The sequence below is a fragment of the Dermacentor silvarum genome, chromosome 7 (assembly GCF_013339745.2).
Source record: "Dermacentor silvarum isolate Dsil-2018 chromosome 7, BIME_Dsil_1.4, whole genome shotgun sequence".
NCBI classification, from domain to species: Eukaryota; Metazoa; Arthropoda; class Arachnida; order Ixodida; family Ixodidae; genus Dermacentor; species Dermacentor silvarum.
The window spans coordinates 68,793,507-69,032,671 of record NC_051160.1 but is presented as its reverse complement, the minus strand read 5'-3'; the positions used below and the strand labels follow the sequence as shown (position 1 = coordinate 69,032,671).

General features: G+C 44.1%; 7 protein-coding genes and 1 long non-coding RNA gene across 17 annotated transcripts; 2 read left to right on the top strand and 6 right to left on the bottom strand.

Annotated features, from left to right (window-relative positions):
• The first annotated feature begins 16,681 nt into the window (after positions 1-16,681).
• Positions 16,682-21,956, top strand: LOC119459561 (uncharacterized). The gene is made up of 3 exons (XM_037721272.2): positions 16,682-16,828; positions 19,038-19,125; positions 20,828-21,956. Exons 1-3 carry the CDS (start codon positions 16,826-16,828, stop codon positions 21,463-21,465), a joined length of 729 nt encoding a protein of 242 aa, XP_037577200.2. The 5' UTR covers positions 16,682-16,825; the 3' UTR covers positions 21,466-21,956.
• A 2,102-nt stretch (positions 21,957-24,058) lies between these two features.
• LOC119459560 (uncharacterized) lies at positions 24,059-29,170 on the top strand. The gene is made up of 3 exons (XR_005193684.2): positions 24,059-24,182; positions 27,795-27,887; positions 28,419-29,170. It is a non-coding gene; the product is annotated as an uncharacterized LOC119459560 (long non-coding RNA).
• A 17,370-nt stretch (positions 29,171-46,540) lies between these two features.
• On the bottom strand, positions 46,541-107,859 carry LOC125946795 (uncharacterized). Of its 2 annotated transcripts, none has more exons than XM_049670813.1 (3): positions 107,668-107,859; positions 49,268-49,352; positions 46,541-47,220 (listed from the first exon to the last, which is right to left on the bottom strand). In XM_049670813.1, exons 2-3 carry the CDS (start codon positions 49,338-49,340, stop codon positions 46,619-46,621), a joined length of 675 nt encoding a protein of 224 aa, XP_049526770.1. In that variant the 5' UTR covers positions 49,341-49,352; positions 107,668-107,859; the 3' UTR covers positions 46,541-46,618. The 2 variants fall into 2 exon arrangements, with proteins under 2 accessions (XP_049526770.1, XP_049526769.1); XM_049670812.1 differs by lacking the exon at positions 107,668-107,859 and adding an exon at positions 50,041-50,148.
• On the bottom strand, positions 74,290-115,711 carry LOC119459559 (uncharacterized). Of its 3 annotated transcripts, XM_049670820.1 has the most exons (4): positions 115,352-115,494; positions 114,519-114,604; positions 94,310-94,743; positions 74,290-74,521 (listed from the first exon to the last, which is right to left on the bottom strand). In XM_049670820.1, exons 1-4 carry the CDS (start codon positions 115,354-115,356, stop codon positions 74,408-74,410), a joined length of 639 nt encoding a protein of 212 aa, XP_049526777.1. In that variant the 5' UTR covers positions 115,357-115,494; the 3' UTR covers positions 74,290-74,407. The 3 variants fall into 3 exon arrangements, with proteins under 3 accessions (XP_049526777.1, XP_049526776.1, XP_037577199.1); XM_049670819.1 differs by lacking the exon at positions 74,290-74,521 and having other exon boundaries at positions 94,123-94,743; XM_037721271.2 differs by lacking the exons at positions 74,290-74,521; positions 94,310-94,743 and adding an exon at positions 111,193-111,941 and having other exon boundaries at positions 115,352-115,711.
• Positions 115,712-121,745: 6,034 nt separating this feature from the next.
• Positions 121,746-218,508, bottom strand: LOC119458159 (uncharacterized). 6 transcript variants are annotated; one of them, XM_049670806.1, is made up of 4 exons: positions 218,347-218,504; positions 217,519-217,605; positions 193,800-194,359; positions 121,746-121,878 (listed from the first exon to the last, which is right to left on the bottom strand). In XM_049670806.1, the coding sequence occupies exons 2-3, from the start codon at positions 217,589-217,591 to the stop codon at positions 193,812-193,814; spliced, it is 621 nt and encodes a 206-aa protein (XP_049526763.1). In that variant the 5' UTR covers positions 217,592-217,605; positions 218,347-218,504; the 3' UTR covers positions 121,746-121,878; positions 193,800-193,811. The 6 variants fall into 6 exon arrangements, 5 of the variants coding, with proteins under 5 accessions (XP_049526763.1, XP_049526761.1, XP_049526762.1 ...); XM_049670804.1 differs by lacking the exon at positions 121,746-121,878 and adding an exon at positions 136,457-136,542; XM_049670805.1 differs by lacking the exon at positions 121,746-121,878 and adding an exon at positions 175,541-175,650.
• Positions 121,798-185,199, bottom strand: LOC119459558 (uncharacterized). 2 transcript variants are annotated; one of them, XM_037721269.2, is made up of 4 exons: positions 185,111-185,199; positions 125,058-125,229; positions 124,186-124,272; positions 121,798-122,438 (listed from the first exon to the last, which is right to left on the bottom strand). In XM_037721269.2, exons 3-4 carry the CDS (start codon positions 124,256-124,258, stop codon positions 121,891-121,893), a joined length of 621 nt encoding a protein of 206 aa, XP_037577197.1. In that variant the 5' UTR covers positions 124,259-124,272; positions 125,058-125,229; positions 185,111-185,199; the 3' UTR covers positions 121,798-121,890. The 2 variants fall into 2 exon arrangements, with proteins under 2 accessions (XP_037577197.1, XP_049526759.1); XM_049670802.1 differs by lacking the exons at positions 125,058-125,229; positions 185,111-185,199 and adding an exon at positions 167,364-167,491.
• On the bottom strand, positions 175,642-200,022 carry LOC119458161 (uncharacterized). The gene is made up of 4 exons (XM_037719989.2): positions 199,948-200,022; positions 184,945-184,965; positions 184,016-184,102; positions 175,642-176,210 (listed from the first exon to the last, which is right to left on the bottom strand). The coding sequence occupies exons 3-4, from the start codon at positions 184,086-184,088 to the stop codon at positions 175,663-175,665; spliced, it is 621 nt and encodes a 206-aa protein (XP_037575917.1). The 5' UTR covers positions 184,089-184,102; positions 184,945-184,965; positions 199,948-200,022; the 3' UTR covers positions 175,642-175,662.
• Positions 218,509-228,830: 10,322 nt separating the features above from the next.
• Positions 228,831-232,806, bottom strand: LOC125946791 (uncharacterized). Its single transcript, XM_049670801.1, has 2 exons — positions 232,657-232,806; positions 228,831-229,448 (listed from the first exon to the last, which is right to left on the bottom strand). The coding sequence occupies exons 1-2, from the start codon at positions 232,727-232,729 to the stop codon at positions 228,898-228,900; spliced, it is 624 nt and encodes a 207-aa protein (XP_049526758.1). The 5' UTR covers positions 232,730-232,806; the 3' UTR covers positions 228,831-228,897.
• Between the last annotated feature and the right edge of the window lie 6,359 nt (positions 232,807-239,165).

Here is a 239,165-nt window from a genome sequence, read left to right as displayed (position 1 = left end):
TAAACCTGTCATTATATAGAGAAAATGACTAAATCGAGTTTTAACTCAAGCGTTTCCTAAATACGATGCTAAGAGGAGTCACTTTTAAACGAGTGCCACTAGCAGACGACGAAATATCATTGAGGCAGTACACGTAGGGCCGTATCAAGAAAGGACCCTTATGCTATTATCGTTCATAAAAGCCGCTACCAGAAAATCCTGATAATTGAAAAGCTTACGAACGAGAACCTTTGTGAATTGGGCAGGTGAACAGCTGTGACATATGCAGTGAACATTATTACAGTGGATTTTCTCTGTGGCCACGGGCAGGCAGCTTTCTCATCCCCTTTCTGTCTACGTGTAGCACGCTACAGGCATCAGTGTTTCCATGGAATGCGTCAGCACGACCTAAAATTTTATTGCGAATAGCATTATTTTTTTACTTCAGCCTCTCTCTCTATACATCGATCCAAAGTTATCGATGCGTAGCTTACGAGATGCTAAAATGTGTAGAAGGATGCAACGACAACTTTGGATTGATATCATTCAAGAACTAGAAAGGAATTGCGGTCAGTCGGTTTTTGGAAATGTTGCCATTTTATCTTAGATCTACGTTTGTCTCTTGGGAGGAAAGCAAGTACATTCAAAAAAGTGAAATTTGCATAGGTTCATGTCTTACGCCTGTCCTCAGTGATATTTACCTCGCACATCAAGATCGCACTATTATAATTTGTCTTGATATGTCCCTATTTGTTAAAGTGTGCAGATATGAACACGATTTTTTAGTTCTCATAGAATGCTTAGAGAAGGTGTTTGATCAGCCTGCAGGGAAAGTGTTAGATGTATTCAGATAAAACCAGCATCCGTTAGAGATGACACATGAGCTACCTGAAAATAACTTTTTAGGGTTTAGCACGTCAAGCTGTGCTTGTCCAGTAGACATTTGTGCTGGTCATTCGAACCGAGGAGCAGGAAACCGCTTGTCTCTTTCCAGTCAGCACATTCAAATTTAGTTAAAAGAGAAATCGTTAATGCTTGCATCATCAATGCCCTCAGAAGGTCATGTCCACATTCTATGCAACAAAGTTTTGATGCTCAGGTTGATCGCTTTGTGTCTGCCGGATACACGAACGCCTTCATATCAGTTGTCGCGGAAAAGATCTTTAAGCAAATCCAGCGGGACGAAAATAATCGAGCACCACGTCCCCCAGCGGAAAAGCAAACACTTGCAGTACTTCCGTATGTCAGTCATGTGTACCACAAACTGAAGAGGGTAGGGCAACGAGCTGGTTTTGCGGTGGTTCTTTCCGCTCGAGAAATACTATCGAAGCCTTGCAAGTTTGCTTCACAAACCAGGCGTGGTCACGGTTCTGTGAAACAAAGAAAGGGTTTAGTTTGTTTTGTAAAAGTGCTGTTAATCTGACCTGGCACATGTTTGACGTTGGAGGGTGTGCGGGTATTTAAAGATGAAGTGTTCGTTCTAAAATAAAAAAAGTTGTCGCAGTTTCACCTGAAAGGCGAAGCATCAATTGCGATAGCAAATTTGTAGAGAGCTATACGGAGTAATGATAATAGCTTTATCAGCTGTATAAACTTGGACATGCAGCAGCACCGGCAGCACGCACAACTGTTGTCGACGCCGTCGGCGTTTTGCCCACGTTCGCACAAAATGCGTGCGGCGTTGGTGAGTGTTGCCGGAGCGTCTGATATAAATAGGCACTTGGTGCCGCAGCTAAACATCGCTTCTCTTCCCTCCCCCGCCCCCCCCCCCTTCCCACGGCCTTTCGTGCGTCGGCAGAAGGCGCGTTTGCGCTACATATATGGTGATTGTAAAGGAGGAAAGAGACGCCTACTTCTGCAGCCCTAAGGGAGCACGGCGCAGAACGCGCGTTTGTTCTCCGCCGTGGGTTCACTCCCCGTGAAAGCGCGCGTCCCTCGCACCCTTTCACTCGCACATACAGCGTTCGGCGGCGCGCGGCGACGATTTCATCTTCATTGACGTCATACGGAACCTCATGGCGACGGCGACGGCGACGGCGACGCCGACGGCAGAAATCTGCTTTCGAGTGTCCATATAATTGCTATCGCAATAATAGTTGCGAGTGCAGCGAGTGTCGTGTATTCTTGTGCCTCTCCACTTTGTCCTTGTCAGTGCGCTGCTTCACCAATACGGTATGATGATTAATCACCAACGCGCCCAACTTTCCACATTACTTAAAGGGTTTAGTGTCGTGCACCACTGGCGTGGTGTATGTGATTCCTCTCTCTCGTAGAAAAAAACTACATGGGGCAGACAGGCCGGTGCCTAAATGATCGTCTGTGTACAACACGGTACAGGGTCATCTGGGTACTCACTGTCGTGATCACGGGTGTAAGCCCTATATTGACAAAAGCGAAGTGCTGGCTAAACGTAGTTCACAGCTGACACGTGAAATAATTCAGGCAATTTCATCGGGAAGTTTGATAGCTCGTGCGTCAGTTCTCCTTCGATTGCAATTTCATCTCGGGAAATAGCATATCATAACAAGGTTTGAATAGCAAACAAACAGTGTGCATTGTCACCATGTGGTTATCATTATCAGCAATTGAAATGATGCTCCAGTTTTTGGTTGAATATTCACATGTTGCGCATGGCAGTACCACATATATTTATTCCTTCATGTCGTCATGAATAAACTGTTGCAAGTCAGCACTGTGTTCGTGTCGCTCTTTCGTGTACCTGTCTATTTTGCGCTGTGTTCCTTTTCTTTTATTGCGATAGCAATTATATGGACACTCAAAAGCAGATTTCTGCCGTCGGCGTCGCCTTCGCCGCCGTGAGGTTCCGTATGACATCAATGGAGATGAAATCGTCGCCGCCCGCCGAACGCTGTATGTGCGAGTGAAAGGGCGCGAGGGGCGCGCGCTTTCACGGGGAGTGAACGCACGGCGGAGAACAAACGCGCGTTCTGCGCCGTGCTCCCTTAAGGGCTGCAGAAGTAGGCGTCTCTTTCCTCCTTTACAATCACCATATATGTAGAGCAAACTCGCCCTCTTCCGACTGCGCGAGAGGCCGTGGGGGAGGGGGAGGGAAGGGAGGCGACGTTTAGCTGCGGCACCAAGTGCCTATTAAAGACGATAGTCTCTCTTGGGGAACTTAAACGCTGAAAATTTGGTCTGTCTGTCTGTCTGTTTGTCTGTCTGTCACCCGATTCAGCCACCCGGCCAAAATTCAAAATTGGACCACTTGCTTACCGCCCACACTACTTAAACTGGTACGGCTGTTCATACTTGTGAACGTTATCGATCACAAAGTAAATATTACGCATATGTGAGGCGCAACATCACTAGGTAAGTATTAGGAGGTGTGTTCCTTTAATAGAAAATACATAGATACGTAACTCTAAAGACCCTAGTTTCTTAAGCTGCGCTGAAAACGCCATGCTATGCGCGTTTTATTTGCAGCCCGTCGCTGCAGCCTCATGTGCAAGCTCGCGCGAGCAAACGCCGCTGGCGCGCAGCGAAGCATAAGCCACGGTTACATGAACGCGACAACTGACGCATCGCATCGCATCACATTAATTTTCTAGTGCATCGCATCCATGTAAACGGGGATAATGCGCTAGGAAAGCGCGTCGCATTAATGCGTCAGGCAGGGGTGGATTGAGACGCGTAAGTCGACTTTCGCAATGCATGTAAACGCGATTACAGCGCATTATGAATTATAGGAAATACAATTTGCTGTGGATCTGCTGGGCGCTCGCCGAGCTGCTTCGTGGCGTGACGCCGGAAGCTTCTGCAAGCGCTGCTTTGCGTTCAATGTGCGTGTGCCACCACCAGCGCACCAGGGGTGATACGCTACATGTAAACGCTAGCGCATCGCATTACACGTGATGCGCTAGGAAATGTGATGCGCTACTGTCGCATTCTGTCGCATTCATGTAAACGCTGCTATAGACCGCTGCATAGACGGAACGCACGGAGTAATACATTTTAATGGCCGTACTTCTTGCGCAGCTTTTACAGCGTTGCACCTGGCTGATGTATGAAACGGAGTATAGGATGGCTAATTTAGCAGTACAGAGTTTGGAGGCACATAACCGTAATCCGTAGCATTCATTTAATTAGGAATACATATTGTACTGGTTTTTGCGTTAGTAAATGAAAAATCAATGCGTTAGAAATGGCGTCGAATGCGTTAGAAATGGTGTAGGAAACGCTACGCGTTAAAAGAAGCCGACTGAATCCGCGGCTCTGCAGCCGGCTTTAAGTCAACGGTAATAAAAGGTCCCAACAGATGGCGCGAGAGCAGGGCGAACGCGGTAAATTTGAATTGAATTCAGCAAAATCTCCATTGCATCCATCATGGGAGGAGTAAGAGGGGAGGGGAAGAGCGTGAGGGGTGGGAGGGTGGACAAGAGAGAGTGTTACTTATCAGGGGTGGCAGAAGACTATCGTCTTTCGATGTCATTTGCAGCGAAGCAAGCAGATATGCGGCCAACTTTTTTATATCAGAGGCTCCGGCAACAGTCACCAACGCCGCACGCATTATGAGCGAACGCGGGCAAAACGCCGACGGCGTCGACAACAGTTCTGCGTGTTGCCGATGCTGCTGCATGTCCAAGTTTATACAGCTGATAAAGCTAATGTCATTACTCCGTATAGCTCTCTACAAATTTGCTATCGCAATTGATGCTTCGCCTTTCAGGTGAAACTACGACAACTTTTTTTTCAAGGTTTCCACTACACATGATAAATAAACGTGATTTCTGCAATCGGGTCTGTCATATATTGCTTGATTGCTATTCGCATTAATGTCGGCAGTCATCATGAGATGAGTTCTGATGGTGACATGAAGTTTATGTGATCCTGAGAAACTGTTGCCCAGGGGAGCGGAAGGCTCCTTGAGGTCACGTCGGAGGCTTCGCCCACGATGTCACTGGGAGACGAAGTCCCGCTGAGATGTCATGGACCCTCTGGACTGCCTCGACTGCATGTGGTGATTGTTACTTCTGAGGAATTCCTCCCACCATTCCTTGGTGGCAAGTGTAGAGTTTTCTACGGCTGGGCACAGCCAGAGCATGTGGTTGAAAGAGCATGAATCGGCTCCGCATTTTGGGCACAACTGCGGGAAGTCTGGGTCTATCCTTCTAAGAGACTGCGGAGTGGGGTGCATGTGAGTTTGTAGCATTCTGAGCGTGCTAGCTTGTGGTTTGTTTAGTTTTGGGTGGGGAGGAGAGAACCACCTCCTTTCCTAGGAGTAGTTTGAGACGATTTCGTGAAAGGTGCACAATGGGTCATTCTAGATGCAAGCCTCGTTACGAGGATGGCCGTTGTCGGCTGGGCGAGTCGTGAAATCGCGCGCCTGCCGGTGAGGCCGTTCGTTGGGATTATTGCAGCTGTGCGGTTGGACCGAGTCCTGCATGTGGGCCAGGAAAAATGAAATTTGCAAATATGCTTCCGTGCCGATTTACCGGAAATTGGTGAGCGCGTTGATCAAGTTCAAGTTCAAGTTCAAGTTTATTTTTCTTCTAGTACAGACTAGAAACGTCCTCCGGGGCTAAAAGCTGCTGTCAGCAGCTTGACTGGACCCAGGAGGCGTTGCATATGGCAGAGCGATAACAGTAACATTTTTAGGTATAGCAATCTATTTTAGGTTTAGCAATTTTAGGTTTCGCAATCCTATTCACCCGTTTTGATACGCACGCCACGGGAAAAGGACCTAACGGCCGTACGCGAGTCTGTGATGACGAAGAGGGGAGAATGTGCGCTGTGTACGGCCAGGGCGATAGCCGTCTCCTCCGCATCGTGAGCAGACTTGGTGCGCACAGAGGCCACATTATACAGATTGCCTTTCGCGTCTACTACCGATATGGCAAACGCGTCTCCGCTGTCGTATCTAGCGGCGTCTACGACTACAGCGTCAAGTCCCTGTCGAGTGATCTCTTTGAGGATTTCCTGAGCACTCGCGCGTCTGCTACCCTCGTTGTGTACTAGGTGAATGTTGGGCGGAATTGGCTCTACCACGATTAGGGACGTTTTTAGGTAGACAGACTTTATCCACCGGGTTGTGCCTGGCCTGAATGCCCGCCTCATCCAGGGGTGCTATAACGTAAAGCGATTCCAAACTGTTTTTATTCCAATCTCCTGACGTAAAATTTACGTAACCACTGACGCAAGCATTGCGCAGTGACCTGCAGTGTTGTCCCAATAACCCAATCAAACAGTCTCCTCGTTTATAGGAGGTCACCTTTGTTCGCTTTGAAAAAGAATAACATTGCCTTCACTAAGAGGTCTTTGTTATCTGATTGGCTGACAAGAGGCGAGGAGCACGCTCTAGTGGAGAGAGTTTCGATGGGGCTGAGCGAGCACAGCGAAAATAGATAACCGCATGAAGAGGGTGGTGCTGGCTTCTGCGATTAGTACGCTTCGCCTTACTTAGCTTGCGGTGGCTGGTCGAAAATCGCGTCGGCGTGCAACGGAAGGTTAAGAATGCCGCTAAAGCGGATCCTCAGAAAGGAAGAGTTGGCAGAGCGATGTATACGTGCCGAAAGGGGTCGATAACGTTTCACTGCCACGCAAAAAGGTTTATCATGCGCAAATAAATACATGCTCACCGGCAGGTGGGAGTAGCGAGGGCCTGAGCAATCGGCGGGCAGCCATATTCTATTTTTTTCCGGAACGGGGTAGTCTCTGGCTATTCAAAAAGCTTTTACGTTTCTTTCGGCATAATAATGCATTTTTTTTTCGCGGACGCGTCACTTTGACGCGGTGAGCTTTCGCAGTTTTGTGACGGGGCGTGACAGACAGGCGAAGTGTGCGCAGCCCGAAAACATTGGACCAATAGCAGAGGGCTAATGGTAAAAAGGCGTCGAATCAGAAATAAGTATTTTTCTCTTGCGTGGGTTAATCATGCATAATCAGTGCGTACACGTTATATCAGATGTAGAGCTATCGCGGTTTTCGTGACGTCGTGTGACAGACAGGCGAAGTTGGGAGTGGCCCGAAAATGTTTTGACCAATCGTGGTGGGCTGATTAAAGAATTAGAATAGAAAAGTTTGGAATAGCTTTACGTTACAGTCCCCCAGTATTCAGATTCCTGCCCTGCTGGACGATAGTCTATAAACCTGCGCCACCGAGTGTGCTTCTATAATTTCGTCTATCGTGTTATAGAGCCCTAGCTCAAGTAGTCGTTCCGTGCTAGTGGACTGGGGAAGTCCCAGCACACGTTTGAGGCCCGTTCTTATAAGCGTGTCTAATTTGGCCTTCTCAGCCCTGCATTGAGGTAGGGGGTTATATAGGTAATGTGGCTTAGGAAGAAGGCCTGGAAAGCTTTCAGAAGATTGTCCTCCTTTAGGCCGCTTCTTCAGTTGTAGATGCGGGTGATCATTCTGATGACGTTTCCAGCCTGGCCGGAGAGCTTATTGAGAGCCGTCGCGTTGCAACCCTTGGTGTCGATGAGCAGACCTAGAATTTTGACCGAGTCTACCTTCGGTATTGGTTGCGCGTTCTTTGCTTTGATAACTATGATAACTCCCTGCCTAGATTGTGTGTACAGCAAGAGTTCCGATTTCGACGGGGAGAGATCCAGCCACTTGTCGGAGACGAACCCCTCGATGGTTTCTAGCGAGCTCTGTAGTAAGTGTTCAATCGTGGCCATTGATCCTCCCGGCACCCAGATTGAAATATCATCAGCGTAAATGGCGTGTCCTACGTTCTGGATCTCGGCGATTGAGCGGATAGCCTGTGCATGGCTATGGTGAACAGTAGCGGGGAGAGGAAGGAGCCCTGCGGGGGTGCCGCGGTTTACCAGCTCGTATGGACCCCCTGAAACCGTTCTTAGCCTGGTGTGTGCCTTGCGATTCGTTAGGAAGGACCTTGTCAAGCCGTGAAAGTTCTGTCCCAGGTTTTACCATAATTGCTTTTTTTAATTGCGAGTTGGGTGTCTTCGCCTGTATTCATCTTTCAGTACTGATCGGCAGCAAACGAAACTTCTAATTAATTTTTACACTTAACTTGAAACTAGCTGTACAACCACAGCTAGTTTCCCCTATACTTTCTTCGGCTACATTGTCTGTTGGCTTTTTATAATAATCGAAAAGTAAAGTAAAAATAAAGCTTTCGCTTAAATGAGCCTTTATTTTCTTAAAAAACGCACCTTGCCATTGAAGGTTGCCTACAAATAAAATTTTAGCGGATCTGTGGCAGATTCTTAGTCAATGTTGGAATGACAGGGTGGTTGATTTGTTGGTTGTTTAACATGTTTTCTACAGCATAGGATGGCAATTTGTCCGCCTGTATATCTATTCCGCTCTTCTAAAAGGTGGTAAGAGAGAATCGCTGCGAATCGCCGACAATTCTGGCTTACCGTATTTGTCTATTGCATTATTAATTGTTGTTTTAGAAAAATGTCTTTCTGCTCCGATTAGATATTGACACGTATTGACACGTATACATGTTTATCTTTCGCCGATGGCCGCTTTTCACCGGCTAACAAATGTTAAACGTTATCGCTCGGCGCAGGACGCGCCTGTATAGGAAGTTTCTAGAACGTTATCGATGCTTCTTTCCGTTGCCTGTTTTCACCGACGCTTATGTTATCTGATTGTATGAGCGACGCGAATTGTCTAGAACTTTCTGGAAGACACGCGCGTACCAGGGATTATTCTGGAACCTTCGATGACTCAGGTATAAAAGCCGACGCGTTTTGCCGCTGATCAGATTTTCGACGATCGCCGACTGTGTTCGCCGCTATCGTTGTGCATTGAGTGTACCTTGCTTTTGTGGGCACAGGTTCGCCCAATAAACAACCAATTTCGTTGTACACAGTTTTAAGACTGTTTTCTTCAGCGTCACTACTACGTGACATCTTGGTGGAGGTGCTAGTGCGTTCATGCAGCGAACGCCCCCGCAAAGCCGCGATCCAAGCCCGAAACCGGAGGACAACGCCAACGTCACCAAGGACCAGCGAGCTAGCCGTAGGCAGCAAGGACTTCTGCCGGAGTACGGACTTCTTCCCGAGAAGACCACAGCGACCAAGAGGACAAAAGTCACCACCTCGGCAGCAGCTACCATGACAGCCCCTGCGCCAACATCTGCAATCGTGATGCAACAACCCAGGGAGCCGCCGACTTTCCGCGGATCGCCATGTGAAGACCCCGAAAGCTGGCTGGAGGCCTACGACCGGGTCGCTACGTTCAACAAGTGGGACTGCGACGACAAGCTGCGCCATGTTTACTTCTCGCTTGAAGACGGCGCCAGAACCTGGTTCGAGAATAGGGAGCGTGCACTAACAACCTGGGACCTGTTCCGAGCCGCATTCCTGGACACCTTCACGAGCGTCGTCCGTAAAGAAAGAGCTGCAGCCTTGTTGGAAAACCGTGTACAGCTCCCGAATGAGAACATCGCGATCTTCACGGAGGAGATGACTCGCCTCTTCCGCCACACCGACTCCGACATGTCTGAAGAAAAGAAAGTTCGGTTCTTGATGCGGGGTGTCAAAGACCAACTATTCGCCGGATTGATTCGCAACCCGCCCAAGACTGTCACCGGATTTCTTTCCGAGGCTACAACGATCGAGAAGACGCTTGAAATGCGAGTCAGGCAATACAACCGCCGTGCCCTGACCAACTACGCCGACGCTCAAGCGCTAGGCGCCGACGACCTGCGCGAGACCATCAGAGCGGTCGTTCGCGAGGAGCTACATAAGCTCTTTCCCAGGTCGCAGTCTCACGTGGCATCTATCGCCGATGTCATCAAAGACGAAGTTCAGCGCTCACTTGGAGTTCCCGATGTGCAGCCACAATCGCCGCAACCCCAGCCGGAAGCGCTGACCTACGCCGCCGTTGCCCGTCGTCAAGGCCCCCTTTCACGCTCGCGCCAGGGCGCCGTAACGCCGCAGTTCCGTCAGAGTGTCAATAATGTTTTATATTTGTTTCTAGTTCTCTACTGTTGTTACTTTTCTTGCGCCGATTGTCAACTTCAACTTTATTTGATCTTCTAGTATACAATAGAAACGTCCTCCTTGGCTCAAAGCTACCGTAAGCAGCCTGACTAGACCAAGGAGGCGTTGTACATCACAGCGAGATAACAGCTAGTACTTTGTAAGGTACATATTTAATAACGGTAAACAAACTAAAGCCCTTCAAAACCTCCTAAAACACCAACCAAAGGTGAAAAAAATCTAATATTTTTCCGCATACAAGCATCTTAACACATTTTGACTAGGTGGTTCGTTTCTGGAGAAATTTGCGTTAATCTTTCTAGCCATCTAGGGTATTAGGTGAATCCACGTATTTGTATAATACGAGGAATGTGTGGGTGACGAGGAGGCGCGTGGGACAACAATGACAAGCAGGCGCTGGCGTGACCAAATCAAAGATCACGGCGACATTGAAGCGTAATGTCAACGACCACTTCGACGGTGTCGAGAAGACTACGATGGCCTGGCGATGACGATGGCTGGACGTACACTTCTGTATAGTAAATTGGAGGGCTCGTCGGGGCGACATTCTGTGCGAAGGGGAGCGCGAAAGTGTTACGAAATGACAACAGAGAATGGCACGCCGCTACCTGCGCCTTTTAAGGAAGACGGCTGCTCAGCACTTTTAGAACAAAATGAGGTGACAACCATAGCAGAGCGCAACTAGATTAAAAAATTTAAAAAAAGTCATCGGCCCGTCCACTCCATGAAGATGGTTAACCAGCGGAGCTGAAACGTGCGGCCCCGCTGTTTACCACAGGATTAATCTCAAAGGTTCATCAAAGTATTTCTCAATTACGACTTTAGACACACGTTCGGCTGCCACGGAGAGAATGACGTCAACGACGGTATGGCCGCAGTCCGCCGTTTTCGCTTGCGTTCGATGTCTCGAGTTTGCTCGGTGGCGTGGTTAGCAGCATTCGCCCGCCATTACCATTTGCGATTCTTCCAAATTAAATTGCCGCAAAATAAATCTGCTCACTACGTAAGACAATAAATGACTCATCCCCATTGAGCAATGGCCCATGCCCCCGTAAAGGTGGCCTCGCCATTACGGCGACAGAAGTGAAATTCTACACTGGAATGATTAGCGGCAACGCAGCCAGATGCGGAAGCAGACGACGACGACGAACGCGGGAGCAGTGGCATGAGCGCCTGCCGTAGCACGAGCACGAGCCAACGAGCCAGCTGCGGAAGAACACGGCGACGCTCGAGCCAATGCTGATGATGATAGTTTTCTGTGGACAGGTCATTTCGCCTAGCCATTTGAAGGCTCGCTTTGAAAAATTACAGAGGCTGGCAAGAGTCGCGCACATGCAGATATGTCCAATAGTTTGCCGTTAATGCATATGATAGGCAAAGCATTATTGTTCCGGAACAGTGACTCATGATTCAGTGACCCTCCTTTCCCACCCCTCGGACCAGTCCTTGCCCCTCATCCTTCTGCTAGCAAAGACAATGATGCCACAGCTGTCATTACCCAACGAAAGATGAATTCACCGCAATCTACTTATCAACTTTCTTACCTCTCGCCTTTGCTTTAACATTTAACAACGCGCGCTGTGTGGCGTTCAATGTCGCTGTGGAACAATAATACTCCGCGATTGTTTATCGTCTACATTTAAGCAGTTTTACTGCTACAGCGGAAGAGCTGGTTTCTAAATAGAAAGTTGTCCATTTTATTAGAGCTCGGTGAGCTGAAAAAAAGTTTTTGTCATGTGGCTGAAAATCACTGTTGGAGATGGTAAAATGCTTCTTTGAAGACAGGCCTATATATTACATCCTGAATCTAGAAATCCCAAAATTTCATGGCGGCGCCCCGCAACGTGACCACAACATCCCGTTTATATTGGGGTGTGATTACTGTCTAATTACTGTGAGATAGCTGCCAATGAGCTCTCTGACCATGAATCAGGAACATCTGGCGAATGACCTCTTCACCTCTTCATACCAACTCCCTAATCACGCGCACTTGACTTGTGCGAAGACGTAGGAGGTTCACGCTTACTACATGCAGATGCACCTGCATATAGGTCATCTCATCGTGAAAATCTGAAAACCCCTGAAGTTGACATCAAGGAGAGCGTCTGGGCAGTCTTTTCACCTGGCGCTACGGTGAGATCATCAGCATGGCTAACAAAGCTGTCAATAGACAACGCTGATAATGGTGTTAAATGATTGCCCAACCGGTGGACTATAGTAATGGAAACTTCGCCCCTTCATTGCTAGCGTCAACAAGCAACGACTGTCGGAGAACACAATTATGGCCCATTGTCTGATACAACTACCCAAACAATCAGACATTCAAACCACTGTTGCAATTTCAACATGCTACAGGGCCGAACGCGCGGCTTCTGTAGGATCTATGTGTAATATAAATACGCGTTCAGTCCTCTCCTTCTCCGCATCACCATTCATCATTCACTTTTGCTTAGCTTCCCTTTTCCTTACTAAAGACTAGCTGACTAAAGTGCGACTGCGCTTGTTACGTTTCCCATGAATAATACATATACCTTGTTCTTGTCTTTTTTTACTCCAAGATATTACAAGGACATCCTCTCAAGTTTATTAGGAACTAGAAAACGTACAATAGGAATTGCGAGACCTTTTATATTCTGAATATTAGCCGTAACGCCTAGTTAAGGCACGCTACAAGGTCAGCTGTTTTAAGAACACATAAAAAGTTGGATAGTTAAAAATGCAGTACATTTTATTTACTTTGTCACAAAGTGTTCGCAAAAACACACATAACGGAGGCATTTCGGCGTATGTTCTATCTGCTGACTTTGCTAGGTGCCTTGGTTTTGACTCAAGCATGATTCATTTGAAAATCTCGCTAAAGGTTTTTTTTCAATTGAAGGGGAACATTCCAGTACCGCACTTCCCCAACTAAGCGGAAGAAAAGTGCCCCCACAATTCCAAACATGGACTGTGCCACACTTCTAGAACCTTCGACAATAACACGGATTTCCTGTTTTTAGACTGGCAAAATTTGACACCTTCGCCAAGGGACTCCACGACGCGAAACTGGACACTGAACCGGGTGATGAATGGGCGAAGCGTAATTAGACCTTCCTCACCTGTTGAAACCTTCCTCGGAAATTCAATCTGGAAATTATTTCAAGTGGATCTGTCTTGCAAACTCACCGGCTATAATTCGTGAATTGCAATATGCGTCGTAAAGTAATTAACTAAGAAGTTCATCAGTAAATTTTTGGTAATTAGCGGAATATGGTTCGGTTTCTCGTGCTACTAATGTCCGCCTCTTCGAATAACCTAGCTCAACGATAAGAATTATGCTACTTGCCACAGGCGATTTTTAAGAATTCCGTAAAGTTTAATTTCGAACACCCGGTACGAGTTCATACGAAGATGCCGATGGCTGTACCATTACACCCAAATGCAATGCTGTATTGAATGGTTGCGTACTTATGGTACAACCGCATTCCCTTTCCTTCCATTTGGAGTGAAAAAATAAAAATATGTAGATCCCATGCAATCTGTAAATTATTGTAAGCGACTCTTTAATGAGCCGACGAAAAAATACGGTAAATGAAAACAAAATGGGCATTGGTTTCAAACAACGAACGCTTCCCGTAACGTGTCCCGTAGTCGTCATCAGGCAACCTGGGGAGCTATAAAACCAAAAGCTATTCCAAACTGTTTCTATCCAATTCCTGCAACCAGCCCTCCATGATCGGTAAAATATTTTACGGGTCACCCCCCCCCCCCTTTCACCTGTGTGTCGGGCGACGTCACGAAAACCGTGGAAACTCCCCGTCGGAAGTGACGTGCAGACACTGATTATGCATGATTACACCGAACAAGAGAAAATAACTATTCCCATTCTACGTGTTAGCCACTATCAACCCACCGCTTTTGGTGAAGTGTTTTAAGGCGGCGGCCACTTCGCCAGTCTTTCACGCGACGTCACAATACTGCGAAAGCTCTCCATATCAAAGTGTCGTGTACGCAATGAAGATGCTTTAATATGCTAAGCAAACAGAGTAGTTTTCGGAATAGCCGGAGACTGCCCCGCTCCAAAAGGAATAGAACATGGGCGCCCGCCGGTCGCACTGGCACTTGCTACTCGGAGCTGACGGGGACATTTATTCATTTGCGTTTATTAAACATTCTTGCGCAGCACTATCACTTTTTTCAGACCTCAGCACGTATATGACATCACTCTGCCCACCCTCGTTTGCCGAAGGCCCATTTTAGCGGCACATTAAACGTTCGTTGCACGCTGCCGCGATTTTCCACCAACCACCGCACGCAAAGCAAGGCGAAGCAGGCCAATCGCAGATGCCGGCACCACCCTCCTCATCCGATTAGTTACGTTCACAAGGTTTGCGTGTCCCACCAAAATCCTTTCCATTTCTGCCTGCTCATCGCCTCTTGTCAACCAATTAGATAAAAAAAAACTGTCAAGGTAGGCAATGCTATTCGCTTTGAAAGCAATCAAATGTGACCACCTACAGACGAGGACAGCCTTTGATTGGGCTCTTCAAACAAAGCTGTGAGTCACTGAGCGATGCTTCCGTCAGCGGATCAATAAATGTAACAGCAGGACATCGGAATAATACTGATTGAAAGTATTTACTTTATAGGGACCCTGGCCTACGTTGCCAAGCAAAGGTAAATTTTATTCAGGGGCAATATTTCCAAGTGATCACTTCTGGCAACACTATCATCTTCGACAGAATTCACGTGACGCTATTCCATACTCTTTGAAGTATACTGCATAAAACGTTCCTGGCACTGCGCAAAGATTCCGTATGGATAGCGAGCTGGCACAGCACCACAAACGCCGTTAGGCGGAACGAAATGGTCACGATTCTCGTGAACGAAAAGTAGACGCTGCGGCAAAGAATTGCGCCACCGCCGACGAGAGGGCATTCCCAGAAGGAAATGGTGAGGCGGTTCCGCACCCTGACAACGTTTCCACAATACTAGCGGACGCAGATGGTGGGTTCCACCATCCGTGACGCGAAGGGAGTCTAAATTCACGTGCGACTCATAGGTACAGGCTCACTATATAGTGACGGGCGAGGACAACACAATCTCAGGGCTTTGCAGGAAGGAAGTTTGGCGTTATGTGACTGAACTCTCAACACTCATTGGTCGAAGCGAAAGCGGCGTACAGCGCGATACTTTTTTTGGCCGTGAGCTTTACAGGCAACAAACCCAGCGATGACGGCTCGTCAAATTTCTAAGCGGTTCGCAAAGAACATATTGCTTTAAAGATGTCTGTTACAGGCTTAATGTCTTATTTCACAAAATGGTTTTAATAGGTATCATTTAATGTAGCAACTGGATATACCAAATTCCTTTTTTTTGTGGTTGTAATTAGGCAAGAAAAGTACCCAAGCCCCAACCTAGCATTAGATGTAGCTGTAGAGCCTAGCAACTCTACTCCTCGTCGTCATCTTCCGTCTCGCAAATGAACAAAAATCTAAACTATACTGCTTCGAATAAATTCTTTTGAAGGGTCACAGTAAAGGTAACATAAAATAGGAATTTGCTCTTTGTTTATTTACACTGACCTTAAAAGCTGCAAATTAAGTTAGAAATGTGCAGCGCTCTTTGTCTTCACCGGTGTAGTGATCCGTGTCCCAATACGGCGTTGCTGCCAGGTAAGTGAGAAACTTTCACAATGCCATACGCAACATTAAAGTAGATCTCTCTCAAAATTGCTCATCTTATTGGAAATCTATTTACTTATAAAATTACCTAAGCAAGCATCAACATTGTTCTGCGCTTCTCTCTTTACATTAGCTGGTATCGAAAAAAGCAATGCTTTGTTTTGATGTTTTGATATTCCGAGATCACACTTCAGTGGCAGCAAAAATAGAAAAAGAAAGAACCGTTGTGTTCTAGATTTACAAACTTTGATCGTAATATGGTTCTAATTGGTCGCATTTAGGTACTTTAGAAAAATTCAAAAACGCTTTGGAGTTGAAATTAAGCCCAGGAAATATTGCGAAATGAGAAAATGTCCTACGTCATCACGCGGATATTGCTAAAGAGTGTTAGCCAACTACATGGTTTCATGATATTGTGGCACCTCGCTGTTATATCCTGAATTCTCGCCTCCAGTTCGTGCTCACCTGAAGCGTAGACACAGCGTATACCTCCAGCCAAACTGAAGTCCTTGCGGAAAATCCATGGCCGTCGCAACCACTCATGCATGTTTCTGCATGAGTGCTGAGATTAGACTCACAGTACGGCGCAATTCGTTTGCGAACCTACACATCATGTCAGCGCTTCAATAAAGAATGACAACAAATATGTCATAAACAACAGCCATCAAATAAATGCACACACATCCTCATAAGAAATCAATCTCAATAAGCTGCGAATATCGTCAACTTCCTTTCCTTTCATGTTTTCTATATTTGGTGCCAAATTTGCTTGTCTAAATGCATCACACATTTTATTACAATGAAAAATCAGGGCTAATTTTGTAGTATGCGATCGCTGTCCTTGATGAATGTGCGTGCACTTTTCTCGTAACAGAGTGACGTGCTCTTGAGCGCAGTAGACACTTTAGAGACAAAAACCACTGTGCGTTTCCCGCGTACTAGCGTGCCTTTGCAACTAAAGCAAGTGAGGCGGGGTGGGCGTATGCGAAACTGTTGTGTCTGCAGTTGTTATGGCCTGCGGCATCATGGTTACAATGACGCGTACTGCAGGATCACTGTTACACATGAGTCACACGCTCGAATGCAGCCTTTGACGTAGGCAAACTTCACGCATTGCAGGTCTGCTGCAAAAGTAAACACTTGCTTGAGTGTAGAAGCAAGTTCGCACTAGCTTTTCTAGCTTCTGAGAACAGCGTACATTGGCACCAGCTGGAACGCCAAGCGTGCAGGGCAATTTCAATGGTGAGTACTCAGCTCCATTTCGCTGTATTACCGACCGTTGAAGGACTTAGTGTCTCAATTGCCGAATTTCAATTTTTGTATGTTGATTTCTGTTCATTAGGTCATGCAGAAAACACTTTTTTTGCACTCATTATTATTGCTCAAATCACGGCACTTCTAAAATTGCAGTTTCACTACAGCTTTCCTAGAGGAGGGAAGCATGTTTTTGGCTGGTATCTTTGTTTTACTATTGTGTTATTTAAACCAAACCTTAGATTGGACACCAAACCTTAGATTTGACAAGTGACAATCTTACACTGAAATGACAGCTAAAAAAACTCAAAATGGTATTTAATAGTACAGATCAGGTGTAATTTGTTAATGGATCTGTGCAAACATGGCGTCTCCTTGCGTGTCTGTTGTTGAGCTACGTTTCGATAAAAATATAATATTCTCATATCTACTGGTTGGTATCCTCGTCGTCTAAGAGGAATATTCGAAATAGCCAAAATAGATTTACTTGCTCAAGAAAACTTTCTGAGGCGTGTAAGATTGCGTGTAAGCTCGGCAACATTGCAACAAAACGGGAATTGCGTTCCAGTTTACTTATACGACAAGCTTCAAGTTCCTGAATGGTATCTTCATGAACAGAGATGGAGGGGATTGTAGTGTTTTTCAAGCGAAGATTGCATACGCAAGCCTGCGCCGGCGATGTAACGCAAAAAAACCACCTGCTCTCAGAGCTGCTCGAGCATCGTCGTCTTCTTTCGAAGCTGGCTCGTTGGTTCGTGCTCGTGTTAGGCACGCGCTCGTGCCACTGCTGCCGCGTTCATCTTCGTCGTCTGCTTCCACAGCTGGCTGCGTTGCCGCTAATCATAACAGCATTTCCCATCTGCCATCGTAATAGGGAGGCCGCGTTTACGGGCATATGAGCCATTGCATAAGCGGGTATGAGCCATTCATGCCTTACGTACCGAACAGATTTAATTTTCTAGCAATTTAATTTCGAAGAATCGCAAAGCGGCAATGACGGGCGAATGCTGCTAACCACGCCGCCGAGCAAACTCGAGACATCGAACGCAAGCGACAATGGCGGACTGCGGGCATGCCGTAAGTGACATCGTTCTCTCCGTCACAGCCGAACGTGTGTGTAACCTCAGAGTTGAGAAATACTTTAATGAACCTTAGGGATTAACCAATGACAAACAGCGTGGCCGCACGTTTCAGCTTCGCTGGTTAACCATCTTCACGGTGTGGAGCTCTTCCACAGCTGGCTCGTTGGCGCCCATCTGTTTGCGCTCGTGCTCGGCACGCGCTCGTGCCACAAACGAGTCAACACAAGCTTCGCTTGCACCCCTCTTCCCAGTAGTGGAAGGGCTGCCAAGTTCTTTTTTGAAAACAACATTGATTGAGCACACAGTCCAAAGATAGGAGCAATTAGCAGTTTGAGAACATGCCCAAAAGTTCTTGTTTCTTTCAGGAGAGAGCGCGATTATTTGTGGAAGCGATTTGGGACACCAGTAGACAATATTACAATAGACAACGGCAACAAATATTATTTGCACGTGACTGTCATGTCCCTAAAAAGATATATAAAGCTTCAAATTCATTTCATGCAAATTTGGAGCATTATACATACCATAGAAATAACATTGGGTGTTGTTAAACAACTCCTTGACAACAAAATAGGTTTATCTATCGCGTAGAAAAACCATTGGGTGATCCGTGATTCACCAAAAGCACAATAAAAGATGTTTGTCGTAAAAGCAATGGCTTCAACTAAAAAAATTATGCTTCTGAGGTTTTTTTTCAGTAAATAAAACACAGTCATTCCAAAAAACCAGCCCACTGAATACTTCTTCATGGGAATGGCAGGTTAATTTTCGTAGATATGAGAATTAGTGATGAGTGCAGTATAGGTAATGAGATGTTTTATCATAATTTAATTTCAACCTGTGAAAACCTATAGAGACCTTATTTCACTCTTTCGTCGTTACGCAACTGTTATGACACCCAAGAAAGCCTTGTCATAGAGACGACGTCATAGAAAATTGCCTCCTGTAGCCGTGTAATAATATTAACCCTCAAGGACAATATTTATTTAACCTAGCTAATTCATTCTTAAAAGTTATGAAGCTTTGATGTTACGGGACCATAATTTTACTAAATATACCTCTTTTACCTTATACGGCATTTACACACGTCGTGCGTACTGCAAAAAACTTTGCAGGTTGAAACCGGGATTATGAATTTAGTAACCACCTTGGTTCTGGTCTGCTCCATGGTGATGCTCGCTGATTCGACAACCTCCAAAACAGGTAAACAGCACTTGACCTTTCTCTCGGTATAATAAAAATAGGCACTCGTTATCCGAGTGATCATTTTGAAGACATAGGAATGTTGGATAACCTTGTGGTTTCAGAGAAGTCCATATGTGGAACTATCGTATATATATATATATATATATACGCCTTTGTAATGTGCAGCAGCCTATGAATTATATCACTTGCTTTGCGTATTTGAGGAAACATACAGCTTAGTTTTATGGCGTGCATAGAACACCGCAAATTATCGCTGCTAATTGTTTCAATATGCTTCACTTTTTCTAATGTTCAGCACATGATTTTTGTGAAATAGATGGAATAATTTATTATCTACTGAAAGAAAGCTTTTCATGTTCGGAAGTGCTTCAAACTCGTATTTTACGGCCGCTAACAAAAGATGCCTGGAATGAAGTGTAGAGCACTAATCAGCCACACATATCACTTCTTCAACTTTGATGAAACAGAAGTCCCTGATCAATTTCCTATTGGTTAAACTTCAGCGACAATTATGGAACTAAGGGGTGCCAACAGAAAGGTCACGTGATGTAGATATTCAATTTGAAACTAACACTTTTAATAAGTGCAAAAAGTTTGTCAATGTCTTTCTTAAATATAGTGTCCCGAATGTTTTTGGATAATGAATGAGAATTCCGCCAATGTTATTTTTAAGGAGAAGCTTCAATTTTGATCCCTACCGGACTTTCTGATCATGGTTGCTGCTGTTGTCTTTCCGAATGTCTCATATGCAGGACCGCACTCACAAAATTAATCAGCTTGTGCATAACCATCTTTACTACCATTACAGATGTACCGCCAACGAACTTTTTTCGCTCTGCAATTGCACTATGAAACATTAAATGGTACCTAAATGCCCTAACTGCAACAAACATAAGCCTTCAAGCTCACAATTTTCTTAACAAAGCCTAGCTTATGCCTTTCGTTGGGACGTCTGCTCAATCGCTTGTTTGCCTGAAAACATCTGCGCAGGCACGATCATGTACGCTGCGTGTTACGCATGTATGGGAGATCAATAAAATGTTTTATTTATTTTGGTGTCGAGTACTTGGTATACCCCATATGAACTAACAGGCTACTTTGCGGAGATAATGTTATCACTGCCGCATATTGCCAGTTGAGAGATGAAAAAAGCTGGTGCATTTGATCTATGACAAATGCAATGACTATATGCCTTATTCAGAAGAAGTGATTGTACTTTATTGTGTATTACTCTCAATGTTTTGCTATCACATTAGCCTATCTCGTCTGATTAAACTCCCTTCGATCATTTTTGACAATGAAGTACAACATGCGTTTTTCTTTTACAAAAAGGGCAACTCGACGAATAGTTTGTATTCTTTGGTTTAACAACGATTTTAGTCTCGCTAAGGTTTTTTTTTTGCCTTCGGCATACTATCGTGAAGTTTAAAGAATTGTGAACTGCCGTTAGATTTAGTTAAAATTTTTGCATGTTTTTTTTATTTCTCCCAAGAACAGAAATGCGTGTATTGGTGGTCTACATGTTTTCTCGTGACACCAACTTGTATGGTGTGTTCTTGAAACAAATTTCTCAAACAGTCTATATGAAATGTTTACCGTTGTAAAATTGATAAGGATACTTCAAGCATAACAATATCCATAAAAACAAAAATATTATATTGTGAACTAATTTTTGTGCGTCTGTCTTTTCCTGACGCAGACTGCAACTTTACTGACCTGGATTTGGACGGTGCTCTGACAAGTGTAATCACTCAGCTATCGAAGCATGAACAGCAGAGTAGTTACAGGATCAGCCCATACGTATATCTTTTAGATATTCAGTGCTGCAACACGAGTGGCCTCCCGTTGCTGCGCCAGTACGGACCACTGCTTCATTACTGCGTCAATGGCACGCGCAAATTTCAAGTCGACCTAGTCCACAATGGTTACATTGAGGTGATAATGAGTTGGAGTTTGTACAACGGAAACACAGGGACACTGGTACTCGGCGCAGAATTATCGCGCTTTACCCTGCAATTTGCAGTTTTGGAACAACCACCCGGGAAAACCATCGCTCTTAGGTTGGAATATCCCATCGTTCCGGTGGCGACGAAAATGACTTACGCTGCTGTTGAAGGGGTTGGCGAAACCGTACGAGCTGCAACTGCACTCTGGAGCAATCTTTGGCCCTCGGTGACGCAACGTTTGTGGAATGAGTATTTCTTTGAATATTTGCGCAGGGCCATCTGTGATGCTCAGCGCGATTTGTTTGTTCCACCTGTACAAACCATTTCACAAGAGACCACCACCTCAAGTGCGTTCACTGTACTTACCGAATTTGATGCGTGTCCTTATTAAATGGTGCGCTAGAAACTCCAGGTAACATGCGGGGTGCTCCACATTGCTGATCACATCTGCAGACTCTCTGCGACAGTCGAATAGGCAACGTGAACAATCTGTGAATTTTGGGCTCTGTAATGGCTTCGAAGCGTGAGTTATGCCTGTGGTTGCTATTGTTGATTGCCGTGACTCGCTGTGCATAAGCGGACAACAGTGCGAAAATGTGAAAATGTAAGCAGCTGCCTACATTTATTTCAGTTAAGAGGCCATGCAATGTTTTATGCAGGCATGCATCAAACTATCGCGGCGCCGTCAACACGAAATACTGAAAAATCAAGCTATTTCTGTGCCAAATCAAAAATATGTGTCAAGGCTCAAAATTAGAATCGCCTCTCTCCACATGCATTTTCCAAATCAATAGACTGCTGAGTAGGACTGATGCACCTAAATATTCTGAACTTTGTTTATCACTGCTTAGATACAAAGCGAATAAAATGTTTGTTTCCTTGCATCTCTAAGCATCGATTCAATAATTTTTCACATGTAAATGGGTGTGCATGGTTGCACACGAGCATTACTTGACGTTGAGCCGTGTGATCGGTACGATTGGCGGACTCGAATATTGACAAAAGGCGTATTATCTTTGTGTTTACAGATTATTTGCTAAAACTTCAAACGGCTAAAATGTGGATCAGGATGTGTTTATAGTTTAAGAAGCCAATCAAGATGTCGAAGTGCACCGTGTCATCCAGCCTGGCACGCGCATGTACCTTCCAGCAGTGGCCAGGAGACGGAAAGATTTGTCGGCCTAAACTAGCACTCTAGGTCGTTGACATGTGATCTAGCTTCAATCTCGCCCACATGACGCCTTCGTTGTTCAACGAAGGCACGCTTCAGCTCATCTCTACTAACCCTGTGCGCGAATATTCAACGGCGCAAGCCTCAGAGCAGGGCGAAGGTTCTGCACCGCCGCAATCACCGTGCACGCACAAACACCTTCGTACGTGGACACCATATCCCGTATTAGTCACTGGGTACCGGTAGTACAAGAGTAGACTTTGATAACTGGCGCGAGAATTTCCACTTGATGCAGGCTCTGAGAGCGGTTACATCTGTGTGTCTATTTCAAAGGCCGCTATGCGCAATGTACTTTCTAACGAGGATGACGTTGCTGCTAAGGAGATTGCACGTGGCAATAATGATGATCGCGAGGGAAACAGCGCGAAAAAACACGACAAGAGGACAAGAAGGGAGACACACACCAGCGCTGACTGACGACTGAATTCTTTATTTAGAAAGGAACACATATATACCAAAAGAAAAAGAAAAAAAGAAAGGAAAGAAGGGTATCTCTCGAGTATTACCGACTAGCCCAAGCCTCTACGTTCTTGCAATAATGATGAACTTAAAACATTTTGCGTATAGAAAAGAAAGACTTCACCAAGTATTATGAGATAACAAATAAACAATGTTTAAAGCAACGAGGCCTTAACTGCGTACAACTACTTCTCCACAATTCGACATAGGTTAATGCGAATCTTTCGTTGCGTCTCTCCATCGACTATCAGGTAAGCTGGAGGGTTACTATCTCGCATTGTGTGAGGTTTCTTGAACAAAAAGTTACGCCCCCATCCGGTTCTGGGATTTAAACCAAGCTCCCGCACTTCAAGAGCCAAATGCACCAAATATATGCGAGGAATGATCAAATACTAACCTTATCCAGTCTGCTTCCTTTCTGGAAGCTACCGTTTTCACACAGTATGCTAGACTGCATCGCCTGCAGGGTTGTGGTAGTTCACCAGTGCACCAGCTTCGGGATCCGCCCCAGTTGTAATGGGTAAGTCTTTAAAGTTTCGTGTCGAGCGTACAACAAATCAGTCGTCATGCCACAATTTCTGTGCAGTGGACATAGCCCGCGCGCGTACGCCTCCCCTTCCACTCCCCACACACACGCGCGCCGAGAAACGTTTCGCATTACGCTGGTACTTTAAGCCACCTGGTATCAATTTTCGCTATACCAAACGATGCTATAGCCACCTGCCTGCTAAGAGCCTTGCGTAACTTTCATTTTCACAATGCGTAGCATCTGTAATATTTTTTTGACATAGCGCTTTATACGATTTGAAATGATCTATGATTGTGTACTTGCTAATGTTTGTTTTTTTAAATGCTAATGTTTTTATTGCAATACACTTCGATCGCGCCATCCTTTCCTGATAAAAACATATAAGTTAAGCCTGCCTGCAGCACACTTGTTCAGAGCGTACCTAAAACTGTACAATTTCGACTCGCCTGTCCAGAATTCTTCCTAATCCCCCCCCCCCCCCCGCCCCCCAAAAATATAATAATGGAACTTCATTGAAAAACATTTTAGAGGCATGGCGGAGAGGAACGGAAGATTGCTTGCATTGCTTCCGCACATTGTGGCGACCAAGTACTAGGCCCACTCTCGTGGCTTGTTAGTGCCTCTGTGGTTGTTGCGGATGCGAGAGCGCGCTAGTTCAGATCAGCCTTGCAGGAAACATTCGTATCACCAAGATTGTCGCACGGACCTCACAAAGTGTAGACGTACGCACAGGAAAAGGAAACAATAATTACATGGGGCCTTTGCTATTGGGTCTTTTTCCTTGGTCTATAAAGGTGGGTCTTTCGTCCACCTAAAGCTGCTTTCGCATATGAAGCTTGCTCTGCCTAGAAGCCGTCGAAAGTATTGAGCAACGTGACTTCTGCGCTTAGTAAGTATTGCCAATTTGATTTCTGCATGTAGGCCTGGGGCTCCTATTACCGCGGCAATCTGTTCCGCGTGACAATGAAAAACCTTTGTCACATGAAAAAACTACTTGTCACTGGCGAAAAAACTTAGAAGCCGCTACTACCTGTGAGAGAATACTTATACGAAGCATGCGCAATACACTTTTCACTGCAATCGACGAAATGTACCTAAATGAATGGGGAATATGTCTAGTATGTTAATGAACCATGAGTGCTCCAGAGCCGCCACAGTACGAACGAATAATCGCTGTGTGGCTACTTGCAAAGAATGATGTAGCCTAGCAGAAATTATTGCATGGCTGGTTGGTTCGTACTTTCAAGGCGTAACAAGCGCACATTTGGGTAGGGAGAAAGTATAGACAACATTAGGTTCTATGTGTGCTGTCTGCTCTGAATAAGCTTTAGTCACGAGTTAACATTTCTTCTGCGTCTACATTACTTGTCTCTTGTCAGGTCTGCGCTTGATGAACCTACAGAGAACTGTGTGTGTTGTTCTGGTCAAGTCACACTGCCTATATCACCAGCTGATACCGTAGCCAAAGTACTTTCGTAAACACTACCAAAAGTACAATATTTTACTGCCATGCGCCCCGACGTTTCTGTGTTTTAATGGAATTATTTTCAGAACAACCAGGACAATATAGCAAACAACTTTACCAATCCGCACGGGATAGAAGCCAGACGACCGCACAGAATTGTGCAGTGCACAGTAAAACAAATTCATTTCACTTGCTCGATGACTCGAGCAGTAATATTTCAATTTTAAGCGGTATTTGCACAGTTTTTGTTCGTGAAGTTCGACGAGAGAAGAATTAATGTGTGTAGGTAATAAGCGAGGCTCACGAACTTAATATATACAGATTGATATAAAGATAGGCCAACCAGTTCGCCATATCCTTCATTCTACTTCGATTTTAGAATCACTGAAAGCAACAAGGAGTAAAACGTTCGAGAAAGGATGTATGGTGGCTAAAATAAAAAGAAGAAAATAAGCCAGCGCGATCTCATTATTATATGGGCCAATATTTCGAACGTTGGCAAATAATGTCGTTCTTGTATACAATTACGTAATGTCCAATTCTTGTTCCTTTCCCACTAAACGCAACAAGTTTTAACGGGATAATATATTAGACAGGAAGTTTTATTTGTGTCCCTTGAACCACACTTTCCTGAATTATCAGCAAAACGACTGGCACCGCTCGTTGGTACATACCAGTTCAGGGGCGCTATAACGTAAAATGATTCCAAACTGTTTTGATTCCAAACTCCTCACGTCGAATTTACGTAACCACCGACGCAAGCATCGGGCGTCGACCCGCTGCGTTGCTTGAACAACCCAATCAAACACTCTTCTTGTTTATAGGAGGTCACCTTCGTTCAGCTTCCAAACCAATAACATTGCCTACACTCAGCGGGTTTTCTTATCTAATTGTTTGACAAGAGGCCAGGAGCACGCTCTAGTGGAGAGGGTGTTGATGGCGCCGAGCTAGCACAGTGAAAATTGAGAACAGCATGAAGAAGATGGTGCCGGCGTGTCCGATTGGTCCGCTTCGCCTTACTTAGCTTGCGGTGGCTGGTCGAAAATCGCGGCGGCGGGCAACGGAATCATAAGAATTCCACTAAAACGGATCCTCAGCAAGAAAGAGTTGGCAGAGTGATGTCATATGAATACCGAAAGGGCTCCATAACGTTTTACTGCCACGCAAAAAGGATTTATCATGCTCAAATAAATACATGCTCACCGGCGGGTGCTAGTAGCAAGGGCCTGAGTAATCGGCGGGCAGCCATCGTTTATTCCTTTCGGAACGGGGCAGTACTGTGGCTATTCAGAAAAATTTTCAGATTTGTTCAGCATATTAATGCATTTCTTTTCGCGTGCACGTCACTTTGACGTGGTGAGTTTACGCGGTTTTGTGAGTTCGCGTGACAGACAGACGAAGTGGGCGTAGCCAGAAAACATTGAACCAATAGCAACAGGCTAATGGTGAAAAGGCGCCAAATCAGGAATAATTATTGTTCTTTTGTGTGGTTTAATCATGCATAATCAGTGTGTACACGTTATGTCAGATGGGAAGCTATCGTGGTTTCCGTGACGTCGCGTGACAGACAGGCGAAGTTAGAAGTGGCCCGAAAATGTTTTGACCAATCGTGGAGGCTGATTGCAGAAATTGGAATCAAAAGAGTTTGGAATCATTTTAAGTTATAGCGCCCCCGAACATGCTAATAATAACAAGCCTCACTGACGCAATGCTCCTTTGTACATGGCATATGCAAGGGAAGATGTTGAGTTTAAAAAAAATGAGACTACTATGATTCTGGCAGAAATAATCGGTCCTCAGTGGAAGCAGGTTTTTCTCATCACACTGGAAAAGCTTCTAGAACAGTGCTTTCATGCACCAATGAAAGGCCGCGTAACACAGGAAATAGGGACAGCGTGCTATTGCGTTAATAGGAGCATCTGACGGGGCCAGGCTTCGTGACATTCCTTACATATTTTAGCCAAGTGTGTCACGAGATCTTACTTTTGGTCGAATCGGTGGAGCTTAACGCTGAAGAACTGCGCGAAACAAGGGTCACGACCGAATGAACGAAGCGTAACGTAATCTTTCATTATATTTTTTCCAAGGTATCAAACATATCTACTTGTATGAAACAGCAAACTGCGTATAGAATGACTTGCAGTGTGAGTATATACGCACATTCATTGTGAGTGTATATTCCTTGCGCTTGCCATCCTTTAACGCTGTTACACGTAAAAATTAGTTGCGCTGTCAAGTTCTCTACAGTTATCGTTCACCTGGCTTGATGAGAGTGAGGGAGAGACGACAAAGAAGAAAAGACAGAAACCTTAACAAAGTATATTCCTAGTTTACTGGCCGGCTCGTTCAGATGGGTGCTTGGATTAGAGCTAGATACGCAACAGGAAAGGCAAACGCATAATAAATAGACGATAGGTGACGAACATATTTGCTAAGAAACGTTCGTCAGAGTCATAGCAGCTTGCAGAGATCATTAACTCTAGAGAACTGCAATGGTGCATTACAGGCCTCCTCATGCAAAGTAGCTTAGGTCAATTTCTCCGGATCTTTCCCTCTGACTGAACATGTCATCCACATGACCGAGTGACAGAGGCTTACTGGAAGAAAAAATATTTTATTGCCATCAAAATATGAACAAGAATGCGAGTTTCTGAATAATGCAAAAAATCAAAAGAGAGTAAAGGAGCGCTCAATATACATTTCACTTTTGTCAGAAAGGAACGGTAGATTCACAATTACGTGTAGTAAGAAATGTACGTTTTAAGATGTGAATGTACTGTTATTTCGAATCTTCCTCCACTCCACAAGAAAACCCTTCTGCTGCATAAGCCACAGTATACGCCAATTTGCGAGATACTAAATGTGAAACAATAGAGGGGCCATTCACACAACTTTATGGTATTGCGAATTTCAGCACTACGCGCGCACTTAGTCCCATATATCTGTAATAATCACAACATTAGTGCCAAGACTGTATGTATCATATTCATAGTCTCTACCTGTTTGCGATGAACTAACAAAAGTATTTCTTTGCAGGTTGAAAAAGAACGATGGTTTTAGCGAGCACCTTGGCCGTTATGTTGTGTCTGGTGGCACAAGTTAGCGCAACGCACAAAAATGACAGCAAAGGTTCGATGAAACTCACTGATTTTGGGGCGTTAATAGTAATAGTACTACCAGGGAGATATAAATTGAATACTCACAAATATAGTGCTAACACTAGAACGTTTTCAAATCATTACTCGTTTTTAGAGAAAAAAAAATAAAGAATGCAATGCTTTGAAATAAGAGGGGAATCTATCAACATACAACAAACGGACTGGGTCCTATTTGGGCTGCCTTGTGCATTTGGTGCGGATTTGGGGGATCAAAAACGTCTAATTAGTCTGTTCCACAAAATCTGAGGCAGTGGCAGTATGTGTACTCTTCGCTAGCCCAAATACTAAAGTTATTTCTGAATAGTTACTTGCTCACAAACTGACACAGTAAAATTTTAGTTTTCAGCAGATGAGCTATCTTTTGTTCACGCACGGAATAGTAAGCTATATATTGTCGAATTAATGATCACCACAAATCACGTATCCCACTAGTTTAGCAGAATAGTGCTTATGCCGTCAAAACCATCAAATCTTGTTTCGCTGAACCATCTCTTTCATACAGGGTGTGACTTCTCTGGCATCGACATGGACTACTTTGTGCCAAGAATTCTTGCTCTGTTACCATCGAACCATTCGATCACGACCTCCGACTTTACGCTGGCCCTCCCGGGAATTGAGATCGGCCTCCAAAGACTGAGTGGCTTCAATAAAATCCTCCCTTACGGGCCGCTGGTTCCTTACTGCGTGGACGGTAGGCACATGATGCAAGTGGACCTGATCAACAACGGCGACGTGTATTTCTCTTCGCGCTGGAAATCATGCTCCGGGCACGAAGGGGAAATTCGTTTGCGAAACTCATTCTCCCGTTTTACTGTTCAGTTCCACGTCCTCACTCATCCCACGGCGCGGGCCTTTTCGCTTGACTTTGAGGATGCAGTAGTTCCCGTGAGTTCGGATTATCCTTATGTCGTAATCGAAGGCGCAGGTGAAGGCGTCAGCGCAGCAAGTAGATGGCTGAGCAAAATTTTTCCCGCTGCGACAGCAAAGGTGTGGAACGATAACTTCTTTAAGTACTTCTGTTCCGCGTTGCGTGAAGCTGTTCGCGCGCTATTTTCAGGAGGGGCTAGGCCTAGACTTTACTACGAACGATTCCTTTAAAGTCGTGAGATTATATTTATGAAGTTTTATAATTGCAGCGTGCGGAATGGAGTATTTGTTCCACGCAAGTGCATTGCTGTATATCTTGCTATTTTCTGCACGGGCCGATGAAAGAAGGCCGATATTGATTTTGAAGTGTGCCTCCCAGGTCGTAGATCTTAGCCACATGTACACCTCATATATATATATATATATATATATATATATATATATATACCTTTAATTTTCCATGACAAGTGGCACATGAGTCATCTCTTGTTGCCGGACGTGTGTTCATTTTCATTTTTACCTTACTTTTTAAATTATAGGTTTCCCAAACACACCATACGTTACTGTACATCTGATTGAAACGGGTTCGTTCAGATTTTTATTGTTTTGCTATCGACGAATCTCGGCATATTTTCAAAACCCTGTGAGCGCTCTCTGTCTTCAATTGGTATTGATAGAAGCAATTCTGTGCTCAGATACACAGAGTGGGGACTTCAGAAATAAAAGTTAATAAAGCACTTTAAACGCCTTTGTTTTTGGAGGTATTTTTGTCTGAATGTTGCATGTACATGCTGTTACGGCGAAATACTTGTTTGGATTTGACTGTGTGCAGTGTGGACAATTGCTATGTATATTGCAGTGCAGTGGCTTTAACTATGGCAACGCACCTGCAATATATTGAAAGAATGACTGAGAAAACATTTGTTGATTCCTTTCTGAGAGGTAATACAAAAGTTAAACATTCATTCTTGGAAGCATTGGTAGCTTCGTTGCACATTTACAAACACCAGTTCATAAAGGTACACATTACTTTAATAATTATATTTTAACTTGAAGGGCGTATAAATCACTGCGATAGCAAGCACGCAATGCCTATGGAGCAGCGCAGCGTAAACAAGACCGCGGTGGCTACCAAGCGTCCGTGAGTGCATATGTCGTGAAACGGCGTTTTAGTTAGAGCTCTGGCGGCATCATGCGTGTACGCCTATAGAGATCTTAAATATGAGTAGACATGCAACAACGGCGTGAACTGCCGTGGTGCCACCGATTTTGTCTGGTATCACCTTCAGAAAAGCGCAAGGAACGCCGTTGCCCGTAGACGCCGAGTGAGGTAGACCTCAAGACACATCCAAGCACTAACATCGCCATAATTATTTGGTGAAAAAACTAACGGTACCTGAATATCCGCCCTGCAACAAACGTGCGTTATCAAGATCACAATTGCTTTAATAAAAGAAACATTTCGAACCTTTCTATACCTAATCTTGGCACGAAACGCCAACGTGTGACCGTAAGACACTCGCTAGCCTTACAATGTTTAATGCCTTATAGTTGTCTAGACTGGTGGGTATAGTCACCTATACACAATCGCTGTACACAATAACTCTACAAAATTACTGCACACAATTACTCAGTGATAAAATAAACGAGACCTAAATATCCTCATTGCAACGAATAAAAGTCATAAAGAGCACTCTGTCTTTAATAAAGGCAGGCATTCTAACCTTTTTGATCCTACTTTCCTAAGCTCTAGGTAGGAACAAAACGGCAAAGTACCGTCATCAAGCGGGTTGGCTTCATGTTTGCATGGCGTACGCATATAAGAGATTTTCGGTGGGTTCTATGTAACCCCCTTTTTTGTTAAAGATGCTCAGGTGTTCTGTGGGCTTCCTGTGGAGGGCCATGAAAACTAATAACATAGCTCATAGATTCACACCCGCCAAATAATAAAAAGCTATGGATGTGTTTGAATGTCGAATTGAAATCTCCACAGACACGTTAGCACAAGAAGTACTGCTTTCATTAGCGAAATGCACTCGCCAAAAGAAGGATATCCCACAGAGCACTGATTGGCTTGAGTTACAAATGTATTCTGAACAACGTACCTGTATTGAGATTTCAACACTTACGATAAATTGTGAAGCGTGATAGGCACGTTCAACATCCCCTTCTGAGATATTCAACTTGCATGTTCGTTTGTAATTATATTCTGACGATGTATCCTTAATAAAAAGATTCAAACAAAATCAAAACAATTTAATTTACTTAATTGAATACTAAGTAGCACCGTATAAAAGGCTGCAGAACTATGAAACTTAACGAAGCAGCCATTATACAATAACTGGTAGCTTGGGGCAGCAATTACATAAATAAAAAAGGTACAGACACTAGCTCATTCGAGCTTCACTAAGGTAGTCATGACTAAAAGGAATTACCAGCCGGCACATATGTAAACATAAAACAATCGCTGATTTGCGTGCATGTGATGGTAATTGATGCATACAAACAACAATTATTATACACATATAATGGTTTCAGAGAAAGTTATTACTCAGAAGTTTTAGCAGATATTTGTACGGTTTTATCACGTACGTTCTTCACGCAAAGAAGCGCAAGGCCTATGTCATCATGGCACATACTGCTTATTTAGCAGTCGGCAAAATGTAAATCGGATCATTGTCTTCCTTTCGTATCACAACAACTGAGAAACCATTGGTTTGAAAGGCGGCTGTTGTTGTATAGGGGCTTGAGTAACGGGCCTGCAGTTCGGAGCGCATCAATCACTGCACAAAGACGCTGAAGATGCTGCTCGAAAGTCTCCGAAAAAACGACGACGTCGTCCAAATAAACAAGACACGTTGGCCACTTAAGACCGGACAAAACAGTGTCCATCATTCTTTGAAAAGTCGCAGGAGCAGAGCACAGGCCAAAAGGAAGAAATAACCACTACGCAGATCAATGGATGAAAAATATCTGGAGTGTCGAAGTTGGTCCAATGAGTCGTAGATGCGAGGTAGCGGATAGACGTCTTTCTGTGTAACGTTGTTGAGTTTGCGATAATCAACCCAGAAACGCAGTGTTCCGTCTTTCTTTTTAACTAGCACCACTGGTGACGCCCATGGACTTGTGGATGGCTGAATGATGTCGTCAGCAAGTATATGTTTGACTTGTTCACGAATGGCGTCTTGTTCTCTTCGAGACACACGGTAGACATGCTATCGGATGGGTCTTTTGCTGGGTTCCGTTATAATTCTGTGCTTCGCAACGGGTGTCTGCTTGATTTTTGACATCGTGGTAAAGCAGTCGCTAAAGGAAAGCAAAAGGGAGCGAAGACTCTCTTGCTGTTGAGCCGATAGTTTAGAATTCACATCGAGTTGAATTGTAAACTGGCTCTCATCGTGTTGGACGGACGAAAGTTCTGCGAGTGATAGGCTCGTTCTCGCGTCGCCGATTTCTTCTAAGTAAGCGACATCAGTGTGCCTCGTGAAGTGCTGGTATTCGCGACTGAAGTTCGTGATTAGGATTTCAGCAGGCTGTTTGGTGAGTTCGAGGAGGCCGCGGGCGACGCATACTTGACGAGAGAAGAGGATGGACACATTGGTTTCAACAACTCCAAGGGCAGTTCGGTCCTTGTCGCTCACTACGGTAACCAGTACACTGGAACGAGGTAGTAGGGTCACGGAATCATCAGAGACACGCAACGCCGTCTTGTGCGATTTGCATTCGTGCGAGCTTGCGTTACGTGGAAATGTCACCAACAGCTCTCGAAGATTTATAATGACCCCATATTCCCTAAGACAGTCCATTCCTAAGATGAGCTGCCTGGAGCATTCCCGCAGTACGACGAAAGATCCGATGAAGGTAGAGGCGCAGACATGCACTCGGGCAGTGCACCTCCCAACCGGCGTCACGAGATCACCACCCGCAGTACGGAGTTGGGGACCATTCCATGGTGTGATCACCTTTCGGAGAATAGCCACAAATTCATCACTCACAACGGAGTAGTCGGCGCCGGTATAAAGGAGGGCGGTGGCCTGGTAATTGTCGATGGTTACGGTAATATCGGCGGAAAGTCCTGCGTCGTTTTCAGAACATGGCGTGGCAGATAAATCATCGTCGTGAACTTTTCGTGTCGGAGGGTGTTTGTCAGGACGATCAGCAGCGGCCCCACCCCCGGAGGTCGCTGTCCTCCGTTTTCCTGGCGTGGGCGTGGAGTTTGGGATCTGTTGCGAACATCAGAAAACATGGAGTAACGGCTAGGCGAGATGATGCGCCGAGGAGGTTGTGAACGTGGTTGGCGTCTTTGTGCGGGAGAACATGGCTGTTGAGAGGTCAGGAACTGCTCAATCTCGCGTGGGCGCTCACCATTACTTGGTGGACGCGCGTTAGGGTGAAATCCCTGAAGGCCCATCCTCCGATAAGGGCACTGACGGTACAGATGGTCTGCTTCGCCGCAGTGGTAGCAAAGTGGCCGATTATCCGAGGTGCGCCACACGTTTGATTTCCGTGTGATATCTCGCGGGCCTACGCACTCATACGAGTTTACATTATTAGCGGGAAATTGACGTGGCGGCAGAGCTGAAACAGGGGAAGGCAAACGTCGTACCGTAGATGGTTGAGGGAACCGTAATACTTCGGCATATGTCAGGACTGGAGCTTCCGCTCGCGTTGGTGCCAATGGTTGCTTCACGGTCCTGCTTTCATCAGGAATGATGTCATCAAGCGCAGTAACAGTCGGCTGACAAGCAGTTTTGCGAACTTCCTCAAGCTCTTCGCGTACAACGCTTCACACAAGCTCTCGGAGTGCTGCTAAATCAAGTCCGCAGGTGAAACATGACACGGCGGCGACGGTGCTTTGGCGATCGTACTGTTGGGATCGTTGCTGCAGCGCTCGCTCCATTGTCGTCACTTCAGTTATGAACTCAGCGATGGCAGCTGGCGGGTTGCGCATGAGCCCAGCGAAGAGTTGTTCTGTCACCCCTCGCATTAAGAGACGAACTATCTTTGTCTCGGCCATACCTGGATCAGCACGTCGGAACAAGCGGGACATGTCTTCGACAAACATGGCCACGCTTTCATTTGGCTTCTGAAACCGACTCTGCAGAGCCTCTTCGGACTTTTCTTTCCTTTCGGGGCTGCTGTAGGTCTCGCGAAGGTGTCGTCGGAATTCTTGCCAGCTAGTGATGGAGCACTCATGATTCTCGAACCACGTGCGAGCGTAGTCTTCAAGGGCAAAGTATACGTAGCGCAGTTTCTTAGAGTCGTCCCATTCATTGACTGCAGCGACTCGGTCGAAGTGCTCAAGCCAAACCTCCGCGTCCTCGAACACGTCACCATAAGATGGCTTCGGAACGCGCGCTGCAAAGACGACACTCTGGTATGAAGTGGATAGGACTGTGTCGCTCTCTTGCGTCTAACTCGTACTTGCCCCTGTGGTTGACATTCTCATTGGGCTCAATGGGCCGTATTCAGGATGTAGTCCTTGCAAGCGGTGGCTGTGGCGAAGTGCCCGGTTTTCCTCCGGAATCGTAGGAATGGTGGTAGGGACTTGAAGCGTCAGGAGGTCAAATTAGGGCATAGGATGATACCCAGCACCTCCACCAAGTTGTCACGGTAATAACAGCACACGCAACAACCGGTCACACAGCATAACAGCTTCGATCGAGCAGTGCGTCTTCTTCGTTGTCTTCGTCTCTCCCCACCAAATCCTCCGCGGCGCGCAAAATAAAGCGCAAGCAAACTGCAACTGCACAACACACGGAAATGTACTGAATTGACGGGTCAATGTATATATAGGAGTTGTGCTTCTGATTTTCCTAAATACGCTTGGCCCATTGAAAAATCCAGTTACTACTATATATATATATATATATATATATATATATATATATTGTGGGCGTTTATAACGCACATCTTCCTCATCTGTATGTTATCATCATCATCCTCGCACTTTACCTATCCTCCTCTTCGCCTGTATCTGTGTTCATCATCATCGCCTGTGTGCTGCGCTGGTTCGCTGACAAGCTCCCGGGCCTAATAAACGTCGTTCCAACCGAGACGTCACAATATATATATATATATATATATATATATATATATATATATATATATATATATATATTCTCTGTAACTTGTACACATGGCGTTGTGCATTTTTTAAATCTTTGCCTTATAAAAGCTACAGTAAAATCCAGGTTCTTCTGTACCACTCCTCCAGTTGGGCGTCCGAGACGCACCGCCAGAGACGGTCTACGCAAGTTAGAAGTACTGCCGCTACGAAAAGCGGCGACGGGTTCGCTGAGTGCTTCTTCCAAGATTGAATTAGACAGAGATGACGAGAAAAAAGAACACTTTCTATTTACAAGTCTTTACAAGAATTTACATGTACAAATAAACGTACAACGCGGGACTGGTACGCATAGGGCGACCCTATATCGACATAGTCGATGGTGCATAGCATCGTAGTTTGTCCAGAAAGCTTGGTCGGGGCAACGGGGCCACGTTTTCAACCCTTCGGTGTACCGCCCCAAATATTTACCACCCTATCGCCACCGAGTGGCTATGAGTGGTCCGCTGACGCACCAATCACGAATCTTGTACTAGGATCGTCTTGTTCACCGGCACTTCCAGTATTGCGCTTCTTCCAAGCGCCCTTTTCTCTATCACCATTTACGGTGTCTTTCTCCCGCTCCCTCAAAACAACATACAAATAGAAACAACGCTCCAAGAAAGGGGGAGGGGGTGACAAATGCATAGTATGCGTGCTCCCGCGCAAAGCCACAGCGCCCAGCACAATGGGTTCAATCAAATCCTAATAAGCAGGTAGTACCTGCAAGCCAAAGTGGTTGACCTTTGGTGTGACCCCTTCCCCACTCGTACTTATTAGAAAAACCGATAGCGTAGTAGCTGCAGGTCGTACGTCAATGAAAGCTGTCAACCGACACTTTAGGCTCTGTTCAGTAAATGCTTGCTCAGAGAAGCTTTTCACGATGGTCTCCAAAACGGGTTGTCAAAGTGGTTATAATGTGAAAGGTGCACGTACATGTACTGCGTTCACCCTTTCGGTGCCGATTACACGCCCGGCACGCGCACATCCGTAGACAGGGGCAGTCAGGGACCTCTTAGCTTTTTCTTTCAGGACGACCGCGCGCGATGTATGTGACAAAGCACCAATATTGCCTCTTCTTGAGGTCCGCTGTTTCCACTAATGGGCACTAAACGCGTCGTCATGCGCCGCCCCGTCATTGCTCAGAGCCAGTCGGTCCGCAAGTACATCTGGCCAACTGTAATCGCGTCCGTCACGTTTGACACCACTTGAAAGCGTGTCTCCTAATGAATTTCGGAACCGTGAGCCACAACCGACAAGGGTCGTTGACGCGTCACGACTTGCTGCCGCTAATCGCCCCTCCACGTGCCGGGTTTAACCAGGCAGTGTCATGAGCCGTGCGCCTGCTCATCTCGGCGCCGTCACCATGACAGGCATCCGCCGCCGACCAGTTATCCTATTGTACATTGCCTGTCGAGCAAGGACCATCGGCAAGCCACCGCTAGCCATTTCTCTCCCCTTTCTTCGTAGCCGTTTCGCTTGGTGAGACCAGGTTGAAACAAAACGCCGATCCTAAGCCCTCCGAGCAGCAACTAAGGAACTAACTAGCGCTTCTAGCAGCAGGCTTACAGCTACTAAGTCTAAATCCGTAGAGTAACAATGTGCTGATTTTGTGATGATGCAGGAATGATAAGAGCATTGAGAGAGCTAGTGCCGCGGGCGTCATGCCTGTGAAGTATTTAAAGTTAAGCTCCCTTTGCCTACCATACCATGTTTTTCATTACGTCGGTCGTTCGGTCACTGGGGCGGTGGTTGGGTTCTCGCCAAGTAGATTCATATTCACTTTAAAAAAATCAAGTGCTTACAGAGGCGGGATTCGAACCGCAGTATAACAGCTCGGCGCTCTAACCGTTAGCCTACGATCGCATGTGAACTTCTCTCGTGCAAACGCCAACTTAGCTCTTTGAGGTGGTAGCAGCTTGTTGATGATTACAATTACAATGTTATGCCACATACCCATAATGGCAGATGGTCTAGAAACCTGTCTGCGTGTTGAATACTCTGATGATTTTCGTACTCTGGCTTATACCCACAACATGAGATTGGACAAGAAGCAGGCGGTACATATCGTGCCAAAGCCAACCAGCTCTTTGAGGTGATCACCACGTGTTGACGGTTTTCATACTTTGGCACATATGCACAACAGGAGATTGGCCAGGAAGTTGTTGGTATTACTAAAATAAATAACAACACATTAGAAATACAACCGGTATATTATTTCTCACAATGCGTATCAGGGTAAAATGCGTATCAGCATAAAAGAAGTTCACCAATTTATAGCAATTTATTTCACTAGCCACTTCACGAAGGTTTCGCTTGACATAGGTTTCAACATGTGCGTTTAATCTGCATAATATTTTAAAGAAAATTTCGGGAGGAATGTTGTCGAACTTCTAAGTCTCTTTTACAAATATTCCCAAGGCCTGCATTTATGTTTGAAACTTTTGAATATATAGATTTAGGGGGGTGAGAATAGCTATTCCTTTATTCTTTCTGTAAAAACCCACAATGTGCGGAATTCATAACACTGATACAATAAATGAATAACTATACCGCTTCAAGATAATTTTCCAAATGTATTAGAAACGAACGGCATGGTAGATATGGTCCGGTAACTGTACAGTTCATTTTCCACCGCCTTGAAACATAACCATCACTTTGGTGGTCTGCATATTCGGTGGTAAGAACTCGTGTGCTACGACACGTATTAACAACGTGTTCTTCAATATCCTCAAAATTACACTGCATGGGGGATTATTAGCCGCGTATTGTACACGTGACCGGTCAGACTACTTCGTTTTCATGCATCAGACTTAGGTCGTACCAATGTCTGTATTTTGATACCAGGACATTGGGTCATCACCATTAAAGGGACATTAAAGAGAAATAAGACTTCTTCTGTATCAGTAAGCTTCTCTTCTGCAATATCGAAAACACTCGTACTACAGTAAGATGCTTGGTGAGCCAGAAAAAGCTCAATAACAAAAGACGGATCTCAAAAGACGACGCCACTTCGAAGTTTCGATCCGCAGCAGTTCATTGTGAGGTCAGAGATTTTGACACCGTCTTCACGGGACTAGTTAATTCCTTGGCGATAAAGATAGACTACATTGTGTTCTAAAGGAGCCACATATTGAACATAGGAAGTCTCGGGAACTTTTGGTGCGCCAACACGGTTCAAACACGAAAAAATCCAATAAAAGGCGTGACGTCACAGTGACGCAGCGGCATTGGGGATTCGGCGCGAAATTAAATTAAAACGTTTACCTTCATTGTCTGCTCTAATAATCAACCTAATATATTGAAGAAAGAAAACTACACCAGGGAACAAAAAAAAAACTTTATTTGTCCAAATTGGTTTAGTGTTTTTCTTTAGTTTCTCTTTAAAGACCATGACAATGACGTTGCCTAATCTGCAGTGGTGGGGTTCATTGCAAAGCAATGTTACTGCCGAGAACAGAGAACTTCAGATGCCGCTACAATTTCCCTCACAAGGACGTACACTTCCGATAGTGCCATGACGCCGAACCGAATATTGGAACAAGAAAGACTAAGAAGGAGAGGAAGCGCTCTCGTTCTTCGAACCATGCGCAACAGCAGCTACCCATGGAGTCTGGCAACGGTTTCTATTGATGAACCCCTTTTAATGCGAAAGCGTTATATGACCCATTAAGCGAAAATCCAGCGTTGTCGTCAGTGGCGCGATCGAAAGATCGTACCAAAAATGGCCGACGGCACGAAAAGTAAAAAAAAAATGCTTGGACTAACGTCAAATTTGTCAAGCAGGTTTCTGTAAACCGAGCCAATTAGTGGAATTGGAAAGAAAGTTTGGTACATTTCGGTCTGGGTGGGAATCGAACGCGGGCCTCCGGAGTGCGAGACGAGCACGCCTCCTTGACGCCAAAGTGACTCCACGGTTTGTTTGCCTAAAATTGGGCCTAGCGCGCACGTCATTGCACAGGTCACGTCCCTGCCTCCGGCCCGTCACTTGCTCTTCGGATTTCACCTGTGCTGTGTCTACTGGGATGCTCTCCGAAGCGTCTACCTCAGCCGCAGCTGTGAAACGTGGTCGCCCATGGAAGCACGCCTCAGAAAACTAGGCAAAGAAACAGAAACAAATTCATCGTTCTTTAGCACAGCGGTGCGAATATTTCCGGTCTGTGGACAACGTATACGCAAACACACTCCCAGATTGAGCAGAAAGAACTTGATGCACATCGAAAACATAAAGCGGAAACATTCCACCTAAGCGATTATGATGCCTTCGTGTTCCCACGCGTAAGCTGTCTTAAGCGTCTCTGCTGAATTTTAATTCAGTGCACCGGTAGGCCTAATTTTCTACAAGTGGTGCCGAAACCTGGGAGCGCTTCCTCTCCTTCAACGTCATTCTTGTTGCATCATTCGGTTTGGCGTCATGGCACTATCAGAAGTCTGCGTCATTGCGAGGGAAACTATAGCGGCATCTGTTCTCTGCAGTAATATTGCTGTGCGATGGGCCCCATCGCTGCCAGATTAGGCAGCGTCATTGTCACCGTCGTTAAAGGGACAGTAGTGCCCTGCTACAGTGATGCCATCAACATTCAAAACGGCCCTTTGCTAAAGACCACTACTATACGGTGAGCTCCTTGTCGGGCAGCACCATCGACAACTGCTTCATGTAGGAGTTCGGGATACACTCGTACAAATAAGGAAAGATTTTGGATATTATGAGGACGGCAGCTGGTCAAGAAGGTCATCGGATGATGCATCGTGTGCTAACTCTTGAATGTCAGACCTCTTTCCAAAGTAAGCTTTCCGTTATCACCTCAAAGAGTGGCCGCTTCGGAACCCTTTCAAGTAATAGGAGTGCATTCCGCCGGTACCCTCTACGTTAAACGTCTAGATGGTTAGGCCAAAGTGTATGTACATTTGCCTGTTCACGTGTGCCGTGATTAGAGCGTTCACCTCGACCTAGCCGAAGACATGACCGCCCACAAGCATTCTCAACGCTTTCGATGCTTTGTGTCACGACAAGTACTTTCTCCTGTTATATATTCAGACAACGCCTTGGCATTCAAGAAGAGCAAGAAAGAGCTTTCGAAATTGTGGCAATCATTGAGAGACGAAGTTTGTAGCTACATCGCTAACTATAATATAAAATTGATTGTTATCAACAGTTGTGCACCGTGATGGGGCGGTATTTACTAGAGACTTACAGGTCTGTCAAGCTGGCATTGAAGTGCATCCGAAAGGGATCTCTTACGGAGATATATCTACAAACAAACTTAACTGAAGTAGAAGCTGTCAACGATTATTCACATATGTTCACAGCGGCTGTCGAGATCTAGCACCTCTCTCCCCGTCTCACTTTCTCATTGGAAAGCGAATATCTGCACTTCCCCACCTAACACTCAGCAAGATCACAGTAGATAGTCGCCGTATACTACCCATGTGGGAATAACGAGAAAAAACGCGAAGAACTTTCAGGGAGCGTTGGTGTGCTATAACGTAAAATGATTCAGAACGGTTTTGATTCCAAACTCCTGACGTCAAATTTACGTAACCATCGACGCAAGCATCGGGCGGTGACCCGCTGCGTTGTCTGAACAACCCAATCAAACACTGTCCTCGTTTATAGGAGGTCACCATTTTTCTCTTTCAAAACCAATAACATTGTCTACACTCAGCGGTTTTTCTTATCTAATTGGCTGACAAGAGGCCAGGAGCACACTCGAGTGAAGGGGTTTCGATGGGGCCGAGCCAGCACAGTAAAAATAGATAACCGAATGAAGAGGGTGGTGCCGGCTTATCCGCTTGGTCTGCTTCGCCTTACTTAGCTTGCGGTGGCTGGTCGAAAATCGTGGCGGCGTGCAACGGAAGGATAAGAATGCCGCTAAAACGGATCCTCAACAAGGAAGAGTTGACAGAGCGATGTCGTATGCATGCCGAAAGCGCTCAATAACGTTTTACTGCCACACAAATAGGTTTATCATGCGCAAATTAATATATGCTCACCGGCAGCTGCGAGTAGCGAGGGCCTGAGCCATCGGTGGGCAGCCATCTTTGATTCCTTTCGGAACGGCGCAGTCTGTAGCTATTCAGAAAAATTTTCAGTTTTGTTCGGCATATTAATGCATTTTTTCGCGTACACGTCACTTTGACGTAGTGAGTTTTCGCGGTTTTGTGACGTCGCGTGACAGACAGACGAAGTGGGCGTAGCCAGAAAACATTGAACCAACATTAAACCAACATTGAGCCAGAATACATTGGACCAATAGCAAAGAGCTAATAGTGCAAAGACATCGAATGAAGAATGATTATTTTTCTTTTGTGTGGTTTAATCATGCCTAATCAGTGTGTACACGTTATATCAGATGGGGAGCTATCGCGGTTTTCATGACATCGCGTGACAGACAGGCAAAGTTGGGAGCGGCCCGAAAATGTTTTCACCAATCGTGGAGGCTGATTGCAGAAATTGGAATCAAAGCAGTTTGGAATCATTTTACGTTATAGCGCCCTTGCTCAAAAGAATACCTTTCTGAGTTAAGAACAATGCCCAGCTCCAAGTCAGTTACCTCGCTTGACAGAATTAAGAAACGCGTCCTCGTCCTTCTACAAGTGTCGAGCAAGCCCCGACATTTATGGAACACTGTTCGAATAGAAGAGGTCTACAGAGGAAAGGACGGCATGACAAGATCCTATATCTTGAGACTACCGGGTGTATCTTCAGTTAAACCGGCCGTTGAACATCTGCATCTGCTTAAATCAAAGCTTTTGTGAACTTCTACGAACGGGGAAGTTTTTTGGAGCAACAACGACGAATATGGAGACGGTGTGTACGGTTGGTTCAGACTACGCGCAAAAGCAGCTGCCCACGGAGTCCGGCTACCGTTCATGCTAAATAAAACCCCTTTTATATGCATCGGGAGGTTTGATGTTCTACACCGAATGCTTCCATGATACGCAGAACTTCGCTGTAGCATGTGACATGGCAAAGCATTCAGGACTGTTTGTTCGTTCAGCAATGGAACGACCGACATGCGGCTGCGATTGGGCGATCAGACTTCTCCGCTGTAAAGGTTCTCACTGCAGCCTGCCGAGAAACAAAGCCTGTACTTACACGTAAAATGGACTCCAGAGGCAACCTTTGATGGAAGAAATAATCCCATATTACTTATCCACACCTTCCTCACCATAGAACTTTAAACATGGGGCTGTCGTTTATGATGACGTGCGGAGCAAGTGATAAATTGTTTATTTCACGTGTGTTGGCATCGTATTGGTGTGGACAGTTTTAAATGCGAAACATTTCTTGTCTCTTTGTCTTTGTATTTTTGTCTCTTTGACAGTATCTATCTATCTAGCCACCTACCTCTTGGTGCTCTCATGGTCGTTTCGTTAACTTTGTATGTACCAAAATTCGCATAGTATGAAGGGAGTGTATGACGAACATAAATGATAGGTCATGACATAAATATCCCGACATGCGTGTCACGGAGGTCGTGAAACAACCGCCTACGTCTTTGTGCTTTCATTACCGTTTCGTTAATTTGGTAGGTATAAAAATTGGCATAGCATGACAAGAGTGTATGACGATCATAACTGATAGGTCATAACATTATTATTATCACATGTGTGTCATGTAGGTCATGAAATAGCCGCCTACGTCTCGGAGCTCTCACGGTCGTTTCGTTAACTTGGTAGGCTTCCCGTACACTGCTTCGCATAGCATCGATTCCCACAGGACGTAGGATCTGCAGGCTTTTTGTTGTTGTTTTTATCTCGCCTATTCTAAAATATTTCATCCCGTCACCTCCTTCACTAAGCACCGAAAGCCAATCCTGCCTTCACACTGACCATCAGAAGGTCATCAGAAGCCATCACTGGTTTGGCAAGACCCCGTCGGCAGGTAGTAGGACAAGCATATTACAGGAATTCCTTTCTGTGAGTCCCACTTGTTTTTCATCGTCTACCGTTAACGTGTGGTATATCAGGCCGATAACTTCAGCTGACCGCCACTCGAACCATTGACCAAGACGGAATAATAATAATAAAGAGGGTCGTTACGTTAACCTAGCTTAGAATGTGGTAACCAAAGAACGTTGGCTTATAACGCAGCGTTGCGGATGTTACACTCTCGGCTTATGTGTACGACTAGATATCTATCTAAACAGTATTCTGCTAACAGTCGCAAAGAACCCATATTCAGTTTCCGCACTTGCTATTACAAATTTGGAGCGCCAACGTACTTGTTTGAAAGAAACAACTTTGTTTACAAAAAACAAAAAATTATTTCAGCCCCGTTGACGTCCTCCAATTTTCATGTTTAAGGTCGGAGGCCAAGTGCTATGAAAAAAAGTTTAAAGAACGATTAACAATACAAATTATTGGTCTACATCATAAAGCGCACTTTTTTAGGCCCATGCGAGCCTTTTAAGGTAGCATTATTTTTTTCAATATTTTTATTATTTGAAAAACCTTATTAAATGTGGGACTCATGCGAACAGTCATGGAACAGTAGTATAGGGGAGGCTTTGATCTGTGCAATGAACCAAGATTACGGGGATCAGGTTAATTCGCGGAGCATAGTGATGAAATAACCAAAAACATGTGTGCTTTCATTGGGTGTCCCTTGGTGTAAAAGGCATCCATATCTAAACATGTAGCACGATTTTACCTTATGAGGTTCATTGCGCGCCCAATAACGGGAGAAAAGATTGTGCCAAGTTTCACAAAAAATCTTTATTAGGGAAAAAGTTATGAATCTTTGCGTTTCAAGAAAATGCAAAAATATAGGTTCTGAGAAAATCAACAAAAATATTTCAAAGCATAGCGCTTACATAAGATGGTCAAGAGAGCTAAAATCCCATATATGTGTAGCCAGTCTCGTCTTGGGTCTTGCTCTTGTTTGATTTTGCTCTTGTGGCACCTCGACCTGGTTTTTCCTTTTCTAGCTTGCTTTGCAGTATAACAGGTATTTGCAGTATATCTCCAGGACCATCGCCTTGTACTGATTGCCGGCAAACTTTCATTTTGTGCGTCTTTGCGCTCTAAACTTCACTCTTCTGTGGCTGCCAGTAAGAAAAATTGAGCGACAGAGGGCAAACACATCCATCAAACAATCCGCTGCTCCTTTAACGTGCGTGCAGCCTCCGGAACCTAAAAAACGCACGCAAAACATTGCACGTCCAATTGGTGAGGTATTTATTATTTTAATTGATAGCTAAGGTGTTGAAAATGCTTTTATGGCATTATTACACTTTTGCACGTGATACAATTCTTACATAACCAGCGAAGAACTGCAAGGCAGGGCATTTTTTTTATGTTCCACAGAAAACTGGCACATTCACTTTCGGTTTCGTAGACGCCGGGTGGTTTTACATTTTTTATGTATCTTTTGAAAGAAGCTGCGTAGGAAGAAACTTTTTTTCAGAAAAGTGATGGAGAATAAATTTCCCATCTAACAAATGGAAAACAAAAAGCTGGACATTATGAAAAAAATTTGCAATTTTGACTTGGCATCACAACTCAACTTTTCTCTTAACCGATAAGGTCGTATTTATCAGCACTATCAACAACTGTTAAACATGCAAAAATTGACTCGCCATGCCAGCCTTTCGAAAGTGGTTATCCAGCAAAGCTGTTGAAAACCAACACTACAACTGCTGAGATGGGTATACAATGCTTTCTTGCTAAATTCCTCCTCCGACATATTATTCAGTCACAGGAGAATGTGGACGTGCGGACTTCACTTGGGAACCTTCATCGCTGCAGCGATGAAAGGCGTGCCCGGCGGGACTCTAGACTGAGGGACCCTCTCCACAACGGCTACTCTTAGTTTTTATTTAATAAAGTGTATCATAACCTGTGCTGGAATTCTACGGGAATACGACCAGCGGCTGTACGCAACTGCTAGTCCTATTGCAGATTTTTTTCCTTTTCCGCTCCACGTATTCACACTGCACCTCAGGAGTTCTAAGTATGCGTTGTCTACCCATAGCGGCGCTGCAACGACCATGAAATCTGTTGCTAGGCTGGCTTTTTTATATATGACAGTCTGGTGATCTCCCTCCCCATGTCGTAAGCTGCCGTCGCCAGGGCCGCTCGCGCAACAGTAATGTTTACCGGCAAACGTATGCGGGTAACGCTAGATGCATCGCATTGTTAGGAGGAGTGCCTTATCATCAATTATGTGGTTTCGTTCAATTACGTGCAATTATGTGAATCAAGTATGTGCTTGTTCTTTATTAAGGCGAAAGCCTTATATGTATCATAGTAAGGTCTCCATTTCAATGCCGTTTCAAAACCGTGTCGTCGACTCGAGATGATCCTCTTAAGATCAGAGGCGATAATGCGCACAAAACCGTGATTAAGTGTGGAAGAATGATTACGCAAATGAATGAAGTGATAATGGGTATACAGAGAGGTAAATGAGGGAAATTAAGAGTGAATCGATGGTGAATAAAGGGGTTTAGTTGGGTAATAGGAGTCAAACAGAAGGTAATGATGAGATAGAGTGAGCTAAGGTAATAAATGGTAAATGAAAGTGAATTCAGACTGAATGAAGGTGGACCAAGTGGTGATAGGGTGAATCAAGGGTGATGAACACGGGAAATTGGGAGAAATAGTGCAAGCCTTGCGTGATGGAAGTAAAACGAGATGCAAGAGTGAATGATGGTGAACCAAACAGGGATGGGGTGAATCAAGAGTGAATCAAGGGGCCATGTAATGAGGCTTCCAAAAAATATATGCGAGATTTGAGGGTCCAAGTGAGAGTGACTGAGCAAAAAAAGTGTTCAGTCACGGTTCCAGTTTGGTAAATCATAGGAAGGGTGACTTGCAAAAAAGCTGATGACTTACAAAACTCACTGTAAATTGTGGTTTCAGAGCGATGGTGACTGAGCAAAAACAAGTAGTCGTTGTGTTATTCAGTTAACGGCGCGAGGGCCTTCAAGTCCACTTAATTCTAGCATAAATGAACCCTATAATTTTTTGGAAGAAATGTTGTGCTGTATGTTGCGCGCGTGATACCAAAGAATATATGCAATTTTCGCTTCACTCGCTGAAGGACTTTTTTTTTCCTTTTTTTCGTGAGGACGGCGCGGCGAAAAATAGTAGCGAGCTCTCCTAACAGCCCATATGAGTGCTTCAACAGAAACGGCGATTCGGTGTGCCCCTGGAGCAATGTTTTGCTGCGGAACACAAGTGGCATGGCCGAGTTTCTAAGAGTGAGTGTCTCTGCTGAAGAGGCCGTATAGCTACCATAACGTACCCATTGTCTATCCCACTTCTCGCACATAACGCAACTCGCGAGGGCAACGACATCGTGGGTTGCACCGACTGAAAATGAAATACTTTGAGGAGTACTTTATGTACTACACACCCACTTGCACCATATTTGCTTGAACCGTTTCGTGCCGAACCGGTAGTCGGTATAATTTTTTTCGGTTCAGGTTCGGTTTGGGTTCAGGCAGGGTCTAAAAATATCAGTTCGGGTTCGGGTTCAGTTACGGCAAGAATTTCGGTTCGGGTTCGGATCAACACACTGTTTGAGACTGCTAATAACTTCTGTCTTAAGGAAAATAAGCTGGTCAAGCTACATATTGGTTTCATAACTAATTTGTTGCACATTAAAAGACGATAAAAATAGAAGGCAACTAGTGTACATTTAGCGGTTTATTTCATGAGCAATCTCGCCAAGGCTTTTCCCCCACTCCATTTCTTGTTCCTGCCGCATCGCCGGGAACCAGCTATAGTTCATAAAAATATGGTTTGATGTTACATGAATGTATTATTGCACATCTAATTAAAGGCTTGATAAAAGCTCGGCTGAGTGGGTAGAAGAACTGCTGATTCCACAACTCCTTGGTTATTCCGGGAAACACCATGGCCAGGATTCCCGCCACTGTATTTGCGTTTGGTCCGGCACCATCCACGTTGATCTGGATGTTCTCGGTTGTCAAAGGAATTGTGGGTCCCCGGCAGAAAAGCTTGATGTCCTCTTCTCTCTCACTTTGTGCAATGTGAAACTGCGTCGTAAAACGCGATACCTCAGAACGCAGCGTAATTGTGCCTTCTTGTCCAGAACAGTGTCTCCAGGGGGTTGTCAGCACCACGTCGCCTGTTTTTATGAAGTCTACTTGCACCATGCGGGAACCATTCATGCAGTACGGGATCGCCGGACCATACTGTTGCAACTTGTGGAATCCACTCGCATTGATACCGCGTATTTCAAAGCCAGCAAATACCGGGTAAAATTTTTCGGGGCCTATAAACTCGTGATCGGGAAACTTGGTGATGAGTCTCGCAATCGCGCCATCCACGTCTATTCCAGTGAAGTTGCAAGTTGATCCTGTAAACCAAAATTCATGTAATATTAACAAACGTTATGCTACGTATGTCTGACCGTTGAAGGTGGGAGTTTCAGCCAGCATCCTTTCAGCAATTCTGCTAAAGCATTTTTTTAAACACAGGTCAAACATTTTCGCTTTCTTCCTCATATTCTACTGGTAGAATTTAACATGTGTTAATGATTGGTTTCGTTTTCGGCGAGAAATAATATTTCCTCCATTTTTCGTACTTGCTGACAACCCAATAACCGTGGTCTAGTGGCAAAGCGCGCCCGCCTCGTCTGCGGGAGGTTGTGTGCTCGATTCCCACTACCGCCGGGCACCCACTGGTTCAAATGGGCACAGCATACCCCGGCATGGCGTTCGGCTTCCTTCAGGGGTGATGCCCTTGGGAAAGGAGCCTGCGCCCTGAATTCCCGTCGAAACCCTCGTGAGGACAGGAAACAAGTGATGTATGGGCCCCTCCCATGGCGGCCATTTCCCATGTGGCGCCCCAAGCACCTATTGAGGTGGGGACGTCTTCGGGTAGAGGTCAACACCTCTTTCCAAGCGTTGAGGTCCCATAATGGCCGATGACCAGGCTAGGAGCGCGCTTGTACGTGTTTTACCAGTAGGTACCCGGCGGCAGCACTTGCCTCCCGCAGCCGCGGCGGATGCTCGTCAACAAGGCCGTCTGTGGTTGGACAAGAGGCGCCCAGAGACAAGTCCTGAAATATCTGTTGGGCCCTCTTTCAAGATGTGAACCCCCACGACAGCCGAGCACCCGGCCAGGGGACATCTCTACCCATTAGAAAAACCGGTGGGTTCTCGGCGGCGCCGGGATTTGAAATTGGTACCTCCCGCATGCGAGGCTGATGCTCTACCGCTAGGTCATCGCTGCTGTCGTGGACTGCGGAGGCCAGCAAACCAACGACATAATCACACACAAGAGAGGGACATGCATATAAGAAACCCTAAAGTTAACGCTTTGTGCATGTATGTACCTCTTTGACTATATGTTGGTAAGTATACCGTAGGGAGTCGTCCAATCTTCAACATTATCAACTTTTTACTGCTATTAAAAACTCGATACCAAATTGATGCCATCTGCACTATAAAATAAGCGGCTTCAAACATTTTATTATTAATATTGAGGCACAGTACGCTTTACCAAAGCTCTCTTCCGTGACCGTTTTTTCAAAATATTCTACATTGAAAATAGAACAAGCGCTACAATTGCAACTGTGCTACAGCATTGTAAGTAGTGCTGTTTGCTTTGCTTGTTTTTTCGAGTCACAAGAGTTGGAATTCAACGAGGGTTGATGGGATTTCTGTCTTTATGTCACAACATTTATGTACCATACCGTAATGTGAAACATTGATATTGCTAGGATGAAAATGAGCAAGAAGCCAAGAGGGTCACAAAGGATAAAATCTATGAAACGAGCGCTCACGTCCTCATGCGTTCTTGTTCTGTCGATCCCCTTCACACAGTCTTTTGTCACGCCAGGTAACGAACTCACTGAGTTATTAATCGGTCACAGTATCACAAATGTTCATTTTTGGGGGGAAGCTGTTTCGTAATAACTTATCTGCATTGGTTTTTCATGCTGTGTGATGAGTGACGAATTTGTGTGTTAAAAGTTAACGCAGCTGATCATGTAAAAAAATTATATTTAATGCTGTAATTATTTACGATTGTAATAATTTATTTTCCCAGTCAACTGCGCGGCTTTATAAGGATCTGAGATATTCAGTGAAAAATAATTACCATGGCGCTGTCATCTCCGCCCTGGACATGCTATATTCTCACTATATCATTCGAACTTCCATAACAATACAATAGGTTACTGAAATAATGGACGCACCGCTACAACAATATGAAAAAAAAAACAGCGAAAGAAAAACTACGAAATCCAACAACGATTTCTGTGTCCTAATAAACTCACTTTTGTGGACAACTATTCTTGCTGCTTAGAACAGGTTCCCACGCAGCTAATGAGGACCTTCCTTCCTACCTCTTTGATGTATTGTATCGTTTTTCTGCCCATTTGTTAGGGCAACCCTTACCTGGAAAGACACGTGCAACAGTCGATGAGAGAGCCGTGAAGGCGACCGCAAGCCATAGATAACGAAAAGCCATGGTTTTGCAAAGCTGTAAACATGAATATATTTATTGACCGTGTAACAATATTCACATTATGTAGAACGTAGTAAAAGACAAGAAAAGCTGATCCTGGCTGCACTCAGAAACAATTATTAAGTTGCAGGCGCAAACGTTTTTCGTGACTAAAGAATAGACCTTAAAATGTTGATTTAAGATGCTCGTATAGCTTAATTCATCTATATCATTGTTAGTACTAAAAATCAATTATTTCAGCCCACAAAATTGGCCCAGCAATTCCTGCTCCAGCATTGCCTTCGCCACTTTAAAGAGCAATTACATTAGGGGACAGAGTGAGGATGATCCCGCTGTACCCCTCAAAATCCTTTGCGTAACCTCCAAAAGCATGTCACGTAAAATGAACTGTGCTTTGTAGTATCCGGAGAATTCAACTTTCTGTCAAGGCTATGTGCGTAAAAGAAATATTGATTGTGTTGGTTTGAACAATATATTACAACACCCCTACAATTTTTAATGCCGACATTTTAGCATTTCATTAAATATTTTTATACTAACTCGATCGTCTATGCTTTATACAATATACTCTCTATAATATTGTATATCGTACTATCGCTTTGTACACACAGCGATTATTACGGTTATTTTGGGGCTACCTGTAAAAAAAAGACCATTCTGCGAGCCGCATTTCGCTGCTGGAGCGCGCCTGTATGTGACTCACTTGACTTCTGCCGATGCCCGATGAAGTAGACGTTTCGAGTTGTTGGGAGTCTAAAAGAGTTCAAGTCGTTCTGCACGGTACGTTCAAATGAGCACCTGCTGTGCAGCCAGAATGTGGGACGCCTGGTACGCGTGCCCCTTTTATAATGCTCCCGTCGACGTAGCCGATTACTTTCGCTAAGCAGACATTGTACAATACCCTTGTAACCTCTGCAGGGGTATGAAGTTGCTCCGTGCAATCCTGACGCCAATGTCGGCAGAAGTCCAAGTGGTTCGTTTTCAGTCGCTAACAAGATCAGATTGGCGACGCCTCGTTGGTGTTGACAAGAGGCACAACACGACGCCATCGTCACTGACCACTGACGACTGGGAGGGTTGCTTGCCCTGCTGAAATGATATCTTGATGCTGAAATATGCCTTCAAAGAAGAGAGAGTGCCACATTAAGTGTATGTGTTAATGTGTTTCCAGCGTCAACGCCACCGGGCAATTGAGGGGCGACTACTTGCGTTAGCGTTGCGCCGTGTATAAGAGCATAAACAAGACGTACGTCGTCACACGCTGTATTTCACTATCAAGTGTTTCTGCTGGTGGGCCAGCCTTCGTTTTGCCCACGAGACGCAACGTTTGACAGTAAAAAAGAATGTGTTTATCCCTTTTATGATGTACCAACGACGCCAGTGTGTTTTCTGCCGCTATTCATATATATATATATATATATATATATATATATATATATATATATATATATATCACACCAAATATTCGTCACACCAGAAACAGAATGTTTGTGGTGGGACGAACAACCAAGATTTCTAAAGTTGCAACAATAGATTTCGATCGCGACAGCGATTCCGACGTCGCAACAGAAACTCTCTTTCGCGACGACCGAAGGTTTCTACCGCGGAGTTAGAAATGTGCCACTTTCTATAGCAACGACTTAAGTTCTGACGTCGCATTGGAAGCGCTTGCCTTCGCGACGCTTTAAAATTATATTGCAGTTTGAGATCCCTGGTGTACACTGTATTTTCTCTTACGCGAAATAAACGTTGCGTTCTCTGATTCTGTCAAAGCTGATAGCCCGATACCGATATTAAAGTCGACGTGGTGGATTATTGTAATTGTGCCGTGACGACACCACTCAATCGCCCTATCGGACTACTGAAAATCAACCGCTAATCGAAATTATCGCATCTGCGGCAATGGCTGCATATTCATTTTCTGTTATTTTGTTATATGTGACGCAAAGGCCTGTGAACTTGCACGGATTGTTACGCTGACACATTACCTATTTCCCAGAAATATTACATGATAAAGTTTTGCCAAACGGAAAATATGTTTTGGGTTGTTGCACGAAGCTGCGCGAAACTACGTCTCGCTCGGATGTCAGTATTCAACCATAGGCGCAACCGTGAGAAAGTAGACCCCGCATAAATGAACACTTATCCATGAAAGCTTTTGTAGCTATGTTGCATTAAACTCACAAATTATATGCGTGCTCGAAATTGTAAAGGACGAGAGACAGCTGTCCAAATTAGCAGCAACAACCCTCTCCGCGTCCCCGGTCACCGTTGTCTATTTCTGCATTTCTTAACTGATACAGATATCGTAAAGCAAAATATATATTCTAGGATTGAATGGGTACTTATCGCTACTCTGTTAACAAGTTTTACTCTTTTAGGGAGTTTTAGGCTCCTTGCATAAATCTTAATCTAACGGGAGTATAATATACTCCCTCAGAACGGAGTTTTTGTTCACGTCCTTGTGTTTGCTGTTTTTTAGGGACCCTGGAGAGTTTTTTTCCTGGTGAACACCAACTCCTGTGGCAGTTACTGCGGTGCTTTGGGAGTGTTTTATAGCTCCTTTGTGTGATATCCCTGCAGGAGTCCTTATGAGGAATGTTGGGAGCTTTTTATTGCTGCTTTGATCACCACAACATCAGGTGTTTCTGTGGAACATTGGAAGTAATTTGTTCCTCCTTTAAATGCTATTTCTCTGGGTGTTTTTTGAGGTACACTAGGATCGTTTATAAGTTGGCTTGGGTATTTCACTTTTGTTCATTGGCAACCTATAGGAGACGCGCTGGCAGTCGTTGGACGCCTATTTTCGGATCAGTTTGGCTTCTTGAGGAAGTTTTTAAACAGACCTATAGGAAATTGTTTTTGTCAGTTGTGGGAGTGCTTATGTGTAAATCTAGGAGCAACTGTTCCTATATTTTGGAAGGTTTGCTTCAGGCAGCTGCTGTGGATAGTTTTGGGAATTCTTTTTTATGGGGATTATATAGGACAATGTCTGTGAGTTACACTACCCACCATTAGCGAGCTTTGTTTTATTTGAGGGAATTTTAAAGAAGTGTCTTGTGAGTCATTTTAATCTCTTCTTCGGAGTTTTGCAGGGAGCTCTGGCAGTTTAATATGCTCCGTTAAGCAACTTTACGAGGTTGAAGGGAGCTTTTGTGTGTGTGTTTAGTAGAAGACGTCAATTGAAGAGGTACTAGATGACAAATGAATAAAATGTCTGTAAAGTTATTGTATTCCACAGGATAGTGCAATCAACGATTGTAGGCATAGTGAACGTGAAATGATCGATTAAATGAGATCTACACAAACAAATAATTTTGATACTGAATTCAAGCACTTGGCAAGCTTCAGTACACATGAAAATCCACAAGTGAAGCAAGAACAAAACTAGTAGCTCAAAACAGCACCATGCGCTATTGGGCAGTCCTTGCAGGTATTAGAACCCGCCACAATTATTTTTGCGAGTAAAAGAGCATGCTACAAATAATGATGCAAGGTAGGCCAGACAGCACGAATGACTCTAAGGAAAATCAACACAGTGAAAGTGCTTTTCAATACCTAAGTTATGTGTAATTGATGCCTACATACAACTTACTGTCACATGTCAAGCTATCAGTAACACACAGCTGCAAAGAAAAAAAGAAGTCAAGGTAGCCCCCCCCCCCGCCCCCCTAAATCAAGTTGTTTAGCACTGCGCAGTGCCTGAAATGCACACTGTGCAGTACCGGAAATGCACACTACGCAGCTAATGAAAACGAACTTCATAGCAAGATGAGCATCAAGTGTCAGCAGTAATCAAACAGGTCAAGGGGGCTAGTCTTTGTCAGGGAAAGAAATACATGCAGACGCAGCTCCACCTGACACCTACAATACAAGCGAAGATGTCACTGCGTTGCTGCGTATTCTGATGCCCAAGTTGGCATAAAAGAGGTTCATTAAAGAGTGCCACACGCACAATTTGGAATCAAGGAGGTTCATTGAAGAGGTGAATAAATCCCGTGGTCCCAGGGGCACATAACCAGTGGTCTCAATGATGCATTCCTATTGCAGCCCTAGGGTCACATTCCGCATTCGTCTAAATATAAGGCGAGTGTGGTATATATGCGATGAACTGTGAAAACGCTCCATACGGCTTTCTTGTGCCGGGCATATCAGCCTTCCCCCTTGCCCACAGATGTGCTCATAAGCGGCTGCCACTGCCTTGAAGCGGTCAGTTGTAACCTGACCTTACAATTGTTCACCAGCAGCCAGGCTGCTGCCCGGTTACGTTGCCGTGCAATAAATGCATGCCATTCTACGGTCTGTAATCTTGTACGCCTCGTCTATCCACCACGACAGCAAGTGTTTTCAAAATTTCTGCCTCAGGGCGCTCTCGCGTTATATAAGTGACGTAGGCAAAAAAATCCAAACCCACTCTCAGAAATTATGGTTGAAGCAATCGGAGTCGCTTGAGAACACTCCCCTACTTATTGCACAGGCCTCGCTATCACAATTAAATGCTCGTGTCGAGCATTTCAATTTACCTCATCCTACTTTATGCACCCGCTCATCCTCCTAGATGTCCATATAGTGGAGAAAAGTGAACTATACAAACACTGATAAGCAAAACAATTGTTGCCTTAGCAAAGAGAAGTCCCCTCGTTGGAAATATTTCCCCACCTGATCCAACACTTGCTCAACTGAAGTTGTTCACCATGAGCTGAACATTGCGTAAAAGCCTACAAAGCAGCAACTCAACAATAATTTTGCATTTATAATGAAACCCGAAAATGTTTATTGGATGCCAAAGAAAATATAACACATGAACCCTTAACGGTATCGATATCTGTGGAATTCTCACACATGCAAGGAGGCCAATACATAGCCACCAATGCACACGTAAGGCATAAATACAAATACTTTCGCTGCGGAAAGCACTGACACCGTGATGGCAGGGGTATTGCATGGAGCCAGGCATGCCATTCAAAAACTATGAATTTGTATTTTCTTCTGCCACATGCAACATAGTAGAGATCAAGGCAGGCAGGCTGAGGCTGCGCAAGAAGTGGTGGCCTTGAAAAGGGAGGAAATCCAAATGACAAGCCATGATACTAATGAGATGGCAGTACACGATAGCAAGCATCCTAAAAACCTAACAACTGGGTTATGTATTCTTGTACTTTAAAACTAATGCGATATGGATATTTAAATATAGCATCACAAGTAATTTCACAATGCTGGGCCATTCAATACTACCACAACAAGATTATCTTGGCCATTTGAGGTTTTAAGAAAACCTATAGCGCATTACTACGGTTGCAGACTGGACATGGAATATTTTTGATATTGTCACATCGTTTAAGCATCAATTATGGTGTGGTCTAAGGTTAAAACAACATAGCTATATGAGACACATTTTCGCTGAGTTCGGCATAAAACACTTTTTGTTCTAAATATGCTCAAATTGTACTCTAGCCTTCCTATTTCATGGGATGCAAATTTTTAATACAGCTCAACGACTGAAACCCTCCTAATTAAGGAAAATGTATGGATGTGTATTATTGTCTAGTTGAAAGCTCTATCTCTGGTACATCTAGTAATAGTAACAGGCTGGCCCAACAGACGCAGTGGGTGCTTCAACATAAGCGATGAAGCTGTGGTGCCCTGAAATAACATGTTTGCAGATTTTCTTCTTTTAGCGCAAAAAAACACACGGACGTAGAAGAAGAACGGAGACACACAAAGGCGTTAACTTCCACCAACGATTTATTTCCGGGACGGACGCATGCACTTTTGTACCAACACTTTTCCCCCACTTGCTTCACAGCATGTGTCTGCTCTCACGGTACATGATAGTCAAATATTCTAAGATACTTGCAGGTTAATGCAAGACAACAAAGCACATGGTAAAATGATAGGACACTTGCAGACTAGGCAGAGAGAACTATTATGTTTAACACACGTGCAGGAACTCCAACTTCTTCAAGGATAGTGACAGAGACTATTTGCTAACACATAGTATCGCCGAACTTTTCAATGTGAGCACTTTCAATGATTAGATGAGTTAGTTCGCATTTACTTCTCCCGATAATGACTGTATCTTTGAAGCGGGGCTCTCCGCATCCGCACTTGTGATAATGACTTGCGAGGAAGCCATCCACCACAGGCTTGCTGACTTTATTGCCATGTTATCTAAGCCTAACGTTGATGCATCTGCCGGTTTCTCCGATATAACTCCTTCCACATTGCAAAGGTATTCGGTAAATAACGCATTTCCTGCAGTTAACGTACCCTTTTCTGTGCTGCTTTTCGCACGCGTCCTTTTTTGTACCATACGGTCTTGTTTTTGCATACAGGCTGATAAGCTTATTTGGAGCTGAGAACACAATGTCGACCTTCCCCCGACGTGCTATCTTCTTCAGGTTATGCGATAGGCGGTGAATGTATGGAATTACGGCAATTTTTTTTTCTTTTTACCGGACTCGGCGCCAGCTGTCGTCAAGGAAGCATGCTCTCCTGACTGCGTTGCTCTGAGTAAGGCTTCGGAAATTGACACGATCACATGGTTTTAAACCCAGCCTCATTCAGACGCACTAACTTTTGTTGAAAACTGGAGGACATCAAATCAGGGCACGATTTCTTCAGAGCATTACTCAAACACATTTTTGCTATGCCCCTTTTAATAAGCTTAGAATGAGCAGAACTGTATGATAAAAGAGCCTTGTTAGCTCTAGGTTGATAACACCAGCAGATGTGATTGTCAAACAGCAGAACTTTTAGATCGAGAAACGGGATATTACTACCTATTGGCATTTCGAAGGTCACATCAAGGGGACTAAGACATTCTGAGATTATGCTTGTAACATCCTCACATTCGTTTTGAAGACACTGAGTGGTGCAGTAAAAAACACAAACGAAAATCATCAACATAACAGAACGCTCTGTAGACTGACGTACCCCATGAGTCTCTCAGCCAACACTCTTGTCCATTTTTTGCAAAATATAGGTTACTCAGAACAGGTGCCAAACAAGACCTGATACATATTCCTTGCTTCTGTAAAAACAGAACATTATCCCACAGGATAAACGTTGAAGTCACGTATTGCTTTAGTAGTGCTAAAAACTTTTGAACAGAAGTTGCCGCTTCATTGGAAAACCCCACTCTACCAAATTCATCTGTGCTTTCTTAAACGCAGGTTAACATGTCAGACTGAGGAATAGAGTAATAAAGGTCTTTTATGTCAGCGGAGAATGCATTTGGCCTCTTGTCAGAATGCACTTTTACAAACTCTAAAACTTAATCTGAACAATTCACAAGGAAGGGGTCGTTAACGTCTCGAAGAGTTAGTGATTTTAGCAGGTACACAGCTATTTCCTTTTGCCATGTCCCTTTCGCAGACACAATTATCCTAAAAGGGACATTAGTTTTGTGCGTCTTTGAACTAAACAATACGTCTAAACACTTGCCTCTGTTCTTCTCAATGTTTTTGTTGCCCAATGTACCTTGTTGTCCAGAACATTGTCTCCACGGCGTTTCCGGCACAATGTCGCCCGTGTTGATGAAGTCTACTTGCACCATGCGGTTACCATTGGCGCAGCACGGGATCGCAGGACGATACTGTTGCAACTTGTGGAAACCGCTGTAATTGAAATATTTTGAAATATAAATAAAATATGTATCGGTGCCAATAAACTCGTGATCGGGAAACATTGCGATAAATTTTGCAATAGCGCCATCGACGTCTATCCCAGTGAAAGCACATACTGTTCCTGCAAACAAGAATTCATGTAGTTTAACAAAAGTTATTCTAAGTCTGACCGCTTAAGGCGTAGTTACCGCGAGCGTCCTTCCAGCAATTCTGCATGAAGCATTGCTGAAGCATAAGTCCACAAAAACGCGGTTTTATTCCTTATATTCTGGAGCTACACTTTAACTAGTGCCCATGGTTGGCTTCCTATTTGGCAACAAATATTATTCCCTCCTTCTTGATGCGTGTTGAGAACTCTAAAACAACAAATCAAGAAAGGGGGACGTATACATAAGCAGCCCCAAAGATAGTGCGCTATATATGTGTGTACCACTTCGGCTATCTGTTGGTAAGTATGCCGTAAGAAGTTGTCCATTCGTCAACATTATAAACAGCTCGCTGTCAGTGGAGCTATAATATCACTGGTGTCAAACGTTTTATTACTATTATTAGGAACTGTATGCAGTTCCTCAATACAGAACGGAGCGGAAGGAGTTTTTTAACACATACGACAAACAAAATAATTAATTATTTATATAAATTTTCAGTTCATTAGGCGTTTAAGAAATCTCCGTTCTGTGAGTGTTTTCCCGAAATGTACTTTTAACAAAGCCAGAACAAGCGATGCAGTTCTTAGTGCGCTACAACATCGTTTAACTATGTAATTCTGTTTGCTTCCCGTGTTTTTCAGGGCCACTACAGTTAAAATTATACACGGGCGTATGAGAGTTCTATCATATTAATTTCCGCACCACTGATGTAGCATGCTGTAATGTGTTAAATCAATCTTGCTAGAAGAATAGGAACGAGCAAGAACCGAAGAGGGACACAAAGGAAGAAACGAGAATACGAACACTCATGTCGTCATGCATTCTTTTCCCGTCTATGGCGTCTGCGCACTATTAAGGGCGAAGCATTTCTTAGGGAACATTTGCTACTTTGACAGTATCTATCTATCTATCATCTATCTATCTATCTATCTATCTATCTATCTATCTATCTATCTATCTATCTATCTATCTAACCGCCTACGTCTTTGTGCTCTCATGGTCGTTTCGTTAACTTGGTAGGTACCAAAATTGGTTTAATATGACAGGAGTGTACGACGAACGTAACTGATAGGTCATGACAGAATGTCATGAAATGCGTGTGTGTAGGTCATGACAATGTTCCTGTGAAAAAGATTAACACTCAAAAACCACTGAAATGGGTTCTGACATGGGCACTAAGTGACGGAAACACTAAAGGATGCTGGTACAAGTCATGGCCATGAGCATGACGCAGCCAAAACGACAATGACTCAGCGAAAAAATATTAACACTCAAAAACCACTGGAATGGGTTCGGATGTGGTGCTAAGTGAAGGAAAAGGCTAAAGGTTAATGGTCGAAGACTTTGTCTTGAGCATGACTAAGACTTTTGCGTTAAGGTATCTTAGAAGTAGCGAAAGAGACTCCTGAGGACTTGTGAAATGGCATGTCCTGACAAGCGTGTCATGTAGGTCATGAATGAGCCGCCTACGTCTCAGTGCTCTCATGGTCGTTTCGTTAAGTTGGTACGCTCCCCACGCACTTCTTCACATAACATCGATTCTCGTGGGGCGCGGGATCTGCCGGCTTTTTTTGCCATGCCAGCTAACGAACTCACCCAGATAATCGTCACACAGGCACACATGTTTTTGTTTTTTTTTTTTAGAGAAGCCGTGTCGCTGTAATTATTCCGTATAGGTTTTCCTTGCCGCATGATGAGTCGCTAATTTGGGTTTAAAGAATTGACGCTGCTTAGTAAATAAATGTGCCGTTTAAAATAGTGAAATATTTATGATTAAAATAATTTATTTTGTGTGGCTATAGAATATCTCAGATATCAAGTTGAAAATAATTACCATGGCGCTATCATGTATGCCTTAGACTTGCTATACGGACCGTATCCTTAGAACTGCTATAAAGACGCAACAGGGTGCTGAAATTGTGAGCGCACGGCTACAGCAATCCGCAAAAAATGCGAAAGACAACAGCAATTTATGTGTCTTAATAAGCACACTTTCACGGCGCACTATTCCTGCTACGTCGAAGAGATTCCCGCCAAGTAATGTGGGCCTTCCTTGATGAGTCTTTGACGTAATGTTTTGTTTTTATGGGCGTTTGTTAGGGCAACCCTTACCTGGAAAGATACGCGCAACAGCAGGTGACAGGGCAGGAGACCTGGAACCACAGATTACCAAAACCCATGGTTATGTAAACCTGTACGCGCCTACATATGAATCACGTGTCAAAAATCAAAACAGATTATTTCGTTTTTATACTCTGAAACAAATAAATAAAACGTTGCCGGCGCAAACACTTTTGCAGACTAGCGAATACACCTTAATATGTTGTTTTAATACAATCGTCTAGCTTAATTCACGCATATCATTCTGCTGGCACGGAAAAGTAGTTACTTTAGACCATAAAATTAGTCCAGCAAATCCTCCTCCAGCACTGCCTTGTCGGCCTCGAAGACTGTTTACTTTAGCGGACAGGATGATGAAGGTCCCTCTGTCCCCTCAAAAGCCTGTACTTAATCTTCAAGAACCTGCGCCAGAAAATACTTTGTAGTGTCAAGACAATTGAACTTTTTGAACACGGCTATGTGGGTAAAACAAATATGTCGTCTTGGCCGAATTATTATAGCCGAATATTATAGCACCTTCTAAATTTCTCAAGCGATATATTTTATTGTTTCCTAAAATATTTCTATACGAACTCGCGTATACTTTATATATTATATTGTCTACAGAAGCGTTGTCTAACACTGCCATCATTCGGACTATTTTCGGTCTATCTGTCAAAAAATACGATGCTGTGAGCAGCATTGCTCTGCAGTAGAATGCCTATATGTGACTCACCTGATTTCTGGCTACGCCCGATGAAGTCGACGCTTCGAGATACTGGGATGTCAGTCTGTTGCACTGAGCCTTTTTATGCGAATTTTTTTGTATCACGCAGTAATTCTGCAGAAAGATGACCAGTAACGGGGCGGCGTATAACAGCAGTAAAGATGGTAGTGCTTCGAAGTGCCCTGCAGTCAAACGGAATCAGCCTCCGCAGGAGACGGTATTTCTGGTACTTTTTAGAAAGTGATCCATCACAAATAGTGGGGCCACGGCTGCTTACCTTTTAACATGTGTACTTGCGATGAGGTCGCGCTACAGGTGGCAGCATCCTTGCAGCGTTAAGTGTGGATAGCCACTAAGTGCAACGCATTGAAAACTACAGGGCGGTGTATGGCTGTGAATTGTCTCATATTTGTTTTCTTGTCCTCATTATAAATGTAATAAAATAAAGTGTACGTCTGCATTAGAGAATTGATAGCAAAATAACTTTTTTGAAGTTTCCGAGACGGGAATTACGATTTCTTTGACTACGTCGGACTGCATTATTTTTTGTAATTACATATTTCTTTCCTAACGGTAACGCTCTACTAGTCCTTTCGCTGAAAAAAAAATTGCATGCAATATTTCGGGAATACATTTCTTTACAACTAATAAACGCCGCCATTAAAAAAAAGAAGTCAGCAGATAGGTTAGATAGATACCTGGAGGTGCCATGCGTGCGTTCTACCATGGCACGCAACAAAAGGGCCACTTTCCTGCGGTTTGAAGCCGCTATTACCCGCGCTGAAAATGTGACAGCATTGAGTTGGGGCCAAAGTATTATTTGAACAAGAGGCCGTGCTGATAACCCAGTTATTTTATAAGCTTGCTCTTCTTGGCAACACAATATTTTTTGTGCTTCTTGTATTCTTTTGTGTGCGTTTTATGGTGCATCTCGTAATAGCAGAGAGCTAGCCTAACAGTCGAACTGTGTGCTTCAACATAACATTGACTCTGTGGTGCCCCTTAAACCGCATTTTGGCGGTGGAACACACCTGGTATGGTCGAACTTAAAAGTGAAAGCGACTCTGCCGAAATAGTCGTATAGTTCCCTGAACGTACCTATCGTCTATCCCCACTCTCTCACATAGCGCAACTCATCAGGGTAACGATCTCGTAGGTGGCGCCGATGGTAAATTAACTATGTCGAGAAAAGGACTACGGATTTTGCACCCATTTGCACCATATATTCTTGATCCATGTGCTGCCGAAACAATGAGCTTTATTTTTTTTTATTTTGAGGTCAGGCACGTTCTAACGATACCGGCTCTCGTTCGGGTTCGGTTTCGGTTAGAATTTAGGTTCTGGTTCAGTTCAACACCCCTATTCAGACGGACCGTAAACATTTGTCTTTCCGAAAAGACGCTGGTTCAGCTATATATATGTTCCATAACTGATTTATAGCACATGAAAAAGGCAATAACAATAGGAGACAACTTCGACGATATATTCAGTGATTTATTTCGTGAGTAATATCCCCTAGGTGAAATTTGTCTTTAAAATTTTCACCCAGGCCATTTCGTTTTGCTGCCGCATCGACTATAACCGGTTATATTTTATTAAATTATAGTTTATTGTGCCATGATTTTCTTATTAATTATCTAATTAAGGGCTTGATGCAAAGCTCGGCTGAGTGTGTAAAAGAACTGATCATTCCACAACTCCTTGGTTATTGCGGGAAACACCGTGCCCAGGATTCCGGCCACTCCATTTGCGCTCGTCCCGGCGCCGTCCACATTGATCTGGATGTTCTGAATTGCCACAGGAATTGTGGGTCCCTGGTAGAAAAGCTTGATGTCCTTATCTATATCACTTTGTCCAATGTGAAACTGCGTCGTAAAACGGGATAGCTCAGAACGCAGACTAAATGCACCTTCTTGTCCAGAACAGTGTCTCCAGGGCATTGTCAGCACCACGTCGCCTGTGTTGATGAAGTCTACTTGCACCAATGCTCTGCCATTGACGCAGTATGGGATCGCCGGACCGTACTGTTGCAACTTGTGGAATCCACTCGCATTGAAACCGCGTATTTCAAAGCCAGCAAAGACAGGGTAAAAGTTTTCGCGTCCAATAAACTCGTGATCGGGGAACTTGGCGATCAGCCTCGCAATCGTGCCATCCACGTCCATTCCAGTGAAGTCGCACGCTGATCCTGCACCCACAATTCATGTGATTTTAACAAAAGTTACTCTATGTCTGACCGCTGAAGGTTGTAGTATTAGCTGTCATCTTTTCAGCAATCTTGCTTGAAGCCTTTTTTTAAACACAAGTCCAAAAACAAAGTTTCCATCGTCATATTATGCTGCTATACTTTTAACAGGGGCCGATGATTAGAGTCGTTTTCGGCGACATATAACATTCCCTCTCTTTTCATACATGCTGACAGCGCAATAATCACATATCACAAAAGAGGACCATACACATAAGAAGTCATAAAATTAGTGCCTTGCGTATTTGTGTACCTCTTCGGTTACCGGCTGCTAAGCATGCCGTAAGAAGTCGTCGAATCATCAACGTTATCGACCTCTTTTTTGCTGCTATTAAAAACGCAATACCAATTGGATGTCAGTTGCGCTATAAAATCATCGCCGTCAAACGTTTTTTTAGTAGTATATAGGAAATGCGCGCTTTATAAAAGCTCCATTCCGTGACTATGTTTCAGAATTTACTGCTTCGAAAAGCGCCAGAACCAGCACTACACTTGCAAGTGTGCTACAACATCGTTTAACTGTGCAATGGTGATTGCTTTGCTTGATTTTCAGGATCAGAAGACTAAATGTTCTACTAGGCCGATAGGAGTTCTGTCATTTTAATTTCCCGATCATTGTTGTAGCATGCTGTACTATGCAAATCGAATTTGCAAGGAGAATGAAAACAAGCAAGAACGGAAGGGGAACTTATAGGTAAAAAGCGATGATTTTACAGATCATGCCGTCATCTGTTCTTGTTCGCTCTATCCCGTTCGCGCATTTTTTGCCATGCCAGCTAACGAACACTCCCAGTTCACACAATCACAAAATTTCTATCACACAATCACAGATGTTTTTTTTTTAGAAACAGTGTAGAAATAAATATTATGTGTAGGTTTTCCATGCGCATGATGAGTGACTAGTTTGCGTGTCAAATGTCAACGCGGCTTAGGAAATGATTGAAGGTGTTGTTTCAATTTGCAAATATTTATGATTGTAGTAACTTATTTTGAGCAATCAACTGCGCGGATTTATAAGGATCTGAGATAGTCAGGGAAAATAATTACTGCTGTGCTGTCATCCCCGCCTTAGAGATGATATTCTGACTAATATCCTTGGAACAGCAACGACAACGTTGGTAGTCACTCCACAATGGCCTTATATGGACACAGTAGGTTAATGACATATTGGACGCATCGATACGGCAATATGGTAAAAAAGAGGAACCTGGCACAGCTAGTCGTGATTTATTGGCCCTAATAAGCACACTCTTATGAATAACTATTCCTGCTGTTAAGAAAAGATTCCCGTCATGGTATTGTGGGGCTTCCTTGATGTAATGTTTCTTTTTTTCTGCGCGTTCTTTAGAGCAGGCCTTACCTGAAAAGATACGCGCAACGGCAGAAGAAAGAGCCGTTGAGGAGACAGCGAACCAGAGATAATGAAACGCCATGGTTATGCAAACCTGTAAACACAAATATATTAACATGTGTCAACATTCACAGTATGTAGAGCATGCTAAAAGACAAGAAAACAGGTCCATTTTCTACTCGAAAGCAAATACTAACCCGTTGCAGTTGCAAACGTTTTTCAAGACTGCAAAATAGACCTTAAACTCTCGATTAAGACTCTCGTCTAGCTTAATTCATGTGTATCATTGTGTTGGTACTGAAAAGCAGTTATCTCAGTCCACAAAATTCGCCCAGCAATTCATGCGCTAGTATTTGCTTCTCGGGCTGAATGAGCGATTACATTATTGGACAGGATGCTGTTTCAAGGTCCCGCTGTTTCCCTCAAATGCCTGTGCTTAACCTTCAAAAAGCCTGTGCCATTAAATAAACTGTACTGTATAGTTTCAATAGAACTGAAGTTTCTCAACACGAATATGTGGGTAAAATAAATATTTGTAAAGTCGTCTTGGCCAAAATATGATAACACTTTTAAAGAAGAAATTTTGTCGTTTCATAAGATATTTCTATACGTGCGCGCCTAGACTTTATTTAATATGTTTTCAATAAATAAATTGTCTAACACGGCGATTATTCCACTTAGTTTCACGCTATCTGCGAACAAAACATGATTCTGTGAGCACCATTTCTCTGCAGAAACACACCTATATGTGACTCACCTTATGTCTGCCGATGCTTGATGTAGTATTCGTTTTGAGGTGTTGCTATTCCACAAGAGTTCAAGTCGTTCAGCACGATACGATCAAATGACCGCCACAAGTCGTGCAAGAATGTGGGATGCCTGGTTTGCGTGCCCCTTTTATAAGGATCCTCTCGATGTCGCCAATTACTTTCGTTCAGCAGACATTGTTCGATAGGCTTGTAACCTCCACGGGAGTATAAATATACTACGTGCAATCCTAACGCCGACGTCGGCATAAGTCGTAAGTCATCCATTTTGAGTCGCTAACAAGATGAGATTGGCAACTCCCCGTCGGTGTTGGGAGCACCACAACACGACGCCATCGTCACCGACCGCTGACGTCTAGAGGGCTGCTTGCCCCTTCTGAAGTCTTTGCATCCGGGGTGCTGAAGTGTGTCTTCAAAGGCGAGTGGTTGCAACACCAAATATATCTTTGGGGCGTCAGCGCCAACAGGCCATTGTGGAGTGACTACCAACGTTGTCGTTGCTATATACTGGGCAATTCAGCGAACACTTTAAAAATTTTTAAAGGTTGCTTGTGGCAGATAGCACAATTCTAGTTCTTGAAGTGCTCTATTCGAAGAGGCGGACATTACTTCAACAAGAAATTAAATTGCGTAATCGACTAATTAAAAAATCACTAACAAAGCTTTTAACTAATTGCCTTACGGCCCATATTGCAATTTACAAATTCTATCGGTGGGGTTCGCAAGGCGGATCCACTAGAAACGAATTCTCAGCATGACACCAGTTTCGATATGATAAATCTAGAACTTTGCGGAGAAAGGAATTGGCTTTCCAGTTACTTTTGGGCTTCAATGCAGAAAACAAAGTTTTGTTAAGAATGCGTGGGGAGCTTCTGAACAATATGACCCGCTTTTATGGTAATGAAACAAGCGGTATGCGCTGAGCTCTTTATGTATTGCCTTCCAATGGGGTGGCGGGGGGGGGGGGGGGGAGTGTACATTGTTGCACAAAGTGAAACGACAGTTCCTGTGGACGAAAAAGGAGCGCGAACTGTCGGATCATCGAATGCGATTATGAGACAGTTTGCTCTCAGCATATGTGAACCATAGGGGTAAATTTTATTTGCTTTACCTCGCAGCTGTGACACCACTGCCGCTGAATATCTTGCATCGGCCTGTCTCCTCTGACGTTGCTTTCACATGCAAGTGAATCGCGTGCGAAACCTAGTCCTCATCCAGTTGTAACCCCCCCCCCCCCCCGCCCTGAGGCCGACCTAACCCCCCCTTTTTTTTCACCGCTGTTCTTTCCTTGCGCATTTGAGTACTGCAACTAAGATGTAAGACGCGCAATCGTCTGCACACTCGCAAAAAGCGCATTTTTTGACAATTTCCCCTGACGAAATTGAAATTAGTGCTGTTTAGATGCTATTGGCAAACTGTCAACCCTCCCCGCCCTCCTGGCAGAGAGGTGGTCAACATTAATCCGGAGCGCTCTACTACGGCTTGCCTCATAATCAAACCTGATCTTGGCACGTAAAACCCCAGTAATAAGAAGAAGAGCGGCCGCTGCTTGTTAACAACTTCACGTAGAAAATGGAGTGTTGGCCGCCTACTACCGAGCAGAGGAGGCGATTGCTACTGTTTAGGGCCTCACTGAAGGTTGCTGTGCCCATTTCTGGTGAACACGATGCGCGAACGAACACGTGTAGCACGTGTTTCCTTCGACGCACGCGCCAGTTCTGCCGAGAAAAAAAAGAGAAAAAAAAAGTTCGGCCAAAGAGGTTCGGTCGAGATGCGCGGAGAGCAGGGCCATCTGGTGGCAAAATCAAAACACTAAAATGCCACGTGACTGCACTCTGAACTCTGATTGGCGCACGCGACGCTTCGAGCGAGGCGTTTAGTTTTTTTTTTTTTTTCTACTCCGAGTAGCAGCACGCGGCGGCGCGATTTCGTTATGGATCGTGCTGGGCACGCGTCAGAATGACGCGCGCGTCCCACCATCCGCGCGTCAGTCGCGCCTGAAATCACGCCATGCGGTTGCGGCTTAATAGGGTGGCCGTGTTTACGGGGGTATGAGCCATTGCTTAAGGGGGTATGAGCCATTCATTGCTTTAAGTAACGGAAAGATTTAATATAGAAGAAATTTCATGGAAACATATCCAGAATGAACGCGCCCAGAAAAGGGCTCGTCATTGACAGTAGGAAGCAACTGGGACAGTATTTTGTTCAGTTATGATATTTTGTTTCAATTGTAATATTTTGTATTCGTTGTCTCCTTTTCTTTCCGTGCGCTTTTCGTTTTTGTAAGTAAAATGCTTTTTTTTTTCTAGTGTCCAAATGTTTCTTTTTTGCAGAAAGGCATGTTTTTCTGCTCTGCATATATCCATTTGCTGTCATTACTACAGTGCACTATGACATAGTTATTTATAATGCAGTCATGACTACTATCGTTTTCCTCACATATATATATCTACTACAGTGTTTTGATCATGTGCCAAGTTGATGTTGCCATGTAAGGTCTTTTGGGCCCCGTCAAGCTACTATCGTAGCTTTTAGCCCAAAATGACCATCCAGTTTCTGTTTCTTTTACTGGAAAATAAATAAAGATTGATGATTCTTGTCTGAAGGCTTCCGAAGTCCAGGCGAAACGTCAGCGAAGAGCCGCGCGCCCCGAGTTGAGGGAGTGCGATGTTGAGGCCAAACGTCAGCGAAGAGCTGCGCACCCCGAATTCAGGGAGCACGATGTTGAGGCCCAAACGTCAGCGTCGTCTTGCCCTGCAGGAACCGGACAACGGTGGTGCGCACCACGGCATACTAGCGTAAACTTCCCTGGAGCGACGGCCAAGTTTCAACGCGAATTTCTCAACAGTAACTTCGGAGGCAGCTGCAGTGCGAGTGACCGGTTGTGGTTTGAGCTCAACGTGGTACTCGTCAGTGTAATTCGTACGGAGGAACACCGAAGAAACACACACCAAGCTTCGCTTACCCCAATTTCCTCGACAGGGGAAGGGCTACTAATTTTTTTCTGGTATGTTGCCTGTAGGCAACACTCGTTAATAAAGGGTTAACAATAAGGGCTGGTGCCGTCTGTGGGTTTATAAGACGTGATCCTAATATTGCAGTTAAAATGGCGTGAAAGCTCTCTGGCAGGGCAATTTAAAGGCGTTTAAGTTTTAAAGTGCATTTTGTCGCTCCTGTTGCATACAAATTTGGTGGCCGCGATGTTGCTGTTTCGGCCGATGGAAACAAAATTTAGAATTACTTCAGTACATTCCATATATTACAGCGAAGCTGTCTTGGGCTAGGGTACCATCTATTTTTTCGTGTATTCAAAAAATCTGCGTGTGCAAAATGTGAGCTCCGGTATCTGACGCAAAATCTCTGCATTCCATATAGTACATTACACGCCTCATCACATGGATATGTATTTTCGGTAGATTAGTTATCAATAGGCACCATTTTCAAGATCCTAGGACTTGCAGCTATATAAGAAAGTTTTCTCAAATATTTACCGCTCTGCGACCCGCGTCGGCCACGTGTACGTTTGCACCCTCCTCTCTTTGTCGTCGTTCCAGCCACTTGCGTGCCTAGTTTCTTTCCTCTCTCCCGGCGCTGCGGTCCCGTCGCGCGTGTCTACTTTCTGCCGAGTGGCGGTCCCGTCGGGCGTGTCTAGTTTCCTCCAGCTCATCGGAATCGCGGTAGTCTTCCACGCGAATGTATACAGCCAATTAAGACCGTCGATCAAAATAAAAGTGTGTGCGTCTTCGGTATGACCGCCGTCACCGCTAAAAAGAATTAAAATTTGCTCATACCTTTGGTCTGGATTCTGTGTCACCTCTATGTCCTTTGCTAAACTGCCTAGCTGGTAATTCACCTTCACAGCAATGGAATGGTGCGTGATTGTATTGCGATAGCAATTATAGGGACACTCTAGGCATAAATTCCGCCGCCGTCGTCGTCGTCATCGCCGTCGTTGTCGCCGTCACCGTCAAGTTCCGCATAAAGTCCACGGGCGATAAAATCGTCGCCGGGCGCTGTACACTGTATGTGCGAGTGAAAACATCCGATGGCGAGCCGGCAATCGCGTCTCACGCACACAAGGTCGGGAAGCGGGAAGGAAGCGCAGTATGCTGCTGCGCTGACTCAATCGAGTGTTTTGACAGCCAGTTTCCGCGGTCATCGAGTAAGATGCGTTCATGTTTGCTTGTGCGTGCGTGACACCATGCTTGTTAATTTAGGCATTATGCCAATGTGTACAAGTTTATATAGATGATAAAACTACTATCCTTCATTTTTATAGCTGTCCACTAATTTGCTATCACAATCGACGCTTCGCCTTTCGGGCGAGACTGCGACTTTTTTTGGTTATCTGCTATGTTTGTATAGATGTTTTTCGGGAGCATTGTTAAGGAATACTGGTCAATTTAGGATACATCATTAAAGAGAGCTACCACTCCGCCCTGTCCACCCCCAACTGCACCTTTACAAAGCAATACGAGAACGAATGGGCGCGTCGCCAATAGCGGGAAATCTAAGGAAAAGAAAACGAAATTAAATCAGTAACATTTATCGCCCTTACTTATTATTGTGGGTATATGGTCTAGACAGTGTCACTGCAGGCTATAGTCCTGCAAAGAAGCGAACGCTTTTTGTTGATCTTCCTGATGGCTTTAAAAACGCAGCACGGATAAACTAGGGGGCACGAACCTGGTTTCTTTTCCCACCAGATCTCTTTATACATATTCGACAGACACGTTTGCCGGCGTTGAGCGCCAGACCAAATTTCGTGGTTGCCCAAGTCGGGATTCTTTCTTACACTGGCCGGGCACAATGGTTCGCAGCAGCTGCAATGCAGCACAGTGCTGTGCACATTGCGCCGCAGCATTTTTGATGACATGCTCAAATGTGACTTGAGGTGAAGGAACTGGACATGAATGCCACCATTACATAAAGCTAGAGCATGTCGCAGCGCGCGTTTTGGTACCGGTAGGGCTCGCGGCGTTTTGTAGCGCGAATTGCAAGCACCGCACGCCCGCCCGCCCCGTCGCGGCGCCACTGGGCGCCCTTGTGCGTTTTTATCGAGCAGCCGTAGTATAGTCTGTCTCCGCACAGTAATTTTATTTTTTCTTTTTTTTCTGAATCATGAAGCTAATAGGGATGACTGGCGAGTCTTACGTACGAAATCTTCATGTGAGGTTTTTTCCTATAGATAAATCAGCTGCGTCTGCCGTTGCATTGCCTGGTGACACTTTTGCGAGCCTCGCTGGGTTTACTTACCGTGAGTGCTGCGGCCAGGTTGTTCTCTAAGTGAATAGGCCAACCAATCACAGCGGAAGACGCGAGCCGTGCGCGCGGCTGGGATCCCTGCACCACCACCAGATGGCGCTCGAGTCCACGTATCTAAATCAACCGCATTCCATGCTTAAAATCGGATATCTTGTCGGGTTTGGAAGTTAACCGAATACCAGTGGGCCGGTTATCAGATGTATCAATTCCTGGAAACGGCATAAATGTAGTCCGCATATCTCATTTGCGCACTCGCGTGAAGCCTACATTACACGGTCTATTAATCAGCTTGGAAACAAACAACTATTCGCAAGTACCAAAACTGCCCAGTGTAGTCACTTCACGTTGTCAACGTTTACTGTCTGGCTTACGGGGACCACATCACCAATATAGAAAGTCCATGCGTCAAAAAATAAAAGAGCATGTTTCAACGCTCAGGCAATGTGAGGATTCCCAAAACAAATATGAAATATAAGCAATAAAAATACCCCATACGCTAAATATTTTGCCACGTCTTTGTCAGATTTATCATTTGAGAATTTCACGAGTTTGATGAAACACTTCGACAAGAGACATTGAATTTCATTCTGTGGTTTTATGCTCCAAAACCGCTATTCGATTATGAGGCACGCCATAGTGGAGGACTCCGCATTAATTTTTACAGCTAGGGGATCTTTAACGTGCCCCCAATGCACTGGAAATGGGCGTTTTTGCATTTCGCCCCATCCAAATGCGGCCGCTGCGGCCAGTATTTGATGCCTCGATCTCGTGCTCAGAAGCGCGCAACACCGCAACACCATATATGCTGAGACACCGCGGTGTGTGAGAAGAAACGTTGATTATTTTCATTGATGTACGAAGGCTATGCGAAAATACCAGGCTTACAAAGACATCTGCGGCATTGCGCAACTTTTCGCACTGCCCGGGGGAATGTATACTACGAATGTTTATGTCCATCGGCAAAAAAAATAATATTATAACCGGAACAACCTAATAATACAGGAGCTTCTGGGTATGCGACTCACCCTCCTTCCGCTGAGAACCAAGCGTTCAAATAACGTTTTCACTTGGAGAACTTTGAAAGTATCAGAATATCCCTTGAAGAAGTTGTGCTGTAATTAATTACACCTTTCAAGCCAGACTAAAGGAAGCCTCCACTATGACTTCCTTATCAAGACCTCCGGTTCACGGCCGCTGTTTTCTTTGTTAAGCTGGTTTTATAAGATATTCGTGTAACATGATCACAGGCGCAACGCGGCTACGTGCAATCCCAAGGAAAAGCGCAACAAAACTCGCATGTGCCGCGTTTTCAGCATTCAGCAATAATTGACCAAATATGCCGTCGTCCTCACCGAATGTTGATGTCTGAGCGGGCTACTTACTGAACCAAGAGTGCAACTCTACTCGAGACGCGTTCAGTGTTTTTTACCTATAGCAAGCGAGTGAAATGTGCGCAGCAGACCTACGCGTTGCGCAGAGTGCAGGAGGAATTAAGCCAATGAACTGTAGCACCGTAAGCGTTCATAACATATTAGCCGAAATCCTGATCCCTCCACTATACGCCACAAAACGCACGAGCAGATGGTATCCAAAATTAGGAAGTGAAACCTTCACGCCTTGGAAAAAAAGGCGCTACATCATTTTTCAGTTACTGCACGGCCATTGCAGCATAGTCGACAACGACTATGCTTTCAAGGTTCTCTGGACCACCTACAACGACACCCAGACGCTTCCAATTGTTTCTCGAGCACCGACAGTGCAGGAAAACTTTGTCAAGCTGCCCACACAAACACGCAAGTTAACCGGAGTTCAAATGTTCGCCAAGGCTTGAAGCGCTATTTTTCAATTGCCTGGTTTCCTGCAATATTTTCTGTTGTGCTCTTTATAAAACTGTTGCCCCATTACCACCACCACCCTCCGTCTACCGCGTGCTCTGCTTAGTCTCCGACGACTTGGTTATTAAGTTTCTACTCTAATTCTGTACGGAGAAGGTTGTACTGTTGTACATCTGTGCACTGTGGCTCGCTGATGTGCACGAGTGCCAAGTCAGGTGCTTCCTCTTTACGCTGAACGAACTTATTTGAACGAGCACTGTATACACGCTTCGACCGTAAAAACGACCAAACAGGATGCAAAATTGCGCGCGACTGGCCACTCAAAGCACTCCGAGTGTATTTGCGGGCTTGTGTCACGCTGGGAAAAGCGCTTTTATGTAGCACGTATTGAGCAACAGAAAGCTGTATCAGGAGTTTTTCAAGTTGCTCTGCAATTTTCTCGCTGCCACGTTTCTTAGATGAAACGTGGCAGAATATCTGAGAACTTGATTAATTATTTAGACTACCTAAGTAATTAGGCGAAATGCAAAAAAATTACCTGAGTAATTACCAGCGCCGGCAAACAGCATTACGTTGGTTCTGTCCAGCTACGTGGCATTTGCATATTTTAAAATCTTCGTGCATGACGGTTGGAACTACCTTAAACAGATAAATACGAGATGAAAACGCATGTTTAGTAATTATTTGCTAAGCTCATAATTAAACCTCCGGCAATAATCTTTCGCCGAACATAAAACGTAACATGTCTTGAACTTCGATAAAATGTGAACTCGGTGTCACGTAGAGTTCTCTCGGGAAACTGCAAAAAACAGTAAATTTCAGCTGTATCTTTATTTCTAGAATTCAATGAACGAAGTGTTTACGAAGGCTATAAATTTCTCAAGCGCATTTACGCCGTGTCTATATGCTTCCCATTTTTACTAAGTTTGATTTTGGTTACACTTATATTTCTCAGGACAGCGGGCTACACTTTGCGCCATTCGTGAAACAATCAAATAGCACCAGAGCCCTTGCATTCGTAATTTGGTCTACATGGCGTAAACGTCTTACGAATTTAGGCTTTGCGGCATTACTTATAACCTTTTTCTTATTTTCTGGAAATCTAAACAAGACGTGGCACTCACACAGCCAACTTCCAAATATATTTTGGCATAAGAGACATCTTGCGGAACAAGCGCATTCATAAAGCTGAACACGTACGTACGGTCAGCAAGCTTGCTATGCTTGCCGTCGCGAAAACTACCGACGTAGTCGATAACAGCCATGTATGCAATGGTACTACAGGTGTGAACTTCAGTACGTAATTACACTTAAAGTAAGCGAAGCACAAAACCTAAATGGCCACCGCAGGGGCCGAGATAAGAAGAAAGTTCCAAGATAGTGGAGGTGCAATGTTAGGAATATAATTAGGCCAATTTGCGCCACTAGATCTGTGGCAAGTGCCCCCCCCCCCCCCGAAAAAACGTCCTGGCTACGGGCTTGGACGCTGGGTAACGTTTGAAATAACGGCCGTGTTATGCTTTCAAGCACTTGTTGAAATAATGGACTACTACGGCCTTAATTTATCAGCATATATTTCAATTCCCAAGCACATAGCCTTATATGGCTTACTTTGTCTATTTTCATCCATTTTGTGCATCCGACATTTTCGTCAAACTTGTACTTGGTGGCAGACGAGATAGCCGGCTAAGTTCTGCGCCGTTCATGAAACGCACCTGCAAATTACCGTAGTGTATGAATACCTAATATACTGCTAAGACGCTGAGTAAACCACACACTTTAGTTAGTTTGCACCCGTAACATGCACCTTATTTTCCATAAATATAAACAAGGAGACTTGTTTAGTTAACCGAGGACACCGTGGAAACCTATATCAAACCTCCCTTACAGCATGAAAATAAGTAAAAAAGGAGTATTCATCAAATGTTTGAAACCATCGTAATTAGGCCAGAAACGTTGCACTTTCTCCGCATTTCACTCTTAATATGGGCGCTGTTTCTATCAAATATGATATCATGGTCACGTACAGTTCGTCTAGTACCTTGTGAAACGCGGCGGATAACAGCTGTATAACGCTTTCGAACGCGTTTTGAGGAATGTTTTAAAACGAACGTTTTTTTACTGACGCTCTTGAAGCATTGCTTACACATCAGTCATAATATTTCTGTTGTATTCCAAAAATGTTAACTTTGTAGCACGTGGGCTTCTTTCAACACATTGGGCGAACTTTGTACCTTGGTCGGAAAATTCGTTTGTAAAGCTTCGAAACAAATGAATACGTAATGTGTTACACTGAGTGTCATTACCCACACACTTCAAACTTTCTCTCTTGCTGACCCATAACATGGCCCTTGTTATCCCAAATTATGAAATTGCTGCAGTCTTTCAGTTTGGAAAGAGCGGTGGGGAAAATTTACAAGTACTGGAAGCATGCCAATAAACACACAGAGCACGAGGTTGTGACGACTTGAGTTTAGCTCCTCTATAAACCAGACACGTCAACAATTTCGTGCGCATCACTGCAAACATGGCGCATTTTTACTTTAACTATAGATTTTCTGATTATTCTAGTTCTTTCAGGATATTTTTGAAACTCGGCTATAACGTTTTCAAGACTTTATAGTCACAGTGTTGCAAAATAAAAAGTACCTACTTCATTTTGCGTAGACTCTTTTTCTGTTTGGCTGCAACCTCTATTTAGTTGTGATGACATGCTGCTAGCTTAAGGTTATGTCCAACTTCTCTCTAGTATTTATGAATTTTAGCGAATCATTCACAATATATACGAACACAAACTACTTCATTAAAGAGAGCGACAGGTTTCACAAACCCCTGTACATTTTGTACACTTTGATCTTAACCAAAAGGCCGAGAAGCGATACATTTTGTCATCTTTATTGTAGTACAAGGAGAGCGCGCAATCATCCACCTATGGGGCGTGCTTCAGCAGGTGTATCACGTGGTACTGTTGTGTAGTGGCTTTAATTTTGTTTGGAACATCAATCACTCGATCGCTTTACGCAAGGCTCTGTGAAATTCAAGCGCGAACTGCCAGTACCACACTTCATCGACTAAGCTAGGGAAAAGTGCACTCAGAACTTGAAACGCAGAGCGCACCTCGGTACCGGCACCATCGACAATAACGCGAAGGCCTTCTGTTGTGACAGGAACAATGCGACCCATTGGTTCCAGCTTCACGCCTTTGTCAGAAGACTCGACGATGCGGAATTGGGCGGTGAATCGGGAGAACATAGCGCGAACGCTGAAGCGTCCTTCGTGCCCTGAGCAAGCCTTCCAGGGCAACGATAAGACGATGTCACCATCATTGACGAAGTCTACTTGTAGCAAGCGGCTCCCGTTGATGCAGTACGGAAACAGGGGTCCGTACAGACGGAGTTTGTTTAGGCCCTTCAAAGAGAATCCAGCCACTTCAAGTCCAGGCCCGTACGGCTGAAGCTCCAGTGGACCAGGCAGGTGATTTTCAGGGAGCCTGGCCAGCACTCGGGCAACTTCGTTGTCCAGACGGAGACCAGAGAAATCACATGTATCTGTGATTTGACATGGAAAAATAAACAAGATCGTCATTTATTTACAGGTTGATCATGTTTATTTTCCCAGGAATTCTTAAAAACCGCCTTAACAGAAAGGATAATTCTTGTCTTCCAGCTGCATTGTTGGTGGATACTGATATTACTAGCCCGAGAAATCGAAACACATCTTCGACCAATCAACAAAAATTTTCGAATTAACGTCGCAATTATTTGCTTTACGGCACATATTGCGATTTATAAATTGTAGCTGGTGAGCTTCCAAAAGGTATCGCCAGGAAAACACTGGTTTCGAAATATTCTTACCCAATGTCTGGGACGAAAGACTCGGGCGTTTCAGTTACTTTTGTGCTTAAATGCATAAAAGAGTGTTTTGTTAATAAAGTGAGTGGAACAACAGTGCATTTTTACGGAGAACTTGGTAGCGCATATCTCGAAACTGGTGTCATCCTGGAGATTCAATTAAACTGGATATATCTTGCAAACACACAGGGTACAATTATTTAACTGCAATATGTGCCGTATAGTAAATAATTATGAGCTTAATTAGTTACTTTTATAATTAGTTGAATATGTGTTTCAATTTCTCCTGAAAGTAATGACCGCCTCTTTCCATATCCCAGCTCAAGGACTAGAATTATGTTATCTGCAAATTGGAGACACTTAAAAATTTCGAAAAACAAAAACAAAATATCACACCGTATAACAACCAAATGCAGTAGTTTGAAAGAAACAAATGTATTCACCTTATCAAAGAAGCAAAATCGTTCGGCGTTATCACACCGGTAAAATCTTTTAGACACCATAAGAACTATACAAAGCATTCATGTTAGGACGCGAAGGACCACACTCTTGTCTACTTTTCGCAAAGATGCGATTCCTTTCTCTCTCTCGCTTAACAACTTATCGTTTCAAAGGAGCATTTCTATTTCCTTTACTCAACCCTGAGCCTAATAAAGCGAATACCAGTCTTGGCATTGTCACACCAGTTTTCTTTTAGGCTATATAGCAACCAAAAATAAGGGCCGATCTCGAAAACAGTGCAGTCTAAAATGATAGCCTATCTAAAAATATTGTTCAGCGTCAAATTGTGACCCAATTTCGAAGGTAGCGAAAACTAAAAATGTGCGACTAACCTAGTTCACGGAACTCTTCGTTAAAAAAAACGGTTACTGAGCGTAATTCCATCCCTGTCGTGCGGATTCCTCAAGCTCAGTACCCCAAGGCTTCAGCGTGACGTGGCCTGGATGCCCGTGAGGACGGAGGAAGTAAATGAGAGTGTTCGCACACCCCAGCGATCACCATGGTTTAATCTCTGAACACTCGCGCGTACTTTGCAAGTGAGCCCCTCTATGCTGCAACATGTCGAGATAAAGCGCCGGAGAAGAACCCAGCTACAGTACGCGCCTCTACGTGAACCGTTTAGGCCATTCGCTTATTTCGATAGCATCGTGGTTGAATTCTGTCGAAATTTATTTTTGGAGCTGCTCATCCTCCTCACCCTTGGCAGGTAGGGGGATAATGCCTGGGATGGAAAGCAGCGCTTCCTCCAGCAAGGACAATTTCCTTTGTCGAAATGCTTTCCACCAAACCTATGACTCAGACTAACTACCTTCGTTCGCAAGCAGTGGAATCAAACATTCTCGGTTAGTTCAAAATGTGCACGCATTTATACTTTTATGGGTTTTTACAATACGATGTTAAGACCTTTATGGCAATTTTCTTCAGGAACAAATTCTACGATTGATGCTTTGTGAAAGCTCCCGAACACAAAGTATTTTTCTGTAAAAACTGAAACTCTACATTATCACTGCAGTGTTCTGATGCACTTTCACGGTTGCAGAAACCCACGTAAGTTTGTGAAATTTGATGAGCTGTCATTTCTTAGCCGGTTCAGAAACGAGAGGAGGTACAAGGGGAACAGCCGACACCCTACAGACAAAATATTTTTTTTTCGCAAGTACAAATCACATGATTCGCAAAATTTGTATAAATACGCGTGAGCTATTCTCAAGTGTTGCGCATTACTTGTGTAATATGTTAGCACTCGCTGTTCTCAGCGTCATTCATCCGGGTCAATGCTTAAAGAGCAAGTGCAAACCACTAACTTCATACGTGTCTTCAGGTGTCACTTCTTGCCTGACCAAGATTATAAACTTTCCATGGCACTTGTAAATCTGACGGATATCTATCAGCAGGGACTAAAGCAGGCAAATTCTGATTCTTCCGTGCTATTAGAATTCGCCTTTGCGTTCGGTGGGCTTATCTCCCTTGCACATATGTCCACCGCCATTTGAACCACAACAGCTGTCAGTGGTCGCTCCATCTATTGTGACCAATGGTCAGCTTATGCGCAAAGAATTGTAAACATCTCCTCACCTGCCCCATGGAGCGTTGCAGCACATGATCCTGTGAAATAGGTGACTACAGCAAGAATTGTCGCTGGCCCCATCTTCACGTAGTTCCTGTAAGGTAGACATTCGCATGATTTGCCATGCTACATCAGTGACCTTTCGAACCGCTACCCTTGTTTCATATATGGCGTGTATGTTCATCCCGCTAATACACTATCAAAGTGGAGAAAGTGCAATCGTAAAGGTACAGTTATCCAACAATCACATATTTGGTAACACAATAGAAAATCTAGTTTCGCGCGATTCGGAACCTAATAACTGATCATAGGATTAACTCACATTGTCGATGCAGAACACAGTCAATGGTGCCCAAACTTTCTTTTATTTATAGAACAGTCAAACTTCGTCAATACCGGAGTCTTTAGCTAGAAGATGCCAGCCTTCCCTGTAACTAATGCAGCAAAGCGTAAAAAGTGGCACTATTTCTTTTCAAACATTTCAAATGTGACTAGTACAGCTGGGCTTTTTTATGCAGAATAAGGAGATAGTTGATCATGCAGAAGAGACAGCTTATATTTTTCGCAGTGGCAAGGGCTCCCGTGTTTACACGAGCGCTTTGTCGTAAGTAAACGTATTATCATCATTAACTTATTGCTGGAAAGATTATCGCTGATAAAAGTATGTTTCCAGCACTTCAATAGCCTACCTAAATAGGCTAATACCTCTGGCGCTTGTTTTACAAAAGGATGTTTTTTGTTCTTTAGAGTGAGATCAATTCTATTTTAATGGAAGCGTTAAATGAATTTTTTTCAAAACGCCCACTTATAAATCATCAAATTGACTTACTTCATTGCCACACCGTCCAACCAACTATAACGCTGCGAGTTTTCAAGTCTGCTGGCCTCCCTCGAAAGGCAAACGCCCGCAGCGTCTGCAGCAGAAAGATTCTGAAGCTTGTCGCCTATCGTAAAACTATATAGAGCATAACGGTAACGCCTTGCCAGCACCGATAAGTTCGTGTTGCGGCAAATGTGCAGTGGCACCCTTAGGGTAATCTTAACTGTGTTTTCCATGATACCCGGTCGGCTTTCGTTAATTCGAGCAATCTCGGGCAAGGTTGCTCGAGCAAAAGCTTATTGACCGTGCCGCTGCAGCTCCTTAGACGCACGATGATTGCACGGACAAGCAACCAGCGAGAGAACTTGGGTAATTTGTTATCACTGCTAAATCCAGATGTTTATTCTGTCTCATCCGTAGTGCTTTTTTCCGAGAAATAATTGGACGGATCGAATGCTTTTATTTTTACACACATGTTTTAAACTAGCTTATGATTGCTTAACTTTCTTTAGCTGTGACAACATCGACGCAATAGCAATGTGCCCTCCTTATCCATGGGGTTCCTGGCATGTATTTATTCTGAACAAACACGATTAAAATTAAGTCCTGCTCCTGACGAATACTTTCATAAACGAACCTAAAAATTTCTTTTATTATGTTTTCAGATACACCGCATTGCTATATAACAATGATGTATAATTGAGGCATCAAGTAGCCAACGCTCGGCTTCTGTGCCTATATGTCGTCATCTTGAGCCCTGTTTCGAGCAGCTGACAAGAGACGAATTTGTAATATTGACGAGTGGAGCATGAACCTCATAGCTTTGGCCCCGCCCATATCAATCGAAATATTTATTCAAGAAGAATCATATAAGACGAGTGCATTGACCACAAGGCCTTAAGCTGGCAGCAGAACGGCTGCTTAGTGGTTACGAATTCTTAGTAACTTGTCGGCTTTTAAGTCGAAAGCCTTAGGTGTCAATGCTGCTGGTGTCCTTGGCGGTTACCTTGCAGCCTTGCAGTGAACTTGCAGTCACCTTGGCGAAACTTAGCCGACGTCATCTAAAAATGCTAGGGTGGCCATCAAATTTCTCAGTGAGGCTCCTGTAAACAAAGTAAAGCATTGACTGTAAAAGAAAATTTGGTAAATTGCGGTCACGGTGGGAATCGAATCCATGCCTCCGCGGTGCGAGACGAGCACGCTTCCCTGAAGCCACCGCTGCTTTTTTTTTCTTTCATGGTATTTAATACATTAACATGTCATCCAATAAAACATTCACTAATTGTGCATAGTCACAGAATGGTGGGTACAATGAGTCAAACACAGGAAAACAGAAGAGGCACTGTTCCGCTTTAAAAGGGTGGTAAGGCTGAACACCTCACGAAAATGGCGTACCCGTCCGGTTGAACATCGAGTTCATCATAAACATGCTTTAGGTGCACAGCCATCTGGATGAAATTTGCTCTTATAGGTACAACCGATTCGGCGTTGCGGTCCATCATTGGCGTCTTCTACAGACTGCATTTCCATGAGAAAGAACACGTCGAAAGGTACACTGTCATCAGAGGTCGGCAGGAGATATCGCACTGTATGGGGGTTTATTTCAAAGTCTTTCTTTAGTATCCGTTGGAGGATGTCCCAAAATAGTATGGCATCTTTGCAGGCAATAAAACAGTGTTCAATTGTCTCTGGCACATTACAAAGACGACAATTAACAGAAGTCACAAATATACCCTTTTTCTGTAGCCAAGTTATTACCGGTAAAGTTTCACTATGAAGTTTGTGAAAGAATGTTTTGCAGCATGGGGATATATACATTTTACGAACTCGCTTTAGTACATCGTGGCCTGGCCATTCAATGTATAGGGATCGGTAAAATGAAGGCGGAAATAGCATGGACAGTAAATCTTTGTATAACTTTTTACGCGACACGGAGTACAAGTATTCAGTGGAAAACCGAACTGTCAGGAAACGAACCGCCAAATAAACCTCCTGCATGAACCCCAACAAGCATAAAGGCGACGAAAAATTTGAAGAAACAACTAAATCAGGTAAAGCATCAACAAGTGTGACTTGCATGAATGACCAAATTATAGGATGCGAAGTATCGCGAAAAAAGAAGAAACGAGACACTATTTGCCGCACGTAAAGATGCACTAAGCCGAGTCCACCCTCACTAACTGGTCTAAAAACATTGTCTCGCCTCCTGGGCTCGAAAGTGGAAGACCATAAGAGAGAGAGAGAGAGAGAAATACGTTTATTCAGTCATAAAAAAATAGAAAATTGTACTTGTATGAAAAGGCAACCCCAGTGGTTTTTCCGGTGAGGTGCCTAGATTAAGTTAATGGTTTCGCTTCTTTTAAGGTAGGTGAGCAAGCTGTCATATATAGCTTTGCGGTGTTGAGGGGTCCCTCTAGGAAGGATCCAGTCATTGAGAGTGGCGACTGAGCTCTGCAGCCCAGCAAGGCAGATTCTTCGCAGTGATGACAGGCCAGGACATGTCCATAGCAAGTGGTGGGCTGTGGCTGGCGCACCCGTGGTGCAAGTTCCGCAGGTGGGGTCAAGCGACTTGTCGATGTATTGGGCTTTGAACGCAGGCGTGACTGCCGTGCCGGTGCGTAGACGGCGGAGTGCCACGCGTTCCCGGCGTGGAAGCCCAGGAGGGAGGGGGTCATGGCCTTCGGGCAGAAGCGCTTGTAGAGCAAGCTTTCTATGCTGTCGGAGCTGCAGGTGAGCATCGACAGCGTCGACATCTTCTGCCGATCGAGCTGTGACGGAAACGGGGCAAGGAGAATAGGGGGTGGGTAAATATGCTCCCCGCGCGAGCGCGTCCGCTCGCTCATTCCCTCCTGCGCCCATATGACTCGGTGTCCAATAAATGTGCAGCTCAGTTCCCTTGTGCCGCAGAAGTGTTGCTTCTTCGTGGATGGCGGTTGCCAGTGGGTGTGCGTCAATCTTGTTAAGTTCACGCATGGCGTCTTGCGAATCCGTGTAAATGTGTAGAGGGTGGTGATGCTTGAGGCGGCCATATCTGGCTGCCTGAGCAACCTCTAGAATCGCTTGTAGTTCTGCACCGGTCGTACTTAATTGTGTGCTATGAGTAGTTGTTGCTGTGTTGCTGCCGTCGCTGTTCGTCCAGGCAGTACTGACGTGATTATGTGAAACAGCAGCATCTGTATAAATGCATTGAGCTGTACTATCGTTGAGGATGGCTCTGCGGTGATGGTAACGCCTCCGACTTATTTCATTTACTCCCACGTTGCTTGGAAGGGGGTGAACAATGGCGGACATCACGGGCAGCCACGGCGCCGAAGGTGTCGGGAGAAGAGGAGCTTGTGGCTTCCGACCGACCTGGGCGAGTATTCTTCGGCCTGAAGACGTAGCGGCTAGCCTCAGCACCTGGGCACATCTTGCGTCCTCCCTTAGTTCTTCAAGTGTGTTAATTTCAAGTGTGTGAGTAGTGGAAGACCATAAGAAAGTTACAAAAATTCGGTGAAAGCGTTGGATGTAGAGCCTGGCACAATGAATAACTTGCAATTCAACTTGACGGACCCAGTCGAGCCTTTTCAGGCTTTTTGTCCGTGCTCCAAACATCTTAGAGATGTTGAATAAAGCTGAATTGAATTGAATATGTAGTAAATTTTAGTTGCCAAATGTATTGCAGGCTTCAGCCCTTCCGAAAATAGAAAGTCGGTATGGAAAGAATGTGTTAGCGTAACTTTGCAAGGCTGAAACCCGTTCTTTCCAATAGTGCGTGCTTAATTTATATGCGTCTTCGGCACGCCAAGGTGCGTTGGCGGAACATCAGTCCACTTAATGCCTGCAAACTGTTCTGGCTTATAACACCAGGAGCCCAACCATAAGCCTAAGCTTTTCGAGGAGTTCATTTGTGCTCCTGATACGCTGCCAAATTTCTCTATTGTAGCTACAACCTTTTCAACAATGGGCTTATCTGTGCATAAAAACGCTAGATCATCTGCGTAAGCTAACACCTTAACCTCATTACCCAGTATGTTGAAGCCATGGATGGAACTTGACTGAATTACGCTTAAGCATAGTGGTTCCAGATAAAGGGCGAAGAGTAGTGGGGACATCGGGCATCCTAGTTTTACCGAAGCGCAGATAGCAACGGGTTTGGAGAGATGGCCATTAATAACTAAACGAGTAGAACAATGGGTGTAGCAAAGCCTAACGCCATTAAGCACAATGAAGCCAACGTTGGCATGTTCCAAAAGAGAAAATAAATAGGAATGACTGACTCGATCAAAAGCTTTAGCAAGGTCTACTTGGAGCATTGCAAGCTGCTCAGTGGAACGGTAACAGTACCCAAGAAGTGTACGGGCGATATGTATGTTGGTCTGAATTGATCGACCTCTAATTGCGCACGTCTGATGGAAACCAATGAGAATCGACCTCGCAAATTGTAATCTATTAGATAAAACTTTTGCAAAGATTTTATAATCAACGTTTGACAACGTGATTGGTCTGTAGCTTTCAACAGAACGCAGTTTTACCTTATCTGAGCTTTTTGGGATTAAAACTGTGTGGTTTTTGCAAAAGCATTGTGGAAGGGCGTCCACCTCTAAATTTGTAATAAATATATCCAATAATATGGAACTGATAATCACTTTGAACACTTTGTAAAATTCGCTTGAAAGTCCATCAGGGCCGGGGGTTTTCAATAAAGGCAGCTGATCAATAGCTAGCTCAATTTCTTGAATGGTAACAGTACCACTGATGAATGCACACTCCTCATTCTGTAAAGGTTTTACTAGAGACACAAAACTCTTTAAGACTTTTTCATCATGATCTTCGGGAGGTGCACTAAACAAAGCATTGTAGTAACTTTCAAATTGTGAAATTATGTCATTCGTATTTGTTACAAGACTACCTTTGGAAGTACATTTCCGAAATTACTTTTGAAATACCGTGACGTCGCTCATAAAGTAAAGCTTGACGTGTTGGCTGTTCAGAGTGCAAAGCACGGCTGTTTCGAGATCGAACTCGCGCACCTCGGTAACGCAGTGCGTCATACTTTTGTAACTCAGATTTCATATTTTCCATATCTTCTATGTAAGTGCCTGACATTTCGCATTCCATCTCGTAAATGCTACTTAGGCTCTTGAGAAGCATTTTGTCTTCATTCTTTCTATAAAATGATTTCACCGACCCAATTTCTATAGCCACTGTGCGAACGTCTTGCTTAAAGAGTTCCTAAGCAGCAAATAATGGCACGTCTGCAGAAAAACAAGTTGTTAAGGCCATACGCACACGATTGATAAATTCCTGATCATTTAGGAGCTCAGAGTTAAGTTTCCAGAGTGCCCACTGTGGTCGAAAATTGGTTACAGATTTCTCACCAATCGTTGCAATAACCATACAATGATCAGAGAACGAAACTGGGATTGTACTACAAGACAGTCCTCGGGAGAGGAGTGATGAAGAGTCATAAATTCGATCAAGGCGGGCGTAAGAGTCACCTTGAATTCGTGTATAAGAGCAAGAACACTGTCCCGACGCTCCTATATCTATGAGCCCTGCATTCTCTATCAGGTTAGACAAAACTTCACCACTCCTGTCTCGCTGAATGTTAATCCCGCTTCGATCACTCGGATCACATACCCAATTGAAATATCCCATTAACACAATGCAGCGTTCACAGTCCAGTAGATTACACACAGTATCAAATCAAAGAATTCGTTTGGCAGCGTCATTAAATGCGTAGAGGTTAACTATTCGCCATGGCGCACCCTGCAACACCAAATCGCAGTATATGTATCGGCCTTCAGCGTCCACATGTTAACTAAATTCTGAACAACGTAGGCTCTTTTTCAGAAACAGGAAGCAGCCCGCGGATAAACCAAGGGCGTGTGAAACGCAGACATTATACTCAGACAGAAAAGGTGGCAAGGCCCTTTCTGTTTCGTCATCACTCTCAATCTTCGTCTCCTGCACGGCAACGAAGTCGAGGCGATGCCTAGATAAAAGCCGGTGAAGCTGTACCTGTTTCTGCAGACCTAATGCCCCGTACATTCAAAGTTGCGAAGAGAAGTTGCTGTGTCAGCGGCATGGTGACTAACCACTATACGGACCTAATAATCTATGTTGTCAGTCCTTGAGGGCAACGGTGAGGCTCCCTCCGAACCCCCACCAGGCATCCTGGACCGTGATCGTCGGCACTTTCCTGAGTGTTTCGATGTCTTGCGGCGACGTGATTTTCTTGTAGTACTGGTCGTGTCGCTGTCCGTGCTTGTTTCTGATGTGTTTGTCGCGCGGCGCTTCGGAATTGATGTATCCGTGTTACTTCGTCTGTCCTCTACCAGCACAGGGTACGTGTCGAGAAGCTTGAGTGTAGCAGATGATTTCTTATCGGCTGCCTCTTTAGCTTGCTGGGCAGGAACTGGCTGTGTGATTACGGGCGCCTCATTGCACTGTTGCTTGCACTGATCATCTGTCGCTTTGCTACCTTCCTTGTCCTTGGGCGGTTCTGCGATGACATTGTCCTTAACATCTAGACGAGACTTCCTGGCACAACTGGTCTCCGTGGCAGATGGAACATCTCCGGTAGCGTCGAGAACCTCCGTGGCGTCCATTATGTGCTCTTGCACGCATTCTTCAGGAGGTCGTGTCCTATGTCGTAACTTGTCGGCGTATGTTACCACACATTCTTCAGTTGTGTGGCCAAAGTGCCGGCAGTCTTCACAACGTGGAGTTCTGCAGTTGCGAAGAATGTGGCCAACCTTGTTACAGCGGAGACAAAGCGGGGGTCTGCCTGGAATCAGAACAAGGCTCTGCGCTCCACAGACAGGTAGGAGATGTGGAACGCCACCCACACCTACTCCGTCAGCAAGAGACAACACCACATCACGATTTAGAGCACGCATTTCTTCCATCTCCGATACTCTCCAGCTTTCTGCTGATATAGATTTCACTTTCCCGTAAGCCTGGAGTGAATCTCGAATGTAGGCGTCTTCCAAACGCTCAGGTAGCCATAAAAGCTTCATTTTTACTTCCGTGGGCTCAGGGTCCATGACGATGCAGCGTCTTCCTTTCACTGATAAATTCCTTGCACCTGACTAGATTTGATTTTGTCATCGGTGACTTGCACGTCACCATCCACATGTGCGACATCTGAAATTGGCCAATGGAACTTATTTCCTTTAGGTCAATAACATTCCGAAGGGCGTCTCTGAAGTCTTTGGCTCTATACGGTCGACCAGCTAAGTCAGCGTGCAGAAAAATGGAGTCCACAACCAGCTTACCGGTAGGAAGACGAGGTAGCACAATACGGTAGTCATTGCTGCTGGCTGAAGCCTGAGCAGCACCTCGGCCAGGGGCCGATAATTCCTTTGAAGCGGAGAACATGAAAAACGCGACCGTTCGATCGCGTTTTTCATGGACGCCACCGCTGCTCCGCAGTTGACGCTGACTAAAGGTGTTCCAAGTGCGTGCCTCAATGTACCTGTTTTAAAAGCGAAGTATTTCTTGGCGAACAATTGCTACTTTGACCGTATATATCCTATATATCTAGCCGCCTACGACTTTGTGGTCTTATGGTCGTTTGGTTAGCTTGGTATGTACCAAAATTGACATACCATGACAAGAGCATATGACGAACCTAAATGATATGTCATGACAATATCACGACATGCGTGTCATGCAGGTCATGATAATGACCCAGCGAAAAAGTTTAAGATTCAAAAATCACTCATATGGGTTCGGACGTGGGTACTAAGTGAAGGAAACACTAAAGGTTGCTTGTCGAAGTCAGTCATGCGCATGACAATTGCAATGACTCAGCGAAAAAAGATAAACACACAAAAACCACTGGAACCCTTTCGGACGTGGGCACTAAGTCAAGAAAACACACAAGGATGCTGCTAGAAATCGTAGTCATGAGCATGACTCAGCATACATCACAATGACTCAGCGAAAAATATTAGCACTCAAAAACCACTGAAATGGGTTCGGACGTGGGTACTAAGTGAAGGAAACGCTAAAGCTTGATGGTCTAAGTCATAGTCATGAGTCATGAGCATGACTAAGGCTTTCGCCTTAAGGTCTCCTAGGTGTAGCTAAAGGGACTCCTGAGGACTCATGACATGAATGTCATGAAATGCGTGTCATGTAGGTCATGAAAGTGCCGCCTACGTCTTTGTGCTCTTATGGTCGTTTCGTTAAATTGGTAGGCTATCCGCCCTCTGCTTCGCATAACATCGATTCCCACAAGGCGTGGGATCTGCCGGCTTTTTTCATTCTAGCATTTTTGAATACATCTCCTTATTCCTATTTTTCTTCCTCAAACTTTCCCTATCTACCTTATAACGCAGCCTATGAAACTGCTAAATGCCTTACAATGCAAATTGTCCACATATCGACGCTACAATGCGCGCATCTAACATCGCATGTCTCTTTGTGCGGTAAGACGCGTGTATAGGACATGTTTCCAGTGCTAGATAGCAAGCGCTGCCCCCACTCAGTTGTAGAGTAGCTGACTCACACGCAGGGGGCCCGGGTTGGATGCTAGCATGTACTGGGCACATCATTTTTTTTTCGCCACATCATTTTTTTTCTATGAGTCAGAGTAGGAGCACCGAAGCAGGCATTGAAAGTATTGTATTAACTAACGTCTCTGTCAAGTAAATAATTCCTTTCATTTATTAGTTTAGGTACAAGGAATCTTTTTAAAATGTCTTTCTTGCATTTATATTGCCGCATCTTATCCGCGTGTTCTATCCTTTTTTTTTCATTTAACGTGGCCCTGATTGTAGTTCTTCAACTATATGCCAATTTGCGAATGAAATATATTCTGAAAAGACTTCAACAGCCTAAATGTACCCATCTGTCATAGCTATTATACATTTCAAAGCCAGATACTTGCAAACATATTTTTCGCTACTTTCACTTTCCCCATGGCACTATATGGCCGCAGCTTCTGCAATAACCAAAGTTTGCCACGGAATACTATTAGTCCTGCCTTTTGTTAGTGCATGAAAATTGGTGCACTGACGCAAACGTGTAAAAGACGCTCCCCATTAATGAGCGCGATAGCTCCACACTCGCTACCGACGATGACGAGATTTATCAATTCCTGTACACGGCACAAATGTAGTCCACATATTTCATTTGCGCACTCGCGTGAAGCCTACATTATACGGTCTATTGATCAGCTGGGAAACAAACAACTATTCGCCAGTACCAAAATAGCCCAGTGTTGTCACTTCACGTTATCAACGTTTACTGTCAGGCTTACGGGACCACGTCACCAATATAGAAAGTTGATGTGTCAAAAAATAAAAGAGCATGTTTCAACGCTAAGGCATGTGAGCATTCCCAAAACAAATATGAAATACAAGCAATAAAAATACCCCATAAGCTAAATATTTTGCCACGTCTTTGGCAGATTTAGCATTTGATAATTTCGCGAGTTTGATGACACACTTCGACAAGAGACATTGAATTTAATTCTGTGATTTTATGCGCCAAAACCACTATTCGATTATGAGGCACGCCGTAGTGGAGGACTCCGCATTAATTTTTACAGCTAGGAGATCTTTAACGTGCCCCCAATGCACTGGAAACGGGCGTTCTTGCATTTCACCCCATCGAAGTGCGGCTGCTGCGGTCAGAATTTGATTCCTCGACCTCGTGCTTAGCAGCGCCACACCATAGACGCTGAGCCACCGCGGTGGCTGAGAGGAGACGTTGATTATTGTCATTGATGTACGAAGGTTATGCGAAAATACCAGGTGTACAGAGAGATCTGCGGTGTTCCGCAACTTTTCGCATTGTACGCGGGGAATGCATACTACGAATGTTTGTGTCCATGGGCAAAAAAATATTCTAGCCCGAAAAACCTAATGATACATGAGCTTCTGTGTATGCGACTTACCCTCCTTCTGCTCAGAGCCAAGAGTTGAAATAACGTTTTCACTTGGAGAACTTTGAAAGTATATATCTCTTGAAGAAGTTGTGCTCTAATAATTGCCTCCTTTCAAGCCAGAATGAAGGAAGCCCCCACTATGACTGCCTTATAAAGACCTCCGGTCCACGACAGCTGTTTTCTTTGTGAAGCTGGTATTATAAGGTATCCGTGTAACATGATCACAGGCGCAACGCGGCTACGTGCAATCCCAAGGAAAAGCGCAACAAAACTCGCATGTGCCGCGTTTTCAGCCGTCTGCAATAACATGACCAAACATTCCGTCGTCCTTACCGAATGTTGATGTCTGAGCGGGCTGCTTACTGAACTAAGAGTGCAAGTCTACCCGAGACGCGTTCAGTGCTTTTTACCTACGTATAGCAAGTGAGCGAAATGTGCCCAGCAAACGTACGTGTTGCACAGAGTGCAGTGTGAATTAAGCCGATGAACTCTAGCACCGTAAGCGTTCATAACATAACCGACATTCTGATCCTTCCACTTTACGCCACAAAGCATACGATCAGATGGTATCCAAAATTAGGAAGAGAAACCTTCACGCCTTGGAAAAAGATACGTGACATCACTATTCAATTACTGCACGGCCATTGCAGCATCGTCGGTAATGACTTGGCTTTCAAGGTTCTCTGGACAGCCTACAACGACACCCAGACGCTTCCAATTGTTTCGCGAGCGCCGACAGTGCAGGAAAAATTTCTCTGTCTGCCCATACAAACACGCAAGTTAACCGGTGTTCAAAGGTGCGCGATGGCCCGCCGTGTATACTGGACCATTTGGTAAGGCCAGAAACGCTATTTCTTCAATTGCCTGCTTTACTGCAATATTCTGTGTTGTGCTCTTTATAAAACTGTTGTGTATTACCCCCACCACCACCCTCAGTCTACCGCGTGCTCTGCTTAGTATACGATGGCTTGGTTACCAAGTTGCTACTCAAATTCTCTATGGTGAAGGTTGTACTGTTGTGCATCTGTGCACTGCTGCTCGCTGATGTGCACGAGGGCCAATTCAGGTGCTTCCTCTGTACGCTGAACGAACTGATTATAACGAGCACTGTATGCATGCTTCGAGCGTAAACAGGACCAAAGAGGACGCAAGATTGTCGCACGACTGGCCACTCAAAGCAATTTGCGTGTATTCGCGGGTTGTCTTCACGCTGGCAGATACACTTCTATGTAGCACGTAATGAGCAACAGAAAGCTGTCTCAGGAGTTTTCAAGTTGCTCGGCAATTTTCTCGCTGACACGTTTCATCTAATTATAATATTTGAGAACTTGATTAAATATTTAGACTACTCATGTAATTATACGGGAAATGCAAAAAATAATCTCAGTAATTATAAGCGACGGCCAACAGCATTACATTGGTTTCATCCAGCTAAGTGGCATTTGCATATTTTTACATCTTCGTGCATGACAGTTGGGACTATCTTAAACACATAAATATGGGAAGAACACGCAGGTTTCGAAATTATTTGCTAAGCTCATAAACAAACGTTTGGCAATATTGTTTCACCGAACATGAAATGTAACATGTCGAACTTTGATCAAATGTGAACTCGGTGTCACGTACAGTTCTTTCTGGAAACTGTGAAAAAAAAAGACGAAGTGTCTACGAAGGCTATAAAATTGTCACGCGGATTTAACGCCGTGTGCAAGAAGGCTATAGTGCTTCCAATTTTTACTAAATTTGATTTTGGTTGCAATTATATTTTCTCAGGACAGCGGGCTACATTTTGCGCCATTCGTGAAACAATCAGAAGGCACCAGAGCCCTTGTATTCGTAATTTGATGTACATGCCATAAAAGTCTTACGAATTTTAGGATTTGCCGCATCACTCATAACCTTTTTCTCACTTTCTGGAGATCCAAACAAGACGTGGCACTCACACAACCAACTTCGAAACAAATTTTGGCGTAAGAAAAATCTTGCGGAACAAACGCATTCATAAAGCTCAACACGTTGGTAAGGTCAGCAAGCTTGCTGTGCTTGCCGTCGCAAAAACTAGCGACGTAGTCAATAACAGCCATGTATGCAATGGTAGCACAGATGCGAACTTCAGTACTTGCACTTAAAGTGGGCGAATCACAAATCCTAAATGGCCACCGCTGGGGCCGACGTAAGAAGGAAGTTCCGAGATAGTAGAGATGCCGTGTTACGAACATAATTAGGCCAATTTGCGCCACTCGATCTGTGGCTGGTAAGCGATGGAACGTGCTCTTGCGGCCTGATAGCAGAGGATAGCGGGTGCTTTTATCTTACCAGCAGACTTTGATAAGTAATCTCAAAGAGTGCTGAAATATTTAGTGCATAATCGCATTGGACATGCGCTGTTGTCTATTGCAATAGCATTCCTCCTGTGCTGAAAGATGGTGCTTAATGTCAGACAGGTTTATTTCTCTATTCCCGCAATAAACGGGCTTTTCTTGCTGGTCAGGACACTCTATGGGTGCAGCAGATAGAAGCTTAGTGTCTGTCTATGACAACCGTCAACTTTTGTCATTGATGTTATTTCAGCAGATCTATCATTTGTTTTACTACGGAAGACTTGCCCACGCTGTAAGGGATGCAGATAAGTATTTTTGTTGATGATTTTGAACTTGTGCTTTTCATTGGGATATGAAAGAATGACGAAGCGCCTAAACGTCTCCATTATAAGACATTGTTGCCTTAGGGAAATTCGCCGTCGTCTTGCGCCGTAACATACTGCGTTGTAGGCACGAGACCGATGACTTGAGAAAATTTATCCGAAATTGTCTCGAATGTTGAACTGTTATGCACCTTGAGTGCCGTCCTGTGCCGTATTCTAATGTTCACTTGAACGTTTGCTTTGATGAACACAGTAAGTTCATCGAAGCGTTCGTGTTGATCGCTGCGGTATTGCTGGCTGATTAGCCTTCATTTGTGTAAGACACCACTGGGGACTACGACCGACACCGCTGTTAAGAGGCTCCAGGCCCCGACGTCACCAAACTACAATTCATAACAGTGTTCCAAAATTACCGCCTGGAAAGCAAACTCTTGACTTCGAGCGAAGCGCCATCGTGGCTCTGTTTTATCAGCTGTCGAGGAGCCAGGAAATAGCGATGAACGCGGGTACGAGGAGGCCAAACTGAGAGGGGCTACAAAACATGCACGTGCGAATGCTACGTAGTGAAGTTCTCATAAAGTTGGAACTGTCAGTAGCTACTGTTTATTTCTGCATTTCTCTTTTGTGACGCCTTCTTTATCTCTCCGTGCCCTCGACAAGAATTCTCTGTGAAAGAAGTACCTGTAATGTCATCGGTTGGCGCTTCACGACATTGCCGACCAGCGCCTTAGACGCTACTGGCAGCCAAGGGAGCTGGTCTGGAGCTAATGCGGGTTATTCGAACCGCACTTGCGACCTCCTACAGCAGTCACATGCCATCCCGGTGGACGTGCACGTGCTAGTGGCCTTGCCTTGAGGCTTGTGACCTCTTTATTATCCAAAATCTTTTTTTTCTTTTGGTAATTTATATAAAAATAAAGTCTTTTACTATCCTTGCAATAAGCGCAGCCCTTACGCTGCTTTGATGGTGCGATGAACGGCCAAATACGGTCGCGCCTTTCGGCGCTGTAGCAATCGCCCGGAAAAGGAACCCGTCAAAAGAGAGTTGTGCAGTGATCTGCCGAGACAACATAACCTCTACTACAGACGCACAGTGTTTGCCCATGATACCAGGTGGCGGCGCATTTTCTTTCCTTCTCGTTTATTCCGAGCTTTGTTTCCATCGCGCTCTCATACGATACCGTAAGTTAGGTGCGCGGTCACTTTCGAAGCACTCCTAAATTATGGCCACAAACTTTTTGGTAAAGAAAATTCCTACGAAATGCGCAGTTTAGTGAATTCCAGCCCAGGTGCCTTGCTTAGTTCAGCGAGCTCATCAGGGAAACCTGAGATGTGCTTCGTGTAAGGCATGAAAGTGCGCAGAAAACAAATATTTAGTATTCTCGCAACTATCATAATTCAGGCAGAAATGTTAAACAGTCTGCACACAATATGCCTAAAAGGGCTTTCATTTCTTCTGAATGCGGACACGATGTGACGTATAGTTCTCTCGGGACACTGGGTAACGTTGCCAATAAGGGCCGTGTAATGTTTTTTATAAATAATTTTTTACTATGGCCTTAATTTATCCACACACTCCTAAATTCACGAGCACATATGCCTATATGGCCTATTCCGTCCATTTCTGTCCATTTTGCCCATCCGTCATTTTCGTCAAACTTGTACTTGACGGCAGGCGGGATAGCCGGCTAAGCTCTGCGCTGTTCATGAACCGCCCCTGTATATTACCGTAGTGTATGAATACCTAATAAATTGCTAAGACGCTAACTAAACCACACACTTTATTTAGTTAGCACCCATAACATTCACCTTATTTTCCCTAAATATAAATAAGGTGACTTGTTTAGTTAACCGAGGGCACCGTGGAAACCTACTACAAACCTCATTTACAGCATGAAAATAGGTAAAAAAGGAGTATTCATCAAATGTTTGCAACGATCGCAATTAGGCCAGAAACTGTGTACCTTCTCTGCATTTCACTCTTAATATAAGCGCTTTTTCTATCAAATATGATATCATGGTCACAGACAGTTCGTCTAGTACTCTGTGAAACATGGCGAATAACAGCTGTATAACGCTTTCCATCGCTTGTTGAGGAATGCTTTTAAACGAACGTTTTGAAGCGAAAGCTTCTTTACGCTACCTCAGGCAGCCATCGGCGACTCAACAGTTTTGACCATAAGAGCAAGAGGTCAAACCACAAGAGAGCATTAGGGCGCGCTTATAGTCCAACGTTATCAGCACGCGGGCGAGCCTCATAAGACGCCGGGCGCGTCGGGGCGCATTGGCCGCGCGTCCGGTTACGTTGGCGGCGCCAGTACGTCGAACCATCGGTCGAACTATAGCCGCTGTTGTTCTCGCCAACGTGACGTAACGTGCGCGCGCGTTCACGCTACGTCGGACTATATTAAGGCCTTTGAGGAGCCCTGAATGGAGGCATTGCCGCCGTTGCCAGAGTAGAGTTGGGCTCGGCTGTGAGTTGCAACCAAGTCTCACTACTTTACTGATCACCGCAGTGTCTTCATAGCCATAACACTGTATTCATTGTAAACATGACTGTATATTATTGCGAAACCATACCTTGGCCACAGCTCGACAATGGCCCTAGCCAGGGCAGTGAAGCTTTCGCTATCAACCAGGGTTAACCAAAGCTAAACCACACCAATTTTTTTACTGATGCTCTTGAAGCGTTGCTTACACATCAGCTAAATATTTCTCCTGTATTTCAGAAAGGTTAGCTTTGTAGCACGTTGGCTTCTTTGAACACATTGGGCGAACTTTGTATCCTTTTCGGAAAATTTGTTTGTAACGTTTTGAAACAATTGAATACGTAATTTCTCACACTAAGTGTAATTACCCACACACTTCAAAGCTTTCTGTATTGCTCACCCATAGCATGGCCCTTGTTATCTCAAATTATAAAATTGCAGCAGCCTTTCAGTTTGCGAACAGTGGTGGGGCAAATTTACAAGTACTTGAAGCATGCCACTCAACAGGCAAGCAGGACTTTGTCGCAACTTGAGTTTAGCGCCTATATAAATCAGACACGTCAACAATTTCCTGCGCATCACTGCAAACATGGCGCAACTATAGATTTGGTGAATATTCTACTTCTTACAGCATACTTCTAAAACTCGGCTATAACATTTTCTAGACCTTATAGTCACACTGTTGCAAAATAAAAGTACGTAATTCGTTTTACATAGACCCTTTATCTGTTTGGCTGCCACCTCTATTCAGTTGTAATGACATGCCTGCTGGATAAAGGTTATGTCCAACTTCTCTCTAGTACTTATGAATTTCAGCGAATCATACGCAATACATACCGGCACAAACTGCTTCATTAAAGACAGCAGCAATTTTTCCGAAACAAATTCACAGGAGGTTTCACGAATCCGTGTACATTTTGTCATGTTTATTGTAGTACAAGGAGAGTATGCAATCACACACTTATGGGGTGTTCTTCAGCTGGCGTATCATCTGGTGCTTTTGTTTGGTGATTTTTAATTTTCTCTAGAAGATAATTCAGTCCATCGCTTCACGCATGGCTCTATAAAATTCAAGCGAGAACTCCCAGTACCATATTTCATTGAGTACGCTAGGGAACAGTGCGCCCAGGATTTGAAACGCGGAGCGCACCTCGGTACCGGCACCATCGACAATAGCGCGGAGGCCTTCTGTTGTGACAGGAGCAATGCGACCCATCAGTCCAAGCTTGACGCCTTCGTCGGAAGACTCGAGGATGCGGAACTGGGCGGTGAACCGGGAGAACATGGCGCGAACACTGAAGCGGCCTTCGTGCCCTGAGCAAGCCTTCCATGGCAATGATAAGACGATGTCGCCATCATTGACGATGTCTGCATATAGCATGCGGCTTCCGTTGATGCAGTACGGAAACAGTGGTCCGTACAGACGGAGTTTGTTCAGACCCTTCACGCTGAATCCAGCCAATTCAAGTCCAGGCACGTACGGCTGAAGCTCCTGTGGATTAGGCACGTAATTTTCAGGCAGCCTGGCCAGCACTCGGGCAACTTCGTTGTCCAGACGGAGACCAGAGAAATCACATGTGGTATCTGTGCAATAAAAAAGTTGTTTTTGCTGCAAAATCGATATGATGTTTTTAGTGAGCAGAACACGAGCACAATAGTATTTGTATCCAGGCGAGGACAAGATATAAGTGACTACAAAACCCCCATTATTTTTCTTTTGATTTCACGGGTACCATTAACATGAAGGTTTGAGGTTTGTGATGAGAAAGTGCTAAACAATTTAGATTACTGCGATTGCGATTATATGGACTCTCCAGACGGATTTCTGCCGTTGGCGTCGTCGTCGCCTCTGCCATGAGGTTCCGTGTAAAGTCGAAGGGCAATAAGATCTTCGCCGCGCGCCGTATGCTGTAAATGCGAGTGAAAGTGCGCGAGGGATGCGCGCTTTTACTGAGAGCAAACGCTAGGCGGAGAGAAAACGCAACGTCTTCCGTGCCATTGGGGGATGGGGTGAGGGAGGGGAGGCGACGTTCAGCTGCGGCACCAAACGCGTATCTTGCGACCGGGCGTAAGGGGAACTGGCGACTCAATCTCCCATGCGAAAGGAGGAAATCGCGAAGGCAGCGCACGATGGAAGAGAGTGCAGCTTATACTCTGCCAGCAATGGCGTACTTGTACTTTGGGCAGCTGCGGGCTGTCGCGTGCACCGTATCTTGAAACCGATCTCCACACGGCTCTTACCTTTGTAAGCGCTGTGCTTTCGCCGCTCAGTTTCCGTTGTTGCAATAGACCGGACGAACCTTCGCTCTCTTCTGCCGGCGCGCTTGCTCACGCCAACGTTTTGACAGTGGTAGTCTACGGTCATCGAGTCTCATCTATTCATGTTTGCTTGTGCGCGCTGACACCATGCTTGTTAATTCAGTTAATAAGCGAATGTGTCCAAGTTTATGCAGCCGATAAAACTACTATCCTTACTCAGTATAGCTCTCTTCTAATTTGCTTTCGCAATTTATTCTTCGCCTTTAGGGCGAAACTTCGACATTTTTTGGTATGCTGTCTAATAGAAAAATAAACAAGAGCGTCATTTTCTACAGGTTGATCACGTTCATTTTGCCAAGAAATCTTAAAACTCGACTTAACAGAAGGCATAATTCTTGTCGGCCAGCAGCATTGTTCGTAAAAGTGGGTATTACTAGCCCGAGACATTGAAACACATCTTCGACCAATTAACCAAAATTTTCGAATTAACGTCGGAATTAATGGCTTTATGGCACGTATTACGATTTATAAATAGTAGCTGCTGAGCTTCCTAGACGCATCGCCAGGAAAACACTGGTCTCGAAATATTCTTACCCAAAGTCTGGGACGAAAGACATGAGCGTTTCAGTTACTTTTGCGCTTGAATGCATAAAAGAGCGTTTTGTTACTAAAGTGAGCGGAACAACAGCGCATATTTACGGCGAACTTTGTAGCGCATATGTCGAAACTGGCGTCATCCTGAAGATTCAATTAAAATGAATATATCTTGCAAACTTACAGGCTACGATTATTTAAGTACAATATGTGCCGTATACTAAATAATTATGAACTTCATTAGTTATTTTTCTAATTAGTTGAATATGTGTTTCAATTTCTCCTGAAAGTAATGACCGTCTCTCTGCATATCCCAGCTCACGGACTAGAATTATGTTATATGCAATTGGCGACACTTAAAAATTCCGAAAAACAAAAACAAACTATCACAACGTGTAACAACCAAATGGAGTAGTATGAAAGACACAAATGTATTCACCTTATCAAAGATACAAAATCGTTCGAAATTATCACGCCGCTAAATCTTTTAGGCAGCGTATAAACTATACAAGGCATCCATGCAAGGTTCACGCTAATGTCCTGAATCTTATCTACTTTTTGCAAAGATGCGCTTCATTTCTCTCGCTCGCTTAACAGTTTATCGTTTCAAAGCAGCAGATATATTTTCTTTACTCAACCCTTAGCCTAATAAAGCGAATGCCATTCTTGACATTATCACACCAGCTTCTTTTAAAGCTATATAGAAACCATAAATAAGGGCCGATCTCGAAAACTGTGCAGCCTAAAAAGATGGCCCCTTCAAAAAATTGTGCAACCTCAAAAGGTGAGCCAATTGCGCAAGTAGAGAAAACTAAAAATGTAGGTCTAACCTTGTTCACGGCCCTCTTTCTCTATGAAAACTTACGTTAGTGAGCGGAATTCTATCGCCGTCGTGCGGATTGTCACGCACAACAGCCCAACGCTTCAGCGTGACGTGGCCTGGAAGCCCGTGGGGAGGGAGGGAGTAAGTCAGTGTTCACACACCCCAGCGAACACCATGGTTTACTCTCTGAACACTCACCCGTACTTCGCGAGTGTGCCCCTGTATGCTGCAACATGTCGAGAGAGAAGTGCGAGAAAGGAACCCGGCAGCAGTACGCGCCTCTACACGAAGTGTTTCGGCCATTCGCTTATTTCAATCGCATCGTGGTCGAATTCTGCTCGAATTTGTTTGTGTAGCACCTTATGCTTTTCACCATTGGCAGATAGAGGAATAATACGTGGGATGAAAAGCAGTGTTTCCTCCAGCAAGGACAATTTCCTATGTCAAAGTACTTTCCACCAAACGTATGAATCAGGCTACCTTTGTTCGCAAACGGTCGAATAAACCATTCTAGTTTAGTTGAAATGTGTACGCGTTTACACTTTTATTGGTGTTATACAATACGATGTTATTACCTTTATGGCATTTTCTTTCAGGAATCAATTGTACGAGTTATGCTTCGTGAAACTGCCGAACTCAAAGTATTTTTCTGTAAATACTGAAATTCTGCTAATATTATCTCTACAGTGTTCTAATGCAGTTTCACGCTTGCGGAAACCCACGCATGTTTATGAAATTGGACGTGCTGTCATTTCTTAGCCGGTTCAGAAACGAGAGGAGGTACAAGGGAACAACTGACACCATACAGACAAAATATTTTGATTCACAAGTACAAAATACATGATTCGAGAATTTTGTATAAATATGCGTGATGTATGCTCAAGTGTCGCGTATGACTAGTGTAATATATTAGCACTCGCTGTTCTCACCGTCACTGATCCGGGACAAATCTAAACGAGGAAGTGCAAACCACCAACTTCATACGTATATGTCTTCATGTGTCAGTTCTTGCCTGACCCAGATTATCAATTTTCCACGTTATTTGTAAATATGTCGCATTTCTATCGGCAGGGACTAAAACAGGCTAAGGCTGATTCTTGAGTGCTATTAGAATTCGCCTTTGCGTTCGGTGTACTTAGCCTCTCATGCACGTATGTTCACCCACACTTAAACCACAACAGCTACCAGTGGTCGTTCCACCTATTGTGACCAAAGGTCAACTTTGTGAAAAGAATTCCAAACATCTCTTTACATGCCCCATAGAGTGCTGCAGCACACGATGATGTCAAATAGGCGACTACAGCAAGAATTGTCGCTGGCCCCATCTTCACATAGTTCCTGTAAAGCAGACATTCATCAGGTTCGCCATGCTACATCACGGACCTTTCGAACAGCCACCCTTGTAACATATATGGCGTGTATGTTAATCTCGCTAATACACTATCAAACTGAAAAAAGTACAGTTGTAAAGTTACAGTTATCCAACAATGACTTATTTGATAACACAATAGAAAATCTTTTTTTTTGATCCAGAAACTCAGTAGCTGGTCGTAGGATTAACTCACATTGTAGATTCAGAACACACTCAATGTAGCCCAAACTTTTTTTTAATTTATAGAACAGTCATACTTTGTCAATATTGGAATATTTAGCTAGAAGATGCCAACCTTGCTTAATACTAATGCAACAAAGTGTAAAAAGTGGCACTATTTCTTACGTCTCATTTGATTTTAATATACATTTCAATTGTGACTAGTAGAGCTGGGCTCTTCCATGCAGAATAAGCAGATAGTTGATTATGCAGAAGAGACAACTAATATTTTTCGCAGTGGCAAGGGCTCCCGTGTTTACACGAGCGCTTTCCCAAAAGTAAATAAATTGTTTTATCATCATAAACATATTGCTGAAAAGATTATCGCTTATAAAAGCATGTTTCCAGCAGTTGAATAGCCTACTTAAATAGCCTAAAACCTATGGCGCTTGTTTTACAAAACGATGTTTTTTTGTTCATTAGAGTGAGATCAATTCAATTTTAGTGGAAGCGTTAAATCAACTCCTTCAAAACGGCCAGTTATGAATGATCAAATTCACTTACTTCATTGCCAAACCGTCAAACCAAGTATTACGCTGCGAGTTTTCAAGTCTGTTGGATCCCTCGAAAGGCAAACGCCCGCAGTGTCTGCAGCAGAAAGATTCTGAAGCTTGTCGCCTATCGTGAAACTATATAGAGCATAACGGTAGAGGCGCCTTGCCAGCACCGATAAGTTCGTGTTGCGGCAAATGTGCAGTTGCAGCCTTTGGGCAATCTTAACTGCGCTTTCCATGATACCCGGTCGGCTTTCGATGCTGATTAGCTACGTTGCTCGAGCAAATTCTTATTGACCGCGCCGCTGGAGCTCCTTAGACGCAAGATGATTGCACCGACAAGCAACCACCGAGAGAACTTTCATACTTTGTTATCACTGCTAAATCCAGATGTTTATTCTGTCTCGTCCGTAGTGCTGTTTCCGATGAATAATTGGACGGATACAGTGCTTTTATTTTTACACACATGTTTTACACTAGCTTACGATTGCTTAATTTTCCTTAGCTGTGACAACAGCGGCGCCATAGCAAAGTGCCCTCCTAATACATCGGGTTCCTGGCATGCAGTTATTCTGAACGAGCACGATTATAAATATGTCGTGCTCCTGTCGAATACGTTCATAAACGAGCCTAAAAAGTTCGGTAATTATGTTTTCAGATACGCCGCATTGCTATATAACAATGATGTATAATTGAGGCATCAAGAAGCTAACGCTCGGCTTCTGTGCCTATATGTCGTCATCTTGAGCCCTATTTGGAGGAGCTGACAAGAGACGAATTTGCAATAATGACGAGTTGTGCCTAAACCTCATAGCTTTGGCCCCGCCCATTTCAATCTAAAACTTTATTTAAGAAGAATCATATAAGACGAATGCGTTGACCACAAGGCCTTAAGCTGGCAGCAGAATGGCTGCTTAGTGGTTACAAATTCTTTGTAACTTATCCGACTTTTAAGTATAAAGCGTTAGGTGTCGATGCTGGTGGTGTCCTTCGCGGTTACCTTCCAGCCTTGCAGTGAGCTTGTAGTCACCTTGGCGAAACTTGGTCGACGCCATCCAAAAATGCTAGGACTGCCGCCTTATTTCTCAGTAAGGCTCCTGTAAACAAAGTAAATCATTTGCTTTAAAAGGAAAATTTGGTAAGTTTTAGTCAGGGTGGGAATCGAACCCAGGCCTCCGCTGTGCGAGAATAGCACGCTTCCCTGAAGCCACGGCTTCACCTCTATTGAGGCTGACTAAAGGTGTTCCTAGTGCGTGCCTACTGTACCTGTTTTTCATTTTAGTATTTTTGAATACATCTCCTTTTTCCTATTTTTTCCCTCGACCTTTCTCTATCTACCTTATAACGGAGCCTATGAAACTGCTAAATGGCTTGCCACCTGGTGCAATAATATGCAGCTACAATGCAAAGTGTGCACGTATCGACGCTACAATGCACGCATCTAACACCGCGTGTCACATTATGTGGTTAGACGCGTCTATAAAACATGTTTCCAGTTCGAGATAACAAGCGCTGGCGTGAATAAGTTTTAGAATAGCTGACTCACACGCAGGGGGCCCGGGGCCGATCCCGGCATTTAGTGGGCTTTTTTTTTCTCGTTCCTGGCGATAGCTGCGACGGACATCCGCGGATCCAGCGGACAACATCGCCAACCAAAACAACTATTGGAATGAGCCCATAACAGCTTACGCTGTAAAAACATCTCGCTACAAGTGGCAACCACACCTACATCTAAGGCGTTAAGTGCTAAACCAATTAGGCTACTACGGCCGCCATCCTACCGTGCACTTTCTTTAGCATTGAAGTATGTGAGCAAATGGGGATAGTCGATGCTGTAATTGACATTAGGAGAAAAAATGAGACTGGGCAGGCCATGTAATGCGTAGGATGGATAACCGGTGGACCATTAGAGCTACAGAATGGATACTAAGAGATGGGAAGCCCAGTCGAGGACGGCCGAAAACTAGGTAGTGTGTTGAACTTATCAAACTTGCAGGTGCAAGTTGGAATCAGCTGACGCAAGAGAGGGTAATTGGAGAGTGCAGGAAAAAGCCGTCGTCCTGCAGTGTACATAAATATAGTCGGCTGCGGCTACTGCTGCTGATGATGATGATGCTGTGGGCAGGATTAGCCTTGATAGCGTTATACACCGCAACTCAATGTCATGGCCTCAAATGTGGAACATCCTTTAAACCACATGCGTTAGGTAGTAATACATGCGCTTATCGGCAAGCACCAGATTCAATAAATCCTCATATGCTAACGCAGGCGTCAAGGCCATCAAGGGTCCCTGCTAAGGGCTCAAGAGTAGGAAACAGTCTTTCTGTAGATTTAGAGCAAGGATAACTAGTGACGCGTGTTTGAAGGCTGAAATGGCCTCAAGTTTTTTTTCTTATTTGTGACTACTTGTTGTTGCGGAGCTTTTTTTTACTTTTTATTGCATTCCCGTAGTTTCGCGTTCGCGTGGGCAAGCATGCTGATTCGTCTTCACATTCATGAGGATTCATTGTATATACTCTCGCTTAGCCTTCGCGTAATCATGACCTTTTCAGCGTCTTCTGCTGTTAGCCACACTCAATTTTAACATGGTAGAAACAGCCACCGCTCAAATCATGCGACTAACGACTAGCCCTTGCACATAGGGCGTGATATTTTTTTTTACTTCATGACGCGGCTGATAATATACGAAGTGCAACACTGGCATGAGTTTTCGACAGGGCCGCTATACTGAAAGCATCAAACTTTCTGATTTGATTAAGACACACACATCCAACGCAATATAAAAATCTAACTTGCGCAAAGCTTATTTGACTTAGCGAGGTAGCAGCAGTATCAGATGATATTAGCACAGCCTCGGCCCTGTAGCTTTCAGCTGTCCCGAGGAAGAAATCTGTGTATAACGCTTGTCGAAGGCAAAATGCTGATGCGTTGTCTATGCACGGAGAAATTCTACACAAATATATTTAGGCTTTCATACTCCTTCAGCCACAGCGTCACATTCATTCTGAGGTGCAAGAATGGGCAGATGACCAGTGGAAGAAGCCCAGTGATCTGGTAGGCAGCAGCCAGCAGCATGTTCTTCATAAACGCACATATCAAGTCGTCCATTGCAGAGCGGCTCACACCTACTGGCACATACCATGTGACCCAAGTTGGCATCAAAAAGGTTCATTGAGGATCAGCCCACACCGAATGACATGTACCCAGTCCTCTCCAAGTCAGCGTCAAAGAGTTTGTTCGAACAACGGTGCCTACCCAGTCGGTCACCGATAGGGACCCATTTCGGTGTGAAAAGAGCTTCGCTGAAGAGAGGCGCGCATGTACGCGTTAGCACGTACTCAGCAAACAAAGTTCGTCCGATGGCTGGTTTCGAAGCTTGTTACTGCAGTACAGCAGCCCCGTTCGCCAATTACTCGACCACGGACTACCCAGTGACCCTGGTATAGATGGGAAAATAGTTTGACACAAACATAGATACAGGTATAGATAAATAGATAGCCCCTGTAAAGTGCGTGAGGTACACGAAGAATGCTAACGCGGTGAAACATATACTTGCTTCCCTATAATAAAAACAAGCCCCTGGATCGCACTTGGAAGCTGGCATTCGCGTGGAGTCATTGGGACACCGGTGATGTCACTGTAAGAAGCTGGGTCGTAGTGGAAACTGCGCTGGTTACCTTTTAGCCTCGCTGTTTCCAGTCCGTAAGGAGCAAGGGCTATTTAATAATAAATACTTGATACAATTTTAACGGGATATGAAAATATCCTGTCCAAATAAGGCTATATTTTGAGGTAACGTGTTTATTGTTCCTTTCACAGCTTTAAATAAAGGTATGTTAGATGCTCAGTTTGTATATGCTAATGTGATACTGAAGCACATGTTTTGTTTCTGACATTTTTCTTTTCACACTGGGCGTTCCCCTACGTTCTTGAATGAAAATACGCCAGTGCAGATAATGCCTCATTTTTTAGTAGTTTGTTTTCTTTAGTTTCCTTTATTCATGTGGGCTTCAACGATTGCTCATGGATCAGCAGCAACTTGCATGTTTACAATTCGTGCGAGTTCACCGCACTTCTGATGTAAGTTTCACATCCGTGAGTTATTGCTGTAACACTGTTAGCTTAGTGTTTGGGATCCATTACGCCACAGATGACTGCAAGTTTTGTCATTATTGTGCAGTTGACGCGAAATAAGCAACCGACCCTTCCTTCAAGCTCGTTCGAACGGATCACAGTAAACCTGCCGATGATTGATAATATCACACTGATAGCCACGCTGAGGCAATTCCTGCGCTTCCACTCTCCTTGGTTCACTAAACACTAATAGTACAAACCTGCCGGAGCACAAATGCACACATTTTAGGCTTCGCCAGGCGCCCGCATCGATATCGTTTCTTTCCACCAAAGTTAGGCTTAGTGTACCGGCTGATTCCATCTATACGCGTTGGGCCCTTCGGGCTCGGAAATAAACCAGCGTGACGAGGAAAAATCACTATATAGTGCATCTTTGGCATGAGGTTCTATTGCGATAGCAAATATATGGACACTCCAAGTGGATTTCTGCCGTCGCCGTTGTCGTCGCCGTCGCCGTGAGGTTGCGTAAAAAGTCAAAGGGCAATAAAATCGTTGCCGCGCGCCGTATACTCTATGGGCGAGTGATACCGCGCGATGGACGCGAGCTTTCACGGAAAGCAACGCATGGCGGAGAGCAAACGCGTCTTCTTCCGTCGCGCTAAAGGCCGTTAGGGATGAGAGGGAGGGAGCTAGGGGCGGGGGCGACACTGGGCTGCTGGCACCAAATGCGTATCTTGCGACCGGGCGTAAGGGGAAGTGGCGACTGTGTCACCCATCGCGAAAGGAAGAAAGCGGGAAGACAGCGCGCGAGGGCGGCGTTCGGCTTCTACTCTGCGAGCAACTGCGTACTTGCCCTTTGCGCGGCTGAGGGCTGTCCCGCGCACCGTACCTTGTAAGCGATCGCCACACGGCTCCTACCTTTGTATGCGCTGTGCTTTCGCCGCTCAGTTTCCGTTAAGAGATAGACCGCACGAACCTTCCCTTGCTGCTGCGGCCGCGCTTTCTCACGCAAGCGTTTTGACAGTGGTTCTCTGCAGTCATCGAGTGTGATCTATCCATGTTTGCTTGGGCGCGCTGACACCATGCTTGTTAATTCAGTTAGTTAATGTGTCCAAGTTTATGCAACCATTAGTACAAGAGGCCGGGCTGATAAATCAGTTTTTTTATAAGCTTGCTCTTCTTGGCAACACAATATTTTTGTGCTTCTTGTATCCTGGCGTCTGCGATTTATGGTGCATCTCGTATTAGTAGCGAGCTAGCCCAACAGCCGAAGCGGGTGCTTCAACATAACAGTGACTTTGTGGTGCACCTTAAACAACGTTTTGGCGGTGAAACACACCTAGCATGGTCGAAATTAAAAGTGAAAACTTCTCCGCCGAAATGGCCGTGTAGTTTACCAGCAAGTACCTATCGTCTATCCCCATTCTGTCACATAGCGCAACTCTTCAGTTTAACGATCCCGTAGGCTGCGCGGATTGAACTATTTTGAGGAATGGATTGCGCATTATGCACCCGTTTGCACCATGTATTCTTGATCCGTGCTGGTACCGACACAGTAACCTTTATTTTGGCCGGCGGGGAAAGGGGGGTCAGGCTTGGTTTGAGGTCAGGCGCGTTCTAACAATACCTGCTCTTGTTCGGGTTAATTTCGAGTTAGAATTCCAGTTCGGGTTCAGTTCAACACCCCGATTAAGATGGTTTGTGACACTTTGTCCTTCGGAAAGGAAGCTGGTTACGCCATATGCTTGTTGCATAAATGATTGATAGCACGTGAAAAATCAACAACAGTGGAAGAGAACTTCGATAAATTCAGTGATTTACTTCATGAGCCATCTCCCCTAGATGAGATTTGTTTGTAAATTTTTCACCCGGGCCATGTCATGTTGCTGCCGCATTGACGGTAACCGGCTATATCTTATTAAATTATAGTTTCATGTAGCGTGCATTTGTCATTACAGATTTAATTAAGCGCTTGGTGCAAAGCTCGGCTGAGTGGGTAAAAGAACTGCTGATTCCACAACTCCTTGGTTATGGCGAGAAACACCATGCCCATGATTCCGGCCACTGCATTTGCGCTCGTCCCGGTGCCATCCACGTTGAACTGGATGTTCTTGGCTGTCAAAGGAATGGTGGGTCCCTGGTAGAAAAGCTTTGATGTCCTTATCTCTCGCATTTTGTCTAATGTCAAACTGCGTCGTAAAACGCGAGAGCTCAGAACGAAGACTAATTGTGCCTTCCTGTCCAGAACAGTGTCTCCAGGGCGTTGTCAGCACCACGTCGCCTGTGTTGATGAAGTCTACTTGCACCAATGCTCTGCCATTGACGCAGTATGGGATCGCCGGAACGTACTGTTGCAACTTGTGGAATCCACTCGCATTGAAACCGCGTACTTCAAAGCCAGCCAAGACAGGGTAAAATTTTTCCTGTCCAATAAACTCGTGGTCGGGAAACTTGGCGATGAGTCTCTCAATGGTGCCATCCACGTCCATTCCAGTCAAGTCGCACGCTGATCTGTACCCACAATTCATGTGATTAAAAAAAAACGTTACCCCATATCTGACCGCTGAGGGATGTAGTATTAGGTAGCGTCTTTTCAGCAATAATGCTAAAAGCTTCTTTAAACACATGTCCAAAAACCAGGTTTTCATCGTCATATTATGCGGTTATACTTTTAACAGGTGCCGATGATTAGCTTCGTTTTCGACGACATGTAATATTCCCTCTCTTTCATACTTCCTAACAGCACAATAACCACACATCACAAAAGTGGAACGTACACATAAGAAGCTATAAAATTAGCGCCTTGCGTATTTGTGTACCTCTTGGGTTATCGGCTGCTAAGCATTCCGTAATAAGTCGTACGAATAATCAACGCTATCAACCTCTCTTTTTACTGCTATTAGAAACGAAATACCAAGTGTATGTTAGTGGCGCTATTTAATGACGGGCGCCAAACGTTTTATTAGTAGTATATAGGAAATGCGCGCTTAAAAAAAGCTCCGTTCCGTGACTGTGCTTCCAGAATTTACTGCTTCGAAAATAGCCAGAACTAGCACTACACTTGCAAGTATGCTACAGCATCGTTTAACTATGCAATGGTGATTGATTTGCTTGATTTTCAGGATCACAAGAGTTATTATTCTACTGTATCGATGGGAGTTCTGTCATTTTAATTTTCCGATCACTGTTGTAGCATGCTGTAGTATGGCACATCTATTTCGCACGGAGAATGAAAACGAGCAAGAACGGAAGAGGGACATCAAAGAAAAAAGCGATGATTTGACCGCTCATGTCGTCATCCGTTCTTGTTCGCTCTATCCCGTTCGCGCCAACTTTTGCAATGCCATCGAACGACCACACCCAGTTCACACAATCACAAAATGTTTGTCAGACAATCACTAATGTTTTTTTTCTGTTTTTTATTGAAAAACAGTGTTGAAATAAATATTTTGTGGAGGATTTCTATGCCGCATGAGGAGTGACAAATTTGCGTGTTAAATGCTAACGCGGCTTAGCAAATAAGTAAAGGTGCTGTTCAATTTGTCAATATTTATGATTGTAATATTTTATCTTGCGCAATCAACTGATCGGCTACATGGGGATCTCAGATAATCAGTGAAAAGTAATTGCTACTGTGCTGTCATCTGCGCCTTAGACACGCAATTCTGACTAATATTCTTGGAACTGCTATAACGACGCAATAGTTAATAACATATTCTACGCATCGATACGGCAATATGGTAAAGAAAAGAAGCTGGCACAGCCAATCGTGATTTATGTTTCCTAATGAGAACACTTTCATGAATAAGTATTCCAGCTGCTAAGAAAATATTCTTGTCACGCTATTGTGGGGCTTCCTTGATACCTCTTTCTTGTAATGTTTCTTTTTTTCTGCGCGTTTATTAGAGCAGGCCTTACCTGAAAAGATACGCGCAACGGCAGAAGAAAGAGCCGTGCAGGCGACCGCAAACCAGAGATAACGAAAATGCCATGGTTTTGTAAACCTGTAAACACAAATATAATAACCATATGTCAATATTCACAGTATGGAGAGCGCGCTAAAAAACACATTCATTTTCTACTCTGAAGCAAATACTAACCTGTTGCGGGGGCAAACGTTGGTCAAGACTACGAAATAGTCCTTAAAATGTCGATTTAAACTATCGTCTAGCTTAATTCTTGCGCATCATTGTGTTGGCACTGAAAACCCGTTAGCTCAGTCCACAAAATTGGCCCAGCAATTCCTGCGCCAGCATTTTCTTCTTGGGCTGAAAGAGTGATTACATTTTCGAACAGGATGAGGAAGGTCCCGCCGTTTCCCACAAATGTCTGTGCTTAACCTTCCAAAAGCCTGTGCCATAAAATAAACTGTACTTTATAGTGTCAAAAGAACCGAACTTTCTCAACACGAATAATGGGTAAAATAAATATTTTAAAGTCGTCTAGACGAAAATATGATAACACCTTTAAAATTTTCTATGGAAGACATTTTGTCGCTTCATAAGATATTTATATGCGTGCTCGCCTACACTTTATGTAATATGTTCTCTATAAATAAATTTTCTAACACGGCGATTATGGCGATTATTCCAGTTAGTTTCACGCTATCTGTCAACAAAACATGATTCTGTGAGCAGCATTTCTCCGCAGAAATACACCTATATGTGACTCACCTTATGTCTGCCGATGCTCGATGTAGTAGTCGTTTTGAGGTGTTGCTATTCCAGAAGAGTTCAAGTCGTTCAGCACGATACGATCAAATGACCGCCTCCCGTCGCGCAAGAATGTGGGACGCCTGGTTTGCGTGACCCTTTTATAAGGATCCCCAGGACATCGCCGATTACTTTAGATCAGCAGGCCTTCTGCGTTAGGCTTGTAACCTCCACGGGAGTATAAAGATGCTAGGTGCAATTCTAACGCCGACGTCGGCCAAAGCCGCAAGTGCTCCGTTTTCCGTCACCAAGAAGATGAGATTGGCAACTCGCCGTCGGTGTTGGCGAGCACACCACAACACGACGCCATCGTCACCGACCGCTGACGTCTAGAGGGTTGCTTGCCCCTCTGAAGTCTTTGCATCCGAGATGCTGCAGTATGTCTTCAAAGGAGAGAGGTTGCAACAACATTATTTGTTTGACGCGTCAGCGCCAACAGGCCGTTGTGGAGCGACTACCAACATTCTTGTTGCTATATACGGGGCAGTTCAGGGAACACTTTCAAATTTTTTTAAAGTTGCCTGTGGCAGATGGCGTAATTCTAGTTCATTAACTCCTCTATTCGAAGATGCGGGCATTATTTGCGCATGAAATTTAGTTGCATGATGGACTAATTAACAAAAATCTGTTTTTCAGCTTTTAACAAATTACCTTATGGTCCATAATACAACTTACAAATTCTATCCATGGGGTTCGCAAGGCGGATTCACTTGGTACAAATTGAGCAATTCGCCTTTGGGCAATTCGCCGCCCTCTTGCGCCTAAACCGTCATCGAAATCGTCGTCGATCTCGCTGGTGGAACGAGATCAGCGACTTGGACAAATTTGATTCGAAAGCGTGTCGAATGTTCAACCGTTATGTGCTTTGAGTGCAGTGCTGTGCAGTATTCTGACCTGCATTTGAACGTTCGTTCTGATGAACATGCTAAGTTTCTCGAAGCGTTTGTGTTGTTCGCTGCGTTATTGCTGACTGAGTAGCCTTCATCTGTGTCAACCGCCATTGGGGGCTACGACGGACACCGTAGTTAGAGGCTCCAGGCCCTGTCATAACCATGCTACAACCAATTACGGTGTCCCAAAATTACCGCTGGGAAAACAACCTGTTTACTTGAAGCATCATCGTGGCTTGGTTTTATCAGCTACGGAGGAGCCAAGGAGTAGCGACGAACACCAATACGAGGAGGCCAAATTGTCATGGGCAACCAAACATGCACGTCCGAATCCTACGTAGTTAAATTGCTTGTCATAAAGTTCGAAGTGTCGGTAGCCCACTCTCTATTTCTGCATTTCTCTTTCATGGTGGCTTCCTTAGCTCTCCGTACCCTCGACAAGAATCCTCTGCGAAAGAAGTGCGTGTTTTGTCATCGGTCGGCGCTTCACGACATTGTCGACCAGCGCCTTAGACGCTCCATGCAGCCGAGGGAGCTTGTATGGAGCCTATGCGAGGCATTAGAACCACACCTGCGACCACGTATAACGCGGTCACATGCCATCCTGGTGGATGTGCAGGTGCTACTGGACTTGCCTTGAGGCCATGTGAACTTTTTATTAAGCTCAAACCTCTTTCTTTCTTTTGCTTATTAGTATCAAAATAAGGTCGCTTAGTCTCTGTAACATACGCAGCACTCCCGCTGCTTTGATGGTGCGGTGAGCGGCCAAACGCGGTCGCCTTTTCGGCGCGGTAGCAATTGGCCGAACAAGGAAGCTGTCAATGGGAGTTGTGCAGTGATATGCCGAGACAACATAACCTCAACTACAGACGCATAGTGGCGCTCATCATACCAGGTGACCACGCATTTTTCTTTCCTTCTCGTTTATTCTGATCTTTGTTTCCTTCTGTCTCTCCTACCACGACGTAAGTTAGGTGTGCTGCCGCTTTGGTTGCACTCCTAAATTAGTGTATGGACTTTGTGGCAAGGAAAATGTGTACGCAGAGCGTAGCTTAGTGAATTCCGAATGAGGTTCCTTGCTTAGTTCCTTGTGGAAATCAATCAAACCTAATACGTGCCTCGTGTAAAGCATGGAAATGGGCTGGAAACGAGTATTTAGTATCCTTGCAACAATCATAATTCGGGCAGAAATATCAAACAATCTACACAATATTAGCATAAAATGGATGCTAATTTTTCTGAATATGGACGTGATGTCAGATATAGGTAGTTCTCTCCGGGAAACTGGGTAACATTGCAGATAATGGCCGTGTAATGTTTTCAGGCAGCTGCCGAGATAATTTATTACTGTGACTTCAATTTATCTACACGCATTTATATTCACCAGCCCATGGTCATAATAATCTGGCCATTTTCGTCAAACTTGTATTTGGTGGCAAGAGGGAACGCGGGTTAAGTTCTGCGCTGTTCGTGAAATGGAGCTGCAAGGTCCCAGAGTGTTTGAATACGTAATATACTGCTAAAGCGTTACATAAATCACTCACTTTATAGTTTTCTGAATTTGCATCCATAACATGCACCTTACTTTTATCAAATATAAACAAGGTGCCATGTTTAGTAAACACCATGGAAACCTACTACAAAACCTCATTTAGAGCAGTGAACAGAAGTAGACAATGAATATTCAGCGAATTTTTGCAATGATCGTAATTAAACCAGAAACATTGCACTTCTTTCACTATCACTCCTAATATGGGCGCTATTTATAACAAATATGATCTCGTGGTCATGTACAGTTCGTTTTGTGCATGATCTCGTGATTCACGTACACTTCGTTTTGTACTGTGTGAAACATTGCCAATAACGCCTGTATAACGCTTTCGAGCGCTTATGGACGAATTTTTCACTAAGAATGTTTGTTTACTGACACTTTCGAAGCGTTGCTTACAGAGCAGTCATATTTCTCCTCTATTCGAAAATTGCCAACTTTTCAGCACGTTCACTTCTTTCAGCACACTGGGCGAACTTTGTGCTCGGTTCGGAAAATGAGTTTGCAAGGCTTTGAACAATTGAAAAAGCACTTTGCTGCATTAGGTGTAATTACCTAGAAACTCCAAACTCTGTTTTGCTCAGCCATATTATCTCAAATTATGAAATTGTGGCAGCCTTTTTAAGTTTTCAAAGTTCAGTGGGAAAAAGTCCAAGTGCTTGAAACATATCAATAAACAGGCAAGGCAGGAGGTTCTAGCTACTTCAATTTAGCACCTATGTAAACAAGATTATGTAAACGTCAAAATTGTAAACGTCAAAAATTTACTGCGCATCACTGCAAACATGCCGAACTTTTGCTCGAAATGTAGATTATTGAGTAATCTACTTCTTCGGGATATTTTTCAAGCTCGGTTATAACGTCTTTTATACCTTCTAATCACACTGTTGCAAAAACTTAAATACGGATTTCGTTTTATTTAGACAATTTATCTGCTTGCCTGCCACCTCTATTCTGTTTTGCGTAAAGACGTGTCTAGTTCCTTAAGGTAATGTCCAACTTCTCGCAGATACTTCTGCATTTCACCAAACCATTCAAAATACCGATACAACTCGCTTTATTCACGTCAGCAACAATTGTTGTGATCCAAATTCACAGGAGGTTTCACAAATCCATGTACACTTTGTTATATTTATTGTAGTACAATAGGGCAGAGTGGGCAATCATATAATTATGGCGTGAGCTTCAGCGAAGTGTGCCACGTAACGTTTTTGTGTAGTGACTTTTAATTTTGTCTGTAACATCATTCACTCGATGGCTTTACGCAAGGCTCTATAAAATGCAAGAGAGAACTCCCAGTACCAAAATTCATTGACTATGCTAGGGAAGAGTGCGCTCAGGACTTCAACAGCGGAGCGCACCTCGGTACCGGCACCATCGACGATAAAGCGGAGGCCTTCTGTTGCGACAGGAACAATGCGACCCATCAGTTCAAGCTTTACTCCTTCGTCAGGAGACTCGAGCAAGCGGAACTGAGCGGTGAACCGGGAGAACATGGCGCGAAGGCTGAAGCGGCCTTCGTGCCCTGAGCAAGCCTTCCATGGCAACGATAAGACGATGTCTCCATCATTGACGAAGTCTACTTGTAGCATGCGACTTCCGTTGATGCAGTGCGGAAACAGGGGTCCGTGCAGACGGAGTTTGTTCAGGCCTTTAGTGGTGAATCCACCCACTTCAAGTCCAGGCAAGTACGGCTGAAGCTTCTGCGGACCATGCCCAAGATTTTCAGGGATCCTGGCCAGCACTCGGGCAATTTCGTTGTCCAGACGGAGGCCAGGAGAAATCACATATAGAATCTGTGCAATAAAATGGTGTTTTGCGGCAGAATCGATATGATTTTGATGATCATATGATATGAAAAAAGGTGCCTTTACTGGAGAATCGTTGTGATGTTTTAGTGAGCAGAACAGGAGCACAATAGTAATTTGTATGCAAGCGAGGAAAAGTTATCAGTCACTACATCACCATCATCCTTGTATGCTTTCACCGTTATCATAAAAATCAGATTTCTTGCTGAAGGATTGAGCTTTTTGATGAGAAAGGGATGAAAATTTCATATTTTTGTCAGCTGTCAAATAGGAAAATAAACAAGAGCGTCATTTATTTATAGGGTGATCATGTTTTTGTTCCGAGAATTTAAAAAAATCTTCTGTGACAGATAGCATAATTCTTGTCCTTGAGCTGCATTGTTCGTTATGCTGGGCATTATTAGCCGGAGAAATCGAAACACATACGTATTCGACCAATTAACCAACGTTCTCGAAATAACGTTCCAATTAATTGCATTACGGCCCATATTGTCATTTAAAAATTGTAGCCGGTGAGCTTACAAGACGTATCTCCAGGAATACACCAGTTTCGATATATTCTTTTCTAATGTCTGGAATTAAAGACTGATGTTTAAGTTACTTTTGTGCTTGAAATCATAAAAGAAGGTTCCGTTAAAAAAAGTGAGGGGAACAACAGTGCAGTTTTACGGCGATCTTGCTAGCGCATTTATAAAAACTGGTGTCATTCTGGATATTCATTCAAAGTGAATACATCTTCAAACATACAGGCTACAGTTATTTAACTGCAATATTTGACGTAAGGTAAATAAGGAGTTCATTATTTTTATACTTAGTTGAATATGTGTTTCGATTTCTCCTGCAAGTAATGTCCACCATTCTGAATATCTGAATATATTTCTGAATCTTGCTGCTCAAAGACTAGAATAGGCTATCTGGAATAGGCGATGCCTAAATATTTCGAAAAACAAAAAAAATATCGCACCGTATAACAACCACATGCAGTAGTTTGAAAGAAACAAAAGTATTTACCTGATCAAAGAAGCACAATCTTTCGACATTATCATATTGTTAAAATGTTTTAGGCCACCGCATGAACTATACAAGGCATCCTTGATTAGTTAACGCTAATGTCCACAATCTTGTCTACTTTTTGCAAAGATTCGCTTCCTTTCTCTCTCTCGCATTAACTGTTTTCGTTCCAGCTATATATTTATCCCAATATAACGGCCGATCTCGAAAACACTGCAGTCTAAAATGATCGCCAATCCCGAACATTATGCAGCCTAAAAATGTGAGCCAATTCAGAAGGCATTGAAAAGTAAAATGTGGGTCTAACCTCGCTCACGGCGCTCTTTATTTACAAAAAGTATGTTACTTAGCGGAATTCTATCCCCGTCGTTCGGACTCCTCAAGCACAACAGCCCAACACCTTCAGCCTGATGCGGCCTCGATGCCCGTGAGGAGGGAGGAAGTAAATCAGAGTGTTCGCACACCCCAGCGAACACCATGGTTTACTCTCTGAACACTCGCCCGTACTTCGCGACTGGGCCCCTTTATGCTGCAACATGTCGAGAGAGAAGCGCGAGAGAGGAACCCGGCAGCAGTACGCACCTCTACACGAAGTGTTTCGGCCATTCGCTTATTTCGATAGCATCGTGGTGGAATTCTACCCTAAGTTATTTTTGCAGCTGCTTATGCTCCTGACCATTGGCAGATGAAAAGCAGTGTTTCCTCCAGCAAGAACAATTTCCTTTGTCGAAATACTTCCATTAAACCTAAGCTCAGACCACCGTTGTTCGCGAACAGTTGAATAAACCGTTCTAGGTTATTTTAAATATGCATGCGTTTACACTTTTTTTTGGGGGGGGGGGGCGGTGTATTATAGAATACGATGCTAAACATGACCTTAATGACCATATGCTTCAGGGGCCAATGGGACGAGCGATGTTTGGTGAAAGCTCCGAACTCAAAGTATTTTTTCGTAAAAACTGACATTCTAGCAGTATCATCTCTACAGTGTTCTCATGCACTTTCACGGTTGCAGCAACCCACGTATGTTTGTGAAATTTAATGTGCTGTAATTTATTAACGGCTTCAGAAATGAGATGATGTACAAGGGGAACAACCAACACCTAGAGTCAAACTATTTTATTTCACAAGGGCAAAAGACATGATTCATGAATTTTGTATAAATACGCGTGAGCTATTCTCAAGTGTTGCGTATGACTAGTGTAATATGTTAGCACTAACTGTTCTCAGCGTCAGTGACCCGGGTCAAAGCTTAACGAGCAAGTGCAAAGCACCAACTTCAGACTTGTGTGTCTTCAGGTGTCCCTTTCTGCCTGACCCAGATTTTAATCTTTCCTCGTCACTTGTAAATCAGTCGCATTACTATGGGCAGGGACTAAAACAGGCAAATGATGATTCTTGCGTGCTATTATAAGTCACCTTCGCGTTAGGTCGGCTTAAGCTGCTATGTACGCTTATCCACCGTCACTTGAAATACAACAGCTGCTAATGGCCGCTCCACCTATCGCAACCAAAGGTAAGCCTATGCGAAAATAACTGCAAACATCGCCTTACCTGCCCCATAGAGCGTTGCAGCACAAGATGGTGTCAAATAGGCGACAACAGCAAGAATTGTCGCTGGCCCCATCTTCACGTACTTCCTGTAAGGTAGACGTTCACAAGATTTGCCATGCTACATCAGTGACCTTTCGAACCGCTACCCTTGTGTCATATATGGCGTGTACGTTCATCCCGCTAATACACTATCAAACTGGAAAAAGTAGAATCGTAAAGTTACACTTATCCAACAATGACATATTTGGTAACACAATAATAAATCTAGCGTCTCGCGATTCCGAAACTCACGAGCTGATCGTAAGGTTAACTCACATCGTCGATGTAGGATACACCCAATGTAGCCCGAAGAATTTTTTTTGATTTATAGAACAATCATACTTGGTCCAAATAGGAATATTTAGCTAGAAGAGGCTAACTTTCTTTACATCTAATGCAACAAAGCGTAAAAAGTGGCAATGTTTCTAGCGCGTCATTTCATTTTAATAAACATTTCAAATGTGACTAGTACGGCTGAGCTTTTTTATGCCGAATAAGGAGATAGTTGATCATGCAGAAGAGACAGCTAATCTATTTCGCAGTGGCAAGGGATCCCGTGTGTACACGAGCGCTTTGTCAAAAGTAAATAAATTGTTTTATGATCATAAACGTATTGCTGAAAAGATCATCGCTGATAAAAGTATGTTTCCAGCACTTAAATAGCCTAAAACTACTGGTGCTTGTTTTACAAAAGGATGTTTTTTTGTTCTTTAGAGTGAGATCAATTCTATTTCAAAGGAAGCGGAAATCAATTGTTTCAAAACGCCCAGTTATAAATGATCAAATTGACTTACTTCATTGCCACACCGTCAAACCGAGTATTACGGTACAAGTTTTCAAGTGTGATGGTCTCCCTCGAAAGGCAAACGCCCGCAGCGTCTGCAACAGAAAGATTCTGCAGCTTGTGGCCTATCGTAAAGCTATATAGAGCATAACACTCAGGAAACCTTGCCCGCACCGAGAAGTTCGTGTTGCGGCATATCGGAAGTGGCGTCCTTTGTAATCTTAACTGTGTGTTCCATGAAATCCGGTCGGCTTTCGTTGCTCATTAGCTAGGTTGCTCGAGCAAAGGCTTATTGACCGCGCCGCTGCAGCTCCTTAGACGCGCGATGATTGCTCCGACAAGCAACCGCCGTGAGAACTTTCGTAATTTGTTATCACTGCTAAATCCGGATGTTTATTCTGTCTCATCCGAAGCGCTTTTTCAGAGAAATAATTGGACGGATTGTGTGCTTTTATTCCTACTCATATATTTTTATATGTGTTTACGATTGCCTCATGTTCTTTAGCAGTGACCACAGTGGCGCAATAGCACAGTGCCCTCTTTATGCATTGGGTTCCTGGCATGCAGTTATTCTGAACAAGCACGATTATAATTAAGTCGTGCTCCTGACGAATACGTTCATAAACGAACATAAGAAGTCCGGTTATAATGTTTTCAGATATATTCGCATTGTTATATAAGAATGATGTATCAGTGTGGCATCAAGCAGCTAACGCTCGGCTACTGCGCTTATATGTTGTCATCTTGAGTCCTCTATCGAGCAGCTGACAAGAGACGAATTCGCAAGATTGACGAACAGAACCTAAACCTCGTAGATTTACCTCCGCCCATATCGACCTAAATTTATTATTTAAGAAGAATCACATAAGACGAGTCTGTTGACCACAAGGCCTGAAGGTAAATATTCAACACTGCCAGCAGAACGGCGGCTTAGCGGTTACGAATTTTTAATAACTTGATGCGCTTTTAAGGCGAAAGCCTTAGGTGTCTATGTTGGTGGTGCCCTTGGCGATGACCTTGCAGTGTTTCTGTGAACTTGCAGTCACCTTGGCGAAACTATGGCCAACGCGGTCTAAAGATGCTCGAATCGACGTCACATTTATCTGGGAGGTTCCTGTGAACGAAGTAATTAGTGGCTTTGAAAAGAAAATTTCGTAAGTTTCGGCCTGGGCGGTAATTGAGCCCGTGCCTCCACGGTGCGAGACGAGCACGCTTCCCTAAAGCCACGGCTGCGGCATAGTTGAGGCTCACTAAAGGTGCTACAGCGAAAGCGGTATATGGCTAGGCGAAACGAAAAACTGTTCGCCACGTGTTTCTCTAAAGGTGTCCATTGGCTGCGCCGTCAGTTGCGTCATTCTCTACGTCGCACCCAAGCGCGCGCGCCATTGGCAGCGCCGTTAGTGACGTCGTTCTCTGCGTCGTACTCAAACACGCGCTCTGCCCACAACGCCGTCTCCTCGGCTCACCGTTTTCGCATGCTTTGAATATCTCGAGTTAGCTCGGTGTCGTGGTTAGCAATGCGCAGTACCTTGGCGCTTGCGTTCCACTTTGCGATTTCAACATGGACATTTCGTCGCAGCCGAAGCCAAAGTGCTGCTTGAGAAACTCCCGCCGAAAGCGGGCGTTGGCCCCAGTGAACGCGTTCCCGCCATTGCCACGTTGATGCTACTCTGCCCGCAACGCCGCCTCCTCGGCTCGCCGTTGTCGCATGCTTTCGATATCTCGAGTTAGCTCGGCGTCGTGGTTAGTAGCATCGACCGCCATTGGCGCTTGCGTTCCACTAGAAACACAAACAATCAACCAATAATTGAGAAACACTTCAATACAGCGTCGGGATTAACCCACTGGTACACACCGGGGCCGCACGTTTCAGCTTCGCTGATTAATTATCTGTACGGAGTGCTTGGGCGGTGACTTTTTTTTTCCATTCTCGCATTTCTACTACATCTCCTTATTCCTATTTTTCTTCCTCAAACTTTCTCTACCTACCTTATACCGCAGCCTATGAAACTGCTATATAGCTTGCCACCTGGTGTAATAATATGCAGCTACAATGCAAAGTGTGCACGTATCAACGCTACATTGCATGCATGTAACATCACGTGTCTCCTTGTGCGGTTAGACGCGTGTATAATACATGTTTCCAGTGCGAGATAGCAAGCGCTGGCGTGACTCAGTTGGAGACTAGCTAACTCCCACACAGCGGGCCCGCATTCGATCCCGTCGTGTACCGGGTATTTTTTTTTCTCATGCCAGGCGATAGCTGCGACGGACACCCGTGGATGTGGCGGACAACATCGCCGACTGAAACAGCTATTGGAATGATCCCATAACAGCCCACGCTGTAAAAACACCTCGCCATAGGTGAGAGCCACACCCACATCTAAGGCGTTAGGTGCTAAACTAATTAGGCTGCCACGGGCACCATATTCCGTGCATTTTCATTAGCATTGAAGCATCTGGGTAGGACTAGCCCTGATAACGTTAGTACATGAGATTATGAGCCCTCATGAACCCTCATCTACTAACTCGGGCGCCATGACCGTCAAGGGTCCCTGCCCAGAGTTCCAAGAGCAGAAACCATCATTCTGTAGATTTAGGGCAAGGATAACTACTGATGCGTGTTGGAGTGCTGAAATGGCATCAAGTTTTTTTCGGTTTGTCTGCGTATTTTTGCGGAGTTTTTTATTTTTCTTGCATTTCCATAGTTTCGCGTTCCCCTGCACAGACATGCTGATTCTTCTTTATGTTTATGAGGATTCATTGTATATACTTTCGCTTAAAACGCGCGCTACATACCGAGCGCGGCGAGCGTAAGCGTGGCAGATGCGCACGGGCACGTTCACACTCGCATTTTGCGGGACGCGGCAGCGACTCTTGGCAGCCCGAGTTGTCTCGTTCCATTCGATACTTCTCGTGAAAACGCGCTTTCCGTTCAGCCAATTTCGTCTTTCATCGGAGGTGTTTGTGTTTCTTTGCTTCACTGCCGGTCACGCTCAGGTATCTCGATACAGACGAGGAGCTACTTGTGATTGTGAAGATTATATTGAGATAGGACGATTTATTAAACAATCACGTCTCACGCAATCGAGGCAGTCCACGAACGCTAATGGCGCGCACAGTGACAGACGCAAGTGCACTTCTCCTTCCTCTTCTTCACAACAATATTAATAATTGGTTCTTGTGTGACGCCGACGTGCCAGAAAGCAGACGAGAAGGCTTCCGGTGAGCCCGATATGGCGCTACAGGGACACTGAGGGCGAGGCACACACACACTGCTTCCCCGCCTGCGCGCAGCTCGTTGTCCTTAAAATCGATGTTGGATTCGTCATAGATGTATACAAACAGAGATGCGCGCGGTCTCTCTCCAAAAAAGCTTCCATTGCGAGGCCACTTCTTTCTCGGCGGTATGGGAAGGGTTAACGGAAACGGCCGCATTGGCTGGACATGTCCTCTGAGATTTTACGGCATGCTTGTCACTGCATTATGCATTATAATTATTTCCTTGTGAGACAGGTGGCGCCACAACTGCGCGGCTCGCTTCTGATAGGTGCTTGTTCCGCGGCTGCCGCGAAATATGGGTATCGCACCCATTCGAGCAGTTTCAGCGTGCTGCTGCCGCTTTTCGTGAATCTTGTCGTTCGCGACAGCATCGCTCGCCGCGAAGAGCGTGTCGCGCGCGTTTTTGTCGCTAGTGCGGACGTACTTTTAGCCTTCGCATATCATGACCCTTTCTGCGTCTTCGGCTCTTAGGCGCACTCGATTTTAACATCTAACAGTCACGAAACAGTCGCCGGTGAAATCACGCGGCTAACGATTAACGCCTTGCACATAGGGCGTATTCTTTTTTTTTTCCTGTATCAAGTAGCCGAGATTATATGACGTGCAACACTGTCATGAGTTTGCGACATGTCCGCTATACTGAAACCACCAAACTTTCTGAGATAATTAAACCTACACACACACGCAACGCAATATATAAATCTAACTTGCGTGAAGCCTGTTTGAGTTAGCAAGGTAGGAGCAGTAGCAGATGATATTTTAGCACAGCCTCGGCACCTGTTGCTTTTAGCTGTTTATGTCCCGAGAGAGAAATTGCTGTATTGATGCTTATCTGGGGCAAAATGCTGATGTCTTGTCTATGCACGGTGAAATGCTACACAAGTGTATTTAGGCTTTAATACCCCTTCAGTCACATTGGGACATCCATTCTGAGGTGCATGAATGGGCAGAGGACCAGCGGAAGAAGCCCAGTGATCTACTAGGCAGCAGCCAGCTGCCAGTTGTCTACAAGCGCACATATAAAGTCGTCCATTGAAGAGTGGCAGACACCTACTGGCACATACCCAGGGACCCAAGTTGGTATCAAAGAGGTTCAGTGAAGATCAGCACAAACCGAATCCAGTGCTCGAAGTCACCGTCAAAGGTGTTTCTACCAAAAGTGGTACCTACCCAGTCGCGCATCTACAGGGGCCCATATCGGCGTGAAAAGAGCTACGCTGAAGAGAGGCACGTACGTACACATTGGCACGTACTTAGTAACCCGAGTTCGTCCGATGGAAGGTTTGGAACCCTGTTACTTCGCACGGCAGCCCGGTGCGCTAATCATTCGACCATGGACTACCCAGTGAACAAGATGGCGGGAAAACTGTTAGATACCGACATGGATAGATAGATAGATAGATAGATAGATAGATAGATAGATAGATAGATAGATAGATAGATAGATAGATAGTCCCCTGCAAGTGCATGAGGTACCCTAAGAATGGTACACATTGAAATATATTTGATTCCCTGGGATGAAAACAAGCACCTTCCAGTAGCACCTTCCATTGCAGTATATTGTTTTTACAACCAATTTACTGCAATAAACAGCTTTTCACTTACGTGAAAAGCTGTTTTCAGCACCTAAAACTTTTCTTGTCCTATTCCGCAACTTTTTTTTTCACGAAGAGGTCTTTTTCACCGTCACGCTCGTCAAGACAAACAGACATGACCGTCGCGTAGAATGCCCGGATTGTGGAGGCTATAAGCGAGCCAGCAAGCCGCCACGTGTAGACACATTTTCTATGCCCTCGCGTGCAGGTGAACTCACGCTGAACGTTATGTATTTTCTTATTCGAGTGCACCGCTCACCCGTAAAGATGTATTAAACTTCTGTTTTTTGTATTATTGCAATTGCAATTATATGGACACTACAAGCGCATTCCTGTCGTCGTCGTCGCCGTGAGGTTCCGAATAAAGCACAATGGCAATAAAACCATCGGCGCGCGCCGTACGCTGTGTGTGCGGGTAAAAACGTATGAGGATGAGCCGGCAATCGCGGCTCAATGTAGCGCACGCGAGGGAGGAACGCGGGCCGGAAGTGCGCGGTCTTTCGCGCGCGAGGCACGGGGGTGAAGTGATGGAGAGGGAGAGGGAGGGGTGGGGGGGTTGCGTTCTATTCCGTCGGCTGCTGCTCACAGCGCGGCCGCGTGGGCGCCGTTTCTTGAACGCGATCTGCGATGGGCACAAAGAGCATGCGCCAAGTGCCAGTAGCTTCGTATGCGCTGTGCTTTCGACGTTCAGTTCGTGTTGAAGCGAGAAGAGAGACAGCGCGAAGGTCAATTTGCCCGCTGCTGCTGGCGCGCTTTCTCACCCCGGCATTTTCACAGGGAACTTCCGTGTTCATCGAGCGAGATGTGTTCATGTTTATCTGTGCACGCGTGACACCGTGCTCTTCTATTTAGTTAGTAAGCAAATGTTTAGAACTTTATAGAGTTCAGTAAACAACTATCCATGCTTCGTATGGCTCTCTACTAATTTGCTATCACAATCAATGCTTACGAATTTTTTACGTCACATCTTTATCCCTACCGTACCCTCTGCAATGGTCAACCTGGTTCGAGCTCCCAACTAACGCTGTTGAAGGTTCGTCAAACTCCGTCCCGTTAACAGCATCAAGACTCCATTGTGCGAAGCACATGATGTGGGCTTCTGTAATTATTGATGTTTTATAGAAAGACCTGGCTTCAGCAGGAATGGAACAGCGGTGTTGTGGGAAAAATGGTCCTGCCTGATTTCATTCTAGGTTTTCAAGTTCGCGTGCAATCAGAATCAAATCACTTGAATATCTGGTCTTGCTCGCCAAGTGGAAAGCTATTATGGAACCTGTAACACAAGTTAAATTCATACATGGCCAACCTCGGCCAGACTCACAATCAGTAGGCGGAACGAAGCATTGGCAGCAATTTTTCGTGTTCGAAGTTGACCCGTCAGCGTACAGTGTTTGCCAGCTGAGAACATCTAGCAGCGTTTCGTTCTAACTGTTCCATTTCTCCTTTCTGATGACCCACTCCCACCCCAAGGAAGGGGAAAATGGGAAATTTGTTATTTCGCTCATTTCACTTTATTTCACTTATGCTTATCTTTTATTTTATGAGGCATTGAGAAAAAATACCAGGTGTGGATGACACTCCAACAAACGCTCACCACTGTTCTGCTTGTGTTCATTGGCTGTCTAGGTTTAGGTTTCGTGTGGTGACACCGATATATTTCCTTACGCACATTTCACTCAAGGGCCATACGGAAGGCTCTGGCAAGATAATGCGAAAATTGCACGTTCCAAAATTCTTCAGCAACGCTTGGTAGGAGTGCGCTCAGAACTTGAAAAATGTTGTTCAGGCCACGTCCAGCTCCTTTGACGCCAACGCGGATGCTCTGCGTTGTAACAGGAAGAGCACGCTCGAATTCAAGCTTCACGCCTTCACCAGAGGACTCGACAATAGCAAACTGGGCTGTGAACCGCAAGAACGCGGAGCGAAGCATGAGCTGTCCTCGATCGCCTGAGCAAGCCTTCCATGGCGCGGAGAAATATATCGGGTCATCATTGTAGAGGTCCATTTGCACCATGCGCCTTCCTTTGGCGCAATAAGGAATTGGGGGCCCGAATTGGCGGAGTTTTCTCAAGCCATGTACAGTGAGTCCACCAATCTCAATTCCAGGGAACGCCGAGCGGAACTCCTGTGGTCCGGACTCAAAACCTTCTGGAAGCTTGTCGAGCAGCTCGGAGAGTATTTCTTCGTCTAGGTGGACGTCCGTGAAGTCACATGGAGCATCTGTAAATCCAAACGTAAGAGGGGGCACGGTTAGCTCACACTAGCGAAACCGTTTCTTGTAAGGCAAATCGTTGCGCTAAATTGACGTCATCATAGCACTAGTACTTATGTGCCCGACTGAGAACGATGGCAAAGAATTGCCGAAGTATATCCTTATATCGTTAGATCTCTCGAATATGGTAGTAGCTATGCGTAGGTATCTGCTACAAAAACTTGGAGGACGCTTAAGCTTCGCCTTTAAGAGGGGGACGCGACAGCATTCAAAGATCCCTGAATGCTTCTCACGCGTCCGGCAACTGCAGCTTATGTAACCGTAATGTTAACCGGGACACGCTGGCGACGAATCCCGTGCACGAAGGCGAGCATTTTGGTAGAAACGCGGCCACTTGGGTGGGCCGATCCCTAATGTTGTGCATAGCCGTTCCAAAACTAATTACATCATTTTCAGATTTCTATTATTGTTTCTCACTTTCAATATTGTGGACCCTCGATGAGCAGGTGCGGAACTTACGAATCCAGATTTTTACACTGGGTACAAGCAGCTGGTAGCATCTTAGTTCTGTGAAAGACGTAAGGTGTGTAAATCCCCTCCAGGCATAGTCGATGTATGTGCTTATAAAGATACGTCCTAACCCTTGGTATATGCAACTCGTGGTTAATGGAACTGAATATCAACAAGTGTAAATTCATGCGTGTATCTAGAACTACCAACAAGTGAGAGAGCTTACTCAGCCATTTGATTTTACTGGATAAGCGTCTTCTATCAGTTGAAAAAACCTTTGGTCACTGGTCGTGCCCCGAGAAACAAGAACAGGCTGTCATAGCTGTTCATTTTCTGATGGACAGTGACTTTATACAGTCTATTTGAAAGCCGACACATTGTGATCATGCTCACTATGTGACTTCGTACACGTGCACGTGAGCTTCAAATATTTTATACGGTTTAGCATTAACCGTGTTATAATATACACGTCGTGAATGCACGCATCAAGATAGTTTTGGTAAGACTCATTTTGACTGAACACTCGCATGTCGTTGATACAGTGCGCTCTCGACTATATGTGTAGCAGGCTACACCACAATAAGGTAACGCTATTCATCCGCCATCTTTCTTTCCTTTTGTCGTTCTTGTTTTCCTTTATTGTGTTTTTTTATTCGAAATATTGCCATACATTAAAGTTTACTTTCAATAAATGTGACAGCCGGCCCTTCAATGGCTCGTTTTCCCACTTTCTCATCATTTATTATATAACAACAACGGTTCGGCCAATCCATATCAAAGGCAAACCACCCCATACCCACATAGCAGCAATCGCCAAAACACCACAGGGCCCCTAAGACAACTTGTATTCATGGTCGCGTCAGGTTCCCTCTGAGTAACACTGTAATAAAGTCTATAGACTAGGAAGAAAGGGCAGACTGCTGAAAGTGCTCAAAGGTTCTGTCATAGAGACAGACCAGGTCACCGACTGTGAACGGTAAGTTATGAACAATAACCATCACAGACAACACAGGCTACGAAGAAGGCCTGCGGGCATTCATTATCAATATCGCGTCGTATGCAAACCCGCGCATTTCTATGTGTGCTGAAAGACAGTAACTGGGGAGATTTTTCTTAATGCAGGTGAAGCATATTTTTTGTAGAATGGTACTATATCCGAAAAAAGTATGGTTTCGTGGAGTATAGAGATCAAAATTTTATAACTAAGCAATTTTAATCACGCGAAAAAATAAGGTGGCAGCTTACCAGTCCTGTAGACCATTGCAGCACAGTATGAAGAGAAAAAAGCGATGACGGCAAGGAATTTCGCCGGCCCCATGTTTTCTAATAAATCTGCAAATATATCCGGAGGTTATGAAATGTTAGATTAACGTAATGCAGTGTGCGTACAATATTATTACAATACAGAGCATGAAATGCACCTGGTGCAATATCTCGTAAATTTTGCAAGTTATTTCGCTCCCTGCTACGGTACTTCATAGTGTAACAATACACGTCACAGAAATTATAACAACCATGAACGCTGACTCTTGTTATGTGTACCGAATTTCACCCCCTTATGCAGGGCACAATGTAAGTCTTCTAACAAAGTAAAAAGTACATAGATGTTAGCATGTTGAACACATTGAAGCCGAGTGCCTAATCAGCGGTTAAAAGAATGATGGTTAAAACAATAAACAGCGGTTAAAACAACAATTGTACCATTTGGTGGTGCAATGGATTATGAGAACACATTTTTTCAGCTTTGCTGTGCTCACGTGACTTCAAAAAGACAACCGCTGCAAGTTTAATGTTACATGCAGCAAAATAAAAAAAAAATTCATGCGGTGCTCTTCAAGAAAACAGACGAGTAATATTTTGCACAGAAGTCAGTGAACGTCTCACCGAAAGCTCTGTTTCACGGTTGCACTAAAACATTTTGCAATCAAATACATATTTCACAAATCTGGAAAACTAAAATGCCTGTTTCTCCGTGTTTTCTTGCTTATTATATCTGAAAAAAATGATAAAGAAGGCCCACTTGTCTTCTTTATTTTAATTCCAAGACAACGCGTTTCTGATACAATTGAAGGAGATAGTTCGAATATGTATGGTGGCGCAAGGACAAAGTGACTTACATTCTAGTTGCACCGTTGTTTCTAGAGTGCCGTTGGAGCGAGTATTAGTCCTGTAACTTGACTTTCCTCGGTGAACGCTACCTGGCCCTTGCAATGGCGCTGTGTGAGAAGTTCTGAACGACGCCTGTTCCGAAGAGCTTTATAAAGCACAACTTCACGGGCGTCTGCAGACCTCTGATAAGTTCTTGTCGTGTCGAACGTGCAACAACCGCCACATTGAGCTTGACCCTGCTTGCAATCTTCACGGTACGTTTCATGATGTCCTTTGCTTCCGTCACTCCTTTATTGGCTCGAACAAGGAGCTTATTAACCGCGGCGCTGAGACGGCAACGACGCGCGGAAATTGCAGCGTAAAATACCAATCGCTGAAACACACTCGGCTATTTTACCGCTATCAGAGCTAAATCCGGATGTTGATTCTGCGTTTGCCCTGGCCGATATCTGCATCGACTAATTGGACGGATCCCTTGCGTTATTTTTGGCACGTGTAAATCTATTCGCAAGTGCTAGTCCGTGTTGTATGAAGCCCGTTAAGCAATGCACGTGAACAACGTTCTGTGTTTTGCAACATTTTCGTACACTACAGCCAGTGCAATCCTCCAATGTGCCTTTACGCTTTACTCGCATAAAAACTCTGTTATGCTCCTTGCGAACAGCTCCAGGTATAAGTGCAAATGTAGATTTTTCATGATATCGTATGTATGAGATACATGACGGGCTAATCGTCGAGGACATCGGCATTCCTCCTAACTCTCCCTGATGCAAGAAACGGGGGCAACGCAAGCCCAATATTTATTTCAGCACTTGAGAGCCTCGAAGCCACCGAAGCAACAAGACTGCAACGCCATTGAGGTGGTCGATCCGAAGGATTATTTTCAGTGCGCTCAGCCAAACATGAACCGACAAACAAGCTTCCATTGCCAATGTGAGAAACTTCAGAAAGTTCTTTGCATCATATTGACCCTCTTCGCGGCGCTCCCGTGGGCGCTGTCATGTTTGATCACGTGGTGTCCCGTCCATCGCTTGCCTCAGCTGCCTCCGTTGCCTCCGCGTTTACAATACAAGCGCGACGCCGGTGCGGCGCAGACAACCTCCGTTTCGATGCATATCGTAGACGGTGGCTTTGTGCACGACGCGACGATTTGACCACAGCTTTAGAGGACATGTAATTGCTTTCATAGCTCATTACGCCTTGTCCAAACGGCGCGAGCAGCGTGTACGGTGCTTGTACTAAAAGTGGGGCTAAAAAAGAAGTCACAGGCCTGCGCGGCACATGCAGCACAGTCACAGTGTAAGCTGGTGGTGCGGCTCAAGAGTAGCTCCAGTTTGGGCACCACGCACAACAGGGTCGTTGCGGCAGTCTGTTCGCCTCGTTTTGACAAGAACGATCTGAATTGTCCGCCCGGCGTCGACGGCGAGCTGCAGCTTGTAATGCTCTGCTGAGCAGTCTGTTGAGCCCGATCAAGCCTTACAACTACAACTTGCATGTCGGGCGCGCCGCGTTTGCAGGCACCTTAACTAGATGGCGCCACCATACTGGCGGAGGCTTGAGTCATGTCGCCCTACGTTTGCCTTAGGGTATTTTCCATGTCCCGAGAGCGAGCGCTTGCGTGGCTCTGTGGTAGATTATCCGGCTCCCACGCAGTGGGCGCGGGTTCGATCCCAACGGGAATCGGGTACTTTTTCGTGTTTCCGGCGATAGCCGTTACGCGGCGGACGCCGACAATGGCATCATCGCGACCAGAAACGACTATTGAAATGAGCCCATAACAGCTTACGCTGTAAAATGTATTCCAAGGTGTCCAAACTTTTCGATAATATATAAAATCGAGATCAGTGCGCTCTTCGTTCTTTATTTGGCAAACGTTTTGAATCAGCGGCTTGTCATGTTTCTGACTCAGTAAAGTTCCACCGTGTGGCCACTATCTCATTTTTTTAATTTCAGCCTAATCGCTCGCGGTTGTGCTCTGCTGCGGTAGATTTGTTCTTCCTGCGCACAAAGCTTGGAATGTAAATGTTCTGTACTTTGCGGTAGTTTGTAGCAAAGACGCATTATCGCTAGTCCTTCGCTTAAAAAATTAAATTATAGGGTTTTACGTGCCAAAACCACGATCTGATTATGAGGCACGCCGTAGTGGGGGACTCCGGAAATTCGGACCACCTGGGGATCTTTAACGGGCAGCTTCGCTTACTCTGTGGACCGTCACCAAAGGTTCAGTTTCAAACATTCGTGTCTTGCCGGTGTAGTCGCCGTCACTGATGCTTCGGAACATTGGTTCAAGCGTGCTTTCATTCACTTACTGTTGATACGTTGGCGACAGGGTGGGCGCAACATTGCGTGCGAGTAGGGCGTGGATGTGTGTAGATAACGTGCGAGAAGCTTACTATGCCAGTGAGTCGCGCTACTTCCTTTTGTAACGAGGGGTACTCTCTCTTAAGTGCCGAAGTTCAAGAGTTGAAGTCCTTTCATTGGAGGTTAGCTATACAGCGCTGTCGGATGAATGATCTTTTTTGATCCTTGAGGAAAGCCGTGCATCGCGAGGGCCGGCAACAAAGGTAGTCCTTATGCAGCAGCGACGACACAGGTTGATTCCATTGCTTAATATGTGAATCTCTATTTTTGCAGCGAACTACCGCACACGTTTTGCCTTTATCGTTACACATTTTGGAGCATAAATTTTGCACAGTGCATTAGCCAACACCCAATTAGCATTTCCGACTGCTGGTCGCACAGTAGCAGGGCAGAAGCAGTAACGGGTTCGTATTCGTGCGCATTCACTGAGGCAACCTATGGCGCGCCGCCGAAAGCGCCATCTCGTTCCTCAGAGCAAACTGCTCCGCGAAAAGGGCCATATAATTCCCATTATTTTAAAACTACGATGCTCGTTTCCTTGGTTAGTTCACAATGTATCGAGCAGCCATGCAGCCCATAAAAGCATTTTTCTTGCTCATACTGCATTATTAGTACTGTTTTTGAGTATCGGAAGCTTGGCGTCGATGATGACAATGTATTGAACACCGGAGAAGCTAAATTTCCAGTGCTGCATGGAATACGTGCAATTTTCATTGGAATATATTTTTAATCACGCATTGCAAAAGCCAATTGGTTCATTTTATTCTTTCTATCAAAATGAGCAGTTTGCGATTGGGCAGAATCCAAAGATCATAATTTGTTGGGCTCCACGCTTGTCCATGAGCGCTTGGCTGATGGCAGCGTAAGAATCAACTATGATTTGTTGCTTTGAGACATGCAACTAGACTTTGTCACCGAACGGAATTATCGCACAGACGCAAATACCAAACTACAAGGCGCAAAGTTACGCTATTCCTCATTGGAGGCATTTATTGTTCAATATAATACGCACAAACATCTATGATTAAAGGCTTTATTTTCCGAGTTGTCAGTTAAAAAATCTTAGCTCCAGATCATCACGAGCCTTGTTATAAGTTCGCACTTTAGATGCCAAGGTTTTCCACCATCAACAACGCATCGGAGAGTGTTATTTTTTGTGAATGGCAATATTGAAATCAAAGCGTGTCGAATTTAAGGATTTTGAGGATTGTCGTCTTTCAGGCAACTATTTTAATCCAACCTTGCGGCATCAAAGCTCATTCTGATGAGTTCTTGGGGCAAACATGAAATTTTCGATACATTTTGTTTGATGAGGTTTGCAACCTTAACAGTTCGTCACATGAAGCCCGCGCTGCTTTCTTTGATCATTTGAGTTAATAGGCATCGCCTTGTAGACAACACTAGTGCAGCTCTTTCCATGCGCGATATATAGAGCTCGGAGCAACTTTTGGTCTAGTAACACACCTGCTGCTGTCCATTCATTATCACTTCGAAATTCAGATATTACGTTACCCGGCGCCGCTGCAGTGACTTAGAGAAGTAATTTAATGTTTGCCGCGCTTTATATTTGTCATATATGTTTTATTGCGATCTACTTCTGAGTGACCTGCGAGTGCAGAGACAAGGGCGGGGCCGCAGCTTGCTGCCCACCTGATAGGGGAACTTCTGGCACATTTGTTTGCAGTCATCGTGGGCATTTTGTTGTTGTTTGCCAGAAAACATCTATCAAGGAGTGCAAAAGATATTAAGTCTTCAGGTGTGAGAGATCGCAGTACAAGGTGTTGGAAGTAATGTGCATTGTGCCCAACTCACCTAATAAAAGGAGAAAAGGAACTTCATGCCGGCCCACGTTTGGATGATTTAGTACCGAGAAACGACTCCGGGAATGCACCTGATGTCACTAATGTTACTACAAGCCTACGTTCGAAGGAATACCACCAGAGACAGACGAGATGACGAGGAAACCAGATGACAGACGAAAAGCACTTCAACAATAATGAATCAAGTGAAAAAAGTTCCTTTTCCCATTGTAGCACCTGCCTAACCTTAGGAGATCCCCATTGGACGACGAAAGAAAACACCCGCATCCGTGCGATTTCCTTAGTTAAACCTACAATAAAGAAAACAGGTGTGGCGAACCACCTTTTTGTGTTCTAGAACCAAGCTGGCCAAAAGAGTGTTGCGAAATTTACAGCATTCGAAGCTGATAAACTCAGACAAATGCCTTCAAACTTTATTGGCTCAAGTGTCAGAACTTACATTCATGCTGTAGATTTTCGAAACAATTTTCATCGACGGAAAACATTCCGAAGAAACCAGTAGAGTGAGAGAGAGAGGGTGAGGGAGGAAGGTTAACAAGAAGCCAGTTTCCGGTTTGCTACCCTACACTGTGGTGGGGGATATAGGGGTTGGAAAGAATGCAAAGAGAGAGAGAGAAAAAAAGAGACAAAAAAACACAGGCATAGGTAACAGAAAAGGCGTTCCGATCACAGACGTTCACACAGGCCAGTCAATTTCAGGAAGCGCCGTAGCGCTTGCTACAGCACTGCACGGGCCGATTTTTTCTGCCAGGGCCCGGCCCGGGCCCGTTTTTACGCTGGGCTGCCGGCCCGAGCCCGACCAAAAGTTTATGGCGAGACCCGGGTGCGGCCCGGGCCCGGAAATAATCTACGTTACCCGCCCGGCCCGGCCCACCACCCCTTAACCTTAGGCCCGAGACCGGCGAGAGCCCGGCTGGAAACCAGCCCGAGATCGAAAAAGATCACCGTGCCGGCATTAAAAAAATAAAATAGAGAAGAGAATGCAAGGAATAAATACATGCCAAATGCAATTATGAACACCATTTGAGCGGTCTGAACGCAAATACCAGCGCGCGAAGTAGTACGAATGACCCTGCCGAGCAGTGTCGCCAGCAGTTTCCAACGGCGCGAACTTGATGCGGCCCAATCCACTTCTATCGCAGCGCCGCCACAGTATTTTTCCACGTCGGGAGCCTCACTGCAAAGCATGCGCCGCTACAGCCGTTCGTCCCACTCAACCGTATTCTAGTACACTCCAGCCGAAACGCAGCCACGACCGGTCGTGAGCGCAGCGCATGGATGGAATAAATGGAGAAAGAATGCTTCTCGTTCCTCTATGGTGCAGCGTAATGCACTGCTGCTAGGCGGCCGGTTGAGAACATGCGTGCAATCATGGATGGACGCAGCGCCATATATCAGCCGCGTGACGAATTATCGTATCTTACCAGTCATCGTTTTAGCAATTCGCCTTTGAAGAATCAGCAAGTCGCGAACGCGCTTGCACCGTGCTGAAAGCATTTTTTACATTGGTTTAATTAAGGAATACAATGACATCATTTGGGTTGAGGTGATTTCGGTCTTTACATTCTGTTCAAAGAGCACAAAATACGACGGAAGAAGAAAAGGGAACTACACAGGAGAAGCACTGCTTGCTTCCGGCTGCGCCGGGACAACAGTTTATCAGAGTAGAGACGCGCGAGGATAACTCGCTGCACTCTACATGCGCACCACCAGAAAGTTCGAGTCCGGCCCGGGCGCGCGTCAAAATACCCGAGCCCGGACCGGGCCCGGGTCAAAAAGCACATGTCGTGCCCGAGCCCGGTCCGAGCGCGTTAAAGAACTGCCCTACCCGGGCCCAGGCTTTCGCGTAATCCCGAGTCCGTGCAGTGCTCTAGCGCTCTCACGGCCTTCTGATCTGGCGCTGAATCGCGCCGATGTTGCAGAATTCTTTCTTCCGACAAAGACTGGTCATCCAACGGGTTCAGCAAAATCAGAGGGTGAGGCATGTTAGTCATAACAATAATTTCGCCAGCACGTTATTGATACAAGTGTTAACACTGGGTGGTTACGTTGAAAGGGGGCATATACTTCCACAAAGGGATAAATTCGGAACACGATCACATCGGGACAGAACCTCCAGAAATTGTGCCGATTCCTAAACGCTTCTAAAAATTTTTTGCACACACTTGAAATCATAATAAATTAGAAACATCGCTTGTGTCTTGGTTGTGGCGGTAATTATGACTTCGTGGAATATATGTAATTATAAGAGAAATATTGTTCAGTGTAAATAGGAAACCGCACATGGATCTCACGTGCTTAGAGATTTGATGCATTCGCATTCTTAGGGTATTTCACGCACGCTCTCTGGGCTATCTGGTTTCTATTTCTGTTTGTGTACAGGGTGTTTCAGCGAACACTTTCAAAAATTCTTAAAGGTTGCCTGTGGCAGATAACACAATTCTACTTCATGAGCTGGTCTACTCGAAGAGGCGGACATTACTTGCAGAAAAAATTGAAATGCATAATAGAATAATTAACAAAATTCACTAATTAGGCTTTTAAATAATCACCTGATGGCCCATATTGCAATTTACAAATTGTAGCCGTGGAGTTGGCAAGGCGGATCCACTTGGAATTAATTATCAGGATGACACCAGTTTCGAGACATTAATTCCTGAACTTTGCGGAGAAATGCATTGGCGTTCCAGTTAGTTTCTTACCAAAACGTCGCTTTATGCATTGAAGCACAAAACTAACTGGAACGCCAATACATTTCTCCGCAAATTTCAGGAATTAATGTCCTCGAAACTGGTGTCATCCTAGAATTAACTTCCAAGTGGATCCGCCTTGCGAACTACACGGCTACAATTTGTAAATTGCAATATGGGTCATCAGGTAATTAGCTAAAAACTTAATTAGCGAGTTTTTTAATTATTCGATTATGCATTTCAATTTATTGTGCAAGTAATGTCCGCCTCTTCGAATATACCAGCTCATGCGCTAGAATTGTGCTATCTGCCACAGGCAACCTTTAAGAATTTTCGAAAGTGTTCGCTGAAACACCCCGTATATACCAGTGTACAATTTATAGAACCGTTTTCTCGCCTACCCGGGACACTCGGCCGTCCTCTGTCGAATGTTTAACGCAATGAGCTGCTGTGCGGTGGTAACACGTTTAGAAACCAAGTATCAGACCAACTTGGGTCTCTGAGCATGTGCAAATGTGTATATCTTGGTCACATCATGTCATTAACATAGCCAATGCCGCGAATCGAACCCTCGGTTTTCTCCGCCGGAACCTACAACTTGGTCCCCCATCAGTAAAATTATTAGCTTATGTTACATATGTCCGCCCTAAGTTAGAATATTCATGCTCTGTCTGGGATCCTCATCAACATAACCTATCTAATACACTCGAATCAGTTCAAAATCATGCAGCCCGGTTTATTTACTCTTAATATTCTTATCATTCAAGCGTGTCTGAACTCAAAACCCGTGCTGGTCTTACTAATCTAGAATCACGACGTCATATTTCTCGACTGTGTCTTTTTCACAAATTCTATCATTCACCACTCCAGATTTCAGCCATACTACCAGCTCACCGTCAGTCCAGCCGCATTAACCACAGAAAAGCCGTGTATCCTCCCCCGGCGCAGACTACCTCCCATCTACGATCATTTTTTGTGAAAACCGCAAGGGACTGGAACGGTCTGTCTGCCGACGTCACGCACCACTGCCACCATTCAACAAACCCCTTTCAGGCGACAAGGGTCCCTGCAGATACGGGACTGGGTAGGCACGCCTGTTCGAAAAAACACTTTGACGGCGACTTGGAGCACTGGGCATGTGCCAATCGCTCTGTGCTGCTTTTGATACCAACTACCTCTTCACGTATTACAGCTGATTAGGTAGATTTGTCCTAAATGCCACGGGTGATTAAAAAAAATGGTTGGTAACAATAAAATGAAGCAGCACATGTTTGTACTCAGCCTGAGTGTTATCGCGTATATTTGAAAACAGATAATGTGTAAACTCTAATAATGGGGTCTCTCACGATAAGCCTTTTCTAAAAGCTAGTGGCTTGGGATAAAATAAACGTTTTTTTAGGTATGCTGCGCGATGTTAGATGCAATTATGTGTTCAAGTATGCTTGACAGGGAAATGGGGCCTTAGTTATGTTGCTTTTACGTCCGGATTCGAAGATAAGAATGGCCTTGCCAATTTTCCAATCGTGCGAAAGTTCGACAGTTGGTAATGATTGCTGGAAGATCTGGTAGAGGAATAACTAGGAAGTATTGCTATCTAGAGGATTTTTGTATTTATATCATGAATACCGCAACTTGTTCATACTTTAGGACTTTATTACAGATACGATGACTTAGAGAGTTAACTCGATGACTCTCGTGTATGCATATTTTAACTCCGCAATATTACGAATATTTGAGTGTTGTTCCTTGGTAAATACGGAAGTAAAAATTTGCTAGACATGGGCGCATTTTTCACCATCAATCGGCTTTCTGATTTTATCCTACATTGTTATCGGCCAGTCCTGACTGGGAGCTTACCACTGTCATTGAAAAAAAAAGTGTACAATGATTGCATTCTACCGGTGCTACCATATGGGGCAGAAACTTTGAGTTTAACAAAGAAGCTCGAGAACAAGTTAAGGACTAACACAAAGAGCGATTGAACGAAACATGTTTGGCCTAATGTTAACAGACAGGAAGAGAGCGGTATGGAACAGAGAGAGTAAGAGAGAGTAAACATTTCATTACAAAAAAGAAAAATGTAGCAAGAGTGTCGGAGGGACCACAAGTCCGGGGTCGCTAGAATTATCTCAGCGACAGCACGGGCCCGTTCAACTAGGGCCCGGCGGACCTCGGGAGGCCCGTCCCGGAGGGCATCCTCCCAGAGCTCATGGGTGTGGATGGGGTGCAGGATGACTGGCAGGGGAGGGAATAATTTTGCGGTGCACTCCTCCGTGACATGGAACGCCGTGGGGGAGCTGCCACTGCCCGGGCAAGAGTCTGAGTAGCGGTCAGGGTAAAATATGTGTTGGGAGAGGAGACCTCATCAATTGTAATGTCCGCGTCAAGACCTTCATTAGAGTCTTCTGCGTACGGGTATTCGGAATACTGCGGATGTGTGCGGTAGGGATGAATCGTTTTTATAGTTCTTTGAGAAGAGCACACGGATCGTCTCGGTGCTTATGTATTAGGCTGTGTAGGCGATGAAATGTTTGCGTCCTTCTAGTGGATGGATCTATGAGTGCGCTTAGTATCGACCATGTTTTCGCAGTGCCTAGGGCGCCTGAAAGATGCTCAGGAGCTTAAATACAGACAATTTACACCTCACCAGGCACCCGCGTCGATATCAGTCGTTTCTACTGAAGGTTAGGCTAGCGCACCGGCTGAGTCCATCAACACGCGATCGGCCCGTTTGGGCTCGGAAATCAATAGGTATAACGAGGAAAAATCACTGCATAGTTGAGCTTTGGTGTAAGCTATTTAATAAAATAATTTATTTGTGCCTACAGCGTCCGCAGAAGCAGCTGTGAGGGCCGATATGACGCATCGCAACCATGCTTATATGATCTGTCACCGAAGGCTGCCAGTTGCTCTCACCGACTCTTCTGTGACTCAGATATGACTAAACAGACGTGGCATTGTCGAACTAAGATGTTTTTTTTTGCATTTCCCTGGGGTGAGTAATTAGAAAAGCGCTCAAAATCTGCAGTACCAGCCCGTACAGCATTCCGGGTCAAAAGTTCAATTCAGTTTTTTTTTCCGACAACTAATCCTAAACGGAAATCGGCGTTGTTGCAATTGACAGGTACTATTCAATACGGGCGACAATCTTTTTCTGTTTGATAGAGAAGTTTTAGTTGTGGGCAGAAAGCGCGTCTACTCTGTATGTGAGTGACATGTAAACACTAGTTGAAACTAAGTCTCCACGTTCAGATGGTAAATGACTTCAATAACAGGGTCTATCAGCATGGCGTAGAAATGGCTGCTCACGTGTGCGGTGTGGTTGGAGCCTTTGATCTTATTCCTGAGCGGGTTTCGCATCTTGACGCTTGACCTTTCATGCCCAGTTTTTTAAATTTCATTGGACTGCATAGCGTATTTGCGTTTGTTTTTCGTGCGTGTGTCTAAATGCAATATAAGTAATTTTGCATGACATTACTCTTATTTCCTTGCGATAAAAATAAAGATCGGTGTGGGGGGAATGGAAAAGTACCTGGCTTCTGATCTATACGTCAGAGGATTGAGTCCCGGGAAGTACTAATTTTTTATGTTTATTTATTGCTCTGAAATCTTCTCTGTCACTTACTTTATTTTGAAATGCGGCATACACAACGTGCCCTGTTGGAATATACAGAGTGACGCAGGTAACGTTAGCAAAGCTATTAACAATGAAATGTAAAATATATGCGTCGGCGCAACCAATGTTATTCTGTCCGTTGATGACATACCGTATCAGGAGGATTTATTTCACAATTAAAGTAACGATAATCAGCTGAGAATAAGTACGAAATTTTTTATTACTGAATGGAGGACGCGAATTTTGATATAAAAGTTGCAAATGTGTTTTAAAACACCCGATTCAGTTGTTTTCAGTGCGCTATGTCTCACGTAAATATTTTTCCGCTTTATGAAGAAAACTCGCGAAAAAGCCCGATAGAGAAGCCTGACAACTCAGGCTCCATACTTATTACTCAATCAAAACCTGACTTCAATATCAGCACTTGCTCACCGAGAAACCTATTATGGAAGCAGTAGCACAATGTAAATTTTATAAATGGCCAACCTCGTCAGCGTTATGGTTTGCTTGGCCGGACCCAATATCAGTAACCTGAACGAAGCACGTGCAGTAATTTTTCGTGTTCGAAGTTCACCCGTCAGCGTACAATGACTGCCACCTGAGAACATCAAATAAACGTACTAATAATGTTTCAATGTATCTTGTAGCCAAATTTTCCCGAAGGGACTATTGGTTCTCTCTTGTCGATTTTTTCTCTTAGATTTGTTGTGGAAGACTACGTAGTAGAAATAAACGCACCTGCGCTCCTCCAGAAGGAAGAAAATGGCTGAAGCTAGGATACCTGAACACTTGTGGAATACTTTCTCAAGACTAGCCCATACTTCTCTAGCATACAATAGAAGCACAATGGTCATACGACGTGCCGATAAAAACAGAACACCAAGGCACTCGGTAAATATAAGTGATTTTATTTACTTTCTCGCAATAAGAAGAAGCGATATGATTAGAAGACGGTGTTCGTTGGGTTTTCAGGTTGAGGTTTCGTGTGGTGAGACCGATAGATTTCCTTACGCATGTTTCACTCAAGAGCAATACGGAAGGCTTTGGGAAGTTCTCGCGAAAAATATATGTTCCAAACTTGTTCAGCAACACTTGGTAGGAGTGCGCTCAGTACTTCAGTAATGGTGCGCACAACACGTCCAGCTCCTTCAACGGCAAGACGGATGCTCTGCGTTGTGACAGGAAGTGCACGCTCGAATTCAAGCTTCACGCCTTTGCTCGAGGACTCCAAAATAGCGAATTGGGCTGTGAACCGCAAGAACGTGGAGCGAAACATGAGCAGCCCTTCATCGCCTGAGCAAACCCTCCATGGCCAGGAGAAATATATCGGGTCATCACTGTAGAAATCCACTTGCACCATGCGCCTGCCATTGGCGCAATAAGGCACGGGGGGCCCGAACTGGCGGAGTTTGCTCAGGCCATGCACAGTGACTCCACCAGTCTCAATACCAGTGTCAACATAGCCGAACTCCCGTGGTCCAGACTCGAAACCTTCTGGAAGCTTGACGAGCAGCCTAGAAAATATTTCTTCGTCTAGGTGGACGTCCGTGAAGTCACATGGAGCATCTGTAAATGCAAAAGTAGCAGGCAGCGTAGTTAGCTCAAAGCAGCGAAACAGCTTCTTGCAAGGCCAGTCGTCGCACGACATTCGCGTCGTCATAGCACTAGTACTGCTGTGACCGAATGAGAAAGTTGGCAGAGAATTGCCGAAGTATATCCTTATATTGCTAGATTTCTCGAATATGGTAGTAGCTATGCGTAGGTATCTGTTAAAAAAACTTGGAGGGCGCTTAAGATTCGCCTTTAAGAGTGCATTGCGATAACATTGAAAGATCTCCGACTGCTTCTCGCGCTTCCCGGCATCTGCAGCTTATTAAACTGTAATGTTTACCGGGAAACGCTGGCGACGAACGCTAGGCACGAAGGCGAGCTTTCTGGTAGAAACGTGGTCAATTGGGTGGGCCAATCCCGGTGGTTGTGCATAGCCGCGCCAAAAAAATTACATCCTTTTCAAATTTCTGTTATTGTTTCACACTTTTAATATTTCAGCCTGAGATGACTTAACATAAAAGGCATGTGCTGTTGGTGTGGTGTTTGTGACATTTGTTTGTGGGCTGTCATTCTCAAAATTCCGAGAAATACGTTTGTCAAGAACGTAAGACAAGGTATGAGGAACTTTGGAGGTGGTGTGCTGTGGCAGCATAACCCGCATAATCCGCATTTCATATAGCAAGGCACGGCATTTAGAGATGCCGAAATATATACCGAAATTGTCGCTCACGGACCACCCCACCGATGCCGATGCCAATACCATATTTTGTACCATTCTACTCAGAGAGTTGTAACGACTGTAATCAGTGGGCGGACGTCAGACACATAATCTGGGCTTGCCCCAACTTTATTATTATTATTGTTATTATTATTGGTTTCAAAACATATACATTTGACGGGAAAAGGAAAGTGAGGAGCAGGCTGGCAAGTGCCACCGGAAGGGGCGCAACGCCTGCCTACACTTTAGAAAGGAGGAGATAGAAACATAGAAATGGAAGATAGGAAGAAGGGGAGGAAAGAGGCCCATGCACCTAGGTGGAGGGGCCAAACAACACATATACGAACGCGGAGCAGTGGGAGCCCGCGCTGCTCAGTTCAGACAGCGAGGACTAACTACATGTCATCAGGCAAGCCGAAGATGCCGCTCGGACCCAAGGGCTCCTGGCCGACATCTAAGTAAAGGGAGATAAACTCATCTTACACTTGCTGTTTTCAGCAAAAGTTGTTTCTCCCTCCCTCTCTCTGCTACGCGGGGCCGTTAACTCTACTATCGCGTGAATAGACAGCTTTAGTTTAGCGTTAGCGTAAGAGCGGTGTTAAGGTAGCTTTACCGTTCCGCAAATGAACTTTGCAGAAGGTGAATTTTCGTATAGCGTGATAGCGTAGTTTACGTGCGCGACGCTATTCCATTACGCTTTGGATTTCGCATACATAGTGCACCTAAGTGATTGTACCTCAGTGCGTCCGGAAAGTGCGAGAGGCAGCGCAATGGAAGCCAGGAGAGCGTTGTATTTGTACTTCCCATGTCCGCCGATCTGTGGCGATACAGACAAGCAGTACAAGCTGCGTACCATAGCCTCTGAAATCTTCGGTTCTCAGAGGCCATATACCATCGTCGCGCCTATCTCCCTACTTCACTGATAGGTGGCGCTGGCATCTCGAAAATTTCTCTCGTTAAGCTTAGCCGCGTTCTAAACGAGACGCCATCTGGAAAACTACTCAAGGTTATCATAATACTCTGCCGTTGAAGCGGTCTGAGACTAAGCGAAAGCCGTTTACACAGTCATTTGCTACGAACGGAGTGAATTATGAAAAAAAAAAAAAAACCGCCAAATTCAGTTCCAAGCGAGCAGCCGGGACAAGTTGCCACGTTTTGCGTAAACTACGCAAAGACGGTAAGGTTAAATCTGAGAAATAGCGTGCGTACACTAAACGGTATGTGTAGTTTAGCGTTGTGCGCATGCGCATTTCGATCCCGCTATTCCGCTAAGCCCGCTATTACGGTGAACACGCTAAGCTGCAACTGTCTAAGATTACACGACGATGAGCATCACGAGAACAAGGTGAGAGCAGGAGCCAACGTTTCGACAAGTGGACTTGTCTTTTTCAAGGCGACATATGCTCTCCTCGGCACAGTATATATAGATAGGGTTCTTCTAAAGGGGGGAGAAGGTAAGGCGGGTGGCAGAGGTAACGAGCGAGGGTGTGTTAGCGGTGAGGGTGTAACGGGGAGGGTCTACACTCTCGCCACTTGTAGAAAGTTTGGCTCCTGCTCTCATCTTGTCCTCGTGTTGCTGATCGTCTTGAATTTCCACCTCCCGCTTTCCCCGTGTTTTCCCAATATTACACGAAGAAGACAACGACGTGTAGTGCCGCTCAGGCTCAAGCGGCACGCTCGCGTCTCAAGAATAGGTGCATGATTCTATGTGCGAATGTATGTAGGCTTTAAGACTGTTCACTGGGACATAACCCCATTTCCCCGCGTTTACAGGCGCTGCTCATTGTGTGTTTGTGTGTGTGTCTGTGTGTGTGTGTTCTCCAATTCTTCGTGGTTCCTCAATTTGTCTAATATACGTAGTGATCATTTGAAGCTGGATGACAGACGATAAGGTGTGCACTTGCTCTGAGACAGTTTCGTCTTTTTCTCTCTCGTTTTTTTGCATTTCCTTGCTTGCTTGTGCAGTGTACGTGTGTAAAGATTAATTAAAGACAGAGTATTTCTGGATGAAATGTTTCTGACCATTATATTTTACGACAGCTTTATCCTTGGCGCCATGACCACCTTCAACAACAACAACAATAAACCTTGAACAATATTTCTTCACATTTGTTTGCACAGACGTCTCAACAACCGATTAAAGTTTGACTGTGTATTGTGTATTATGACTGTGACTGTGTATTAAACTTTGACTATATATTGTATGAGGAAAATTGATTCATTTTCTCACGGGATGTCATGTACGGCGTCCGATATCTTCAGTTTATTCTAGCGGCGAAACATACATCCGAGAGTACTTGCTCAGTAGATCGGCTATCTACTCTATTCGAGGGCAGATCTAGAAGTGCTAACTACATCGCACTAATGTGACCACCAGTTGATTATTAGACTTCAAAATTAGAAAAAAACACTACATATTGCACCTCTGGCTGGTCATCAAGTCTTCTTTCAAAGGATTCCCTGCCATATTCATATTCAAGAAAATGAGGTAGACAGAAGATTAGCCTTGCTACACGTGAATCGGATACCTTGACTTCTTGTTGAATGCTCAGTATTAAATAGCAAGCTTTTTTTTATTTACGAGAAAACTTTGCGCAGCCACTTCGGTTGACGACGAGGCTACATCATCTCTCCTATTCATCACTGACCCATTTTGGCGCTTCACTATATGCCAAGGGCTAGTAAGATCGCATCTTCAATAAGCTCATACATTGAGTACGCCTGGGAGTGTCCTCCACACGTACCTTACTTCTTTTATAGAACCAAGAATATGGTACCCGCTGCTTGTACCCAGTGTAACAAATCGGATGCGCCAGCTAAGTACCTGCTCATCGAGTGTCCGCAAAACGGGCACCAGCGAGAGACCTTACACAGCCATTACATTTGACTGGATAAGCGTCTTGAATCACTTGAGAAGGTCCTTGGTCACTAGTCATGCCGAGACAAAGAAAAACATGCTGTCGTAGCTCATCGAGATTTTCTCAGATAGTGGCCTTATCCAATCTCTTAGAAAGACGACACATTGTGACCATGCTGACGATGTGACTTTGTGCACGTGCATATGAACTTGTAATATTTTATACGCTTTATTATTACCGCGTTATGATGCACACATCGTGAATTTGCACATGAAGACAGTTTTGGTAACGCTCGTTGCGACTGGACAGTTCCATGTCGCTGATACAGCGCACTCTAGAGTGCGCTGTCGTAAGGCAGGTAACGCCAGAATGAGGTCATCCACTGTTCATCTCTCCTTTTTTCGTTTGCGTTTTCCCTTTCTGTTTTTTTAATCCGAATATTGTTCATATTCTCTAGTTTACTTTGAATAAATGCCATAGCCGGCCGTTCAGTGGTTTATTTGCCCACTTGTTCATTCTTTATTTAACAGCAATAACAATTTTGGGCAAGTCATGTCAAAGGCAAACCACCGCATACCCACATAGCAGAAATCCCCAAAAGAGCCCCGGCCCCATTAGAAAATTTGTATTCGTTGTACCAGAGGTTCAGGCATACAGACAGATCAGGCCAACGGTCATTATGGACGGTAACATTTACAAGCCACATATGCAGCTTGTTTACGAAGAATGCCTGCGTGTATTCATTGTCAATAATACGCCGTATGGAAGAGCGCACGTTTCTATGTATACCGAAAAGCAGTAACAGAGGAGAGCTTTTCTTTTGCCATTGAAGCATCTTTTTGTGAAGAATGATAATAAATCCGAAATATTTACAGTTTAGCGTTCCAAATTGGATACGTAAGCACGTTTAATTATGCGGAAAAATAAAGTGGCAACTTACCAGTCCTATATAGTTGCGCAGCACAGAATGAAGAGAAAAAACCGATTACGGCAAGGAAATTCACCGGCCTCATATTTGCTAATAAATCTGTAAAGACATCCGAAGGTTGTGATATGTGAGATCACTGGAATAGTAGATTACTATTGCATTAGAAAGCCTGAATGCACCTGGTGCAAGATCTCGTAAAATTTGCCAAGTTCGCTCCCTTCTACAGTAGTTCATAGGGTAAAAACACACGTCATAGAAAGTATACCAACACTGGCTCCTCTTGTGTGTTCAGAATTTCACACCGTTGTGCAGAGCATAAGTTTACTGTTCTCACTTACAAAATGAAATATATTACTCAGATATTTTAACCTAGGGCTTATTGACGCCGAGCTCCTAATCTGTGGGTAAACAAATATTTGCTTGAAAAAACAGCTTTTTTTGGCCTCCCGCTGCTTTAATATTGCCCCCCCCCCCTCTCTACGTTTAATGTTACACGCAGCATAAAATAGTTCATGCTGTTCTCTTCAAGAAACTGGACGAGCAATATTTTACACAGAAGGCGGTGAACTTCTGTTCGAAAGGTCTCTTTGAAGCTTGCACGAAAACCTCCTACAATCAAATGCATATTTCACAGAACTGTAACACTTGAATGCCTGTTTCTCTTCGCGCTTTCTTGAGTATTCTATCTCAACAGAAGAATGTTAAGGAAGCCTCACTTGTCTTATTCAGTTTAATTCCTAGACAACACGGTTTTGCTCACAAATGAAGGAGATAGTTGGAATCTGTATGGTGGCTTAAGGACAAAGTGACTTACATTGTGATCGCACCGTTGTTTCTAAAGCGCAGTTGGAGTCAGTAATAGCCCTGTAACTTCACTGTCCTCGGTGAACGTGAGCTGGCCCTTGCAATAGCGCTGTGCGAGGAGTTCTGAACGACGCCTGTTCCGAAGGGCTTTTAAAGCACAACTTCACGGGCGTCTGCGGAGCTCTGATACGTGCAACAACAGCCACGTTGAGCGTAACCCCGCTTGCAATCTCAACGGTACGTTTCATGAACCCCGTTGTTTCCGTCACTCCTTTATTGGCTGTAACAAGGAGCTTATTAACCGCGGCGCTGAGACGGCAGCGACGCACGGAGATTGCAGCGTAAGATACAAACCGCAGGAACACACTCGGCTGTCTTACCGTTATCAGAGCTAAAACCGGATGTTGATTCTGCGTTTGCCTTGGCGATATCAGCATCGACTAATTGGACAGATCCCGTGCGTTATGTGTGGCATGTGTGGCCATCGGGCCCGTAGTACTTCCAAAGTGTCTACGACCTCTTAAGCAGCTTCGCTGTCTTTGATGTCACCGTTATCAAATTGGATACATCTGTGAAAACTTTATTTTTTGCATATAGCGGTGGACAGAGCGATGGTGTGTGGAACGTCTAGTCGGTGGTCAACATGCCTGTACAAAGCGAATAGCTATACAGTGTTCCCACTGCATCGGAATGATATATGCCCACATTTAACTAAGTACTCAAGAAACAACTCACGTAGGTCACCATCCAAGTTTCTGAGAGTTTTATTGAGAATGGTATCAAGGCCAGGGTCCAAGTGCCAGGGTCCGATTACCTCTTCGCGACTTGCGGCCTCAAATGTCACCCGCCATTTTCGGTTTAGAAATTTTCGATAGTTTCGATGCGCCAACGTTCCTGTGATGTTTCCAAAGCCATCTCCACTGACTTCCACGACACCGTTTCCTCATTACCGCCTCTTCCGGCCCTGGCATTTTCTTTCGCCTGGCAACCACGAGGCACTATCATCCCGATTGGTCCATCAAGACTACTTAAACAGCCCGCGCTGCATCATCAGTTGGGGCACGCCGCCGCCAATTCCCTTGAAATCAACGCCCTTCATTCGCCAGGTTAGTTACCTGGAGAAAGCTTGTCATTGCGAGGACTCCTTTCGTTTTAGAGATAGTGTGCCCCACTGACTTGCTTTGATATTGTCCTCCGAAGGCTGTATGAAATACTTGGTTTTTACTGTTTCTCTGCTCATGCCATGCAGCTTTTACTAATTATCTCGAGAGACATTGAATTGAATCCTGGCCCTAATCCCTCTACTTTAGAAATTATTGGCGGTTCTCTTGCTCGTTTGGAACACTCGCAGAATTCTATGCTAAATGAACGCACAATCATCCCAGCAAGTCAAACCAGGTTCGAAAAGTTCGAAAACCTCATTAGCAGCGTATCATCGCGTGTTGACGTTCTTGCAATAACAATAGCAGATCTTAAAACTGCTGATGAAGGCTCAGAATCAATTCCCAGGTGTGCTATGCAGGATGCGCCGAGTTTCTCGCTCGCACGCATTTTATCCGAGTTTTCTCGATGACAGTCAGTGAATGGAGATAGCAAGGAACGCGCAAAAAAGCTGGCGAAAATAAATTTCGAGATAAAGCTGCGTATAGCCACATGAGCGCACCCTGCGCGGCACAATGCTTCCGCGCTTCAAGCACAGAAGACTGCGCAACGGAACGCGCGAGCACCGCGTACTGTTATAAACGTTTTATCGCAATTCAGTAATATCGTGACTGCCACGCTGTCTATCTGCACACTTGGCCGTGAGCCGCTTGCCACGCCTTTCTCGGACGCGTCAAGGGTGTACCTCCTCTTTCGAGCATTATCTTTCTATCCTCCGTCGAAAGCGAAGAGGGCACATGCGGTGCATTCTTGCACTTACCTTTTCACTCTATCGAACAGGTTAAAATACAACAAATAAAATAACAAACACTTTATTTCTTAAGGTATCTGCCTTTTTCTTTTGAATGCTACAAGTTTCTGATGACAAACGGAGATCGAGCGAATTATTAAGGTTTGCACTTTTTGCCGCGAGTGGCGACAGTGAGCGGTAAGCTTACAAGCGGATTACAAGTTCATTCGGTGAGCAGTCGCCAGGCGTGCTGCAGTGCTATTCTCGATGATGTCAGACATGACAATGATCTGCTCATTCCCTGTATATTAGGGGAATGGCGACGCAGCTCCGCGGCTTGGCTTCGCAGCACCGCAGGCGTTTCACTGAGACCATTAGGGACGGCTGAGACTGCTTTACCAAAACAAAAAACGGCACTCTAGTCATAGAGACGGGATCAACGGCTATCGCTGCCAAATGAATTCACGGTATTCTAGGGTCCGTGGTGATGCAGCTAAGTGAAAATGTAATAGTTTATCTGCGTGCGCGAAGCCTCCGCGATGCATTGAGAAGAATAGCGTGCTGTGGGGAAAGGACACAATTTATTTTTATATATATATATTTTGCGATAGCAACTATATGGACCCTTTTACCGGATTTCTGCCGTCGGCGTCGCCGTGAGGTTCCGTATAGATTCCAAGGACGATAAAATTGTCGCCGCGCGCCGTATGAGCGAGCGAAAGCGCGCGGGGGACGCGCGCTATCACGGAGGGCGAACCATCACGGAGAGCGAACGCACGGCGGAAAGCAAACGCGACCATCGCACAAAACGCCGTGGGGGTATGGGAAGGAGGGAGGCGGGGCGGCGCTGTGCTCCGGCACCAAAGGCGTATCTTGCCACTCAATCTCCCACGCGAGAGCAACAAAGCGGGAAGGCGGAGCGGGAGGGAGCGGGGGGCACTTCTACTCTGCCAACAACCGCGCTCGTACTTTGCCCAGCTGTGTCGCTCGCCCGCACCGTCTCTTATCTCCACACAGCTCTGACCTTTGTATGCGCTGTGCATTCGCTGCTCAGTTTCCGTTGAAGCGATAGACCGCGCCAGCCTTTGCCCGCTGCGGCGTTTTGACAGTCGTAGTCTGCGGTCATTCACTGTGATCTATTCAGGTTTGCTTGTGCGCGCTGACACCACTATTGTTAATTCAGTTAGTAAGCGAATGTGTCCAAGTTCATGTAGCCGATAAAACCACTATCCCTACTCCAAATAGCTCTCTACTGATTTGCTATCGCAATCGATGCTTCGCCTGTCGGGCGAAACAGCGACATTTTTTACGTGTACTCCGCGACTTGTGGACTCAGTAGAAGTGCATACCGAAGTGAAGAAGACGAGCTGAGGGCAGGTGGCACGGGAGCTGGAAGAAAAAAGAACAAAACGAAGAAAAAGAAGCGGTACGTGGTGAACGTGCGGAGGAGCTCGAGCGGCGAAGCCACGGTGGCAGCAGATCGGGTGCGATGCTCGGGAAGAAGAGCTCGGGCCGTGGTTCCTGCTGCGGCCGAGAGACCAAGGCGTGCCTACCCGGGCCAGATGCGGAGGCCTGTTCCGGGACCAAGGATGAGGCCTGCTGAGCGGCTCCTGCCAGGGCGCAGTTGCGGCCGGACATCGCAGTGGTGTCCTCAACATAGCCAGGCGCTGCACACGGTAGCGCAGCCGTGTGCCGGCGACGGTTCCAGCAGGAGCAACCGTGCCACCTCGGCTCGCCTCGGCGACCGTACCGCGGCAACGACAAGCGAGTCGATCGTCACGACCTAAACCGTGAGATGGTTTTTCGGAACTCTTGACGCGCCGAACGGTGGTGTAGGACTGAGCGTCGCGTACATCAGTGTGCGCGTGAAACTCCTCTACATTGTTTTGTTTTCTGTTCATTGCCTTTCCTTGCCTATCGTGTGTTTGAAAGAAAAACATTTTTTTTGCCTACTAGCGTTTCTTGCGCGTTTTCGTCGTCTTAAGACACACAAACAAGTGACGAACGTCCATAATCATCACACATGCTACCCAGCGACACAATTCATTGCTTGCCGTCACTTCCCCAGTGAAGGTGCCTCCGTGCGCATGTAGCAGTATTTCAGCGTGTTGGTCACTCCAAGGTGCTTGCAGGTTGCCTCTGCTACTGAGCTAACAGCGATCGCAGATGGATATCTTATATAGCGATTCTTTTATGGAATCTGTTATGATGTGCTTGTATTGATTTTATTGTACCTTCAATATTTTATTTTATTTCAAATGCCAGTACACAGAGAGCACTTACGTCTCGGCGAGGAGTGCAACCATATTTAAAAATTGTATGGTCGACAAAATCATTTGAATAAGTTGGAAGTTCCCCAAATTAGGAAATAACGAAGTACGCAAAAAATATTTCAGAAACTGAATAAGATATTTTTAAGTAAAGTATTAGTGTCAACATAAGTGACATTAAATAAAACGCACGTGATTTGCATGAAAAGAAACTAAGAAGAATAGCTTCATACATATATCTCGTCGAAGAAGTTAAGTGCCTGGAGTACAACAGAAGGTGGTGCTCTTCGCGGCAGGCCTCGGAAGAAATGAGTTCCCGAAAATTGTAGGCTTACATTCAGGAACAGCACCCTTTCTAACGCGATAGCGTTAAGGGCCCCGTGCCACAGAAAATCCGGCATCCGCGTGGGCATCGGCGTCTGCCGGAAATAATCATGCCGAAGCGCATCATCCCGAACCACCCCAACCGGGAAAGGCCATTCGCGTGGCGCAAGGCATTAGTGAAAAAATAAAAATTGAATTTCTCAAAGTCAAATTCGTCAGAAAAATCGTAAAGTACGACTTGACCACAACATGCAGACGTGATAGCGTCTGATTGTAATTTGAATATACGAGAAAAAAGCCTGATAAGCAGCCAGGGATCTTTGAATGCTGTCACGTTCCACTCTTAAAAGCGAACCTTAAGCGTCCTCCAAATCTGATGGTATTTCGCTGTACTTTGATTCTAGGAAACATTGAGGAGAATGGTGAAAAGCGAGCTTTTCTAAGTTTTAATCGGGCCCCATGTCACAGAAAATACGCGGTCCGTGTCTGCGTCAACGGCGTATAATAACGCTGTCGCGTTCCACACTTAAAGGCGAAGCTTAAACGTACTCCTACTTTTTTTTTCAATTTACGAATTTCGGCATATTCTCAAGCCAATGCAATACAAATGCTGGTGGAATTATAAGACGGGAGCGAAAACCGTAATTATGGCGTTTAATCTTATCTTGCTAAGTCTATTTGTTTCACAGGAAATGGTGAGATGCCCTGCTAAGATTCCTTGTCTAGGCAGCAAACAGACACACAAAAGATGCACAATAATTTATCTACGCGTAAAGAAAGCGGCAGAAGGACTGCGATCGCCGTAGATCAGTGATACCGCACGATATACAAATGTACAGACACTTACAGTCACGTTCGTTATAAGCAGAAACACCGGTGACCGTAGTTGCAGATGTAATCATTGCGTAATGGTTGCAGTTGCCGTTGTAGAATGTTGCAGAACGAAGTACATATTCGATTAGTGGTAGCTTTTAAATCAAATTTTCGTACATAGAGCCGCCGTGCTGTTTTGGAGCCCATTCGACCATGGGCACAGCTCTTTCAGCTGATAATGAAAGCAACTCTACATGCACATATAAATACTCAACTAAAACAATCAGACAAATATGTTTCGACATGTGGTTCAAAGCACTGCAACCAGTTATTGAATAGTGAGCATTTTCCTGCTTCATTTCTGGTGCACAAAACAACTACAAGAACTTGTTCACACCATTCCGCAGGAAATTTAAACGTGATGTCATTGACCACGTAGTAGACGCTTATGTGCTTAACTTTCTCTATTGAATTACTGCTGCGTGTTAGTGGTAGCAATTTGACTTAGTGGATTACACTTCTGCTCTTTGTTTCTTGGAAATTCGGTAAAAGCGATAGTATAATAGACTAGTTACTATCTTCGTACGTCGTTTCTACCAAGGAATACAATTGTAAATAGAATGAACTTTTATAGTGCACATAATTTGGAATCAAGACACCATTACGCGACGATGCTTACAAGGATTCTTGCAGCCTTTCTTACCAATAATTATCATTTGAATACTGCTACTGTATTGTTATTACTACCTTTAATTTTACTAAACCTTGACCATTTTTCTGCTGCCTCTTGTAGATTCATCGCTCTGGAATTTCTTCCTGGGCATCGTTATGAAAAAAAGTCGCAGTTTCATCCGAAAGGTGAAGCATCGGTGGCGATAACAAAATACAGTAGACAGGTATACGAAGTAAGGAAAAGAAGGCAACAAATAATGACGCCAAAGAGAGCATAGTGTAAATTGTTTGTAGTTCCTAATTGAAATAAAGAAATGACAAATAAATGAAACTAAAGTAGATAAAGGAACAAATGGCCTCATGTGGGATACGAACGCACGTCTTCGCCTTACGCTTGTGATTTTCTTACTGAAAGAGCTACTATGGTGTCACTTTCCCATCCACTTTCTGGAGTATTTATGTCTGTTTACTAGACCTAATCCTGGGAATTTTAGCCAGCGCCAACACTCACGCCATGGCATTGAATGTGGAACACCCTAAATACCGCTGGCATGACGTAGTACGTGAACATTTTGGGTGAAGGCAACAGGTCAAAAAGAGACACACGTTACCTGAATTCGCCCATACTGCCGGATTCGAGACCCTGGCTATGTAATGAACGAGAAAAAAGGAAACCGAGGGGCCCGATTTATATTATTTAAATCATGAGAAGCCAACAAACGACACCATAGACAGCATAGGGCAATTATTTGTATTTCCTAATTCAATTAAAGAAATGATAAATGAACGAAAACCAAAGTGGATGAGAAAAAATATGACCACATGGGGTACTTGTCAAACAAATTAAGTTGGCAAGACTCGAGTTATTGGCAGCCACAATATCCGACAAGTTGGCTAGAGACATAATTGATAATTTCAAAAGAAAGGTAAGCACCATGCAATTCTGGACGGACTCTCAAATTATGCTGTGCTGGATCAGGTCAGTATAGAGGAAAGAACTATTTGTTCGTAATCGCACAGAAGAAATCAAAATCCAGTCTAACGAGAGTTCATGGGGTTATGGTAAAGTTAAGAAACTCGTGCGGATTTGATGACAAGAGGAATTAAGAAGAAGCATATGCTGAGTAGCGACTTGTGCTGGAAAGGCAGGTGGATCAAGAGCGGAAAGCAAAGGCCTGATTACGAAATTAAACAAGGATAGAATGATGAAGGCGAAGAAGAGATTGTGGCATGCATGACTACCACCACGAGTCAGGAAAAGAAGTTGACCATGACAGGTTCGGATCGTACAGAAAGACACTGCGAGTTGCAAAGTGGGTGAAGCATTACGCTGGAAATATCACAAGAGAAGCGAAAACATGTTCGCTAACAGCAGAATAGTTGGACATGGCATAGTTGGTGCCCATAAAACGGGAGCAGTAGACGTTAGAAAAGACAGTAACAAAACTAAATGTCAAGATGAACCTGTGCGGCACGGGCATCTTCAGAGATTATCAAGGCGTCGTAAGTGTGCAAGGGAGGCTTCAATGCAGTGATTTCAGCTTTTTCGAGAAGCATCCTTTTGTATTTCCGAGAGAAAACTATTAGTGCTTTAATACCATCAAACAACCAGGCATGTTGGAGTTTTTGTAATATTGATGCATCTAAGGACAACGTTTTGGATTGTGCGTGACCGGAAGTCAGTGAGATACATTATAAAGAACTGTATCACATGCAGAAGATTTAATTCCCCACCAATGACACTAAAAATGGCGACCCTCCCGGCTGGTAGGATAACAGACAAGGACATTCGACATCATTGGTATAGACTTCGCTCGACCGCTGAACGCTAGAGAAGAGAAAGACAGCAATGGTACGAAGTTTATAGTTGCGATATTAAGCAACAAGAGCTCAACAGCTGTAGTTTGTCAAGCGCGTTTCATCTGCAGCATTCATACATGTATTGCATTTGTATTGTCAAGTATAGATATAGAATTTGTATTGACAAGTATAGATATATGGGGACGAGGTAACGCACATTGAACACTAGCGCTAGAAGCTTAGTAAGGGTAGAAGCTCACGAGATTCTCGGTGACCAAGAAAAAGAGACAGTGTGCAATGTAAATGGTGCGTCTCACATCCTTCCTTTTAGTAAAATGACGAGGATGTTGCCTTAACGTTGCGATTTATTGCGATAGAAGTGATATGGTTACTCCAATCCCGTTGCTGCCGTCGTCGTCGCCGTGAGGTTCCGTGCAAAGTCCAATGGCAATAAAATTGTCGCCGCGCGCCATATGCTGCATATGTGTATGTGTGAGTGATAGCGGGCGAGGGACGCTCGCTTTCACGGAGAGCGAACGCACGGCGGAGAGCAAACGTGACATCTCCCATCGTGCGAAATGCCGTGGGGGGATGGGAGGAAGGGAGGGAGGGAGAGAGAGGAGGATGCAGCACTAAATGCGTGACTTGTGACCGGGCGCAAGGGCAACTGGCGACTCAATCTCCCACGTGAAAGGAGAAAAGCGGGAAGGCAGCGCGGGAGGGAGGGGCCGCGGCTTCTACCCTGCCACCAACTGTGTACTTGTACTTTGCGCGGCTGAAGGCTGTCGGGCGCACCGCATCTTGAAAGGATCTCCACTCGGCTCTGACCTTTGCATGCAGTGCGCTTTCGCCGCTCAGTTTTTGTTGAAGCGATAGGCCGCACGAACCTTCGGTGGCTCCTCCAGCCCCGCTTGCTCACGCCAGCGTTTTGACACTGCTTGTCTGCGGTCATCGAGCGTGATCTATTCCAGTATGCTTGTGCGTGCTCACACCCTGCTTTTTATTTCAGTTTGTAAGCGAATGTGTCCAAGTTTATGCAGCCGATAAAACTACTATTCCTACTCCGTGTACTCTACTCGTAAATTTGCTATCGCAATTGATGTTTCGCCTTTCGGGCTTTTTGCCAGAAAAAACTGCGACTGCGTCTTTTTTAAAGGGAAGCATTGTACTGAATGTAGCCCAAGACTCAAAAATTTCCCATTCATCTTTCTCTGAGGCACATGGTTCGCAAGTGCTGAAATACTTATTATAAGAAGGAAATACCTGTAATTGTGTTTCAAACTGCTGTGGAGAAAATACTGATCAGGTTAGGAAGAAATCCGGCACTAATTTCGCTTATGAGGTAGGTGAGGTTGCCTTTTTTATTACTTGGAGAACTAATCTGAATATATTAGCATTTCTAGTCTCCATATGTGGCTAATAGGTATCACAGTTTGCTACATTTGACATCAAATACAAGCGTATACGCACTATATTCTTAGAAGCTTACCATAAACTCCTTTTGGGATGCAGTAAAACTTGGAGCCTTGGTAATTTCCTCTGCTTCAAGAACAACAATGCATTAAGCGCTTTCTTCTCACGCAATACTTGTACGTAGTAAGGAATGTGATACTGGAATCTGATATACTTAGTTTGTAAAATTGATCCATAGTTAATAGCACGCACTTTAGTGCTCGAAAGAGCTGGTTAAGTCTGGGTCGAGATTGTAGTGAATCACCTCGTATCGCTACATAACACCCCCATCTTCCCGCCCTCCACCTGACATTTCTGTATAAATATTCATGGCAAAGAGTACCAGGCGTCGAAGAAAACTTATCTCAATATATGAAGAAACTTGGCTCTAGCTAAGACAAATAACTCTCAGTATATGCCTGCTACAGCTTTGCCTTTGGAATACGTTAAATACTTTGTCAATATATATTTACGAGCCTAGAGTTCTGTATAATATCTGTACAAGCTTATCTGTACAGAAGACGGTTGGCCGCAATTTGAAGAAGGTTTCGACCAGGCATGGTGCTGCGCTCCTGTTTGCAGCCGCTATTGCATGATTGGAGGCCTTTTCTCACTGACAGGAAAGAATAATAAGAAGAAAACGTTTATTGATCAAAAGCATTTTTGTGGAATGATCGGAGCCCTTTTAGCCCAGGGCGCCACTGGCCTCGGCCGCCCGCTTGACATGTTCTATGAAGGACTGTTGTCTCATCAGGTCTGAGCTGGTTAGCTGTGCCTCCCATTGCTCCATGTGTGGCGTGTTTTATCAAACGGGTGTGATTCACAATCCCATGTAATCTGTTGTAGTGTTAGTATGCCACCGCACCACCGACAGTCGACCCTGTGGCGAGTGGGGAACATGGCATTCTGTAATTTAAGGTGGGGATCCCCCAGGTCTGAATTTGCGCCAGCTGGCGGCTTCCTCTCCACTGAGTTGTGCGTGCGGGGGAGGGTATATTTCTTTCTGGTTGTACGCTGAAGAGCGACAATTTCTCGGGCATTCGTTGGATTGAGGAAAAGTAAAAGGTAAAACAAAGAGGCTCCTGAATCAAGCATGGGTGACAGTTCATGAGATTTGCTGTAGGTGTAGTCTACGAAATTCCCCTCTCCTGTGGTCGTTCCTATATAGACCAAAGTGGGTGCTGTGTAAATGAGTGAATGAGGGAAAACGAACGGACCGCTTAGCAAAGTAAATATACCTAATTTACCTTAGCATATTAGATGTTGCCCCTCGCGCTCTCGTGAGCCAGGATTTTCTGACGCACGGATTGTGACCAGTAGCAAAGATACCAAAGCCAGGGAAATTGCGGAAACGTTTTATATCAATAAGAAAGGTACCTTATGCGTTAGTGAAATGTCCATGTCACTATGTAAGGCCAAGAAAAAGTTTGTTGAAAGTTTCTATTCTTACCGCACCTAATGCTTGAGTGAGCTCTCAAATTACGCTCCCTCCATGCGATTCGGACGGCCGGAGAAACACCTGCTGGCATGCTCAAATCACTCAGGCCATGCTCTTGTAATCTCATCTAAAACTTGAGTCACTTTTAATTTATCTGCTGCTTGTTACCACATGCCGTCCATGTCGTGGGTGGTATTAACAATGCCGCGATATCAATTATCAGTGGTTGTGGTGACTTCGCCAAAAATGCAAATTTGTTTACTAGTACACGTATGCAGTCAGTGTGAGGAAAGGTCAGTGTGAGGAAAGTAAAGAAAAAAACAGAGCGTAACTTTATTTTCAATATTTTAGTTTTTGCGCTACCGTCATTGTGATAAATTGTATATAATTCAGCATAAACAGCGGAGGAGGGGGGGATGTAATGTAGTTACAGCCCCAAAAGTATGACATGTAGTCGCAATAACTGCACCCTCAGTAAGGGTTCTCTAAGGTTATGCATGCGAAGCACCAATTGCAGGGGTGCAAGACACATGCAACCACTTGTGAGTGCAATTTAATATATAGTTTACCAAAACCATACATAATGTTATGAAAAAGGATGGTTTCCAGAATCTCGATAACATTTACCTGCGCAATATTTGCCGGCACACATAGAAAATGCGCAAACACCCGTAACACAGGAGTAAAACCGTTGTTTAACCATTGCAGGGTTTAAAAAGGCGAGAACAATGAGATTAAGCAATATTACCGCACATACGTGCCACTCGTCCTTCAAATGTTAGAGCACACTTAAGGTTCACCTTTAAGAGTGGAACGTGATAGCATTCAAGGATCCCCGAATGCTTGTCAGGCTTCCCGGAAACTGCATTCTTCCTTTTTCTCCACCTTCGGCTCTTTGCGCCGCTGCCCTTTTACGCTGCCGAGGAGGTGAACGCCATGCGAATGTTGTCTCTCTTGAAAAGAGCATTCTCCATATAACGTTCAATGTCATTTTACTGAACAGTCTTATACTTGAATACACTATTGGCAATGACGCAATTCTCGTAGAAAAGTGCGGACACACCTGAAAAAATGGTTTACATGATTAAGGGCAAGGCCCTCGGTTATACAATTTAAAAACGTCAGTTCTATACTAACTATCTACTTGCGACAACTTCGCAAGATCAGGCGACGTAGGTAATATTTAAATTTCATTTACTACGGTCTCCCTTGATCGTAACAGCTAAGTATTTCTTTATAAAAGCGTTGCTCAAATGTCTATTTGAAAAATAATAAGAACACCGTTTGTAACAAGAAAAAAAAATTATTTTCCAAATGTATGGATGTTTTAAAATGTGCTTCCGTTGTTCTCATTTTTACTTCCTTTACACAGAGTGCGATTTTAGTTTAATGGATCTTGAAAGTGCCCTGGCAAAATTTCTTGGCAATCTGCCCCGGTAAAACGTACGAGAGCCTCGGGGATTTCATACTACATTTGCTGGCCTCAAAACTGGCACTTTTAATTTTACTGGTATTGACAAACTCTACCGGTTTGGAACATTCAAGCTGTTCTGTCTCAACGGTAACCGGCTAATGAGTGTGGATGTCATCAACAGAGTGGACGTTGTCCGTTCTTTGCCATGGCGAACCTGCTCTGCACAATAAGGCATGGTGAACTTGCGCGCATGATTATCACGCTTCACTTTCGTGTTCAGCGCCCGAACTAGAGGATCGAAGGAGTACGTCGCTCTCGCGTACGAAAATCAACTTATTCCGATGTTGCCCTTGCACCCAGACATCTATATTCATGGCGTCGGTCGTGAATTAAGCGCTGCTACCTTCATCCGCAGCAAGCCCTTTCTGGTGTTCTCATGAGCAATGTGAAATTACCTCCTATTCCTATATTTACTAGGGAGCATTCATCAGGCCCAGCGTAATGCAATCTACTAAGGTAAATCTGCGCTGCAAACATTTGTTAGCATGAGTACATTACACGATATCGACAGCCTTCTTAACCTTCGGCTAAAAAGTAGTGGACTTTTTGCACCTCTTTTTTTTCTTTCGTTTTTTTAGCGTGCTCAACTACAATTTTCAAGACAAATAACGTATTTCCGCAGTGTTTTTGCGCAGTGAAATCATGCTGAGAATTCATAGGTCATAAAAGGTCATAGCGTCAAAATACCTATGGGTTCCTAGACTAGGGCGTACCTCAGAGCCGCAGAGCTGTTGTGGGACTGGAGGTAATGGTATCGCACAGAACTCGTTTATTATAAAAACGCAAATCTGAATCGATAAAAGGCAGCGTTTTCCTGAGCGAGTTGACGGCGAGAATTTGGTAAATGAACCATGCATTTTTATCTTGAAAACCGAGTTGTAGCGGTAGCATTTGTTTGCCGTCAACTCGAGGTTGCATCTCTACCCAAATTTTTCTTGTCACTTATGATCATCGTCATCACTATCGTCATCACATACCTAGTAACCTAATGTAAAGATAATCCGTCGCCCCTAGTCCATGTCATAACTCACCCAGCGGCCGCAGTGGCCCATACTCAGTGTCATACCAAGCCTTGTGAGCCCGGCTGAATTTAACTTATGACACACACCGCAGTGGCCCCAATGGCTCATATATTTAGACTGCACTATCTCAGGGATCGGCTCTCTTAAGCGGTTAGAAACACGCATACATCATGTTCAAAAGTGAGGGTAACATCTGAAACAAAAAAATATTGCTGGAGCGGAACTGATATAAATGGTAAACTCGGCGGTAATGCAGTTCCACTCAGCGTGGCAGCTGGGCAAGTGCGGAGCAGTGATTCGCCAGTGTTTCCTTTGGGTTTACCTTGTTTTATCGTGTGTTTATCTTGTCTTTAGCAATACATCATCCGTTCGAACACCTGTGGTAAGGTACAACTGGTAGAAAACAACCACGCACATGGAGCCAAGTGTTCCTGATGATAGAGGCGATTTTACCAAATTTCTGTTAACTAATCCGCCTAATGCTTGATTATGCCTGTATGGAAAATTATTATGAATCACGTTAGTTTCTTTTCAACCGATTTTGATTGATTCTGCATATGTTTTGCGCCGGTTTTGAGTGGTATTGAGCATGAGATCGCGGGATCGAATCCCGGTCACGGCAGCCGCATTTCGATGGAGGCGAAATGCATAAACGCCCTTGTGCTTGCGTTGTATAGTGCTTGCTAAAGAACCCCAGGTGGTCAAAATCAATCCGGAGCCTTCCCCTACGTCGTGCCTCATAATCAGAACTGGTTTTGGCACGTAAAACCCCAGAAAGAAGAAGAAGAGGGTCACTTGTTTTGAGCGTGATCACGCAGTATAGCCGCCGACGAAGACAGCCGGGGCCCCTAAAGTGATCTGCAATTCAAATACTTCATTTTTAAAAACGGTTCATACATTTTATTGCGTTTGCAATCTAGATACTTCATGCACTTTCTGTGGGCAGTCTATCTATCTATCCATCTATCTATATATCTATCCATCTATCTATGTTTATATGTTTGCATATACTGTTTGTACATCTTGTGTGTTCATAGAATAACCTGGTTTCGTCAGGAATGGAACAGCGGCACTGTACAAAAAGTGGGCCGGCCTTTTACAGAAGCCTGATATTTTAAGCTCTAAAATTAGCACAGAATACGAACGAAAGGTCTTGAATATCTGCTGTTGCACGCCAAGTACAAACCTATTATGGAAGTTGTAACAAACTAAATTCTATTCATGACCAACCTCGTCGGCGTTAGGGTTTTCTGGGTTTTCTCGGCCAGGCCCACCATCAGTAGGCTGAACGAAATATTTGCAGCCATTCTTTGCGTTTGAAGTTGACCCGCCCGGGTTCAATGTTTTCCAGCTTACAACATCTTGCAACACTTTGTTCCACCAATTATTCGCTGCATTCCGATAAAAGGGGGAAATGAGACAATTTTTATTTCACTTAGAATTGTGTTTGTGTTTTATTCTTTGAGATATTGAGCTGACCGAAAAGTTCCAACTGTGGACGGTACTTCAACAAACGCTCACGACTGCTTCGGTTGTGAATCCATCTTCAACCTTTCTATTTAAAATTTCCTCCGGAAGTTATCCAGTGCTCCCCACTGTCCTAAATAAAAGTACTAATAATGTTTCAGTTTATGTTGCAGCCAATTAGCTGCAGGAAACTATCGGTTCTTTCTTGTCAATTTTTTCCCCTTAACGTTGTTGAAGAAGAAAATGTAGTAGAAATAAACACACCTGCGCTCCTGCAGAATGAAGATAGTGGCCGAAGATAAGATACGTAAACATTTGCTCAACATTTACCCAAGGCCACTGTGGATTTCTCGGGCATCCTGTAGAATCACAATGGCGATACGCCTTGCCGAAAAAGACATAAAACCAAGTAACTCGATAAAGGTAAAGGATTTTATTTACTTTCGTGCAATGGGAAGAAGCGATATGATCAGAAGACGTCGTTCGTTGGATTTTCAGGTTGAGTTTTCGCGTGGTGACACCGATATTTTTCGTTACGCAAATTTCACTCAAGGGCTATAGGGAAAGCCTTAGAAAGAACAAGCGAAACTTGTTCGTTCCAAGCTTCTTCCAGAACAGCTGTTAGGAGTGCGCTCAGAACTTCAGAAATGATGCTTACACCACGTCCAGCTCCATCGATGGCAACGCGGAGGCCTTGCGTTTCGACAGGGAGTGCACGCTCGAATTCCAGCTTCACGCCTTCTTCCGAAGACTCAACAATGGAAAATTGGGCTGTGAACCGCAAGAAATTCGAGCGAAGCATGATATGTCCTTGATCGCCTGTGCAAGCCTTCCATGGCGCAGAGAAAAATATAAAGTCGTCACTGTAGATGTCCACTTGCACCATGCGCCTTCCGTTGGCACAGTAAGGAATCGCGGGCCCGAACTTGCGGAGTTTGCTCAGGCCATGCCAAGTGATACCGCCGACTTCAATTGCAGGGAAATGAAGGTGGAACTCCTGTGATCCGTACTCGAGACTTTCTGGAAGCTTGACGAGCAGCCTGGAAAATATTTCATCGTCTAGGTGGACGCTCAAGTCGCATGGGGCATCTGTGAATTGAAAGGTCACAGGGAGTGGTTAGCTCAAACCAGCGAAACAGTCTTCTGCAAGGACAATCACACATACAGTATGTATGTATGTATGTATGTATGTATGTATGTATGTATGTATGTATGTATGTATGTATGTATGTATGTATGTATGTATGTATGTATGTATGTATGTGTGTATGTATGTATGCATGCATACATGCATGCATGTATGTATGTATGAATGTATGTATGTATGGATGTATGTACGTATGTACTCTCGCCTCCGTCCCCAATGGTTCTCCAAATTTTCCAGCAAACAAAGGCATCATTTTTAAGTATTTAAGAAATTTTGAAAAATCACCTGTGCCAGAAATCATATTTGTAGTCTCCGAGCAGTATTACTCGAAGCGGTGGACACTACTCGCACGAAAAATAGAAATGCATAATCTAGTACTAATAAAATTTAATATTTACTATTTCATTAATTATTTCACGGCAAATACTGCCCTTAATAAAGTGCTCGTGATTTTGCAAGGCACATCCACTTGGACGAAATTTCCACGATGACTAGGGTTTTCAGATATGCGGCATCAAACTATATGTAAGAATGCAATAATGGACTGACTTTTTGAACAAAACGCACTTTTATGAATAGGAGCATAAAATTAGCTAGAACGCTCTTGTATGACACACTTTTAAATTATTATTTCAAAGTGATGTTGTCCTGAAATGTTTTGTCGATACGCCTTGCAAACACGCCTGTTACAATTCGCCAATTGGAATATGGGCCGTAATGTAACTATGTAGTTGAGTTGTGATTTTCGTTAATTAGTCGATGAGGCATGTCTATGTTCCGTCCAATAAGTGTTCGCCACTACGAATAATCCACATCAAGGAGAACAGTTAGGCTATCCGACAAAGAAAATTTAAAATTCTGTAATGCGTACAAATGGTCCTCTAGTATGTCCCTTCACTATATAGAGAGAACAATACACATGGTTGCTTTCTTCTGTTGACTATATTACGGCATGGGCAAGCCCCGATACCATCCTTTTATTACTGCATTAAGGGCGTCCGCACCACTTGTGAGGGAAATTGTAGAAGCACACGCCCTACATATAACGACGGCCATTAACGTTACGAAACACAAACCATTGCAATATGTATTTTTCTATTGAAGTGATGTTTCCCTTAAGGTTTGTATTACACGCAAGACACATAATGCGAAAGCGCTATGGTTACTTTAGACTCAACACACAATTTTTTCGCGCCCCAAATATATATGAAAGGCCACAAATTCATGCAATTAAATTTTCAAAAGTTGATGTGCCAAGGTTCCGCACATGGTATCGATTCTCGTGGACCTGAGAAGGATTCACTGGTTTTTTAGGGGCGAAGCTCCTTAGGGTCGAGACTTGTCCCCCGTCGCGCCGTTATAGTCACGCTAGTACTCGCCGCTCCCGCTAGAGGCGCAGCTGTGCTCTCGTTTGATTTGAATGGCGTCCACTAGATGGCGCGGCGGCGCTCGCTCCACTCGCTCTTGGCGCGCTTCCTTTCTCTTTCGCCGGTCGACACTCTATGCGCTTCGATACTGCTACCCTGCTACTATGAACACCGAAGAAGACAAAGCGGTGGCAGAGCGGAGGGCTCGCAAAGCGGCTGCAGCGCGCGCTCGCCGTCAAGACCCTGCGGTGAGAGCTCGCGAAGCGGAAGCGGCGCAGGCTCGTCGAGAAGCGGACCTGGAGCTGAGGGCCCGCGAGGCCAAAGCGAGACGTCAGCACCGGCAGCAAGGGCAAGCCACCCGGCGAAGGCCCGCGCAGCCGAAGCGAAGCGGGCACACAGAGAAGCGGACCGGGCTGTCGATGATGGTGTGGTGAAACACAGGGGTGTGGTGTGATTATATATACAGTATATACAAAACATTGTGTATATACTGTATATATAATCCCACCACAAGCCCGTGTATCTGTGTCACATCTTTGTATGATGATCGAGTGGGCTAAATCTACGGAGGATTCACGGTTTACCAGATTACCTCCGGAGCTTCGCCCACTCACCATCATTCACTTCGTGGATATGGTGATCACTTTTTTTTCAATAAAAAAACTATCCGCATTGGAGCATTATTACCGAAAGGAATTTTTGATTCGAATCGTAAAATCTTTATTGTGCACAGGGGCCTTTGTGCCACTATTCAAAACCTATGAAGACTAGCGTATAAACCATTTAAAGTTATACCGTGGGCTCATTTACAAACGTATTTAACCGTATTATTTCTGCGGGTGACTGGTCTTTGCTTATCTCCCCTTAAAACCTTAACAACAAGTTACAGTTGAATTGTGTCAGAACCCCGACTGGAGGATGTTGAACTGTATGCAATACACTGAATATACACGTATGACAATTATGAAGCCTTGCCAAACGCCGCGACTTGATTGTAGTTTGTGCATGAGCTTGTAGAAAACTTCTCTGAGTCCTGCGTTCGTTTACAGAAACCGGTAGCTTCTGCAACGGAGTGTTGCATTTTGCATTAACGGCATTACAATCTTCCGTGAAGGATCAACAGGTACTGAAAAATATTTTGTCAACTTTTCTGCAATGGCCTTTCACTTCAAGTGAGCTTTAATGCTTTGTGTATTTCTCGATAGACGTTTTTGCCTCATTTATTAAAGCGAACAAATAAGAACTAAAATGTGGACCGTACGGTCAGCCTATTCATTTAGCATGTAAAGAAAACCTCTTTCAGGACTTCTACTTATTAAGATTGCAACAAGTGTGGTTAGGAATTATTCTTTCCGAAATAAGTAGTTTCCAAAATCCTGCGACTGGTGTAATGTAGCGCTGGAATATATGAGTACAATAACACCCGTGAAACAGCCAATAAACGCAGAATTAAACGTAACTGGTGCCATACACCGATGTCCTTAGATAACACTGCGTTATCTACACTGACGTAGCTGTTCAGAAGAATGCAGGACAAGTTTCTTCCATCAGTGCCATACAATCCGCATTCTCGCCAGCTACGTGGCATAAAGAAAGCATTCTTAATGACTTGACCTACATTGCACACTCTATGACATTATAGCTGCTTCTAACTTGACCAAATAGGCATCGTTGAAGCCTGTACCGACTCGTTATACACTGTAAAACAGCTGAAGCAAGTTGTACAAAATGTTGCATATCAGGCAGGAATCCATGTTTTTCACATGGCATCTCATTTCGCCATCAATGAAGGATGTGGATTCCTTCCTTATGTGCACCATTTTCATATCCTTGACATGTCATCGCATTTCGCCAAGAATTGATGGCGAAAAGAGATGACTTGTGAAGAACATCGACATGTGGAGTTTAAGGTTCACTAGGCGTAGGGCAAGGGTAACAAGTACTACGAATTATACTACAGCCGGCAAGATCACTCAACCTGATTCTTCACCACCCAACCACCGATTGGCCTTTCTTTTGACTACCTCGTTCGAGCCTTTCTAAAAATAAATTCTATTCTCCGACGGGATTCACGTGTTTAAACTCTTCGCTTGCCCATAATCCTACTCATGTTGAGAAATTTTCTTTCCCGAGTATTCGGTTTGGGCCGGCCCTTGCTCCTCCCGAAACCTAGGTTTCCGCCCCAACAGCTGAAAACCTTTTGAAGGTCGCAAAGTACTCTCCATTGGCGTCAACAGCGAAAGCTCGGGTTATGATGTGGTTGTCCAGGGCGCAAATTTTCTTGCAATATTACCTCGAAAGAAAACTGGCGTTGCGATGCTCATGTATGCATTGGAGTGCGGGTGAGGTCATCGAACTGGGATCACTCTGGGAGATCGAGGACACCTTGACGGCACGCCTGTGTAGCACTAGAGTGTGCTAGTTATGGGTAGTGTATCCAGCGGACTCATTCACAAGAGCCTAGGGTGAAGCAAAAAAAAACGTTCAAATTGCGTGGGTGCTGAGGTCGCCTTATTTTGAATATCCGGCCAATAAACGTTGGCTCCGGCTGTTTCGGCAGCGCTCATTGGCTGAAGCGAGCTCACGGGCTGAGTAGCTGTCGTCTGCTCGATGAACCGTCGTTGTTGCGTTGTTTACATTCTTTCCACCGCTCTTTTTCCATTTTATTTACAATAGGTTGGTGAGGAATAGTATCAATGCTGCCGCCACTGAGCATCCGCCTGTCAAAGCTCCTCCGACGCGACAAGCGTCCGGCCGGCGAGCGGGGCCGCTCGTTTGGGAGAAAGCGACGGTGGCGCCACCAACTTTCAATAAGAAAAGTCTCAGGGGGGACTGTGCGTTGGACCCACTCCCCAATCTAGTACACTCTAGTAGCACTGTTCTGTCTCTCACACGGGTTGATTATCCACTGAACTATCACTTAGCGAGCGGTTCTGTTTTTGATAATATACAAAAATGTCTTTAAATCATGAGAACTTTCAATAAGGTGCAAGAATATATGGAACCCAAAATGTACACGCCAGCCGCTAAAATTTGAACACTGACGACAAGGTCTGCGCTCTCTGTGCGAAAGTGTAGCCGGGATTCTTTTTTTTTTTTTGCGTTAGCTCGCTTGCTTGTGCACCGTTAGTGAGTAAACATTATTGAAAGGCTGCTGAATGGGTGAATGACACTTTTTATGATCTTTATATTTTACAGCAGCTTTATCTGTGGCGCCATGACAATGTTTAGCTGCAAATTCTTCTAATAAACCTTCATCAATATTTTTTCGCATTCATTTTCCCAGACGTTCCAACATCCGATGAAACTTACGGTGGTCTTTTACGTCGCTCTATATATTGTGTGAACAAAATAGATCCATTTCTCATCAGATCTCATGTTCGACGGCCCATTTCGTATGTTTGATTCGAGCAGCAAAATATATATTCGTGAGTACTTGCCCGGCAGATGGGCTATCTACCCTACTCGAGAATGCATCTAGAAATACTAACTACATCGCACTAATGTGATACCAGTTGTTGATTAGCCTACGAAATAGCACGCTCTAGTATATATATATAGCAGGCTACGCCAGAATGAACTAATAATCTATGGACCATCTCTGGCTGGTCATCGAGTTTATTTTGAATGGATACGGAGCCGTATTGATATTGAACAAATTGAGGCAGCAGACATATTGGCTTCTTCGACGCATGAATCACATACCCTGACCCCGTGTTGAATTCTGGATATTAAATGCCAAGCTTTTTTATTTAGATTGCGACAAAGCTTTGAGAAGCCACTTCGTTTGACGACCAGGCTAAATCATCTCTCCTATTCAGCATTGACCTGTTTTCGCGCGTCACTATATACCGAGGGTTGGAACGCATCTTTAATAAGCTCATACATTGACTATGCTTGGAGGTCTTCTTCTTATTATCTTCTTCTTATCTTATTCTTCACATAGTCAAAAATTACGCAGGAGCGTACAGAAGCTTTGAACACTTTTTTCTCTTCAGTATTCACTCGTGACGACGGAACGGTACCTACATTGCCTATTTCTCCTGATCGTCCTTCTGCTGATGATGTCGTAATTAATGAAGCAGGTGTCCTACACCTTCTTTTGAGTATGAATGTTAAGAAAAGTGTTGGTACAGACGGCATTCCTAATGAGTTTTTATACCCGTACGCTGAGTGGATAGCTAAATACGTAACGATCATATTTCAATCATCCATTAGCCAAAGTACCTTTCCTAGAGCTTGAAGAGAGGCCAAAATTGTGCCTATTCACAAAGGTGGTAACACGACAAATGTAGAAAACTACAGGACCATTTCCCTTACCAGCACCTGCTCTAAGCTACTGGAGCATATTATCAGTAAACACCTTTCAAGTTATCTCGAAACATATAATTTGTTGTCACCAACTCAGCATGGATTCCGCAAGGGTCTGTCTACCATAACGCAACTTGTCGAACTAGTTCATAACCTCTCTGAAACAATCAATAACCGCGGACATTTTTTAAATTTTTTATTTTTTTATTTTATTTTTTTATTTTTTATTTTTTTTATTTTTCCAAAGCGTTTGATAGTCTCTCCACCCAAAACTGTTGTTGAAAATTCAGCCTTTCTTTAAAAAATCTAATACAACTAACTGGTTCAAATCTTATCTTCAGTCCCGAGAACGATTCGTCGAACTAGGCGGCTGTAAATCTGGTCTCGTACCAGTAGTATCAGGGGTACCTCAGGGCAGCATGCCAGGGCCCCTCGTATTCATATTATTTATTAACGATCTTGCAAATTGTGAAACTGTCCCACTACGATTATTTGCAGATGATTGTGTATTATACAATAGGATAACATCACTGGACGATCAACTGGAACTGCAGGCTAGCTTACAAAAAATTGCGGAGTGGTGTGACAAATGGCAGATAATACTAAACCCAGAAAGATCTGTTTCCATGTCCATAAGAAGAAAAAGGGTCACGCATGTTAACAGCTACAAAATACGTGACATTGAACTAAAAAAAGGTAACTCAACATAAATACTTAGGTGTACTAATTACTGAAGACCTCAGGTGGAACGCACACGTAGACATGGTAAGCAAAAAAGTCAGCAGAGCTCTATGGAGTCTCAGACGTAACTTACGTAGTGGTACACCTGAAATAAAAAAAAACTTGGCATATAAGACCTTAATAAGACCTATTATAGAATATGCAAAAATAGTGTGGGACCCCTGTACAGCTATAAATCGTCACAAACTAGAGCAAGTCCAGCGTCTAGCAGGTAGACTTATATTGAACAAATATCGTTATTGTCACTCTCTTAGTGAATTGTGCCGGAACGCAAATCTTCCTGCCCTAGAAGTTAGAACAGCAGTGGACAGATTGAAATTCCTGTTCCTCACCATTCACAATAAACTTAAAGTTAACGCCTCCGACTTTTTCGAATTATCGCCCAACGCACGCTTCCGACATAGACACAGAATGTATATTGAACCCCCATTAACACGAAATGACACCTTTAAATATAGTTTTTTTCCTAGAGTAATTAAGGAGTGGAACATGATGTCCGATTCACTGGTTTCCTCCTCTTCCATAGATGCATTTTTAAACGAGCTGCATGTTCTTGTTTATTCAGGTCAATAAGTTTCAGATTGTTTTCGGCATATTAGCACTGTAAATATATGTAAAATAAGGAGTGCCTTTATTGCTATTATTATTGTTGTTGTATTTATTGTTGCGCGTGTAATTATTTATTGTATTGCAAATATTAATTGTATTTCAATTTCTGTAATGACCATCCGGGGGTTAACAGTATCAATAAACAAACAAACAAACAAGGTTACCTACACACCTTACACCTTTCATAGAATTAAGAAGATGCTACCCACTGCTTGTACACAGTGTAAAAATCCGGATGCGTCCGTTGAGCATCTGCTCATCAAGGGTCCACAATAGGAGCGCAAGCAAGAGACCTTACTCAGCCGTTTTGTTTGACTGGATGAGCATATATTATCAGTTGAGCATCTATTATCAGTTGAGAAAATCCTTGGTCACTGGTCGTGCTCAGACAAAAAAAAAGACAGGCTGTCATAGCTGTTCTTTATTTTCTTACAGATAGCGACTTTATGCAGTCGCTTTGAAAGCTGACACATTGCGACCATGCTCAATATGTGACTTTGCGCACGTAAGTGTGACCTTGAAATAATAATATACGCTGTAATAATCCCCGTTTTATGATACACACATCGTGTATGTGCACTTCAAGACAGTTTTGGCAACGATCGCTGCAACTGGGCGCATGCATGCCACCGAAACAGCGCGCTCTAGTACATATATATATATATATATATATATATATATATATATATATATATATATATATATATATATATATATATATAGCAGGCTACGCCAGACTAACCTAAGAATATATTGAAGCACTAATTTTCCATCGTTTTTTGTTTTTTTACATATTTTTCCGCTTTTATAAACAATATTGCTCCTAATCCGGAGTATTGCTGCGCGACTGGCCGCTCGAGTCACTTTGCATGTATTTGCGGGCTTCTTTCACGCTCGGAAAAAGACTTTTATGTAGCACGTATTGAGCAACAGAAAGCTGTATCGATAGTTTTTCATGGTGCTCTACAATTTTCTCATTGACACTTTGATAATTAGGACAGTACTTCTCTAGTTAGATAAATAATAATAATTACCTAGTTAAATCTCAGTAACGAAAAAATTACTGGCGGCTACTTAACTGCACTGGAAACAATACCCACTAGGTTTGCTTCACGTAACGCAGTTCCTCTTTTTTTTTTAAATCGTGCTGCGTGATAGCTGGGACACTCTGTATACTGAAACACAGTAACCGAGGACAATATTTTCCATGCCATTGAAGTGAATATATTCTGTAGAATGATACTACTGCCGATAAAATTGCACTTTCGGACAGCATAGCGTTCGAAATTAGATGCTTTAGCACGTTCATTCACGAGAAAAATTACGGTGGCAACTTACCCGTTTTGTAGAACATTGCAACACAAGATGAAGAGAGAAAAGCGATTACGCCAACGAGTTTCACAGGCCCCATATTTGCTGATAAATCTGCAAAGACATCCAGAGGTTTTGAAGTGTTAGATTAGTGGAACGCAGTCTAGTAGCAGCAAATAATTATTACAATACAGAGGGTGAAATCCACCTGGTTCAAAATCTTGTAAATTTTGGAAGTTATTGCGCTCCCTGCTAGACTACTTCATAATGTGACGATACACGTCACAGAAAGTAAACAACCATGAACACTGGCTCTTAATTGTTGTGCGTTCAGAACTTCCCACCGGTGGGCAGGGCATAATGTAACTCTTCTCACAAAGTAAAAAGTACATATATGTTAGCATGTTGAACACATTGAATCCGAGCACCTATTCAGCGCTTATACAAATACACTTGATGTACAATGAATTACGGTAACACTTTTTCGGTCTTGTTATCCCCACGTCACTTCAAAAAGGCGACCGCTGCAAGTTTAATGTTACATGCAGCATAAAATATTTCATGCTGTTCTCTTCAAGAAACGGGACGAGTAATATTTTGCACAGAAATCCGTCAACGTCTGTTCGAAAGTTCTCTTTGAAGGTTGCACTAAAACATTTTACAATGAAATGCACATTTCACAAAGCTGGAAAACTGTAATGGCTGTTTCAGTGTGTGTTTTCTTGACTATTCTATCTGAACAAAGCAATATTAAAGAAGCCTTTGCCTTCTTGATTTTAATTCCTAGACAACGCGTTCCTGCTACAATTGAAGGAGATAGTTGGAATATCTACTTTGGGGCAAGGACAAAGTGACTTACATTCTGGTCGCACCGTTGTTACTAGTGCGCCGTTGTAGCGAGTATAAGTCCTGTAACTTGACTGCCCTTGGTGAACGCGAGCTGGCTCTTGAAATGGCACTGTGTGAGAAGTTCTGGACGACGCCTGTTCCGAAGAGCTTTATAAAGCACAACTTCACGGGCGTCTTCGACCTCTGATAAGTTCATGTCGTGTTTAACGCGCAACAACAGCCGCGTTGAGCATGGCACCCGCTCGAAATCTTAACGGTACATTTCGTTATGCACATTGCTTCCGTCACTCCCTTATTGGCTCTAACAAGGAGCTTATTGAACGCGGCGCTGAGACGGCAACGATGCACGGAGATTGCAACGCAACTTACGAATCGCAGAAACACACTCGGCTGTCTTATGGCTATCAGAGCTAAAGCCGGATGTTCATTCTGTGTTTGCCTTGGGCGATATCTGCATCGACTAATTGGACAGAGCCCTTGCGTTATTTGTAGCATGTGTAAATGTATTCGCAAGTGCTAGTCCGTGTTGTATGAAGCCGGTTAAGCAATACTTCGCACAACCCACTGTCTTTTGCAACCTTTTTCTGCACTACAGCCAGTGCAATCCACCAATGTGCATTTACGCTTCACTGGAATAAAGCCTGTATTGTGCTCCTTGATAACAGCTCCAGGTGTGAGAGGAAACGTAGATTTGTCACGATATCGTATGTATCAAATACATGACGGGCTAATCATCGAGGACTTCGATCTTCCTCCTAAGTCTCCTCGGTGTAAGAAAGGGAGACAATAAAAGCCCGAGAAGTATTTCAGCACTTCAGTGCAGCAAAGCCACCGAAGGAACAAGACCGCAACGCGCTTGATGTGGTTGATCCTAAGCATTTTTAAAGCTAAGCCTTGCATGTCTAGGCGAAATCGCCTTTGTACAGAAAGCTATCATATTCAGCATTGGCTCGAGCGTGGTCATCATCTTCCGCAGCTGTCTCGTTGGCGCCCCTCGAGCTGCATTCGTGCTCGTGCTCAGCATGGCGCTCGTGCCACTGCTCGCGCATTCGTCGTCGACGTCTTCTTCCACAGCTGCCTGCGATGCCGCTCATCATTCCAGCGTAGAATTTCGCCTCTGCCGTTGTAATGGGGATGCTGCGTTTAGGGGGGTATGAGCTTACATTGTCTTAGATGACTGACAGATTTAATTTAGCAGCAATTTAATTTCGAGGAATCGCAAGCGGCAATGGCGGGCGAATGCTGCTAACCACGTCGCCGAGCAAACTCGAGACATGGTACGCAAGCGAAAGGCGGACAGCGGGCGTAACGTCAGTGATGTGGTTCACTCCATCGCAGCCGAGCGTGTGTGTAACCTCATTATTGAGAAATACTTTATAGAACCCTCGGAATCAACCCAGTGATAAACGCCGGGGCCACAGGTTTCAGCTTCTCTGGATAACCATCTTCAAGGAGTGGAAGGGCCGACGACTTTTGTCAGTGTTCTTAGGCAAACATGCACCGACAAACAAGCTTCTGTTGCCAATACGGGAAAATTTCGGAAGTTCTTTCGATGATGTACGATTCACAATATTTTTATAAAACTACTATGCTCGTTTATTTGGTTGGTTCAAAAGAAATTGAGCAGCCACGCAGCCTATAAAAGCGTTTGTCTTCCTAATATTATAATATTAGTACTGCTTTTGAATATCGGAAGCTTGGCGTCGATGATGCCAATGTCTTGAATACTGCAGGAGCTAAATTGCCAGCGCCGTGCAATTTTATTGGAATATATTTTTAATTGTTATTTTCAAAAGTCAATAGATCCATTTTATGCTTTGTTACAAAATGAACATTTTGTGATCAAGCAGAAACGAACGACCATAATTTTTGTGCTCACCGTTTGCCCAAGAGCGCTTGACAGACGGCAGCGTGAGAATCTACAATGACTTGTTGCTTTGAGACATAGAACAAAACTTTGTCAACCTACGGCTTATCGCACAGACGCGAATAATAATCTATCCAAGAATAAAATTCTTTGATTCGGTATGGAGGCCTTTATTGTTAAATGCCAAAAGTACAAATATATATGATTGAAGACTTTATTTTTTAAGTTGTCAGGTAAAGAAATCTTAGCTACACATCATCCCGAGCCCTGCTATAAGTTCCCACTGAAGAGGCCAGGGTTTTCCACCACCAACAATGCATCGCAGAGTGTTATCTTTTGCGAAAGGCAATAATGAGCGCAGAGTTTGTCAAATTTAAGGATTTTGAGCATTGTGGCCTTTCGGGGAATTATTTTAGCCCATCCTTGCAGCATCGGGGCTCATTCTCAGGAGTTCTTCTTGGGGCAAACATGAAATTTTCCATATACTGATGTATGAGTCAATGGGCATGGGCCTCTGGGTAAGTGATGCTGCTGCTTATGTGCGGCTCTTCAACGAACTATTTATACGGCAAATTGCGTTACTAGGTATCATACCGACAACAAACAACGCCACCCGCTACAGAGTGCATCAGTTCGCAACGAATCCCAAAAGCATAAACCGTTCGCTGCACAGCATGTATACGATTCTTAAGAACCATTTTCTTCGCAACCATAAATGTTTCGCATTACGTGGATCTTAACTGAGCTTGAGTCTATTTCATTTTGGCAATCTCACGAGAAAAAAAAACTAGAAAGAATTCGCGCACAAGCTACACTGGAGTTGTCTAATTATGCGTGAGCGTTGTGCCACTTACTCATCTCCACGCAGCGCGTTGTCGTTACAATCTTATCAAGCTTAATCCGACCGGCATAAGCACTCATCAGGCTTTATCGGTCGTTATCAATCTTATCGGACTATATCCAACCTATCTCAGCCATTATCGGTTGTTATTACCCTTATCGGACTTGTTCCGACCTTTATCAGCCCTTATCGGTCGTTATCAATCTTGTCGGACTATATCCAACCATTATCAGCCATTATCGGTTGTTATTACCCTTATCGGACTTGTTACGACCCTTATCAATCCTTATCGGCTGTTATCAATCTGCGAAAGTAGATGTCCAGGGAAGCTGTTGCAAAACCATCACTACAACTGTAGAGGGGGCAGGCAATGCTTTATTGATGTTTTCAAAAGATGAAGCGCCAACAGTGACAGCACACTAAGAAGGAATAAAGACAGTATATAAAAGTGCGTTGCCTTTAGGCTCATCCGTATTTTCAAGCATGAAAACATCAACACGTTCAATTGAATGAATATTTCTGTACCCCTCAGTGCCGTATCAGGACTTGCTGCTGGGCTAGTTGGTTCATCTTATTCCGTAGCGTTAAGACGCAACCAAGGACGGAAAAAAAGGATCTGGACAGGAAAGAGCGTCCACAGTTCCGATTCCAATAGATGATTCAATCCCAATCTAATTAGCTGCATAATAAATGATTACGCGGGAAGGGCCAGACGAGGAGTTATATAGGATTATATGTACAAATGATTGCGCTGCATTCAACGAAAAGGCAACAACCCGCGCTTCCTTCAAATCATTTACCTATTCTTCAAACCACTGGCCTTTTCGTCATCATAAATACTGATTCGTAGCAATATCAAAGGTATTGATAAATCTAACTTTAATGAAAAGGATGGCTCAGTGGCCTAAGCAGGGGCCAGCTTCAGTGGTGGGGATGTCAGAATGAATAAGAAATATAAATGTCAAAGGCCTGCGTGGCACGCGCTGCACAGTCACAGCCTAAGCTGATGGAGCGGCTCAAGAGCAGCTCCAATTTCGGCACCACGCACAACAGGGTCTTCGCGGCAAAGTCTCTTCGCTTCGATTGGACGAGAACGATCTGAACTGCCCACCCGGCGTTGACGGCGAGCTGCGGCTTGTAATGCTCTCTGCACAGCAGTCTGCTGAGCCCGATGATGCCTTGTTGTAGCCGCGCACGTAGCTCTACGATTCGCTTCTTCAGCAACGGTTCGTACCTTGCGCGGAGACGCCAGAACGTGTACCGAAGAGGTACTCAGAATACGTGGCGCACATCTTACATGGGGATCGCGTTGATTGCGCGCCTCGTCTGAATCGCATCTGGTCATCTGCGCCTGGACACGCGGCGTTTGCAGGCGCCCTAATCTAGATCATGCCACCATACTGGTGGAGGATCGGGTCGTCTGCGCTTGCGCACCTGCCTAGGATGCGTTTATAGGGAATTTTTCTGCTGCCTGATAGCAAGCGCTCGCGTGGCTCAGTGAATATCACATTATCTTTCAAGTAAGCCAGTTCTGCGAGTTCGGCTACTGCGAGTTTAGCACCGAGATACTTTATCGTCTGCAGGCGAGTGAAATTTTCTGTGAATGGAACCTGCACGTCATCCCAACGAGCGACAGCAGGAACCACTTTCAACTTGTCCGCCAAACGTTCTCTGTCTAACTCTACTTGGACACTTAGACACCATGAATGAATAATTTTTATAATGGAGGTAAGGGTATCGCATAGAACTCGTTTGTCATAAAAACGCGAAGTTGAGTCGATAAAAGGCAATGTTTTCCTGAGCGAGTTGTTGGTGAGAATTCGGTAAATTTACCATATATTTTTTTCTTCCGATCTGCGTTGTAGCGGCATCATTTGTTTGCCTTCAACTGGAGGTTGCGTCTCCTCCCAAATTTTCATCTCACTTATGATCATCGCCATCACTGTGGTCATCACATACCTAGTAACCAAAGGCTAATATAACCAGTGGCCCCTAGCCCACGTCATAGCAAACCCAGTGGCCGCAGTGGCCCATGCTCAGTGTCATTCCATGCTTTGTGGGCCCGGTTGAATTTACCTTATGGAACGCACCGCAGTGACCCCAGTGGCAAATGCCTTGTGGCCGACCCTTGGCTCCACTGGCACAAATATTTGGGCTGCACTTTCTCAGGGATCGGCTCACGAAAGCGGTTAGAAACACGCATATCCCATGTGAAAACAATGGGTGTAACTACCTGAAAAAGACTTCATTAAAAAAAGAGCCATACATATTAATGCGTTGGTATACCTAGAGTACTTCACGCACTTTCTGTGGGCTGTCTGTCTATCTATCTATCTATCTATCTATCTATCTATCTATCTATCTATCTATCTATCTATCTATCTATCTATCTATCTATCTGTCTATTAGTGTAACTATGTATATATGTTTACATATATTGTTTGTATATCTTGTTTGTTCACAGAAGGATCTGGGCTCGGCAGGAATGGAGCAGCGGTGCTGTATGAAAAATGGGCTGGCCTGGTACAGAAGCCTGATATTTGAGGCTGTAAGATTAGCGCGCAATCAAAACTAAATGACATAAATATCTGATCTTGCTCACCACGTACAAACCTATTATGGAAGCTGTAAGAAAAAATAAATTCTATTCATGAGCAACCTCGTCGGTGGTATGGCTTTCTGGGTTTTCTCGGCCTCACCGTCAGTAGGCGGAACAAAATATTTCCAGTCATTCTTCGCGTTTGAAGTTGACCCGTCCGGGTACAATGTTTGCCAGCTTAGAACATCTTGCAACATGTTCCACCAATTCCACTCCTGCTTCCCGATGTCTCACTCCCACCCCAAGGGAAGGGGGAAATCGGAAAAATTTTGTCACTTGGAAATGTGTTGGTGTTTTATTCCATGAGACCGAAAAATGCCAACTGTGGCCGATACTTCAACAAACGCTCAAGACTGTTTTATTTCTCAATCCCTCTGTCAACTTTTTATTGAAATTTTCCTCCGGAAATTGTTCAGTGCTCCCCACTGTCCTGAAATGAAAGTAGTCAGAAGGTTTCAATTTGTCTTCTAGTCGACTTGCTGTAGGGAACTATCGGTTCACTTAGCCAAATCAAGAAAATGAAGTTGTTTCCTCCTCTAGGTCAATTTTTCCCTCAACGTTGTTGCGGACGAGTATGTAGTATAAATAAACACACCTGCGGTCCTCCACAATGAAGAAAATGGCTTACGATACCATACCTGAACATTTGTGGAATAATTCCTCAATACTACCGCCAACTTCTCGGACATTCTACAGAAGCACAATGGCGATACGCCGTGTCGATAAAAAAGTTGTCGCAGTTTCACCTGAAAGGCGAAGCATCAATTGCGATAGCAAATTTGTAGACAGCTATACGGAGTAATGATATTAGCTTTATCAGCTGTATAATTTTGGACATGCAGCAGCACCGGCAACACGCTGAACTTGTTGACGCCGTCGGCGTTTTGCCCGCGTTCGCTCAAAATGCGTGCGGCGTTGGACTGTTGCCGGAGCCTCTGATATAAATAGGCACTTGGTGCCGCAGCTAAACGTCGCTTCCCAACTCTCCCCTCCCCCCCCTCCCCCACGGCCTCTCGCGCATCGGAAGAAGGCGCGTTTGCTCTACATATATGGTGATTGTAAAGGAGGAAAGAGACGCCTACTTCTGCAGCCCTTAAGCGAGCACGGCGCAGAACGCGCGTTTCTTCTCCGCCGTGCGTTCACTCCCCGTGAAAGCGCGCGCCCTTCGCGCCCTTTCACTCGCACTTACAGCGTTCGGCGCGCGGCGACGATTTCATCTCCATTGACGTCATACGGAACGTCACGGCGACGGCGACGGCGACGCCGACGGCAGAAATCTGCTTTTGAGTGTCCATATAATTGCTATCGCAATAAAACACAAAAACAAGGCACTCGATATAGGTATGGGATTTTATTTACATTCTTGCAATGCGGAGAAGCGATGCGATTAGAAGACGGTGCTCGTTGGATTTTCAGGTTTAGTTTTCGCGTGGTGACACCGACATTTTTCATTACGCAAATTGCACTCAAGGACTACAGGGAAGGCCTTGCCAAGAAGACGCGAAACTTTTAATCTCCAAGATTCTTCAACAAAAGTTGGTAGGAGTGCGCTCAGAACTTCAAAAATGGTGCTCACACCGCGTCCAGCTCCTTCTTCTGCAACGGGAGGCCCTGCGTTGTGACACGAAGCGCACGCTCTAATTCAAGCTTCACGCCTTCGTGCGAGGACTCGGCAACGGAAAATTGGGCTGTGACCCGCAAGGAACGCGGAGCGAAGCATGAGCTGCCCTTCATCGCCTGAGGAACCCTTCCATGGCGAGTAGGTAAATATGACGTCACCACTGTAGAAGTCCACTTGCACCATTCGCCTACCATTGGCGCAGTAAGAAATCGCGGTCCCGAACTGGCGGAGTTTGCTCAGGCCATGCCAGGTTAGTCCACCGACTTCAATTCCTGGGAGGAACCTCCAATGGTCAACCTGGTTGGAGCTCCAAACAGATGCTTTTGAAGGTTCGTCAAACTCCGTCCCTATAACAGCATCAAGACTGCTTTGTGCGAAGCACATGATGTGGGGTTCTGTAATTATTGATGTTTTATAGAAAGACCTGACTTCAGCAGAAATGGTACAGCAGTGCTGTGGGAAAAATAGTCCTGCCTGATTTCATTCTACGCTTTAAAGTACGCGTGCAATCATAATCAAATCACTTCAATATCTGCTCTTACTCGCCAAGTGGAAACCTTTTATGGAAGCTATGACACCAGGTAAAATTCGTTCATGGCCAACTTCATCGGCTTTATGGTGTACTCGGTTTTCTCGGCCAGAACCACCGTCAGTAGGCGTATCGAAACATTTGCAGCAATTTTTCGTGTTCGAAGTTCACCCGTCAGCGTACAATGTTTGCCAGCTTAGAACATCTAGCAACATTTCGTTCCACCTGTTCCATTCCGCCTTTCCGATGTCTCTCTCCCGCTCTCAGGACGCGGGAAATAGGAAATATATTATTTCGCTCATTTCACTTTATTTCACTTCTGCTTGTGTTTCATTTTAAGAGACATTGAGCTGAGCAAAAAATACCAGATGTGGACGATTCTTCAACATACGCTCACGACTCTTGCTGGTCAATCCCTCCGCAGCCTTTTCATTGATATTTTTCACCGAGAATGGCTCAGTTCTACCTACTGTCCTGAACTAAAAGTACGGATAATGTTTCAGATATCTTGTAGCTATCTTTTAGGGTGACTATCAGTTCTCTCTGGTCGATTTGTTTCCCCTAAAGTTCTTGCGAAAAAATATCTAGGAGAAATAAACATACCTGCGTTCCTCCAGAATGAAGAAAATCGCTGAAGCAAGACGCCTGTAGATTTGTGGAATATATACCCAAGAAGCACAGCGGCGATACGACGGGCCGATAAAAATACAAAACGATGGCACTCGATAAAGGTAAGTGATTTTATTTGCTTTCTTACTATAAGAAGAAGCAATATGATTAGAAGACGATGTTCATTGGCTGTTCACGTTCAGGTTTCGTTTGGTGACACCGATATATTCCCTTATGCATATTTCACTCAAGGGCCATACGGAAGGCTGTGGCAAGGTAACGCGAAAATTGCACGTTCCAAGATTCTTCAGCCACACTTGGTACGAGTGCGCTCAGAACTTCAAAAATGGTGTTCAGGCCACGTCCAGCTCCTTCGATTCCAACGCGAATGCTCTGCGTTGTAACAGGAAGTTCACGCTCGAATTCAAGCTTCACGCCTTCACCAGACGACTCGACAATGGCAAATTGGACTGTGAACCGCGAGAACGCGGAGCGAAGCATGAGCTGCCCTTCATCGCCTGAGCAAGCCTTCCATGGCGCGGAGAAGTATATCGGGTAATCATTGTAGAAGTCCACTTGCACCATGCGCCTTCCGTTGGCGCAATAAGGAATTGGAGGCCCGAACTGGCGGAGTTTGCTCAGGCCATGTACAGTGATTCCACCAATCTCAATTCCAGGAAAGGCAGAGTGGAACTCCTGCGGTCCGGACTCGAAACCTTCTGGAAGCTTGACGAGCAGCTTGGAAAATATTTCGTCGTCTAGGTGGACGTCCGTGAAGTCACATGGAGAATCTGTAAATCCAAACGTAACAGGACGCACGGTTAGCTCACACTAGCGAAACAGTTTCCTGCAAGGCAAATCGTCGCGCTATATTCGCGTCGTCATAGCACACTAGTACGGTTGTGGCCTAATGAGAAATTTGTTAGAGAATTACCGAAGTATATCCTTATATTGCTAGATCTCTGGAATAAGGTAGTAGCCATGCGTAGGTATTTGTTTAAAAAAAGCCGGCAGATCACATGCCCTGTGGGAATCGATGTTATGCGATGCAGTGTGCGGAGAACCTACCAAGTTAACGAAACGACGCTGAGAGCACCAAGACGTAGGCGGCTCATTCATGACCTACATAACACCCGTGTCATGACATTCATGTCATGAGTCCTCAGGAGTCCCTTTAGCTAAGAGACCTTAAGGCGAAAGCCTTAGTCATGCTCATGACTTTGACTTCGACCATCGACCTTTTCCTTCACTTAGTACCACATCGGAACCCATCGCAATGTTTTTTGAACTTTAATCTTTTTTCCTTGAGTAATTCTCAGTTTTGCTGAGTTATGGTCATGACTATGAGTTCTACCATTATCCTTTAGTGTTTCCTTCACTTAATGCCCACGTCCGAACCCATTTCAAGTCGTTTTTGACTATTAATGTTTTTTTTCGCTGAGTCATTGTCATATTTGCTGAGTCATGCCCATGATTATCACTTCTACCATCATACATTACTGTTTCCTTCACTTAGTGCCCACGTCCGAACCCATTTCAGTGTTTTTTGAGTGTTAATCTTCCTTTCGCTGAGTAATTGTCATTTTTTGCTGAGCCATATCACGACTACGACTTCTACCACCATCGTTCAGTTCTTCCTTCACTTAGTACCCCCGTCCGAACAAATTTCAGTGGTCCTTGAGTGTTAATCATTTTTCGCTGAGTCATTGTCATTCTTGCTCAGTCGTGGTCATGACTATGATTTTTACCATCATCCTTTGGTGATTCGTTCACTTAGTTCCAACTTTAGAACACATTTCAGTACATTTTGAGCGTTAATCTCTTTTTGCTTACTCATTGTGATTTATTCTGAGTCATTCTCATGACTGATTTCTACCATCATACTTTAGTGTTTCCTTCACTTAGTGCCCACGTCCGAATCAATTCCAGTGGTTTTTGAGTGTTAATCTTTTTCGCAGGGTCATTGTCATGACCTGCATGACAAGCACATCATGATATTTATGTCATGACCTATCACATATGTTTGTCATATACTCCTATCATACTATGCCAATTTTGGTACCTACCAAGTTAACGAAACGACCATGAGAGCACCAAGACGTAGGCGGCTGTTTCATGACCTACATGACACGCATGTCATGACTTTCATGTTATGCCATATAATTTACGTTCGTCATTTACTCTGGTCATAGTATGCCAATTTTGTTACATACCAAGGTAACGAAACGACCATGAGAGCACGAAGACGTAGGCGGCTAGATAGATAGATAGATAGATAGATAGATAGATAGATAGATAGATAGATAGATAGATAGATAGATAGATAGATACTGTCAAAGTAGCAAATGTTCGCCAAGAAATGCTTCTCATTTAAGACTTGAAGGACTCTTAAGCTTCGCCTTTGAGAGGGGAACGCGATAGCATTCTAAGATCCCTTACTGCTTCTCACGCTTCCCAACAACTGCAGCGTATGTAACCGTAATGTTAACCCAGAAACGCTGGCGACGAACGCTATGCACGAAGGCGAGCTTTCTGGTGAAAACGCGGCCATTTGGATTGGCCGATCCCAGAGGTAGTGCACAGCTGCACCCAAAAATTACATCATTTTCATATTTCTGTTATTGTTTCTCACTTTTAATATTTCAGTCTGAGTACAGTTAACATAAAAGGCATGCGCTCTCGATGTTTTGCTTCTTGACATTTGTTTGTGGACTGTCATTCTCAAAATTACGAGGAAAAACTTTGTCAAGAGTGTAACACTAGGTATGAGCAACTTTAGTATTTGAATTCTCGGGAATGATTGACACATACCACATGTCATATAGCAACGCATGGCATATACATATGTGGTGTGTTAAAGAAAACACAGCATATCCACGAAGTGAATGCTGATGAGAGGGCGAAGCACCGGGGGATCAATCGGGTCACCGTGAATCACCCGTATATATATATATATATATATATATATATATATATATATATATATATATATATACAGCGCTTATACTTGTGCACCACAGCGCCCATAGCGGTCTCCATGCATACCAGAGCTACAGACGACGACGAGGGACAATGCTCGGCCCTAAGGTGCTTCGCCCCTAACAGAAACCGAACTTTTGAAATAGCGCGCCAACCAGCAGATGGAGCGCGCTGGAGCTACTGAGCGCATGTAGCGGCAGGTTTAGACAACAAAGTGCCATTTGCCGCGTTTCGCTCTGACCGTGAGTTGGCGAGCTACAGCCGCTGAAGTGAGCAGACGAACAAGCGGCTTTTACATTGGTGCTAAAGTGACAATGAAGGAATTGGAAGAACAGCGTGTGTGCGTGTGAAGTTCTGCTACAAACTTGAGAAAATTTTCACAGAGACATTTCAGTTGCTTAGACAAGCATACGGGGAGCACTTTATGAGTCGCACACAGTGCTATGATCGGTTCAAGCGTTGTGAAGACGGAAGAATGTCGGTTGGTGACGATCCCAAGCCTAGACGACCTTTCACATCCACAGATGATGACCCCGTCGAGAGAGTGCGAACTGTGATTCAGGGAAATCATCGCCTGACTGTTCGAGAAGTCACTGACGAAGTGGGTATCAGCGTATGATCATGTCATGAAATTTTGATGACAAACTTGGGATGCGTTGTGTCAGTGCAAAATTCGTGCCGCGTTTGTTGACTGACGAAAAGAAGCATACCCGTGTTGAAATCAGCCAGGAACTGCTCGCCGCTGCCCATGACGATGAAAACTTTCTTAAGAACATCATAACAGGTGATGAGACATGGGTTTATGGCTATGATGTTGAAACGAAAGTGCAGTCATCGCAGTGGGTGGCCAAAGGATCTCGTCCAAAAAAAGCGCGCATGAGTCGGTCAAAAATGAAGGTGATGTTGGTTGTGTTTTTGACTGCTAAGGCATTCTCCATCGGTAAATTGTACCACGTGGTCAGACGGCAAACAAAGAAGTTCACCAGCGAATTCTAGCACGCTTGAGATATTCTGTGCTCAGTAAGAGGCCTAATGGTGCGAAAAATAGGCTTGGATGTTGGACCATGACATTGACCCGGCTCACGCGTCGCTGCTTGTCCGCAGCTACTTTGCGAAACACCACACTCCAGTTGTGCCCCACCCACCATATTCTCCGGACCTAGCCCCAGCAGACATTTTTCTCTTCCCCAAGCTTTGAAAAGACGTCGTTTCCAAACCGTAGAGGATATCCAGGACAATGCGAGAAGAGACCTGCGCGCCATTCCAGAAAGTGCGTTCCAGAAGGCTTTCCAAAAATGGAAGAAAAGATGGTAAGAGTGCGTTGCCAGCAGAGGGGACTACTTTGAAAGAGACAGCACTTAACATGTTGTACCATAGGCAGTAAAGGTGTTATAGCAAAACTTCGGTTTTTTTTAACAAACCTCGTATTCCTAAATCTATATAGAAATTCTAGCTCACGGACAACCCCACCGAGGCGGACACCATTTTCCTGCGCTCGCGCCCGGCCTCCTTTGTTCTCCAAGTTTTCTAATACATAGGCTGATCATTTAAAAGTTTTAAGATATTTTAAAAAATCAACTGTGGGAGCAAGCGTATTTGTGACCTTTGAGCTGTTTTCCTCGAAGCGGTGGACATTACTCGCATCAGAAATCGAATTGCGCATTGGACTAATAACAAAATTATTATTTAATTTTTTTAATTAAATAATTCACGGCACATATTGTCATTTCCAATATGTAGCTCGTGATTTTTCAAGGCACATCCCACTGGAAGAAATTTTCAGCATGGCACGGGTTTTGAGATATGCGACATCAAACTAGCAGTAAAAATGCAGTGTTGTTCGACTTAATTTTTCGAACAAAACGTTCTTTATACATTGAAGCACAAAACTAAATCGAAAGCGCATGTATGGCACACTTTGTAAATGATTATCTTCAAAGTGACGTCCTCCTGTAATTTCTTGTCGACATGCCTTGCAAATTTGCTTGTTAGAATTCATAAATTGCATAATGTGCCGTAAAGTAATTAATTACGAAGTTGTCATGGTTGTTAATTAGCTCGATGAGGCATTTCTATGTTCCGTTCAATCACCATCCACCGCTACGAGTAATTAACCAAAAGGACTACAGTTAAGCTATCTGAAAAATGAATTTAAAAAAAATCCAGTAAGGCGTAGAAATCATCACCCAGTATGTCCATCCACACTACAGAGCTAGAGAACAATATACACGTTTTCTTGCTTCTGTTGACTATGTCACGTCATCGGCAAGCCCCAATACCATCTGTTTATTACTGCATTTTGGGCATCCGAACTACATCTGCTGGAAACTGTAGAAGTATACGCCCTACATATAACGACGACCTTTAACATTACAAAGAAAGAAACCATTGAAAAATGTAATTTTCTATTGAAGTGTTGTTTCCCTAAAGGTTTGTCTCACACCCGTCGAGGACAGGTAATACGAAAGTGCTACGGCTAGTTTCGACTGAAACAGAAAAACTTCTCCTATCAGGCATAGGATAGTGAACTCATTCATGCGACTAAATTTTGAAGAGTAGATATGCCAAGGGTCAGCATACGGATGTGATTGTGGTGGAGGTGGTAGCGATTCACTGGTTTTACAATAAAAAAACATCCACATTGCTGCATTATACCTCTATGCAATCTCCGATTGGAAAAGTAAAAACTTTCCTGTACAACAGGGGCTTTTTCGGCAGTATTCAAAATTAAGAAGTCTACTGTACAAAGTGATTTAAAGTTATCCCATAGGTTCATTCGACTAACGCCTTTAACCGTATTATTTCTACCAGTGACTGCTCTTTACTTATCTCCACATAAAACATTGACGACAAGTTAAGTTGAATTGTGTTAGTACCCAGTCAGGAAGATGCTGAGTTGCATGTACTCTGATGATGCAACTATGAGAATTATGAAGCCTTGTGAAATGCCGTGACCTTATTGCTGTTTGCGCATAAGCTCGTAGGAAACTGCTTATAGTCCTGTATTCATTTACACAAGCTTGTAGCTTCTGCTTATATTTCGCTTACTATCTGCCCTGGTGACTAAACAGATACCGAAAAATATTTCGTAACGTTTTATACAAAGGCTGCTGGCATCAAGAAAGCTTTAATGCTTTATCTGTTTGTCAATGTGCATTTGAGTCTTGTTTATTAGAGCGGACAAATAACAGCTACAATGTGACCCTACGCTCAGCCTCTCCATTTAGCATGTAAAAAAGAACACTTATAAGAATAGTAAGTTCGCAAAGTGCTCTCCCCTCGCGTGAGCAGCGGCAGCTCGGAATATGATGTGGCTGTCCTGCGCAAAATATTCTTACAATATTACCTAGAAGTAAAACTGGCACTGCAATAATCTTGCATGCACCGGACGACATGTATGTGAGGGCTTTGGATTTGGATTATTCTGGAAGAGCGAGGACACCTTTACCTGTGTAAGAAGCCTACACAGTGCTACACAAGTGCCTGTGTAGCACTGTTCTGTATGTGTTATTAAGACATAATGTGTGTTATTTCCTTCACATTACATAAGCGTCTTTTTTTCGATCATAAGAATTTTCGTTCAGATGCACATAAACATGAAACCGTAAATGCACCGGCCGGCCGCAAAAGTTGGATGACCGACGACAAGGTGTTCGCTTGCTGTGCGACTGTTTCGTTGTTTCAATTTTTTTTGCTTTTGCTCGCTTGCTTCTGTTCTGCACGTGAGTAAACATTATTAAAAGTAGAGTAGGGGTGAATGAAAATGTTTTAATCATTATGTTTTAAGACAACATTATCTGTGACGCCATGGCCACCTTTACTTACCAATTTTTTCCAATATACCTTGAACAACATTTCTTCACATTTGTTTTCACAGACGTTTCAAGAACCGATGAACGCTTGGCGGCGGCATTTTACGTCGCTATATATTTTGTGAGTTAAAGTGACCCATGTTCTCACAAGATGTCACGTACGATGACGGAACTCTTCTGTTTAATTCGAGCGGTAAAATGTATATCCGAGAGTACTTGCTCGGTAGATGGGCTACCTACTCTACTGGAGGGCGCACCTACGAATGGTCACCACAGCGCAGTAATGTGATACCACTTGTTTATTAGCCTACAAAATTGCAAAAGTACTACATATTGCATCTCTGGCTGGCCATATTTTTGTCTTAGATTGATTCCAAACCGTATTCATATTGAAAAAAAATGAGGCGGCAGACAGATTAGCCTCTGCGACAGACAAATCATATACCTTCACCCCCTCTCGAATTCTCAATATCAAATGGCAAGTTTTGTTTATTTAGACTACGACTAAAACTTATTGAAGCGACTTAGTTTGATGACCAGGCTAAGTTTCTCCTATTCAGCAGTGACTCGTTTTGCGCTTCACTATATACCAAGGGTTAGAACGCATCTTTAATGAGCTCATACATCGACTATGCCTGGAGGTGACCTACACACCTTACGTCTTTCAGAGAACTAAGAAGGTGCTACCAGCTGCTTGCACCCAGTGTAAAAATGCTCATTCGTCAGTTCAGCACCTGCTCACTGAAGGTCCACAATACAAGCTCAAGCGAGAGACCTTACTCAGCCATTTGATTTGACTAGATAAGCGTCTTTCATCAGTTGAAAAAATCCTGGGTCACTAGTCGTGCCCAGACAAACAAAGACAGGCTGCCATAGCTGTTCACGATTTTCTGACACATACTGAGTTTATCCAGTCTATTTGAAAGACGACACATTGTGACCATGCTCACTATGTCCCTTTGTGCTGGTGCATGCGCACTTCTAATATTTTATACGCTTTAGTATTAACCGTGTTATAATAAACACATCGTGAATGCGCGCACATCAAGACAGTTTTGGTAGCACTAGTTTCGAGTGAACGCTTGCATGTCGCCGATACAGCGTGCTCTAGACTGTGTGTGTAGCAGGCTACCCATCAAAATAACACTATTCATTTGCTATCTTTCCTGCCTTTCTTTCGTTCTAGTTTTCCTGTCTTGTTTTTCTCATTCCGAATATTTCTCATACTCTAAAGTTGACTTTGAATAAATGCGACAGCAGTCCCTTCAGTGGGTCGTTTTCCCACTTTCTCATCATTTATTATATAACAATCATTTCGGCCAAGCCACCTCAAAGGCAAACCATCGCATACCCACGTAGGAGCAATCGCCAGAACAGCACAGGGCCCCTAATAAAACTTGCATTATGGTCACGTCAGGTTTCCGTCTGGGTAACACTGCAACTAATTGTATAGACTAGGGATAAAGGGCAGACTAGTGAAAGTGCTTAAAGGTTCAGTCATACGATAAGACAAGGTCGCCGACTGTGAACGGTCAGTTATAGACAATAACGGTCACAGGCTACAGATGCAGCCTAATTACGAAGAAAGCCAGCGAGCATTCATTATCAATAATGCGCTGTATTGAAGCCCTCAGATTTTAAAGTTTACGGAAAGGGAGTAACAGGATACATTTTTCTTATATCATAGAAGCATATTTTTGTAGAATGACACTATATCCGAAAAAGTCCACTTTCGGACGCTATAGCGTTCAAAATTTGATAACTAAGCATGTTTATTCACGCGACAAATTAAGGTGACTACTTACCAGTCCTGTAGACCATTGCAGCACAGGATGAAGAGCACAAAGCGATTACGGCAAGGAGTTTTGCTGGCCCCATGTTTCCTAATAAATCTGAAAACATATCCGGAGGTTATGAAGTGTCAGAAAAATGGAGTGCAGTGTATTAGTAGTAGATTAGTAGCTTAGTAGTAGATGTAGTAGATTAGTATTAGTATTAGATTAGTGGCTTAGTATTAGTAGGATTAGGATTAGTAGCTTAGATTATTAGATTAGTATTAGTAGCAGTGTATTAGTAGAACGTGAAATGTACCTGGTGCAAGATCTCGTAAATTTTGCAAGTTATTTCATTCCCTGCTACAGTGCTTCCTAGGGTAACGATACGCGTCACAGAAAGTGTAACAACCACGAACACTGGCTCTTGTTATGTGTTCAGAATTTCACACCGTTGTGCTGGGCATATTGTAACTCTTCTCACTACGAAGTAAAAAGTACATAGATATTAGATTGTTGAACACATTGAAGCAAGCGTCTAATCAGCGGGTAAACAATTGCACTTCGAGGTATATGGATAACGAGAACACTTTTTCTGTTTTGTTGTGCTCACGTGACTTCAAAAAGGCCACCGCTGCAAGTTTATTGCTAAATGCAGCATAAAATATTTCATACTGTTCTCTTCGGGAAACCCGACGAGTAGTACTTTGCACAGACGTCGGTGAACGTCGGTCTGAAAGCCCTGTTTGAAGGTTGCAATAAAATTTTATACAATCAAATGCATATTCAACAAAGCTGAAAAACTCTAATACTTGTTTCTCTATGTGTTTTCTTGGTTATTCTACCTGACCAAAACAAGAAGCCCCACTTGTCTTCTTGATTTTAATTCCTAAGCAACAACATAATACAATTGAAGCAGATAGTTGGTATCAGTATGGTGGCGCAAGGACAAAGGGACTTACATTCTAGTCGCACCGTTGTTTCTAGAGTGCCGTTGGAGCGAGTCTTGTAACTTGACAGTCCTCGGTGAACGCGAGCTGGTCCTGGCTATGGCGCTGTGCGAGAAGTTCTGAACGGGGCCTGTTCCGAAGAGCTTTATAAAGCACAATTTCACGGGCGTCTGCAGACCACTGATAAGTTCATGTCGTGTTGAACGCGCAACAACAGCCGCGTTGAGCGTGACCCCGCTTGCAATCTTAACGGTACGTTTCATGATGTCCGATGCATCCGTCACTCCTTTATTGGCTCTAACAAGGAGCTTATTGACCGCGGCGCTGAGACGGCAACGACGCGAGGAGATTGCAGCGATAAAATACCAATCGCAGAAACACACTCGGCTGTCTTACCGCTATCAGAGCTAAATCCGGATGTTTCTGCGTTTCCCTTGGGGTATATCTGCATCGACTAATTGGACAGAAACCGTGCATTACTTCTGGCAAGTGTAGATATATTCGCAAGTGCTAGTCCGTGTTGTATGAAGCAGGTTAATCAATGCAATCGTAGAACCCTCTGTCTTTTGCAACTTTTGTGTGCACTACAGCCCGTGCAATCCTCCAAAGTGCATTTTCGCTTTACTGGCATTAAACCTGCGTTGTGCTCCTTGAAAACAGCACCAGGTATGAGAGCACATGCACATTTTTTATGATATCGTATGTATGAGATATATGACGGGCTAATCATCTAGGACATCGGTATTCCTCCTAACTCTCCCTGATGCAAGAAACGGAGGCAAGGAAATCCCGATAAACATTTCACCACTTCTGAGCCATGGAGCCACGAAGCCACCTAAGAAACAAGGCTGCAACGCCGATCAGGTGGTCGATCCGCATTTTTTTTTCGGTGTTCTTAGCCGAACATGAACCGACAAAACAAGCTTGTCTTGCCAATGTGGGAAATTTCTTTCGATCACATACAATTCACTTCATATACAATTCACAATTCACATCCGGTCATCACAACGTTATTAAATGGTCTTAAGCTTGTTACACATGGCAAGCACAGATTCGGCTAGTCTTAAAGATAAATGAGATTGATCATTTTTCAATAATTCAAGTGCACTTTGATTGGGCGGATTCGCAAAGACAATTCGTGAGTGATTCGCGAGTTTGTCCAATTCATATTATTTTTGTGCGTTTCATAAAGGCAGGACTTGTCTCACTAACATGAGCTGCATGATTGAGTGTCCTTGGCGATGTTCCATGTGCCTTTTAACATTGAAAAGCAAAAGTACAAAGACACTCGCCACGCGCTCCCTTTAACGTTGTCCTTTTAATCACACTGATTCCTAAAAGCCCCAGAAAACAAAATGCTAGAGTAGACCCGACGACTTTAGTGCCCTCTACAGTTCACCGCCTGTTCTTCAAATTATTTGTGCCCAAGTTGTGTCTCCGGCATAAAAATAGACGGAGCAATTTGCAGCGTTTCCGTGGAACCAGGGAAGCACTTTTAGGAACCTATAAATTTTGAGCCAACTCCTCCGACTTAAACTCGGCCCCAGGAAACTGGACGGTTTTCAAAAAACTGTAGGATTTCGCAAGTAACACTTGAGTAAGATGCATGCGCTTGAAAGTGTGGCTTTTAGCCGCCCTTCACCATAGTTGGGCTGTCCTCTTCTTGCTGCCAGTGCTCCACATCTTGAAACCGAAGCCAGGGGTGATATTATTTGTAGTGTTCTCTTTGCGTCGATGCTTTGGCTCCGTAACAAGGTCCGTACTTGTGGCGCCCTCCTTAGACTTTATTAGAGTGCCCGTACAAGATTACATCATCCCCCTCCAGAAAAAAAAGAAAACAAAAATCGCGCAATCTCCGTAAACTAATTTTTAAAGCGCTTAGTTTCCATCAAGATATTATACGTTGTATTCAATATCTTGTCCAACGTTTTCCTGCACTCTTTCAAGCAACTCGGGAGCTTCTTGAGCACATTGCTCTTGAAACGTTCCTGTGAAGCTGTCTTAACATCGCGCACGGTGCCAAATGTCCATTCTTATAAGTATATGGTTCTCATCATTGAAGGAAAAAAAGAGAACATAAAATCACACGTAGCTGGCTGCCATGCACACAACCAATGGAGAACACCAGCCCATTATTGAGACACTAAATACCTCGCAGAGACGAAGCAGGTGGGCCGCTGTCGTAATTGAGAAACCATTTACTTTCTGTCTACAGTTGTGCGTGTTTGCCTCCCACAATCACTCTGAAACACCTCAACACATTCTAGTAATGTCGCTGATCATCTGTTCAGGAGGAGCAAAAGCAAGCTGCACAATTAAATAAACGCTTAAGAAAAAAGGACGGACCAAAATCACATTCACACAAACACACTTCTAAGTTTTTTTTCCTTTTTGTAACGAAGGCGTCATAAATTGGCTTGAAACCTGTTTCGATTTAGCGACTTGCACATAGCACCAATTTTCGATGCACGTACAATTCTTATGAAATAGATCTGGGTCACTTTTGATGTAATATTACCAAAATTGGTACAAAATCAAACGTTATTTTCTTTCTTTACCTATGTGAGCAGGGAAAAGAAACCTTGTGGCAACTCGTCTGGTCTATAAAACTCGTCTATAAAATCAGCTGTGCCGACTGTCCCGCGTCGTACATCAGGGAAAACAAAAATCTAAAAGAAAGAATCAGACAACATGAGAACGACGTCAGAACATTCAACCGAATACGCAGCGCCGTCGCCGAACATTCCGAAGACGCCGACCACAAGATTTCTTTGCAAGAAACCCAAATCCTTAAAACAGAGACAAACTGGCTAAAAAGGCTACTACTCGAGTCTTGGCACATTCAGAACACAGCGGGTAATATAAACCGCGTGAAGGGCATTCTTCCTTCTTTGTATGTTCATGGCCTTGCAGACGCAACGAAGGGAAGAAAGCACCCCCCGCTCTAGGTCAGCAACACCAAAACAACTGGTCCCCCACCCCCCTGTCCCTCGTCCACGCATTCCCGCGACTAAAAGGCGCCCAGCATCGGTCAACCCAGCCGACCAGCGACGCCGAAGCCCCCCCCCCCCCCCTACCCCACCCCCACCACCTATTTTGTCTGTGTAGAACAGGGGCATGTCAAGTGTCTCCGCACCTTACGCTCTCTCCCCCTTCCTCTCCTTTGTTACGACGGACCTTTTAAAAGCGGCACACCGCCACCTCCGAAGAATACCCCCTGAAGAAGGAGCCGAATTGTTTCCGAAACGTCGGGCTAGTAAATTTCCTTATTTGGTTGGAGTCAATCTTAAAGTTTTAATTCAGCTTAATTGGCATGTTCGCCGCTAAAGTTCAGGAACTAACTGAAAAGTACATCTCATCTCGCATCATTACCCCCAATTCTGATGCTCCTTGGTTCAATGCCCATCTAAAACGTCTACGTAACCTGAAAAAACGCCTATATCGTTCTGCAAAACACTCGCCAACTGACACACGCTTGTCTGCTTATGAGCCCGCATTTGAAACGTACGTAACAGCACTAAAGAACGCTAAATCTAATTTTCTAAAGAACGTGCTTCCAATATTCCTCACGGCAGTTTTAACTTTATTAAATAAAAACAAAACGTGCACATGAGTTGGCAGTTGATTATCATCTGAATGGCAGATGGCCCAATCTTCTTATGGGTACCCACGAGGTGCATTCTCGATGACTTTCTGCAAAGGTGACTTCAGTCCCATTGCTTGTGATGCATCCGCTGACGTCTTCAGCTGGTTAGAGCCCAAAGAATGGGAAATGCTGACCGCCTGCAATATGGAGTCGCTCCTCTTCCTAAGAAGATGAGGCCGGTTGGCGAACGAAGTGCCAACCTGCCTTTGTGCAGGAATTTTGAAGCTTGAACCAGGCCCTATAAATGTACAGGGCACAGACGGTAGAGCCCCCCATGGCACCCGCCGTAGAAGTCCCAGTGCCCAAGGCGACGGCAAGTCCATCCACTTTTCTTTCCGTGTAGCACAGCACATCACAGCATGAGACCTACTGGCCCCCTGCCACAACCTGGATGAATGTCCATCTTTGGTCTGACCTTCAAGTGCACCTTGAAATGCACACCCCGGGACCCCCGCACTTGGTGCCGCTGCCACTCAGCAGCGGCTTTCTGATAAATTTCTTTTTGATTTCATGCCAAGTGTTAGAGGGCGTGGAGTAACTCCGCGCCCGGTGCCTCTCTCGTTGCACCGATCCTGGTGAGTTGGGCAAACAATCTCAACCAAGGAAACGGTGGCAGGGGGAACCACGAGCAGGTGAGAGTAGGACTTCTCCCCCCTGTAGGACTTCTCCCCCCAAGACTAACGTTAAAAAGTTTTGGAGTGTAATCAAGCCCTTGCGCAATGATCACATAACTCTGGATGACCCATTGGGAAACCATGTACCTAATGAACAGTGCGCTGCCATCCTTAACGACACATTTGTGCGAAATTTTTCTATTTCCTGCAATGACTGCCTACCTCCTACTCGCCAGAACGACTACGTAGCTATGCCTCCAGTGATAGCTGAAACTGCTGGTGTTGCGAAACTAATTGATTCCCTGAATCAGAACTCATCGCCTGGTTACGACTCTATTAACGCTAATCTGTTATCCTAACCAAACTTTTTCAGCAATCACTGGATACGTCTGCTCAACCTAGCCAATGAAAAATCGGGAAGGTGGTTCCACTGCATAAGTCAGGTAACATAAATCTAACAGCCAATTATCGCCCCATCTCACTCTCAAGTACTTGCTGTAAGTTGCTCGAACATATAATTTTCAAACATCTTGTTAACTTCCTTGAATCAAATGCATTTTTCACACCAGCTCAGCATGGATTTAGAAAAACATTTTCATGTGAAACTCAGCTTGCAATCTTTACGCATAAATTGCATCGTATTCTCGATCGTTTATCATTTGCAGATTGCATTTAAGACTCAGCTAAAGCATTGGTAAGGTTTGTCATCAACTTTTACTTTATAAACTAAGTCAGCTAAACCTTGACACTAACATCCTGAAGGGGATTGAATGCTTCCTTTCTAATCGCACTCAATTTGTAACCACAAACGGCCATAACTCACCACTTCGAAGCGTAACTTCCGGTGTACCGCAAGGTTCAGTGCTCGGGCCTCTTTTGTTTCTCATTTGTATTAACGACCTCCCCTCCACTCTTTCATATAACATTCACTTATTTGCTGATGATTGTGTTATCTTTCGGGACAGAACTAATGCAGAAGATCCTAACCACCTGCAGTCTGATCTAACTACTGTAGCTATTTGGTGCAAAAATTGGTTAATGGAACTAAACGTTGGCAAATGTAAAGTGATGCGTGTATCCCGATTAACTAACAGCATGCATACATATTATCTAAATAATGTTCCCTTGGAAATGGTTAACTCTTACAAATACCAAGGTGGGCATATCTCTGCTAACTTATCTTGGAATGTTCATACCGACTACGTAATTAGCAATGCTAACCGCATGTTTGGCTACTTGCGCCGTAACTTTTCAACGGCCCCTTCATCCTTAAAAATCCTTCTTTACACTACCCTTATACGTCCGAAACTAGAATATGCATGTGCTGTTTGGGATCCTGGCCCTGATTAACTAATTAATTCATTAGAACTCGTTCAAAATAATTCAGTTCGTTTCATCTTACGTGATTACAATAGAACTGCAATTGTGTCTGCCATGAAAACTAGCCTTTCGCTTAGTCCACTTTCTTTTCGTCGCAAAATCGCATGTTTAGTTCTTTTTCACAAGCTATACCATCATTCAGCACTACGCAATGATTTCATTTTTCAGCCACAATACGTATCGCCTCGATTCGACCAACGCTGTAAGGTTGGTCTCGAATCATGTGACACTAAAACTTTTTTGCAATCATTTTTCATTCGGTTATCCACGGAATGGAACCACCTCCCCTGCGGAAGTCGTATTCATTCACGAAAACCAAAGGTTTCGAGCGGCTTTAGCTAACATTGCATTATCGAAGCATTTTTTCCTACTATATGTTTGTAACCTAAGTGCATTTTGTATTTTGTATTTACCATTTTACTGTCGTACTTTGCTACCAATTTCTTACGACGATTTAAGACTAACTAAAACTGTATAATCAGAAGCCTTTGTACATTATGCTTTTTTATTATTGTTTTTATGTTCATTTGCTGTAACCCACTCCCCTCTTTATTGCCTTTGGCCCTGAGGGTAACAATAAAAAAATGAATAAATACATAAGTTTGCATATATTGTTTGTATACTTGTTTGTTCACAGAAGGACCTGGTTTCGGCAGGAACGGAACAGCGGTGCTGTATGAAAAATGGGCCGGCCTGGTACAGAAGCCTCATATTTGAGGCTGTAAGATTAGCGCGCAATCAAAACAAAATGACATGAATATCTGATCTTGCTCACCACGTACAAACCTATTATGCAAGCTGTAACAAAAACTAAATTCTAATCATGACCAACCTCGTCGGTGGTATGGCTTTCGGGGTTTTCTCGGCCAGGACCACCGTCAGTAGGCGGAATGAAATATTTGGAGCCATTCTGCAAATATTTGCAGTTTGAAGTTGACCCTGTCAGGGTACATGTTTGCCAGCTTAGGACATCTTGCAACATTTCGTTCCACCAATTCCATTCCTGCTTTCAGATGGCCCACTCCCCCCCCCCCCCCCCCAAGGGATGAGAGAAATGAGACAATTTTTATGTCACTTGGAATTCTGTTTGTGTTTTATTCCATGAGATATTGAGCTGACCAAAAAATGCTAACTGTGGACGATATTTCAACAAACGCTCACAACTGTTTTATTTGTCAATCCCTCTGTAAACTTTTTATTGAATTTTCCTGCCGAAATTGTCCAGTGCTCCCCACTGTCCTGAAATGAAAGTACTAATAATGTTTCAATTTATCTTCTAGCCGACTTGCTGTAGGGACTATCGGTTCACTAAGCCAAATCGAGAAAATGAAGTTGTTTCCTCCTCTAGGTCAATTTTTCCCTCAACGTTGTTGCGGACGAGTATGTAGTATAAATAAACACACCTGCGGTCCTCCACAATGAAGAAAATGGCTTACGATACCATACCTGAACATTTGTGAAATATTTCCTCAATACTACCGCCAACTTCTCGGATATTCTATAGAAGCACAATGGCGATACGCCATGCCGATAAAAACACAAAAACAAGGCACTCGATAAAGGTACGGGATTTTATTTACCTTCTTGCAATGAGGAGAAGCGATGCGATTAGACGACGGTGTTCGTTGGATTTTCAGGTTTAGTTTTCGCGTGGTGACACCGACATTTTTCATTACGCAAATTGCACTCAAGGACTACAGGGAAGGCCTTGCCAAGAAGACGCGAAACTTGTAAGCTCCAAGCTTCTTCAACAAAAGTTGGTAGGAGATCGCTCAGAACTTCAAAAATGGTGCTCACACCACGTCCAGCTCCTTCTTCTGCAACGGGAGGCCCTGCGTTGTGACACGAAGCGGACGCTCTAATTCAAGCTTCACGCCTTCGCCCGAGGACTCGGCAACGGAAAATTTGGCTGTGACCCGCAAGGAACGTGGAGCGAAGCATGAGCTGCCCTTCATCGCCTGAGCAAGCCTTCCATGGCGAGGAGGTAAATATACCGTCACCACTGTAGAAGTCCACTTGCACCATCCGCCTACCGTTGGCGCAGTAAGAAATCGCGGTCCCGAACTGGCGGAGTTTGCTCAGGCCATGCCAGGTTATTCCACCGACTTCAATTCCTGGGAGGAACCTCCACTGGTCAACCTGGTTGGAGCTCCAAACAGATGCTTTTGAAGGTTCGTCAAACTCCGTCCCCATAACAGCATCAAGACTGCTTTGTGCGAAGCACATGATGTGGGGTTCTGTAATTATTGATGTTTTATAGAAAGACCTGGCTTCAGCAGACATGGAACACCGGTGCTGTGGGAAAAATGGTCCTGCCTGATTTCATTCTAGGCTTTAAAGTTCGCGTGCAATCATAATCAAATCACTTCAATATCTGCTCTTACTCGCCAAGTGGAAAGCCTTTTATGGAAGCTATGACACCAGGTAAAATTCATTCATGGCGAACCTCGGCCAGACCTACCGTCAGTAGGCGTAACGAAACATTTGCTGCAATTTTTCGTGTTCGAAGTTGACCCGTCAGCGTACTATGTTTGCCAGCTTTGAACATCTAGCAACATTTCGTTTCACCTGTTCCACTCCGCCTTTCCGATGTCCCACTCCCGCCCCAAGGAAGGGAGAAATGGGAAATATTTTATTTCCCTCATTTCACTTTATTTCACTTCTGCGTGTGTTTTATTTTATGAGACATTGAGCTGAGCAAAAAATACCAGCTGTGGACGATACTTCAAGATACGCTCACGACTCTTGCTTGTTAATCCCTCCGCAGCCTTTCCATTGACATTTTTAACCGAGAATGGCTCAGTGGTACGTTCTGTCCAGAAATTAAAGTACGAATAATGTTTTAGTTATCTTGTAGCCATTTATTTTTTCGGGTTACTGTCAGTTCACTCTGGTCGATTTGTTTCCTCTAAAGTTTTAGCGGAAAAATATTTAGTAGAAATAAACACAGATGCGTTCCTCCAGAATAATAAAAATGGCTGAAACTAAGATACCTGCAGCTGGACCTCAATAAAGCTATTTCACTCACTCACCTGTAGTTTTGTGGAATATATCCTCAAGAAGCACAGCGGAGATACGACGTGCCGATGAAAACATAAAACCATAGGACTCGATAAAGGTAAGTGATTTTATTTGCTTTCTTGCAATAAGATGAAGCGATATGATTAGAAGACGGTGTTCATTGGCTGTTCAGGACTAGGTTTCGTTTGGTGACACCGATATATTACCTTACGCGTATTTCACTCAAGGGCCATACGGAAGGCTCTGGCAAGATCACGCGAAAATTGCATGTTCCAAGATTCTTCAGCGACACTTGGTAGAAGTGCGCTCAGAACTTCAAAAATGGTGTTGAGAGCACGTCCAGCTCCTTCGATGCCCAAGCGGATGCTCTGCGTTGTAACAGGAAGTTCACGCTCGAATTCAAGCTTCACGCCTTCAGTAGAGGATTCGACAATGGCAAATTGGGCTGTGAACCGCAAGAACGCGGAGCGAAGCATCAGCTGCCCTTCATCGCCTGAGCAAGCCTTCCATGGTGCGGAGAAATATATCGGCTCATCATTGTACAAGTCCACTTGCACCATACGCTTTCCATTGGCGCAGTAAGGAATTGGGGGCCCGAACTGGCGAAGTTTGCTCAGGCCATGAACAGTGACTCCACCAAATTCAATTCCAGGAATGGCAGAGTGGATTCCCTGTGGTCCGGACTCGAAACCTTCTGGAAGCTTGACGAGCAGCTTGGAAAACATTTCGTCGTCTAGGTGGACGTCCGTGAAATCACATGGAGCATCTGTAAATCCAAACGTAACAGGGAGCACGGTTAGCTCACACTAGCGAAACAGTTTCCTGCAAGGCAAGTCGTCGCGCTATATTCGCGTCGCCATAGCACACTAGTACGGCTGTGCCCTATGATAAATTTGGTAGAGAATTACCGAAGTATATCCTTATATTGCTAGATCTATCGAATAAGGTAGTAACTATTCGTAGGTATCAGTTAAAAAAACTTGGGGGACTCTTAAGCTTCGCCTTTAAGAGGGGAATGCGATAGCATTCTAAGATCCCTTACTGCTTCTCACGCTTCCCGACAACTGCAGCTCATGTAACCGTAATGTTATCCGGGAAACGCTGGCGACGCATGCTATGCACGAAGGCGAGCTTTCTGGTGAAAACGCGGCCATTTGGATGGGCCGATCCCGGAGGTTGTGCACAACCGCGCCAATAAAGTTACATCATTTTCAGATTTCTGTTATTGTTTCTCACATTTATTATTTCAGTCTACGAATATTTCATGTAAAGACATGCGCTGTCGATGTTTTGTTTCATGACATTTGTTTGTGGACTGTCATTCTCAAAATTGCGAGGAAAACTTTGTCAATAGTGTAAGACTAGGTATGAGCAACTTTAATACTTGAATGTTGGGGCAATATAATCCCCATATACCACATGTCATATAGCTAGGTGTCGCATATACATATTCCTAAATATATATGTAAATTTTAGCTCACGGACAACACCACCGAGGCCGACTCCGGTTTTCTGCACCCGAGCCTGGCCTCCTTGGTTCTCCAAGTTGTCTAATACACGGGCTGATCATTTATAAGCTTTAAGAAATAAAAAAATCAACTGTTGGGAGGAAGCATATTTGTGACCTTTGAGCTGTTTTGCTCGAAGCAGGTGGACATTACTCGCATTCGAAATCGAAATGCACATTCGACTAATAACAAAATTTTTATTTGCTTTTTTATTAAATAATCCACGGCACATAAGCCATTTCCAAAATATAGCTCGTGATTTTTCAATGTGTATCCCATTGGAAGAAATTTTCAGAATGGAACGGGTTTTGAGATATGCGCCTTCAAACTAGCAGTAAAAATGAATTGTTGTTCGACTGACTTTTTGAATTTGCTTCTTACAATTCATAAATTGCATTATGTGCCGTAAAGAAATTAATTACGAAGTTGTCATTGTTGTTATTACCTCGATGAGGCGTTTCTATGCTCCGTCCAATCACCGTCCGCCGCTACGAGTAATCAACCTCAAGGACTACAGCTAGGCTATCGGAACAATTAATTTTTAAAAATTCAGTAGAGCGTAGAAATGATCACCCAGTATGTCCCTCCACACTACACAGCTAGATAACAATATCCACGTTTGCTTTCTTCTCTTGAGTGTGTCACCGCATCAGCAAGCCCCAATACCATCATTTTATTACTGCATTTAGGGCATCCGAACTACATCTGTTGGAAATTGTAGAAGTATACGCCCTACACAGAGCGACGACCTTTAAAATTACAAAGCAGAAAACGTTGAAATATGTAATTATCTACTGAATTGTTCTTTCCCTAAAGGTATGTCTCACACACAGGACAGATAAAACTAGTTTCGACTGAAACAGAGAAACTTCTCCTATCAGGCATAGGATAGTGAACTCATTCATGCGACTAAATTTTGAAGAGTAGATATGCGAAGGATCAGCATACGGATGTGATTGTGGTGGAGGTGGTAGCGATTCACTGGTTTTACAATAAAATAAACATCCACATTGTTTCAATATACCTCTATGCAATCTCCGATTGGAAAGGTAAAAACTTTCCTGTACAACAGGGGCTTTTTCGGCAGTATTCAAATTAAGAAGTCTACTGTACAAAGTGATTTAAAGTTATCCCATAGGTTCATTCGACTAACGCCTTTAACCGTATTATTTATACCAGTGACTGCTCTTTACTTATCTCCACATAAAACCTTGACGACAAGTTAAGTTGAATTGTGTTAGTACCCAGTCAGGAAGATGCTGAGTTGCATGTACTCTGATGATGCAACTATGAGAATTATGAAGCCTTGTCAAGTGCCGCGACCTTATTGTTGTTGGCTCATAAGCTCGTAGGAAACTGCTTATAGTCCTGTATTTATTTACACAAGCTTGTAGCTTCTGCTATATTTCGCTTACTATCTGGCCTGGTGACTAAACAGATACCGAAAAATATTTCGTAAAGTTTTATGCAAAGGCAGTTGGCAACAAGAGAGCTCTAATGCTTTATCTGTTTGTAAATATGGATTTGAGCCTTGTTTATTAGAGAGGACAAATAACAGCTACAATGTGCACCCTACGCTCAGCCTCGTCATTTAGCATGTAAAGAAAACCACCTATAAGAATTGTAAGTTCGCAAAGTGCTCTCCCCTCGCGTGAGCAGCGGAAGCAGCGGAAGCAGTGAGCCGTGGCTGTCCTGGGCAAAATTTTCTTACAATATTATCTAGAAGGAACACTGACACTACAACAATCTTGCATGCACCTGACGACATGTATGTGAGGGCTTTGGATTAGGATTATTCTGCGTAGCGCTGTTCTGTATGTCACACGGGTTGATTATCCACCGAACTAACACATAACGTATGTTATTTCTTCCACATTACAAAAGCGTCTTATTTTCCCATCATAAGATCTTTGGCTCAGATGTACGTACATACACATGAAACCTAAAATGTACCGGTTGGCCGCAAAAGATGGATGACAGACGACAAGGTGTTCACTTGCTGTGCGACTGTTTCGCTGTTTCAATTTTTTAGCTTTTGCTCGCTTGCTTCTGTTTTGTACGTGAGTAAACATTATTAAAAGGCAGAGTATGGGTGAATGAAAATGTTTTAATCATGATGTTTTAAGACAACATTATCTGTGTCGCCATCGCCACCTTTACTTACCAATTTTTTCAATATACCTTCAACAACATTTTTTCACATTTGTTTTCACAGACGTATCAAGAACCGATGAACGCTTGGCGGCGGAATTTTACGTCGCTAGTATATTGTGCCAATAAAACTGATTCATTTTTTCACCGGATGTCACGTACGACGATGGAACTCTTCTGTTTAACTCGAGTGGCAAAATTTATATCGAGAGTAGCTGCTCGGTAGATGGGCAATCAACTCTACTCAAGGGTGAATCTACAAATACTAACTACAGTGCACTGATGTGATACCAGTTTATTAGCCTGCGAAATTGCTAAAGTACTACATATTGCATCTCTGGCTGTTCATCAAGTTATTTCAATGGATCCCGAGGCGTATTGGTATTGAACAAAATGAGGCAGCAGGCAGACTGGCTTATTCGGCACACGAATCGCATACCCTGACCCCCTCTTGAATTATGAATATTAAATGACGACCTTTTATTTACGTTACCACAAAACTTTGTGAAGCGACTTGGTTTGATGACCAGGCTAACTGATCTCTCATATTCTGCGTTCACCCGTTTTTGTGCTTCACTATATACCAAGGGTTAGAACGCATCTTTAAAGAGCTCATACATGGACTACGCTTGGAGGTGACCTACACACCATACGTCTTCACAGAACTAAGAATGTGCTATCAGCTGCTTGCATCCTGTGTAAAAATGCGCATTCGTCAGTTCAGCTCCTGCTCATCGAAGGTCCACAATACGAGCGCAATGCCATTTGATTTGACTAGATAAGCGTCTTTCATAAGCTGAAAAATTCCTGGGTCACTGGTCGTGTCCCAGATAAACAAGGACAGGCTGTCATAGCTGTTCACGATTTTCTGACACATAGCCACTGTATCCCGTCTATTAGAAAGACGACACATTGTGACCATGCTCACTATGTGACTTTGGGCTGGTGCATGTGAACTTCTAATATTTTAGTACGCTTTAGTGTTAACCCTGATATAATAAATACATCGTGAATGCGCACATCAAGACAGTTTTGGTAGCACTCATTTCGACTGAACACTTGCATGTCGCCGATACAGCGTGCGCAAGACTTTGTGTGTAGCAGGCTACGCAGCAAAATAACACTATTCATGTGCTAACTTTCCTGCCTTTCTTCGTTCTAGTTTCCTGTCTTGTGTTTTTTCATTCCGAATATTGCTCATACTCTAAAGTTGACTTTGAATAAATGCGACAGCACGCCCTTCAGTGGCTCGTTTTCCCACTTTCTCATCATTTATTATATAACAACCATTTCGGCCAAGCCACCTCAAAGGCAAACCATCGCATACCCACGTAGGAGCAATCGCCAAAAGAGCACAGGGCCCCTAATAAAACTTGCATTCATGGTCGCGTCAGGTTTCCCTCTGGGTAACACTGCAATTAATTCTATAGACTAGGGATAAAGGGCAGACTAGCGAAAGTGCTTAAAGGTTCAGTCATACGATAAGACAAGGTCGCCCACTGTGAACGGTCAGTTACGGACAATAACGGTAACAGGCTACACATGCAGCCTAATTACGAAGAAAGCCTGCGCGCATTCATTATCAATAATGCGCCGTATAGAAGCCCTCACATATCAAAGTGTACGGAAAGGCAGTAACAGAGTACATTTTTCTTATATCATAGAAGCATATTTTTGTAGAATGATACTATATCCGAAAAAAATCCAGTTTTGGACGCTATAGCGTTCAAAATTTGATAACTAAGCACGTTTATTCACGCGAGAAAGTAAGGTGACTACTTACCAGTCCTGTAGACCATTGCAGCACAGGATGAAGAGAACAAAGCGATTACGGCAAGGAGTTTTGCTGGCCCCATGTTTCCTAATAAATCTGAAAATATATCCGGAGCTTATGAAATGTTAGATTAATGGAGTGCAGTCTATTAGTAGTAGATTATTATTACACTAGAGGACGTCAAATGCACCTGGTGCAAGATCTCGTAAATTTTGAAACTTGTTTCATTCCCTGCTACAGTACTTTCTAGAGTAACGATACGCGTCAGAGAAAGTATAACAACCACGAACACTGTCTCTTGTTATGTGTTCAGAGTTTCACACCGTTGTGCAGGGCAGAATGTTACTCTTCCCACTTACGAAGTAAAAATTACATAGATATTAGAATGTTGAACACATTGAAGCCAATGCGCATAATCAGCGGGTAAGCAATTACACTTCGTGGTACAATGGATAACGAGAACACTTTTTCTGTTTTGTTGTGCTCATGTGACCTCAAAAAGGCCACCGCTGCAAGTTTAATGTTACATGCAGCATAAAATATTTCATGCTGTTCTCTTTAAGAAACCAGACGAGTAATATTTTGCACAGAAGTCGGTGAACGTCCGTCTGAAAGCTGCTGTTTGAAGGTTGCATTAAAATATTTTACAATCAAATACATATTCAACAAAGCTGGAAAACTCTAATACCTGTTTCTTTGTGGGTTTTCTTGACTAACTGAACAAAACAATGTTTCTATATTTACTTGTGATTATTCTATCTATCGTTTATCTATCTGATTATTCTACCTGAACAAAACCAAGAAGCCCCACTTGTCTTGTTGATTTTAATTCCTAGACATCGCGTTTCTGACACAATTAAAGGAGATAGTTGGAATCAGTATAGTGGCGCAAGGGCAACGTTACTTACATTCTGGTCGCACCTCGAGTGCCGTTCAAGCGAGTATTTGTCCTGTAACTTGACAGTCCTCGGTGAACGCGAGCTGGTCCTGGCAATGGCGCTGTGCGAGAAGTTCTGAACGACGCCTGTTCCGATGAGCTTTATAAAGCACAGCTTCACGGGCATCTGCACACCACTGATAAGTTCATGTCGTGTTGAACGCGCAACAACGGCCGCGTTGAGCGTGACCCCGCTTGCAATCTTAACGGTACGTTTCATGATGTCCGATGCATCCGTCACTCCTTTATTGGCTCTAACAAGGAGCTTATTGACTGCGGCGCTGAGACGGCAACGACGCGAGGAGATTGCAGCGTAAAATACCAATCGCAGAAACACACTCGGCTGTCTTACCAGTATCAGTGCTAAATCCGGATGCTTCTGCGTTTCCCTTGGGTAATATCTGCATCGACTAATTGGACAGAAACCGTGCGTTACTTCTGGCATGTGTAGATATATTCGCAAGTGCTAGTCCGTGTTGTATGAAGCCGGTTAATCAATGCAATCGCAGAACCCTCTGTCTTTTGCAACGTTTTTGTGCCACACAGCCGGTGCAATCCTCCAAAGGGCATTTTCGCTTTACTGGCATAAAACCTGCGTTGTGCTCCTTGAGAACAGCACCAGGTATGAGAGAAAATGTATATTTTTATGATATCGTATGTATGAGATACATGACGGGCTAATCATCGAGGGCATGGGTATTCCTCCTAACTCTCCCTGGTGCAAGAAATGGAGGCAAGGAAATCCCGATAAATACTTCAGCACTTCTGAGCCACGGAGCGACGAAGCCACCGAAGGAACAAGACTGCAACCCCGTTGAGGTGGTCGATCCTAAATTTTTTTTCGGTGTTCTTAGCCAAACATGAACCGACAAAACAAACTTGTCTTGCTAATGTGGGAAATTTTCTTTCAATCGTATAAGTTCACATCACATACAATTCACAATTCACATCCCGTCATCACAAAGTTATTCAGTGGTCTTAAGTTTGGTACACATTGCATAAAATCACACGTAGCTGGGTGCCATGAATAGAACTAATGGAGAACGCTAGCACATCATTGAGACACTAAATACCGCCCAGAGACGAAGCAGGCAGGCCGCTGTCATAAATGAGAAACCATTTACTTTCTTGCCACAGTTGTGCGTATTACCCTCCGACAATCACTCTCAAACACCTCGACACATTTTAGTACAGTCACTGATCTGTTCAGGAGCAGCAAAATCCAGCTGCACAATTAAATAAAGGCTGAAGAAAAAAGGAACGACCACCATCACACGCACAAACGCACTTCTAACTTTTTTTCTTTTTTTTCTTTTTGTAACGAAGACGTCATAAAGTGGCTTGAAACCTGTTTCGATTTAGCGACTTGCACATAGCACCAATTTTCGATGCACGTACAATTCTTTTGAAATAGATTTGGGTCACTTTTGATGTGATATTTCCAAAATTGGTACAAAACCAAACAAATGTTCTTTTTTTTTCTTTACCTATGTGAGCAGGGAAAAAAATCTTGTGGCAACTCGTCTCGTATCCAAGTTCACACTTCCCAAATTTACTCACAGTAACTCAAACAGTCGTCACCAGCTTCTGATTTCTTTTGATTTGTGTAGCGACGATCCTAGTTGATTTTATGGCCCTTTTTTGGCAATTTGTTGTCCAAAAAGAAAGGCGTGCAAGCAACACTATTATACGTTGTCAACTTCTAGAAAGTTTGCTGACGAGCAAAAAAGCAACTCTTTTTGCATGTCGCTTGCTTAAAATCAATGTTGTTGCGGGGGAATTTTAGCCCCTTACTCGTGTGGTACAGCGAAACTGTCTTCAATTGGGAGAAAAGAGTAGTTAGGTTTATGCTCACCCAACGTTTATTTTTTTACAAATATATTATTTCCGTTCATTCGTCTTCAGTGAACCTGCCGAAGTCTACAGACGCTCTACCCTGGGAAAGCTCAACCGGCGACCAGCAATGGATCGGAATTGCACGTGATATCTTCCGACGAAGATAACACCATCGCAAATCCGTTTGACGGTCATTAACAATGATCTATTCACCAGCTTTCATACCAACGTTTCAAGAAGCGGAAACATACAGGAAATGCTATCCTTATTGGTCAACGCTAGCTATAAGACGGCGTGCAACTTTCGGCCACATTTCCTCCAATTTGTCGTAATACAAGAGTGATGTGTTGGTACTGAGCGTTCAAGTTATGCCTAATCAAAATTACTCTTTTCATGGGCCCATCACTCGAATTTTTCTACCCGGCGTCCGCTCACTGCCTACGAACTCAGCGGACCTTTGCAAAATAGTTAAGGACAGCCTACGTATGTACGAAAACCTGCGTATGCGCATATGCGTGCGCTATCTTTGCCCTTAAAGCAGTGCATTTTGCCTTCACATGACACACACATATACACACACACGAAAAACAACACCGTCGCGCTGACCAGCTGCTCTGTTGTTCAAATTTCACAGAAAAGTCGCATTTTATGGTCGATGCGGATCATTATAACACCAGGTTCAGTACTTGCATTGTTTCCCAGGAAAAAAAATGGGCATTCGCATTTGTCTGTTCTCCTCTTGTTGGTTACTTCACACTCCCTGAAAATAATGTAAACTGCTCTCGAAGACTATGGTTTGGCTGTTCCAGATGCGCCAGAAGCGACCAGGTAACGTCATGGCATCCATGTTTGGGACGTAAATAACTGTGAGTATTGCAGACGAAGGCAAATTGACATTTTTCTGTAATAGAAACGCACCCAATTGTTATTTACCGATGCGCTAGCATAAGATGTGATATCGATACAACATTTCATCTAGAAGTCAGAATAAGAATCAGGTTATTCAAGACAGAAACGGGGATAATTACATAGGTGTATTCAGAAGGAGGTCACGTAGTTAAAAAGTAAAATGGGAACAATAAGAAGCTCAAAATGTTTTTACTGCGAAGAATTTTGGCTACGCTCACCCAGTTTTCTGTACTTCAACGTCAACTTCATTTTCGCTTTATCCCTCCTTTTCTTACATAGAAGAAAAAAAATGGAAGGGCAAGGAGCAAAAAGCTGCATAACGGGATTCCGTCCCCTTTCCTAGGCATCAGTTACAGCAAACACAAGTACAAAAATGGGTTACAGAAGTACAAAACATATTCACATCTATACATATACAAACATCTATCTTTAAGAATAATACAGACAAACCTGAATATAATGAAATGGAGAAATTCCTTAAAAACTTTGTTATAAAGAGGATTTTGTTATAGGCAGGTTCGGCACGAAAATTCGAAAAAGAAACGCTTACCGTATTTACTCGATTCTAACATGCTCTCCATTGTAACGCGACCCGTTTTCCGTTACCAAAAGAGAAGAAAAAAATCCTTTACAGTACCGCGCACATCATGCTTTCATACAGAAATACAACTGTCGCTCAATATTTACTCCCTATAGACTAAAGTTGCGATGAACAAAAAAAGTCCCAGTTTCGCACGAAAGGCGAAGCGTCGATTGCGACAGCGAATTAGCAGACAGCTATACGAAGTAAGGATAGTAGTTTTATAGGCAGTATAAACTTGTAAACATTCGCTGTTTAACTAAATTGGTAGGCCGGAAAAGGAGAGTGCCGGCTTGGCTTGCTATGTAAGGGTCTTTATGCACAAATGTAGCAAATGTAGATACACGCTAAGATTTACGCTATACAGGTTTTTATTGCGACATATCGGCATTGTGCAGTGCTACATAAAAAAATGCAGAACAAATTGGAAACGGCTACCTGGCGACTATCTCGCTGTTTTCTTCGGCAGACCTTCAAGATAACGCAGTGTAAAAATGTGGGCCGGTCCGGTTGGTAGTGTCGCGTAATATGTGAACCATTCCTATGATTATGTGCCAATTGGTGTATACCACTTTTCAATGATCGTCCTTCTCGCCAACCTGGTATGAGACTCAGGGGTCACTGGGTTTGCACCGCTCTTCAGTGGACTCTTTCACACCTACTGGGGTATGAGTCAATGGGCATGTGGCACTGGGTGACTGCTGCTTATGTGCGGCTATTCAACGAACTACTTATACGGCAAAGTGCGTCACTAGGTATCACACCAACAACAATCAACGCCATCCGCTACACAGCGCGTCAGTTCGCAACGACTCACTAAAGCATAAACCGTTGGCTGCAGAGCATGTATACGATTCTTAAGAACTATTCTCTTCACAACCATGAATGTTTCGCATTACGTAGATATCAACTGAGGTTGAGTCTATTTCATTTTGACAACTTCACGAGAAAAAAAAAAAACTAGAAAGAACTGTGCCTCCAATCCACGCTGTGAAGGTGGTTGGACAGCGAAGCTGTAAACGAAACCGCCAACGAGCACCCCTTGTGGCGTAACCTGAATTGACACACCTGGCTCTACAAAGAGTAAAACCAGAAACAAGTGAAATGTACTTATCCACACCCTTTATTACTTCTCAACGATATTATATTCACGCTGTTCTTCTGGAGTCTTTACTTTCTGTGGTCTACCCATAGTTGCGCGGGTAGTTGGTAAAGCATGATGACGTCCTACGTGTTTTTTTATGCTGTTGGGTGCTTTTCCACTCGGAGTAGCTTACGCAACCGTAACCTTTACCGGGAAACATACGCCCGAGAAGGAACGTGCTTCGCATTATTCGCAGACGTCATTAGCATACATTATACGGTTTTCACCTCACACGAGGGCTTTGAATGACGTCAACCCCTTTCCAAGCAGCTGCAAACCTAATCATTACCGGAACGCGTCGGAGGGTGTTCCCCCTGTTCCCACGCGCCTTATCATCCATCATGTGGGTTTGATGCTTGTTTTGTTCTTTTTCTTTAAAATGAGTGCTGACCTGTATGCTGTATGAATGATTTCAAAGGCGATATGTTATTTTTACTCAATTTTATCCTGGCGTTTTTCGCTGATGCCAACGACACGAAAATTTCCTTGGGTTGAAGATATATACAGCTTCGTTGTAAAAATTCACGCACAAACTCCACTGGAGTTGTCTAATTATGTGTAAGCATTGTGCCACTTGCCCATCTCGACGCAGCGCGGTGTCATTTTTGATCTTATCAAATTTTATCCGACCAGCATAAAAACCTATCAAGCTTTATCGGTCGTTATCAATCTTATCGGACTATATCGAATCATTATCAACCCTTATCGGTTATGACCCTTATCGGACTTGTTCCGACCCTTATCAAGCCTTATCGGTTGTTATCAATCTGCAATAGTGGATGTCCAGCGAAGCTGTTGCAAAACCACCACTACAACTGTTGAGGGAATGCTTTATTGATGGTTGGGATGCTTGTTTTCAGATCGTCCTCTAGTGAAACGTGTGCGTTTCTGTGTGTTGTATCGGTGATTTCAATGAATGTGTGCACTGATCGCTTCACTTTGCTGGGTGCTTTTGGCCTCAGCCTTACGGGGGTATGAGCCATTGCATTTTTTCCTTTCTTACGCGGCATAGAGCCATCGCTTACGGGGGGTATGAGTAATTGTATTCGTCTTACGCATTGGACGGAGAGGTGCCTCGTTGTGTAAGCATCGAAATGCTAGCAGCATTTAACCATGTCGGTTTCTGTATGCTTCATGCACTTTACCACAAATGCACGTCTCTCCGTGTGAATGTGTGCGGTGCGTTGTTTGTTTGGTGACCTTGGCTTGAGTGCTCTAACTGCTGTATGTGCGACCACAGATACCGAGCAAGTGCGGCGGCTGCTTGGTTAAGAGCGCTGCGTTTCCTGTGCGTATACGATATGGATGGCTGTTTTTACATTTGGCATCCGGCAATTACAACCACAGGCCTATGTCGCTTGTGCGTGCAAAATAAGGTGCGCGTGATACCGATGCAGTCAAGCAGAAGTTACAATATTTCATTGCCACGTGGCTTATCTGCAGCAAGTAACATCCGACGTCCGACGTCCACAATGTTAAAGGCTGCACTGGGGAGAGTTCTTTTTAAACACTGCAAGGATACCTAGACGTTGTTTCTGTCAGCGGTTGCTTTAAGCTTGTAACACTGACAACCATTAAGGATCTTTCTTAGGCCACCGAAAAGTGAGTGATCCACACGTTCTCTACCCGGGTCCAGCTCTCTATCCCCTGCAACATTATTGACTTCAAAGTGCGCCTAAAGTTATATGAAAGTAGCGTTGGCCTTAGGTTTATTCGTGTTTGCGAGCATGAAAACATCAAGACTTTCAACTGCATGGGTGATATTCATGTAACCCTCACTACCAATTCCAATAGATAATTCACTCCCACAGAGATTAGCTGCATCATATTTGGCTATGCGGGAAGTCGCGGACGAGGAGCTATATAAAATTATATGCACGAATGATTACGCTGCATTTGACGAAAAGGCAAGAGCCCGCGCTTGCTTCAAATCATCGTCATCTTCTTCACATCACTGACCTTTTCGTCATCATAAATACTGATTCGTAGCAATAGAATATGTATTGAGAATTTCAACTTTAATGAAAAGGATGGCTCAGTGGTCTAGGCAGGGGTTAGGGTCAATGGTGGTGATCATAATATAAAAAACTATAAAAGAAACCAGTAGTTCAGAACCTGTTGAGCAACCTGGCCTCGCGCACAAGCTCCCTTAAAGAGTTGATAGATCGCTGGGCGTCGGTCTGATGCGGTGGCTTGCCCATGCCTCAAGTGAGGTAATGCCGCGTCCCTTGTGTTGGTCTCTTAAGATCGCGAGACCGGAACAGTCCCACAATAGGTACCTGACCATCGCATGAGCACCGATGTCGCAGGCACTGCACCTAACTGGTGGTGACGCCACGTTCGGCTCCATCACTTCCTCCTCCTCGTTGTCCAGGCGCTGCCTCTGATGACCTCGCGTCTTCATTGAAGTAGCATACGCGTACGACTTGACCGGGACGTCCTCGGTGAGTACTTCGCCCATCCTGGCCTTGTGCACCAGGACTTGCGCGCCCTGAGGTAGCCCCTTGGGCAAAGGTTGTGCATTGTGTGGTAGCTTCGCCTTCAGCTCGCGTTTCCTTGCAGTTTTTGTCACTCGCGCTCCCTCTTTGGGTCCAGTCGCACAAAACGAGAGGGTCTAGGCAGAGGGGAGATGAGGGGGAAAATAACAGCTCTCTCGCTGCACTGTGGGCCACATCGTTGGCCATGCTGCCCGAGTACCTCTTGATCCAGTCAACTCGCCCGCCCATGTCGCAATCGCCACGAATAGATGCGCATGCCACCTTAAAATCATGCGCTCACGTGCCGGCTCTGGGCGTCCCCGTCCGAGTCTTTGGGGCATCCCAAAAGTCGGTGAATAATGTTAACTCCTTGCTTCTATGGTCCTCAGTATTTTTCCCGCCTTTTTTGTAAGAATTTCTACGCCAAATAGGATGGCCTCCTGTACAAGTGCCTTAACGGTCGGTTGTTTCTGGTGTTGGTGCATCCAGACATGTTGCTGCTCAACACCAACAACTGCCAGCGCCACTCAGGAGGCAGTAGGATCCCAGTCCGTATCTGGGAGATGGCATTTTCTTTCAAGTAAGCCAGTTCTGCAAGTAGACTCTATAACCCCCGTGATACTCTTTCGTCTGCCGGCGAGTGACATGTTTCGTGACTGGAACCCTGCATGTCACCCCGAGGAACGACAGCCGGAAGCACTTTCAACTTGTCCGCCAAACGTTCGTCGTCTAACTCCAAGTGCTGCTGTCCAGAGTGTCTAGCGATGACGGCTGTCCTTCATGTACCTTATTGCGTTCTAAGATAATGCCTCTGAGTGGAGGAATTGGTATTGAAAAGTATAGATAAATGGGGACGAGCTAAAGCACATTGAAGACTAGTGCTAGAAATTTAGTAGGGCTAGAAGCTCATGAGATTCTCGGTAATCAAGAAAAAGATACGGTGTGCAATGTAAATGGCGTGCTCACGCCCTTTCGTTTAGTAAAATGCCGAGGATGTCGTCCTAATGTTGAGGTTTGTTGCGATAGAAATTATATGGACACTCCAAGCGCGTTCCTGCCGTAGCAGTCGTCGTCGTCGTTGTGAGGTTCCGTATAAAGTCCAACGGCGATAAAATTGTCGCCGCGCGCCGTATGCTGTATGTGCGAGTGAAAGTGCGCGAGGGACGCGTGCTTTCACGGAGAGCGAACGCACGGCTGAGAGCAAACGCGGCGTCTCCCGCCGTGCGGAAGGCCGGGGGGGGATGGGAGGGGAGGCGACCTTTAGCTGCGGCACTAAATGCGCACCTTGCGACAGGGCGCAAGGGGAACTGGTGACTCAATCTCCCACGCGAAAGGAGGAAAGCGGGAAGGCAGCGTGGGAGGGAGGGGGCGCGGCTTCTACTCTGCCAGCAACTGCGCACTTGTACTTTGCGCGGCTGAGGGCTGTCGCGCGCACCGTATCTTGAAAGCGATCTCCACACGCCTCTGACCTTTGTATGCGCTCTGCTTTCGCCGCTCAGTTTCTGTTGCAGCGATGGACCACACGAACCTTCGGTCACTCCTCCCGCCGCTCTTGCTCACGCCAGCGTTTTCACAGCGCTTGTCAGCGGTCATCGAGTGTGACCTATTCATGTTTGCTTGTGCGCGCTGACACCATGCTTGTTAATTCAGTTAGTAAGTGAATGTGTCCAAGTTTATGCAGCCGATAAAATTACTATCCTTACTCCGTATAGTCTACTGGTAAATTTGATATCGCAATTGATGCTTCGCCTTTCGGGCGAAAGTGGGACTTCTTTAAAGAGAAGCATTGCACTGATTGTAGCCCACGGCTCAACTTTCCCATTGGTCTTTCTCTGAGTCACATAGTGCTCAAGTGCAAAAATACTTGTTATAAGAAGTTAATACCCGCAATAGTGTTTAAAATTCTGTTCTGCTGGAACCCACAATTCGGCAGTACGTGTAAAATAAATAATTAAGTAAGTAGATAACAGGTTATACTGTTGGAACCACAATTATGTGCGCTTGTTTTCATAATAAGCTGCTAACGAGTCATTGGCTGCTAACAAGTCACACTAATTACAAATGAACGTTCTTTCACTGAGCAGGAATTATCCCTACTGCAATTTATATTTTATTGGTCGCTCTAGTCGTTCACTTTTACTAAAATAATTCGGTAGATTGAAGGAAAGTAGACCCTGGAAATATATTCAAGCATGCCTGGCCTGTCGCCCAAAGACAAAGTATTAGTCTAGGTGCAACTGCGAGAAGTATGACATCAGTAAAAAGTCACGGAGCGCGACGTCTGTCTGGAAAAGAGCGTTCTCCATATAAGGCTCAATGTCATTTTACTCAAAAGTAATATACTCGTTTATACTATTAGCAATAGCGCAATTCTCGTAGAAAAGTTTGGACGCACCAGACAGAAAAATAGTTGAGCATATTTAAGCGCTAGGCCCTTGGGTATAGAATTTCAATTCTTCAGTTTTATACCAACTTTCCACTTGCGACAACTTCCCAAGATCAGGCTGCGTAGGTACTATCTAGATTTCATGACTCTTGGCTCCACTGGCACATATATTTATACTGCACTTTCTCAGGGATCGCCTCACGACAGCGGTTAGGAACACGCATACCCCATGTGAAAAAAGTTGGTGTAACTACCTGAAAAAGACTTCATTTAAAAAAGAGCGATACATTTTAATGCGTTGGTATTCTTAGGGTACTTCACGCACTTTCTGGGGCGACCTTTCTATCTATCTATCTATCTATCTATCTATCTATCTATCTATCTATCTATCTATCTATCTATATCTATCTATCTATCTATCTATCTATCTATCTATCTATCTGTCTGTCTATCTGTCTATCTATCTATCTATCTATTATCTATCTATCCATCTATCTATCTATGTATTTGTGTATTCATATACATATGTTTGCATATACTGTTTGTATATTTTGTTTGTTCATAGAATAACCTGGATTCGGCAAGAATGGAACAGCGGTGCTGTATGAAAAGTGGGGCGGCCTGAAAGAGACGCCTGATATTTTAGGCTGTAAGATTCGCACGCAATCAAAACAAAATGACATGAATATCTGCTCTTGCTCGCCACGTACAAACCTATTATGGAAGCTGTAACACAAACTAAATTCTATTGATGGCAAACCTCGTCGGCGGTATGGCTTTCTGGGTTTTCTTGGCCAGGCCCACAGTCAGTAGGCTGAACGAAATATTTACAGCCATTCTTCACGCTTGAAGTTACCCGTCAGGGTACAATGTTTTCCAGCTTAGAACATCTTGCAACATTTTCTTCCACCGATTTCATTCCTGCTTTCCGATGTCCCACTCCCACCCCAAGGGATGGGGGAAAAGAGACAATTTTTATTTCACTTGGAATTGTATTGGTGCTTTATTTCATGCGATAGTGAGCTGACCGAAAAATGTCAACTCCGGACGGTACTTCAGAAAACGCTCACGACTGTTTTGCTTGTCAATCCCTCTGTAACCTTTTTATTGAAATTTTCCTCCGGGAATTGTCCAGTGCTCCCCACTGTCGTGAAATAAAAGTACTAATAACGTTTCAATTTATCTTCTAGGCAACTTGCTGTAGAGGACTGTCGATTCACTAAGCCAAATTGACAAAATAATGTTGTTTCCTCCTCATAGTCGATTTTCTCCCTTTACGTTGTTGCGGACGAGTATGTAGTAGAAATAAGCACACCTGTGGTCCTACACAATAAAGAAAATGGCTTAAGATAACATACCTGATTATTTGAGGAATATTTCCTCAAGACTGCCGCAAACTCTTAAGGCATTTTATAGAAGCACAATGGCGATACGACGTGCCGATAAAGACATAAACCAAGGCACTCGATAAAGGTAAGGGATTTTATTTACTTTGTTGCAATGGTAAGAAGCGATATAATAAGAAGACGGTGTTCGTTGGATTTATAGGTTGAGTTTTCGCGTGGTGACACCGATATTTTTCTTCACGCAAATTTCACTCAAGGGCTATAGAGAAGGCCTTGCCAAGAACACGAGAAACTTGTAGGCTCCACGCTTCTTCAACAAAGGTTGGTAGGAGTGCGCTGAAAACTTCAAAAATGGTGCTCACACCACGTCCAGCTCCTTCGACTGCAATGCGGAGGCCCTGCGTTGTGACAGGAAGCGCACGCTCGAATTGCAGCTTCACGCCATCGCCCGAGGACTCGACAACGGCAAATTGGGCCGTGACCCGCAAGAACGTGGAGCGAAGCATGAGCTGCCCTTCATCGCCTGAGCAAGCTTTCCATGGCGAGGAGATAAATATACTGTCATCGCTGTAGAAGTCCACTTGCACCATGCGCCTGCCGTTGGCGCAGTAAGGAATCGCGGGCCCGAACTGGCGGAGTTAGGCTCAGGCCATGCCAAGTGATTCCACCGACTTCAATTCCTGGGAGGAGAGGCCGCAACACCTGTGGTCCGGACTGGAGACCTTCTGGTAGCTTGACGAGCAGTCTGGAAAATATTTCATCATCTAGGTGGGCGTTCGTTACGTCACATGGGGCATCTGTAAATGGAAACGTAACAGAAAGCGGTTAGCTCAAAGCAGCGAAACAGTTTCCTGCAAGACCAATTGCACATACAGTATGTATCTAAGTATGTAGGTATGTTTGCATGTGTGTGTGCATGTATGTATGTGTGTGTGTGTATCTTTGTATGTATGTATGTATGTATCTATGTACTTCCACCTCCGCCCTTCATGGTTCTCAAGTTTTTATAGTATACAGAGTGATCATTTATATGTTTTAAGAATTTTTTACAATAACCAGTGGCAGAAATCATATTTGTAGTCCTTGAGCTGTTTTTCTCGAAGCGGCGGACATTACTTGCATGAAAAATATAAATGCATAATCAACTAATAATAAGATTTATTATTTAATTTTTCATTAAAAATAACGCCAAATATTGCCAATTTCAAAGTGCGACTCGTGATTTTGTAAGCCATATTCACTTGGAAAAAATTGCGGCGATGGCATAAGGTTTTAGATAAGCGCCATCAAACTACCGGTAAAAATGCACTGCTGTTCGACTGACGTTTTGAATAAAACGTTCTTTTATGCAGTGAAGCACAAAAGTAACTGGAACGCCTATGTATGGCACACTTTGAGAATGATTATTACTAATCTGATGGATGGATGGATGGATGGAAAAACTTTATTTTGGTCCATTGGGTCGCGCTAGATTCCTAGCCCGAAGCGGGCCGCTCCCACGTTGGGACCGAAAGGCCTAGCCTATCGGCCGCTTCGCGGGCCCGTTGGACTGCCCATAGCTGTTCATCTAATCTGAGACTACGTAGAGCTGCGTCCCACCGCTCTTCAGTGTTGTCCTTGTCGCTGCGTAACGCGGAGCTACGCCAGAGCATATCACTTAGATCAATGGTGTCGTTACATTTATCGCATGTTGTATTAGTAGATATCTCCGGATAGATCTTGTTGATTAATAAAGGGTTCGGATAAGTTCTTGTTTTTAAGAGCCTTAGCGTAATGGCTTGAGCTCAATTAGTTTACTATGCGGAGGGGGGAAGACCCTGCGTTGTAGGTAGAAGTACTTGGTTAGCTCGTTGTACGTGAGGAGGTGGTCCTTGTAATCAGGAACCTCAGCATCTTCTTGCCTTGTGGCTGCACGGTTAGCAAGTCGTCGTGCAGCATTGTGGGCAGATTCGTTGAGGTTCACAGGAGCACCGTTGATTTCTCCCATATGAGCAGGAAACCAGATGATCGTGTGGGGTTTGACGACGTTTCCGTCGAGAATTGCAAGGGCCTGTCTAGAGATGACTCCTTTGGCAAATGCTCGGACGGCTGCCCTAGAATCGCTGTGGATCCTGGATGTCTTTTGGTCTAAAAGTGCCAATGCCATGGCTACTTGTTCTGCAATGTCTGGTTGCGTGGTGTACGTGGAAGCCGAGTTGACGACTTCACCTTTGCCGTTCAGAATGACTGCTGTGAAGGCTCGTCTATTGGGCATGAAAGCCGCGTCAACGAACGAGCATTCTTCAGCCTGATTTTGAGCTTTCTCTAGCAGGGCTTTGGCTCTGGCTTGCCTTCTGCCCACGTTATGAACCGGGTGAACATTCCTTGAAACAGGCATGACTGTAATATTCCTCCGCAGATCGTTAGGAATTTCTCTATGATTATTATCTATTGCAGTAATTGGTATACCAATTCGTTTGAGGATCTGTATTCCTGATCGGGTGGTAGAGAGTCTAAAGAACTGGGCTCTTTCTTGTGCCTCGGCTATTTCCTCCAGTGTATTGTGCATTCCTAGTTGCATGAGTCTTTCGGTTTCTGTGTACATAGGTAGCCCAAGAGCTACCTTCATTACCTTCCTTAACAATGCATTGAGTTTGTCTCTTTCTACTAAACTTATGTCGCCCTGAAATTTCTTTTCGATACACCTTGAAAACTCGCCGGTTACAATTCGTAAATTGCGAAGTAATTAATTATGAATTTAAATTGCGATTTTTTTTAATGTTCGATTAGGAATTTTTATGTTCCGTCCAATCAATGTCCGTCGCTGCGAGTAATTCACCTCAAGGACTGGAGTTGGGCTATCAGGCAAAGAATTTTTTTTAATTCTGCAAAGCTGAGAAATGATCCCCCAGTATGTCCCTCTACACTAGAGAAAGAACGATATACACGGTTGCTAGCTTCTGTTGACTATATAACGGCATCGGCAAGCCCCAATACCCTCATTTTATAACTGCATTTGGCGTGTCCAAACCACATTTGTTGGTAATTCTAGCGGTATCCTCCCTACACGTAATGACGTTACGAAACACAAACCGTTGAAATATGTATTTTTCTGTTAAAGTGATGTTTGCTTTAAGGTTTGTTTGACATCCAGGACACATAAAGGGAAAATGCTATGGCTGCTTTCAACTCAAACACAATTTTTTCTCCTACCAAGCATAGGAAAGTCAAATCATTTATGCGACTAAATTTTCAAAGGTAGATGTGCCAAGGTTCCGCACGTGGCGGCGATTGAAGTGGAGCTGGGACCGGTTCACTGGTTTTTCAATAAAAAACTATCCGCATTCCGCTGAATTATTGATGTATTGAATATCCGATCCGAATAGTAACATCTTTCATGTGCTATAAGGAATTTTGCGGCAGTATTAAAAATTAAGAAGACTGCTGTAAAAAACCATTTATATATACCCCGTAGGCTCATTTACTAACGTAATTAGCCATATTATTTCTATCGGTGACTGCTCTTTGCTTATCTACACTTAAAACCTTAACAACAAGATGCGTTTAATTGATTCAACACCCCGTCAGGAGGACGCTGAGCTGCATGCTGCACACTGATTATACACCTTTGAGAATAATGAAGCCTTGTGAAGCGCCACGACCTGATTGTAGTTTGTGCATAAGCTAGTAAGAAACTGCTCTGAGTCCTGCGTTCACTTACACAAACGGGTAGCTTCTGAAAGGAGTGTTACATTTCGTTTAAACGACAATAGGATCTTCCGCGAAGGTGGTTAGGAACTGTTCTTTCTGAAATAACAACTACGGGTTTCGGAATTTCCTGCGATTCGTGTAATATAGCAATAGAATATATGATTACATTACTAGCGGTGAGACCGCCTAGAAACGCAGAATTAAACTCAACTGGCGCCAGGCACCACTGTGCTTAGAGAACACTGCTTTATCTACGCTGACACAGCTGTTCAGAAGAATGAAGGACGAGTTGCTTCCATCAGTTCCGTGCAATGCGCTTTCTCGCCAGCTGCATGGCAGAAACAACGCATTCCTAATTACTTGAGCTACATGCCACATGCAATGCCATTTTTGGTGCTTGTAACTTGACCATATTGGCATCGTTGAAGCCTCTACCTACTTGTTATAAACTGTAATGCGCAGCTGAAGCAAGTCCTAGAAAATGTTGCATAGCAGGAAAGAATCCACATCCCTCCCATGGCACCTCATTTCGCCATCAATTGATGGCGAAATTAGATGACATGTGAAGCAAATGGACACGTGAAAGATAAGGTTCACTTGCGGCCGGGCCATGGTCACAACTACTAGGAATTATAATACAGCTGACAAGGTCACTCAATCTGCTTCTTCACCACACAGCCACTGATTGAACTTTCCTTAGACTCCTCGTTCGAGCCTTTCTAAAACTAAAATTTCCTGTCCGACGGGACACACGTGTTTAAACCCTTGCCTTGACCCTAATATTACTCAGGTGGAGAAAGTTTGTCTGCTGGGTTTGGGCCCCTACAGCTGAAAACCCTGCAAAGGTCGCAAAATGCTCTCCACCCGCGTTAGCAGCGGAAGCTCGGGATATGATGTGGTTGTCCTGGGCGCAAAATTTCCTTGCAATATTACCTAGAAAGAAAAATGGCGTTTCCACGCTCCTGTATGCATTGGACTGCAGGTCCATGAGGGCTTCGGATTGGGACCACTCTTGGAGATCGAGGACACCTTGACGGCGCGCTTGAGCAGCACTGTTTTGTCTATCACACGGGTTGATTATCCACTGAACTATCCCTTAAGGAGCTGTTCTTTATTTCATATTATACAAAAGCGTTTTTAACTAAGGTTTAAAAATACACGGAACCAAAAATCTACACACACGGACTGGTAAATTTGGGTGACCAACGAAGAGGCTTGCGCTCTCTGTGCGACAGTGTCATCGGGATTTTTTGCGATTCATAGCTTGCTTGTGCACTGTTAGTGAGTAAACATTATTGAAAGACAGAGCATGGGTGAATAAAACGTTTTATGATGTTTATATTTTACGACAACTTTATCTGAGGCGCCATGGCAATGTTTATCCGCCAATTATTCAAATAAACCTTCATCAATATTTTTTTTCACATTCATTTTCCCAGACGTTTCAACATCCGGTCAAACTTACGGTGGCCTTTTACGTCGCTATATATTGTGTGAGCAAAATTGATCCATTTTCTCATCAAATGTCATGTACAACAGCCCAACTCGTACGTTTAATTCGAGGAGCAAAATATATATCCGTGAGTACTTGCCCGGCAGATGCGCTATCCACCCTACTCGAGGACGTAGCTAGAAGTGCTAACTACATCGCAATATTGTGATGCCAGTTGTTTATTAGCCTACGAAAGTGCAAAAGTATTATATTGCATCTCTGGCTCGTCACCAAGTTTATTTTCAAAGAATTCCGAGCCGTATTGGTATTGAACAAAATGAGGCAGCAGGCAGATTGGCTTCTTCGGCACATGAATCGTATACCCTGACCCCCTCGTGATTTAAGAATATTAAACGGCAAGCTTTTTTATTTAGATTACGAAAAAACTTGGTGAAGCCACTTTATTTGACGACCAGGTTAAATTATCTCTCCTATTGAGCATTCACCTGTTTTCACGCTTCACTATATACCGAAGGTTAGAACGCATTTTTAATAAGCTCATACATTGACTATGCCTGGAGGTGACCTATACACCTTACTTCTTTCATAGAATTAAGAATATGCTACCCCCTGCTTGTACACAGTGTAAAAAACCGGATGCGTCAGTTGAGCACCTGCTCTTTGAGGGTCCACAATGCGAGCGCAAGCGAGAGTCCTTACTCAGCCATTTTATTTGACTGGATAAGCGTCTTCTATCACTTGAGAAAATCCTTGGTCACTGGTCGTGCCCAGACAAAAAAAAGGACAGGCTGTCATAGCTGTTCTTGATTTCCTGACAGATAGTGACTTTATCCAGTCGCTTTGAAAGACGACACAATGAGATCATGCTCAATATTTGACTTTCTGCGCGTGTTTGTGAACTTGAGATAATAATATACACTTTAATATTTGCCATATTATGATGCACATATCGTTATAGTACACATCAAGACAGCTTTGGCAGCGCTCGCTGCTACTGGACGCTTGCTAGCCGCCGATACAGCGCGCTCTAGTCTATATGTATAGCAGGCTACAACAGAATGAACTAATACTCTATTGAAGCGTTATTTTTTCTTCTTTCTTTTTGCTTTTCTTCTTTTTGCTTTTTGATACAAAACATTGCTCATAATCTGGAGTTTACTTTGAATAAATCCGACAGCCAGCCCTTCAGTGGCTCGTTTTCCCACTTGCTCATCATTTATTAAGCAACAACCACTTAGGCCAGGCCATGTGAAAGGCAAATCATCGCATTTCCACATAGCAGCAATCCCCAAAAGAGCACAGGGCCCCTTAGACAGCTCGCGTTCATGGTAATTCTGGTTTCCCTCGGTGTAATATTGCAAGAAACTCTATAGACCATGGTAAAAGGTCACACTACCGAAAGTGCTTAAAGGTTCAGTCTTTATGGACAGACCAGACCACCAGCAATGAATGGTCAGTTTTATACGATGACAGTCACAGGCATGCATATGCAGCTGCTTTATCAAGAATGTGTACGCGCATTTATTTTCAATATTACGCTGTATGGAAGCCAGAGCGTTTTTGTATATTCAGGAACGCCGTAACAGAGGACAATTGTTTTTTTTCAAATTGAAGTGAATATATTCTGTAGAATGATAGTACTGCCGATAAAATTGTATTTGCAGAGAGTATAGCAGTCAAAATTAGATGCTTAAGCACGTTAAATTCCTGATAAGTATGGCGGTGGCAACTTACCCGTGTTGTAGAACATCGCAGCACATGATGAAGAGACAAAAGCGATTACGCCAAGTAGTTTCGAAGGCCCCATATTTGCTGATAAATCTGTAAAGACATCCGTAGGTTATGAAGTGTTAGATAACTGCAATGCATCGTGGTAGTAGCAAATTACTATTGCAATAGAGAAACTGAAATGCACCGTGTGCAAGGTCTCGTAAATTTTGCCAAGTGAGTTCACTTTCTGCTACATGTTCCTCATAGGGTAATGATACATATCATAGAAATTATAACAACCATGAACACTAGCTCCTGATGTGTGTTCAGAATTTCGCAATGTTTTGAAGCGGATAAAATAACCCTTCTCACAAAGTGAATGTAGATACACAGAATCCTGAGATCATTGACGCCGATCTCTTATCCGCGGTTAAACAAATACACTTGGTGGTACAATGAGCTACGAGAACATTTTTTGTGGTTTTGCTGGCCTCGACCAACATCAAAAAGGCCAACCCTGAAATTATAGTCTTACATGCAGCTTAAAATATTTCATGCTGTTCTCTTTAAGAAGCCAAGAAGAGCAATATTTTGCACAGAAGGCGATGAACATCTGTCCAAAAGCTCCGTTCGAAGGGTGCACTAAGACTTTCTACAATCACCTGCATATTTGATAGAGCAGAAAAGATGTAATACCTGCTTCTCTGTGTTTTCTTGAGTATTCTATCTGAACAAAACAATGTAAAAAAGCCCACTTGAATTATCGACTTCAATTATTCGAGAACGCCTTGCTGCTATAATTGAAGGAGATGGTTGGAATCTGCATGGTGACGCAAGGACAAAGTGACTTACTTCCTGGTCGCACCGTTGTTTCTAGAGCGCCGTTGCACAGAATATTGGTCCTGTAGGCTGATTGTTCTCGGTGAAGGCGGACTGGCCCTTGCAATGGCGTTGTACGAGAAGTTATGAACGACGCCTTTTTCGAACAGCTTTGAAGCGAAACTTCAAGGGTGCCTACGGACCTCTGATAGGTTCATATCGTGTTGAACGTGCAACAACAGCCACGTGGAACATGCACCCGCTTCCAATCTTAACGGTACGTTCCATGCTGCCCACTGCTTCCGTCACTCCCTCATTGGCTCTAACAAGGAGCTTAATGACCACGGCGCTGAGACGGCAACAACGCACGGAGAATGTAGCGTAAAATACCAATCGCTGAAACACACTCGGCTTTCTCACCGCTATCAGTGCAAAATCCGGATGTTTATTTGACGTTTGCCTTGGGCGATATCTGCAACGACTAATTGGGCAGACCCGGGGCTTTATTTCAGCGCTGCATGTGAAGCCTTCGGATTTTCTAACATTTTTGTACACCATGTCCAGTATAAGCCTCCAGTTTGCTTGTACGGTCTATGGGCATAAAACCTGCGTTGCGCTCCTTCAGAGCAGCTCCAGGTATGAGAGGAAATGTTTTTATGATATCCAATCATCATCATCATCATCATCATTATATTTTATTGTATCCTTAAGGGCCCTTGAGGGTATTACATAAGGGGGGGGGGGCAACGTTCGAAAAATGTTGCGTACATCAGTCATGTGAGTTGTCACAAAACTGAAACATTAATAATAAAGCTTAGACAGAGTAAGTCAGTGAAGTAACAATAAATAAAATAAACAAAAACATTACGTTTAATAAGCTCTGGCATGTTGGACAGACATAATGGGGGGACAACGTTCGATAAATGTTGACATACATTAAACATGTTGAGTTGCTACAAGAATGATACATTAATATAAAAGCTGTGACGCAGTAAACCATACAATTAGCAACAATTAATGTATGTATGGAAAAAAAACACCGGCTAATCGTAGAGGAGCTTGGCATTCATCATAGCTCCCCATGATGCAAGAAACTGAAGCAACGAAAGCCCCAGATATATTTGTGTACTTCAGAGCCACTTAGCCACCGAAGGAACAAGACTGCAACTCCATTGAGGTGGTCAACCCGAAGGATGCCCTCCAGTGTTCCTAGCCAAACATGAACCGACAAACTTCTATTGCCAATGTGGCAGATTTATGGCAGTTTTTTTTTCCCTCATATATTATATACATTATTTTTGTAAAGCTATTATGCCGTTGCCTCGGCTGAATGAGAAGGCATCGAGCAGCCACGCAGCCTGTCAAATCATTTGTCATACTAATAATGTATTACTGGTACTTTGTAGGAATATCGGAAGGCTTGGCCTCTATGAGGCCAATGTCTCGGACACTGGATCTAGGAGTAATATTGCCACAGTCGAATATGCAAAATTTCATTGAAACACACTTTTCTAATTACATAATATAAAAGTGAAAAGGTCAATTTTAATATTTCTTGCGAAATAAGCAGTTTGGTGATCAGGAATAACTGTCAGATCATAATTTTTGTGCTCACCACTTGTAAAAGAGCACTGGACAGATGGCAGCGTGAGAATCTGAGATATATTTTATTGCTTTGACACAAACAAGATTTGTCACCAAATTGCTTATCGCACAGACGCAAATACCAATCTAACAAGAAGTAATATACTGCCACTTATTTTAGGAAGATTTATTGTTCAATACAATACGTAGAAAGGCTTTATTAATGCAGTGGGCGGTGGGCGCTGCTACGTTCAAACACGTGGTGACGCGTCGATTACTTGCCTCATCTGCGTCCCCGTTTAGAATGCAGGTACATGACGGCCGATGTGGCTCAAGAAGCCTTTGTTTCGGGAGAGGTCGTTGACGCTGACTACTGGTTGAGGACACTAAGCTTTGGTCACAGGTTCAAATGACATGTAAAGGTGCTTTCGTAGCTCATTAAGCTTTCTCCAACCCGCACGAGCAGCGTATATGGTACTTATTTAAAACTTATTCTAAACTATCTCAACTTTCCGCTTATGAATTCAATCAGGATCACTGTATTGCTATTCGTTCTTTATTTGCCAACTACTTTGAAGCAGTGGCTTGTCACGTTTCTGAATCAGCGAAGTTCTTTGGTGTGGTCACTATCTCATTATTTTCCGCCTAATCACTCGCAGGTGTGCCCAGTTGCAATGTATTTGTTCTTGCTGCACACAAGGCTTGGAACGTAGCTGTTCTGTTCTTTTTGATAGCTTGTAGCAAGTATGTATTATCACTAGTACCCCGCTTAATCACGTGGATCGTCACGAAATATTCAGCTTTGATCATTTGTGCGCTGTCGGTGTAGTCGCTGTCACCCATGCTTTGGCGCATTGTTTGAAGTGTGCGCCCTTTCACATATCCTTAATACGTTGGCGATAGAGTGTACGTAAGTTCGCGTGCGAGTGGGGTTAGATGTGCGTAGATAATGTGTGTGAAACTCATTATGCCAGGATGTGGCGCTAGTCTCTTTGTCTTTCTTTAACGAGTGGTACTCACTCTTGCCGACGTTCCGGGGTTAAAGTATTTTCTTTTGAGGTTAGCGATACAACGCTGGCGTGCACGCCACCTAGACGTAGTGAGCTTTCGCGGTTTCTAGACGTGCCATCACATACAGACGCAGTAAGCACAGCCCGAAAACTTTCGACAAATAACAGATGGCTAATGGCGAAAACGGGTACAATCGCGATTAACATTTTCCTTTTCTTCGGTGTAGCCATGCATAATCATTCTATACACGCCATAGCAGATCGAAAGTTTTCGCAGTTTTCGGCACGTCGCGTGACAAACAGGCCAAGTGGGGGTCACCCGAAAAACTTTTGACGAATCGTGAAGGGCTGACTGTAGAAATGAAATAGATACATTAGGAATAGTCTTACGTTATAGCGCCCCAGAAAGCGGTTAGTTCCAAAATTCTAATGCCTTTTCAGTAAGGCCAATATTTTTGGCAATACATCTAACTCCACAAACTGCACATGCATTCATGCCTCAATAAATTCGTGTCTCAATAAATTGGTGTCTTGCCACATAGGGACGATGAAAGCTGGCAGTTCAGAATCATGTCCTAGTTTTGCACAGCTTCCTTGAAGTAGAATCAGCAACACGTAGGCTTCCCCAATATGATCTTATATGACGTTGAACAGCTTACTCTCTCAAGTTTATGAAGAGCGTGCCCGAAATGAGAGACTGTTTATGCTGTCCACCTTTTTCAGTGAGTGTCTACTTTGTACACAGGCTTATAAATGTATACGTAGTACAATGTATATAATGCTCTTCATTCCATGTGTGGAGTATATCCCTGCAAACGGCTAGCCAGAGTGGCAGTATTGTTTCTCGAACGCTGTTATGGCGTCCAAAGAGCGTGTGCTTGACACTGCGCAAACATGCTCATTCAACCAACGAACAACCAGAATGAAACATGCGACAAATCCATGGGCGAAGTTCTCCACCACTGCGCCTATCTTTTTTAATGTTTCAGCCGCAGTGCACCTCAGATAAGGTCCCGATTGCTAGATATACCATTCCCAAAATTTCTTTTTCGCATGGCTTAAAAAAAGTAAGATCCCTCTTGTCTTTCCTAATAGAAAATAATTATGGCTACATCTAGTTTAAAAGGCAAATCATGATGGTGGATGGAGAAATTCAGTGATATAAAGTATCAAAGTTGACCGTGTCGCTCTGCTGTACTAGGAGACCTTGAGTTCGAGGGCTGCCTATTTTATTGTACACCATTTACCCGTTCTTCTTTCCTAAACCATACAATTCAGGCAACTACCTTGCTAAGACATTAAGATTAATTAAAATTAAGAGGCCCCTTGGCCAAATAACTAGTATTTAGATTATTTTCACATGGCTAGGGGGGGGGGGGGTCTCTCATGTTAATAGCCATTCGAGATTTAAACTGAGTGATATACTTACCAAGAGCCAAAAGCACACTGCAGCAACAGACGCCAAACAAAGTGCAACTGTGAGAGTGGTGGAGTCTAGTGAAACTAGGGAGTCCGGCAGTTCTTAACACGTAAAAGGGCAATACACCACTGTTCTTTCCCATTTTATCATACTGTGTTGCACCTTCCACTGAGTTTCAGTTACACGACAATGCAATCACCAAGAAAAACTCACCTATGCTCCGTTTTATACATAGTATGCAACTCTCTAAAGGTTAGAAAAGCATGTTGCAGTGAGTGAGCTTTCACCAATAAATAATTCGGCGTTTTTTCCAGCAATTCGATGAAACTGTCCTTTATTAAAATATAAGATCGCATGAAAAAAAAAAACACCGCCCAAGCACTGCGCACATATGGATAACCAGCAAAGCTGAAACGTGCGGCCAAGGTGCTTAGCAGTTGGTTAATCCCGGCGCTGTATTGAAGCCTTTCTCAATTATTGGTTACATGCTTGTGTTTCTAGTGGAACGGAAGCGCCAATGATGGGCGGATGCTGCTAACCACGACGCCGAGCTAACTCGAGATATCGAACGCATGCGACAACAGCGAGCCGAGGAGGCGGCGTTGCGAGCAGAGCTGCAACGACGTCACTAACGGTGCTGCCAATGGCGCGCGTGCTTTGGTGCGACGTACAGAACGACGTAACTGGCGGCGCAGCCAATAGAGACCTTTTGTGGAAACATGTAGCTAACGGTTTTTCGTTTCGCCTAGCCATAAACAGCTTTCGCTGTAAGAAATCTATCAAATAAGGAAGAAACCGTGTACTCGTACGGCTGCTAATACGTTGTTAAAATCAATTTCTCTTCATTATTTTTCTTTTCGGATTTTTTATGTGCAGCCCATGGCGGTAGCTGGTCGCTGAAGCGAACGCCGTTGGCTCGCAGCAAAGCAGGGACGGAATGCATGGCACAATAAATTTTCCGGCGGAACTTCTTGCGTATATTTCGCAGAGTTGCACGCTAAGTATGAAATATAGTATAGACGAAAACAAACTCACAGCCACAAGAGCTACTCACAAGAAGCCCGCTCCAATGCCTCTTGCATTGGTCGCTGCACAGTTTAGCTCACTTTAACATAGATGGCATATGGCAGCAACACTGAATTCTGCACGGTGAAAATTTTATAACATTCATATTTAGCCAATTTGGTAAATTTTAACTTAAAATGGCGATGATAACTTTGCCCCCATGAGGACTACAATATTTGAACAGGAACGCTTCTCTATTTTGTGAATATTCTGTGCTAAACGACTACATGCCTATAAAGTTATGAGTTTGAATTGAATCAAATTCTGGGGTTTTACGTGCCAAAACCATAATTTTGATTATGTGGCACGCTGTAGTCGGGGACTGCGGAATAATTTTAACCACCAGGGGATCTTTAACGGGCCTCTAATGCAGGGGAAACGTGAATTCTCGCATTTCGCCCCGATCTAAATGCGGCCGCCGCGGCCGGGATTCGATCCCGCGACCTCCTGCTTAGCAGTACAACAGCATAGCCGCTAAGCCATCGCGGCAGTGCTAAATTATGAGTTGATTTGCATTTGATGGGCTAAGCAGCGGCCAGACATTGGCTGTGAACTGTTTTAAGGCAATCAAATACATTGGAGGACTTCAACAAACGAAAAGTTAAACTCCTTCTGCTTTTAAAGTACACGTATCACTCACTGTAACTTGCAGTTATCACTAAATGCGCTCAAGTTATAAAAATTAAGTTGGTCACTACGAAACAAAAATTTAAGTCAAATCTTACCTGTGCCCTAGAACATGGCACCACGAGGCGAGGACTAATACGCTATTAGTGCTAGTAGTGCAACTGGCCCCATAACTGCGAAGGTATCTGTAACGATATGCAGAGGTTCTAGAATGTTATACCAATAGAGAAGAAATAAAGTTTTATATATTATACAGCTGGGAACCTTTCAAGCTGTAACTACACTGGCGACAGTGTTCTGGCATGTTGCATAGTCTGACATGAAAACCACGAAGCAAATATATTTCAAGCTATGTTTCAAATCCCCAACCTCATTGGTCGGGCGTTCCGCTTCTATTAAATACCACTGACAGAATATTTATAGCTCAGCCGTATCAAAGTGACTCCCTCCGCGGTCATGGAATTTCTTCCAGAGTGCCGTGTGTGTTGAACAGCTTTGTAAACCGAAACTTTGTGGCGCCTGACTACTTTCACTAAGGTTACGTCGTGTAGAAATTGTAACAGCCATGATAAGTGCGACACCGTCTTCAAGTTTAATGGCGCGTTGCGTAATTGTAGGCGCTTCTGTTTGATTGGATGCCGCCATTTTGACGGCAGCGATGTGCGATAACTGAAGCGTGGAGAAATATCAACCTGAGACACGCATTCACGTGCCTGCGTTAACAGTGCAAAATCCAGATGTGCATAGCTCATTCGTCGAAGCGTTATCTTAAAATACTGATTGGATACATCCGCTTTCTTTGTTTACAACTGCCAGTCCATGTTATAAGGATATGAAGGGTAGATATATTGGTAGTTCATGTTTAAAATGAGAACAGCGCGAAAGGGCAGGGACAAACGAAGACAAACACAGCGCTGACTTCTAGCAACTTTGTTGCCGTAGGAGGAGGAGGAGGAAACAACTTTATTTTGTTGACGTAGGGAGCACCATGTATATATACAATGTGGAGGCACGCGCGCAAACAGGGGCAGCTATCAAAACTCTCGTATTGATGATTCGGGAAAACAGATCACTTGCCATGTGTTGGTAATACGCGCGACAGATGTGCAAGGGTTAAAAGGGATTGAGATGCGTAACCTCCCTTTTTGTTTGGTCAATTGACGGGCAACTGCACACAAGCTCAAACTTTCTAATATGACCCGCTTCAATAATTTTGCCTGTCAGCTGCGAGCGGTGTTTAGTTAAGACCTTGTAACGCTCCAGCAGGGGCACGCAGCCGCAGTCAGGGCAGTGAATTCCAAGGTGGCCTTGAACCGTGAACCGAAAGGTAAACCACAGTGGTGGCACAGGGCACAAAGCGCGTTCTGAGTTGCACAGAGCATCGAATTCTGCTGGCACCTGGAGCATTCACAAGATTACAAAGCTTGGATAGCTTTTTCGGAGCATAAAAATACAACTTTGGTTCCAGCGTGATGCCCACTCTTCTTCAGCCTATGCGATACGTTGTGTAGGTAAGGCAGCATAGCAACACTCTTGTTTTCAACTGGCGCACGTCGTGGCTGAGCTTGCACACTGCGATTCAGCTGCTTAGAAAGCTTTTCTGCGACTGCAGATGTTAATGCCCTCCGGTAACCAACGCTAGGCAGGCGCCGACCTGCGCTTGGAAACTTGTTGCATTGAATGCAGGCATGACCTCCTAGGAGCGTTAATAAAGCAAACGTTATTTATACCCCATTTCACCAGTTCTTAATGTGCTCAGTGGAAAGATCAAAGGGGCTTCCATTGATCTTCACTAAAATCGAGGGTTAACAGGGAATGCTTCAGCTACCTGCGGTTGGCAGGAACTAGGTTTTCAGAAACTACTGGGATGAATTGTTACAAATTACTGAGAGGTTTAACCGAAAAAAAGAAAGAGTATGGTTGAGAATAGCATACAGACCGCAAAATGTATGTTCCATAGCATGTGAACAAGGCTTCTTAATTGACATTCGGCCTCTAGAGTCCATGAGAGTAGGTTTCTCTCGGTCATTCACTCACGAAGGGGCCTCATCATGAGATGGAAGCGTACGGAAGAATAAAAATGGGTTGCAGGGCATACGACAAGCATTACCAAATCATGACCGCAGCTTACCGCTATGTTTGAAAAAAAAGTATACAATCGTTGTATTCTCACGGTACTAACCTACTCGTGCAGCGCAAGAAGCTGCAGGTTAACAAATTTAATACGCCGAAGAAGCTAAAGACTGCGCAACGAGGGATCGAACGAAAAATATTGGGTGTATTGTCAGGATTTAGAGAGACGTAGGTGTGGATTAGAAAGCAAACAGGGGTCGCTTGTTTTCTAGTTGACATTTGGAAGCACAAAGACCTGGGCAGGCAATGTATTGAGTAGGACAGATAACCTGTGGGGTATTATCGTTGCAAAATTGGGTGCCACGGTAATGACAACACAGTGGAGGATGGCAGACAATTGGTGGTGTGGTAAAGTTACGAAATCTGTAGGCCCAGCTGCAAATCAGCTAGCTCGGGACAAGGGCAATGGAGATCACCGGGTGAGGCCTTCGTCGTGCAGTAGACATAAGTCTATATAATAGAATAACGAGGATGATGAGGATATTGATAAGGATGATGTGCTTAAGACGATGAGCAGGAAGGACCATATTTCTGAATAAATTCGGCTACGATACAATGGAAAGCCGAATTTACTCTGTCCTATAGCCCCGTGGGCCTCTTCGAAGAAGGGAGTTATGGCCGTTGTGTGGGGATTTCCTCCTGATCATCCGCTCCAGTTTCCGCGGTTTAAATGATGACCTCTTTGTTCAGGTCTTGCTGTTGTTAATGGGAGACGATGCACTGTGTATGTTTACCTTGTCATTGTGCATCTGACAAAGGAGAGCCTCCCTTTCCCTGCTAAGGAACTTGACGAAATTTGCAGTCCTATTATGGGGTCAACGAGCGTAAAAGAGGGGAAATTGGAGATCGCTGAGAGAGGCCCTCCTCCTGCTGGGTACATAAATAAACAGGTGATAGTGATTATGATAATAATGAGGGCGATCTTGAAGATGCTGTTGAAGATGGTGAAGAGCAAGTACCTATGGCAGCGCTGCCACAAGCTCTTCCTAAACCACTAGCACGAGTGCGTGTTGTCGCTATTAGTGCAATTATCATTCCTAGGCTATGTAATGCTATTTTCTTGGATTTCTGTCTGTCTGTCTGCCTGTCTGCCAGTGTCTCTAACTATTTCTCATCCAACTTGGATCTAATGATTTAAGCATTGGGCTGCTTTGATGACTATAAACCCGGTCCGAAAGTAATCGTATGGCTAACGTGCGTCACGGGTATATATAGCATTGTTTATGTGCCGTTTGTTAGTTAACCTGTTACACGCCAACTTGTGTTAGCAGTTATGTGGCACTATTTATGCGTCACTCTTCAACATATAAACTGAATCACTGCGTATGTTAAACTAGGTATGTGCCACACTTCAATGAACTTCGTTCATGCGAATTCGGGTCATTCGGTATGGCCAACTGGGTATGTGCTACTGTTCAATGAACCTCTTTACCGCACACTTGGGTCTCTGGGTAAGCGTCACTGTCAATGTACCGCTCTTTATTGAATGTCTTTTACGCCGACTTAGAGCACTAGTTATGTGTACCTGGGTATACATCGCCCTTCAATGAATCTCCTTGGCGCTAACTTGGATCACGGGGTATGGGCCGCTCGGTATGTGCCACCCTTAAATGAAAACAAAAAAAGAATCATTTCCATTTCTGCGGTGGTGGACCGAGTGCAACCTGCGTCATAAATATTATGACGATGTAGTCTGAATATACGAGTATGCTCAAACAAGCGTCAGGGGAGGACGTCGCTGCGGTGGCTCTGTATGGCACAGCTTGTCCGAAGGGATGCGCATAAAAGCACACCGGCTATACACGCCCCATACATGGAGCTTTTCGGTGGTTGCGCTAGGGTGTGCCAATACATTAACTGCTAATTCGAGTAACGTCGATAAACATAAGTGGTGAGATTGGTTCTGCGGGATTTTTTAGAACCACATCAATACCTTACTTTTATGGTCTAATGGGTCGTTAGATGCGGCATGCTGATATTCTGAATAGACCATAGCAATTCCGGAAGGACGAAATATTTATGTTAGAATCTTATTCACCGTAGTGCCACTGTACTTTAGCCATCGCCAGGCCTTTACAAACCGATTGATGCTACTATCGTGTTAAACGTTTTGGTTAATTCTGCGCTAGCATGAAATACAATCCTTGATACGAGCACGGCTCAATCATAGTAATTCTCAAAGCATTGAGCTAACTGTTCCTTGGAGGAAAAAATTTCATATTTTTGCTGGGTGCGCCGCGCGCAGTGCAGTATGAGGAACAAATTATATATTTGACAGTGAGATGCAGTGCGCATCGAGACTTATTAATATCTGTCTTGAAATAGTCATTTTCTCGCTATGCTGTGAAATTCAAAGCTGCGTGTTCTTTTCTCACAGGGCACCAGTCATTCAGCAATAAAATTCTATCAACCCTGTCTTCTGCTGCGTAACAGTGCCCCTTAAGTCGTCGCTCATAAAAAGTAATATATTTGATGAACGGCATGACCGCTGTAACTTGTTGACTCTAATGGAAACTGTAATTTAAGAGTTCCCATATATCAATTAGCATTCATGCCAATAATACAATTAAAGGAAGAGGAAGCCCAGTGCCGGAACCTATGCACGAAAAGCAAGCACTCATACTCGGAAACAAGTGAAATACAATGCGCTGGAACTTGGGAAGGTTTATTACACTTTCTGCTGTTTCAGATGCGGGTAGCCCACGTTAAACTTCTGTAGCAGTCAGCTGTGGCTGTGCAAGTGCTTCACGCTACAGCCTTGTCGAGTGAGATGTCCGCAAAGTAGAAGAACTGATAGTTCCATATTGCCCGGAGCACGGCGGGGAACACCATGGAGAGGTACTCAGTTACAACCGTCGGGGCCAATCCGGCGCCATTGATCTTGAGTACAATGTTTTCGGCGGTGACCGGAAGTACAGGGCCGTCATGCGAAAAGCTGACGTCGTTAAATCCAGTCGCTGTGACACGTAGCTGAGTGGTGAAGCGCGAAACGTCGGCCTTGAGATCAATCGTGCCTTCACGGCCCTCGCAAGTCTTCCATGGCCACGACACGACGACGTCACCATCGTTGACGAGGTCTACCTGAATCATGCGGGTTCCGTTGATGCAATAGGGGATCGCAGGGCCGTAAAGACTCAGTTTGTTCATTCCTGTAGTGTTGACGCCGAAGAATTTGATACCAGCAAAAGACATTCTATAGGTCTCCGATATGCGTTCTTCGTACTTTGGAATCTTGGAGAGCATTCTTGAAATGGCAGCATCCACGTCGATGCCCGTGAAGTCGCAGTCCACGGATTCTGGAAGGCACAATTATTGTACGTAAGCGGTTTGTTTACGATGCAATATGGTGTCTTACAACATGTTGGTATACAGTGGAACATTGGAATGTCGTTGTAAAACAACATTGGATACCTCGGGCGGAATTCATTAAGCGAACTTACGAACAAATTATGGCGTAAAAAATATCTCACGAAAAAAGCGTATTCGCAAAGCTAAAACTGTTCGTAAGATCAGCAAGCTTGCGATGCCCGCCGCTACAGAGACGAGTGCTGTAGTCGAAAAACTGCGTGTATGTAAGGGTAGCAATGTGCGAACTTCAGTTCTTCCGCCAAAAGTAAGTGTAAGTCGATTCACAAAACCTAAACAGCCGTCGCAGATGACGAGTACAAAAAAATTTCTATGATAGTTATGTAGCCTTCTTACGAAAATAATATGTATATCTACAATGCTAAAGCTCACGTAGGTAAGCGTTTGAACACGCTGTTGCGGCTGATTGGCCAGAGGCCACAACTGATGGCCAAGGATGGCGCGTGCTTATATCTTTGTGCCGTGCTCTGATTAGTCATCTGAAAGTGCATTGAGCTGTTTAAGTGCATAATTTTATAGAACGTGCGCTGCAGTGGAAGGTAGTAACATTATTGTTTGGCGGCGAGCGTCTGCCTAATTTCTGATAGTCTGTATTTCTGTATTCGCGCAATAGCCTGAATTTTCATACTCGTCATCACACTCTACTGGGTGTTAGCAAATAGAAGTGTAGTGTCCGTCCCTGCCAACGATCAAGTTTGTCATTGATGTGTTTTGAGAGCTTCTATTATATTTTTTTCTAGTTTGAGCTTGTGTTCCTCATAAAGCTGCAGATGATTATTTTCCTCTATGCCCTTGAGGCTATAATTCTTCATGCGAGATGAACAATGAAAAAACGCCTAAACTTTTTTTTAATTATCAAAACTTGTTGCTGTTGCACAATTCGCTGTCATCTTCCTTCCGGCCTCGGCTTTATATATATAGCTCATAGTTTTAATCCAGCGCCAAGTGGAAGCGACGAAGTGTCTGTGCCCACAGCGTTGCTCATTCGGTGGCATACGGTGTGAACCAACGGATCCGTACGACGGATGGAAATACTGTCTAGGATATGAAGCGGGATGTCAATACGATGAGATATCAGAAAAATGGCGAATGATATCACGTACCACCATTGATGCGAAAATCATGTTGACGGCTTGAACACGAGTTAGGCTGCGAAATGGAAATTTGGAGGACGCTTAAGCTTCGTCTTTAAGAGTGGAACGCGATAGCATTCAAAGATCCCCGACAACTTATCAGGCTTCCCAGCAGCTGCAGCTTTTTTGTGCAACTTCACCTCAGCGCGCGGCTGCCTTGGAGGAGAGCGCCATCTGGATGGTGTTTTCTCAAGGAAGGAACCGTGGCGTGCCGCTTTATGAATTGTATAAATGCCGGAAAAGGGGTTTGTGTTCGAGTTTCGGCGTAAGATAATTATGTTTTCTCGTACATTCAAATTACAATCCGACGCTATCACGTCTGTAGGTTGTGGTTAAGTCGTACTTTACGGTTTTCCGACGGATTTCACTTGAAGAAATTCAATTTTGTTCACTAACGCCTTGCCCATCGCGGAGGGCCTGCACCGTCGTGGTGGTTCGGGTTGACTATTTCTGCCAACGAAGTCGGCGCGCCAGCGCCCACGCCGATGCCGGATTTTCAGCGACACAGGCCCTTAACGCTGTCGCGTTAAAATACACCTCACGAACACAGCGAAGAATTCTCGCGAGAGTACACACACGCACGCACGATCGCAGATTATGTATATATATATATATATATATATATATATATATAACGACACTGATAAGTATCACTGGAGACACATCGTTTTTGGTATAAAAAATGGCTGCGGCTTAGCTCAGCTATTCCTGAGTTTGCAAAGCGTAACATTGGTTTCACCTGGTTGTGTCTTCGTTTCACTTGGTTAATCTTTGATTTAGCTGTAATTATTAGACTTTGGTATACACTCATCGTTAAGCCAGGTATGACGGCTGTGCCTAGGTCGGTGGCTAGACATGTCTGTGATTAGGCTTGGCATTCCGGACCCTCTCCAGTGAAGCAGCTCGCCGGGCGATATCCACTGGGTGGTCAGACGCCGCTTGCCGACGACGGCTCAAAGCCACCCACTCCCGCGCGGGCACCGTTAGTCGGGCACCGTGACGAAGTTCAGCTTGCGGTAGTCAATGCATAAACGAGTGTGTTCTCCCCTTTCGTTTCCGCAAAAAATGATAGGTGCGGCGTAGGGGGACAATGAAGGCCTCACAACACCCTCCCTAATCATGATGTGACTTGTTTTGTCATGCCCATTCATTTCCTCGGACACTTTGAAAATTATTACCTCGAAACTGGTTCAGTCCTGAGAATTCGTTCTAAGTGGATACCCTTGCGAACTCAGCGGCTCTAATTCGTAGATTAGAAAGATATGCCATAAAATTAAAAATACAAAGTTAATAGGTGTAATTATGTTAATTATTCTATTAGGCATTTTGATTTCTCGTTGATGTATTGGTCGCCTGATCGAGCAGTTTCGATCAAGGATTATAAATGTGCTATCTGCCACAGGAAATTTGGTGCAGCTAAAATGAAACACCCTGTATATAATTATTTAGGCTTCTGTTTGTTGACCTTCAAAGTAGTGCTAGGGCATGCTCCTCGGCTCGGCATTCTCAAAGAATTAAGAATGACATGACATTTGCATGTCCTGTAACCTGATATATGTTCCTACTGCATATAAAATTTCATAGCTGATGACATTCAACATTTCCTTTGAATTTTTTTGCAGTTGACCTACCCTTATTCATGGGCAAATGCGTATATATCGATTCCTGGTGAATCTCCCATAATGATCTGCCGTTCTTCACGGTACCGACGGGAAACATCAAGCTACACCCAGAAACAATAGATGTTAAAATAAATAAACAACTTCGGTTCTAAGCGGAGCATAAACGTTGCATGACATTACACTTGACAGTACAACATGAAATTTAGAGGAAATAAAGTAGTAAATTTACACTTAGATGTATATGGAATTTAATTAACCATTTCAAAATGGCTTCGCTGAACATACATTCCAACATGCGCGTTCCTTATTATTTTTCTGTCACTGAAGACCGGTGTAAATTTTTCTTACAAAAGCGGATGCATAAAAATGGAACGATCTCTCACCTGTTTCATACGCAAAACCAGCAACCGACACAGCCAGGCAAGTGATTGCAACTAGGAATGTTGTCACCGTCATTGTCCTTCAGCCTGCAAACACGAAGGGTGAAATAGCTGTAAATTGCTTTCTCTTTCGAATAAGTTGATCAATTTAGCGGAAACATCAAAGCATTGGTTGTTTCGCCAAGTGATTAAAATTTTAGGCTCAAAATAATGGCTGAAGATCACGCGAGCTACTTAATGCCTGAAGTGGAGCTTGTTGGAAAAACAAAACATTCCAATAGACCAATGCAAGTAACACAAAGCAGTAAACATACTGTAGACGTCATATACAGAGCACTTGCCAACTAGGACATCTTTTTGATTCAAGTGCATTACGCATACGCCGAGTTAAACTGCAAATTCAGTTTGAATAATGAAGGACGTCTTTATTTTATGTTGACACAAGAGAGAGAGACAGAAATTTCTTTACAGAAAGGCAGAGAGGTCGTCCTATTGATAAAAGAAATTCGTGTGTGCCATGATAAAATCTGAACATAATAGAATTAAAACACAGCTGAAATCTAGACAAACCTCGCAAAGGTTCTACAGCACTGTTCATTTTGAATATAATGCTGAATTTTAACTACATATCACAAATCGGAGCTAACTTCGCTCATTTCTGAATGCTTTTTAATTACATATGCTCAGCTGTTTCATCGATGCGTTGAAGTCAGCTTTACTTTGCTAAAACCAAACGCTCTGCTAGAGAGTTACGTTAAATGTTTTCGAAAGAATGGCTGCGTACTTACCGAATGAACAATACCAGAAATTCATACAAACAGTAGCGCTTATGACAAAGTGTTCAGTGAGTCCATGTGCAGGCCTACATGAAAGATTGAAGCGGTAAAAGGGAGTTGTATCTGCTGTCTGATATTACAAAATCTGTTGCTTTATCAGATCACGAAAGCTTCGGCAGCAACTTCAAATCACTCGAACTGAAGCCATGAACAGGTATTCCGTTTCATGAGGACATGTTCCGTTTTGCTTAGAAAGGAGTAAACGAAGCTGTTCTCTGCTAGCGAGCTTAGTGTCCCAAAAGCAGCCGGTCACCTAATAGCATTGTATTATTCGCTCAATAAAAAGCAGTTTTGACCTTGGCATGGCATCTCGCATACTCCTGAGAAACATGTCATACTTCGTAGGTAACTACGCGATAGTCGAGCAATTATTCACAAGAGATGGCGTGATATTTTCGTCTGGCTACCAAAGAACGCCTCTTTGAGGAAGCATTGGCCGTAAAAACGTGAATTGCCTCCTACAGAACGTATGTCAATGTGCAGGCTCATATTTATCAATGTTGTATTTAAAAATAAATACTCTATTGGGGCCAGGTTTCTCGCCACAATACATATTGCTTTAGAAATGCCTAGTTATGTGTCTGCTCATATGCGGCAGTTAGCTGTCATGCCAATCATTTGACCAGGTATAACGTAATTTTTCATCCTCATAATACTGTAACATATCTATTGATGCTCTTTTCTTGCTTTCATGAATTTTTTTTGCGTGTGTGTGTGTGTGTGTGTGTGTGTGCGTGCGTGCGTGGTGCGTGCGTGCGTGCGTGCGTGCGTGCGTGCGTGTTTGACCACGAGGCATTTCGTATTTCTGCAACACAGGGCGCAGTATTCACAAACCAACTTACGAACTAGAACAGTTCTGCGTGCGTTGAGTTCCGGCTCTTTCTTCTTTCAATTGACTTTCAGTGTGGCTATATTACCAGTGCACAAGATTACGTATACTTACGTGGTAAATAGGGTGGCGCTCCAACTAAGTCAGTCTGGATATACGTCTACCGAAAGATTCAGTCGTCAGATTTGAGTAGTCTATTTATACCACGTGTGAGCCTTTAGTTCTGGCATCGGCAAACATATATCGCTAATGCTTCTCAGAGCCTGTAGCGGACAGAAAGTTTTGATCCCTGCCCTGTTGATAAAGTGTTTTGCCTTCGCCGCATCCGTTGCGTTTCGGAAGCATCTAACGACCACCAATGTGGCGCCCCAATGTACCGGATAGAACAGTTGGAACGACCGTCGAACTGTGCATCGGTTCGTCCCTTTGACAAGGTCATCCTGTATTTCCAAGTGATTCGCGCCTATTAGTGCGCGTATGCGCAGTCCCAGCGGAAATGAGATTGGCATTGCTATAGACGTTAATTGGATGGACGGAATGTCGTATTGTACTTTAAACATTGCTTTGTTTCCAGCACGACATAAATTTGTTAAAGGCATGCAGAAGATTGCAGGTTATTTGCTTTTTTTTCTGCCCTCTACAATCGAAATTTATTTCTTCGTTGCTTTAACTCTTTTCTTACCAAGCCCATTGAACGTGGCTCACTGGCGAATCACGAGCTTTGCCGCAGATTTCAAGAATCGCGGAACTCGAATTTACTGAACCGCATAGAACGCAGCCTAAAGAGTACGTTTTTTTTTAGTTTTTTCTGGTATTTTTTATTTACTTCATTTTCTGCAATGTGCAGGTTATTTTTAATGGGGCCATGACAGCAATATTTAAGGCTTGCATTTATGAATTGCATGGTAAAGCGTACACGTGTCTCGCAGCAAGTTTATAAAAATTCAGCGTTTCGGTCCAGAGGGTGTTGAGAGAGTAGATGAACGCCTAATACATCACAAGTCTTGGCGATGGTTGTGGCTTGTGTCACTACACTGATTCAATGATAACCGCACTAATCTCAACATTACCTGTGTGGTAGGTTCTGCGAGGATATTTCTCCTTTGTTCAAGTTGTGCCTACGTTTACATAACAATAAGCGTTTACATGCACAGTTCCTACTGCTCACGTTGAATATATTTCCGTGCACGTGATGTTCCAAATTGAATGGATTTAGTTGAAGCATGTCGGCGATTAAACGTTGCACCATACAGTAAATGATTTCGACGCTAGAAAGCGCATGCGTAGGCTATACTGCGAACTGCTTTGTGACATCGTGGCTTGAGCTTTGTTTTCTGCGAGACAATTCAGGGCGCCACAATGGTCGTCGGCATGTTTTAGCTAGCGCAGAGCGCCACAACTACCATACGCTACGCGACAAGGTTTACGGATATCTTTCATTTTCAAAACAACAATCGCTTGTCGTGAGCAAGCGCGTACTTGTAAAAGTCCATGGGCATTTCAAATCACCGTTGTTGGCCATTTCACTGGCGTAGCCGCTCATTGATGTGTTTCAGTAATTTTCCTCCCAGAACAGTAGAAACAGAATGCTCGTAGGAGCATAGCTGATACAGTGTTGCCCATTCGCAGCATCCAGCCATCCACACAGGTATAGAAGCCACAAACGAAGCACTACTTTCCAGTTATGTGTCAGCTCTCGTTAAATCGTAGAAGGCTTCAACGTATGTGTAGTGCCACGATTATTGCAAGCAGGAGATATACTTTTGTCGTAACCGACGCACTGAAGTCCCACTTATTGCCAATGTACACGTGCAAGCAGTACTGCAACTATGCATAGGGAACCAAATTCACCTCTCCATAACTCTGTATTATCGAAGCTTGAATATGTAATGCTTAAGGCATTATTCCATTGTGGCAGAGCGAGTACGTTTCTCAAACTTTACGCATTCTTTGGCCGCCGTTATAATTTGTGACTGAGTGAATAACGTAAAGAATATTTTCTTCAAATTTCCCTTATTTATTGTCATCAGTTTCGATGCGATGCCAATCACGTTGAGAATGGCTTAAACCTTTGACCTGCTGCAAGTGATCATGCAGTTACCCAAGCCACTTCAGGAAATATTCACGTGAGTACCTGCTGCGTTCAATATTTCATGATAATGATTTTTCTATATTTATTGATGAAGCTTTTTATCCTTTTTTTACAGATAAAGCTGTCATAGGCTACCTCCTTCCCCTGGTTATTTGTACATCCATCACTGGCGCTGGTGTGCAACTCAATAATCGCAAGCTGCTTTTCGAGAAGTTTAAATCGAATAAATAAGAAATGCTTAGGGCCATGACTGAATTCTAACTTCCTTTGCACAGAGTGGTAATCGATTACTTCCCAAGGTTTTACCTTCGATTACACATTACGATATATTGTGTCGGAATTTGTTGAAAAGTCCTCCTTCAAGTATTACTTGAGATAAGGCTGCACATTGAAAAGGATAGATGTTTTAGTCTGTTTTGTAAGCCTTGTGGATATGTACATTTATTTTTATTCCCCGTATTAGCGATCTCATATTTGCTGCGAATAATTAAATAAGGTGATTTGCAGTATTTTAATGCGTATATTTTGTCATGAAGTCCTCTCATTTATTTTTAGCAATGCCAGCATGTCCCCACAAACATTTGAAGAAGACATCTTGCTTTTTAAGGTCACTTGAGATAGACCATTTCCAATCACATAAATAATACATATTTGTAGATGGCATTGATCGAAATTTTAGGACAAGCTGTAGCTGTGATGTGACGGTAAATATAATACAAGTTATTGTTGTCCGGTGTGTTTCGATGAAATTGTGTGAATATTTTTGGGATTGGAAAATAGCCACTAACTCTCCTGTTGTTGATGACAACGTAAGTCCTAAGAGACAAATGTAGCTTCTCTTGTGGAGGTAATACCGCAAAAGCTGCTGTAGCACTTTTGCATGGACAAAAACATCCCTGTAAATGTAAATGGAGCACTGATATTTCTCGAATAGTGTATTTAGTGCCAACTGTTTCATTATTATGTGTAGGCACATCGATGTTTCCGGGGAGACCTTCAAGTCATGGTTGTATTTTTCTTTTCCCACCTGTAGAAGGCACAGAGCCCAGCAACCAATCGTGGAAGCCATTATTTGTACTTCTAAATCATGGCATGTATGTGCGTAAGAGGACCGATTCCCTATCAGTTAAAGAAGTAGGCGGGAAGAATGCTTAGAAGCTAGTAGAAAGAGTTTGTGGTATGCTTTCATACTCTGATACACAAAAACGTCGCTCACGTGCTTCAACTCTTGTGAGGTAACTGGATGTAAAGCCCGCGGGACATTTAGGTTAGTACAAGCAGTTTTATATATAACGTTTATTATGCAATCGTTGCGACAGTTCTTATACAATTGCGGGGCTTCCCAGATTCGCAACCCCTCCTCGTCGTTCTCAAACCTTGCCTTTGTCAAGGCTTTCAGGTAAAACATTGCAATGGCCAGCACGAGCTTTGAGTGCCAGCGGTTGCGCTGAATCACGCGGTAATATTAGGCCAAACCAATCTCCAACGTCCTCCTACTCGCCGAACGTGCCTGGGTCTCAAGTATGTGAGAGGACGATCGTTGCTGTTGCCTTTGCCGTCGCTGCGGCGATCACCGACTAGCGTGATGTCGTTCAAACGCTCGAGCGATGACCCCAGCGCGGCTCCGTTATCCGGCGTCTGGCACCAATCACCTCCTCTACAATGTTACCAGAGATCACGCGCAAGTAAAAAAGAAAGCAAAAGGTCCATTTACGCGATATGTACACTAGTATTACGTAGCAGGGCTGATAAGCAACTCGCGCAACTCTTCCGCACAACCTCGTCATCTTCGCGCTAGAGCAACTGCAGCACCATTATCGCGTTCATGCGCAAGCTATGCGTAACAATATTGTTTTCTAGACATAGAATTCGCAACCACACTCCTTACTTTATTTCCTGTAAAATATTGCGTGGTCGCAGACTAGGACGTTGTCAGTAAAGATCCAGCAATATAGTATCCATACTGTCGACTAGACCATAAAAACAAACTCCTCCACTGCTGATGCAAAATGTATTGACGGCTTATCTACTGCAGTATATCACTTATTAAGTGGTGCATACCAAGACAGCACAGCGCATGCTAAGTGGCGTGCAGGATGCGAAACATAGCTAATAAGAATTGGCGAATAAAATATTGTGGCCAAATTTTCCAGTCAGATGGCGAAAAATTAAGACTGTAATTATCCACACGAGCGTAAAGCATGACGTAGCTAGGCAACAATTTTTACAGATTTTTCCCAATTTCGCACTTACAGATTTACAACTGCTGCCGCTGTTTTGTACTAACAAACTATGATTAGCACGTGCTATCCAAGACATGTGAAATACTGTGACCTCAGGTAGCATCGTGTTACAAACCTATGAAATGGCCACGGATTCCTGCATATATACGTGTGGATAGGGGAAGTGCTTTGATTTTTGTTGTTCATCAGTAGAAATTTCTGGAGACAATCACTGTTTTCTAACGCTTACAGGTACACTACTCGTTGCACCCTAACGACGCTCTTTCTGCAGCCAGTTCTAAAAAACAGCCAAATTGCGATACTTTCTGTACCAGTGTACTTGTCTGGTGACAATAGGGTAGTGAGCACAGCCCATTATCTACGTTGCGGATTTTCCGTTTCAACGAAAACTGAAACACTCGTGGCCAGCAAGGCACGCGTTGAAGACAGTAACTCCCGCATTCAGAAATGCATAATAACTTAAGGCCCACGTTTGACTTGATTTAAATGACGCGTGTCATGAACGCACCAAA

Coding starts and splice junctions, on each gene's coding strand:
- LOC119459558 (XM_037721269.2), bottom strand. CDS start 124,258: ATGGGGCCGGCGAAATTCCTTGCCGTCATCGCTTTTTTCTCTTCATAC. Junction 122,439..124,185: donor TGCAATGGTCTACAGGACTG/GTAAGCTGCCAC, acceptor TTGGATTTACAG/ATGCTCCATGTGACTTCACG.
- LOC119459559 (XM_049670820.1), bottom strand. Junction 94,744..114,518: donor TGCAACGCTCTATGGGGCAG/GTAAGGCGATGT, acceptor TTTATTGCACAG/ATACCACATGTGATTTCTCT. Junction 74,522..94,309: donor TCGATGGTGCCGGTACCGAG/GTGCGCTCCGCG, acceptor GCCGGTACCGAG/GTGCGCTCTGCGTTTCAAGT.
- LOC125946791 (XM_049670801.1), bottom strand. CDS start 232,729: ATGACGGTGACAACATTCCTAGTTGCAATCACTTGCCTGGCTGTGTCG. Junction 229,449..232,656: donor TGGTTTTGCGTATGAAACAG/GTGAGAGATCGT, acceptor TGTGCCTTCCAG/AATCCGTGGACTGCGACTTC.
- LOC119458159 (XM_049670806.1), bottom strand. CDS start 217,591: ATGGGGCCTTCGAAACTACTTGGCGTAATCGCTTTTGTCTCTTCATCA. Junction 194,360..217,518: donor TGCGATGTTCTACAACACGG/GTAAGTTGCCAC, acceptor TTGGATTTACAG/ATGCTCCATGTGATTTCACG.
- LOC119458161 (XM_037719989.2), bottom strand. CDS start 184,088: ATGGGGCCAGCAAAACTCCTTGCCGTAATCGCTTTGTGCTCTTCATCC. Junction 176,211..184,015: donor TGCAATGGTCTACAGGACTG/GTAAGTAGTCAC, acceptor TTGGATTTACAG/ATTCTCCATGTGACTTCACG.
- LOC125946795 (XM_049670813.1), bottom strand. CDS start 49,340: ATGGCTTTTCGTTATCTATGGCTTGCGGTCGCCTTCACGGCTCTCTCA. Junction 47,221..49,267: donor TGTTGCACGTGTCTTTCCAG/GTAAGGGTTGCC, acceptor TTTGGTTTACAG/GATCAACTTGCAACTTCACT.
- LOC119459561 (XM_037721272.2), top strand. Junction 19,126..20,827: donor TTCGACAACCTCCAAAACAG/GTAAACAGCACT, acceptor TTCCTGACGCAG/ACTGCAACTTTACTGACCTG.